Source organism: Hypanus sabinus, chromosome 2, assembly GCF_030144855.1.
Source record: "Hypanus sabinus isolate sHypSab1 chromosome 2, sHypSab1.hap1, whole genome shotgun sequence".
NCBI classification, from domain to species: domain Eukaryota; kingdom Metazoa; phylum Chordata; class Chondrichthyes; order Myliobatiformes; family Dasyatidae; genus Hypanus; species Hypanus sabinus.
Window position 1 is genome coordinate 143,388,517 of NC_082707.1, and position 245,121 is coordinate 143,633,637.

Sequence of the window (245,121 nt, forward strand, 5' to 3'; positions counted from 1 at the left end):
CAAACTAGTCTTGCTGTGAAGTGCCCTGGTGTTGTTTTGTTGCATAATGTCCAAATGAGTTTTAATTTAATATTAAGGCATACTTAGCATCCAGGCATTCTCTGCGCCATAAACAAAGTTCAGGTATTTGGATTATAATATCTCCCCACCTTGGTATTTATAAAATCATATTTTTTTCTTATTCTTCAATTTCCACCATAGGATCCAATCTTTATTTGATACCTTGTTTAAAAGAACTCAAGAGGTAAAAGACATTCTTCTTTGTTTGCTGCTATGAGAATACTTCAATGTAAATAGCTTCTCAGTCAACTTGATAATAACTGCCGGGTTTCAGAGATCCCATTAAAGTGGCATCCAACTCCATCCAACCAACAGTGAAAATGGAACAGCTTTCACTGTTGAGATGACAATCTTTACAAAGAGCTCTCTTTAAGCACTGTTGTTTCACCAAATTCAGCAAGATCTAAAACTTAGGTTTGTGAACATTGGCGCCAGCTCAAAAACAGTCAACTAGTCTTTGTGTGACGTTTGAAACTGAAGGGATCAATACAACTTATACAACTGAAAAGAAGTTCAGGGGTCAGTGCTTCCCCATATTGGCTTAGGAAAGAATGCCAAAGAAAATCTCGAGTCTGAGTTGATAAAGCAGGTAGAATATTAAATTGCTCAGCCAAAATGCTACAATGCAAAGTAGGTGAATTTATATTCAGTGCATGCACTGGGAGTTGTCTGTGTTTCTGTCCACCAGGACACAGTCAAGTGCTGAAGCTGGTGCAGAAATAACTAGTAGGATTTATACTTGGTGTTATGGGTCTGATCAGTAGGGAAAAATGAGCTTTTTAGTTGAAGAGATGGATCATGTTAGAAATCCTTAGATTAAAGTAAGACTTAATTTGTTGAAGGAAACCCATAGTTCCTAGGTTACAACAGGGCTCTATTCCTGAAAAGTGTTAGCAACAAACAATTCACAATTTGTAACTGATCAGCATTGTAGAGGAGAGGACCACAGAAACGGCTATGATGGGAGTCTGATCAGGTGTAGAAGTAATGGCTGTCAGTTGGCCTTACAGACTCAGTAAGTAAGCTGAACTCATCAGTGCTTTCAACTTGGCTCAGAGAATAGGGTGATGGCTAGGAGGGTGGGGTAGGAGAAGGAGAAGGCATGGAAATTCTGCATTCCCACCTGGCCAGAGATACTTGTAGACCTGCAGCAGCTGGAAAGTCCATCCCTATCCATCCAACTGGTTTCCCAAGTGCTCATTCATATACATGGGTTGTCTATAAGTCAGGTATTTGTAATGTGGAGACGACCTGTATTGAATATATCTTGATTGCAAATGCTGTATAGATCCAGTGTCAATTAGGCAAAAATATTTTACTTCATTTAAAATGTGCTAAGTAGACAGCACATAAAGAAACACTAGTGATCCATGAATTTTAATTTTTTAGTTTTTGAAACAAAATCATATGTTAAGTAATAATATGCCTCATGCATTGTAACACCTTGCGATAGCTTTGAAATAAACTGTTGTAAAATCTCTACTCTCCCAGTTATTCTCTCTAAACTCTTACTTCTGCATGTTCTGCTTTTAAAATTTTAAATCTTATATGCTTGTGTATTTTTTTAACTAATTACAGTCTATGAAACCTTTCAGTTATGTTCTGTTGATGGTAGATATGGACACTTCCTTGATCTGACTTTCTAATTGATTGACCATATGGCTGTCAAATTTGTTTTTATGAAAAGTAAATCTCTAACCTGGTTCCTCGTCCCTCAAAGTGAATGCTTAAGTCAAGAGGACAACAAAGTAATGCCAGTAATGACTTTAAGTTCTGTTTTAGAGAAAAGCCAACAAAATACAATGCAGGCTGATTAACGGGGTGGGGAGCATTAATTGACATTGTGCAATTAATATATAGCATATAGGGAATAATGAGAGTGAGTATTTTATTAAATATTCTCTTTAGTTCCACAGAGTTAAAAACAAAATCACAACTATTCTTCAGTATAACAAAAATCTGTGTCCTGCAGAACATTCGATGTGAAGTTAGACCTTGATGCAATAGGAATCTTCACCCTTCCTTTAAGCTTTTTGGAATAAATCTGTTAAAAAATAATTTTAAAACAGATGATATATATTCTAACTCTATTTATCAGAGTTTAGAGATAAAATCCAAATATTTGTTTTGTCTCTTTACCTAACATGGAGAATAGATGAACTTTAGAGATTGAGAAAAGGCAATATGGCATCTGGAATAATTTTTCTCAAACATAGAAACATAAAAAATAGGTGCACTTTCAATAGCTGGTGTACAATGACACCCAGGATTGTTTAGTTACAGTATGTCAAAGTGATAGCATATGAGCTGAAAAATTCATATCCAGTGAGTAGTTTTCCTTATCCTCTGCAGTCTGAGAATGAAATACTCAATCTAACCTTTATATTCCTGATAAATTTGTTACAGTTTCAATTATCTACACACCTGTTTTTATCTGCCTTTCACATTCTTCTACTTGAGAATTTTGAGTGCTTCAATCATATAATTTACCACTGATTCCAGTTACCATTGTTCAGTTGAATGCAGGAAAGAATATCATTTCATATTGACCATAAGCTACACAAGCAGAGTTGGGCCATTTAGCCCGTAGAGTCTGCACTGTCATTCAATCGTGGTTGATTGAATATTCAATTCTGATGAATGGGCTCAGCCTGAAACATTTTATCCCTCTCCACTTATGCTCTGTCAACTCCAGCATTGTGTGTGTGATTCATGGCTGATTTTTTTTTCTCCAACCCAATTCTCCCACCTTCTCTCTGTAACCCTTAACCCCTCTACCAATCAAGTGTGGAGGAATTAACTAATAAGTTGTATGACAACACAACACTGCAGTGACACAGATTTGCATTTGGCATCCTGATTCACATCTCAGCATCGTTTGGATATTATAGAAACTGAGAAAAGGAAAAGAATGAGTGTATTGTTTGATTATTGCAAAGGAGGATTTACATTTTGCTGTTCTGCTGATTTCCATATCTTGGTTGATTTGAAACCGCAGGAGAATCAGCCATTTTGAATGTACATTTACAGCAGCAGCTATCAAATTGAAGAGTGAGTTCATACAAAATGTAAGATTTTTACTCCATTCAAAATACACTGCCTTTTGATTTCTGTAGGAACTTAATTGACCAGCAATATGTGCCCACATTTGAATTGCATTCACATTCAACACTTGCATCAGGGGAGACTTGCCAATTCCTAGAAAGGTCAATGAATGGATCACTGTAAGGAAACAGAGTGCTTCATTTCAGATAGGATAATAAAATACACAATCCATGCTGGCTTGCAGATGTTTGCATTTTATCAGCTGACCTTAAACCTCCCAAGTCCGAAGAATAAATAAAACATAACTCTTCTCATAACTTTGCTCTGGTATAACCTCAGATGCAGATAACACACAATGCTGAATTTACTTGAATCACAGTAAGCCATCAGTGCTGGAAACAAATTCCCTTTTTCACTTCCCCCGGTACCTGATGCAGTCATTGAAATAATCCTATTCTTGAAGTAATATCTATTGGCTTTTTAAAGATTAACAGGCAGCAAAAATGGAAAATGGCAATTATTGTTTCAAGTTGTGACACTGTTGTTGATTCTGATTTTATTTACTCGATGAAACAACTGTATCTTCTGTTAACAATGGAGTGCTATACCTGGTGTTCGATAATTCTATCAAGCTAGTGAGTGTTGAGTTAGTTGAACTCACTCAAGACTGCAAATTAGATAACATCTGTGGGGGAAAACAGAGTTATGTTACACCTGAAGCATTAACTGTTTCTCTCTCCACAGATGTTGCCTGACTTCCTAAGTGTTTCTAGAATTTTCTTTTTTATTTCTATCTTCTCCAGTTTTCTAGATTTCTAGGTTTTCAGTTATGATAGGGGTGTCACACTGAAATGTAGAGTTACTAGAAAAAGTTTGCAAACCCTTTGCAATTACCTGGTTTTCAGCATTAATCACTCATAAAGTGTGATCTGATCTTCATCTAAGTCACAATAATAGACAAATACAATACTATTAACACACAAACATTTGTACTTTTCAGGTCTTTATTGAACACATTGTTTAATCATTCACAGTCCAGGCTGGAAAAAGTATGTGAACCCTTGTATTTAGTAACTGGTAGAGCCTCCTTTAGCGGCAACAGCCGCAAGACACTTCCTGTAGCTGCTGATCAGCCTTGCACAACAATGGGGATGAATTTTAGACCATTCCTTCATACAAAACTCTTTCAGTTCATCAATATTTCTTGGATACCTTGCATGAACAACCCTCTTCAGGTCATGCCACAGCATCTCAATTGGGTTAAGGTCTGGACTCTGACTTAGTCATTCCAAAACACAGCTTTTCTTCTTTTTAAACCATTCTGTAATTGATTTACTCTTGTGTAGATTGATCATTGTCTTGTTGCATCACCCAACTTCTATTCAGCTTCAGGTGATGGACTGCTACTCTGACATTCTCCTTGAATTCATTGTTCCCTCAACAATCACAAGCTGTCCACCCTGAGGCAGCAAACCAGCCCCAAACCATGATGCTCCTTCCACCATGCTTCACAGTTGGGATGAGGATTTGGTGTAGGTGTGCAGTGCCCTTTTACCTCCAAACATAGCAATGTGCATTTCTGCCAAAAAGTTCAATGTTTGTCTCATCTGCCCACAGAACATTGTCCGAGAAACAGTGTGGAACATCTAGGTAGTCTTTTGCAAACATGAGACATGCAGTAATATTTTCTTATTTTGGCTAGCAGTAGGTTTCTCAATGGTGTCCTACCATGAACACCATTCTTGTTCGGTGTTTTTCTTATAGTGGACATACGTACAGAGACTTTAGCAAGTTCTAGAAATATCACACGTCTTTTTCTGTTACCCTTGGGTTCTCTTTCATGTCCTTCAACATTGCACATTGTACTCTTGGTGTGATCTTTGCAGGACACCCACTCCTAGGGGAATGGCAACTGTACTGTACTTTCTCTCATTGTGGACTGATGAACATCCAGGTCTTTAGAAATGCTTTTGTTGCTTTTTCCAGCTGTAATTTTTCTTCTAAGATCCTCTGTAAGTTGTTTTGATCAGGACATGGTGACATAAACAGATCTTTCTTGAGAAGAGCAGGTTTTGTCAGTAACCTGATTGTGTGTCTTTTTTATATGGCAGGGCACCTCTACAACCCACAACCCCAGCTCATATCATTGATTAGAACACCTGACTCCAAATAGCATTTGTAGAAGGCATTACCCCAGAGGTTCACATACATTTTTGAACCTAGATTGTGACTGTTTAAATGGTGTACTCAATATTGATGAGAAGAAGTACAATTGTTATTAGTTTAGGCAAATTGTGTTTGTCTATTATTGAGACATATGAAGATTAGACCACACTTTATGAGTAATTAATGCAGAAAAGGGTTCACAAATTTCAGAACAAGCTACAGAAAGTTGTAAAATTAGTCAGCTCCATCTTGGGTATGAGCCTTCACAGCATCCAAGATATCTTCAAGGAGCTGTGCCTGAGAAGGTGGCGTCCATCATTAAGGACCCCCATCACCCAGGACATGTCTACTTCTCATTGTTACTGTCAGGTAGGAGGTACAGAAGCCTGAAGGCACACACTCAGTGATTTAGGAACAGCTTCTTCTCCCCTGCCATCCAATTCCTAAATGGACATTGAACCCAAGAACACTACCTCACCTATATTTTTTATATTATTTCTGTTTTTGCACTATTTTAATTATATATATTTGCTGTAATTGATTTTTTTCTATATTATCATGTATTGCATGGTACTGCTGCCTCTAAGTTAACAATTTCATGACATATGCTGCTGATATTAAATCTAGTTCTGATTCTGAACTTTTTGTTGAAACTTCAACTTCAATTTACAAATTTAGAGAATTAAATTCTACATAGTTTCTACTCCCCAAAGGTGCCACTGAGCACATGTGATGTTTTAAAAGAAATTGGTGGAGGACACCCTGCAAGTTAGTTATCCACTTGAAAAAATTGATAATGTTCAAAGTGTCAAAGGTTGCACAAGGAGAAAGAGAAAATAGATAAAGGAATAGCAAAAAAGACTTGAAATCAAGTGTGAAGAAGGCATCAATCATGCCTAAGCGTATATTCATTGTTATTGATACATAGTCAAACACTACAAATGCTCGAGATATGAAATAAAACAGTTGTACATTCTTTCCATGTGTGCATGGGTACAGTCCAAAGACGTACGGGTTAGTGGGTCATTGTAAATTCTCCCGTGATTAGGCTAGGGTTAAACTGGTGGGTTGCTGGATGGTGTGGCTCGAAAGGCCAAGTGGTATACATATTTCTAAAAATAAATAAAAATGCTGGAAATACTCAGCAAGTGATGTAGTTATTTTTCTTTCCACAGATGCTGACTGACAGATAAGAGTAATTCCAACCTTTTCTGTTTTATTCCACAATACTTACACTATGTTTCACTGACAACATGTCAGATTTTTTTTCAATAGCAACAAAGCTAGAAATGTTGCAGTTTTAGCATCAACAATTTATGAACAAAAACAAAAACAGATGAAAGATACACACTTCAAACATCTTAAAATTTCTGACTGGCCTGTTCACTTCCAACTTTTCCTATGTTATTTCAGGAAGCAGAATTGGTTGGGTTAGAAGTATGATAGTTTCCTAGAGCACAGAGGAGGCCATTCAGCCCAATTCACCAGAGGAAAGAAGCTAAAACGTAGCTTAGTTTTGTAAGTAAATAATTAAAAAAAACAAAATAAATAGAGAAAGCCATTTAAAATTAACAGCAGTATGAGTAAAGCTTTCTATGTTAACTTCTGCAAGTGTAGTCCAAAGTGTTTAGCTGATGTGATAGATCACATCAATAACTGTAAGAAATGTGAATAATTTTAATTTTTATTTGAAAAATCTTTTCTATTCAGAAATGCTCATCTGCATCAGATCTATCAATTGAAGTCTGCCTTTGCAGAACTGCTTTTTTTTTGTGAATGTGTTGATTGAAATCCCAGGTGTTCCAATGTCATGGATTATAATTTTAAATATTGAAAGTACACAATAGTAAAAATTATGTTAGCAATCTAGTGCATGGGCAAGATCTACAGGGCAGTCTTTTTAATTAATTGTCACATACAGTTCTGGTTTTCTCACTACAGGATGTGAGAGCAAAGATTATTCACCAGGATGTTGCTTGGATTGGAGGATCTTAGTTACTGTGGGAGATTGGATAAGCTCAGTTGTTTTCTCCCAGAGAGAAAGAGGCATATAAGACTATGAGAGGCACGGAATTTTTCCCTATAGGAGAGCATCAAAAATGAAAGGGCATAGATTTAAAATGAGTGGAAGAATTTCTGAAGGGGATATGAGGAATAAGTTTTTTTAAAAGCAGGGGGTTGATATCTTAAATGTATTGCAGGAGGTTATCATGAAATTGAATACAATTACTACATTTAAGAAGCATTAAGGCAGATACTTAAAAATAGAGGACAAAGTACAAAAGGATACAGTCCTAATGTGGTCAAATGGGATTAGCACAAATGGACAAAAAAGCAAACTTGGATATCATAGGACAACTCTATAACATTGTAAGAAAAAAGTCTCATTTTCAAAATACATAGTGAGATCTATTTGTGTTTACTGTGCAATATTGCTCACTCTGAGGGTGGTTTTCTAAATTAAAATTCATTAGGAGTTCAATTGTATTTCTTCTTTTCATTTTAAGCAATTTACATTTCACTCATTTGGATGGGAACCTGCTCATCATCTAACTCAGGTTTTCTGCATGTTGCTATATAAGGATGTCACTGACTACATTACACAATTTTAAAAGTAAATGCATTAACAAAGTATTTATGCTTGTGTTCTTCTTTCTAGCCATAGTCAGTAATACTACTGAAGTGAATTGAGTTCACTTTGGATATGTTTAATAGTAACCTTAAAAATGCTGTGTTTGTCTTCTAAGCTCTGGATTTATATGTATGGTTATAAAAGAAACATACAAATCCCTCCAGAAATGAAATAGGAAATGCAATTCACGTCCTTTGTTTGAATCCCAACTACTGAATATAACCAAATTAAATGTTAAACAAAATCTGTTAAATTGGGCTTATTGTAAATGGATAGTTTTCAGACACAATAGAAAGCAACATGTCAGCCAGCCATGTGATTATGTCACCAAAAATTAGTTGGTGGTGTTCTGATTCTACTCCTCAATTACTTTAAGTACTAGTTTTCAGTCACAGGTGACCCAAGTAATTGAGTTGTGGGATTATCTAGTACAAATTTAAAGGACGAAGAGCATTTTCGTGTTCCAATTTCATCCACTTGGAAACGTTATTTTGAATTGGTGTAACTTGTATCATCATATCAAAGGCTATGTTAAATAGTACAGTAATGGAGATGATAGTACACAGAATGCTAACTTGAGGCTCAGTAGCAAAGTTGGTCAAGAGGTCATCAGCCTGACTAAGACAACAAAGTAGTTTGTCTTTCTGTTTGTATTTTTCTGTACTATACCTTCTCTCCACAACACCCAAGTTCTCCTCATCTTATTTCTCCATCATGTCAGATCATTGTGTCATCAAACAGTACCCTCTCCTTAAACTCACTCAACAAGACAACAGCTCACAACCAGATGGTTTCTCACCCCTCCAATTACACATGTTATTTTGTACGTTTTGTTATTTTGTTATTTTATCAGTCGTGACATAGTGCAAAAGAGGTTATGGAGGAGATTATTCTCCTCACTCATAACCCATTTGCCAACAGAAGTTGGCAATAACTAGAAACTAGAAAAGATAGTTGGAGAAAGATGCAGAGAGCATGACTGAACCTTAGGGGACCAGCAAAGAAGTGGCCTCCAGTATTCTGGGCGAGAAGAGACAGCACAGTTGAGGAATGAAACTGTTTCTTTGTGCACTGTTAATCACTGGAGATTTTGAGTCGTCTCTCTCTGAGTTGCCACATTCTGACCACCCAAATGCCATGTCGTCAACATTCTGGCCAGTGTTGTTAGAAAGGAGATTGCAGTCAGTTCTGTGAATACCACAAATAACCTTCTCCACAGGAATCCTGTTAGATGCTTATACATCTTTGATCAACATTTAAGCTGGTGCCATTCAGATGCTGGGCTCCAGCATTTTTGCCAGCTTCAAAATATCCTGTAATTGGAACTTCACTCATTATCAGTCATTATCAGATCTCTTCCTCAAGGAGTGAAAAAGATGTTATGTAGAGCATCCTCTATCAAGGTTTCCTTCTTCATCTCAGCCTCACCTATTGCCTGCCAGTGCACAAGAAGACTGGCTGGGACTTTCCCACCACTAGTCCAGACAGTGAAATCCACATATATACCCTCAGGAGACTGAACCCCTGGTTTTGCCAACCACAGAAACCTCAGGCGTTCTCATCAAACTTACACCACTCATTTTCAAGAAGAGCTTGTAGGGTCAATTGAATGAACAATTAATCACTTGAGAAAAACACTGTGGACTAAAACTTGCACATCTTGTGATGTGACCAGGGCAGCATGTGAGGGAAGCAAGTGAGGCAATGCCTCAGCTTTAATTACAATGCAGAGCTGGTGGGAACTCCACATCAGTTTCTCATTAATTTGGTTATGTAGTTCTTGCCATTGTGTTATTTTCTATTTACCTGATGCATTCTGTAACGTATCGTTCCTTTTTGGAATGTGAAAAGCGCTGTTGGCTTTTCATTGTAAAGCTTTTTCGGAGCAATGCCTCAAACAAAGAGTGAAGAAAATGTGTTAATTATCGTCGTGATGACTGACATTTCCTCTCATCTTCAATTAATTTCTCTGTACTCTTTTCATGTTCTATTTTATCTGCAGCGTAAAAATGCTCTTTTAAAAAATGTAAAGAAGTAACTAGTGCTAACAGTTTCAGGCATCTTGTGGCTTCCATGTTTTGATGAGGTAATGGACTGAAATTTTGATGGGTTGAATTGCTGTTACCATATTGGTGGCCTCCAGGTGTCATTCATATGCATTGTTTCCTCCCCTAAATAAGCAATAATTCACAATTTTGAGTTAGGTTTAGTATTGAAGGTTTGGTTTTACCATGATTGACCAATATGCACTATGGTGATTTACTTGCTGACATGCATGAAGCTTTAACTTGATTGCTTCAACTAAAATGTACCAATAGTGACAACTGGTATTTTGTAAGAACTTTTTTTTCAAGTTTTTTGTGTTAAGTTGTATAATGTTTTATTTGGCTTTCTGATTTCTCTGGCTATACACCCATAAAATGCACAATCATTTCATTCTGACCATTTGACCATTGCTAGAACAATATTTCTTCTGCATCTTAATACTTCAGATAAAACACATAACTGAGAAAGGCTAAACCAGAATGAAATTAATGAACACAAGAGATTTCTACAGCTGCTGGATGCAAAGTAACACACACAATTTTACTTTATAAATCATGTCACAACTAGTGTGAGATTGGGCCAAAGTTAATTTATATTTTTCTTCTGTTCTTGTTTTCTTGTTAATCTCAAGTTAACAGGCAAAGAAAAAATTAGGACTTGCAGAAGTGCAATGTTTGTGACATTTTGTAGTATTTAAGCAACTGCTCTATAATGAGAGAATTGCAGGAAATCCTGCAAATAATTGAGTTTGGATGAATGATTTCCTTCATTCTCAATTATTTTGCAGTCTTATATTCTTTACAACTACCATAAGCTTTAAATCCCATTCTGACTTGGAGTGGAGAGATGAGTGACTCTCAGAAATAAGATCACTGATGCAAAGGGATAACTAGCTTTCTCTCTCCACAGGACCTTCTGAATACTTCCAATATCTACATTATTTTGCTTTTAGAATAATTCTTTCTCCAAACTTGTAATAACAATTACAATTACAAAATGGGAGATGTTTAAGCTCGTAATTATTTTGCCTCGTACTACTGAAGAAACAACCTCTTTAATGCATCAATTTCTACCACTTCTAGAAAACTAAAATCATGCATGGAGAAGTGAACTAAAAATAAAAGTTAATCAACATTTCCATAAACAAAAAATGTCAAATCGCTTCACTGGAGATCTACTTGGCACCTGTGCAAAATTATAATACCATTTGTAATTTTATCATGGTTGGTGAGATTTCTATAAAACTTGTACCTTTGGCAGTATTAAAAATAGTTGTGAAATATTATTAGTAAAGCTCTTACAATAACTAACCACTATTATAAGTGATACTATTCAGACTCAAGGCATGTGTTGTTTGGTAACTGTTAGTTGAAATTTCACATTTTGTTTCATTGTTGTTCAGTTAAAGAAAAAATATTCAATGATTTAATCAGTTAAAGAAACACTTTCTATGCATTATTATAATGTTGCCAACAATAGCAACAATCATCCCAAGCATACATGTAAATGGCATTTCCTCACGGTTGTCTTTCACTGTGATTTATTGCAGCGGTGTGATTGACAGCAGGGGAGGACTGGTTCATCTCCAGTTTCTACCAGGACAGATTGACTATCAGTCTTCCTTTGCAAATGGGATATCTTCTTTATCACTTCATCAATGGAGGGGCTCTTTTACAGTTTCCAGTGAGTGGTGCCTTAATCTTTTCAAGAATTTCAAATGATAAATGGTTGATTACTGACAAAGTTCCCATTGTATGCAAAAATAACAAGAGAAAATCTGCAGATGCTGGAAATCTGAACAACACACACAAAATGGAGGAACTCAGCAGGCCAGGCAGCATCTATGGGAAAAAAGTATAGTCGACGCTTCGGGCCAAAGCCCTTCGGCAGGACCGGAGGAAAAATGATGAGGAGATTTGAAAGGTGGGAGGAGGGGAGGGAGAACCACCAGGTGATAGGTGAAACCTGGAGGGAGAGGGATAAAGTAAAGAGCTGGGAAATCGATTGGTGAAAGAGACAGAATGCCATGGAAGAAAGAAAAAGGTGGAAGAAACACCAGAGGGAAGTGCTGGATGGGCAAGGAGATGAGGTGAGAGATGGAAAAGGGGGTGGGAAATGGAGAAGGAGGGGGTTGGGGGCATTACCAGAAGTTCTCCTGGTGTGGCCTCCTGGAAATGGACCAGATGAGTTTGAGTGCATGGTGGAAGTTGGCAGCAAAGTGGATCAAGTCGACGAGTTCAGCATGGGTGTAGAAAGCAACACCAATGCAGTTGTCGATGTAGTGTAGGATAAGTGCAGGATGGTCACCAATGCAGGCTTTAAACATGGACTGTTCCACATAGCCGACAAACAGCCAAGCATAGCTGGGACCCTTACAAGTGCCCATGGCTGCATTTATTTCGCAATCTTCTGGTAATACCCCCCAAACCATCCCCCTCTCCATTTCCCATCCCCCTTTCCCTCTCCTGTCTCATCTTCTTGCCCACCCATCACCTCGCTCTAGTGCTCCTTCCCCCTTTTTCTTTCTTCCATTGCCTTCTGTCTCTTTCACCAACTTCCCAACTCTTTACTTCATCTCTCCCCCTCCAAGTTTCACCTATCACCTGGTGGTTCTCTCTCCCCTCCCCCCACCTTTCAAATCTCCTCATATCTTTTCTTTCAAATCTTTTCTCTCCAGACTGCTGATGGGTTTCAGCCTGAAACATCGACTGTGCTTTTTTCCATAGATACTGCCTGACCCGCTGAGTTCCTCCAGCATTTTGTGTGTGTATACAAAAACAAATATGTGAAGAGTCAATCATGAAACAAAAGCAAAACTGCGGATGAATATCTGGACTTAAAAAATAACAAAATACCAGAAAATCCCCAGCAGTTCAGAAAGTATCAATGGAGAGAGAAAAACAGATAAAATATCAGTAACATTTCATCACCATAGATGGTGACTGCCTGCTGTTTTCAATAATATTTCATTTTATTTGAGAAAAGTGAATGTTTCACCATTCTTATCAATCTATCTATTAAGTCTCACATTCCACATAGGAGTTTCTTCAAATTTGTTTATCAGTGTGCTTAAATGTGAAGAGCATATTTTTAAAAATAAACTTTAATATTTGTTTATAAAACCTTGGAAAGTTTAAACCAGAGCAAAGTACCATTACCAATGAAAAATATATCAAAATAATTAGCATATATATGAATAGATTTGGTTAAAGTTTAATGGGATATTCCTTTTGTGTGCATTTTATAGAAGTTGCATTAAATTCCTATACTTAACAATACTAATCACCAAATTTGTCAACTTGTAGATTATTAAATATTCAATCAAGTTCCTTACGCTTTCATAAATCACCAGCTGATATTGTAATGACAATGTTCACAGAAATAATTTCCAAAATAAAACACAGAAATGATTTGGCATCAAAGTGACCTTGCTTTCAAATTGAGAAAAAGGTTTAACCAGACACCGTAGTTTGCTTTCACTTGATGAAACTGTAAAATTTCAATGTGACTAATTTTTTAAAGATGTCATTTTAAATATGTGAAGTTCTTTCACCTTATTTCACATTTTGGTGGTTGTGAAAATCTCTCATGCCTGCTTTCTCTATTTAAAATCTGAATGGGCCTTGCAAATCGCATAACCAGCATGCGGTTTACACTATTTTCTCTCAGTTTACAAAATTAAACATGTGGTGTGCATAAAAACATCAAAAGGCAATAAATTCCAACTTGCATTCAGGCCAAAGATGTAAACGCAGTCTTGTAAATAAGATGGTCTTATTCCACACAAATAGAAAGCTGTTTCTCAAAGTTGTACAAAGTCTGAAATATTAACTTAATTTCTTCTGCTGAAGGGAAGACGAAAAGTCTAGAAGTATCTGGACAGCCAAAGGCAACAGTAGTTCCAAATGGTTTGTATTGTCTATTTTACGTCTCATAATACTGTATGCTGTCTAATCAGACTGAAAATCATTACAACAACAAAACCTGCTGTGAAATTTAAGAACTATCAGAGCTCAAAAACAGGCCATTCTGTCCACTGGTTACATTCTCAGGATTTGTACATCAATTAATTTAGTCCCAATTCACTTGCTTTTCCCATTGGGCAGTAAGTTATTAGCCTTAACTGTCTGTTCAATTATCTTTTGAAAGCATCAATTAACTCTGTTTTGATCATTGTACAATCAGTTGCATATCATTGTCACTGTGCTTTTTTTCTAAAAAGAAAGAGCTTTCCCTCATCCCTCCCATATTTTTTGTCTCTCATTTTTAATGGGAAAGTTTATCCCAGCTAAACTAGTCATGATATTAGACCATAAGACATAGGAACAGAATCAGGCCATTTGGTCCATTGTGTCTGCTCCACAGGTTGTAAACATCTACCAGTTTTCTTCTCAATTATATTTCCTCCAAAGAAAACAACTCCTTACTGAACACCTGTAACCCCAAGATGGCACCTCCACATCCAGAACTGTAGTTACCAGACAGAACCAGACCCAATTCTCCAGTTGCACAGATTAAGTGGCTCAGCATGGACTAGATGGGCTGAAGGGCCTGTTTCTGTGCTGTACTTTTCTATGACTCTATAGAATATAGTTACTTCTTGTTATTGAAGCATGTTTTCTGGATAATTATACAACATACTGGATATTATAACAATTGTTTTGGTCAGTGTTCTTTTTCCAAGTGCCTTATATATATGACATGAATTTCAGCCATGACAAAACTACACTGTCCTACGGTTCTAATTTAATTTTGATCTACCTAATCCTTCTCATCCAATACTATTCAGTTAAGGATATAGGATTTTACAAATTTCAGCTGGACATTTATTCAAGGTCGATGGAGAAGTTTGTGAGCAGTTAATTTGTTTTTCATGTTGGCACTTTCACGATAGTAAAGCTATTTAAAATTAGGAAACGTACATCTGATAATATATGGTTCAACTTTACTGTATATTGTTGATAAACTTTTTTTAATATTATGATAAACAAATATTTTGGAAAGTAAATAAATATTGATGTTAGTGAAAATCATGAGACTGTAGATAATAGAAATCTGATATAAAAACAGAAAATGCTGGAAATACCCAAGTAGTCAGGTGGTATCTGTGAAAAGATAAGCACAATTGACTTCAGGCCAATGCCCTTCTTCAGAACTGATCTGGAAACTGGTAAAGGACTTGAAATGTCAATTCTATTTTCCCTCCTAACAATGCATTCTGATTGACTGAGTACTTCCAGCACTTTCTCTTCCTATGAAATGTTACTTTTTTTTAGTAGATTGTGGAAGTTTTAAGGGAAAAAACTCTTCATTTAACATGCTATTATTTGCTCATTTGCAAACTTCATTAAGATCTGTAAAAGATATATACAAGAAAACGTAAGAACTGCATTTCACCTAACAGGTTCCAATATTCATATTTTAGCACGAACTATAAAGAAGAAAGCTGCAAAAAATGGGAAAAGGAATTCAAAACCAGTAATCAAAGGTAAGGATCCTCCCACACATACAGTTCTTTTTAGTAAAATTTTACCTACTCATTATTGAAAGGCAGCATGTTCTTTATCCCACAGATTGCAAAGCTGATATCGCCTTTTTAATTGATGGGAGCTCGAACCTTGGTAAACGTAGATTTAACCTACAGAAGAATTTTGTTGTTAGAATTACCAATTTGCTTGGTATTGGGCCAGAAGGGGCACTTGTTGGCATTGTACAAGTCAGGTAAAATGGGAAAAAACTGTATCAAATCACTCTCTTAAACTTTTCCAGTTAAGTCTAAACTATCATATGCACTTATGAAAATACGGGTATCTGCATTAGTGTAAAATGAGTCACAATGTCCTTCATGTATTACAGTGACAATCCTAAAATTGAGTTCACGTTGAAGGATAACACTAATTCAAGAGATCTCATTTCTGCCATCAAAAATGTGACATATAAGGGAGGCGACACCAATGTTGGTGAGTGGAATGATTTTTATTACAATATACACATTAACATTATTCCCACTTCTGCATTTTTAATTTGGACTACTCCAGAAATTAAATTTGCACTTTCAACATTGTTCTCCAATCAAGCTGGCAACTTGAAAATATGCATTTTGTTATTGACATGGAATGATATGTTGATTCCTAAACTTTTTGGCCTCTTTACTGTAGGTTGTACGTATTGTTCCCTGAGTAAGATGGCATGTATTTTTCACAGCACCATTTCTGCAAACAATTCCTAACAGGTTTTGTTTTCTTTTTAATATCCCATCTCTGAGAGTGAACATAACACATGAATGACTCCAAGTGTAAACTATGGTGTATCCCTGCTTGATTCAATGCATTGATAAACTATAACACAGCAACTCTTGCATTCATTTAATATCTGAGGCTTAAAAGGTTATGTCTGTCACATTTTCATCATTTTATGGTATAGGTTCTTTAGCCTATGGTTTGTTCCAAAACACAAGTAGTTAACTTCTTGGTTAGTAATAGAGAGCAAGAGATTTTCATTAATATCATTAAATCTGCAATTTTTCCAGATTGTTTCCATACAGACTCACTGGCAGCAACTTTCAAAGTAGAGGAACAGTGATGTATATCTCTAAAAAGAGCTTAGATTTAATCTAAAACTCATTCTGTCAAGTTGTCAGTGAGTCTGAGACTGGTGGCAGATGAACAGCTAGTTTGTTTTTGCTGACCATTGATCCAGCCATCTCCCTCTCTTTCATACCACCCTGCGGTTTCTCTTTGGGGCCTGCTGGACACTTGATCTGCACACACCCTTTCAGCAAGGCATTGTGATGAGTGGATAGCAATTAGGCCTCAGGCAGTGGATCCTGAAGCATCTCCAAATCTCTGATAGCCTTCTGTCAGCATGCCAAAGCTTTTGAGTATCTTTGAATGCCTCTGATAATCTTAGACACTTACAGCCAGTTAAAGTACATTTAAATAATCAAAAATGAAGACTTAAGTTGAGAACAAACAACTCGTCAAACACAGTTAGTGACTCCATCATTCGAAGGAGTTCAAGGTACACATGCCAGCCATCATTGGAATAAAACTAAGAGGGTAGATATGAAGTGCAAGATGTTCTGCACCAAACCTGGTCACTGTTGAGTGTTGGGCAGAGAAGAAGAGCCCATTTCACCTCTCGTTCATTTCTAACATCTGCATGGTACCATACTGGTGAAATGATCCACAGGCAAAATATTGCCAGCAGCTCTCAGTGAATCAAAAGGTTGCGCATGGTGTGAATAATGTCTGAGCTGTGCATAAGAGTATCGTAGGAAAGGCAGATGAACTCAGGGCATGAAACAACACCTGGAATTATGACATTGTAGTCATTAGTGAGACTTGTTCGCAGGAGGGGCAGGACTGGCAGCTCAGTATACCAGGATTCCGTTGTTGATGCAACAGAACAGGAGGGATTAAAGAAAGAGGGGCGGCAGTAATTGTCACTGAAATCAATAAAATGAATATCAGACACAGAGTAAAAAATACTGTCAGTTCATTATGATTAACAACCAGAGATTAATTTCAAGGCAACCATCCTATTTTATAGAGAAAGAGATATGGAAGAGCTGAGAATACAAATTAATTAATGGTAAATAAATGTAAACATTTAAATCAGATTTGATGAGCACACTTCAATCAAAGTTCAGTGATTTGTACAGCAGTTCTCCATCACGGCCTTGAATAGGGGAAATTTCCCAATCTTTTACTAGGAAGATGCTGCTGTTTTGTTTCTTCCCTTTCTAAATTCATCTTATTTGAGAGAGACAAAAAACTGAAATAACTCAGGAAGTTGACTTTGGTGCAAAACAGACTGCTGGGATTCTAAAGCATCATTGGTTGCCCCCTTTTTTTAAAATAAAGACATATATTGACAGCAACCTATCAGATTCTCTAACAACCAATCACAGTTTCCTCTAGAAGTACAATAAGATCAATCATCTTCCATTGATGCCGCATTTGAGGGTTATGACATAAACACCCTCAGTGACTTACTGCAAGCTGTGGACATTATGTTTTGGGTATTGTACCAACTATCCAATCAAAACCTCAATCATCAGCACTTTTATTTGAATATTGACTGACATTACTGATCTTACAGATGATCTCCAAAATTTACTCATAAGAAAGTAGAAAGCTTTGCTTTTGCGTTCATGCCAGTGGGAATACGTTTGGTGCTGTTCCAAAGGACTTTACACGAGTTGGTCTGAAACTCTTTCTTACAAATAAGGAAATTCATATGTTAAACTAAATCTTCCAAGAGGCCACTTTTAGTTTCTTTCCCAAAATTAACTAGTTGCATATATGTCTATATCCATTACAAAATGTATCCAACCATTTGCATTTTACACATTTATTAAAATAGATAAGATAAAGGAGCCCCAGTTTATAGCCTCTCAATGTTAACAAAAATCGCAGCTTTCCTCGAGGTCCAGGACGGTCATGAAAGCATTAACGTTTTTCATTCCTCGTGCTGGCTTCTTTAGGTCAGTACAAAAAAAGTATCATGAAATGAGTTGCTCAGAAGTGTTTTTTTTTCATTTAATGCTGAACTTCTGGGAGATGGATGCGTTATTTTGCAGTAAGGATGGGATGGGGAGAGGGGGTAGGATGGGGGTGGGGGGCTGCTGTGCATGGAAGGCGTCTTAAGTTTCCTACCAAGTAGGCTAAGAACAGATGCTTGTATTTGCTACTGGCATCCATATGATTGTACAATCTGGACCAGCTTAAATTATGTAGAAATTTTCTAAATAATTACTTCTTTACTTAAAATGTTCATTGTATATACCAGGTAAAGCACTGATGCACACAACAGAGGGCTTTTTCACTCCTAACAAGGGTGCACGGACTGGATATCCAAAAGTTGTAGTTGTCATTGTGGATGGATGGCCTTCAGATGAAATTGAAAATGCTGCACATCAGGCCAGAGAATCAGGCATTAATGTTTTTATTGTCTCTGTTGCAAAAGCCCTTCCCGAAGAGAGAAAAATGGTGCTAGACCAGAATTATGCAGAAAAGGTAAGATCACTGCAGCAATTAAGAGTATAATAATCTAATCATTTGTTTTCTATTTACAAAAATAGAAGTGTTAAAGTATTTATTATTTCCAATCCATTGCATCACCAGCATTTTGATTATGTCCTGTTCATCACCCCCCCCCCCCCCCCGCCCCACCAACCACTTTCTTAGCTGTGAATTCTGCTAATATTTTGCTTTCTATCCGGTAATATTTTCAAACCCTTTTAAGTAATTTTGTAACCAATGGGATATCATGTAGCTTTTTAGATTTAAAAATTTGCTGATGTATCATCAGCAATTAACAACTCTGTCAGATTATTCAATTTTATGGAATAAATAAAGGCACAGATGTTGATGGAAGCCAATTCCAAAACCAGAGCAGAATATGCAATAATGTTCTAGGCAAAAGAGAATCAGTATTATAAAACTTAACCACCAAATTCAAATAGGTAATATACTTTGTATTTTATTGCATTGTTCTGGTACAAAATATCAGGGTGAACTTAATTTGCTAGCGCATCCAAAATTTCTTGTGTCACTGTAATAATGCTTCATCATTCTTCTTCAATTCCAGATTGTTTGCAAAAACAATGGATTATTTTCTTATGCTATCCAAAACTGGTTTGGTATGTACAAGTTTATAAAACCTATAGCACAAAGGTTGTGCTCTCACAACCAGATGACATGCAGTAGAACATGTCACAATTCAGTCAACCTTGGCTTCTTAATTGATGGATCAAGCAGTGTTGGTGATGGCAACTTCCGCACCGTTTTGAATTTCATCACTGAAATTGTGAAATCCTTTGACATTCATCAGATCGGTGCAAGAGTTGGTGCTGTACAGTTCACATATGATCAAAGAACTGAATTTGGTTTTGATGACTATTTAGCAAAGGATGATGTGCTAAATGCCATCAGTAGCATCCGTTACTGGAGTGGTGGCACAGCTACAGGAGAAGCACTTACTTACACCTTACGGAACCTCTTTGGAAAAATCAAGAACAACAACATTAATGTGCTGATTGTCATCACTGATGGTCAATCTTATGATGATGTTAAGTATCCAGCAACTGTGGTGCATCAAGCAGGTGTGTGGATGATAAAATAATATCATTTCTATCTTAGCTATAATGCTCTTTAATGTATGCTGTATCTTATGCCATATGTTATTTCCCACTTGAGGAGACTGCATATCCATAACTAGCCAGTAGAAGGCCTGTGAGTTTAATTAACCATTTCTATCCATTTTTTCCCAAAGTGTCCATGCATTCCTTTGATGGCAAGGCTAATTTTGGAACACAATACTCCAAGTGCAGGCTTAGGAATGACATAATGTCTCCACCTCCCAACTCAGTGCCCTGACTGATGAAGGCCAGCATTCTAAATGCCTTCTATTTCTACAGCACCTTGCCTACATGTACAGCCACTTTCAGTGAACTGCGTGCTTGTAGTCCATAAGACATGGAGTGCAGAATTAGGCCAAATAGCCTATGGAGGCTGCTCTATCATCCCTCTCAAACCCATTCTCCTGCCTTCTTCCTATAACTTTAACTCCCAGGTCCCTCTATATCACAGCACTCGTCAGTGCCTTGCCATTCATTGTGTCGGTCCTACCTTGCTTTGACTGTTCAAGTTGCATCTCCTCACCTTCATCCAATTTGAAATCCACTTGCCACTCCTCAGCCCATCTCCATAGTCGATCAAGATCTATTTGGAATTCATTGTAATCTGCTCCATTATCAACAAGACCCCTTAATTTAATATCATCAGCAAACTTGCCAATTATGCCTTGGTACATTCAAAAGTGAAACTTTTAATTAAAAATACAATCCTACCTTTTGTGATCCTCTTGGCAGGAAAATGCTTATGAAATTCTACATCGTTAGAGATGACTGCATTAAAGAAGCACAACTTGAATTGGTTAATATTTGATCTGTCCACAAATAAAAAACAAATTGCCTAAGTTATGTAATTTATTCAATTTGTTGTGTAACTTTACTTATATCTTTCACAAAAGTTTTTTAAAACTGATTATTTTTTTAAATTTAAAGACTTAAAAGTTGAAAACCAATATACAGTGCCTTGACAAAGTATTCAGCACCCACAAATGTTTTCACATTTTTCTGTCTTATTTTCTAAATTTAAAGTATATTGAAGTAGGATATTTTTGAGTTAATCTGGAATCCATTATGCATCATGTCAAATCAAAAGAAAAATTTCAAAAGCTGTTGATAATTTACTAAAAATTAAAAACCAGAATTGTAAGGCTGAAAAGGTATTTATCCCATCTGCAGTTACTACACTAAATTTCCTCGGGTGCAATACTCTATATTATCTTCCAACACAACCAATTTGTTGATGTAGAAAATTGAAGGATCACCTTTTTTCAATGAATTCATAAGAACACCCCCTCCTCTCTGTTAGGCCTAACACTATGGCAGGTTTTCAACAGACCAAACCAAAATGAACACAAAAGTGCATTAAATATAGTCAGGGAAATGATAATAGAGAAGCCCAAATCTGGGGAGGCTATAAGACCACCTCAAAGGCACTGAACATATCTTGGAGCTCAGTGTAGTCCATTGTGAAAAACTGGAAAAAGAACGTGAAACCACAGCCATTTTAATTCTGGTAATTTAAAACTGCATTTGAAATGGATTATTAGGTTACTGGGAACTGGGGATGCTTTTCAGCAGGAGGGACTGGAATTCTGGTCATGATTGATGGGAAGATGCTAAACACAGAGATCCTGGATTAAAAAACCTGCTAGCCTCTGCCAGAGAGCTCAAACTGGGGAGGAAGTTAGTCTTTCAGAAGGACAACAACCCAAAACACACAGCCAAAGCAACCACAGAGTGGCTTCAAATGAAGAAAAATTATGTCCTTGAGTGGCCCAGAGTCCTGGCCTTATCCCAATCAAACATCTCAGATTGTTGTCCACTGCTGCTCCCCAACTAACCTGGCACAGCTTGAGCAATCTTGCAAGGAGGAATGGACAAAACTTGCTCCATCACTTTGTGCAAAGCTAATAGAGGTACTGTTTGTAATAGCTGTGAGAGATGGTTCAACTGAGTATTGAGCAAAGGGAATAAGTATTTTTGAACTGCTGACGTTTCAATTTTTGTATTTTTAGTTTCTCATGCTTTACAATTTTTCCCTTTTTTGGGATCTACAATGAAAAAAGGAGCATGTGATTCACAAATAAAAATTCTCAGTGAAGTTGATCAAAATCCCTGGTTGTAATACTGATCTATATGAACAAGGGGTTGGTAGCTAAATACTTTTACAAGGAACTGTATTTTAGAGGTATAGAAAAAACATAAAGGAGGAGCTTTAACCTAATAATCCATTTCAAAGGCATTTTAAATAACCAGAATTAAAGCTAATATTTATAAAATTATGAGGAAGCCAAAAAGAGAAAATGGAAATAACCAATTTTCCTTAACAGAGATCAAAATACATAAAGTAATTGTTGGAAGGATAGAGGGATAATGAAAATCTGCTTTATCAACCAGAGGCTGGTAAAGGTTTAGAACTGAATATGCTGTCATTACTCTTAAACCTTTCAAAAATAGTGCCAGTGTAACAACAACCATCTTAGACAAAAGAAATTTACAACCCAAACTGATATTTTAATAGCTTAGTACTTGTGGTGATTTGATGTTTGAACAAAAAGAAAGCATGATAAAAAAGTAATTCAATTTGAAGATTGAGGAGCCATATTCATTAAACCTTGCTGCAATGCTTTAAAAGGTTGCCTACTAAAACCAACATGTTATGTCTCTGACAATGGAACTTTGGCTAAAAAGTCTTGAGTAACTTAAGAGGCAGAATCCTGCAAAATAATATACTATACCCCAAGAAAGCTTAGGTAATATTGGTTTGGATTTCAACAATGAAATATTCCTCCCAAGTATTCATGTACTTTTTTTTCCCCTTTCAGATATCGTAGTTTATTCAGTTGGAATTTCATGGGCAATGTCAAATGAACTGAGAGCGATGGCTTCAGAACCTAAAGATTCACATTATTTCTTCGTGAAAGATTTCCCAATGGTGAACAAGTTGGTGCCTGATATTCTTAAAGGAATTTGCAATGATTATTCAGCAAGAGCTATGTGATCCAGCACCTTCTTTGATATTCAAAGGGAATATTTACCAACAACATATTAGATCTCTTATGACAATACTAACAAATGTGATAGTGCAATATTTTGTAGAAATCTAGGCCTGATTATTAACAAACAGTCCTGCATGTGCCATTACTCCTACAAACTATCCAAACTGACAGCAGCATTGGAAAAGCTTAAATCCAAGTATGTACAAAGATGCATTTATAAACCGCTTGTATTGTGCAAGAGACAATTGCATGTTTGAGGAAAATGTTGTTGTAGGTTCAGTGAGAGTGTTGGAAAAACATTGATGGCCATTTGATTTCAGTGACAAGTAACCTCAGTTAAATATTTAAATGCAAATTACATTTAATGTGTCTTCTATGTGCCTGAATGTTATGTAAGCCACTCGCAATAAATCCCACAATCTGTTATTACATTTGAGTCGGGAAGTTGGTATCATATGACATAATTATACTCAAGATTAATTTAGGAATTCTCCAAAAATGTTATTATTCATTAATAAATAATCTTCCTCAAAATGGGATTATTCCTAAGCACTGAGTCTCCCTAAAATGTTTTATATTTTAAGAACATCATACAGTCTTTCTGTGAAATACAAAATATCTTCTAAAACAAATCTATGGTGGCATGAATCATTTAGCAATGAAATTTTCTATTATGTAATTTTTAAACTGTTTTATTACCAACTATAAACATAACAAACTATTCACAATAATCTTACTGGATTGATTCCATGATCTGTCAGAAGTTCAGCACAGCCAAGAAGGGCTGAAGGGCCTGTTTCTGTGCTGTAATGTTCTATGGTTCTAAGTAAATCCATTATGGTAATGGAAAGTACAGCTCTCCCTTTATTTTGGAAAACAACATTCTGTATTTAGGCTGTTAACTTATCAAATGGCTAATTGCATTCTGCATTTTAGTGTGGATTGAATTTATAGCTTGCAATTTAAAAATACCAATTACTTGGGAAAGCTGTTATAATCTTACTTCTATTTGCCAGTACTTCAATATTTCCTCTGCTGCAGCCAATAAGAAAAGTCTGAAGTGAGCCAATCTAATCACACACTATGATTATAGATATATTTGAAAAGACACAAGTAAAAATTTCTCTGGAATTTTGCTGAGGGACACAGTACTGGTTGAACAAACTAACTAATCTTTGTAAACTTTTCAATGCTGTTGAAGAAAACTGGCTGAAAATAAGCCAGAGTCCTTTTTATTGATAATCAACGTAATTCTTGCTGGAAATATGAGTTAGAATAGAGTTACCCTTTCTGGTAGAAAAGCTTTTGTTCAGTTTTAAATGCATCCCATTAAAAAATTGCCACTTAGAAAAAAATATACGAAGGTTCACGTGAATTAGCATACATACTAGTAAATTGTTGTTGACTGTCTATCATATCCAATAATGACAGGAGAGCTGTGCAGGAGTTTTTAAAGTGGAAAAGCCATTGCTCTGGGGCAGTCCCATTCTTGACCTCAGAAAGTCTGGCTCCAGTGGTACAAAGAAATCATCATAAACTGGGGACAACCTTGTTTGCAGTAGATGACCATGGCTTCTTTTGTCATGCCCTTCACTCTCCACAAAGTGTTGCAGGATCACCTTCCCGGTCGTTGGATCTCACGGTTGATATCATCTGCCCAGTCTACTAGAGCTGACTTCATGAGCTAGGACATGTTTGCTGTGAGGCCCGCTGGCTATCCTGTTCTGGTTTAGCCCACCTGTCGAAGCAGTGTACAGGTAAATTAGAAGCCAGGATAATGCCACTGGGCTTCAAGTCTGCTCTGTCATTACATTCAGATCAACCATCATTTTATTTAACCTCAATCCAATTTACATTCCCATATACCTACCTCTGCCTTAAGAATATTTCAGTTCTGCTTCCACCATTCATTGAGGAAGAGAATTCCATGGGCAAAAAAAGATTAGTCTCATCAGTATTTTAAATAGGCAAATCTTACTTTTAAAAAGTGATCCCTGCTTTTAAATTGTCCCGTAATCCTCTTCCCATTGATCCCATGTATCACAATCAAATCCTTTTGTTCCCTTCTAAATTCCACGGGATTCAAGCCTAGCCTATCCAATCTCTCCTCATAAAACATCCCATTTTCCCCAATTACTAATCTAGCAAAGTTTTTCTGTATTGCTCCCAATTCATTAATATTCTTCCTCACTCGTGAAAGAGACACCCAAATGGTAGGTTACCTCCCAGGTGCCAGTGTCATGGATGTCTCAGGTCGGGTCCACAGCATTCAAAAGGGTGAGGGTAAGCTGACAAAAGACTTGGTACACATTGGTATCACCAACATAGGTAGGAAAAGGGAGGAGATCCTGAAGGGAGAATTTAGGAAGTTGGGTAGAAAGCTGAAAAGCAGGATCTCCAAGGTAGTCATCTCTAGATTGTGCCACATGCCAGTGAGAGTAAGAATAGAATGATTTGACACAGGAATGCATGGCCGAGGAACTGGAGCAGGAGGTAGGGCTTCTGATTTCTAGATCTTTGGGATCCATTCCAGGGTAGGTATGAAAAGGAACGGGTTGCACCTGAACCTGAGGGGGATCAATATCGTTGTAGGCAGGGTTGCTTGACCTGTTCGGGAGAGTTTAAACTAATCTGGCAGGGGGATGGGAACCAGAGTGATAGGGCTGAGGCTTAGGCAATTGGTATACAACTAGATGCACAGTGCAGTGCTTCTGTCACGAAGGACAGAACTTCTTTTTCTTCGGCTGTCCCTCGATGATGACTGAGGCCTGGGCAGGATTGTATGGAAGACCTTCAGTTGCCCATGCTGCAAGTCTCCCCTCTCCATGCCACTGATGTTGTCCAAGGGAAGGGCATTACATACCCATACAGCTTGGCACCGGTGTCGTGGCAGAGCAATGTGTAGTTAAGTGCCTTGTTCAAGGACACAACATGCTGCCTTAATTAAGGCTTGAACTAGCAACCTTCAGATCACTAGACTGATGCCTTAATCACTTGGCCACATGCCACGAAGGACAGATAGATGATGGGGCAAAATTGTAGTCAGCGGGATGAGTTGCAGTGTAACATGGGGACAAAATAGAAAAGCCTGATGAATACAGGATTGAAGGTGTTATATTTGAATGCACAGAGTATATAGAATAAGGTCTTGTCTGAAAGAAAATCATAGTTGGGAGCTTAACATCCAAGGATACACATTGTATTGAAAGGACAGACAGGTAGGCAGAGTGGTTGGGGTGGCTCTGAAAAAAATCAAATCCTTACAAAGAGGTGACACAGGTTCGGAAGGAGTAGAATCCTTCTGGGTAGAGTTAAACCCTCGTGGGTTATACAGGACTCCAAACAATAGCCAGGATGTGGGATACAAATTAAAATGAAAGATAGAAAACACATATCAAAAGGGCAATATTATGATAATCACAGGGGATTTCAATATGCAGTTAGATTGGAAAAATTAGGCTGGTGCTGGATCCCAAGATAAAGAATTTGTAGAATGCCTATGTGGTGGCTTTTTAGAGCAGTTCATGGTTGAGAGCACTAGGGGTACAGCTACTTCTGGATTGGGTGTTGTGCAATGAAATGAATTCATTAGAGAGCTTAGGTAAAGGAACCCTTAGCGGCCAGTAATAATAATACGATAGAATTTACCTTGCAGTTTGAGAGGGAGAAGCTAACTTCAGATGTATCAGTATTACAGTGGAGTAAAGGGTTTATAGAGGAATAAGAGAGGAGCCGACCAAAGTTGACTGGAAGAGGACGTTAGCAGAATTGCAGTGATTGGAGTTTCTGGGAGCAATTCAGAAAGCTTTAGATATATTCCAAAGAAAAAGTCTTTTAAAGGCAGGCTGATAAGGAATGTCATAAACAAAAGCAAAAGAGAGGGCCTACAGTAAAGCAAACATTGGTGGGAAGTTAAGAGGATTGGGAAGCCTTTAAAAAAAAACAGAAAGCAACTAAGAAAACCATAAGAAAGGAAAAGATTAAATATGAAGATAAACTGGTCAATAATATCAAAGAGGATACCAAAAGTTTTTTTTTCAGAAAAGAGGTGAGAGTAGATGTCAGATCTCTGGATAGGTAGTTATGGGGGACAAGGGAATGGCAGACAAACCAAATAAGTATATTAACTATTATTAGGGAGAAGATGCTTGGTAAGGTAGATCAGATGGACTATACCCCAGGGTTCTGAATATGGTAGCTGAAGAGACTGTAGAGGCATTACTACTGATCTCTCAAGAATCACTAGATTCTGGCATGGTTCCTGAGTCCTGGAAAATACTACTCTTCAGGAAGAGAGGGAAGCAGAACAAAGGAAATTTTAGGCCAGTTACTCTGACTTCAATAATTGGGAAGATTGTTAAGGATGAAGTCTCAGGGTACTTGGAGGCACTTGATAAAAAAGGCCAAACTCAGCATGGTTTCCTTAAGGGAAAATCTTGCCTGACAAATTGGTTTGAATTCTTTGAAGAAATAACAAGCCGAGTAGAATTTGTGGGCATTGTGCACTTGGAATTTTCAGAAGGCCTTTGTCAAGTTGCTGCACATGAGACTGCTTAACAAAGGAGATAGTATTACAGAAAAAAACACCAGCATGGATAGAGGACATACTGCAGAAGGTAAACAGTGGGAATAATGGAAGCCTCTTCTGGTCAGCTGCAGGTGACTAGCAGTGTTGGGACCACTTCTTTTCACATTATATGCCAGCGATTTGGATGATGGAATCGATAGCTTTGTGAAGATAGGTGCAGGGGCAGGTAGTATTGCAGAAGCAGGGAGGTGGTATAAAGACTTACATGAGGAGAATGGGCAAAGAAGTGACAGATGGAATAGTTACAGGAAGTGTATGATCATGCAGTTTGTAGAAGGAAAAAAGCATATCCTATTTTCTAAATGGGCAGAAAATAAAAAATTCAAGGAACTTGAGAACTTTTGTGCAGGATTCCCTAAATGTTAACTTGCAGGTTAAGTTGATGGTAAAAAAGCAAATGCAATGTCAACATTCATTTTGAGAGTACTAGAATATAAAAGGAAGGTCATAATGCTGAGGCTTTACAAGGCACAGGTGAGACCTCACTTGGAGTAGTGTGAGCAGTGTGTGCCCCTTGTCTAAGAAAGGAGGTACTGACATTGGAGAGGGTTCAGAGGAGGTTCCCAAGAATGATTCCTGGAATGAAAAGGAATGAGGATGAGGAGCACTTGATGGCTCTAGGCCTGTACTCACTGGAATTTAGAAGAATATGGGGTAATATCATTGAAACCTATCAAATGTGAAAGGCCTAGATAGAGCAGATGCAGAGAGGATACTTTCTATAGTAGGGGAGTCTAGAACCAGAGCAAACACCCTCAGAATAGAGGGACATCCATACAGAATGGAGGAGGAGGAATTTCTTTAACAAGAGGGTGGTGAATCTGTGGAATTCATTGCACAGGTCATTTGACTGTATTTGAGGAGATTGACAGGTTCTTGGTTAGTCAAGGCATGAAAAGTTATGGGGAGAAGGCAGAAGAATGGAATTGAAATGGAAAATAGGTCAGCCATGATGAAATGAGAGAACTTGATAGGCTGAATGGCCTACTTTTGTTCCTATCTCTTATAGTCTATGGTCTCTTCAGATCATCAATGTTGTCCACAATAGTCCATGTGTGATCTCATAAAGGTCATACATAATTGAAGGTGAACTCCCTACTTTTATTAAATATCCTGAGAAATAAACATAACATTCTGCAAGCATTTAAAATTGCTGTAGGTACAAACCTTTTGCAAATCATTCAGTAATCAGAATCTCAATTGTATCCCTCAAGATTTCAGAGCTCTACAATCTCTCATCTTATAGATAATATGCTTCATTTATTTTCCTGCCAAAATGAAAGCTTTCATATTTTCTCCCAATATACTGTGATCTTTGCACATTTACTTTTCCCATCTATATTCCCTTTATGGCCTCAGGTCTTCTTTATTACATTTACTATCTACGCATCATCAAAAAAATGTTAACAGCCATATCTTACTCATTTATAAATATTACTAATTGTTGATCCCCTACCTCCCTGTGGTATACCAGTCTTTACATCTAGGCTGCAAGAATAAGATATAACCTACACAAAATGCTGGAGGAAATCAGTCGGTCAAGCAGCATCTATGGAAAGGAATAAGTGTCAACATTTCAGATCAAGACTGCCACGGTCCTGCTGAAGAGTCTCAGACTGGAACATTGACTCCTTTACTAATTTCCATCTATGGGACCTGACCCGCTGAGTTCCTCCAGCATTTTGTGTGATTTGCTCCAGTTTCCAGTTCCTGCAGAATCTCTCATGTACAAGACAAAAGATAGATTCATGACTACTCCCTGATCCCAGCTGATCTATCCATGTCAATATGTTAACTAGTAAACTGGGTTTTGTTTTTCTCCAACAACCTGTAATGTGGCATTTTTGCAAATCACTATTGGAAATGCATAGTATCTGGACTGTTTACCTTTTTCTACAACACATAATTCCTTAAATGCCCTTGTGTGACCTCTTGGTAACAGCTTCAAACATTTTCACTATGTCAGATGTTAACTGGACTGTAGCATCTTGTTTTGTCTCCCTTTTCAAATGAATGAATTACATTTGCAACTTACTAATCAAATGGAACTTTTCCACACCTTTTCAGATCCGAAATGAATTCCATTAGGACCTAGTATAAGGCACAGGCTCTCTGGGTACATTGAAAGGGTGGCAGAAAATCAATGAGTGAAAAATACAATACTTGTTTTTTTTTCCTGATACTTTCTGACAGAAAGTTTTCTCCCCCTGCAATTCACTGAATACCAATGCTAAAACTAAGAAAACAAATTACTTTATAAATAGCTAGGTCTGATTATTTAGAATCATCAATAATACAGTGGGGAAAAAGATATTTATTTTCCACCTTAATTATTTACAGATATGGCATGCTATCAGGACCTTCCAGCCCAAAGAGCCCATACCACCCAATTACATTCTTGAGACCAATTAACCTTTGAGCCTGTACATCTTTGGAATGTGGGAGCACCTGGAGGAAGTCCACATGGTTATGGAGAGAACATACAAACTCCTTATAGATAGGGGCAGAATTGTACCCAAAAGGCTAGTGCTGTAATTGTGTTACGCTTACATCTACACTATTCTGAAATTGGATTGTAAAATTTGTGTTTGTTATCTGCTCAAGTTCCACAATTAAGCCAAATGATACCAGTCAGAACAACTTGCATTCAGGAAGCAAAAGAACTATCTTGTAGAGGATGAGGATTTGGATTAGTAGCCACTTATCCAAATGCTTCGGATTTTTGAAACATAGAACATAGAAAACCTACAGCACAATATAGGCCCTTCAGCCCACAATGCTGTGCCGAACATGCACTTACTTAAGAAATTACCTAGGGTTACCCTTGGCCCTCTATTAAGCCTGGATCTGTCCAGGAGTCTTTTAAAAGACCCTATCATATCCGCCTTCACCATCACCACAGGCAGCCCATTCCACACACTCACTACTCTCTACATAAAAAATTTACCCCTGACATCACCTCTGTACCTACTTCCAAGCACCTTAAAACCGTGCCCTCTTGTGTTAGCTATTTCAGCCCTGGGGAAGAGCCTCTGACTATCCACAGGATCAATGCCTCTGATCATCTTATACACTGCCACTCATCATATTATACACAGGCAAATTGGCAAAAGATTTTGGCAAATCTTTAAAAAACATACCATGCTCAAATTGTTGGTGGCTGATCAACATGATCTTATTCAATTGCCAATGGCTTGTTATTTTAGTAGCACAGGCCACAAGGCACTTGGATACAGTGTGTATCAAAAAGCTTTTAGGGCCAGATCACGTTTCCAGGAATTATTTGGTGAGTAACCTTGGAGTGGAGAGGGTTGAGAATTGAGCACAATTCATGGAATGGGAGCAAGGGCTGGCTGCCTGGGGATCATAGTCAGTGAACTTTATTTGAAGACCAGTGATCATTAGATTGCCAGTCAAGAATCAGTTGCCTTGGTTGTTAGTGAGCCTGTAGAATGCTTGGTAGTTGGGGAAGGGGGAGCAGAGATGCATCGAGGGATTGAGACTGGCAGTCGGGTATGGAGTGGGTGAAACGGGAGGAGGGAAATCTAGTCCTACTAGGACTGAGTCTCAAGCTGTGAGTGGAGCTTACTGTCTCTGGGCAAGGATGAAAATGGAGTGCCAGCTCCATATGTTTCTCACTACACATACTGTCAGGCCCACTCAAAGATACTTCAAAACAGATTCTACACATACTTCAGTATGAACAGCTACATGTGCAACCTTCAAAATTACAGCAATGCCACATAAGCCTGCACTACTTGCTAGCACCCCAAGAACATAATGAGTCAGAGGGACCCACAAAACTTCATGGACTTAAAACTGGCATGAAGACTCCACTTTTCAAAGGTTTCATTTATTTTTAAACTAAAATAATCTGTGCAGTATACAAATAATTTAGTAATACATCTCCCCCTTCTACCCATCTTCCTCCTCACCTAGTGTCATCAATTACCTGCCAGCTTGGACTCCCTCCCCCCACCCCATCTTCTTATTCTGGCTCTCCCTCCTTTCTTTCCAATCCTGATGAAGGGTCATAGCCTAATATGTCTATTCCCCTCCATAGATGCTGTCTGACTTGCTTAGTTCCTCTGGCATTGTGTGTGTGTTGCTTAAGATTTCCAGTATTTGCAGAATCTCTTCTGTTTATAGTAATACAAGATCTAGTTTCCAGGCCAGTATGTTTTCAAGATTTGCTGCAATCAAAGATCTTAGCAAATGAGCACAAAAAGATGAAATGACTATGAATAAGTAATGATTAAATGAATAAATATTAGATACTGATGAAGATAAGAAAATTAATCTAGACAAATGTTGATTTTCACAAGAGTATTAGGTCTAAGATTCTCCACTCTTCTCCGTCTGAATGCTTTGTAGACACCATATCTGCCTTTACCATCTCCTTTGGCTACTTGTTTCAGCTACCATCACCATTCTGAGTGAGAAACTTACCTGCCAAATTATTCACTTAAATTTCTCCCTTCACCTTAAATATATTCACTCTATCTATGGAACCCACTTACCGAGGAAAAGTTCAAAGTAAATTTATTATCAAAGTATATATATATATATAACACCATATACTTACGCTGAGATTCATTATCTTGCAGGAATTTACAATATACAATATACTAAACAAGATACAGGATAAAAAAAAATAAAAGCCTCCTCACGTTATCCCATGTCAAATTTGCTTGAAAAGTCGTTAAGGAAAGCTGCACAGCAAATTGATACAGAATGCATGGATATACCTGATTGTTTATTAAGGAGAAGTGGAAAAATCACCTATTATAATTCTAACATACACAGGATTGCATTTACTAAAGACTTTGATGTATATTGAAAAGCTGATTTGGAAATTGATTATGGTCATAACTGCAGCTGAACTAATAAAACTTATGCCAACCCATTTTAACCTATCCAAGATAAGCTCATTAATGTGTAGGTCAATGTGATGCACATGCAAGGAAGAGAGAGGCCACTGAAAGATGATATTTTACTGGTTTGTAATGTGATAACCTAATACAAGCAGTTTCTAATTGTAAGTGTACTCAAGTTTAATTTACCAAGTATGCATTTGACTTCCTCCCTTAATAATTGAAGGATTTTATAAAAACCATTATTTTCTTCTTGACTGGTAATAATTCATTTATATAGATTCACAAAGTTTTCTTAAGTCTATTCACATATCCTCTTCCTCTTGTCGAATGATTGCATTTCTTACATTAATGGCTAGAAGATCTATTTTGTTGAATTGGAAAGAAATTAATCCTCCTACCATATTTCATTGGTTTTCTTAAACTATGTTATGTCTAAATTTAGAAAAAATTATAAGTGTTGTATTTGATACTTCTATTAAATTTGAAAAGATATGGAGGCCATTTATTCAATATTTTCATATGATGTAATATGACCCTGTTCCAAGCCTATTTGTTTTTCCAGTTTTGATTTTATATATGTTGAGAGGATCGGAGTTGACGACACTGATGATCTTGTATTTTTGTGAGATATTATAAACAGCCCTTTTTTCCCATTTTTTCTTTTTCTCTTTTTCTTATTAGTTATTAGTTTTTTTTGCATAATTTTTTTTCTTTTTCTTTTTTCTGCTTTTTTAACATATATTATGATATACCTAGGTTTGCCTTGTTTATTTGTATATTGTATCGTCCATGATTTGGGAAGACTCATTTATACTGTAACCATTGCTTATGTATTCTTTCATGTTCAGTTGAAATGTGTATGTTTGTAATCCCATTATCTATGTATCAATTTTATTTTGTTGATATTAATAACAATAATAAAAAGATTGAAAAAGAAAGAAAGTCTATTCACATGTCAATAGCAAGCCTGCCTCTTTTCAGAACAATACTTGAATCTTTGGAACAAGCCTTTTCAGTCCCCTGTATCCAACAACTGTGACTCAGTTAAAAACAGCTTCCTCCAACTAACTGATGAGGATTCAAGTTTCCATTCCAGATAAATAAGTATAAAAATCTTAGCTGCCATTCAGTGAGGGAGTGCTGCATAATCAGAGATGCTCTCTCAGAGATCTTGGCCTTACCTGTTTTTTCAGAAAGGTACAACAGCTCTCACAAAAAAAAAAACAAGGGATACATACACAAAATGCTGGAGGAGCTCAGCAAGTCAGGCAATATCTATAGAAGCGAACAAACAGTTGATGTTTTGGGCCAAGGGCCTTCATTGGGACTGAAAAGGAAGGAGAAAGATGCCAGAATAAGAAGGTGGGGGTGGGGGAAGGACAAGCTAGAAGGTGAAAGGTGAGAGGTGAGAGGTGAAGTCAGGTGGATGGGGAGGAGTTTGAATTAAGAAGCTGGGAGGTGATAGGTGCAAAAGAAGGAGTCTGATAAGAGAGTGGACCATGAGAGAAAGGGAAGGAAAGGCACCAGGAGGAGGTGGTAAGCAGGTATGGAGAAGATGTAAGAGGCCAGAGTAAGGAACTGAAGAAGAGGGAAGGGGTTGGGAAAAATTTATTGGATGTTGGAGAAATCCATGTTGATACCATCAGGTTGGAGGTGATCTGGACAGAATATGAAGTATTCCAACCTGAGAGTGGTCTCATCGTGGCAGAAGACCATGAACCGACATGTCGGAATGGGAATGGGGATAGGAATTAAAATGATTGGCTACTAGCAAATTCTGCTTTTTATGGATGGTGCAGAGATCTCAACGGTTTCCCAATTTACATCAGCTCTTACAAATGTAGAGGAGTCTGCATCAGGAGCACTAGACACAATATTCAACCCCAGCAGATTCACAGGTGAAGTTTGCCTCACCTGGAAGAATTGTTTGGGGCCTCGAATGATGGTAAAGAAGGAGGTGAATGGGTAAGTGTAATACTTTCACCTTGGCAGGTATACCATATGTTCCGGAGTATAAGCCGATCCCACCCTCCCCCACTTTCAAGGTTATAAAAGTGACTTTTTCATGTTACTTTTTGTATAAGCTGACCCCTTTTGTAGAAGTTTTTGATTTACCCAGAAAAGATCACAAGATCTCGCATGCCAGTACTCAGCTTTGCCGGACGGATCCGGACCCTGGAAATTTTGTGAACCAGCACCTGCTAAGAAAACAGACCTACATATTGTAGAGCGTTATTAACAAATTCTTAATAAATAAATCAGGGAAGTAAGTTTTGGATTTTAGATTTCCAATGGAAAAGAATCCAATGAAATGTAACCCCCGTTGAAACCATTTAGCGCATGTACAAAAGATTAAAACAAGTGCGATATGCTGGCTTCAAGCTGAAGGTTATTGATTTTGCCAAAGGAATGAATAATTCTGCAGCTGCTAAGAAGTTTAGTGTAAACGAGAGAGAGTGACAGAGTGGAGAAAGGCAGAGGACACGCTGAGGGAAATGCCAAAGACGAAATGTGCAAACCGCGGAAAACATGTCAGTAGCCAGAACTGGAAGAAAAAGTTTTAGAATGGGTGAATCACCAGCGATCGTCAGGATACATTGTACCAGAGAAATGTTTCGAGTTCAAGCGTTGAATTGGTTCGAGAAACACTGTGAGGTCAGCGAAAATTTCAAAGCTACGCGAAGTTGGTGCACCCAATTTAAGAGTAGACGTGATCTTGTATTGAGACAAAAAACAAAGATTGCTCAGAAAATTCACGCGGGGCGTTGTTTAAGTTCAAGAACGCTGCTGGATGGACGAAGCGGGTTGCTTGAAGTGGGTTAAAGAGGTGTGGTGTCGACGTCCCGAAAGTGTCAGGAAGGAAAAGTCGCTACTTGTCTGGGACAAGTTCAAAGCGCACTCATCAGGTGAGACAAAAGCAGCACCGAAAGCTAAAAATACGGACATTTCAGTCATCCCCGGTGGTTTGACGTCCAGCCACCAGATGTGAGTTTAAACAAACCAAAGAATTCATGCGTCGACAGTGGAACCATTTTGACTCAAAATAGCCAATAAATACGACCTGTCTTCCGTGTATTCGTTTCTCCAAAGTTGGTATCCTCTGCATAAGCTGTCCCCTTAATTTTAGGACCAAAGTTTAGGGCCAAATTCTCCGCTTATACACCAGAATTTACGGTACGTGCCAGGAGGGAGATTAGTTGGGAGGTACGAATGGACAAGGAAATCACAGAAAATGTGATCCCTGTGGAAAGTCGGCAAATCGGCCGGGGGGGGGGGGGGGGGGGATGGTGGGAGAGGAAGAGGTAAAGATGTCCCTGATGGTCCTGTTGAAGATGGCAGAAGTTGTGGTTAGTGATATGCTGGATGAGAAGGCTCAAGGGGAGGTAGGTGAGGACGAGGAACATGGAGTGAGCAGATATATCTGCGAAATAGAGATGTGGGTGAGAGCTGAATTGATGGTGGAAGAAGGAGAAACATGTTCTTTGAAGGAAGGGACACCTTTGATGTCCAGGAAAAGGAAAGCCTCAAACCTGGAACCTATACAGTGGAGACAAAGGAACTGAAAAAAAGAGAATGGCATTCTTACAAGGAAGGGTAAACAGTGAGGATGGTCAAGATAGCAAAGAGAATTGGTAGGTTTAGAAAAAACGTCAGTGTACAAGTCTCCGGAGATGGAGACAGAAAGAGATTGAGAAAGGAAACAGTGGTATCAATAAAAGACCAAGTGAATTTAAGGGCTGGGTGAAAGTTGGAGGAAAAATTGATGCAATTGACAACTTCATGAAGCAGAACCAATGCAGTTGTCAATGTAGCGTAGGAAGAGTTGGAGAGCATTACCTGGGAAGGCTTGGGACATGGACTGTTCCACATAAGCCAACAAAAAGGCAGGCATAGCTGTGGCCCATGGCTTCACCTTGAATTTGGAGAAATGGGAGGAGTCAAAAGAGAAATTGTTAAGAGTGAAGATCAGTTCTGCTAGACAGAAGAGGGGAAATAGTCTGGACTGTAATCAAGAAAGAAGCAGAGAGCTGTGTCCTTCTTGATGGAGAATAGAAGTGTACAGGGAGTGGATATCTATGTGAAAATGAGACGATCAGGACCAGGGAACTGAAAATTATTGTGGAGATCGAGAGCATATGAAGTGACATGGATGTACTGTATGTGGGATAGGACTGAACCAAAGGGGATAAAATAAGAGTTGAGGTATGTGGACGAGCAGGCAGAAATAATGGGTGTACCTGGATAGTCCAGTTTTTGGTTCTTGAGTAGGAGGTAGAAAGGAGCAGTACAGAGTAAGGGACAGATATCCAATAATAATTGTACTGCCAAACTGCTGGACAGAGAATTCTCTGCATGAAAACTAGCTTCTTCACAGTGATTATATTTCAAAAAGTACTTCCTAAGCATTGATATGTTTTGGGACATCCTAAGTAATCAAAGATACAATATCAGTACAATTGTTTCTGGGTGATCTTAAGGTTACCGGCTGACCCTGATGCAACATCTGAGGAGAAATTTTTCCAAACATCCACAAACTTCTTGTGAAAATGTTCTTTGCAGACAATATCTATCAAATTCAGAATCAGAATCAGGTTTATTATCACCGGCATATGACGTGAAATTTAACTTAGCAGCAGCAGTTCAATGCAATACATAATCTAGCAGAGAAAAAGTAATAAATAAAAAAGTAAATTAATTGTGTATATTGAATAGATCAAAAAACATGCAAAAACAGAAATACTATATATTTAAAAAATGTGAGGTAGTATCTAAAGATTCAATGTCCATTTAGGAATCAGATGGTAGAGGGGAAGAAGCTGTTACTGAATCGCTGAGTGCGTGCCTTCAGGCTTCTGTACCTCCTTCCTGATGGTAACAGTGAGAAAAGGGCACACCCTGGGTGCTGGAGGTCCTTAATAATGGACTCTGCCTTTCTGAGACACCGCTCCCTGAAGGTGTCCTGGGTGCTTTGTAGGCTAGTACCCAAGATGGAGCTGACTAGATTTACAACCTTCATGACCAACCTCTCAAAGCATTTTGTTACTGTTGACGTGAGTGCTACCAGGCGATAGTCATTAAGGCAGTCCACATTATTATTCTTAGGCACTGGTATAATTGTTGCCTTTTTGAAACAAGTGGGAACTTCCACCTGTAGCAGTGAGAGGTTGAAAATGTCCTTGAATACTCTTACTAGCTGGATGACGCAGGTTTTCAGAGCCTTACCAGGTATTCCATTGTGAGGGTTCACTCTTTTTAAAGACAATCTAACATCGGTCTCTAAGACAGAGATCACAGGGTCATCAGCTGCAGCAGCGTTCTTCACAGCTGTAGTTGTATTCTCCCTTTCAAAGCGGGCATAGAAGCCATTGAGTTCATCTGGTAGTGAAGCATTGCTGCCATTCGTGCTATTGGGTTTCGCTTTGTAGGAAGTAATGTCTTGCAGACCCTGCCAGAGTTGCCATGCATCCAATGTCGCCTCCAACCTCATTTGAGGTTGTCTCTTTGCCCTTGACATAGCCCTCCGCAAATGATACCTGGTTTTCTGGTACAGGCCTGGATTGCTGGACTTGAATGCCACAGATACAGTCTTCAGCAGATAATGCACATCCTGGCTCATCCACAGCTTCACAAAGTATTTTAATCATCTCTGTCAATAACTTTCAGCATGCAAGTGATTATAAAATTAACATTCTGAGCACATTCATATATTGGGCTGTTTATCCTTTACTGTTCAAGTCAATCTTACTGCTTCTCCATCAAGGCCAATACTTTCTCTCTGAGGCAAGGTACTTATAAATGTGTCTATCACTAATTACAATCACCGGGAAAGCTTGTTTTAATAGTGAACATAGTTCTGGATGCAAGTTAAGAAAATGACTGCACTCAAGAGTTATTGTTTACTCCTTAGCCTTGTGCTTAACATTCAAGCTTTTTATTGAAGTTCACTAACAAAACCAGATATGATGTATGTTATAGTCACACAACCTATTTAACCATGTAATCATTCGTTAATATTTGGATTTGTGTTTTAGACAAATGAAGCAGCTGTCTGACACTGTCACATTCACAGAAATGTTTGCTTCAGCCAAGATCTGTTTCCTCCATGGCCATCCCTGGGCACATCCTTTCTTTGTAGCAGAAGTACTCAAATTGAAAAAATGATATATTATAGCTCAGAAGAATGCAATTGGGAATGGCATCAAAACTGACTCCAGAAATCATGAATTTCACATTTAAACATGGGAAAGAAATCCTCTGGCTAAGGACCATCTACTGATCACTCAGGACCATCTACTGATCACTCAGAACCAATTAATTAGCGCTGATAGAACTTATGTAAAGGTGCAAACTTATGTGTACTTACTGAACTATTACCAGTGATAGACAATGATTAAATCCTGAAAGAACAGAACTTCTGGCTGGATATAAATAGTGGTGAGGGAACCAATGTGACAGAAAGACCTATTTTGTCTTACCCTTTACAATCTGCTTTTTACTGATGCAGTTGACCAAAATGAATATTGGTAGACAACTGCTCTTAAATTTCTCTTTCCATTCTGGACATAGTATTGTGTCACTGTCGCTTGACATATCATCAAACATATTTTAAATCCGATACTAAACTTGTAAAGCTACAACTGAGAATTACATGCATGTTAAACAGGAGAATCAGCATATTATAGGCAGACCTCAGCCTACTGACAATCATCAGATAAAATCAAAGTTCTCTGATCTTGCCACTAACTAAAAGAGTTGGTTCCATTAACAACCTAATTCTTAATGATGGTGGATCCCAGGAAACTACTTCAAAAGGCAAGGCTAAAGGATTCATAATCATTTTTAGCCAGATTTCCCTTGGGATTCCCTTAAGACCCCTGTCATAACAGATAATAATCTTCAGACAATTCATGCAAAATTGGAAAATTTCCATGGGTGCTGGATACAGCAAATGCTGAAAATAAAGTCAACATTTTGGGTGAAATGCCGAGCATTGTTGTCCAGAATTTGAAACATAGAAAACCTACAGCACAATACAGGCCCTTCGGCCCACAATGCTGTGCCAAACATGTACTTATTTTAGAAATTACCTTGGGTTACCCATAGCCCTCTATTTTTCTAAGCCCCATGTACCTATCCAGGAGTCTCTTAAAAGTCCCTATTGTATAATTTGGTACTTCTTTAATTAAGTTCTTCCAGCTTCTTCACTGATACATGAAATCCAATGAAATGCAAAAATGCCCTGTTCACCATAACAAGTCCAGACCAATCTGGTACTGGTCCATCAAGCACTCATGCATTAGCAAAGAGATAAAAGATGGCAATTACCTTTTTATGATGTTGCACTTTAGTGACCAGAAAAGTAGTTACTGAAGTTCCACTGATTAAACCAGGATCACTTAGCTCCAGACCCATAACAGAGTTGCTCCAATCAAGAACAAACATGCTGCATTCTCAAGGTAAAATGAGATTATCATTGACTGGTTTAGCATTTAGAAGTTTCAGCAAAACTGAAGTCAGTAGGGCCTAGTACTAATTGCCATTTGCAAGAGTTCCATACACCTACCACCCTGAGTACCCAGAAGCATTTCTCAGCTTCACTATCCAAAAATCTGTCTCTAATTTTTACACACTACACCCAAACCAGTGGAAATAGTTTCTCTTCTTAGCTTCTGTTTTCTATTTTGAAAGCTAACTAATTCACGTAAAACCACTCTATTTTATGTCAACTGATAACACAAATCCCAGAATATCTACACTCCACTGTCAAAAGATTCTTTCTAAAGCATGGTCTCAAAGCTATGGAGAAGACTTATTTGTGGACTAACCAAATTTGTTCAGCTGTACCTGAACCTCTATTCCATTGATGGTGGGAAGAAGTGAGGTGATGAATTTAGTCAAGAATCGGAAAAGTATGTAATGCTAAAGAAACTTGGATCAAACAAAGTCATTGATGACTAAAGAGGCCAGAAAAAATTCAAAGGGAATTAGGCGAGTCAGGAGGTGCCATAAGTCCTTGGGCAAGAAGGATTAAAGAGAATCCAAAGACATTCTATATGTGCAGTACTGTTCAAAATACTTAGGTACTTACGTGTATCTAGGGTGCCTAAGACCTTTGCACAGTACTGCATGTATCGAATATCTTGCATTTGTAAAACATGGAGCAGACAGTAAGTTTGTAAATCTGGCGGGAGCAAAGGATGTTGGGAGTGGTGAGGGTGCAGCACCACGGGAGGGGTCTAAGACAGGTGGCAAGACCCTTAACAGTGTTGATGAGCAGAGGATCTTGGGGTCCAAGTCCATAGTTCCCTGTAAGTGACTACACAGGTTTCACTGGAATGGAGGAGGCTGCGGGGAGATCTGATAAGAGATTTATAAGATTATGAGAGGCAGCGATAGAGTAGACAGATGGTGTCTTTTCCGGGGTTGAAATGTCTAACACTAGAGAGCATGCAGTTAAGGTGAGAGGGGTTCATTTCAAAGGAGCCATGAGGGGTTAGTATTTTTTTTAAACAGAGAGTGGTGGGTGCCTGAATTGGTGGTAAAGGCAAATACATAAAGGACTTTTAAGAGTCATTTAGATAGGCACATGAATGTGAGGAAAATGGAAGGATATGGACATTGTGTAGGCAAAAGAGATTAATTTAGTTGGCCATTTGATTACCAATTTATTTGGTCTGACACAACATTGTGGGCGGAACAACCTGTTCCTGTGCCATACGTTCTGTGTTCATTGTATTCTGAGCCTTCCTAGTTATATTACTACAGCTCCATTAAATGGGGAACTTCTTCATCCTTTATTGATAATGAGAGGTAGCTTCATTTCCCACAATGATCAATCCGTCTCTCTTCTACAATCTGCAAATTTTAATCTTGGGATCCATTCCAAAGTAATGCAACCAAAAAGGGAATCAATAATCTAGTCCTCCAATCAGCAAACCTCTATTCCATGCAATGATTTATGTAATTGTAGAATTTTCTCTTTCTTTCTGAAAACCTAATGTTAAAATATTTCAAGCTGTTTCTGGATTTCTATTTTAGGAAGGGCATGTTGGAACCTTTAAATTTCTACCTATTTTTTAAAAAATTATAATTTAATATAATTTATTTATTGTTCATACAAAATACATTTCATATTATGCACTTCAAATTCATTTTACATTCACCTGTAAAATACACTAACAGGTCTATGCTGTCCTTAAGTTATTCATAGGGCTCTTCACAATGGAACAAAATCCTTACATCTGATTGTGCACCCACATCTATGTACTGAAAAAATAATAATTACATGAAATGAAAAAAAAATTCCAATGGTTTTTGAAAATTGGAGATTTGAGTTCTAGTTAACATATTCAGATTCCGAGAAATTGTTGGAGGGTTTCAAACAATACAGTACTTGGCAAAAGAACATAAATGAAAATGCACTTGCACCCAGAAGATATATATTTTGTTTATTTCCAAATCCCTTTTCTAAATAGATAAATGATAAAAGAAGGGACTTAAATTTCCACATAATCTTATTTTACATCATTAGGACAATTAAGGATACTCTGAATTCCACAAAATACTAAGGTGGCATTTTTGAAGCTATACAACTCAAGTAATGTAATAACCAACACTAATTTACAGGTACACCATTTAATATTTATTATATGCATTTTATATACATTACTTTTAAAGAACTGTATTTTAGCTATGTGATACAATCTTACAAATTTACTTAATCATGTATTGTAAACAAAAACCTTACAAAACTCATCAGAACTTGCAAACTCATCAGAAATCTTTGTGGAAGACTAGAAAAAATACTTTATTGTATTAATCATGCATTACACAAACAAAATCTTTAGTTACACCATTAACTGAAGCACTTTGAAAATCTGGGATAAGTAGATCAAATACAGCAGCTTTCTGAATCTTGATTTGGCCATTTCAGTTTTCTATACTTAATCCAAAATAAAACATTTTCACTCCGGATTTCACACAAATTCTTAAGATTTATGGAATTAGGGTAAGCCCCTAAAGCAAGTATCTTATCAGGAAATCCTGGGCTGTGATATAACAGTGTTCCACTTTAAACCTATATTTAGAGTTTACTAGTCTTCTGCAAGAGTCCCATGTTAGACAAAGATATACAAGGCCCGTTAACACTCAATACATGAAGGATATAAAGACCAACAGAAAAGTGAAATAAATAACAGTAGGCCAATAGCATTAAGATGGTTAACCCTTGATAAATAAACTTGTAAATACAATAAGATGTACAAAATATCACATAGTGATAGGATGCTGCAATTTTATTTAAAAGAGTTAATTGTGGGTGTTAAACCCTCTGTGTTTAATTCCAACACATTTTACAGTTTTTAATGATTATACTTAACAGTTTTTATAGTGATGTTAAAATAGCATCCATGTGGAAGGATTCACTGAGGATTTTGTTTCATTTAAGCCGGGCAAGGGAAGGATACAGTTAATAGTGGATCAGTGAAGAGTTGACTGGGTTTTAAGCCAATGAAACATAGTATTAACCCTGTTTGGAGCATTATTCTGACAGGAAAATTATACAAAAGACATATAAAAACTAGACATCCTGTCAAAAATACTGTAAAACTAAGGTTAAAATATATTTAATTTCTATTTTCTTTATAATGCTGAAAGTTGATTTAAAAGTATGTTTGGTGGTGGAAAATTGACAAAGGAATTGAAGGATGACATTCTATGGTTCAACTTTAATCTTGCTGCTCACCACCGTACTGTCGTCCTAGCCACCAGGCAGGACAAGAGCCCAAAGAATTTACTGCTGTAAGAATAAATTCCACAAGACTTTGAACACCTACATAACAGTAAATTTAGCTCAGTTTATATCCAGTCAAGGCTACAAATACTGGCTTGTTTCTTTTTTAATTACAGTAATTAAAATGAGTCAACCCGATATTATTCAAGGATCTGGTGATACCTGATCAGTAAACACCTCCCCTAAATAGATACCAGGAAACCACTGCCCAGGAAGAACAGACCAGTACTTAGTGTTGTATGATAACTGGGTAACTAATGGCAGTGCAGCAATTCCTGTTTGCTTTCAGCTCACCTGCTATTTTGGGACAAATGTGTTCTAGCAATTGTTACACAAACACCTTGGCAAGGGCATCAGCTCCTGCACTAGCAATATAGGCCTTTGATGGATGGAAGGCTACATCGTAAATAGATTCATCACATTTCTTTCGATGGGCAGTAATTTCTTGAACACATGTCTTGCTATCCAAGTTCCACAGGCGAATAGAACAATCATGACCTGGTACAAATTAAATACAGAAAATCTGCATTACAGTAGAAGTATTCAATGACAATCACTGATAATATCAACAACTCTTTTTGCAGGCTTATTACAAAATTGTATTTGGATTGAATTATAGCAAGAAATCAAAGCAAAGAATCTTTCATAAACATATAGCCAGTAGTGAATATAGCTTACAAATCAAGACTTTAAAATTACATAACTTCTGCAAACTATGCATCACATTATCAATTTTGTATAATTTGTGCTTAATTTAATTCTTGATTTGGAAAGTTTAACTACAGTCATTGAACTTAAAATATCCTGACATTCAGAAACAATTTTTCTATTATAAAATTGAGCCACATACTTCCTGACATCAAGTAGATTCCATTAGGATCCACTGCTAGACTAGTAACAGCATCCAAGTGAGCAACCATAGCATGGATCAGTTTACCTACATAAAAAAGCAAAGATGAGTCAAAGTAAAATAAAATACATTAGAGATAAGCCAGATGTATGTGTAATTTTGTCAAAATTCTCAATACTTGCTATTACTCACCTGTTTTATTATCAAAAAACTTAATATGCCTATCTTCATGAGCTGTGATAGTAACGGGCAATGTGGGATGACTGACAACTTTATTTATTTGATTGGCTAGAGGAGACACTGTGAATAGAAAGCAAGGCAAAGATTGATAAAAGAAATTATTTAAATCTAAACAAATTATAATTATACCAAACTATATAGTTCTTACTGTGCCATATCCAGAAATCCAAGGGACTAAAGATTTTATAAAATGGAAATGCTACAATTTAATCAAAAAGTTGCAATTTTGAAAGTGAACCTCAGCCTCCTTGAGTAAAGTTCCAAATTTCTCTTCCTATGCCCCTCAAACTAGATACCCCCATCAAAATCCTCCAACCTCAAGATGCTCCTCAAATCTGCTCTCTTACGAGAAAATTTTGAGTCCTGTGATCTAACATACCAATATTACTCAGTGCCAAATTTTGTTACTGTTCTTGCAAAGGACCTTGAAAGTTGTTTTCCTGCTGTGTTTCAATTGATTACTACATTTCCCAGTCTCTGGGAAACTGTACTGACTTATACTGTATATTGTACACATTACATTTCATTTTATTTTGACTGAAATCATCTATAACTCAACAGTTTTGTAGTTCAGTATGTGCAGTATAATAGATACACTCATGTATGAAAAACATTTTAGCACTACAGATTCAACTGTGTGGTCAATTCTTAAATACTCCCTGAAGTGGTCTCAAATTCAGTAAAGTTCTACAAACATCTGGGAACTTATGTCTGAACTTGGAGAGCTGTTGCACAGACAAGTCAAACAACAGCTTACATAATAATATTAACAAAACCATACCATAAAGACTCCTCCATCACAATCCCTGGGTACATCCTGATGCAGCAGATGGAACCACCAGGCGTGGTGGAACAGTTAGGGAGCACTCCTTGCTGTCTTCACAATCACATCAAGACCCCATTCAGTCCCATGAAGACATCTCCTAATTACCAGCTACTACCCTCCCTCAGCTGATGAATTACTGCTCCTCCATGGTGAATAACACTCGGAAGAAGCAATGAAGGGAGCAAAGGTAGAAAATATCTTCTAGGGGAGAGATGCTCACATCCATTGGCTTTGTAGCACTACCACAGAGCAAGCTGGTCATTTCCCAATTGACATGGTAGTCAGAGAAAGCCTAAACCAACACGGGGAACAAAGTTGCTTGACGTGTCCTCACCAAAATACCTGTGATAAGATGCGTCTGCCCATGGGAACACTGGTGAAATTATTTATGGAGACAAAAAACATTTTTACACCTAGAACACTCATCACTGTACTGTGTGACACTAAATACAGTAAGTTCAAGAAATATCTCTCTGGTCTAAACAATTTACTGTGCACCACCAACATCAAACTTGGTTCACATTGGGGAATAAGTTGGTAAGACATGAGCACAGTCAAGTAAATCCAGAAATAATGAGCTCAAAGTGAATTTGTAATACAGGACTATTAAACAGCAATTCCACAGTGCAAAAACAGTGAATGGCAAACTGACCTCATAACCAATAGATCAGAGTGTGATATCTACCACATTTTCCCATGAAAGGTAGCAGAAATTTAAAGTAATAGCCAGAGAAGGCTTTCAAAACATTTGTCCTTAATCTCATCCTCAAAAACGGTACAGCCTTGCACAGGACTGCTAAAGAAAAGGCCAAAACATTCATTTCTGCCAGAAGTACCAAATACATGATGTATTTCAACTTCCTCTTCAGTCCCCATGACAGCATTCAATCTCCAACCAATTCAACTGATATGATATCAAGAAACAGCTGAGAGCAAAAGCCATTGAATCAGAAATCCATGAATGGAACTGAAGACCACTCTAGAGCTAGCTGTGCTTGTAGCCTAGCTATTCTGGTAAAAGTTACAATACTATTATCTACTTAACAGTTTGAAAAATTGTTCACGTGCTCCTGTTCCCAAAAATAACACATTCAATCTAGCTAAGCCATAGTTAATTTTTCTACTCTCAATCAGCAAAGTGACAGAAGCTGATAAAGACAGGGATAATCAAGGTGCACTTCCTCACCAATAAATTATTCACAAATACTCAGATTGGGTTCTGTTAGGGCTACTCAACTGAAGATCTGGAAACATGAACAAATAAGCTGAATTCCAGTGGTAAGATGAGAGTGACAGGCCTTGACAACACAACATTTGATAGAACGTGGCATCAACGAGCCTTGTAAAATTGAAGTTAATAAGCATCAAAATGATAACACTCTGGTAGCTGAGAGTCAAACCTTACACTAAGGGTCTGAATATCGGAGGTTAAACATTTCATCTCCAATTTATCACAGTTCAATTGTCTTCAGATGCTTCAGAATTAACTTCCCTTCCATCTTAATGTCATTAGGAAGAATGTTTGCTGATGATTGCACAGTGTTAAATTCCATTCACAACTCCTCAGCAAATGAGGCAGCTATGCTTACATTGACAAGACCTAGACAACAAGACTACATGGGCTGCTAAGTATCATGCAATAATTTTGCTACAGTGCCATTGACCAGAATCACAACAGGGCCAGCCAAATAAACACCATGGCTACAAACAACACCCAGAACGAAACAACCTTGGAGACAGTCACCTGATCTATCACCCTAAATACTTATCAAACATCCACTGGCACACAGTGTTTCAGTGTGCACCAGCAAAATGGTCAACATTTATTCACCTTGGCCTCTCTGACAGGACCTCTCAAACCTGCATCCTCAAACATGGTCCTCTCAGACCTGTATCCTCTTTCACCATGAAGTTCATAGTACCATCATGACCTTCAGATTTCCCTCCAAATTGCATATCATCCTGAAGTAGAAATTTATCACTGGTCCTTCATTATTGTTAGGTCCAAATCCTACAACTCTCTAAGCAACAGCACTGTGGGAGTACCTTCACCAACAGTTCAAGATGACACTTCACCACTATCTTAAGGAGAAATGGGAATGGGCAAAGTGTTGCTCAGATCACAGAAAAGAGTTTTAAAAAAAAATGCTTACAGATGTATATAAAACTAAACATTTAATAATCAATTTGAAGGAAGTTTGCAGAACTATAATAAATAGACCTTGTATTAGATCTTTATTACATAAGCATCCTTCTTCGAGATTATCTGTGCAAAATGTTAGTATTAATGCAAACTGCTGTACTGACCCTCAGTGCTACTGCTTTCATTAGTTATAAGCACACACAAAATTGCTACTTTCTATAATTAAAACTATATGAAGGATATGGATAGTGAAGGACGTGCACTAACACTATGAAGCAACAATCCAACTATTTGAGTCAGACCACCCGGAAAGTGGCATTTTTATAGAGGAACAAAATGAAAACCAGCAAGCTTCCAAGGTACTATTCATTTCTTACTGAAGATGTGCTGACCTAGAAGCAAGCCATCTGCCCATGTATTTTTAAGGAGTAGTATACAATGCAAAATTTAAATTTATCTGTAATGGGTAGAGTAACAAGAGAAATAATTAACCTATCATTTGAAATGTTAGTTTGCTTTAACTTGAATTACAAAAGCATAATTTAAGTTGCATTTGCAGTAAGAGTAAAAAAAATTATTTCAATATTACTAAACAAAATGATAGCTTATCATTGATATAATCATGCTCAATATAAATTTGTACTAGAAGGGATCTATTTCTTATGAAAGATTTAATTGAACATTAAGTTGTTGCATCAAAGAACCCTCCCTTCTGGATACATCTATACGCACAGCAGACGATACCTTATGACAGATGGAAGATTGAACTTAGTACCAAGAATAGTATTTGCTTTAGTTTATTATTAACAAAAAGATCATCTAAATGGCTGTAGAAAGCATTTTGCTGAATGCAGAAGCCTTCATTCAGGCATCTTGCACAGTTCAAATTCAGGAAAGCATAAGGAAACCAAAGAAAGCAAAAACCGTCAGTACTCTTAAGTAATTTGGATGCACTGATGAATGCAGATTATGAAACTGGATCTGCATTATGCTAAAGAACAATAACCCATGACCAGTTTAAAAAGTCAGAAGAATAACCAGTAGTTTTATTGTTCATATTTTCTTTCATAATCTAGAATCACAATATACAAGAATCTGCTCTGCCAAAATAATGAAAATAAAGAGTATAAATCCAGCCCTGTGCTGGAGTACATCATATTCTGTCATATAAAGTATGCCCACCTGTGGAATAATCCCCTATTCATAAAAAGACACTAGTATCACTGAATAGCATTGTGTATGCTATTGTGTCCTAGCAAAACTGCTGATTCAGATGAAGAAAGGTTATTTAGTGATATTTCAATTCAACACTGTTTCCCATTTGCTCTAAAATATCAAAAATACAATAAAAAATTCTCGTGACATTGTATGGCCAAAATTATGTCACTCATCATGTATTCATTTCATTTAACTGCAGTCTTTGTACCATCTGACTGGATAACTTCCTGCTTTATTTCCTTCATTTAACTTCATTCTTTTATCCTGATCTTGAATAATACAGGAATCCTAAAACAAAGCTTAGAATTGGAAACAGGTATACCATCACTGACATAAGTTGTGAAATCTGTTGTTTAGCTGCAGCAAATGATAAAAAATACCATAAAAGTTACAAAAATAAATAACTAGTGTAAAATTGAATAATGAGGTAGTGTTCGTGTACAGCTCAGAAATCTGATGGAGGAGGGGAAGAAGCTGATCTGAAAAAGTGAGTGTGGGTCTTCAGGTGCCTATACCTCCTTCCTGACAGAATCAAAAGAGCATGTGCTTGATGGTTAGAGTCTTTAATGATGGATGCCACCTTCTAGAGGATGCAAGATGGTGGTCGATTTACTTCTTATATCAGTTCCATTATGCCGTTCCCTAATAGTCAAGTCTGTTGTGGACCAAATATTTGCCATTCTTTATCTTGAAAATACTCCATGATTCAGAATTTCAGAGCACCATGGGGAAGATTTCCAAAAATTCATGAACCTCTGAAAGCAAATTCCTCTTCATCTGTTTTATATGGATTACCTCTTATTCTGAAATTAAGGCACTAGTTTTAAATTCCTCCCACAAGGAAACATACTTTCACATCTAGTTTGTCAAGTAACAGGAACATAGCTTCACTTATATGTTCACTGTCTAAAGAATGCTTTAAGGGTCAGGAAGAGGGAGTGGAATGTGAAAAGGGGTATAAAATTAACCAATTTAATGATTTTCCTCAAGGAATCACTGACAGTAAGCTGAAGAATAATAATTTCAAGAAAAAAAATGCATGATACTTGTTTATAGCATAGCAAAGAGGTTTTCTGAAACTTATCTTCATGCTACTTACCAGCATCCACCTGTGATGCCAGCATCACCAAGGACTGAGAAGTTTCCATATCATAAATGACTGTGTTGCCACTAGTAAAAGAACCCACTATGTGTGCTGGATCAGCACCTACAAAGTCAACAGAAGTCGGTATTCCGTTCTCTGAAAAGAAGTTTAAAACAAATTGATTATACTCTTACCTAGGTAAAGAAACATTAAATAGAGGATTGAATGGCAGAATGGGTTAGAAGTAATTTTTCATTTCTGTGACTAAAATCCAATGATACTTGTTTACTTGTTGCAGAGGTTTTATGCAAAATTAATGTTGCTGTCTGAATCCAATTTCTGCCCAATTTGACCTTGAATAGAGAACTTGTGAACTGGATATTGGAAGGAAAGGAAAAATGCTGCATTGATGACATTTGAGACCGTTAGGTCACATTAATTATATGGAATAGAATAAATCTTACTTGCTTCCAACCATATTTTAACTTTTTTTAAGAAGTGTTTTCATTCATGATCAACAAAAGAAAAATGTAAATCTAATTATACATTATATACATTTTTTACAAATGTATAAATGTTACATATGGAATTTATTGTCAAGAATTCATTCCACAACCTTCCCCTCCTAAAGGCTGTGTTGAGCGTGGGAATGCTCATCTACGAGAGGATGATCCACAACTTTAATATAGACCAAGTATTCATATGGTGGGCTTTTCGCATTCCAAGTTCAGGACACCACAACAGCCCCAACCACCGGAGATTGTGACTGCAATCTCTATTACCTAAACCCCAAGTCATCTTGTGTGTTATAATTTAAGCACATTACTTCACAATTTATTTGCTGTATGCCAACTAACAGGCAACTGTACCAGATTCCTTTTTGAAGAACATTCCTTGAATCTTTGCATTGAGGTAATAGACCCTGCAGTCAAATCACTTTTTTTTCCTTTTAGCAGGCTATTTGCCACATACAATTCACCTACATTACACAAAATTTTAATTCTACGACTGCACAACTGTTAAAAAGAGTACACTTCAAACCTAGTAAGTGGAAAACAAAGTTCACTTACCCCTTTCTACATTATAAGTACTGAGGCAAGGAGACTTCTCAGCTGGATTCCATAACCGAATAGTGCCATCTGCTGAACAAGATAGCAACCGGTTCTTTATACTACTAAATGTAAGACCCCATACGGCATCAGTGTGGACAGCGAGTGTACTTAAAATGACACTTGGATCTGCAGACCAGAATGAAACAAAATAGTTAGCTTGGAACTAGCTCTTTCACAATTTTGCTGGATCTTTATTAACAGCACAGATACCCTACCACCCCTTTAGCAGTATTAGAAAAAAAATGAAAACAAAATTCAAATCATTCAACAAGCACTGAGGCATTTAACACAAATTATCTCTCCTAATGTAAACCAAAATGTATCACATTTCCGTGGGGCAAAATTCATCCCAAGGGGTCGATTGTTGATGATGCAGCACAGAATTAAAAAGAGCTCAGGTGCTTTATGGCTATTTAGTCAGTGGGTAGCAATCACCGCAAGATGTCATTCATTGGTAATGCTGCACGAGGTTTAAAAAGAACTCAGGTGCTTTTCAGCTTCTTTTCCTGGCAGGTGGCAATCAACACAGGGCCAATAAAAAAAAGTAGTGTAAGCAGAGCGGCCTTAGTTGGAGGACCAGCTTTGACTCAACATGCTTAAGTGAGAACAGGCACAGGAAGAGGTTCTAAGTAAGTAAGAGTTTGTTTTCTGTTAGTACATAGCTAATGCACTGAGAATGGATCTGGAAGTAGTGGTATGATCCTTTAGTGATATGTGGGAAATGTGGGAGACCTCCTGTCTCCCTGACAATTTCATCTCCATGAAGCGCTTTGAGCTGTACCTCCTTAGAGATCATGTTAAGAAACTGGAGCTTCAGATGGATGACCTTTGGCTCATATAGGAGAATGAAGAGATTACAGATAGGAGCTACATGGAGATGGTCAACCCTAAGGTGCAGGAGGCAAGTCCCTGGGTGACCGTCAGGAGAGGGAAAAAGAATAGGCAGCCACTGCAAAATACCCCTGTGGTCACTCACCTCAAAAATATTCCACTTTGGATACTGTTGGAAGCGGCAAGGGGTGGGAGGAATGACCCAAAACCAGTGACCAGGTCTCTGGCATTGAGTCTGGCTCTGTGGATCAGAAGGGAAGGGGAGAAAAGGAAGAGGAATGCAGTAATCACAAGGGATTCCATAATTAGAGGACCGAAAGCAGCAGGTTTAGTGGATGTGAAAGAGACACCAGGTTGGTATGCTGTCTTCCAGATGCCAGGGTCAGTGATGTCTCAAAATTGAGTTCACAAAATTCTAAAGGAGGAAGGGTGAACAGCCAGAAGTCATGGTACATTTTGGTACCTATGACATAAGTAGGAAAAGGGAGGCGGTCCTGAAGAGAGAATAGAGAATGTTAGGCAGAAACTGAAAAGGACCTCCAGCTTAGTAATCTCTAAATTGCCACCTGTGCCATGTGCCAGTTAGAGTAAGAATAGGATGATTTGGCAAATGAATGTGCGGCTGAAGAATAAGTGCAGGGGATGGGGTTTCAGATTTTTGATCATTGGTATTTCTTCCGGGGAAGATATGATCTACATAAAAAAGGATGGGTACACCTGAACCCAAGGGTGACCAACGTCCCTCCAGGCAGGTTTGCTAGAGCTGTTTGGGAGGGTTTAAACTAATTTGGCAGAGGGGGGGGTGGGAAACGTCATGATAGGGCTGAGGATGGGCAGTTGTATACAAGTTTCACTATACAGTGTGTAGTGAGACTGTGAGGAAGGACAGGCAGATAATAGGGCTAGATTGCAGTTAGTGGAATGAGTTACAGTGTAATGACGAGCCAAAATCAAAAATCGCAATGAATACAGGACTGAAAGTTGTTATAGTTGAATGCACAAAATATATATGGAACTGGGTAGATGATCTTGTAGCACAGTTAAAGATCTGCAGATATGAACTTGTGGGCATCTCCAAGTCATGGAGGATACACATTGTATTGAAAGGTGGACAGAGGGGTAGTGTGGCTCCATTGGTGAAAAAAAAAATAGACCAAACCCTTAGAAAGATTGAATGACCCTGATGGGAATTAAATACAGGCCTTTGAAGAGAAACCAGAATGTGGGCTACAATGGGAGATAGAAAAGACAATAAGGACAGGTGTGTAGTGCAGCTGCTGATTTTGGCTCCCATGAAAGGGTATTTGTAGAATGCCTTAGAGATGAGTTTTTAGAGCAACTTCTGGTTGAGCCCACGAGGGGAACAGCAATCTGGATTGGGTGTGATGTATTAGAATTGATTAGGAAACTTAAGGTAAAGGAACCTTATGATCAAATTCACCCTGCAGTTTGAGATGGAGATCACATGGATCAAAATAAGTGGAGTAAAAGCGATTACAGAAGCATGAGAAAAGAGTTAACCAAGTTGATTGGAAGGGTCACTAGCAAGGATGATGGCAAAACAGCAAAGGCTGGAATTTCTGGGAGCAATCCAGAAGGCACAGGATAGATATGTCCCAAGGCAATAGTTGAAAGGGAGAATGAGATAACCACGGCTGACAAGGGAAGTCAAAAACAACATTAAAAAAGGGCATATAATAGATAAAACAGTGGGGTGTTACAGGTTTGGGAAATTTTTTTAAAAAACCAACAGAAGGCAGTTAAAAAAGCCATAAAGAGATAAAAGATGAAATATGAAGGTAAGCTAGCCAATAATATAAAAGTGGATACAAATGTTTTGTTAGATATACAGGAGTAAAATGGAGATGAGAGTAGATATCGGACTGCTACAAAATGATGCTGTAGAGGTAGTAATGGGAACAAAGAAATGACGGAAGAACTTGTATTTTGTGCCAGACTTCACTGTGGGAGACACTAACAGAATGCCAGACATTTGAGTGTCAGGGGGTAGATAATAAGTGCCGTTGCTGTTACTAAAAGTTGCTTGGAAAGTTGAAAAGTCTTACAGTAGATTAAGTCACTTGGACCAAACAAACTACACCCAGTGTTCTGAAAGAGACAGCTGAAGAGATTGTGGAGGCATTAGTAATGATCTTTCAAGATTCACTAGATTCTGGCACGGTTCTGAAAGACTGGAAAAATGCAAATGCCACTCCACTCTAAGAAAGGAGGGAAGCAGAAGAAAGGAAATTAAAAGCCAGTTAGACCGACTTCACTGACTGGAAAGATGTTCAAATCTATTATTATAGATGAGGTTTTGGGGTACTTGGAGGCACATGATAAAATAGGTCAAAGTCAGCACGGTTTTCTAAACGGGAAACCTTGCCCAACAAATCTGTTGCAATTCTTTGAGGAATTAACAGGCAGGACAGACAAATGAGAGTCAGTGGATGCTGTTTACTTGGGTTTTCAGAAGGTCTTTGACAATGTGCTACTCAAGGCTTTTTAACAAAATAAAAGCCTGTAATATTATGGGAAAAGTACTAGAATGGTTAGAAGATTGACTAGCTGGCAAGAGGCAATGGGGACCTTTACTGGTTGGCTGCAGGTGTCTTGTGGTATGTCGCAGGTGTTGGGTGTTGCAACTGCTTCTTTTCACATTGTATGTCAATGATTTGGATGAAGGAATTGATGCCCTTGTGGACAATACGAAGATAGGTGGACAAGCAGATCATGTTGAGGAAGGAAGTAGTCTGCAGAAGTACACAGACAGATTGAGGGAATGGGAAAAGAAGTGGCAGATAGCGTATAATGTAAGGAAGCATATGGTCATGCACTTTGGAAGAACTAACAAAGGTGTAGACCATTTTGTAAATGGGGAAAAAGTTCAAAAATCAGAGGTGCAGAGGATCCTGTCCTTGTACACAATTCCCTAAAGTTGTTGATAAGGAAGGCAAATGTAATTAAGCATTCATTTTGAGAGGATAGAATACAAAAGCAAGGATGTAGTACTGAGGCTTTATAAGGAATTAATCAGACCACACTTGGGAGTATTATGAGCAGTTTTGGGCCCCTTATCTAAGAAAGGATGTGCTGCTATTGGAGAGAGTTCAGAAGAGTTTCATGAGAATGACCTCAAGTATGAAAGTGTTAACATATGAACAGTGTTTAATGGCTCTGGGTTGTACTCGTTGGAGTTCAGAATGAGGAAGGATCTCGTTGAAACCTATGGAATACTGAAAGGCCAAAACAAAGTGGACATGGAGAGGATATTTTCCATAGTAAGAGAGTCTAAGACCAGAGGGCACAACTTCAGAACTGACAGATGTGCATTTAGAATAGAGATGAGGAAAAAATTCTTATTCGGAAGGTAGTGAATCTGTGGAATTCTTTGCCATAGACAGCTGTACAGGGCAAGTTATTGGTTATATTTAAGGCAGAGGTCAATAAGTTTTTGATTAACTAGGGCATCAAAAGCTGTGGAGAGAAGGCAGGAGAAATACTGAGAGGGTTAATAAATCAGCCATAATTGAATGGCAGAGCAGACTCAATGGGCTAAATGGCCTAATTCTGTTCCTTGGTCTTTTGCTCTTATTTTGTATTCATATCTCTTTATTGTAGTAATGAATGGCAAATTATTTTGATTCATTTGAGTGATCTGACATCCACTCAAGTCAATTAAGAGTGTGATAATGTGCTGTGATGTGATAAGTGTAAATCTGAACTGAATCAGCTCTGAAACTGTATAGCACTCTCACTGGTCTGGCAACAATCAAGTTACTTACTCTCAATTGCAGAACAAGTATAGATAATCTGGCCATAATCAGCAAGCTGTTGTTCAGCAAACTGGTAACTGCTAAATTTGAGTCCTGACGAAGGGCCAGAAACGTTGACTATTTATTCCGCTCCATAGACGCTGCCTGACTTGCTGAGTTCCTCCTACATTTTGTGTATGTAACTTCTAAGTTTTGCTTATATTATTTTTAATTATTGTATGCTAATATTTTATATAAAAATACATTTCCCCAGTTACCAACAGCACTATGATATCAGAGCTCAGAAGGGTAGTACTTAAGCAGTGTCTCAAAAACATGCAAAAAGAAAAAGTAATTTATTAGAAGATAATTTCAATTCAAGGCCACACATTCTGAACAGATGCCTTAAGGTTGTCTGACCTTCAATTTCACTTCACTGGAAAACATTTAACCATTACATCCAAAAGAATCTTAATGACTAAATTGCATATTGATGAAAATACATGTTCTAATGCATTTATACATTACTAAAGCAATTATGTAATAGTCAAAAGGAAAAAAACATTAAACTTACTTATACAGGTAAGAAGTACTGTCATTAAATATAAATGTTAACAAAGTCACTCAATTTAAGTGAAATAAAAGATACAATTTTGAAAACACATTTCTGAATCAGTACATACCGTATGTATCATATGGATCAACATTGGGACTTGGCATATTCCAGCATCGTATCGTTGCATCGATTCCACCACTGAAACACTGTTCACCATTAGAACTGACAGCCAAAGAAAGCACGGGTCCACTGGACACAACAGAAAATATTCGTATAAAATTATCCCTGCATCACTGCAACAACTGATCGAACAATTAAATCATACCATACTTCAATCAAGCACAAAAGCATTTCATTGGCACTTTGCTTACAAAGATTTCATTTTATCCAAAATTAACATTCATTTTTATGAAAGTGTCTATAAGTGTACTCTATTATACATTGCCGAATATCCTCATCAATATCATGAAGCATACAAGTGATTTATCTGACATTACTTACATATGGGCTCTAAATGTATATATTGGCTCCACATCTAATGAGGTACTCCTAGAAGAAAAGAAATAGTACAGTTCAATATGACTGTCACATAACTACCGCTAAAGATAGCAGAAATTATTTTTCAAACCATTAATTGACCCATATAGATCAGCAGAACAATGGAGAGTTACCACTTAAAGACTTAACAAAATCTCAGCTAATCCTTAACATTACAATTAAAGTGTATGCAACACAAAATAAATACAGTATTTCAAAACTTCAATACTTCTTAACTTTTGAAGTTCAAAACAGGTTAAAACAATTCATAATTTAAAATAATGCCTATGAGTGCTAAGTGCAAAATTTCTAAAGTTACCAATAAAGCAGCACATCACACACAAAACAAGTCATGTAACAATAAATAACTAAGTAAATGATCCTCAGAATAATACAGTCTATGTAATATGATTCTCAAGTTTATTCCACTTTCCTCAGGAAACTGAGCGTGAGAGCAATTGATATAAAACACATTGGTCATTTATAAACCCATATACCTGCAAGAATTCTATTTTCTGATTCTCTCTATTAAAAGCAGCTAATTTTTCTTAAATCTCTTCCTACCTTCAGCTCTGACCATAGAGAAACTTCACATTGCCAGTGATTTTGATATCCTTTTATGCACTACTTGATCCACTTTGAATTCACTACCTTCTTGTCATGTCCAAACTACTATATATCTATCTTAACAATCAACATTGATATCTTCTGTGACCACATTTTTAAAAGGGATATACTGTACAAAGACACCTGACCATGTGCCCTTATTTAATGTTGAGAAACAGAGAAAGCAACATGGAATCTTCTAATTTGGAACACTGCTGGCAGCCACATCTAATCGTATATTAAAAAAAAAGTGCTAACATATTCCTTCAAATAACTACATTGTCTTAATTAATTTTGCCACATGGTTGCATTAAAGTTGTTGTTGAAGAGGTTTGTGAGGTGTCACATGAAATCCATTCTCCAAAGTGCAAATGCTACTACAAATTATGTAAAGTCATAGCCTTCAATTGCTGGGTAATTACTGAGTAAATCCAAATCAAGCTCATTTCTTCTGGGAAGTGACCACCATAAGCCATGTTACAATTTGGGTTCCTCGACTTTCAGTCATTGATCTGGAGTTGGTTACCACAAATGTATGCAAATTATCCATCTGGAAGCTCTTAGACAAATGCTGCCTGAATCATTCAAAGACCCTGACATGGATTTCAAAATTCTTTATAACTACAATCCTCCCAAATAGGTCACACAGTATATGGCCTCCCCTTTTCATAGTTGTAATCACTAATGCAGTCATTAATTTACTTTGCTTGCCATTCACTTACTCTTACAATTTCACTTTCTATTTTGCTTTTCAGAAAAACACTTCCACTAATTTCCATGCCAAAGAAAGGGAAAACCTTCTCACATTCCACCCTATCTTTATATACTTTGTGAACCTGTAACACATGGACAGGAAATCGGTCCTACAACAGATGCTTGATTGTAAACTGTTGAATAAAAATTGTTGAACCTAATTATTCAAATAACATCAATGGGGTTTCAGTTCTATGTATGTATTCACCAACAATCTGTCTAATTAAAGGGTGGGAAGAAAGTAGCATCAAAATAAATTATTGTTGCTACTATATAAAAGCAGCCTGCACTCTTTAAAAGGTGTCTTTTAACTACAGCGTACTATAATGAAGGTTAATTGCAAGCCTACAAGGATATCTCGTTTTACTAATGTTACTCTGAAGGTACTGGTGAAGATGGTGATAGAGATAGAGAGCAAGAGATTTTCTCCCCGACAGCAATGGCAATACATCAAAATGAACTGTCCAACAACATTAAACTCAGGCAACAGAATATGTTAGTGCAAACAATATAATCCTGAACACACAGCAGTACTACTAAAGTTCATTTAATTAAGTCCAGAATAGTTAAGCTATGACACCTAACATATCTGTCATCGTCTTTTGTTTTCACCGTCACCATACATTGGTCCAGAATTCTCAACTCTTACCTGGACACCAATGCTCCCTCATCAACCCAGTGCACTTCCCACTGTACTTCCAGTACTCTAAGTACCAATAGATTACAGAGATGGAGCCCTTATTCCCTAGAGTTTTAAAAAAATGAGGTGGCCTCAATGAAATGCACAGGTTTCTTAAGAGGCTTAAGACAATGCTTCACAAGGCAGGGGTGATTAGACTTAGGGGTCACAGTCTGAAAAATTGGAGACTGAACATTCAAATGTAAAGGAGAAATATCTTCACCCAGAGGTGAGCAAATCTTTGGATTTCTCTACCCAGGAGGATCACAGAATTTCATTCACTGAGTATGTACCAAACAAACTGATAGATTTTTAAATAAAATGAATCAAGGAAATGGGGATGTCTGTAGGAAAATTGTACTGAGGTAAGATTAGCCTTGATCTTACTGAATAGCTGAGCAGGCATGAAGAGCTTGAGAGCCTATTTCTTTGTTGTGACAATGTCCTTATAATAGTTCAACCATCTGTGTTTGTACATACACCATCAACATCATTCTATCTTGACAAGTGTGACCTCAAAATTCACATTGTTCAAATACTGTCAAAATTTCTCCTTTCCAACAGATCAGCTTGCATACAACGAGAAGCTGGCAACTGAGAGAGGAGATCATGCATCAGCCATTTCCTCCATCAGGAAGAACCATTAACTGATATCATGGAAGGAAGATGCATTTAGAAACTTGCATCTGTTGATAATGAAGGACAAGTGTTACTGCAGTATTTCATTTAATATTCCCATCCAGATAAATCTTACTGTTATAGTTTGCTTTGGAAGCAATTTAGAGGTCCCTGGCCAGCCATGTCACAAGCAAATACTATCCCTTCTATTTTAGCTCCCAAAGCTTCACATACTTCAACGATAGAACAGAGTTACAAATGGGGGGGAAGATGCATTACATAATTTAATGACATTCATTCCTAAACTCAGATACTGGTATTGTACATTTATTAAAAGGTAGGTTAGTGAACCACGCCTGCAGGTTGAAAGCTCCTTACTGATGCCACCGCTGTCTAAATGAAATGTTCGATAGACAGTTAAGGTAGAAATTGTATACACTTAAAAATAAAGACCTCACTGGATAGTATATAAGATAAATCAAGATTATAGAGGAAATAAAGTTTTACAGAATGTATTTTATAAATGGACACCAATCATGTAACCAATAAAGTGAATTTGAAGTATAATGTTAAATATTTAGTTATAACTATTGATCTTCATATGCTTCTAATGAAGTAAAACATTGCTTCAGATTAATTTGGTGAAGATCAGATTTGAGCTAGATAGAGGAGAGATACTGAGTGCAGATAAAATGATTCAGGAGAATTTCTCATCAATAAACTGAAATCTGGTAATATTAGCAATTTGCTACACTGGGGGGCATGGTCTTTCTTTACATACATTGTACATTGATACCTTCATTTTCTTGTAGCACATCTCCACAGCAACAGATTTGGAATCTTGACAGTTACTTGGGGTTGCACTGAAGGATTTCTTCCATACTGCCCAGACAAGGGATCCGTTATTTCAAGATGACATTGGACTGCTCAGTTAGGGCTCTTTATTATATTCGATGCCCAACATCTTTCCCAGGGTTCTAAATCAGAATCACAGGCCAACTTATAAATGGTGGCCCTCATTTGTTGGCAACACCTTCCATGAGAAAAGGTAGTAAATTGCTGACATATTCAATCAATTCCTTAATGATCTATTGGATCAACATGTAACAAGTGAAATATTGTTGTTAAAATCATCAGAAGAGATGCAGAGGTGCTAGAGGGACAAAATGACCCTAAATCACAGGCAAGGCATGCTTTGGATCTAAGTTCACTCCATCAGGGAACTTTAATAAATGATTGTCTTCTACCTTAAGTACAGTGCTTTGCTTCAGAATACTAATACGACACACTGTTGAAGCCATTATAAGTGCTTGCTACCTTCTTTTCTGTTGCTTCACATTATGCGTAGGGTTCAATGGCAAACCCTACAGCACTCCTAGTATGTTAAGCAAATCATTTGAATCATCTCTTGCCCATACACTTCACTCTATTAATGGAAATCTAAAATTAAAAAATTACTGGAAATAAATAGATCAGTCAGAATATATGGAGGAATTCAAAGCTAACATTTCAGGTCAATAATGTTTAAACAAGTCATTGACCCCAAAAGATATTTTGTTCTCTCCCCAAATGTTTCCTGATTAGCTGACATTATCCAGTGTTTTCTGTTATAGATGGAAGAAGGAATTGTTTTAAAAAGCATTAGCAAAAGCTGACCCCTTCATGATTTGATAAGGTTTAGGTGTATCCGGGAACAAATTTCACTAAGGTAGAGAATCCATTTAGTAGCTTGTTGACTGGATTGGGGAGCGTGCTTTCTGAGAATATGTTGAGTGAATTTGGCCTTTTCTCCTTGGAGCGACAGAGAATGAGAAGTGACCTGACAGGCATGTATAAGATGATGAGAGACATTGATTATGTGGATAGTTTTTCCCAAGGCTGAAATGGCTATAACAAGAGGGCACAGTTTTAAGGTGCTTGGCAGTAAGTACAGAGGGGATGTCAGGGGTAAGTTTTTTTTTTACGCAGCGAGTGGTGAATGTGCAGAATGGGCTGCTGGCGACTGTGGTGGATGCAGATACAATAGAGTCTTTTTAAGAGGTTCCTGGATAGGTACATGGAGCTTAAAAAATAGAGGGCTATGGGTAACCCGAGGTAACTTCTAAAATAAGTACAAGTTCAGTACAGCACTGTGAGCTGAAAGGCCTGTATTGTATTTCTATGTATTAACATGTGCAGTTGTTTCAAGTGACTGTAGTTCTGACCACTAAGCGGCCAAACCAAGAGAGAGATGCCATTAAAAAGACTGCTTCTCCAACACAAAATTATGCTTGACTGTGTCTATTTGGACCCAGAAAATATGCATATACTTAGCATATACCATCTCCATCTAACATAAATATGGAATGATTTTTAAACTAAAAAACCTACTTTTTGGCAGGGACAGTTTTCTGTAGATTCCAGAGCTTAAGGGTGTGGTCTTCAGAGGCTGTAACCAGCACAGGCTCTACAGGATGGAAAGCTAATGCACGTACTCCATCAAAGTGACTCCGTAGTGTGTATTTGGGATTCCATGTCTTCCTAAATGCATCCTTATTAGCCGGCAACTAAAAATGAACATAAGGTAAAAGATATAGTATGTTACTGAATACGTATCCAGAATAAAGACGTTAACATGAAAGAAGGAAGTAATCTTAACAAGTTATCACCAAAGCCACATGAAGAACATCTACCAAATGTTCTGAAAGCAAAATCTGAAGTATGTAGTATCTCAAAAAATAAACAGAAAAACAGACTAAATCCAAAAAACTGTCAAGTGGGCCTGATTTTAATAATAATTAAATTTCTCTGCATTCTATAGCTCTCAGTAGAAATTAGAACATAAACGTGCTTTAGGCATTGACAGAAAGTTAACATGACACATATATGGAAGAAAAATGTTAAAACTTCAAGTACATCAGATTAAAGGGATGCTGAACAAATAAGAATATAAATGCATTCAGAGAATCCATAAGCCACAAAAAAACATTTTTTACAATGTCTCTTTCTTTAAGGTCCAAATACAAAATCTCAGCAAAGCTTAATGCTGGACCACAAATAACGTGCATTAAAGAAAGAAAAGCTTAGATATATCATCCCTGCAAACAATAACAAACAACATCAAAATAACTAATAGCATTTCTGTTGGCTTGATAACATAATAAAAATCATATAACTGAAAAACAGCTCTGAATACTGACTGCTGGCCAAGACTATATGTGCAAATAACTGTAATTAGTTACTTGTAACATTGGATTTTTATAAGCATTTATTTTTTTCCTGTGAAAACTTAAAATCCAATATTATCACAATAGTCAGATAAGTGTGCCACATTTGTTAATAAAATAGTAAAAGGTGAACTAATGGGGTTGAACTACAAAGGTGGTCAAGTTTTTAAAAATGTTAGGCAACACCAGTAGTGAAAGGAAAATGTGCCTTTTTTCCCATTTGGGATCTTCCATCAAAACGATGGTATATAACGAGGAACCAAGCTTGGGAAATCAGAGCAGAGACAAGTTTAACTGCTGGATTTAAAAATGTAAGTGATAATGGCAACAGAGGCAAGCAAAAGTAAAATTGTAAATCTCAGTTTAAAGGCTGCACTAATGCCTTACCAAAAGAAATTAAGGGGAAAGAAACCTGGAAACTCCTGCCGATCAATATAGGGAATATGATAAAAATGAAAATAGTTACCAGACGGCAATCTATGCAGGGTAAGATGTAATAGAAAATCCCTGAACTAAGCTGATCTCAATTTCCAGAAGTGCAAAGATTTGAAACGCAATAATAAAAGTTTCCTTGGACAGCAGGTACTGGGAGTGTTGTATATCTGTGAATGTTCAACTCCATAACTCTATTCAAAGCACAATCTATAATGCAGCAGTGTAAACTCTCTCTCTCTCTCTTTAAAAGAGGCTAAAATGCATCATGGATTTTTATATCTGTGTTGTAATTTGCATTTCCTTGTAGTCAGACATCCATTAACTGGTGACCAGTAATCAGACCACAAACTCTGCTATATAACACGAATCCAAACATTCCAAATGGTAGACACCAAACAGATTTAAGAAGAGCTGGAGTTTAGGTACAAAGTGAGAAGAAGGTAGTTACCCACATTCACTGGGGAATTTCACATAACAATTGAAAGTTGAAAGGATGTCAAGACAACACCCATTTATTCAACACCAGGAATGAGACTCTCAGTTCTTTCTGAATATCAATTAATCTTATTCATAAGGATGCAAAACCAAGGCAAAGATTGGCTTGACACTAAGTGTAATTACATTTCCACCCATTCGATGACCTTCATGTCTCCTGCTTATGAGTGGACTCCACCATGATTGAGAATGGCTAAATTCACAGAGCCACTCCGTCCTATTAGCTATCAACGATTGTCCTTCAGGGTTTGATCAACATGACATTAATGAGCTCGAGTACAGATGAGGTCAATGGGGATTTGGATGAAAAATCTCCACTGGATGGACAACGGAGCACAACTATAATAACTAAAGATCAATCTCGGTAAGCCCAAAAACTACAATTTGCATTGTCAATAGCCTGTTGTCCACTGAGAGGTGAGAAGATCAGTTTCCGTTCACAAATTAGTAATACAATAATCTGTGTCAACTAACAGCAAGACTTAGTCAGCATGGAGGTAATAGTGTTATATGACACAAAACATTCATGCCTCATGACAGCAAAATATTGACTGAAATATAACCATCTTCTTTTAACAACCTGCAGTTTTACCTTCATTAAAAAACATCACCATCAATATTATCAATCAGGCAAACTGAACAATTCACAGAGGTATTATGCTACAAGAGCTGATCAAAGACTAATTAGGCTTTTAAGTAATTCAGCAAAAACAGTAAAGGCTCTCTTGTTATCAGTAAAACACTTCAAAAACACTCACCATTTGAGCACATCCAAAAAATATTCAAGAATATTCAAGTGCAAGACTACTCACTTACATAGGAGTTCTGTTCCCGAGTCCGTCTTTAAGATGGACTTGTACGCAAGTCGGAACAAGTACATCCGGTATTATTTAGCATCAGTTAGCCAAACATTTGTCTTAGTATATAGTCTATATTTTACCTTTCTATGCATATAAAACACTTAAGAAACATATGTATTCCAATAATTAAACCACTGCGTTGCTTAGTACTAATTGTAGCTTTCATCGGGGCAGGGCCTTTCACATACTCCATTATTCTCACTTTATCCGTTATCCTTTAAAATTGTTCCGATCGTTGACCAACTGGAGCCTAACACTTTTCCAATGATTGATGGCATTTCTCCTCTTTCCAAATGCTTTATTATTTCCACTTTATTTTCAATTGCGATCGCTTCCCGTCAGTGGAACAAAAACACTGCGGGCCCCAAGCTCTACCGGCTCCCGAGGTCCAATGGGTCCAAAGGACCACCGCACTGTGACAGGCTAAATGGGACGAGCGGGGGCTGTGTTGGGTTTGGGTATTTGATCCTCCACAGTATTCCACATGGGAATTTAAACCAGAGGTGGCACTGTTTTTTTTAACAAGGTCGAGTTGCGAGCTTGACATCAACCCGGCACGGATGGCACGGGAGTCACTGGATCAACATCAACCTGGCATGGGAGCGGTCTCTCACGGGATCGAACTCGGGAACCTCTGTTCTCAAGCCCGGCACTGATCTCACTGCGCCAGCAGCCGACCGGAACTGGGGGGGGATTGGGTATTTTTCTCACTAAGAAAAATTTAAGCCAAATACAAAGTTAAACACTCAACACAGTATCAACACCACGACTTAAAATGGCAGACGTTGTCACAATCTGACTTAAAATGGCGGACGTGTTCTCCTTCCTCGGTTCGTAAGTCGCACGTTTGTAACTCAGGGTCTACCCGTACTGTCCTTTCACTATGACAGGTCAAATTGTTAAAATTTCTTAGCTAAAGAATTGGAGCACCTTCCTAAAGGAATAACATCTCAATTTAGTACTGGCTTTGCAAGGGCATGAATAGATCAATAACAGAAAACGAAAGTTGATTATGCTTGGATGTAGTATAACTATGGAGTATTATGGAACCACCCAGCTTGAATCTTAACCTTGTAATTCTGGAGACTGATGTAGAAGTAACTTCATGTGATAGCTTCACTTGTTACTTTAAGGTAATATTGGGTATTTTTCCTCATATGTAGGTCTCTGCTTTGTGATGAGAGGTAGTACCCAGAAAAATAATTACAATGAAGTAGAAAATGCAATGGAGTACAACATTATCAATTATAGCTGCATACAAATTTGCATCCGTTGTTGGTTTTCAATTGTTCACAAATCTCTAATATTTGGCTAATAGATAAGTACTAAATCTAGTAACAATACCCTTAAGCACTTTGCCAAATTAGCCAGTCAACAATCAGTCTGAGGGTGACAGTGATGTCAGCCACCCAGTGTCAATGAATGGAACTAAATGAGGCAGAGGCAAAGTTTATACAATACAACACAAAGCACACATTAGATCTGCTTCTTTACAATTAGACAAGGGAAATGTGACAGAACAGAATAAATGGTTAAGATAGAACAAATCCTCTCGGCTAAACTAAGAGGAATAATATATTAATAATAAAAGAGAAAGCAGGTTTCCAGATGTACTATACAAAATAAACAATTACAGAGCAAACAAAAAGTCATATGAGAATAAAAACAAACTGCAAGCGGATCACATATTCGGGGGCGGGGAGTATGGCAGTAAAATAAATTCATAAATATACGATCGTACGCTTCATAACATTTAATTAAGAAGGTATATGGCTGAAAAACTTTAAACCAAAACTACGAAGTTAGCAAATAGGATGAATCACAGCTAACATTATACACTAGTTCATGAGCATAACAGAGGTAGCTATTCAGCTATGAAGCCTTGGTCTCTTCCCATTCAGGGCTAAGCCCTTGCCTTGATTCCGTATTTCCTGTCAAGCCCCATACTTTATTGTACCTCCCTCCACACTAGCCCCTCTGATACTGCCACTGACACAATCAGTGTCAGGCTTAAATCAAGGCACAGATTCTAAACAGCCTTATGAGCCTCCAACTTGAGATGTGTAACCTGCCACTTCCTCCTCCCACTTCTTAGGCTTCATCTATGGAGTTTGAAGTTCAACATGCAAAATGGTAAGCTCTTCAATTCCAACTAACCCCACCATATATATAACCATATAACAATTACAGCACAGAAACAGGCCATCTCGGCCCTTCTAGTCCATGCCAAACGCTTCCCTCACCTAGTCCTACTGACCTGTACTCAGTCCATAACCCTCCATTCCTTTCCTGTCCATATACCTATCCAATTTTTTTTTTAAATGACAAAATCGAACCTGCCTCTACCACTTCTACCAGAAGCTCATTCCACACAGCTACCACTCTCTGAGTAAAGTTCCCCCTTGTGTTACCCCTAAACTTTTGCCCCATAACTCTCAACTCATGTCTTCTTGTTTGAATCTCCCTGACTCTTAATGGAAAAAGCCTATCCACGTCAACTCTATCTATCACCCTCATAATTTTAAATATCTCTATCAAGTCCCCCCTCAACCTTCGACGCTGCAAAGAATAAAGACCCAACTTGTTCAACCTTTCTCTCTAACTTAGGTGCTGAAACCCTGGCAACATCCTAGTAAATCTCCTCTGTATTCTATTTTGTTGACATCTTTCCTATAATTCCGTCACCAGAACTGTACACAATACTCCAAATTTGGCCTCACCAATGCCTTGTACAATTTTAACATTACATCCCAACTCTTATACTCAATGCTCTGATTTATAAAGGCCAGCATACTAAGAGTTTTCTTCACCACCCTATCCACATGAAATTCCATCTTCAGGGAACTGTGCGCCATTATTCCTAGATCAGTCTGCTCTACTGCATTCTTCAATGCCCTACCATTTACCATGTATGTCCTATTTTGATTAGTCCTACCAAAATGTAACACCTCACACTTATCAGAACTAAACTCCATCTGCCATCTTTCAGCCCACTCTTCTAACTGGCCTAAATCTCTCTGCAAGCTTTGAAAACCTACTTCATTATCCACAATGCCACCCATCTTAGTATCGTCTGAATACTTACTAATCCAATTTACCACCCCATCATCCAGATCATTAATGTATATGACAAACAACATTGGACCCGGTAGAGATCCCTGAGGCACACCACTAGTCACTGGCCTCCAACCTGACAAACAGTTATCCACCACTACTCTCTGGCATCTCCCATCCAGCCACTGTTGAATCCATTTAACTACTTCAATATTAATACCCAACGATTGAATCTTCCTAACTAACCTTCCGAGTGGAACCTTGTCAATGGCCTTACTGAAGTCCATATAGACAACATCCACTGCTTTACCCTCGTCAACTTTCCTAGTAACCTCTTCAAAAAATTCAGTAAGATTTGTCAAACATGACCTTCCACACGCAAATCCATGTTGACTGTTCTTAATCGGACCTTGTTTATCCAGATAATTATATATACCTTCTCTAAGAATACTTTGCATTAATTTACCTACCACTGACATCAAACTTACAGGCCAACAATTGTCAGGTTTACTCTTAGAACCCTTTTTAAACAATGGAACAACATGAGCAATACGCCAATCCTCCGGCACCATCTCTGTTTCTAATGACATTCGAAATATTTCCGTCAGAGCCCCTGCTATTTCTACACTAACTTCCCTCAAGGTCCTAGAGAATATCCTGTCAGGACCCAGAGACTTATCCACTTCTATATTCTTTAAAAACACCAGTACTTCCTCTTCTTTAATCATCATAGTTTCCATAACTACCCTACTTGTTTCTCTTACCTTACACAATTCAATATCCTTCTCCTTAGTGAATACCAAAGAAAATAAATTGTTCAAAATCTCCCCCATCTCTTTTGGCTCCACACATAGCCATTCACTCTGATTCTCTAAGGGATCAATTTTATCCCTCACTATCCTTTTGCTATTAATATAACTGTAGAAACTCTTTGGATTTATTTTCACCTTACTTACCAAAGCAACCTCGTATCTTCTTTTAGCTTTTCTAATTTATTTCTTAAGATCCTTTTTTATATTCTTTATATTCCTCAAGTAACTAATTTACTCCATGCTGCCTATATTTATTGTAGATCTCTTTTCCCGAACCAAGTTTCCAATATCCCTTGAAAACCATGGCTCTCTCAAACTTTTAGCCTTTCCTTTCAACCTAACAGATTGAAAAAAAAGGTTTATAAAGATTCTGTACCCTTAAAAATTTCAACTTTAAATGACCTCCATTTCTCTATTACATCCTTCCCATTAAACAAATTGTCCCAATCCACTCCTTCTAAATCCTTTCACATCTCCTCAAAGTTAGCCTTTCTCCAATCAAAAATCTCAACCCTGGGTCCAGTCCTATCCTTCTCTATAATTATGTTGAAACTAATGGCATTGTGATCACTGGACCCGAAGTGCTCCACAACACATACCTCCGTCACCTGACCTATCTCATTCCCTAACAGGAGATCCAACACTGTCCCTTCTCTAGTTGGTACCTCTATGTATTGCTGCAAAAAACTATCCTGCACACATTTTACAAACTCCGAACCATCCAGCCCTTTTACAGAATGGGCTTCCCAGTCTATGTGTGGAAAATTAAAATCTCCCACAATCACAACCCTGTGCTTACTACAAATATCTGCTATCTCCTTACAAATTTGCTCCTCCAATTCTCGCTCCCCATTAGGTGGTCTATAATACACCCCTATAAGTGTTACTACACCTTTCCCATTCCTCAATTCCACCCAAATAGCTTCCCTAGATGAGCTCTCTAATCTATCCTGCCAAAGCACTGCTGTAATATTTTCTCTGACAAGCAATGCAACACCTTCCCCTCTTGTTCCTCTGATTCTATCACACTTGAAGCAACGAAATCCAGGAATATTTAGTTGCCAATCACTCCCCTCCTACAACCATGTTTCACTAATAACTACAACATCATATTTCCAGGTATCAATCAATGCTCTAAGCTCATCCACCTTTCTTACAAAGCTCTTAACATCAAAATAAATGCATTTAAGAAACTCTCCACCTCTTACTCTCTGTTTATCCCTAATGATGCATAGAACTTTATCATCTTTTTCTTCCTTCTTCCCTACATCTTCAGTCTGAGCGCTCCCCTTCTGTCACCTGCCTATCCCCCCCCCACACACTGTCTACTAGCTATCTCTATTTGTGAACTAACCTCCTCTCTCCTAGTCTCTTCAATTTGATTTCCACCCCCCCAACCATTCTAGTTTAAAGTCTCCCCAGTAGCCTTAGCAAATCTCCCCGCCACAAGATATTGGCCCCCCTAGGATATAAGTGTAACCCGTCCTTTTTGTACAGGTCACACCTGCCCCAAAAGAGGTCTTAATGATCCAGAAATTTGAATCCCTGCCCCCTGCTCCAATCCCTCAGCCCTGCATTTATCCTCCACTTCTTTCCATTCCTACTCTCACTGTCGTGTTGCACAGGCGGTAATCCTGAGATTACTACCTTTAAGGTCCTTCTTCTCAACTCCCTTCCTAACTCCCTATATTCTCCTTTCAGGACCTCTTCCCTTTTCCTACCTATGTCATTGGTACCTATACGTACCACGACCTCTGGCTCCTCACCCTCCCACTTCAGGATATCTTGGATGCGATCAGTAACATCCCAGACCCTGGCACCAGGGAGGCAAACTACCATCTGGGTATCCTGACCGCATCCACGAAATCGCCTATCTGACCCCCTAACTACCGAGTCCCCTATTACCACTGCCTTCCTCTTCCTTTTCCTACCCTTCTGAGCTACAGGGCCAGACTCTGTGCCAGAGGCATGGCCACAGTTGCTTCCCCCAGGTCGGCTGTCCCTCACAACAGTACTCAAACAGGAGTACTTATTGTCAAGGGATACAGCCACTGGGGTACTCTCTAGTACCTGACTCTTCCCCTTCCCTCTCCTAACCGTGACCCACTTGTCTGCCTCCCATGGCCCCAGTGTGACCACCTGCCTCTAACTCCTCTTTATCATCTCCTCACTCTCGCTGACCAGACAAAGGTCATCGAGTTGCAGCTCCAGTTCCCTAACACAGTTCCTTAGGAGCTGCAGCTCAGCGCACCTGGTGCAGATGTGGACGCCCGGGAGGCTAGGAGACTCCAGGACCTCCCACATCCGACACTGAGAAAAACAAGCTGCCCTCACACATACTTCCCCTTTCCTCAAATAACAGGAAAAATAGAAACCTAAACCTACTTGCCTCACCCGTTTCTGCCTAAGCCTGTTGAGCCAAAGCCCTTAAGCCTTCACTCTGCTCCCGGCTCACTCCGCTGCCCGCTGTATAAGGCTGTGTTCCATTTAAATCTTCCGCGCTTCACTGTCCGACATCACACGCCTGCGCAGTCCCACCTCTCTTAACACCGAAGAAAAAATCAAAATGGCTCTCGCCGCACTGCCGCTCCAATTCTCAGACTTCCTTCACCAGAGCAAGACACAGTCAATGTTTGTGCAATGCATGCATACTATTTCAGCCCTGAACTACAGACTGTGCCAAATGCCCAGCAATCCTACTGGTACAGATATATTTTAAGAAAGATGGAATCTAATGGGCAAAGATGACATATCTAGTTCATAATAAGCAGAACTGTTCTAAATTAGCCCTTTCTGCCTAGTTCTTCCAACATTCATCCTGGAAGTGAAAAGCAATAATCTCACAGAGAAGTGCAGCTTATAAGTACAGATCACAAGGGCTGTTGAATGACCATCTGTAATCTCTTTTAGGAACACTGATAAAGTTGGTTGAAACTTGCAATAGTTATTCTACTTACACAAGAGAACTCTAATTTTCAGAGTACAATTGGCCTTCTGCTTGAAGCAGACAGATGCCATATCACCAGTGGTGGCACAACATGCATCAATGTTCTACTACTATTTTCAGCTAAGACGTTGTTGACCTATTTTGAAGGTTTACACGCCAATATAAGACCAGTTAACCTTAAGGAACAAAAGTATCCCAAGAAGGATAATTGCTCTGATACCACTGTCCAGTTTCGGGTATTTATAAACCCCCTGATATCCAATTTATTGGCTCGCACTCTATGTTTGCCACTTGTCTTCAGTTAATTCATAATGACTTGACCCATACCCTCCTACCCTGCATAATCCTACCCGATTCATTATGTGGTTATTCAATTCTTTATTGAAATTATTTTAAATGACAAAAATTAATTCTAAAGAACACTTAAAAGTCCTACAGTCGCTATTACAGTAAACATTCAGTCAGCCAATGAGAGTACCTCACATATGCTCTGAACCACTCACATATTAGTTCACGTTCTGCCTCCCCAACGTGTGTAAACATTCTTGCTCCCTCGCCAATTTATTCCATTTTTTTCACCCATTATGTCTGGGAGATGGGCTGCAACTTCCAGTGAGGGTGTCTAGGAAAACCATCAGTATGGATGTGAAATTGCAAGTGATATGGTATGAGGATGTTAATGGTGGCAAAGTTGAAGAGTCACTCCATTCTCATGGCAAGAGCCATTATAACAACGAGTTTTGAGAACTGGCAGAGCAACGCATCCTGGGTGAATCTGAGGACACGGATGGAGAAGAGGAAACACCAGCAAGAAATCTCACCTCAGCACTAGCATCACCACAATCACATAAATCATGGACTAGTTCATCAAAAATGACTCTGACTGGGTCTGAAGCAATAAGGCAAAGAGAGGACTTCTCAACATGATTTCCTACTACCAAGAACTGCTTCATTTAAGGAAATTTCAGAAAAGGCAGTCAAATCTTGATGCCTACTTGAAAAAGAAGTCAAAGTTAGAGGAAGACCCACAGCCTGGTCTCTCCCTCCCGCTTCCCTCCACTGCTGCTGTGATGTGTTACTGCTCCACTGATGTTAGGCCTATTTGCATGTTTGTTACTCCATGAATTACAGTGTTTACATAAAATACAGTATAAATCTCAAATTTGATTTTTTTAAAATCAGACACACATGCTTGATTTAGGTAATGTTATAATGACCCCACATAGCACTGATTTACATAGCGCTCCACATATGTAAGGCACCCTCAGCGTTAAGCGGGATCTGAGGATAGTTAGTTCAGCAACTTTTCAGTATGAGTCTCAGTCTTTGCTGCTTTCATTGAATAGACTCCACTTTGCCACTACTTGTAACCGCAATTGTCAAGGGAAAGAACTGCATATCAAAGAGCAAAGCACAGTGAATGACGAGGAGGTGCAAAGGAGTGAGGGAGAATAGGTTTTACCAGGAAAGAGGAGGGCTAAGTTAGGATATTATAAAAAGATTGACACTTAGAATGCATAAGCAGATAACAGAAAAACTATTCAGCAAAGATTATGTTAGGCAGACAAAATCAGTTAACTAGGAAAGCAAATAGGAAGGAAATAATTAGAGAGAAGATGAAGTCAGAGAACAGTAATTCAGTGGAGACACATGAAATTGCAGATGCTGGAATCTAGAGCAAAGAATAATCTGCTGGAGGAACTCAGTAGGCCAGGCATCATCTGTGGAGGGAAATGGACAGTCGACCATTTGGTTTGAGAACCTTCATCTGGATTAAATTGACAATAACTTGAAACATAAAACTGCCGATCTTGGACATTTCAAAAAGAACTAAGATGCTGGAAATACAAATCAGTACCATGAAATAACAAATAGTACACAATATGTGATTAAACAATTGAGCTTTATAATTCTTCATTTGACTATATGGTTAATAAAGAAACAAAAAAAAAGGCCCATTCTCATGAAACAGTCTAATGCGCAACGTTGGAGCTCACGGTTCATTCAGTCCACTGGTTTCCTGTCGACTTCCTGCGAGCGTACCAACCCTCAGACCCTCGCTCCAAGCTCACTCCATCCGGTGGTCCACCAACTCTCTCCATTCACGCCTTCTCTCATCTCCCTGGCAAAAGATGGCCAAATCCCTGCTCCCACACCCACAAGAAAGAACAACATCCTGCTCATTGGCTAGCATACATTCCAAAGCCCCCGTTATCTCTAGTCATAACCCAAACATCACTGCTACAGAGAAACCATTACCTTAGCAGTGAAACATTACAGAGTGTTAAACTCTCCCCCCCCCCCCCCACCAAACTTAGTCGTGTCCTCATGACATTGAGATAATTTGCCAACCTTTCCTGCAAAACACAAAGGCCAATCCAGGTGTAAAAGGCAGTGACACTGCTTCCCAAAATGGTAGGGGTCACACTCTATTCCCCTGGTACTACATAGGCCATCCTATCTGGTGTGGCCAAGCCCCACTACAACCTAGGCTGTGCACAGATCGCTCCCCCACCCCCTCAACTTCGCCTGACTCAGTGGGAGAAAGGCTGGAAGTCTCTTCCTCAATCAATTTGGAGTTAGCAAAAAGCAGCATATATGACACACTGGGAGACAGAATGAAGTTAAAATGGCGCTAAACAGGGACTCCTTTGCTTGCATCTTTGGAAACAGCTCTATTTCCATCTTTAATATCTCTACTTTTCCCTTTCAGGGTTCTTTTGAAGACACAAAGAAATCAGAGTTACACACTGATTTCGGTTCTTTGCGGGAATAGGATCCATTCTCAAGGTTTCAGGACTGGCTGTTGTTCAGCACACCAAGGATTTGGCTTGAGTCCAGCTTGAATTTGGAAGGCTAAGATCTCGGGGTTCTGGAAATGGGTGAATTGAAGGTTGGTGTCATTGCAGGAAATCAGTATGTCGTCCGGGGAGTCAAGATATCTGCTGTGGGACTGAAGACCCGGGATTTTAGTGGTCTTCAGGCACAGACCTCATAAAAAAGCGGCATAACCCTCGCATTTAGCATCATAAGCCAGCAAGTTGTTTGTTATGTTTCCCCACTCGCTGGGGAAAAAAAACGGAGACACCTCCTTCTCCCTTATTAGGGAGAGAGAATGCCCGATGAAATTCAAAATCTTTGGGGTAACTGCAAGTCTGTATCTTTGCTATTGCTTTGCTCAATCTGAGTACTTTTTGGTGGTCCTAATGCTTGTTCTTTTTTACTGGTGGTGGGAGTGGGATTGCTGCTCACTGCCACTTACGCACGGGAGGGAGAGGAACTGGGGGAGACTTAGGGGTTCTTACGTTCATCTGTCATTCATTCTTTGGGACACTTCTCTATTTTTGTAGATGTTTGCAAAGAGAAAGCATTTCTGGATGAATACTGTATACATTTCTCTGACATTAAGTTGGACCTTTGAACCTTTGAACATCCAGATCCTCATCCTCAGAATCAGTATCCCTCTCAGGGGTGGGGGCCAGTCTAACTTCTCCTGCTGTGGGCCCTGCAGTCACCCCGTGCTTCCGCAGAGTGCGCTTACTAGGTGTAGGCTCCAAGTTGGACTCTGGATCTACCTGATCCTCTTGTCCGGCCCATTCCCATTCTCTGGTTTCACCCGCAAAACTGGCAGGTTTGGCATCTGACTCTCCACCACATAGGGCTTAGCCGCCCAGCGGTCTGCCGATTTATGTTTCACAGGTAGCCTCAAATTCCTTATGAGGGCCTGGTCTCCTGGCAGGAGTTGGGAGAACCTCACCTTCTGATCACAGCTCCTCGTATTTTCTTGATCTGTTTGGCAGCTGCGACTCCAGTTAACTCATAAGCCCTTTTCAGCTCTCTTGTCATGTCAGACACATACTTCAGATAAGTCTTCGGTATTAAGTTGCTTTCATCAGTCCCAAAACAAAGGACAATGGGCAACCTCGCCTCACACCCAAACATCAGATAGTACGGCAAGTACCCAGTAGCTTTATTTCGGGTACAGATGTAACTGTGGGGATGTCACGTGATGACGTAGGATCGAGACGCTGGAACTCAGCTCTCCCGTAAAAAATCAATAAATTAATGTTTAAGTGAAGTAAAGTTAGTCAATACTTCCTAAAAGTTACTTATAAACTACTCCGGATTGTTTCAAGTTATGCCTCAAAAACAGAAGATGAAGAAAACCACTACCGGGAAGACAAAGCAACTTGGAGCAGAACCAAGGCCCACTTCTACCAAAGAACCGCGGGCTCAGGTACATTATACCACCGGCGATATGGAACAGGAAACTGCGGCAACATCGGACATTCCTGAAGGAAAAGACCAACGAGAACTACGCAAGCGCAAAGGAAGGAGCATGCGCAAACGGGAGCAACCAGAACTACAAAGCCCAGATACGACTGCAACTGAAAGTGATAGTGAATCTGAGGGAGAGTCAGATTCTCTGGAAAGATCAGACGGAGATGGAGATAAAAGTTCTTCTGGAAATATAGAAAAGACTTTGAGGCAAATAATGCGTAAATTAGGTACATTAAAAGTAATCAAAAAGAAATCAAAGAAAAAATGATAAATATGGAGATTATGTTTGATAAAATGACAGAGGCAGGAAAAAATGGAAAAGAGAATTATAGACTTGGAAACGACAACAGAAGACATGATTGAAAGAATGAACAAAATGGAAGATGAGAATAATGCTTGGACATCAGAAAGAAAACAATTTATGGAAAAAATTGATAAGCTTGAAAATTTTAGTAGACGAAACAATATTAAAATTGTTGGACTTAAAGAAGATGAAGAAGGTGATGATCCAATAAGTTTTTTTCAAAAATGGATTCCTGAAAAATTGGAAATGGAAGTAGAAATTCCAATTGAGATAGAAAGGGCTCACAGAACCTTAAGGTCAAGACCTCAACCTGATCAAAATCCACGATCAATTTTGATAAAATGCTTAAGATACCAAGATAAAGAAAAGATCCTGAAGGCGGCTGCCCAAAGAGCCAAAAATAGAAATGGGCCATTGATGATAGCAGGTAAACCAGTTCTTTTTTATCCTGATATAAGTTATAACCTTTTGAGGAGAAAGAAGGAATTTAACCCAGCAAAAAAAGCCTTATGGGAAAAAGGTTATAAATTTATGATGCGTCACCCAGCAACATTGATAACTTTTTTGAAGGAGGGAAAAAGATTTTTTTCCGATTATCGAGAAGCGGAGGTGTTCGCACAAGAACTTCCATCTAGTGGCTAATTATACATAGAGACTTCCAAACGTAATGGATTAAAGATGAAGATAGAGACAGTGAACAGAAGTGATGGACATTTAAGGATAATATAGAGGAGAAAAGCAAAATTTTAGAAACACTAATTGAGAATAGTATTTTTTTTTCTTCTTATGTATATACTTTTTTATGTTGCGGGGGGCTGGGGAGCTTTGGACCGGTTTCTGCGGGATTCATGTGAGTAATCATGGCGATTGCCATGACCCGTTCAACAGAGGGGAGTAATGTTGTGTGTGTGTGTTTTTTTTACACAACATTAGTAGGGGGTATTTTGTTTTTTTCTTTATATTCTATTTTTCTTCTATCTTTTTGCCTGGATGATTGGTGGGGACACACATAACAACATGGAGAATTTTAAAAAGATTTCCCAAGATACCAAGAAAGTTGAAAGATTAGGTATTATTATAGCTTGGAGTAACATAATTAAAAATAATGACTAATTTACTGAATTTTTAAAGTTTTAATGTTAATGGGCTTAATGGACTGGTAAAAAGAAAAAGAATTCTAACATACATTAAAAAAATGAAAACAGATATAGCTTTTTTTACAAGAAACACATTTAACAGATAAAGAACATCAGAAATTAAAAAGAGACTGGGTTGGAAATGTTATTGCAGCTTCATTTAATTCAAAGGCACGAGGAGTTGCAATTTTGGTTAATAAAAATTTACCAATTAAAATACAAAACGTATTAATTGATTCGGCGGGGAGATACGTAATTATACATCGTCAAATTTTTTCAGAACTATGGACTCTTATGAATATTTATGCACCAAATGAAAATGATGTAAAATTTATACAAGAGGTCTTTTTGAATTTGGCTAACGCACATGACAAAATATTAATAGGAGGAGATTTTAACTTTTGTCTAGATCCAGTTTTAGATAGATCAACAAAGGTGGTCACAAAATCAAAAGTAGTAAAATTAACTGTATCATTGATGAAAGATTTAAACTTGATTGATATATGGAGAAGAATTAATCCAAAAGAAAGAGATTACTCATTTTATTCAAAAAGACATAAAACATATTCAAGGATATTTTTTCCTATTATCAACGAATATTCAAGATAGAGTGAAAAATGTGGAATATAAAGCGAGAATATTGTCAGATCATTCTCCTTTGATAATGACAATGATAATGACAGATAAAGAGGAATCAATTTATAGATGGAGATTTAATTCAATGTTACTAAAACGTCAAGATTTTTGTGATTTTATGAAAAAGCAGATTCAGTTCTTTTTAGATATAAATTCACATTCAGTTGATGATAAATTCATATTGTGGGAAGCAATGAAGGCATACTTGAGAGGTCAGATAATAAGCTATACTTCTAAAATTAAGAAGGAATATATGATAGAAATAGATCAATTGGAAAAAGAGATTACAAAATTAGAAAAAGAATCTCAAAGAAATATGACAGAAGAAAAACGAAGACAACTTATTAATAAGAAGTTACAATATAATACACTCCAGACATATCGAACAGAAAAAGCAATTATGAGAACTAAACAGAGATATTATGAACTAGGTGAAAGATCACATAAGGTCCTTGCAAGGCAGTTAAAAACAGACCAGACTTCTAAAACAATAAATGCAATTCGAACAAGAATAAATAAAGTTACTTATAAACCTTTAGAAATTAATGAAACTTTTAAGAATTTTTATTGAGTTGTATAAATCAGAACCACAAAATGATAACGTCAAGATAGAAAGATTTTTATCACAAATAACTCTTCCAAAATTAAATACGGAAGAACAGAAGGGATTAGATATGCCTTTTACATTAAAAGAGGTCAAAGAAGCCCTAGGATCACTTCAAAGTAATAAATCTCCAGGATAAGATGGTTTTCCGCCTGAATTTTATAAAAAGTTTAAAGATTTATTAATTCCTCCTTTTATGGAGTTAATACATCAAGCGGAAAGAACGCATAAACTTCCAGAATCTTTTTCAACAGCTGTTCTAATAGTATTGCCAAAAAAAGATAGAGATCTTTTAAAGCCAGCATCATATAGACCTATTTCTTTATTAAACACTGATTATAAAATAATAGCAAAAATCTTATCTAACAGATTATCTAAATACTTACCAAAATTAATACATATGTATCAAACAGGATTTATTAAAAACAGACAATCGGCAGATAATGTAACTCGGTTATTTAGTATAATTCATTTGAGCGCAAAAGAGGGAAGAAATGAGCGTGACAGTTGCTTTAGATGCAGAAAAAGCATTTGATAGATTGGAATGGGATTTTTTATTTAAGGTATTGGAAAAATATGGATTAGGAGTATCTTTTATAAAATGGATTAAACCCTTAAATACTAATCCCAAAGCTATAGTGACAAATGGTCAAATTTCAACACCATTTCAGTTAACAAGGTCAACTAGGCAAGGTTGTCCATTATCACCTGCTTTATTTGTGTTGGCGATAGAGCCATTAGCTGAATTAATTAGAATGGACCCAGATATTAAGGGTTTTAGAGTTAATCAGGAAGAATACAAGATTCACTTATTTGCTGATGATGTTCTGCTTTATCTAACAAACCCATTACATTTGTTGCGTAAGTTATCCTATAGATTAGAAGAATATGGGAAAGTATCAGGTTATAAAATAAATTGGGATAAAAGTGAAATTTTACCTCTTACTAAAGGAGATTATAGTCAGTGTCGATTAATAACCCAATTTAGATGGTCGGCAAATGGTATAAAATATTTAGGCATAAGTGTTGATAATGATATAAAGAATTTATATAAATTAAATTACTTACCACTATTGAAAAAAATTCAAGAAGATCTTGATAAATGGATGGTATTACCAATAACATTAGTAGGTAGAGTAAATACCATAAAAATGAATATATTTCCTAGATTACAATACTTATTTCAATCACTACAAATACCCCAGAAGTTTTTTCAAGAATAAAATAAATATGTGAGGAAGTTTCTTTGGAAAGGTAAGATGTCAAGAATATCGTTGGAAAAATTGACATGGAAATTTGATCTAGGAGGGTTACAACTTCCAAATTTTAAGAATTATTATAAAGCAAATCAACTTAGATTTATTGCATCTTTTTTAAGAAAGATAAACCGGCATGGATTAGAATAGAACCAGATAAAATAGGAGAAAATATACCAGAAGATTTTATATATAAATGGGAATCTAAATGGATACAGGAAGAGAAAGAATCTCCTATATTAAAACATTTGATTGACTTATGGAATAAGATAAATGTTGACGATGAGATAAAGAAATCCTTATTAGCAAAGAGATCTTTAATTCAAAATAGACTTATTCCTTTTACAATGGATAATCAACTTTTATATAACTGGTTTCAAAAGGGATTAGATATATAGGTGATTGCTTTGAAGGAGGTATATTAATGTCATTTGATCAATTAAAGAATAAATATGAAGTATCAAACAACACTCTTTTTTGTTACTTTCAACTAAGGGCTTATTTAAGAGAAAAATTAGGTCAAACAATGTTATTGCCAAAATCTAATGAAATAGAAACTTTAATTCAAAAAGGAAAGATTAAAAAATTCATTTCTTTTATGTATAATTTGATTCAAAAACAGGCAATTAAACAATGAGTCCATAAGTCAAGACAAAAATGGGAAAGTGACTTGAATATTAAAATTGAAGAAAAAAATTGGTCAAGAATATGTCTTGAGAGTATGACAAATACAATAAATGTCCGGTTAAGATTAGTGCAATATAACTTTTTACATCAATTATATATTACACCACAAAAAATAAATAAATTAAACCCAAATTTATCTGATCAATGTTTCCGATGCAAACAAGAAATTGGTACTTTTTTACATTCTACTTGGTCTTGTTCTAAAATTCAACCTTCTTGGACAAATTTAAGAGTTTTATTGGAACAAATTATTGGAATACAACTTCCACATAACCCAATATTATTTTTATTAGGTGATATTGAAGGGATAAAACCGAAACCCAAATTGAATAAATATCAGAAAGAATTTATAAAAATTGTATTGGCAGTAGCCAAAAAGGCTATTGCAGTTACTTGGAAATCAGATACATATTTAAGTATAGATCGTTGGAAGAAAGAAATTTATAGCTGTATTCCACTTGAAAAAAACTTATAATTTAAGACATAAATATGAAACATTTTTGAAAATTTGGCACCCTTATTTACAAAAGACAGGATTAAATATATAGATGCTCCGAAGATGAAATAATTGGTTATTTGGGGAAAGAAATAAATATATATACTAAAGTTATTACGAACTCCATGGAGCATGTGGGGATCCTCCGATATCCAGGCACTCTTTCTTTCTTTTTTTTTCTGTAGGGATGCTAGGGGGGAGGGGGGATGGGTAATATACCTTTTTTTCTCTACTTTTATTTTGTAACTACTTGAAATACAATAAAAAATGTTTTAAAAAAAAGATGTAACTGTGGACCAGATGTCCAATATATTAACTCCACCTGCTCTTCTTGCTGATCGCCAAGGTCCCGAGCATGTCTAGCAAGATTCAATTAAACCTCTCTGGCTGGGGATCACCCTGTGGGTGATAGGACGTGGTTCTCGACTTCTCAACTCCAAGCATGCCCAGTAACTCATGGATGAGTCTGCTCTCAAAATCCTGTCCCTGATCACTATGTACCCATCTGGGAAGACCCTAATAAATGAAATATTTCTCCCATAACACTTTGGCCACAGTGGATGTAACACAATGGTAAACATGCCTCTGTCCCAACTTTTGTTGAATGTGTTGCAGCCATCAAATTCTAAATTTGTGTATATTTACAAAATACAATTAAGTTGGTCAGTAGAACTATTGAAAATCTTTTCTTTGTACCTTTGTCAGTTAAGTAAAGGTTCACGTGAATTAACATATCACAGATTTTTGTTTTTATTGCAGTTTGGAAAATATCCCAACTTTTTTGGAAATGGGGTTTGTAATTGACAGCTGTTGCTATGGGATACTGCAACCTGACAGCTCTCACGACGTCAGAATCCTGCCCACTCAAACTCTCAACCAATCTCTGTCACTTTACGTCATCCCAGCACTCTTCCCCTTTAGGGGTGGGCATTTTACCAGAGAATAGGCGGAGCCTACCATAGCACAGACTTTGAAGCTGGTCATTTTTCCATTTATTTGCCAGAGAGGTAAGGGCAGGTATTAATTCAGAATTCTCACTCTTCACTGGGGACAGGGACTAATTAGACATTCCAAATCTGACCACTCCTGCCCCTCCCTCCTCAGAAATGACAGAACTCTGTCTTTGAAAACTGCACCCAGCTACCGCTACGTTAGCACTGGTATGCATTAAAACGAGAGCTGTGCCCACCATTTTATCAAACCTCTGCCCTACAATCGCAACTTTAACAGTACTGAACAGGTGAATTAGCAATTCATCCGGAGTACCTCACTGGTTCAATACTCAGGGTAATCACACAGCATCCAACAAAATCAATCCTGAACGATACCCGGACAATTGTAACTCTTGCTTCGGTTAGCGGCTTAATCTAGGGGAGACAGCCCTCGGCCCAGCCAAACTTAAGAAATCTTGTTTGGGTGGATGCTGTGTGATGTGTCCCTGTTACAAATAAGTACAACGAAATAACTAGCAGTACATATGCGATTAAACAATGAACATTATAATTCTTTATCTGACTGTACGGTTAGTAAAGAAACAAAAAAAAAGGGCCCATTCTCATGAAACAGTCTAATGTGCAATGTTGGCACTCACTGTCCGTTCATTTGTTCCCCATCAGCCTCCTCCACGCATAGCCAACCCTCAGAACCTCACTCCAAGTTCACTCTGTCCAGCATTCTACTATACCAACTCACCCCGTTAACGTCTTCTCTCATCTCCCCCTGGCAAAAGACCACCAATTCCCTGCTCCCAGACCCACCAGAAAGAACAACATCCTGCTCATTGGCTAGCATACATTCCAAAGCCCCCCCCCCCCCCGATCCATAGTCATAACCCAAACATTGCTGCTACAGAGAAACTATTATCTTAATAGTGAAACCTTACAGCATGTTAGATAGATAGTGCAAAAAGAGAAAAAAAAGTAATGAAGTGCTCATGGGTTCAACATTCATTCAGAAAACTGATGGGAGAGGGGAAGAAGCCACTCCTGAACTACTGAGTGTGTGTCTTCAGGCTCCTGTACCTCCTTCCTGATGGTAGCAATGAGAAGAATAGATTAGAGAGCTCCTCTAGGGAGGCTATTTGGGTGGAATTGAGGAATGGAAAAGGTGCAGTAACACTGATAGGAGTGTGAGTTGGAAGAGCAAATGTGTAAGGAGATAGCAGATATTTGTAGTAAACACAAGGTGGTGATTGTGGGAGATTTTAATTTTCCACACGTAGACTGGGAAGCTCATTCTGTAAAAGGGCTGGATGGTTTAGAGTTTGTGAAATGTGTGCAGGGTAGTTTTTTGCAACAATACATAGAAGTACCAACTAGAGATGGGGCAGTATTGGATCTCCTGTTAGGGAATGCGATAGGTCAGCTGACAGATGTATGTGTTGGGGAGCATTTCGGGTCCAGTGATCACAATAGCATTAGCTTCAATATAATTATGGAGAAGGACAGGACAGGACCTAGAGTTAAGATTTTTGATTGGAGAAAGGCTAACTTTGAGGAGATGCGAAGGGATTTAGAGAGAGTGGATTGGGTCAAGTTGTTTTATGGGAAGGATGTAATAGAGAAATGGAGGTCATTTAAGGGTGAAATTATGAGGGTACAGAATCTTTATGTTCCTGTTAGGTTGAAAGGAAAGGTTAAAGGTTTGAAAGCACCATGGTTTTCAAGGGATATTAGAAATTTGGTTCGGAAAAAGAGGGATGTCTACAATAGATATAGGCAGCATGGAGTAAAGGAATTGCTCTAGGAATATAAAGAATGTAAAAGGAATCTTAAGAAAGATTAGAAAAGCTAAAAGAAGATATGAGGTTGGTTTGGCAAATAAGGTGAAAGTAAATCTGAAAGGTTTCTACAGTTATATTAAAAGCAAGAGGATACTGAGGGATAAAATTGACCCCTTAGAGAATCAGAGTGGTCAGCTATGTGTGGAGCCGAGGGAGATGGGAGAGATTTTGAACCATTTCTTCTCTTTGGTATTCACTAAGGAGAAGGATATTGAATTGTGTAAGGTGTGGGAAACAAGTAAGGAAGTTATGGAACCTATGACAATTAAAGAGGTGGAAGTACTAGCGCTTTTAAGAAATTTAAAAGTGGATAAATCTCCGGGTCCTGACAAGATATTCCCCAGGACCTTGAGGGAAGTTTGTGTAGAAATAGCAGGAGCTCTGACGGAGATCTTTAAGATGTCATTAGAAACGGGGATTGTGCGGAGGATTGGCGTATTGCTCATGTGGTTCCATTGTTTAAAAAGGGTTCTACAAGTAAGCCTAGCGATTACAGACCTGTCAGTTTGACATCAGTGGTGGGTAAATTAATGGAAAGTATTCTTAGAGATAGTATTAATAATTATCTGGATAGACAGGATCTGATTAGGAACTGCCAGCATGGATTTGTGCGTGGAAGGTCATGTTTGACAAACCTTATTGAATTTTTTGAAGAAGTTACGAGGAATGTTGACGAGGATAAGGCAGTGGATGTAGTCTATATGGACTTCAGCAAAGCCTTTGACAAAGTTCCACATGGAAGGTTAGTTAAGAAGGTTCAGTCGTTAGGTATTAATGCTGGAGTAATAAAATGGATTCAACAGTGGCTAGATGGGAGATGCCAGAGAGTAGTGGTGGATAATTGTTTATCGGGATGGAGGCCGGTGACTAGCGGGGTGCCTCAGGGATCTGTTTTGGGCCCAATGTTGTTTGTAATATACATAAATGATCTGGATGATGGGGTGGTAAATTGGATTAGTAAGTATGCCGATGATACTAAGGTAGGAGGTGTTGTGGATAATGAGGTGGGTTTTCAAAGCTTGCAGGGAGATTTATGCCGGTTAGAAGAATGGGCTGAACGTTGGCAGATGGAGTTTAATGCTGAGAAGTGTGAGGTTCTACATTTTGGCAGGAATAATCCAAATAGAACATACAGGGTAAATGGTAGGGCATTGAGGAATGTAGAGGAAGAGAGAGATCTAGGAATAACAGTGCATAGTTCCCTGAAGGTGGAGTCCCATGTAGATAGGGTGGTGAAGAAGGCTTTTGGAACGCTGGCCTTTATAAATCAAAGCATTGAGTACAGAAGTTGGGATGTAATGTTAAAATTGTACAAGGCACTGGTAAGGCCAAATTTGGAATATTGTGTGCAGTTCTGGTCACCGAATTATAGGAAAGATATCAATAAATTAGAGAGAGTGCAGAGACAATTTACTAGGATGTTACCTGGGTTTCAGCACTTAAGTTACAGAGAAAGGTTGAACAAGTTAGGTCTATATTCATTGGAGCGTAGAAGGTTGAGGGGGGATTTGATCGAGGTATTTAAAATTTTGAGAGGGATAGATAGAGTTGACGTGAATAGGCTGTTTCCATTGAGAGTAGGGGAGATTCAAACGAAAGGACATGATTTGAGAGTTAGGGGGCAGAAGTTTAGGCGAAACACGAGGGGGTATTTCTTTACTCAGAGAGTGATAGCTGTGTGGAATGAGCTTCCTGTAGAAGTAGTAGAGGCCAGTTCAGTTGTGTCATTTAAGGTAAAATTGGATAGGTATATGGACAGGAAAGGAGTGGAGGGTTATGGGCTGAGTGTGGGTAGGTGGGACTAGGTGAGATTAAGAGTTCGGCACGGACTAGGAGGGCCAAGATGGCCTGTTTCCGTGCTGTGATTGTTATATGGTTATAAGAGGGCATGTTCTGGGTGACATGAATCCTTAATGATGGATGCCACTTTTTGAGACACCATTTCTTGAAGATGTCCTGGATGCTGGGGAGGTTAGTGCCCATGATGCAGCTGACAGAGTTTACAACATTCTGCAGCTTACTTCAATCCTCTACAGTCCCACCCCCTCCCCCGTAACAAACTGTGATGCGGTCAGTTAGAATGCTTTCCACGGTACATCTATAGAAATTTTTGAGTGTCTTTGGTGACATGCCAAATCTCCTCAAACTTCTGATGAAATATAGTCGCTGTTGTGACTGCATCAACGTGTATCTTAATAAAACTTAAGCAACAGAAACAGCATTTACTTATTAAGCCCCTCAAGCCTGCTCCACTATTCAATATTATCTGCTCAAACTATACTTGCTCTTAAATAAGTAGCATGCAAATCTGATACTCACTACGAAAGAACAACAGCAAAAGGGAACAGTATACTTTCATAGCTTACAAGCAACACCAAAAAATGACCAAACGACTATTGGAGGCCAGTACATAGAAACTTCAATGGATGAGCAGCATTCTAGTTGATATTTCCCTTCTGTGCCACCAGGTGGTGCTTTAATCAAACTTTTAACAATAAGGTGGTCAAACGTTCAAAGTTCAAAGTAAATTAATTATCAGTATATATAGTTCACTATATACAACCCAGAAATTAAATTTCTTGCAGGTATTCACAGTAAATACAAAGAAGCACTGCCAAATATAAACAGCACACAATCGACAAACTAACGGGCAAAAGACAACAAACTGCAAATACAAAAGACGCGAAAATGTTAACAAATAAATAAGCAGTAAATATCGAGAACATGAGATGAAGAATCCTTGAAAGTGAGGCCATAGGTTGTGGGAACAGTTTAGTGTTGGGCAAGTGAGGTTATCTTCTTCGGTTCAGGAGCCTGATGGTTTTGGTGTAATAGCTGTTCCAGAACGTGGTGGTATGAGTCCTGAGATGATAATAGCAGCAGTGAGAAGAGAGCATGATCAGGGTGGTGGGGTCCTCTCTGATGGATGTTGCTTTACTGCGACACTGCTTGTTGTAGACATGCTCAATGGTGGGGAGGGCTTTACTCATGATGGACTAGACTGTATCCATGACTTTTTGTGGACTTTTCCATTCAAAAACATTCATGTTGCCATACAGGCCATGATGCAACCAGTCAATATATTCTCTTTTACACATCTGTACAAATTTGTCAAAGTTTTAGATAACATGATGGATCTACACAACTCCTAAGAAAGTAGAGGTGCTACCATGCTTTCTTTTAATGGCACTTACATGCTGGGACCAGGACAGATCCTTTGAAACGATAATACCAAGGAATTTTAAAGTTGTTGAGCCTCTCCACCTCTGATCCCTGATGAGGAATGGCTCATGGATCTCTGGTTACCTCCTCCTGTAGACAATAATCATCTTCCTGGTCTTTCTGACATTGAGTGAGAGGTTGTGGATACCATTCAGTCAGATTTTCAATCTCATTCCTATATGCTGATTGTCACCAGCTTTGACTTGACAGTGGTGTCAGCAAACTTGAATGTGGAATTGGAGCAGAGCTTAGCATCAGAATCGTAGGTATAAAGTTAGTAGAACAGGGGGCTAAACATACTGCCTTGTGGTGCAGCTGATTGTGGAGATGTTGTTGCCAATCTGAATTGACTGATGTCTGTAAGTAAGGAAATCGAGGATCCAGTTGCATGAGGTATTGAGGTCTAGGCTTTGGAGCCTATTACGATTCGGTTTGAGAGGATGATAGTATTCAAAATGGTAAAGAAACAGATTAACCCTGAAAAGAGATTATAATGGCACCAAATGATTTGATGAAATAGCAACTAAGTTCTAGGAGGGCACAGCAAGACTACTAGATTACAAGAGTTTCAGGATTTAAAAACATAGAAAACCTGCAGCACAATACAGGCCTTTCAGTCCACAATGCTGTGCCGAACATGTACGTACTTTAATTACCTAGGGCTACCTATAGCCCTCTATTTTTCTAAGTTCCACGTACCTATCCAAGAGTCTCTTAAAAGACCCTATCGTATCTGCCTCTAGCGCCGTCACCAGCAGCCCATTCCACGCACTCACCACTCTCTGCATTAAAAGACTTACCCCTGACATCTCCTCTGTACCTATTTCTAAGCACCTTAAAACTGTGCCCTCTCATGTTGGCCATTTCAGCCTTGAGAAAAAGCCTCTGACTATCCACACAATCAATGCCTCTCATCATCTTATACATTTGTGAAAGGGTAAAATTGGCAAATAAAAAAGAAAACTGGAACAGTCATACAACAATTTGGAGAAAAGTACAAGTGCCAAGTAGAATGAGTTAGCATTAGTTATACATTACATTTTCACCATCAAAAATGATAATCTTTAGACAATTCGCTTCATTTTACATTTTTATCAAGAAACAGCAAACGATACAGAATACAGAAAAGGTGACAGAGCAAAGCAACATCCCATATATATTGCTAGTTCTTCAAAACTAGCCACACTCCCAGTGAAAAGGCAAAATACTGCACACCTTAAGTCCTAAATTAAACAAAATGCTGGAAATAATTAACAATCAAGAATCATCAGTGAGGATAGAAAGAGATCGAAGGCTTCAGGTCACTGTACTTACATCAGAACTGGAATAAAATAGAATGAGAGAAGTTCTAAGTTGCAGAGAAAGTCAGGAGTAGAAGGAAATTTATTACAAGGTGGAGATCAGGAGATCCAGAAAACTACAAGAGATGTAATACTTGACATTATATTTTATCCTGTCCCATCTCCAGGAAAACTAATGGCCCTTCTTGGTAAACAGTAATTCACTTGCACTTTTTCCCAATACCTTGCATTGGGTCTTCATGATATGGTTTCCTCTAGTATGAAGAAACCAAATGCAGATTGAGTAACATCTCAACAACAAAACTCTTATTAAGTCTGCAAAAGTGACCATGAGCTTCTAGCTGCCTGCCACTTTAATTCTCCATCACACTCTGACCTTGTCCTTCCACACTGTTTAATGAAATCCAACATAAGCTTATAAAACAGTACCAGATCTTCCATCTAGCCACAGTGCAACTTACAAGACTCAATAATGAATTATATAATTTCAAAAAAGAGTATGCTTGTGACAGGATTTGTTACTTCTGATTCAAGGCCATCTACCAAAATATTTCTTAGGTTTTTCTCTCTTCACAGCTACCAGTTGGCATCCTTTATTTCTTCATTCACTTTTACCCTAATTTATTTTCCTCCATTTGTACTCTACCAGATCGACCAAGCATTATTTTTTTTTCTCTCAGACAGTACTGAAAACAGTAACATCATTTGGACACCTTGGTCTCTTTAGTGGAAAAGGTGACCAGAGCACTACTTTTGGAATACATAAAAGGGAGAAGAGGGAAGATGCATCTGCTTGCATTTTCACACTAAAGGATGCAGAAACCACTAGAACATTAGAATACTACAGCACAGTACAGGCCCTTCAGCCCTTGATGTTGTGCCAACCCATATATTCCTTTATAAAAAAGTACTAAACCCACACTACTCCATAACCCTCCATTTTTCTTTCATCCATGTGCCTGTCCAAGAGGCTCTTAAATACCTCTAATGTTTTAGCGTCTACCACCATCCCTGGCAAGGCATTCCAGGTACCCACAACCCTCTGTGTAAAAAATTTACCCCTGATGTCTCCCCTAAACTTCCCTCCCTTAACTTTGTACATATGCCCTCTGGTGTTCGCTATTCGTGCCCTGGGAAACAGGTACTGGCTATCCACCCTATCTATGCCTCTCATAATCTTGTAGACCTCTATTAAGTCCCCTCTCATCCTTCTATGCTCCAAAGAGAAAAGTCCCAGCTCTGCTAACCTTGCCTCATAAGACTTGTTTTCCAATCCAGGCAACATCTTGATAAATCTCCTCTGCACCCTCTCCATAGCTTCCACATCCTTCCTATAATGAGGTGACCAGACAATAAGTTTGGATTTACTAAAACCATGGAATACAATCCCTGGAATGTAGAGTCTGTTATAGTGGGAGCTAAGAACAAGGGTAATCCTACACATATATGAAAAGGAGTAATAATTGAAGTGCAGGAAATGGTTCAGACCTATGATGTAGGGGAAATACAGCTGAAGAAAAAGGAAAATGTATCAGAAGCACACCAGGAAGGTGGCGTCATCAGAACAGAGGTGACTAATATGGAGAAACTAAGAGAATGGCATGGCAAACTTGGGGAAGTGGGGCAGGAGGAAATGAAGACAGGGCTCTCAAATGCATCTGTTTCCTTTCCCACGTTTGTGTGATCAACCTTTTCCTCCCAAGCAAAACAACAGATTAGTTATAGCATGTGTTTCATTCCGTTTCCATCTAGCAAGAGAAAACACAAAAATAACAATACTCAAATATCAAAGTTCAAAGTAAATTTATTATCAAAATACATACACATCATATACTACTTCCAGATTCATCTTCTTGCAGATATTTACAGGAAACATAAACACAATAGAATTTACCAAAAGCTATACACAAACAGATATTTAACAACCAATGTGCAAAAGACAAACTGAGCAAATGAAAAAATAACGCTGAGAACATGACTTGTAAAGAGCCCTTGAAAGTCAGTAGATTGTAGAATCAGTTCAGTTGTGTAGAGTGAAGGTATCCATGCTAGTTTAGGATCCTATTGGTTATAGGGTGTTTCAGGATACAAATGTGTTTCAAAAATTTACTTCAGTATTCAGTATGACGCAAATGTGCTTCAAGTCTATCCTGTTCTTTAACTACAAGGTACAGCTCAATATATAAAAACTACCAGCAGTTACAATGAGAAATATAAAAATAATGCAAAAAGAGAGAAAAGAGGTGATTCATGGATTCATGGACTGTTCAGAAATCTGATGGCAGAGGGGAAGAAGCTGCTCTTGAAACATTGAGTGTGCTTCTTTAAGCTCCTGTACCCTCTTCCTGATGGTAGTTGAGAGAAGAGGACATGCCCTGGATGGTGATGATCTTCAATGATGGATGTCATCTTCTGAAGACACCACCAGTGCAAGGGAGGCTCATGTCCATGACGGAGCTGGCCGAGTTTGCAAACCTCTGCAGCCTTTTCTGATCCTGTGCAGGATCACACCAGAAAGTGAGGCAACTAGTTAGAATACTCTCTATGGTATATCTGTAGAAATCTGTTAGTCTCTGGCAACATACCAGGCATGCCTTCTTCATAACTGCATCAATATGTTGGGCCCAGAATAGACCTGCCGAGATGTTGACACCCAGGAACTTGCTCACTGTTAACCCCTCGATGAGAACTGAGGTGTGTTCTCCCAACTTCTCCTTCCAGAAGTTCACAATCATTTCCTTGTTCTTGCTAACACTGAGTGCAAGGTTGTTGTGACACCACTCAATCAGCAGATCCATCTCACTCTCATACACGTCCTTGTCAACATCTGAGATTCTGCCAAAAACAGAGGTGTCTTGGAGAATTTACAGATGGCAATTGAGCTGTGTATAGCCACACAGTCATGTGTTTAGAGAGAGTAGAGCAGTGGGCTAAGTTTAGATCCCTGAGGTGCACCCTGTGCTGATTGTCAAGGAGGAGATGTTATTTCTGATCCTCACTGATTGTCTGACCTGTCTTTTTTCCCCCAAATGAAAGACGTTTCTATGGGAGCCCATATGAAACCTGTCTTCACCTTTCTTGTCCTGGTAGAGGAGGCACACTCTGTGTTTAAACCCTCAGGTCAGCAGTTTCTCCTTTACCTATCCTACTTGTTATTTCTTCAAAGAATTCCAACAGATTTATCAGGCAAGATTCTCCCTTGAGAAACAATGCTGACTGCGGTTTATTTTATCATGTGCCTCCAAGTACCTCAAAACCATATCTTCAGCAATCTTCCAAAACACTGAGGTCAGACTAACAGGCCTATAGTTTCTTTTCTTCTGTCCCTCTCCCTTCTTGAAGAATGAAGTGACATTAGTGATTTTCTAGTATTCAGGAACCATTCTAAAATCTAGTTCCCTTCTGTTGGTTTTTAAAAGCTTCTTAATTCTCTGACATCCCACTAATTTTTGCTCTATTATATGCCCTCTCTTTGGCTTTTATGTTGGCTTTGACTTATTTTGTTAGCCACAGTTAATCATTGTGTCTTTAGAATACTCCTTCCTCTTTAAGAAGTATATATCCAGTGCCTTCCGAATTGCTTCCAGAAATTTCAGCCACCACTGCTCTGCCACCAGTGTCCTTTTCCAATCAATTCTGGCCAACTCCTCTCCCATGCCTCTGTAATTCCCTGTAATACTGATACATCCGATTTTAGCTTCTCCTTCTCAAATTTTAGAGTGAATTTGATCCTATTATAATTACTTGCCTCTAAGGTTTCTTTTACCTTAAGCTCTCTAATCAAGTCCAGTTTATTGCACAACACCCAATCGAGAATAGCTGATCCCCTAGTGGGCTGAATGACAAGCTGCTCTAAAAAGCCATCTCATAGGCACTCCAGAAATTGCCCCTCTTGGAATCCAGCACCAACCTGATTTTCACAATCTACCTATACCCCACGACTATTGTAACATTGCCCTTTTGGCATGCATTTTCTATCTCCTGTTGTAATTTGTAGACCACATCTTTACCACTGCTTGGGGGTCTGCATACAACTCCTATCAGGGTCTTTTTCCCCTTGCAGTTCCTTGGCAAAAATTAATGATTTGATTTAATTTTTTTACTAATAGAACAACGCCACTCCCTCCACATTCTTGCCTGTCCATTTGATATAATGTGTATCCTTGCACATTAAGCTCCCAGCTATAATATTCTTTCAACAATGATTCACTGATGCCTACATCATCATACATGCCAATCTATAACTGTGCCACAAGTTCATCTACCTTATTCCATATACTGCATGCATTCAAATATAACACCTTCAGTTTTGTATTCACCCTTTTTGATTTTGTCCACCTTTTACGTCACAGCTCATCCTGTGACTAAAACTTTGCCCCATCATCAGCCTCTCCTTGCTGTGAATCTCACCACACATTGCTTTTGTTTGTAAATTAACTACCTCATCTTCAGCATTATCACTCCAGTTCCCATCACATTGCCATATTAGTTTAAATTCACCTGAATAACTCTAGCCAACCTGCCAGCAAGGATATGGACACCCTATGGTTCATATGTAACTCATCCCTTTTGCGCAAGTCATACCTTCCCTAGAAGAGATCTCAATGATCCATATTTATGAATCCCTGCCCCTTGCACCAGTTCCTCAGCCATTCAGTCACCTGCCAAATCATCCTATTCTTAACCTCACTGGCACATAATCCAGAGATTACTACCCTGGAGGTTCTGTTTCTCAGCTTTCTACCTAGCTTCCTAAAATCTCTCTTCAAGACCTCCTCACCTTGTCTACCTATGTCATTGGTGCCAATATGTACCAAGACTTCTGGCTGCCCACTCTTGCCCTTGAGAATGCCATGGACTCAATCCAAGACATCCCTGATCCTGGCACCAGGGAGACAACATACCATCAGGGTGTCTCGATCACACCCACAGAACCTTGTCTCTATTCCTCTAAGGAATATGCTATTAGCACGAGTCCTCTTCACCTTTCTGCTCTTCTAGGCCACAGCACCTGACTCAGTGCCAGAGACGAGGTCACTGTAGCTTGCCCCAGTAGGTTGTCCCTCTCTACAGTATCTAAGGTTATATGATTGTTATCGAGGGGAATGGCCACAGATATACTCTGCACTGATCGTGCATTTCCCCTGCTTCTCTTGACAGTCACCTAGTTACTTGGCTCCTGAAATTTAGGTGTAACTACTTCCCTGTAGCTCCTGTCTATCATCTCCTCATTCTCCTGTATTAGTCGAAGGTCATCGAGCTGCAGCTCCAGTTCCTAATATGTTCTCCCATGAGCTGAAACTCACATCCCATACACAGTATAAAACACTGCCTGTATAGTAATGTTCGCTAAACTACTGTATCCTGACAGATGAGGAATGAACAAATAAGAACAGGGAGAGAGTAACTTACAAGATATTTTACATCACCCAAGCCTGATGAGCCTGCTCTCTAGACCACAGCATTCAGTGTTAGAGACCCAGTCACTGTGCCTCCCCCCGTAGGGTCTGCCTTAAACTCTGCCTTACAAAATCTCTTTTGCAGTCCTGATTAAAAGGTAGCTCTTTTTACGCACCCCTGATGTTGACTGTTCAACTTAAGAGAATCCTGCCACAAAGCTCTGCTTTTTAAATCTGAACACTGACCTGACTAAAAGGTAGCTCCTTTTACCTGTTGCCACTTGCTGATTAGTTGCTCCTCAACTCAGAGAAACTGCCACAAAATTCTGCCCTTAAAGTCTCAATTGCCATCCTGATTAAAAGGTAGCTATTTTTACACACCCCAACGTTGATTGATAGGTATTAATATTTGTTGAACTGACCAATGCCTAATCTACTGCTTCCGTCACCCAAGACCAAAACAAAAGTAACAACAGAAACTCAAGAGATTCACAGCAAAATGTCTTCTCAAATGCCACCTCACATGCAAAGTGACAACCCACAATCTAGACGAGCCATACAATGGACATATAGACTGCTTGAAGTCCGTTGTAGAGACTCTTACTTCTCTACTAGAAAACATCAAGATTGGGCTGAGACAAGTCTCCATGAGAACCAAAAGCTTATTGACCACAAATGCAAGGGGTTCTTGTCTTTGAGGTCTCAAACTGTGACCCCTAGAACAGATGATGGGTAGAAACAGCGATGGGGTCCAATGCATGCAAAGATTATTCTGCACTGTCGCGACAATTAACAACTTAAGTAGCCAAGGGTACACCTAGTCAAAAGCCAAAGATCAAGGAAAAATTATCAAGGGCGAAGAAGCAGTCAGCATCCACTGGAAGAACTTGAAAATTCATCTTTGATTCTATATTTCATTTTTACAGCTACCAGCTCCAATGACTCAGGCTCATTTCTAATCTTCCATGCTATGTGGAGTTTGTACAATCTTCTTGTGGCTACACAGGTTTCCTCTACTTTCCAGCCACTTCACAAAAATGCATGATGTAAACTAAAACTAATTGGCCACTATGATCTGCCTCAATGAATGGCAGAATCTGGAGAAATTGATGAGATTGGGTATGACATTACCATACTCTTTTTAATACAAAAAAATAAAAATCAAAGGTTCAGCATCAATCATATATATATATCACCATCTGATTATAGATTTTGCAAAACAAGTTATTAAAACTTGTACAATTTTTGGTATTCACTGATAACTTTGCTGAAATACAAGTCAGTGCTATTATAAAGGATAAGTGCATTCCTAATATTTTCATGCAAATAAATTCCTCTCATTTCAATTTAAAGACATCTAGTTATTAATCCATCAATCACCAAATTATGAATTTTATACTTTCAACTGCTATTATAACATCTTCTAAATGAACACGTTGATAAACGCATTGTCAACTTCATCCTCACACAGAATTTATTGCCAAAGAGAGTGGAAGGGAATGAAAGATTAATAGTTCACACAAAAATTAATCCTTTTATTCTATGATGTACTGAAGTGTCGATTTTACAGAAAATCCCCATACAATGTGGAGATTCTGCAGCAACTGAATACCCGAAATAATTTGTATTCAATGCAATATTCATATCTTCAGGACAGCCCAAAGCAATTCATTGCCAATAAACTGTTCTGGTAGATATTAAATCTTTGGTGTGCAGCAAGACCACACAATCAGCATCGATTTCAAAAGCTTAACTGAACTATTCAGCCATGGTAGAATAGAATAAATATGGGCTGCAAAGGATTAACCTGCTTTTGCTTAAAGGATAGCAACGATTTTCCCTGTCTACTTGAATCAGTAAAACAAAACAACAGTTGTAACATCTGATTTACAAGACATTGCTTTTGAAAGCAAAAGCCCTTGTCTGAGTCCATCACTCAAATGCCCTACAATAGTAGATTCACAATGTTTTATCATGCATTCACTACAGTTATTTACCACCTTTTCAGTATTGCCCTAACAGTTGATTAGGTTTTTGTTTGCTTTCCACAACAACTTAACTTACTTAAAATTTCAAGAACATGAAGAGTAACCTATATATTTTTGAATGATATCAGGTGTAACCACATTCGGTAGGGATAGTCGTTTGTAATACACAAAGAACCTGAGTGAAACACTTGAAGTTTTTTCAACTATCTGACAAATTTCATTGGTACACCCTCTGAAAACCACACAAAAAGTAATACATCTATTGTATTCTATTTCACTTACAATAAAGTCATCTGTCCTCAGAACATCCAGGTGGTAAACCTGATAAAATATTTGATTTACATTTTTATTTACTTAGTGATACAGCAGAGTAGGTCCTTCCAGCCCTTTGAGCTATGACTCTCCAGCGATGCTTGATAAACCCTAACCGAATCATGGGACAATTTACAACGACTAATTAACATACCCAGTACGTCTTTGAACTGTGGGAAGAAACTGAAGGACCAGAGAAAACTCAGGCACTCCACAGGAAGGATGTAGAGACTCCTTAAAGAACAAAGCCTGAACTGAACTCCGAGATGTAATAGCATTGTGCTAATCAATACACTACCACGGTACCAACAGGATATTATATTTAGCCATATAATAATTTCCTTAAACAAACTAACATGACTGAGGGAAAAAGCTTATAACAGGAATGGCATGTGTACTTATCACATAATATAGTTCAAAAAACCTTTCACAAGATATTTAATGTTGATAAATGAAAGGTATTGCAAGGGCAGAATTACACACAACCTTAACTTGGAAACTGGCTTTAGTTATTTTTCAATTTGGAAGCAGTGCAGAATGAAATACAAAAAACTTGCCAACGTCTGTCTTAGGCAGACTTGCTATGTAAATGTACACTGAGGCAAATGCATCTGTTTATATTGGGTTTGGAACAGGTTTTAGGCAGAGATAATGGTCAAAGGGGGTGCAGAAATGCAGACAAGATGATCAGCCATGATTGTAGTAAATATTAGAACAGGCTCACATGCAAATATCCTGCTCCTTGTTTTAATTCATATGTGTTCCCAATGCCCATCTACATGAGTTAATCAAATTCTTAAAACTGAAAATCTGCCACAATTACTGTTCAACAACCACCTGACTCTAAAATCCAAATTTTAGCTATGCAGAATAAATTAACTCATAAATATTTCAAAATACAATGCATTTAAAAGTAGCTTGCAAACATTTAACAGTTCTGCTAATTAATTTTGCATGCCATTTCCATCTCTATGTACTCTAAAAAATTTAAAATCAAACATTTTTTATTTTCCTTGTTTGCTCAGAAATTTTCTTTAAGACTGGTGATAGGACATTCGTGGCCTTGCCATTACTGATTTCCAAGAATCACATTGAAATGACCATGGACAAAATTCAAAATAGGAAAACTGCCAGATCTTTGAGGAAGTGACTGTCAAAATTCGATCATAAATGTTAAGTATAATAATGTTTTCTCGATCAGTTTGAAAATAAATTGTCTTTCAACCTATTGCTCTACAACATTCATTTATTCAACTGCAAATAAACCTACCACTTTAAAATAACTACAGCCAATATACTTACATCATAACTGAAGTCTGCATCATTTGCGACTGTCAAGTCTGCAAGGTCACCAAGGCCCAAAAAACTTTCCAGCACATCATCTGGACCCATAATAAATGATTTTCCAGTTCCAGATGGAAATGTAAGTGGCTCAGCTGTTTTGGGAAAAAATATTTCACGTCAAATAAAGTAAATTAGAAAAGTAAATATATTACAGTATTATCATGGTTTTTTAAATATATTTTATTTAAAACTAGTCTGCTTTGATAACCATAATTTCTCAATGGTCAAACTGTCTTGGAAATATACCTGCAAAGTATCATTATTTTAAGCTCGCCACGTAAAGTCCAGATACTTCACAATGATCTATCTAGCACACATACCAGAGCCAAGTTTGTAGAAGCATAGCATCCTATTCTTACCTTGGAGAAGGGAAACAAGAAAAATTGGAAAAAAAATTCACAAAAGTGAGTCATTACATCAAAAAAAAACTCCAAAAATTTAGATACTGCTAGGAGGAACTAACTTTTACAGCAAATAACATAAAGTTGTATTCTACTTGCACATTATTGTATACAAGATAGTAGATTTAAAAAATCATTCAAATTTTGTGTGTTTATCCTGGCTTCTTTTTTTTAAAAAAAAGACTAGACTTAAGCATTCTCTCTTGCTTCTCTGAGAACACAGTTACACTCAAGGATGTGTTCCAAGAATTTTGCTCCTTCTCATGATTATCATCCGTGAAGTCACTCCATACTTAATTTTCAACTTAACTCAAACATAAAACCAATAGAGTGAAATGAAAATGCCAAAGTTTAAGAAAACCAGAAACCAAGGTAAAACTAACGATGAAAGAATAAAATCTAATGTGAAGCTATGAAAAAGCACAAAAGCCTGAAATTTTCATTGAAACACTAACACTCAATAGACAATAGACAGTAGGTGCAGGAGTAGGCCATTCAGCCCTTCTAGCCAGCACCGCCATTCACTGTGATCACGGCTGATCATACACAATCAGTACCCCGTTCCTGCCCTCTCCCCATAACCCTTGACCCCACTATCTATAAGAGCTCTATCTAACTCTCTCTTGAATGCATTCAGAGACTTGACCTCCACTGCCTTCTGGGGCAGAGCATTCCACATAACCACCACTCTCTGGGTGAAAAAGTTTTTCCACACTCATGCAGACCTTTCATGCAGCAAATGTATTCACTTTGAAAAACCAGCCATTCAACACACACGATGACTGGGGCAATGCTTAAAATCAAGTGAGCAAAGATACACTGGTGATCTACTATGAAACATATCCTCAAATGCAAATAAGGAGAGTGCAGTCTTTAGGAATATCCTCGCCTTCTCAGGTGCTACCAGGTTATCTAGTTCTAGGCTTGACATAACTGAATACATATTAAATGTAACCATGCTCTTCAGTTTCACAAGTAATTATTATGTTGAACAGCCAGGACACAGTACAATATCTACCAATGTGAATGAGTTTCACCATTTTTTCATAATTATTGCTGCTATGTTGTCTGTGGACTAAAGTAGGTAAGTGAAATAGAGAGCAACTGAAAGGAGTTCTTAGCAGAAAATACATACTCCACCTGACAGGAGAAAACAAAGTAAAATAAATCAAAAAGTAAACCAAGATCATTTTCATCACATTTTAAATATCAGTTATGAAGAAGTCAAAAGCCAAGAAACATCAAAGCTGGAGGAGCTTATTTGAGTAAATACCATGAACATTCTTAACTCCTTAAATTTTACAAAGATAAGGGATTAACTTAATCATACAAAAAATGTTTCAGTTCTTCTGTTGCTCCAGAACAACTTCTTGCTCAGATGTCTTTCTCAAATTTTCTATGTTCTCTAATCTATATAGAGGCATCACCAACAATGCAAAATATGTTAAATGTAGTTTAAAAGCACTGGGGAGATTCATATGTACATATCACAGAGAAATATCATTTTTAATTAACAATGGGGATACATACACAAAGGTAGAATATCAAATTCAGAAGAAAAATTTGGTCTGGCAGTAGTCTCCACGATTACACAGGTTTCACATGTTTGGAAAACAATTTTAGCATATTCAAGCAATTTTTAATGGGATATACAGTGCATCATTTGTATCATTAATTGTAAGTAACAAATTCTATCATGCACCTCCATAATCTAATTTTCCGCTGAAGTTGCTTTATTGATTTTGATAGTTCTACCCAGTAGAATACAGTGCTTTGAATGTGACAAAAAAATGTTTTAACTACACATCTTAAGTTATCAGCATTTGCCAGTGGACTTTAAGTCTACTTCAGATAAACATACAAAACCCAGCAGCAAATTGATTAGCTTGATTTTGTTACTTGGTAAACAGAATATATTAGTGAATTGTTGTGGCAAAGGAGTAAGCTACTTAGTTAATCCAGCCCGTATCAGTTGTTCATTGTACATTTCAATCCCATTCCTCCTCATTTTTCCTCAAGTGCTCATCCAACTTCTCTTGACAGCTCTGATATCATAATTTCCACCAACCTAAAAGGCAGCAAACACCAAAACATAATCACTCTCCTCATCAGTTTACCTCATTGTGTTTGGCACATGGGCTCCTGGATCTGGAACCATCCACTAATGGGAACGGCTTCTCTCTAACTAAACCTATCATGATTTTAAACACCACTATCAAATCTCTTCTCAACTTTCTTTATTCCAAGGAAGCCAACTCTTCTTTACGAGCCTTACGTTGGAAATGAAATCCCTTTTTTTTTGGGAGCAATTCTAATCAATCTTTTCTGCCACATCTGTAAAGCAATTTCTAGCTTAAAGCAACGGACTTATAGTTTCAGGGTTACATACTTCAAGTAGAATATGGACTCAGAAATACAAACACTTTGCAGTCCACTGAGTCTATTCATGACTTGAAAAAAAAGTTTTAACATGATACTTAGATGTGAGCACCATGCCCACTCATTTATCACATTTTTCAAAACCAAACAAAAATGTGATTTTCACTTCAGTGACAGCAAGGCCAATGCAAATGAAGCTTATATTCTAGGCATGGAGGCACCAGGATGTATTAATGATGTGAGATGCCCAACACGTTTGGTAAAACATATTTGTTAAATTCAAAGGTTAGCTAAGTTTGGAGGATAATTCAGAATTATGATCCAACAAGCATTATTTATTTTTTGCTTAGGTTTTGATCTAGTGTCAGTCTCTTTAAAGCTCAATAAATATGCTCAAAGCTTAAAGGGTGGCATAATAGACAGAATCATGTGTAAGGCTCATGCCGATAGAAAGTTTGCTTTTAAAATCAGCAAGGTTTCCAAATGCACTCAAAATTAGTAACTGTTTCAACATATACATACTGATAGTTCATATTTTTCAATTTAGTCGAGCGGAAAATCAAAATTCAGTCAGTCCCAATAACTCAAGTATAAAATGCAATGAGAGGCTGATCTGCTCAAGCATATGAAGGACAGTTGTAAAATCTTTGCAGTGTGGCAACTTAACAAGATATAGCAATACAATTTGTGACTTCTCAGAAATGCTTGATGCTCTTTCATAAAACCTTTAATGATTCTGCTAGGATCTTGAATGTAAAAGCAATTCTTACAGCCACATTAACATGCAGAACTACAAATGTCCAGGATTGAATCTTAACTTATGTGGATGTCAGCTACATAAGCAATTAAACTCAGCAAAACTGACAGAGAATTCTTCTAATTAGATAGCTTTTATTTAGTTATCTAATTATCTTCAAATGATGCCTACTGGAAAGTAAATGAAAGTGATTGACAAGAATACCATCAAGTTCTTGCAGACAAATAATCATTTTTCTGAATATTTATTCAATAAAAAATTATTATATCAAACAATTGCCATTACATATTATGTCAAAATAACAAACAAGGGAGTAAATCCATGAAACATGCAAGGTACCTTATAAAACAAGTGAAACATTAACTGGAAGTAGGTACATTAATTGAAACTAGACCAAATAGCTGTTCAAAGTAGTATAAAAGGTCCATTGGCTTAACTTGTCTTGGTGGCTAAAAAAGAGCTATTCAGATTAATCCAACCATCTAATTCATTAAGTCTTGGCACTTCAAAAGCAAAGCAACACAGTTTTTAACAGGCAGTAATGTTTGCTGCCTCTAGTGTTCCTTTAGGGAGATCACACCATCATCTTTTGAACAGATTTCTCAGCTTCTCATCCAATCAATAACCTTAGATCTATTCCCTATTACTACTAGGTTCTTTTTATTCATTTCTTTACATAGAATCAAATCTCTCCTCAGCCTTTCTGTTCAGAAGGAAGTAACACCAATCATTGACTCCTTTCAGCAAAAGTACTTCACTCTTGGCACAATTGTTCAAAATTTCTTCTGCTCTCTCCAGTGTAATTAATCACCCTACAATACAGTAAAAACAATTGTCCAGACTGCTCTATGAGTTGGCTAACTAGTGCTTTATAGAGTTTTAACTAGTGTTTGTCAGTTTCTTTGTTTTTGCATCTTATGTTTCAAAATATAATTATCCAAATGAATACTGTTAACTTGATTGGTGTATCATGCTATATCATCATCTTGAGTTTGTTCATTTACACAAAGTAAAGTGGCATCACTCAGTTTAGCCTAATGGCCTATGCCAAGTTCGGCTCCAGAAAATTTGTTCATCGAATTCAACAAGCTAATCCTTAAAGTTACAAAGCCAAGTTGTTTTGGTTTTCTTTCACAATGGAACATGCTCGCTTCTCACTGCTCAGGAAGAACGTACAGGAGCCTCAGGACTCATACCACCAGGTTCATGAACTGTTATTCCCCCTCAACCATCAGGCTCTTGAACCAAAGGGGATAATTACGCTCAACTTCACTTGCCCCATCACTGAAATGTTCCCACAACCTATGGACTCACTTCCAAGGACACTTCATCTCATGTTCTTGATATTTATGGCTTATTTATTATTAATTCTTTATTTTTGGATTTGCACAGCTTGTTCTCTTTTGGACAGTGGTTGAACACTTAAATTAATACCATCTTTCTTTGATTCTATTATGGTTATTATTCTATTCTGAATTTGAGTATGCCCACATGAAAATGAATCTCAGATATATATGATGACATACAAGAACTCTAATAATAAATTTACTTTGAACTATGAAACCTAGAGTAAACACAAAAGAAATCTCCCTCTTTAAAAGTATAAAGTATTCTGCAAACAGTAAATTACAAAAGAAATTTGACCATGTGAAAGGTTGAGTTTCCTTTTATTCTCCATTTTATAATAATCACACTGAATTATAATAACCGTATTCCATTCAGTCCTTTAAAATACAAAATTAGTTAGTTTCTTGGCTTTCAATTATCCTCAACTTATTGCAGTTTCAGTCCATCTTCTAGAACCTAGGACAAATACACAAGCAAGATTACAGTCTTCAATGCACACAAGATGCTTTATTGTTATACAGTACTTCCTGTGCAACACATTGGCATGATTAGTTGAGAAATATTAATCCAAAGTGACACAAGGTCAATGCACGAGAGCAATCAATAATACCAATCCAGAGAAAATTGTGTTTTCAAAACTGTATCTAAAATTTATGACATCGGAAAATACACAAAACAAAGACCACTTGGGTCAGATTCTTGACATTTTGCCAAGGCCATCAGAGAGATCTGGACATGAAAAGAGAAAATTGGAAAAGAAAATTTTATATAGAAAAATTAGAAGAGGGATTGTAAAACTGAAAATTTAGTGCAGCTAATGTTGATTAATTTTCCAGAAATCTACATAGAACTATATTCCGAGAAAAAGAATTAACCTTTATAGGCAAAATGCAAGACATGTTAAAAATTATAAATGTGTACCTGAATTTCAGCTCGAATAAAGCACTGACAGAGAAATATGCACAAATGGTCAACTGAACAATTGCGCCTGCTTGGTACACTTTAAATAGTCTTATAATCTGGAGTATTAATTTAAAAATCCCAGTGGCTGTGAACCTCAAACCTTAAGATAGATCTTACAAACATAGAATTAACAAGAAAGTCACGATTTTATTGGAGAAATATTGGCTTCTGAACTGTCTATATAGCAATAGTGTTAAAATGTCAAAGTCACTATTATACAGTGACTATTGAAAGTTATGAAATATGAAATTATAGGAATACCACTTATTTCATGTATTTTGTGTATGTTGTTCCCCCCATTATTCAGTATGTGATATGATAGCTTAATCAAATTTCACAATCAGTAAAACTTAAGTACTCAATTAAAATTGCATCCACAATGAAATCAGTTATACTCAGTTCAGCTTCCAGTATGCTATTGACCAGAAGAATATATTGCTTGAAACAAATTCCAACAAGAACCTTATTAAAATACGTATACAAGCTTCCAAATTAAGTCCCATAAGATATATACCAGATTCTCAAGAATATTATAATGAAATAACTTGCATGATTGAGACACAAAAATTGTGTCTCCATCACACATGTTGAGATTATGCAGTCAAATGAATAGTTATTAATGTAGTAATGAACATACTGATTAATGGACTTATGAAAGTACTGCATAATCTTAATGCAAGTGTGACTGATGTATAAAGAGAGCTCTTCCAGAAATAGAAAAAAGCAACACATATGGTGGAAATCTAATTAAATTGCTACCTGGAAAATTAATATCATAATTTCTTTACTACAAGAACAATATTCCAAAAAAGTAGGTGGTTTGTCAGATCAGATCGCAAACAAGGACTGAAATACATAAGTATATTTAAAAGCCAGTACTGGAATTTATGCCCATAGATTAATCATTTTTTTATATTGTTATAATTTACTGGAAACTGTATGGCTATTTAATTAAATGGTAAAGGGATTTTTGTAACGAAGTACTATTAAAATTTCCAAGGTAAGAAGAACATTTGAATAAAATATAAAGTTTAAGTCTTATATTTGAAAACTTAATGACTCAAGTCTCACTGCAGGATGTAAATGACTAATTTTTGATTTACTTTTCTATAATTGGAATTCTCTAATTTCTGTAAGTATTTTCTGTAATTGTCCTTACAAAAGCAATGGCGGGCCTCTTTCCTGGACAACAACAGACCCTACCCTCTTTATGGTGGATATTCAGAGGAGACAGGTGGGTCATGCACAAACCACTTCTGTCTGAAAATGGTTTCAAACTCATCCGTTTTATCTTTTCCAGTATCATGTGTCATGTTTTCAAAATTTCTGCTCTTGCTAGTATTGTATAATTAGCCATCAACATTCAGAACAGGAGATGGCAAGCTAAATAAGTTCAACCTCATACAGGAATGCACAACTTCATTTACAGCATGTGTTGGTGCATGCAACTCCTGATATGTCTTTTTACATTCATATCTGAAACAAGATTAATCCCTACACTTCAATTTGATGATGATGATCAAGGAAGAAAATGATAGGCCATGGTGTCAAGCTTCAATTTGTGGATGAATTTAATATTAATGCCTCAAAGGGTTTTATTGATTCCTAACTTCTAGAAATCTCTGTAGCTATACTATTTAACATAGCGGTATTGCCAATAGCTGGTGTTTATGACTTTATTTCTGCAAGGAGCTAGCTACTAACAATATTTGGGCAGGCAAATGGATTTACAAAGGGCTGACTGGTGAATACAAGGTCAAATACAGTTTTTGAATGAAAATCTGGTAGTTTGCTCTCATGTGGAAATAAGGTTCCATGATTTGTATAGGGAAATCTTCCAGTCCAGGTTTCTCCCAATTAACAAATGAGTCAAGCTTGTAAAGAACCCTTTATTGTGCAAAAATTAATTGCGGAGGAACAATTGCTGTAAACATGAAGGAAATAAATCAAAAGCTAGTCAGTATTCTCCCACTAAGAGTACAAAAAACAGATCAAGCATGCAATCTGAACCTTAAAAGTCATTCATCCAATGACCATTGTTGCCAGATGGAAGGGTAAAGGATCTTGTATTTTTAATTTTAAATACACTGCAGTTAGCAAAGATTGTTCCATTAATGTGATTAAAAAAACTTGAATGTAACTGTTGTCACAGATCTACAGAATGTTAGAAAGTCAGCATATAAATGTATTCCTTACTCTCTATTATGGCAGTTAAAGCCATTGTTAAGTAATAAATTAAGTTAAATAAACCCCTTTATTACAGGAAGGCTCCCTAAATGGCGTAGAAGGATATATTTATCTTTCAATCAACACGTCAAGAAACAGATGCTTCATAATGGTATTATAGCTCCCACACTAACTTGAGTACATTTCAACAAGTACTATCTGAAATACTGGATTAAGGTGTAAAATCCATGCTACCAAACTCAAAATGTAAAGTCACAATAGAAATTAAGACTTGTAAAGTATTCATCTACTGTATATAACAACAATCCAGACAAAAATTTATTTCTATTATAGCAATTTCCTATAGGATTTTATCACTGACTTACTGTATTATGAAGTGAAAACATTGATTCCACTTCACATTAGAACAGGTTGAAATTTGAGAAAACCTTTGGGCAGCATGAATTAAATTTATGATTCTAGTTTGTAATGTAGTTAGAAGCAGCCATGTCTGTCAGTGCAATAAACAGGTTTACAAGATCAGGAAACTGATGTGGGTAACATTCCTATTTTCCAGATTCACAATGAAAATAAATGTTGTTTTTCTGTATTAGATTAGAACTGATGGATATGCTTGCCAACACAATTATGTTGGGATGAAAAGAAGATACCAACACAAAATACTGACAGCTGAACAGGGAGATACAGTAACAATTTTAATTATACCTTCTTCTGCTCTTGAGCTGTCATGATCAGCCAGTCTGGAAGGGATTGGTCTAGACTGAATCATGGTTCCAGATGGCATGTGAGGCAGCTCATCATCTCTAAGATCTGCAATCATATCCTGAAGTTTTGACCTGTTTACCCCTGTAAATGAAAGCCATCACAAACTGTTCAGTCACATATTTACATTCCCGTTTGTGTAAAATAGGTACTATGACTACATCTCTCTTTGTTCAGGTGGTCAAATTAAACACAGATTCATTCATTCTAACTTGGAAAAGCAGTCCAGTCTAGATAATGGCTCATATACGAATTGATTCTCAGGCATCATTAAACAATTTTCCCCAATAATCTTTACATCACATTATTAAAATTCAGCACATACAATTTTAAACAAACTGAAAATCCCATGTTACTGTTGAATAATTTAAAAGAGTTCACTGATTATGCTTGGAAAGCAAAAACAAACAAGGAACAAATCACTTAAGAAATATGAATGGAAAACAAATTAAGTTTTAAAAAATGTCTTAGACTTTACTCTAGGGGTGCAACCAACTCAGACTTCAACTCTTGGATCACAATACTCAACAAATGATCAGCCTCTACCATCACGATCACACCTCCCTAGCGTACATATAAGGAGAGCAAAATACGAAGCAACTCTTACTCTTTCCCTTTGTCTTCATTTCCTCCTCCTATCCTACCTAGAGCCTTCACTAAAGCAAACTTTAAAACCTTTCTTTTTAATGAAAGAGCAATACCACTAGCAGTAAATTATATTTCTCAGATAACAATTACTCACCAGAGTAATTCCAATCTTCCATGGCATGTCTTCTAGTCGTTAGGTTTGTATTATACTACCTCATGATCCAGAGGCTGAGTGTAATGTCTTCAAATCCATTTATGGAATTAACTTCCAGCACAGGAATCTTCAAAGGCCAGAGGAACTTATGCACCAAATAACTTTGTGGATAAAAGATGTGGAAGCTCTCGATTCAAATCGCTCCTGGGGCCATCTGACATATCCAAAGGAGTCCTCACACTCCAAGAAAGCACTGTCAGTTAAGGGATATGAAACTGAGGAGTAAGATCCAAAGACTGAAGGAGTTCAATCACCAAAAACAGAGGAATGGACTTAAGTGCTAAAGATTTTCTTATTTAGAAACGATCAGCAGAAAGTCCAAAGAAAACATAGTAAATAATTGTGTGCAACTGCTCTTCCATATTCAGTATTGGTGCTTCTAGGCTCATTCTAGCATGAAACAAATTGGCAGTCGAAAAAGAACAAGACATTGCCAGAAGGATCATGAAACAAACATCCATGAATAGGGTTTAAGGGAAGAGACATTCCAGACAAGGCGAAAAAAAGATAGTTTAATTGCTGTATCAATTAAATGATAGCATTTGAGTCATCCTCTGGAATCTTAACAACTATTAAGAGATGGAACGCATATATACAAAGTCCCATACATTCTTCACAGGTACAGCTTCTCAGAAGCATGTAACATCTTATATCAAATTACAACTAGAACCCATTTGCAAGTCTTCTGCAAACTTCCATCTTTTCTAAAAAAAAAGAATATTCGCAGGCTATAATTCCAGCATGCTTAGAGATCTTTTTTAAAATGAACATTAAGTGCTTACGTACGATGTAATCTAACAAATGAAAAATCTCCAGTCCATGTACCACAGAAAGCATTATCTACCAAGAGCGAAACATACAAGAATGCTACTCATGTTTCCATCACCCAAAGAACAGCATCAATCACTGAGAATTGAAGTTTCAATGCTTTTCTCTGCCACTAAGAAACAGAAAGCCAAGCAAAACTACATCCAAAACAATGATTTTTTTTTTGCAAAACAACTGCAAATGGATAGAAAACTAATTGCTGTTTAAGCTCTCTCAATAGCACTTGGCACATATTAAAGCCAAAAGTTTCAGGATATTTCCACATTTAATCAGCGGTTTCGCTGGAGTCAGCAGATCAGTGGTTGAAAGATTCCTATTGATACTGAGCTATTGGGTGAGGAGAAAAGTGGGAAGTTAATTTAAGTTCCAAGTCCCAATGATAATCCTTCAACACCCATCCGAAGTAAATACGTGCATGTCAGGAGTAAGTAGGACGCATGTCTTCCATCTTGAACAGTCTAGTAGTCTGTTGAAACTATTACAACTCACAGATGAATAATGCTTACTTCAACAAAAGTCAGCATCTTCAAAATATAACTAAATCAAACTTGGTCAGAGAAAATTCCAAAACACAGAATGGTGGCTTAAGCAGATGTGATGCAATTCCAATATATAGCTTTGAACCCTACCAAACTGATGATATCCTAAAATTGTCACACAACCTTTTTCTTACACAGCAATCATTAGACTATGTACTCAACTCAGCAAAATTACAGATAAGACATATCACAATTTAGAAAAGGAAGTCATTCCAGCCTATGCATGTTGAATCATTAATTTTATTCATTGCACATAATTTCCAAACTATTGCATATGGTCCAATATCTAAATACTGTGGTTAAGCCATTTCATCTAACTATGATGCTGTCTTAAAATAAATTAGTTCTCATTAAGCAATTTCAAATTAGTAGTATAAAAATTACATATCTGTTTAACTATAGGGGTAGTTTTCATCTGAAATTCAGTGTCTACTTCTGCTGGATTATCAGTGGCATACAGATCTATATTGTTAATATAGGAGGATACTTTCACTATCATATACCATCTTCCATTAACATCTCCCAATGTCATCTAGGAACACAGTTCTCTTTATAGTCAGCTGCAGAGGATTCACAGGAATGCACTTGTCTCTGTTCCTCACTTGTAAAGGAATAAAAATGAATAACCGGAGTTTTAAACATATTATTAATAACTGTACATGGCCAGAATATTACTTTTTACACTAAAAGGTGCCTTAGTGATCAATGTGACCTTGGAACTCTCTTGATTTGAAACAGTATTGTACGAGGAGAAATGCTTCAATAAATTGTAATATCCACCATATCAAATCACTTATACCTCATAAATTCGATCCACCACAGATCTCATTCTATTACAAAAGACATGTAATTGATGACCAACAAAGGGATTTTTGTATTTATGTTTCAAAGGCAGTATGATAAACCTTAATTTGAGGTGTATGTTGCACCAATATTTGAGTATCTGAGCAACATTCAGACTAGATATCAGTCCCAAAAACAAAAAAAAAAGCTTGTGCTTTAATAAGTAGTTCTGGTCCACTGGTTTGACAGCCATTTAACCACAACCTGCAAGTCAGGTAAAATAAATGCACACTATAATGGTTCATATTAAAGTCTAATAATAAAACAATATTCTAGCCAAAAATCAATTTGAAATACAATGAATATATTTTTTTACCTCTGCAATTCACATACACTTACAAATAAGATAACACAGGAGCAGAATCATACCATTCAGTCCATCGAGTTTGCCCTGCCATTCCAACATGGCTGATTTAAAGAAATTCCTCCTCATCTCAGTTCCAAAGGGACATCTCTCTATTCTGAGGTTATGCTCTCTGATCCTAGGCTCCTTCACTATAGGAAACATCCCTTCCACATCTACTCAATCCAGGCCTTTCAATATTTAATAGGTTGTAATGAGGTCCCACCTTCCTCCATATTTTCTAAACTCCAGGAAGTTTAGGTCCACAGCCATCAAACTTTCTTCACATACATTAAACCTTTCGTTCCCGCATCTGGACCCTTTCCAATGCCAGCACATTTCTAAGATTAGGGGCTCAAAACTGCTCATAATACTCCCAAGTCTGACCAATGCCTTATAAAGCCTCAGCATTACATCCTTGCTTTTATATTTTAGTCCTCTCAAAATGAATGATAGCATTACATTTGCCTTCCTTACAATCGACTCAATCTCCAAATTAACTTTTAGCAATTCCTGCACGAGGGCTCCCAAGTCCCTTTGCAACTGATTTCTGAATTTTCTCTGCATTTAGAAATTACTCTACACCTTATTCCTTCTACATATATGAACATATATTCTGTCTGCTACTTTTTTGCCCATTCTCCAGATCTGTCCAAGTTCTCTACAGACTCCCTACTACCTCTAAACTACCTGCACTTCCTCCCATTTTTGCATCGCCCATGAACTTGGCCACAAAGCCATCAATTTTATCATCCAAAGCATAGACCTCTGAGGCACACCACTAGTCACCGATTGCCAAACAGAAAAGGCCTCCTTTATTCCCATTCTTTGGCCTCCTGTCAGTTGCCTAATCTTCTAAGTTAATATTTTTGCTGTAATATCATCTTGTTTTGCAAGCTCATGTACAACACCTTATCAAAGGCCTTCTAAAAAATCCAAATAATCTACTGAGTCTCCCTTGTCTATTGCCTGAAATATTAGACATTAATTCCCCTTAAGGAAACCATACTTAAACTGTACTTCAACCTATTTTATCTGTGCCTCCAAGTATCCTGAAACCATATCCTTAATAATGGACTCCAACATCTTCACAGTTATTGAACTTGAGCTAACTGGCCTAGAATTTTCTTTCTTCTGCCTCTCTCCCTTCTTAAAAAGTGGAGTGGCATTTGCGATTTTCCAATCCTCCGGAACCATTCCAAACCTAATGATTCTTGAAAGATTGCTGCTAATGCCTCTACAATCTCTTCAGCTACCTCCTTCAGAACCCTGGGTGTAGTCCACCTGGTTAAATGATCCATCTTCATTCAGGGTTTTTAAGATTCCAAAGCATATTCTCCTTAGTAACAGCAACTACTATTTACTTCTGCTCCCCAATATTCTTAAATTTCTAGCATCTTGGTGGTGTCTTCCACAGCGAAGACTAATGCAAAATACTTATTCAGTTCACCCAACATTCCTTTGTCCCCCATTACTACCTCTCCAACAGCATTTCCCAGTGGTCAAGTATTCACTCTCACCTCTCTTTTACTCTGATATCTAAAAAAAACTTTAGTACCCTCTTTTATATTATTGGCTAGCTTACCTTCCTATTTAATTTTTTCTCTCCTTATGGCTTTTTCGTGCGAGGTTATAGCAGCGGCATCAACAAAGAGCATGTCACATATTAAGATCTTTTGCACCTTTGTTCTTGCTCTCAGGCGCGAGGGCAGAACAGCACCCATCAGACCTGGTGTGCATGTAGATGCCTTCTGTCGACTTCCCAAACATGTGCTTCAATAGCATAGAGATGATGATGCTGAATAACGTTGGGGCCAACGCACATCCTTGTTTCACTCCACGATGAATAGCAAAGGGTTCTGATGAGCTGCCATTGTACTGAACAGTAGCCCTCATGTCATCATGGAATGACTTGATGATACTTTGAAGTTTCGGGGGACAGCCGATCTTTAGGAGAATCTGAAAGAACCCATCCCTGCTGACAAGGTCGAATGCCTTGGTCAAGTCGATGAAAGAATCTCATGAACCGCTTCTCTAAGGCATGCAAGGACTTCAGGCTTACCATCAGCCTAAAGAAATATCCTTGCCCAGAACGTAGTGGAGACACCAGTCATTGCCATCGACAATTACGATCTAGGTTGTCCACGAGTTCACGTACTTGGGATCGACCATTAGCAACACTCTCTCCCTCAATGCTGAAATTAATAGGCGTATCAGCAAAGCAACATCGATCCTTGCTCCACTCTCCTTGCGGGTCAGGGAGAATCTGAAACTCACTACAAAGACCAAGACTGCCTTGTACAATGCATGCATTATCAGCACCCTCCTGTATGGTAGCGAGACTTGGACCATCTACTTCAAACAGGAGAGGAAACTCAATAGTTTTCACCTGCACAGCCTTCGCCGCATCCTCAGCAGCACCTGGAGAGGCAAAGTCCCGAACGCTGAGGTCCTCTCCTGCGCTGGACTTCCCACATTGTTCATGCTTATAAAACAACGCAGAATGTGCTGGCTGGGCCACGTCCATCATATGAAGAATAGTAGACTGCCAAAGGAGAACTAACAACAGGCAAGAGGAACGTTGGTAGACCCCAGCTTCACTTCAAGGACCTCAGCAAACATGACATGAAAGCCTTAAACATCAATACAGAGTGCTCGGAAGATACAGCAGATTACCTCCACAAATGGCGACATACTCTTCAGCAACACCTAGAGCAAGCTGAAAGAGTGATCCTGAGTTAGTTTGAGGAGCGGGAGCTAAATGGAGAGCACAGCGGACAGCAGACAACAGTTCCACGACGCCCTTACACATGCAGCAACTGTGGCAGAGCTGACCATTCCAGGATCAGCCTCAATAGCCAGTCGACGCTGCTCGACAAACCAGTGTCTACCAGAGGCACAGTACCCATGGTCGACCACGACCGACGGAGGCCGCACCATCTCCCTTGTCAGCCAGTTGCTTCATCCTCCCTTCAGAATACGTCTTCTTTGGAATCTACCTATCTTGTGCCTTCCGATTGCGCCCAGAAACTCCAGGGAGTTTCTTCCAATCAACTTTGGCCAGCTCTTCTCATGACTCTACAGTTCCCTTTACTCATCTGTAAATAATGATACATCTGAATTTGGCTACTCCCTCTTAAACTGCAGGGTGAATTATGTCATATTATGTTCACTGTACCTAAGGGTTCCTTTACCTCAACTTCCCTAATCAAATCTGGTTAATTACACAACATCCAATCCAGAACTGTCTTTTTCTTATTTGGCACAACCATAAGGTGCTCTAAGATGCCATCAAATTCCTTCTCTTGGGATCCAGCACCAACCTAATTTTCCTAATCATTCTGCATATTGAAATCCCCATGACTATCATAATAGCCTTTTCTATCTCCCATTGTAATTTGTACCCTACATTCTGGTTTGTATGGAGGCCTGAAAACAACTCCAATCAAGGTATTTTTACCCTTGCAGTTTCTTAACTCTACCCACAAGGATTCTATACCTTCTGATACCATGTCACCTCTTTCAAAGGGTTTGATTTCATTTTGTACCAACAAAGCCAACCATCCCCTCTGCCTAACTGCCTGTCCTTTTGATACAATGTGTATCCTTGGGATGTTAAGCTCCCAACTATGATCTTTCAGCCATGATTCACTGATGCTCACGGTATGCCCACCAATCTCTGTATGTGCTACAAGAGCACCTACCTTATTCAGTATACAGAGTGCATTCAAATATAATACCCTCAGTCCTGTAATCATCACTCATTTCAAATTTGCCCATGTTACCAGAATTAAAGTCTTAACCCTTTCTAAACTACACGCCACATCTATGTATATAGCAATTGCCCTTTCTCTGCCCAATCACTCCAGTTCCCATGCCACTGCCAAATCATGACTAATGTACTCATTCATTTCTCTTTTCTCAACAAAGTGTTTATTATTAGAACTATAACAGCAATATTATGCTGCTAGCTAAAATTATTTCTCCTCATTCAGTGCTAAATGTACTATGGCTTCCCTCCATTGTTTCCTGGACAAACTACTGCAAACAAAAATTGAACACAGTAGATATTCACATTTCCAACGAGAACTAATCTGTTTATCCATTATTTGAGTTAGAAAAACCCAATAAATCTACATATTGTATTTTATGTTTCATTCTACAATTGTACAGATTAAGACTCTTAGCAGGTATACCAGAAGTCAATATGCAACTCTCACTATTTTCCTCAAGTCTATTCCTATTTTTTAAATTCCACCCATTAAGTGTCCACATCCAACATATCTCTTTGCTTATTCATTCACCATAAGGGATTTTCCTCCTTAAATATCATAATACCCATGTCAATATGACATTTCCCCATCCTTCAGAAAGAGAATATATAATGTTAAATGGGTTTCCAACTGCTTTGCAACGCCACATCAATAGGAATTACTGCATAATACCTTCCCGAGTTAATTCCTTTATATTAGCTGGATTAGCTAAAGTTAACTACAAATGGATGTCCTCTGCAACCTCAATTTCTATTGGGTTTCAATTTACAGTATGTGTAAATTTTCTTTCCATTCGGGTCTCGGATGAAGGTATAACTGAGAAGGCTATATACTATCCACCCTCTGCTGTGATTGGGTAGGGATTTCAAGAATTTAGACTGAATGATGGAGGAATGGTCATGTTTACCCAAGTCAAGAGAAGTGCAAAACTTGAGGGAACCCATAGATGATGGTATCCCAAGAGTCAGGTGCCATTTTTCTTCTTGCTGATGAAGGTTGTGAATGAAGGAAATGGTGAAAAAGGAGCCTTCCCTAATAACCGCATTGCATTTTGAAGTCAGTATCCATTGTAGCCATAGAGTGGGCACTGTAGTGCATACTATGAATATTCCAAATGGTGGTTTGAGTGCCAAACAGACGATGCTTTGCCTTGGATGTTCTTGGAGCTGCATTTACTCTGGCAAATGGATAATATCCCACTGCACTTGTTATATGTTCTCTCAATTGTGAAAGGGATTGCTGAATGAAGCAAGTCACTTGCTGCAGGAGATCCAGTATCTAAGTTGCTCTTGTAGCCACAAAATTTCAGTGGCTAGTTCAGATTTTGGTCAATGTTGACTAACAGAAAATCGATAAAAGACTAGCAACTCTGACCTGTTGGAGAAAGTCTATGTTTGGCATTTTTATATGACAAATGTTACTTAGCACATATTATGATCTATATTTTGGCTAAAAATACTTGAAGTTATAGAGTGCTTCATTCTTGGAGGATCTACAAATAGAATTAAATATTGTATGATCCTCACTGAACATCCTCACGTATGATGGTATGAAGGAAAGTTATTAACAAACCATTTAAAATTGTTGTGACTGTTAGCTCCTGTAGCAATGTCCTGGGTCTGTGAAGATGATCATTAACAGCCACAACCACTATCATTAGTGTGAGATACAATTCCCACCAGTGAGGAGCTTTCTCTTCAACTTTCATTGACAACAGTGCTAAGAGGACTCCTAATGCTGCTCTCTGTAAAATACTGTCTTAATGTCAAGGAGAGTCATTTTTCTTTCATCTCTAGAACTTAGATTTTTTACCCACGTTTGGACCACGAGTGAAAAGCAAGTGATATTAGTAAAAATCAACTGATTATTTTTGAGATTAATAGATCTTCCGACAGTACAGTCAAGACCTCATACCATCACTTTGTTGATGATTGAGTATAAACCGGTGGATTGGCAACTGCTTAAATTGAAATTTTCACACTTCTTTCTACTTATGATACATCACAGATACAGTATTGAGATCATGTACCATCGCGCCATCCCATTAAATGGATGCCACTAATTTCATATTGCTGCTAAACTGTAATTTTAATTTCTCCCTAAAGTGAAGCCTGGAACTGTGGCCAGAAAAAAATGCAATAATGAGAACAAGCCTCTTTTGCTATGCATTCTACATATCATACTGAGTATTAATGGCAGAAAATTTAAAAATATCATCAGTACATATGGTAGCTAGAATGAGAAAAACCAAGACTGAAAAAGATAAGTTTATTGAAGAGTTTTGTGCAATTAGATCCTAATTGTTTTTTTTATCAGTTGCAAGCAATTAATTAGTAATGGTCACCTTCTTTGATTCTATACATATAAGAGTTTAAAACTGACAGGAAGAATCATGTTTAGAGTCAAAGGAAATATTATGCTTCTCCACAATTAATACATAATTCCTGTGAATTAACTCCTGTTCATCCACCTCCACAGTGATCCAAGTGAACACTAGTTTCTGATTTCTAGCATTTGTGTATTTGAAATATGTGTTTGGATACTCATAGCAGCACAGCCTTATTCAGAAGATTTCTTTACTGAGAACTAAAGTTATTCCAACATAACCAAACAATCACAGTGTTCATGATTCTCTTTGCAGGTTAAAATACCAATTCAACATTTTAAAATATACCAAATATGAACTCTTCTTGTTTTCAAATCTTCAGGTTAAAATTTTCTCCCAAAGCTACATATAGATAGGATTTAAGAACATGGGCAGCATAATAATATAGAATTGAAACATTTTCTTCATGTCCTCAATGCCAATGACATGGAGGTAAATTGTTTTTCAATCTGAATTATACATTCTATTTGTTAAAAACATTATTGAATATTGTAATTATGAAATTATATGGCCTAAAGTCTATGTTTATTACAAGTTGCTTAAAAGTTGATATTATCTACCTCTACCCATCCCCATCATCCCACCCCTGAACTGTTATATCTGAAGGAAGCAATAATCCTAGTTCCAATCAACACTGCAGCAAATAATGAAGAGTTTACTTTGAATTACCAAAATCAATAAAATTTAAAAAGCTTGAGGCTCTATTACTAAATATTACATTATTCACTCCCTGCATCTTCCTTGTTTCTTACAGGATTTTATTCTAATATCAAAGACAAATTCTAAGAAAGCCAACATTGTAATTACTTTGATAAAAGAATTTAGTCATAAACGGGCATCCATTAGGAATAAAATTGCAAGACTATATCAATGTGTGCGCACTTCTTGCTGGAATGAAACATGCAGTTTAAAATGTTTAACATGCAATGTTAGTTCTTGTGTACTATATGCAGTATTTGAGCTTTACCTGAAGGTAAAACAGTTTACAATTCTCTTGTTATCACTACATTAAAGATGATAGAACCAGCAATTTAATTTTCTACATTTTGAATTTAACTCCTATTGAAGTTTTAGCTTTCAACAAACATTCAAAAATTCTGGAACTTTCTGACAGTTTGTTGGCAACCTGTTTATAAGGTACAAATGCATCATTTTAGAATTAAATCGATACTGTATGTATATTTTTCAAAGTAAAGCAATCTTGCCAATTGGGTCTGCCTAATACAAGGAGAATGTCAGTTTATGAACTGAATAATTTCAAGACTATATAAATTTTAAGAATCATTATTTTCTGAATGTTTTAAGTCCAGATAGAACTATACTCTCAGAGATGCAGCCTATATGACTTCCACACCACAATTCAAACCCCACTTACTAACGTTCGTTGCACCCCTAATCTACAGTTTTAAGTTTTAAAGGAAAGGACTGAAAAAATAAAGAAATTAATGAAAAAGAAATGAGAGTAAAACAGATTTATGTCGATAAGAAAGGTTGCATTGTATTGTTAAGAATTATCTGCACTTACTCTTGACCCCCTTCTTGCCTTTCCGCTCCTTCATGTACTGTTCCTTCAGTTTACTCATTAGTCCCTTGTCTACTGCCCAAACCTCCGAAGTTGGTGAGAAGTCATCTTTGTCTACATGCAGCACATCATTGAAAAAAAATCAGCCAATTGGAATGCAAGCAATCAATGCTGCTAGTTCAAGTGGATTAGTGGTTTAAAACATAACCAAAGAATAATTACACAATATTTTAACAATTTTAAATGAAAAAAAATTAAAAGCAAATTACTCTTTGTTTATAGGCCCTATTCTTGGAAAGGCTATTCTTAATGGTCAATGTGAACTTGATTATTGCAATTCCATGCCATTGTAGCCAATATAGCAAAGCACCATTAATCAGTATTTTCACTCTCACCTTCCCTTACAAGCAATAAATTGGACAGCACACAAAAAGGGTTCTCCTTTCACCTTGCTAAGAAGTTCACTCAAAGGCAAGTATCAATATGTGCTAAGATTAGTAATAACCCTCTTTCATTTGATCACTCTAGGCATTGTCTGTTTACTAAATGATAATCCACAGATTAGTTTCACTATTATTCATTAATTTATCATATTTTGACAGTTTGTGAATTGTATATTTTCCTTTTTTAAAATTTCTTTTACTGTTGCCTATTGACGGTAAAAAAAATTGCTTTGTGATAAAAAACCTGTTCTTGACATTGATAAACCAACAGGAGGCTTATTACAAATGTTCAGAACCCAAATAACAAGAATATGTTAGAACTAGAGGAGAAAAGAAGATGGAGAATAAACAATGGAAGAGAAATAATTCGGAGTTCTTGGGATTTTTGGACCTCTAGTATTTTTTTTTTGTCTTATGAAAGGAAAACAATATTTGCCAAATCCCTGGATGATTTTGGTGGAGAGTGGGAACTGAAGCTCAGGTTAACATTCAACCACAATCCTACTGAATGTCAGTGTTAAGATAACTATCAGTATAACCATTACCCCTAATTTTTACATTCTTTTCTTTGTAATAGTTCTCTAGGCAGATTTCACAAAGCAGTCCAGTTCCAAAAAGCTTCATACATTTAAGTATTAAAGAGGAATAACCTAGTAGAAGAATAAATGCTAAAAATTAAGAAAGCTTGAGAGAAATTTCAAGTTTTTTTTGGACAAAAAGCTAAAATACATTTCTCTTGGAACTCAGGATTTCTGTTTGACCCTGGAACACCCTGAACACATCTATCTCATCTAAATTGGAACTTTCTAATAAACAGCCAAAAGCAAAATACCTAAAAATCCTTGGCTAAGGTTATCAATACTATTAAGACAGACCACAAATTCATCACCATCTGTAATTCACAGATTTGCAGATGTAGATTAATCAAGAGAGAAGTTCAGAATTAAACTAATTTAATTTACTATTAATTAGACAATTGATAGAACTTAAAGAAAATAAAATAGAATACATATGGAAAAAGCATCTGGAGGTTTCCTAGAATGTTATATATTATTTATACAAATCAATTATTTATGCAAAATTAAAACAATTGAAAACTTCAAATGCCGACACTTTGTTCAAAGAATTATGATGATTACTTTGTCGCAAAAGATTTTGTGTAAGAGGTGAATTTTAACAAGATAGCGGGGAGAAAGATAATGTGCTACAGAATTGTGGGTCATCATACAGTCACAAAGGGAAAAATGCAAAATTTACTTCCAAGGTCAAGGCACAGTATTAACACAAACTTTAAACAAACAGCACTAACTGCTGGCAATTTATTTTCCTTCTAAAAACTACATTTACCACTACTTACAATCAATTAGTCAAACTAATCCTTAAAAAAAATCTTCAGGACACAGGATTGATTGTTAACAGTCACTGGGTTATCCTCAAGATAATGACCTTCTTTTAAACTGTTTATATTCACATGTTCAAAGCATCCCAAAAGTTTCAGAACATTGACCAAGTGTTGATGAAAAGCTGACGTTATAGATCCAAGCCAGGAATTTGTGAGACCTGGTAAAGGATTTGGTCATGATTCAGCTTCCTTGCTCCTTCCTTATATCTGCCCTCCTTGGTGATGAAGGCAGTTTTAGAAAGAGCTGCTGAAAATGAATACCCAAATTGCAATCTATAGGTAAAACATGCCATAGCTGAAGTATGTCAATGATGTAAAGGGCAATTGTATTGAGTAGTGAATAAGTGCCAATCAAGCAAACTGCTTTGAAATAGACACTGTTAAGCTGAGTCAGTACTACTGCAGCGTCAACAATTAAACCTTTGTCTTCATATGTCATTCAAGGGTGTAAGCTGATGAGAGGAAATAACAGCAGTGCTTAGGGAAGATATTCTTGAGGAAATCACCAAGCAATGCCATTTAAGTAGATCTTAAAATTTAGAAAGGGGCAGTCACATTCATAAGGCTATATTATAGAACTGCCAGACCTGCCCCCCCGCACCCCCCCCCCCCATCTGAGGAGCAGATTAGTTGAAATATTGTACATAGTTGTGAGATAAGTAGGATATTGCCAGTACAAGACAGCCAATTTTCCTGATTTAGATAAGGCCACCCAGAATAAAAATGTCAAGGCAGGGCATAATTTGCTCAGTGAGTCCAAGTGTTTCCACAAGTAATATACAGTATAGAGAAGGAACAATACTGGACCCCTTCTTAGGGAATGAGGTAGACCAAGTAACTGAAGTGGCGGTAGGGGAGAACTTTGGCCGTAGTGACCACAATTTTATTTGTTTTTAAAATAGTTATGGAAAAAGAACAGTTCCACACATTAAAGACCTGAACTGAAGCACTGGCAATTTTGAGGACATTTAACTGGGTTGACTAGGTGACTATTTAAAAGAATAAGAACAGATTGCCAGTGGGAGGTTTCATAAAGGGGCATGAGATGTACTTGGGAGGCAGCATTAAAGTTAAACACAACAGATTCTAAAGATGCTGGAAATCCAGAGCAACACACACCAAATGCTAGAGAAACTCTGCAGACCAGGCAGCCTCTATAGAGTCGACGTTTCAGGCCAAGACTCTTCACCTGTGAGGAACTGAGGATATAAAAAATCATTTTGAACCTAAGTAACCTCTGGCTAAAAGAAGAATTGGAACTGAACAGGATATTTAGAACTGAAGTAAACTCCGCCTTCAGCAGTTAGTTAAAAAAGCTGGCTTTTGCTAGTTCTTTCTTAATTAGCAGACAGACATTGAGAATTGATAAATGATATTGTACCCTCGTTTGTCTAGGGGAAGGGAGGACTCACTGATAAGGACAGGAATCAACATCTGTCTGTAATTAAGGCCTTGCAAAGGGAATAAATGATAAGGACTGGGCAGTACATCCGTCTATAATCAATCCTTGATTTAGCGGACTTCTTATCTCAGTAATTAAATTTTGCACTGCTTTGTGGGCGTACCAGTTCAAACAACATCTTGCAATAGTAATGTATGGGGCTTACTATGTATAAACATACGGCTGTAACCTGACTAAGGCAGTCCACTTGTCAGATGGTTGGCAGCACTGACATGCCTTCCCTTTGTCAACTGGGTCTCAAACTCCTGCAGGAGAGTGCACAATAAACTGTGGTGACGAGAAGCTGGTCTTCCAAGTTTTATTCAGATTCAACTTTAACATTTGGCATCACGAACAGGATCCCAATATAGGGAGTGACAAGCAGACTGGCAGAGTAAGCAGCTAGACCTCTCTGGGGACTGCAGAGACCGACCGGGCACCCAATAGGTATTTTACCTTTTGTCGCTCTCCGTTAGTTCCTTTGGAGCCTTACCCAAGGCTGATTACATACCTTGACAGGATCAGGAAAGAATCTGTCAGGAAACTTATAAGGTAAGCAAAATATTACTAAATGGGCAGCAGGTACCAAGCTGGGTAAATTTATTGATTGAGCAGGAGGCCTTGTGCCAGATAAATTACTTAGAGAACATGGGTCATGAGTGAGCCAGGAACAGCCCGACCCAATATGTGTGAAAGTTTTCCAGGCAAGGAAAAAACATAGAAACATAGAAAACCTACAGCACAATACAGGACCTTTGGCCCATAAAGTTGTGCCGAAAATGTCCCTATCTTAGAAATTTTCCCCATAGCCCTCTTATTTTACTAAGCTCCATGTACCTATCCAAAAGTCTCTTAAAAGACCCTATCGTATCTGCCTCCACCACTATTTCCAGCAGCCCATTCCATGGACTTACCACTCTCTGAGTCAAAAACTTATCCCCGACAACACCTCTGTACCTACACCCCAGCACCTTAAACCTGTGTCCTCTTGTGGCAACCACTTCAGCTCTGGGAAAAAGCCTCTGACTATCCACACGATCACTGCCCCTCATCATCTTATACACCTCTCTCAGGTCACCTCTCATCCTCTGTCACTCCAAAGAGAAAAGGCCGCATTCACTCAACCTGTTTTCATAAGGCATGCTCCCTAATCCAGGCAACATCCTTGTAAATCTCTGCTGCACCCTTTCTATGGCTTCCACATCCTTCCTGTAGTAGGTGACCAGAACTGAGCACAGTACTCCAAGTGTGGTCTGACCAGGGTCCTATATTACCTCTCGGCTCCTAAATTCAATTCCACGATTCATGAAGGCCAATAGACCACATGCCTTCTTAACCACAGCTTTGAACGTCATTTGGACTCGGACTCGAACCCCAAGATCCACATTGCCAAGAGTCTTACCATTAATACTATATTCTGCCATCATATTTAACCTACCAAAATGAACCACTTCACACTTATCTGGGTTGAACACCATCTGCCACTTCTCAGCCCAGTTCTGCATCTTATCAATGTCCCACTGTAACCTCTGACAGCCCTCCACACTATCCACAACACCTCCAACCTTTGTGTCATCAGCAAACTTACTAACCCATCCTTCCACTTCCTCATCCAGGTCATTTATAAAAATCACGAAGAGTGAGGGTCCCAGAACAGATCCCCGAGGCACCAACCTCCATGCAGAATATGACCCGTCTACAACCACTCTTTGCCTTCTGTGGGCAAGCCAGTTCTGGATCCACAAAGCAATGTCCCCTTGAATCCCATGCTTCCTTACTTTCTCAATAAGCTTGGCATGGGGTACCTTGTCAAATGCCTTGCTGAAATCCATATACACTACATCTACTACTCTTCCTTCATCAATGTGTTTAGTCACATCCTCAAAAAATTCAATCAGGCTTGTAAGGCACAACCTGCCCCTGACAAAGCCATGCTGACTATTCCTAATCCTATTATACCTTTCCAAATGATCAGAAATCCTGCCTCTCAGGATTTTCTCCATCAACTTATCAACCACTGAAGTAAGACTCACTGGTCTATCTCTACTCCCTTTCTTGAATAAAGGAACAACATCCGCAACCCTCCAATCCTCTGGAACCTTTCCCATCCCCATTGATGATGCAAAGATCATCGCCAGAGGCTCAGCAATCTGCTCCCTCGCCTCCCACAGTAGCCTGGGGTACATCTCATCCGGTCCAGGCAACTTATCCAACTTGATGCTTTCCAAAAGCTCCAGCACATCTTCTTTCTAAATATCTATATGCTCAAACTATTCAGTCTGCTGCAAGTCTGCACTACAATCACCAAGATCCTTTTCCATAGTGAATACTGAAGTATTCATTAAGTACCCCTGCTGTTTCCTCCATTTCGTTACACATTTTCCCAATGTCATACTTGATAGGTCCTATTTTTTCAACATCCTATCTTCTTGCTCAAAAGATTTGCAAAATGTTGAATGCAGCGCTGAATAAGAAATTGGGGATCAAAATGTGGCCACTGGGGGGAGCCTGCGATATTACCTCATGTGAACAAGCAGTAAATGTGATATGGAAAAAGAACTGTGAAAAGAAGTGGAAATTGCTGATAAAGGAATGTAAGGATAAGGAAGATGTAAAGTGGACCAGTACATTATTAGCAAGTTGGAGGAATTATGCTTGTGACAAAGGGATAGAGGTATATACGGCAGAAGGAATGCCAAAAAATTGGGAGACGTTAAAAGCGGAGTGTGAATGGGTGGATGGGCGCCAAAAACCAGAGCAGGAAAATGTAAGCAAACCAAGAGCAGCCTAGATAGGAGAGAAGGGCAGGAACATCAGTTCGAACTAATAGGAAAACAAGGGATACCAAACCCATGTTTGACATACCAACCTTGTTTGAGGACAGTGACCGTGATGAGGAGTGGGCACCCACCATACCAACCCCCACCTTACCAGGGGCCAAGTGCACCCAGTGCTCCCAAACCCCAATCCTCCCAGTATTCAGATACGGTAGCCGCTTGGGTAAACAGTAACAGCGGGGAAGAGGAGGCTCTCCAAATCCTGAGATCCAGAAAAGGAATACCGGGGATTATTCTGAGACAGGGAGGGAAGAGTCCAATAATACCCCAGAGGTAATGGTTCCACAAAGACAAGTGCCCACCCGAATGTTGCTTAATCCACAAGCAGCGGAGGAGGCACAGCCCTCAGTAATTCCTGTGTATGCATCAAGAAATGATCATGAATCAGGCCCCGTATAGAAAAGGAAAACCTGCACAGTTTGCTCAGTATGTCCACAGTACTACACAAATGTTTAATGCTACCCTGCAAGATTTATTCAGTCTGCATGATTCTCTCAGCTGATGAGGGGCAGAAATGGAAGGCAGAATTGAGATACCAAACCTATCAAGAGTTATTGGTGGGAATTCATAATGAGAATGAGCAGACAGAACAGATCATTCAAGCCTTGGAGAGGGCTCTCCAACAACCTGTAAACATTACTAAAGTACTTGAATACAAACATAAGCCTGAGACCCAACTACTGGGAGCAATTTGTGGCCTACTATGACACTTTCACAGGAAACCAAGCCTTTAATAATGGGAATCCATCCCCCCAGTTTAATGCTCTACTGCTCCAATGCTTACCAACTAAGTTAGCCAACATGATTAAAACAAATAATATGGATTGGGCTGACAATGACCGAAATCGAATGCGACGAGCTTTGACATATTATTAAGACCCAGCTTTCGAATCACGATCAACCCCGAAGGAGACTAATATTAAAGGTGAATATGTTTAGCGAGAAGAAGGATGCAGAGCAGGCTGTATCTGGGGATCCGAAATGGGAACAAAAACCTAGCAAGGGACAGGTGAGGAGAACAACCCATTTAGAAATTGACAAGCAAGGATGCTTCCTACCATGAGTACCACCCCTCAGGAAGAGCCCAATGTAATATTGCAAGTTGCTGGAATTCCAATTGCATTTATGATTGATACTGAGGCAACCACATCCACTCTTGATCAGGAAATAGTATCGGAAAAGGGATTCCAGCTATCAGGCGCTATAATCACTCTGCTTGGGTTCGAAGGCACGAAACGTACGTATTCATGTACCCAGCCACTGCAGGTGGAATTCCAGGATGACCCAGTGTGAGGTTTCATTTACAGTCACCACCAGTCTGGGACATCATCTAGCAGGGGGAGACTTGCTCTATCCGTTGGAAGTCGAGATTCTATGCACAGACAAGGGTATCACCCTGGGACTAGTGAACAATCAACTGCTTCCCCAGTTACCAACACCCCAGTGGTGGGCACTTAATCTGGACTTCACTTCATCTGAATCCCCTCTGCCAGTAGTTGACCCCCATGTGACCCTGTGCTATGACCCTATGGGGTGCGCCACTGAGGAAAGCAAATATTATGCATCCCTCGAGGACAGAAGTTCCCAGTCACGGTGACAGGAGAGGTTAAAGGAAGGGAGGGCAGTGCATTACTGGCCGAAGTTCCAGATTTCCTCTGGCGACAGACAGGACTGGTGGCTCCCCATACCACCGTTAGGGTTTGCCCTAGGTTCAAGCCAAAGAGCCTAGGGTTCCTTGCCAACACCCTGATGAAACAAGCCTCCAGCACCAAGGGAGAATGGCAAGATTTGCCCTTGGGCCAACTCTGATACTGGAAGGAGTTTTAAATATTGTCCAAACCCAAGACATTGTACCCCATCTCTGGGCAATTTCAGGCCATGAAGCTGGCCGCACCAACTGCCCCTCCCCAACGTCCGGATCACCATAAAAGGAGGACAGACTCTCCCATCCATTCTGCAATACCCCCTCAAGCCCAAGGCAACGTTTCATGAGGATGGAAGCTCTTTTGTGGATCCAGCAGGGAAACGATATTCTGGCTATATGATAATGACAGACAATGAAGTAATTGGGCAAGCCTCTTTTGAAGCAGCTGTCTCCTCCCAGAAAAGCTGTGCTTTTTGCTCTGACTCATGCCTGTACCCTAGCAACAGACAAAAGTGCGAATATTTACACAGACTCCCGTTATGCATTTGAAATTGTACATTACTACGGGGCTCTTTGAAAACATGGGGATTCTGGACTTCGTTTGGCCATCCCATTAGTAATGCCACCTTTGTAAACAACTTTCTCACCATTCTACAGCTACCTCAAGTTTTGGCTATTATCAAATGTGCAGCCCACACCCGCATGTCTGACCCAGTCACTGAAGGCAATGCTTTAGTGGACAAGACAGCGAAAAGTGCAGCACAATCCTAGGTAGTTGTAGTCCCCTCTTCCTGTCAAGCAACCTTTGTGACATGTGGGAGGTACGTACTTTTCAGGGGGACGCCTCTGAGGAGGAGCACAAACTGTGGTCCCAGTTGGGGTGCCAGAAAAGACCCCAGCTTAGGTACTTGAATCACCCCAGTGGGACAGGTTTGTGTTCTGACACAGTTTTTACCAATATCTACAAGTTGATTTTATTGATTTGCCTAGAGTACATTACTATAGATACTACTTAGTTATTTTAGATGTGTTTAATAGATGGATTGAAGCTATTCTAACTACCAATAATACTGCTATGACTGTTATGAAAGTATTATTACAGGAAATAATTCCCAGGTACAGCAGCTGAGCTCTGACAATGGCCCGCACTTTGTGGTGAAAGTAAACGAAGGAGTAAGTAACGAACTAGCTATCAAGCAACAATTTCACTGTGTACACCGTTCACCGGCCGTTGGCATAGTGGAAAGAGCCAATGGCACTCTGAAGAGTGAACTGGCCAAACTAACAGCGGAAACTGGACTCACTTGGTTGAAGGTCCTACCGTTAGCCCTATTCCACATGAGGGTTAGTTACCCCACAGAGGAAAACAGGGCTGTCACAAGTTGAAATCATTTATGGACGACCCATGAGGACATCCTGGGGACCAAGATCTTGTGTACCATGCTCCCAGAAATTCTACCAGCAAAATTGGATATGCCTACCTAAGGGGAAGAGATGGGGAAATATATATGCCAACTAACCAAACATTAAATTCACAGGTACGACGGGCTTACAAGGAAGAGAATTATCCCACAGAGAGGAGTGACTATCCCACCATAGAACCTGGGAATTCTGTTCTAATCAAGAACTGGGATTGAAGGAAACTCGGACCTCGGTAGAGACGGCCAGATGTTACTGACCACTCCCACAGCTGTGAAACTGAATGGGCAATCTTGGTGGATACATCGAACAGACTGTAAACATGTTACTAAAGGAATTGAGCAGAAGGACTCTCTTGGACTGAAGGAAAATGTATCGGTTGATAGTGGTGTTCGTGCTTATGTCTTTGAGAGGGCTCACCCCAGCGTCCAGGGACCCCCATGTTAACACCTTTCTGTCTCTCTGTCACACCTATGCCAAACAGGTAGAACTAGGGGCCTGCTGGGTTTGTGCCGAAATTCCGCAGCATGGTAAAACTATGATCCCAATGTCAGTAATCCCGCTCAACCAGAGAGAGGAACTCTCAGCCTGGGCTTTCTCAAATAACACCTGGGGAAGTGAGGTGACGAACTCTGGTCCAGTCAGAGAACACTGTGGCTGTCAGTGTTTTGAGGGATAGCATCTCAGGCCCCCACCAAACTGAACTTCCTATACTGGGAAACATGCATCCTGACCATACTTGCAGGTGCCCAGCAGTGGAGTAGTAAATGCCACCTGTTACTGTAAATTCCAGGGAGGGGAAGATGCAGTTTTTCTGGGAAATAGCAGCTGCACCACCTATACCACTGCAGACCCTCCCCAACCAGTAATTGGCACCCACTGGGTGTCTGGAAATCTGGCCTCTGTCTGGCTCCCAGGGGAAACTGCCAGTAGATGGGATCCACAAAGTCCCAGCAAAGGGTGGACCAGTTGTTGTTATCTAGCATATTCAGTACCCCACCTGAGAGTCATGGCCCAGCTGCAGGAGCACCTCCATTGGAACAGACTGCTGAGAGGTATAACTGAGACTGAAAGATTTTTAATAATTGTTTTTCCCTCCTATGGAGTAGCCAGGAATCAACGAAAGACAATCAATTTAGCAACAGCACTTGAGGAGCTGGCCAATGATACTGCAGTGGCCCTGACAGAAACACAGGCCCAAGTAACAGAAATATCCGCTGCAATGATTGCAATCCAGCAAACAGTCCTACAGAACCAGATGGCTCTTGATTTCATTCTGGCAGAGAAAGGAGGAACATGCGCCATTATAGGAAAAGGATGCTGTACCTACATATCCGATGAATCTAGTAACATATCGTCCCTTTCTGAGCATATAGCCCAGGAAATACAAAAGATTCATAATGTAGGACAGAGGTCGCATGGGTTTGGCAGTGGGACAGGATGGTGGTCGTTTGGGAGCTTCTTCGGGGATATCGGTGGTATACTATTACATTATGGAAGTATTGTACTTATTGCAATTGCTGTTATTCTTGTATTGCGATGCTTGTAGCCACTGGTGGCTAGCTGCTTCAGGCATGGGAACCAATTGTAACCTTTGGGCCCTGAGAGTTATCATGAAATGATAAAAAGGAGGGAATGAGGAATTTAAGATACATAAAAAATCATTCTGAACCTAAGTAACCTCTGGCTAAAAGAATAATTGGGACTGAACAGGAAATTTAGAACTGAAGTAAACTCTGTCTTCAGCAGTTAGTTAAAAAAGCTGGCTTTTGTTAGTTCTCTCTTAATTAGCAGAGAGACATTGAGAATTGATAATTGATAGTGTATCTTTATTTGTCTAGAGGAAGGGAGGACCACTGATAAGGACTGGACAGTACATCCATAATCAAACCTTGATTTAGCAGATTCTCTTATCTAAGACTTGGTCAACAGACTTGGTGAGCTTACCAGTTTAAGTAACATCTTGCAATAATAATGTATGGGGCTTACTATGTATAAATATACGGCTGTAACCTGACTAAGGCAGTCCACTTGTCAGATGGTCGGCAGTACTGACATGCCTTCCCTTCGACAACTGGGTCTCAAACTCCTGCAGGAGAGTGCACAATAAACTGTGGTGATGAGAAGAAGCTGGTCTCCATAGTTTTATTCAGATTCAACTTTAGCACCTGGACTGTGGCAGTTTTGGCCTGAAATGCTGACTCTTTATTCCTTTCAATAAATGCAGCTTGAACAGCTGAGTTCCTCCAGCATTTTGTGTATTTTGTATCTTTCTCTTGCAGCCTAGAGTTGAGTCTCTTGAGTGGTATGCCACGGGGATGTAAGGGCTCAACAATTCATAATTTTCATAAATAAGATGAAGGTACCAAAGGTGTGACTGTTAAACCATTTTCCCCCTCACCCCATTCATCTGCCATCTACCTCAAACCTCTCATGCCCTGACTAATCAAGTCTACCTATCAATCTCCACCTTAAGTACATCCAATGATGTGGACTCAAGTTTGTGGCAATGAATTCTGAATTCACCACTCTCTTGCTAAAGAAATTCCACCTCATATCCATTCAAGATGGACATCCCTCTATTCCGATAGTGTGCCCTCTCATCCTAGACTCCCCCACCATAACAAGCATCCTCTCCATATCCACTCTATCTAGGCCTCACAACATTCAATAAGTTTCAATGAGATTCCCCACCTCCCCATTCTTCCAGGGAGTACAGACCTGAAGCCATCGAATGCTTCTCATACAATAACCCTTTCATTCCTGGAATCTTTCTTGTGAACCTCCTCTGAACTCACACATTCTTACTTAGATAAGGGGCCCAAAACTACTCACACCATTCAAAGTGAGTCTTCAGTAGTGCCTTAAAGCCTCAGCATTACATCCTTGCTTTTATATTCTAGTCTTCTCAAAATTAATGCTAACGCTGTATCTCTTTTCCTCATCACCAACTCAACCTGTAAGTTAACCTTTAGGGAATCCTGCATGAGAGCTCTCAAGTCCCCTTGCACCTCAAATTTTTGAATTTTCTACCTGTTTAGAAAATAGTCTATACTTTTGTTCCTTCCAACAAAGAGCATGACTGTAACTTCCTGACATATTCCATCTGCCACTTCTTTGTCCACTTTCCCAATCTGGCTCAGTCCCTCTGCAGCTTCGCTGCTTCCTCAACACAACCTACCCCTCCACTTATCTTCATATAATCCACAAACTTGGCCACAAAGCCATCAATTATGTCATCCAAATCACTGGCATTAACATAAAAAGAAGTGGTCCCAACAGTGATCTCTCCTGAACATCACTCGTTACTAACGAGAAAAGTTCCCTTTATTTCCACTCTTTCCACTCCTGCCAATCAGCCAATCCTCTATCCATGCTAGTTTCTTTTATCTTGTTAAACAGTTTTTTGTGTGCAGCACCTTGTCAAAGGCCTTCTGAAAATCCAAGTGCACAATATCCACTGATTCTCCTTTGTCTATCCTGCTTATTTCTTCAAAGAATTCCAATATATTTGTCAGACAAGATCTTCCCTCAAGTCAACCAAGTTGATTTTGGCTTATTTTATCAAGTGCCTCCAAGTACCCAGAGACCTCAGGCTTCACAATTGAATCCAACATCTTGCAAACCAATGGCTTATAATTTGCTTTCTTCCTTCTTCTTGGGGAACCATCTAACAATGCCATTTGGGTTGATCTTAAAAGAAAGACAGGGATGGTCAGCTTTGTAGTGCTCTATTACAGACCTCCCCCACCCCCCGCCCCTGCCACCCAATAGTCAACAGGAGCTTGAGGAGCAGATGAGTTAAAAGTGTGCACATAGTTGTGAGAATAATAGGCTATTGCCAGTAGGAGATTTCCATTTTCGTGATATAGATAGGGCCACTCAGAATATAAAAGGATTGGGTGGGGCAGAATATATTCAGTGGGTTCAAGAATTTCCTTTAAATAATATATAGAGGAACCTACTTGGGAAGGTGCAATACCGGACCTCTTCTTACGGAATAAGGTGGACTAAGTAACTGAAATAGCAGTTGGAGAGCACTTTGGGCTCTGTGACCACAACTCAATGAGTTTTCAAATAGTTATGGAAGAAGAACAACTCCATAGGTTAAAGACCTGAACTATAAGAAGGCTAATTTTGAGGACATTAAGGTGGGATTTAACTGGGTTGGGCAGGTGATTATTTAAAAGCAAAGGAACATATAGCAAGTGGAAGCTTGTAAGTGGGTCACATCAAGTGCCCAGAAGCCATTAGATGGACTTGGCAGAGAGGATTAAAGTTAAACACAAGAGATACTGCAGGTGCTCACAGCTGATGTCTTGGGCTGAGACGGTTGTTCAGGACTGGAAAATAGGAGCAACTTGAAGGTGATAGTTGAAGCCAACTAAGTGGGAAAGGTTCCAGGTTGTGGAAAGGAAGATCTTCAGTTATATTAACAGTAAAAGGTTGACGAGGGAGATATTATGGTAGATCCTTTGAAACATCATCCAGACCATATCTGTCAGCAGCACACATTGATGGCTGAGATGTTTAATGTCTACTTCCCTTCAGTGTATACCAAGGAGAATATCATAGATACTACAGAAATTAAGGTAATAAGTGAAGTCTTGTATCATATGCATATCGCAAGGAAGGAAATACTGTATACGCAGTTTTGAAGCACATTAAGTTAGGCAAATCCTCAAGTTTACCATGCACACTTCCTGACCTCATGGGAGGTCAGGGAAGAAACTGTGGAAGCCTTTGAAAGAGATATTTGCTTAGTCATCAGCCATTGGAAAAGCTTCAGAAGACTGAAGGCTGGCTATTGTTGTTCTACTGTTCAAGAAGGGTAGCCAGGACAGACCAGGAATGTACAGAACATTGAGTCTGACTTCAGTTTAAGGAAGTTACAGGAGGGAATTCTCAGAGACAAAATCTATCAGCACTTGGATAGTTAAATCTCCAGCATTTTGTGTGTTACTTGGATACTCAAGGTCTGATCAGAATAATCAGCACAGTTTTGTGGGAGTTCATGTCTGATGGACCTTTTGGAATTTTTCAAAGAAATAACTGAAGAGCTGCAAGAAAATGTTTGTGAACTCTTTGCAATTACCTGGTTTTCTGCATTAATTACTCATAAAATATGGTTCAATCTTCATCTAAGTCATAATAATAGAGAAACACAATTAGCCTACACTAATTTTCAGATGGCATTTGATAAGGTCCCACATGGGAGATTGGTGGGTAAAATCAAAGCTCATGGCATTGGGGGGAAGACATTGACATGGATAGAAAACTGGTTGGCAGATAGAAAGCAAAGGGTAGCAGTGAATGGGTGTTTCTAGGAATGGTAGGTGGTGACTAATGGGGTGCCACAGGGCTCGGTATTGGGACCACAGCTGTTTACGATTTATGTCAACAATTTAGATGAAGGCATTGAGAATAACATCAGCAAGTTTGCTGATGATACTAAGCTGAGTGGCAGTGTGACGTGTGATGAGGATGTTAGGAGAATTCAGGGTGACTTGGATAGGTTGGGTGAGTGGGCAGCTACTTGGCAGATGACGCTTAATGTGAATAAGTGTGAGGTTATCTACTTTGGGAGTAAGAACAGGAAGGCAGATTATTATCTGAGTGGTGTAGAGTTAGGTAAGGGAGAAATACAAAGAGATCTAGGAGTCCTTGTTCATCAGTCACTGAAGGTGAATGAGCAAATGCAGCAGGCAGTGAAGAAGGCTAATGGAATGTTGGCCTTTATTACAAAGGGAATTGAGTACAAGAGCAAGGAAATCCTCTTGCATTTTTACGGGGCCCTAGTGAGACCACACCTGGAGTATTGTGTACAGTTTTGGTCTCCAGGGTTAAGGAAGGACATCCTGGCTGTAGAGGAAGTGCAGCATAGATTCACAAGGTTAATTCCTGGGATGTCAGGACAGTCTTACGCAGAGAGGTTAGAGAGAATGGGCTTGTACACACTGGAATTAAGGAGATTGAGAGGGGATCTGATTGCAACATATAAGATTATTAAGGGATTGGACAAAATCGAGGCAGGAAATATGTTCCAGATGCTGGGCGAGTCCAGTATCAGAGGGCATGGTTTGAGAATAAGGGGTAGGTCATTTAGGACAGAGTTGAGGGAAAACTTCTTCTCCCAGAGAGTTGTGGGGGTTTGGAATGCACTGCCTCGGAAGTGCCAATTCTCTGGATGCTTTCAAGAAAGAGCTAGATAGGTATCTTATGGATAGGAGAATCAAGGGATATGGGGACAAGGCAGGAACCAGATATTGATAGTAGATGATCAGCCATGATCTCAAAATGGTGGTGCAGGGTCAAAGGGCCGAATGGTCTACTTCTGCACCTATTGTCTAGTGTCTAATATTCACACATACTATTGTACTTTTCATGCCTTTATTGAACACACTGTTTAATCACAGTTCAAGTAAGCAGACCCTTGTATTTAGTAACTCATTTAGCAGCAATAACCTCCACCAAACATTTCCTGTAATGGCTAATCAAACTTGCACAATGGCAAGGAAGAATTTTAGACCATTCCTTCATACAAAACTGTTTCAATTCATCAATATTTCTGGGATACCTTACAAGAACAGTTCTCTTCAGCACATGCCACGGCATCTCAACTGGTTTAAGGTCTGGACTCTTGACTTGGTCATTCGAAAACACAAATGTTATTCTTTTTAAACCATACTGTTGTTGATTTACTCTTGTGTTTCGGTTCATTGTTTTGTTGCATCATCTAACTTCTATTAAGCTTCAGGTGAGGTACCACTACCCCGACATTCTCTTATTAAATGTCTTGATACAATTTTGAATTCATTGCTCCCTCAACGACTGTCCAGGCCCTGAGGCAGCATATCAGCCCCAAACCATGATGCTCTTTCCACCATGCTTCACAGTTGGGATGATGTTTTTGTGTTGGCATGCAGTGCCCTTTTTCCTCCAAACAGAAACAATGTGCATTTCTGCAAAAACGTTCAACTTTTGTCTCATCTGCTCACAGAACATTGTCCCAGAAGCATTGTGGAACATCCAGGTGGTCTTTTGCAAACTTAAGAAATGCAGCAATGTTTTGTTTTGGAGATCACTGGTTTCCTCTGTGGTGTCCTCCCTTGAACACCATTCTTGTTCTGTGCTCTTCTTATAGTGGACACGTGAACAAAGACTTTACAAGTTCTAGAGATTTCTGCAGATTTTTTTGCTGTTATCCTTGGGTTCTTTTTCACTTCCTTCAGCATTCCACGTTGCATTTTTGCAGTATGCCCACTCCTAAGGAGAGTAGCAACAGTACTGAATTTCCTCCATTTGTAGACAGTTTCTCTTACTGTGGACTGATGAACACTCAGATCTTTAGAAATTGTAGCCTTTTCCAGCTTTATGCATCTCTACAATTCTTCTTGTCTTAATGAAGGCATGGTGCACATAAACAGATCTTTCTTGAGAAGAGGAGGCTCTGTCAGTAACCTGACTTTGTCTTTTTAATACAGTATAACACCTCTACAACCCACACCTCTAACCTCATCTCATTGATTGGAACACATGACTCCAAATAGCTTTTGGAGAAGGCATTACCCCAGAGGTTCACGTACCTTTTGGAACTTATACTGTGATTGTTTAAGTGGTACATTCAATATTGACGAGAAGTAGTACAATTGTTTGTGCTTTATTAGTTTAGGCAGATTGTGTTTGTCTATTATTGTGGCTTAGATGAAGATCAAGCTACATTTTATGAGTAACTAATACAGAAAATCAGGTAATTGCAAAGGGTTCACAAAGTTTCTTTTGCAACTGAAATTAAAGATAGGGCAGAGGATATTGTCTACCTGAACTTTAGTGAGGCCTTTGTCAATGTCTTGCATGGCAAGCTGATTTGGAAGGTTTAGGTCGCTTGGATTCAAGGGGAGCTAGTGAATTAAGATTCAGAATTGGCTTGATGAGAGGAAGCGAGAGAGTGATGGTTAAAAGTCAATTCTCCAACTGAAGACTTGTGACTCATGGGGTGCGTCAGTGTTGGGACCTCTGTTATTGATTATTTAAGTAAATGATTTGGATGTGAATGTACATGGCATGATTAGCAAGTTTGCTGATGATACCACATTAGGGGTTCTGGTTGAAAATGAAGCAGGTTACAATGAATTCCAAAGCAACCTTGTTCAGTTATGGAGATGGACTAAGGAATTGCAAATGGATTTCAACTCTGATGTTTATGAGATGATGCATTTTGGACATTCAACCCAGAGTAAGACTTATACAGTGAATGCCAGGGTACTGATGAATGTTGTGGAATAAAGGGACCTGGAAGTACAAACACACAGCTTACCGAAAGGGGCTGCACAAGTTGACAGGGTGGTGAAAAAGGCACTTAGAATGCTGGCCTTCTCCAGTCAGGAGATTTTTAGGAGCAAGGACATTATATTACAGTTAAACAAGTTGATGGTGAGGTTTTGTATACAATTTTGGTCACACTGTTACAGGAAAGATACTGTCAAGTGGAAAGAGTGCAGAACAGATTTTCAAGAATGCCATACGGACTACAGGGCCTGATTTATAGAGAGAGATTGGCCACATTAGATTTTTATTCCCTGGACCACAGAAGAATGAGGGGTGATCTAACAGAAGTTTATAATATTATGAAGATTATGAATGAGCTGAATATTCATCATCTTTCCTCAGGGTGAGGGAGTCAAAACTATAGGGCACTGATACAAGAGGAGAGAGTTTTAAGAGACCTGAGAAGTAACTTCTTTACATAGAAGGTACTGAGTACCTGAAGTGACAGTAGGGGAAGTGGTTGAGGCAGGTACAATTATAAAAATACATCTGGAAAGGTACTTGGGGAGAAGAGGGGAAGGTGACAGGATGCTTCGACGGTTATGGGCTGAACACTGGCAACTGAGGCCTGCTAGAGTGGCTGCTGCAGTTAGCATTGTCCATTTGGTGCAAAGGGCCTGCTTCCATGCTGTATTATGGTTACGCCTTGTAGATGCTGTAAATTTAGAAAATGATCCAATTGTCCTGGACTCTAATTTACTCTAGTCACAACAGTTATATAGCTGATCCCACCTAATAATGTTTAAACCTCCTCCCAAATCATGTTGGGAATCATAAGACAGTAGCAGCAATGAATGTCATATCAGGTTTTCTACTCGGAGATGGTCATCACAGTCCACTATCAACCCAAGCCATAATCTTGCCCATACTGTGTATACACAGGTGATGACACACATTGTACAAGCTATATCATTACTCAAGAAATTGGAAGTGAAGCTGAATCTTATGAAGAAGGGAAAATTTTCATGAAACTGATGATTGTTTGCATAAAAATATTAATGTTAAACCCTCTGTTTCAATACAAGCACAATTTCTTGACCTTAATGAAGCTGAGCTGTAAAGAAAAACTCTAGAACTTTTCATCTTTCTGTGACACAGCAAATAAACTCAATCATGTCACATTACACTAAATCAATGCCGAAGATCTAATTATAAAACTATTGGTAACACTGTCAGAAGACTAATTGGAACTTAGATGAACATTAATAAATACAATATCGCACACAACACAATGGCCAGGCATGTGCAATTAGTTATCAACTTTACAAATTTCCTTACCCCATTCTGTTCCATCGCCAGAGCTTCGAGCTTCCCCAGCTCCTTCGCCATCTTCAGCAGATACTAAGAAATCAAACTCTTTCAAAGCCTCTTCAGTGTCATCAGGCAAATCAGTGGCTAGCCCTTCATTACCAATCTAGAAATTCCAAAATATTGATCATTTTAAAATTATTACTGTCCCAGCCAAAAGCCTGCTCTGCAATTTAAAGTGCCAGCTGATACCATTTTAAGGGTTTAACATATGGCATTGATATTTTTATTAATTAGAAAGTTAATTTTCAAAACACCTCGGAAGATCTCAAAGAAACATATAACAGAAAACTTCATGTAAGGATGGAGAATCTGAGAACTATTCGAGAACAAGAACTTCAAAACAGCAAAGTGAACAAACACTATAACTAATTACTGTTGTTATATTATCTCTCTATTAACTACTTGTTTTGACACCAACAGAAATAAACATCACAGTGTAATCATATAGTAATTCAATGCAAAATGTTAAATATGAAGTAAAATACAATTCCAAAGAACAAAAAAATCTTTACTATTCTGAAGTGCCATGAGAAATATCAGGAACAAGGTCGATGAATTTAGAACTGGTGGGAACATGGAACTACAAAGTTGTGCCCATGACAGAGGCTGGACTGGCTGCTGGATGTTCTGGTGTTTAGATGTTTCAGAAAAAGAGATGAAAGAGGAGAGAGGAGCGTAGCATTGGTAATAAAGGATAGTATCACTATGGCAGAAAGGATGCTCTGGAGGAATTGTTGACTGTGTCAGTGTGGGTGGAAGTCACACATAGGAAGGGAATAATCACTCTTTTGGGAGTATTCTAAAGACCCCTCAATAGCAAAAGATTCACTGAAGTACAGTTGGGAGGCAGATTTTGGTAAGGTGCAAAAGTAACAGGGTTGTTTGTCAAGGGTGACTTCCGCTTCTCTATTATTAACTCTCCTTAGTGCAAAAGGTTCAAATCAGGTTGATTTGTTCAGTGAGTCCAGGAAGGACACTTGACACAGTATACAGACAGGCTGACAAGAGGAGAGGTTATACTGGATCTAATATTAGATATGACTGGACAGGTGACAGATCTCTCAGTGGGTGAGCATTTTGGAAATAGTGCCCACAAATTCCTGGCCTTCAGCATAGCCTTGGACCGGATTGGAGCAAGCGGCACGGAAAAGTATTTAGCTGGGGAAGGGTGAATTATGATGCTATTAGGCAGGAACCTGGGAGCAAAACTGGGAACGAATATACTCAGGGAAATGCACAACGGATATGTGGAGGTTGTTTAGGGAGCATTTGAATGGGGTTCTGAATACATTTTGTACTATTGAGGCAGGGAAAGGATAGTAGGGTGAAGGAACCATGAGATATGAAACATCAGTTAAGAAGAGAGAAGTATACTTAAGGGTTAGACAGCAAAGATCAGACAAGACTTTTGAGAGCCAGAATGGAGATTACAAATAGACTTAGGAGAGCTGGAAGGGGACATGATTAAACCTTGGCTGGAAGGATACAGGAACATTCCAAGGTGTTCCACATGTGAAGAACAGGAGGATGATTAGGGGAGCATAGAATTGATCATCTGCCTTAAGTCAGAGAAGGTATGGGAGGCCCATAATGAAAAGTTTGCTTCAGTATTCACCATTGAGAGGGATGTTGATGTCTGTGAGGACAGCATAAACACACTGATATGCCAGAACATGCTGATTTTAAGATAGAGGATGTGCTGGAACTTTTGAAAAGTATTACGATAGACAAAACTCCAGGATCAGGCAGGATATACCCTAGGTTACTATGGGAAGTGAGAGAAGAGACTGCTGTGCCTTTGGCAATGTTCTTTATGTCCTCATTAGATAAAGCTGTAATGCCAGAGGATTGAAGGGTAGTAAATGTTAACCCTCCATTCAAGAAAAGTAATAGGGATAACCCTGGGAATTATAGACCAGTGAGGCTTACTTCATTGGACTATTTGAAAGTATTCTTAGAGTATGGATTTACAAATATTTGGAGAAGCATGATCTGGAAGAGTCAAAATGAGGAGGACAGGTTGTGCCTTGTGAGCTTGACTGAATTCTTTGAGGATGTGACAAAGCACATTGATGAAGGCAGAGCAGTGGATGTTGGGTATATGGATTTCAGTAAGACTCCTTCAGAAAGTCAGAAGCATAGCATCTAGGGGAAATTGCCTGTTTGGATTCAGATCTAGTGGTAGCAGATGGAGCATATTCTGCCTAGAGGTCGGTGACCAGTGGTTTCTGCAGGAATCTGTTCTGGGACCTCTATTCTTCATGATTTTATACACAACTTGGATGAGGAAGTGCCGGGTGGGTTAATACATGTTCAGAAGATAAAATTAGTGGTGTTTCGGTATAGTGTATAAAGTTGTTGTGAATAGTGTCTGATAAGATGCAGAGCTGAACTGAGAAATGGCAATGGAGTTTAATCCAGAAAAGTGTGAAGTAGTTCCCTTTGAAGGTAGAATGCAGGGTTTAATCCCAGGATTTTTAGCGGTGTGGACAAACAGTGTGATTTGGAGTTCACACCCATAAGTCCCTTAAAGTTACAGTGCAAGTTGAGAGTTGTTAAGGTGCATGGAGTGTTGGCCTTCAATTGTTAAGGGATTGACTTCAAAAGCCAAGAGGTAACATTGCAGCTCCATAAAACTCTGATTAGATCGTACTTGGAGTATTGTGTTCAGTTCTGGTTGCCTTATAGAAATGATGTGGAAACTTTAGAGAGGGAGTAGAAAAAATTTACCAGGATGCTGCCTGGATTAGGGAGCATGTCTTATGAGGATAGTTGCGTGTACCAGAGCTTTTCTCTTCAGAAAGAGGATGAGAGGTGACTTGATAAGAGATGTACAAGATGATATGAAACAGGGAAAGAGTGGACACTCAGAGACATTTTCCCCAGGCAGAAATGGCTAATATGAGGGGACATAACTTTAAGGTGATTGGACAAAAGCAAAAGGGGGGTGTCAGAGGTAAGGTTTTTTTTCAATACTGTGAGGGAGGTGGCTGGAACGCACTGCCATGTATGGTACAGGCAGATACATCAGGAACATTTAAGACACTCTTAGCTGTGCACAGTTATGAAAGAAAAATGTAGAAAAGTTAGATTGATCCTAGAGTAAGTTAAAAGGTCGATACAACATCATGGGCTGAAGAGCCTGTAGAGTGCTGTACTGATCTATAATCTTACAATGCACATACATTCTATACAAAGTTGTGCAAGTCCCCCAAAGACAGTAGCACAATAAGATTTAAATAATTACTTTATGCTTCTTGTTTATTCTGTGCTTTTCTTTGCTGTCTGTGATATCTTCTGCCATTTCACCATCTTCTTCATCATCATCACTGTCGTCATCTGTGTTTTCTAAGAAATTAAATGTTTCAAGAACAGCCTCAGCTAAGCCACCTCTTGGCTTATCTCCAGCATTCCTATATATAGAAGAGTATAGAAAAAAATTAGCAATATCCAAAGAGAGTGCTGGTATTAAGAAATTAATTTCATAAAGCAAGTTAACCGCTTACAACATATTTCACAATTTCTTAATATTGTATCCTTTCCTCTCAATAGCAACATAAATTTAAAGTTTGAATACATGATGCAGCAGAAATCAAAGGTAACTACTTTTTCTGCTGTTACTCTTCCCCTGTTCTAAATTTGCCCTTCCTAAAAACAGATCTATAAACTGCTGGACCAGTATTCTCCATAACAGTGTGCTCTTTGGTGAAACAGGTGAAATAAATGCAATCTGAATTTGAACATGAGCCAAATCTGTCATTAAGCTCTTTGATTCAAAGATGTTCAATCCAACTACTTTAATATTCAAAATGTTTTATAAAATCTAATCCAAATATGAATGCTTGTGTGATCACATTAACAAACTACAAATATGTAGTTTGAAACAAAGGAGCATGATTTCAAAGACTTGTAGAACAGAGGACATGTCAGGAAGTGACAAAGTCATCGAGGGATTTAAACCAATACAGGTTTTAGAATCAATACATTGTTTTTCTTTGAGCATCTCACCTTTCTGCAATCCTTCACTACTTTGTAATTCTCAATTTTCTATTTGCCCATAAATACTTTACAAGATTCCAAGATACAAGCAAATCAACAAATAAGAATGACAAAAGTCTTGAAGCAAGCTTAAAGTTAACAAAAGTATTCTATAGGAAAATGTTTAGAAGAAGATATATGGGGCAATTCAGAATATAGTTAATTGAAATGATTCAAGAATGTTCTCAAAGCTTCTATAAAGAAGTACAATATCCCCAATGACTCCTGAGAATCTGTAGCTCAAACAATTTTGGATTGGCAGTGAAAACCTTGAGTTCATATGTCAGGACCACAAAAAAGGCAATGCAAACACCAGTTGCAGATAAACCTTCTCACAAACACACCCACCTACCTCATCTTGTCAAGTATCTACTGCTCCAACAATGGAAGAGTCTTTGACAGTGAAATATATATTAAGTCATACATGTATGTGGACTGAATGCAAGTGCTTTGTAAGTTGACCACCAACTTGTGTGTGGATTCTCCAGTGTAGAAGAGACCATGATTGTAAATACCGAATGTAGCAGATTAAAGATGCAACTGAATCACTTCTTCACCCTGAAGGACTGTTTGGGTTTTGGATGACAGGAAAGGTTGAGGACGAGTGCAAAGAAAAGAAGAATGGTTGGTGGGGATGGAAGAACAGATCAGAGAGTGTCAAAGCAGACCCATTAAAATGCTGAGATAGGGCAAGGTGCTGAGTGGTTGAATCTCTTCAAGTTGCTGGGATTTGCAAAGATTGTCTTAATGAAGGCAGAGGATAAAACATGATGATCAGCAGATCAGCAACATCTCATGTTGAGGAGGAAGACAAGTAGGAAGAACAAAACTGCAGGAAATAAGTGGAATATGGTCAAGGTGCCTGGAAAGTCACAGTTAAGAAAGATAACTCACAAACACCTGCGTGGAGAAACTTTATTTTGAAAAAGGCACAATAGAGAGAGGAACCAGGGAATGAAATGGGGCATCTAGAGGAGGCAGGATGGGAGAAAGTGGAATCAAGAAGCTGTGGGAGTCTGCTGGCTTGGAATGCACTTTTGGGATTAACTGATTCACTGATATAAAGATGGAGAGATCCAAGAAAGGAATGCAATGAGTCAGAGATGGACTAATTGAAAGTGAGAGTGGAAATTGGCAGCAAAGTAATAAATTTTTAAGCTCTGCAGGATGCAGGAAGCAGCACCAGTACAGCCTTTGATATATTGTTCAAAGCAAATTTATTATTAGAGTACATATGTGCCCTCTCGTGTTAGCCATTTCAGCTCTGGGGAAAAAGGCCTTTGACTATCCACACGATTAATGCCTCTCATCATCTTATACACCTCTATCAGGTCACCTCCCAACATTTTAAAGTGCTTGGAAGTAGGTACAGAGGAGATGACAGAGGTAAGTTTTTTTTTAAACCGCAGAGAGGGATGTGTGTGGAATGGGATGCCAGTGATGGTGGTGGAGATGGATACAAGTGTCCCCCATTTTTCGAAAGGTCGCTTTATGTCAACTCGCTGTTACAAAAGACCTACATTAGTTACCTGAATTCGCTAACAGAAGGTGTTTCCATTGTTATGAGAAAAGGCAGCGCACACCAAGCAGCCAAGTTCCTCCCCTGGCATTGCATTCTAGCCGGCATTGCTTAAATACGTGCCTGTGAGCATCTGTGCTTTATGTCGATTTATTTTGTGCATCTGTTAGCAAGATAAGTTCTAAGGTATCGGAAAAGCTTAAAAGAGCGCGTAAGGGTGTTACACTTTGCGTAAAACTAGGCATAATTAAGCGGTTCAATCGTGGTGAACAAAGTAAGGACATAGTGAGTTTGGCGAAGGGTTTGTGGAAGTTGACGAAGATGATGTTGAAGAGTTTTTGGCAACCCATGACCAAGAACTGAGAGATGAAGAGCTGATGAAGAGGAAAGGTTAACAATTGAAGCTGAGTGCAATAGCAAACAGCCCGAAAGTGAAGATGCCCAGGAACTTGACAGGAAGCAATTGCCTGAAATTTTTACTGCGATTGACAACGCTGCAATGATTGCAGAAAAGTATGACTTTAATTTTGAAAGGCTACGTAGGATGGTTTGAGTGCTTACAAAGAACTATATGATAGAAAGATGCGCAAGGCTAAGCAGTCAAGCATACTGTCGCTTTTCAAGCCTTCCACATCAGCCACAGAACACGATGAAACTCGACCTTCAACATTGAGGCAGACGACGATGAGTTGACACCCAGGTCTCCCACCACCCCAACCTCCGACAACTCAGCCTAACACACCATCATCAGTGTGCTCACTGTCTTCCCAATTTTGGTAAGTGAAACTACACTGTTCATACATTATTTCTACTTTATATAGGCTGTGTATTTTTATGCGTTATTTGGTAGCTTCATAGCTTAAAGGTCACTGGAAAGAGTGCTTCTGCTGGGAGTGCTTGCATGAGATTTTCGCTGCGGTGGACAGCGCAGCAATAATTGCAGGAAAGTATTCCTACATTATATAGGCTGTGTATTTATCAAATCATTCCTGCTTTTACTATATGTTACTGTTATTTTAGGTTTTATGTGTTGTTTGGCATGATTTGGTAGGTTATTTTTTGGGTCTGCGAATGGTCACAAATTTTCCCCATATAAATAAATGGCAACTGCTTCTTCACTTTATGATATCCTGGCTTATGAACCATTTCATAGGAACGCTCTATCTTCGAATAGCGGGGGAAACCTGTACAATAGGGTCTTTTAAGAGACTCCTGGACAGGTACATGGAGCTTAGAAAAATAGGAGGCTATGGATAACCCTAGGTAACTTCTAAAGTGAGTACATGTTCGGCACAGCATTGGGGACTGTGTTGTGCTGTAGGTTTTCTATGTTTCTAATACTCTGTAACATATAAATAAACTGAATTTAAAAAGTTAACAATGGGCCCCTGAAGGAACTCAAGTGGATCAGGCAACATCAGTGGAGTTAAATGGACAGTTGATGCTTTGTCCCTTTTGTTTACATATTTAAAAACCTCATTAAGTCTCCAAGAAGCGAGGTTTGTATGATGCTAACTTTAGTCATTGTACCAAAACAAAAACAATGTTGGGAGAAGAAAGACACATTGGAACACAGAACACCTATCCACTAGATTCTTCATACTTTTCACACAAAGCTATTCTTTCATCCTAAACTTCATCCAGTAAAGTACTCAAAGAGACTGATACTTAAGTGTTCCATCTGCATTTGAAGAATGACAAAATAATTAACAGTTTCATTTCTCACCTTTTAACATCTTGCACTTTTTGCTTAGATGGCGAGTCTCCCCCATTAATAATTTGTTCCAGATTCTTGGGCTCAACTGACCCATTCTGCTCAGAGCCAGTAAGGCCTAATAATGATCGCACTCTTTGTGATCGCACATCCAGAATTGTATCTGTGTAACCAACTTCCTGTAAATACCTGTGAAATTTGAAGTAAAATTGTCCAAGTTTCTGACTCCAACTTACATGTTTTGTTTGGCAATTATCTTACTTTCAGATTTTATATTAAACTATCTCACATTTTATCCTATACCTTTAAATTACTACTAATGAATATTGCTGATAAGTAATGCACATGAATGTTTACAGCAGAATATATTGATCAAAAATATGCCAACATTGCTAACAGCTTTATATGCTAACATTAAGAACATTTTACAAAGCTTGAACAGTTAACACTTCATTAGCTTAACTACAATTATTAAACACATCCTTTCACTACAGTTTTTCCAGTAACAGAAGTAGATTTATCAAAACACACATTCAAAATTGGATCACGCTATCCCAGGTTACAAATACCCAACTTACAGGGACATGTACATATAAGCAAACTTCCATAGCATTATGAAATTCAAAAGACTGACATACACACAAACATTTATTTCTACAAATAACAGAACTAGTCATTGTTCTTCCTTATCAATCTTTGATGCCATATATTACAAAAATTGTCTGGGGGGGGGAGGGGTATGGTTACTACAGTGCCTTGAAAAAGCATTCAGCTTCCACAACTATTTTCACACCTTGCCGTCTCATTTTCTAAATTTAAGATATAGTCAGCCCTCCTTATCCGCGGGGGATTGGTTCCGGGACTCCCCCCCCCCCCCCCGATACCAAAAAACGCAGATGCTCAAGTCCCTTATTTAACCTAAGTCGACAGTCTTTAGAACCCAGCAGAACACCGGACTTTATTTAACCTGTCTCAGTGCAGTGGACTTTAGGACCCGGCGCAGCTTTGAATCCACAGTGTTTCTGTTCACGAAAATAATCACAGTCACGATTGAAAATAAAGTGGAAGTAATAAAGCAATCCGAAAGAGGTGAAACGCCATCGGTTATTGGAAAAGCGTTAAGAGTACAGTCGGTCAACGATCAGAACAATTTTAATAGAACATATGAAAGGCCCTGCCCCGATGAAAGCTACAATTATTACTAAGCAATGCAGTGGTTTATTGAAATACATATGTTTCTTAAGTGTTTTATATGCACAGAAAGGTAGAATATATACTACATACTAAGACAAACGTTTTACTAACTGACGCTACATAATAATGGATGAACCTGTTCCACCTTAAAATCCAACTCAAAGATGGACTCAGGAACGGAACTCGTTCATAACCCAGGGACTGCCAGTACTTTAAAATCATCTCTAGATTGCTTATAATACCTAATACAATGTAAATGCTATGTAAATAGTTGTTATACTGTATTGTTTAGGGAATAATGACAAGAAAAAGTAGTCTGTACATGCTCAAAGAAAGAGCACTGGAGAGAGAACTTCCGGGTTTTCCCGATCTGCGGTTGGTTGAATCCGCACATGTAGAACCTGCGGATAAGGAAGGCTGACTGTACATTGAAGTAGGATTTTTTGAGCTGACCTACAAAATACTGTGCAGCATTTCAAATCAACAGAAAAATTCCAAATCCTGTCAGCAATTGACTAAAAATTAAAAAACAACATTGTAAGACTGAAACGGTATTCATCCCCTGTTATTACGCAAATTTTCCTCAGGTCGTATTGTATATCACCAATTTGTTGATGTAGAATATTGGAGGATCAGCTTTTTACAATGAATTCATAAGAATAAACAACCCCTCTCTCTGTTAGGTCTAACAGTGTGGCAGATTTTTAACAGACCAAACCAAAATGAAGACAAAAGAGCATTCAAGACAAGTTAGGGAAATAATAATACAGATGTCCAAAACCAGAGAAGGGTACGAGACCATCTCAAAGGCACTGAGCATTACCCCGGAATGTCTTATAGTCAGATGAGACAAAGTAGAACTTTTTGGCCTCAACACTATAAGCGGTACATGTAACATAAATCTAATACAGTACTGTGCACCAGTCAGGTAACAACATCCCTATGGTAAAGTGTGATGGAGGTAGTATCATGCTATGGTGATACTTTTCAGTGGCAGGGACAGGAAATCTGGTTAAGATGGCTGGGAAAATGCATGTTGCTAAACACAGAGATCGTGGATAAAAACTTCCTGGCCTCTACCAGAAAGCGCAACCTGGGAAAGAAGTTTATCTTTCAGCAGGAAACGATCCACAGCGCACTGCCAGATCATCCATGGAGTGGCTTCAAATGAAGAAAACTGATGTCCTTGAGTGGCCTAGTCAGAGTCCCAACCTTAATTTGATCGAACATCTCTGGTAAGACCTCAAGATTGCTCTCCACCGCCATTTCCCAACTAATCTGGCAGTGCTTGAGTAATTTTGCAAAGAGGAATGGGTAAATCTTGCTCTGTCGCTTTGTGCAAAGCTAATAAGAGATTTATTCAAAATGATTACTGGCTATAATAGCTGTGAGAGGTGGTTCAACTAAGTACTGAGCAAAAGGGAATAAGCTGCTGACGTTTTAGTTTTCGAATTTTTAGTTTTTTGTGTTTAACAAATTTTCCCTGTTTTGTGGAGGCTCTACTGTGAAAAAAGGACCATGTGATTCACAAATAAAAATTCTCAGTTAAATTGATTAAAATCCCTGATTGTAATACTCATCTATGTGAACATGGGATTACACTACATAATCAAATGATTTTTCCAACTTAAGTATAAAATTAACTAATGGCTATCTGTAAAAACAGAAACATAATCCTGTGCTGACCTGTAATTATCAATGAATATAAAATAAGCATATACAAATTAAGATTGAATAAATAGAGGGTAAAAACTTCTTAGAAAATTAATTGAGTTTGGAGGCCTTATATATTGATTATTATATATCTGATTGTTTATTTAAACTATTAATTATGTATTCTCAAATGCTTTGTATTCATATTTCATCTATGTTTTTCTTTAAATTAATAAAAAGATATAAAGGGAGAAAATTAAGTAAACATTATATTCCTCCCCCCCCCCATCTAACTCTAAAATGCTAGAAAGAGAGAACAAATCAGTTTACTTACTGTCTGAGTAACTGTCTGCCTTGTTTCCAAGTCAACTGACTGTTCTGAGGTCCAGGTGGCACCTCTGTGTCTTTGGTTTCATCTACAAAACAAAAAACACATTATCAAAAGATAATAATAGCAAAACTCCACCAAAGTTAAATACAGCCAGCAACAGACAATATTGCAAACACTGAAGTCATGCCCCACACAAAATTGTTCTGCAGAGGACTATCTGCATCGTGGGCTCAAAGTTCTTAAGTATTTCAAGTGATATTGTTTGGGTTTACATGTAGGTGAGAGCCCCAATCTGTATATAGATGCCAACAAAATTAAAATGAAATTGGAAAGTAAATTTTGTTGTGTTAAGATATGGAATTTTTTTTTCCAATCACCAAATAGTTAGAAATTTCAATGTGTTTCTGATCTAAGAAACTGAAGCCCAAACATTGTGCTCTAAACATATGCATTTCAAAAAACTGTACCAAAGTAATCTCTTAATTAATAAAATCTTCATACAACATACTTGGTTTCTTTTCTTTAGGAAAGTTTATTTTTAAGAATGACAATTTAGTTTGCTGAAGAAATGCTCAAGGGGAAATGGTGCGCAATATATACTCTCATTTTTCACTTGGTAAAACCTGATGGGAGAAAACGGCCTTCTCCAGGCTGTAAGGAAATAGCCCAATGTGAACTCTCATTAACCTTGAACTTTCTAACTTCCTCTACTAAAGTCTGTAGATGTCCATATCAGGCCAGTAATTACTTTACATTTGCAAGCTGCTAAGCTGTTCTATTCCTCATAAAAATAATGTAAACTCCCAAAACAAATAAACATACTTTATTCCTACACACAGACACAGATTCAGTTCAGAAAAGGAACAATGAACTGAAATGGCAATTTTCCTCGCATCATGCAAATACACTACAATATGTGAAGATGGTGGAGTACACAGATGCAGCACCCACTCCAGGTCCAATTAAAGATTATTTGTTCTCTTGTACATCTTTTTTACCATCACAAGTCACTGCTGGATACAAAGAACATCAAGAACAGCAGAACTAACTGTCAGTGAGTTGCCAATAGCAATTGAGCTGGTATAACTGCGTATCGTTGTTGTTTGGACTTGTTGTGTACCGTTGTACCAAGACAGTCTGTAATCCAACAAATGGAGCGAGAGATTATCTTGGATGTTTTTATTGGAATTGCAAGACACTGCTGGACATTGGTAACTGCAAATCCAGTTCACTGGCAAGATAAAACTGCAGGGGAGCTACATTGCTTAGCTGTGGCAAGAACTAGGCCTTGACTGCATGTCACCTGTTGCAGTCATCCAGGGGTGGAGTGCTGAGTTGGTGTGTGAGAGAGAAGGGGTCTCTGTCGGGTGCACTGGAACCCATACTGGGTTGGGTCTGGCCCCTCCTATCAGTGCTGCCCTCTGATGTTCACTTGGTGGAAGAACAGGCTGGATCAAGACTATCTACTATCATCCACTGAGGGACTTGGGCTATATCTTTTTCTGCGCGGTGATGATAGTGTATTTTCCCTTTACATTTGATCTCCCAAGATGCAACGTCACTTTTCCCTTCAATTTTTTTTTACATTTTTAGAACTGCAGAGGAAGCTTAAATTGCTTTAAGGTCATATTGAATACTTCGCATTCTTCAGGCAATTAGATTCAAGATTGTTTAGTCATTTCCAGTACACAAATGTAAAGGAGGATGAAATAATTGTTACTCCAGATCCAATGCAGCATACAAAAAACAAAAGAACAATAAAAAACACCCATAAATATAAATAAGGCAGCTTATAAACATAGATTAATTGTATGTCTATTAAATAATACTAGGCATAGTAGTGTCTGTATATATGGCGACTGACAGAAAAATGATAAAAGTAATGGTGGTGGGCAAGGTGATGGGGTGAATAGTGGATGGAGGTGTTAATCAGCCTCACTGCTTGGATAAAGTAACTGTTTTATTTGGAAAGTCCCATGGTCCTGGCATTGATGCTACTGGCCTTTTACCGACACCTTTCTGTATAAAGGCAGGTAGGCTGGTGCCAGTGATGTGTTGGGCAGTTTTGAATACCTGTTGTAGAGCCTTCCTGTCCATCACAGGGCAGTTTCCATACCATGCAGTGATGTAGCAAGTTAGGATGCTCTCTACTGTGCATAGTCCACATCTCCTTAACATCCTCAGAAAAAAAAACAGCATTGGTAAGTTTTCCTGAATGTGCAGTATATGCTCTGTGACCATGAAAGGTTGTAGGTGATGTGCACTCCCAGGAGTTTGAAATCACGCATCATTTCCACTGCTGAGCTGCCAATGCAAAGACGGGAGAGAGTAGGATAACCATCTGCTTTGACTTGTTGACACTGAGGAAGAGATTATTTGCCTGGCATCAGACCTCCAGCTCTTCCACAACCTCTCTGTAGGCCGTCTCATTGCTGGTGATAAGCCCCCATCACTGTCGTATCATCAGTGAATCTGACTATGTGATTACTCGGTGTTTGGCTATGCAGTCATGTGTGAGCAATGTACAGCAAAGGACTCAGCACACAACCCTGGGGGCACCCGTGTTGAAGATGATTGGGAGGGAGGAGCTGTTGTGCATCCTGACTATCTCTGGTCTATCAGATAGAAAAATCAATGCCCAGTTGCACAGAGGTGTATTTTGACTGATTAGGAGTTTATTCACCAAACTCTGTGGGACAATAGTGTTGAATGTCAAACTGGAGCTCAGAAAAAGTACTCTAACATGTGTCGTTGTTTTCTGGTTGTGTCAGGGCCAGGTGCATAACAGATGCCATTGCACCTGTTTTAGAGTGTTTCTATCCATACATATTTTGATGAGTGTCCAATGTGGGAGGAATAGTTTTTGATTAACCATGTACAGTACAGCACCAAGGTAGATGTGTGTGTGAGAGAGTGGGGGGACAGAGGGGAGAGAGAGAGGGGTGATAGGGGGGGACAGTAATTTTATGTATTACACTGTAGTGTTACCATGAAAAGAAAATCATCGCAAATGTGAGTGATGATAAACCTGATTCTGATCATTGGTCTCTTCAATGGACCAAAAATAGGAAGAAGGCAGGGAGAGGGGAATCATGGCTTGGGAAAGGGAAAGGGAGAGGGGAGGGAGTAGGAAGCACCAGAAGGACATTCTGTAATGATCAATGAAATAATTGTTTGGAATCAAATGACCTTGCCTCGTGTCTCAGGGCTGGGTGTGTCTGCACCCTCGCCATCTCTTGCTCCTGGCACTCCTTCCCTGCTAGCTGAACCACCCCACATAAACACACACTCCACCTGCTATTCCCAACATTCTTTGCTCCTGCCACATTTACAAACTCCACTCTGTTCCACATTAACAAATACAGTATTCCACAAAACCCTTAGGCACCCTAGCTATATATATGTGCCTAAGACGACTGCACACTACTTTATGTTAAATGTATTCTGAAACATGTTTAAAGCTGCATAAAATACACTTATCACAAAATACTAACCACACTTTAAATCAGCTATCCGTATTACCAACTAAAATTGTAAATTTTAATTTGAATTGCATTAAAACAATTTTCTAGTTTACACTGTGGTATATTCTTAATGAACTGAAACAAGAATTACATTAAATATATTTGAGAAGGGGTCATTCACTTTAAAGAGCTAGGCTTTTTTTAAAACAGCTTGTTAAAAAGCTTACTGGTAAACACAATTAGTGGAAGACTGTATGCAGGTGGGCATAACAGTGTTTCTAGTGGAAAGATTTCAGCAATTAGAAATATTGTTAAAGTTACTGATACATATCAGACCATTCAGTATAGACAGAACAATCATCACACATTCTGATAGGAAATGGCAAAAATATGTTTTTTTTTCTTCAGACGACGTAAACAGTGAACGTGATACTGGATGAGTAATGATTTACAGAGTAATACAACATTGAGTTAAATTGTTGACCTTTACTTGTTGACTTCAGTTAGGTGAATGACCACAGTAATCCTAATTAATTCAAACTCAGAACTTTATTGCATTAACTTATTTTAACAAATGAAAATATCCATGTAATTTATAAATTCTACTGTTCCTTTTAAAAGGAGTCTCTCAAACTACTTTTTTTTAGTTATATTGAATATAGGGGTAAAATTAAGCCATTTAGCCCACTGAGTCTGCTGCTTCATTCAATCATGGCTGATTTTTAATAATCCTATTGTCCTGTCTTCTCCCAAAACCTCCTTAACAATCATCTCTGTCTAATAATCACTGCTTCAAATAAATCCAATAACTTGGTCTCCACAGTACTCTGTTGGAATGAATTCCATAGATAAAGCATTCTCTAGAAATCCCCCTGAATCTCAGTTTTAAAAGGATGGCCTTTATTCCGAAGATGTGCCCTCAGATGCTAGGCACTCCTATATAAATGGAAAGATTTTCTCCATACCCACTCGATCCAGGCCATTCAGTATCAATGTGATAAGTTTTAATGTGATCCCTCCTTATCCTTCTGAACTCTATCAAGCACAGATCCAGAGACATCAAACTTTTCTCATATGTTAAGCCTTTCATTCTTGGCATCATTCTTGTGAACTTCCTATGAACCCTCTCCACAGCCAGCACATCCTTTCTTAAATATGAAATGCAAATTTTCCACAGCATACTTTTTTCAGAAAAAAGATTAATTAAATAAACTAATTAAGTTCAAGAGGGGTGAAACCCCTCGACCAATTGGGTTGCATCTGTACAAAAACTAGAATCTAGGGAAAAATTAGCAGAAATGTTATTACACACATACTGTAAATTATTAGAAAAGTGCAGTATCAGAGGATTGGTAAATAGCTAATCTAATACCTATATTTAAGAGGGATAGAAAATAGGCAGCATGTTTACAATCAGGAGAAAAGCATAACTGGAGACATCATATGATTATTAATAAATGTCCAAATTTAGAACATGGAGCTCACTCATTATCAGAGAATGGTTGGAAAAATAGTACTGAAGTACATAAAGGTAAGCAAATATGGTACAATCCCTAACAAAGAACACAAAGAAAGCACATTAACTCTGACTAATCTAGTAGAAGCACTACAAAAATATTTCCCTTGCACTGTAGAGTGGCATAAAAGACAGCTGAAGATGTTAATACATGTACAGTGCCTCCTCTACTTGCAGACAGCACTACTGCTAGATTACAAAATAAAAAGGAATGAATTTTAACAGATTTTTGTTGCAATGATGCTGCAATTTTTTTGAGATGAAAGGGCAGATGAGACGTGCTAGCAATTCCACAAGGTCATTAATAAACACAGAATGGGCAAATAATTGATAACATCATGATGAAGAATCTCAGGTTGCATCATCCATTCTTTATTCTCCTCCATAGATGCTGCCTGACTTGCTGAGTTTCTCCATCATTTTGTGTGCGTTGGCAAAATAGTGGTCAGGTTTGGTATGCTAAAAGTGAAATAATATATTTGATTGGAATAAAAAGGAAATTATTTTTCATTTTCTAGCACATAATTCTCTGTAACTTCTCTGCCATCTCTCCCCCCCCCCCCCACCAAAACATTCCACTGGGATCACTCCCTATGCAAGACCCTCGTCCATTCCTCCCTTCCGGTACTTATCCTTGCAAGAAAAACACATGCCACACCTGCCCCTGCACCTCCTTCCTCACTACCATTCAGGGCCCCTAATAGTCCTCCCAGGTGAGGAAACACTCCACATGTGAGTCTGCGGGGTCCTTTACTGCAACTGGTGCTCCTGGTGTGGCCCAGACTGGGAAACTGCTTTGCCAGCCATCTACGCTCTGTCCGCCAGAAAAAACACAATCTCAATTCTACTTCCATTCCGACATGTCAGTCCATTGCCTACTATACTGCCGTAAGGAGTGCCACACTCATGTTGGAGGAGCAACACCTTATATTCTGGCTGGGTAGCCTCCAACTACCAGTAATTGTCCTAGAACCTAACCTTCTCCATTCCCCATTCTCCTCTCTCACTGTCTGTCCCTATCTGCCCATCACCTTCCTCGTGCTCCTCCCACTTCCATGGCCTCTGTCCTCTATCAGCTTCTCCCTTCTTCGGCCCTTTATCTTTCACCAATCTTCTTCCCAGCTCTTTACTTCACCACTTCCCCTCTTCCAGTTTCACCTATCACCTACAGCCTTGTATTCTTCCTCCTCTCCCCCACTTTCTTACACTATATTCTCATCTTTTATTTCTAGTCCTAATGAAGGGTCTCAGAACAAAACGTCAACTGTTTACTCTTTTTCATAAATGCTGCCTGACCTGCTGAGTTTTTCCAGCATTTTGTGTGTGTTATCTTGATTTCCAGCATCTGCAGATTTTTTTCATTTGTCATTTTTCATATGGCAGGTATGAGTTCAAGTTGAGAAGAACAAAGAAAAGATGGAATACAAATACACCATTCACTTGAAGTTGTGCTACAGTTAGCAAACCATAAAGAACATCAAATCATGCTCTCTGGATTTTCTCTAATGGGCACAGCAATTAAAATAAAGTTGTTGTCATAGACTGAGTCTGAACCTCAGTTAAACCACCTTTATAATACTACGTTCAGTTCCATTTTCCACATAGGTCATCTTCAGTCTTTCTTCAACAAAATCCATCAAGGTAACACTTATCTTCTGATTTGGAGTTTCATTTTAATATATATTCATGTAAAATGAATTCAGGATAATATAGTTCATCAGACAGAATAAACAAAAACCTGATAGCACATACTACCAGGCTCAAGGACAGCTTCTATCCTGCTGTGATAAGATTACTGGATGGACCCTTCATACTATAAAATGGCATCCTGGCCTCAGTATCTAACTTATTATGGCCTTGCATCTTTTTGTCTGCCTGCACAGAAACTTTCTCTGTGACTCTAACACTTAATTCTGAATTGTTATTGTTTTTCCCTTGTACTACATCAAGGTACAATGTGATAAAATATTATTTGTATGAATGATATGCAAAACAACCTTGGTGTATGTAACAACAATAAACCATAACTAATCATAACTAATTTAAAATTAGAAGACAGTCATGTACATACAAACCCCATTTCCAGAAAAGTTGGGATATTTTCCAAAATGCAATAAAAACAAAAATCTGTGATATGTTAATTCATGTGAACCTTTATTTAACTGACAAAAGTACAAAGAAAAGATTTTCAATAGTTTTACTGACCAACTTAATTGTATTTTGTAAATATACACAAACTTAGAATTTGATGGCTGCAACACACTCAACAAAAGTTGGGACAGAGGCATGTTTACCATTGTGTTACATCACCTTTCCTTTTAATAACACTTTTTAATCGTTTTGGAACGGAGGATACTAATTGTAGTAGGTTTGCAATTGGAAATTTTGTCCATTCTTGCTTGATATAAGACTTCAGCTGCTCAACAGTCCGTGGTCTCCATTGTCTGATTCTCCTCTTTATGATGCACCATACATTTTCAATAGGAGATAGATCTGGACTGGCAGCAGGACAGTCAAGCACACGCACTCTGTGTCTACAAAGCCACGCTGTTGTAGCCCATGCAGAATGTGGTCTGGCATTGTCCTGCTGAAATAAGCATGGACGTCCCGGGAAGAGACATCGCCTTGATGCCTTTTATGGCTATATTCAACCTCGTATTTCTGTGGTCCAAAATTCCCATCTGCTTCAAAAAGGCATTTTATTTTACCAGTACCCAAGAATGGTGTAACAACCTGCCTCAATGAGTATGATCTGGTGGTACTTATATCAACTGTAATGATGTGCTTTGAAAGGTTGGTTACAGCACAAATCCATTCTCACCTAAAAGACAACTTGGACTTCCTCCAACTTGTCCATTGTCATAACAGGTCAATAGCAACTGCAATTTCTCTGGCTCTTTGTTCTGCTCTTGACCAACTGAACAACAGGAACTCATCCATCAGACTTTTAATCATTGACTACAGCTCAGCTTTCAACACAATTATCCCATCCAAATGCATCATATAGCTTCAAGACCTACCTCTCTGTACCCCCATCAGCAACTAGATACATGTCTTCCTCGTTGGAAGACCAACCAGTGAGAATTGGTAACAACATCTCCTCACTGATCATCCACACAGGTACAGCTCAGCTGCATGCTTAGATCACAGCTCTACTCTCCATATACCAATGATTATGGTTAAGCACAGCACCAACGACACCATTAAGTTTGCCAGTAAGACTGTTGACAAACATGGGTGATAATGAGTCAACTCAACAGAGCAAGATAGATCACCTGGTTGACAACCTTTCACTAAACGTAGTTAAACTAAAGAGCTGATTGCCAACTTTAGGAAGGGAAAAGCGGGTAAAGATGCACCAGTCTATTTAGGGGAAATGGCACTGGAAAGTCAACAGCATTAAATTCCTGTCGTTAAAAAAAGATAAACGGACCTGGGCCCACATATAAATGCAAATCATAAGAAAAGCATGTCAGCATTTTGATTTTATTAAAAGGTTGTGGAGAGTTCACCTATCACCAAGCACTACAACAAACCTTTGCACAATCAAAAGTATTCGTAACTGATTGCATCATGGTCTGCTACTGCAGTTCAAATGTGCAGATACATAAGGAGCTGCAGACAATAGTGGACCCTGACCAATATATCATGTGCACATCCCTCCCCTCCACAAGTAATATCTACAGGAGATACTGTCTCAAGTATGCAGTGTCGATCATCCAAGATCTCCACCATCCAGCCTGTGCCATCTTTTCATAGCTGCCATCGAGGCAGGAGATGCAGAATCCTGAAGTCCTACACCATTAGGTTCAAGAATAGTTCTTTCCCTTCAACCATTTAGTTCTTGAACAAAGGCGGCCTATGATTTAGCAACACCTTAACCACTTTACACTAAAATCAACTTTTTTTGTTCTAATTGTGTTTCCTTGTAAAAAAATATCTAATTTATGTTTAATTTATATTTTTTTTGTGAATGCTGCTTATACGATATACCTGCGATGCAATGCAACTAAGTTTTTTGCACATGTACTTGTGTATATAACAATAAACTCGACTTTGGTTTTGACTTTGATGTTCTGCAATGATAGGGTGACTGGCAAGATACTAATGACATAAAGTATCTTGAAGTGAGTTCTGGTGCTAAAGTTTATCGATCAAATAAAAGATGTATATTTTGATTTACACTAATTTGTACTGAATTAAATTTATTTTACACAACTGAAAATTAAAGAAAATGTAAATGCTGAATAACAAACCAATGTGGGAATAAGCTGCCAGCTATGCTTTTAAAATATTATTCAAAACTACTTAATTGGTATTAAGTACCCATGATTAAATAGATACGAAATCTCAGATAAATGGAGTACCAAGTCTCAAGGATCATGAAGCATGTCTCATTACTATTAAGATAAACATCCTGGAGTCGCATACAAGACAGAAACAGCCCTGTTGGCCCAAATGGTCCATGGTAACCAAAATTCACATCTGAGCGAGTTCCATTTGCCCATGTTTGGACGATATCCCTTCAAACCCACCAGGCAGTGGAACTCACGGAGTGGCCTGGGTTTCAGGATCTCCAGGAGCAGCTTGGAAGATGTCTGCCTTCGGGGTGCGGTGCTGAGGTCGACCTGATTCCTCGCCAATGCCACCAACTGAAGCATAGCGGGAAATCGAAACATCAAGATGGGGTGCAGCTGTCGGAGGACTCTGCATTCAAGCGATCTCTCTCTCAATGGTGAGTGAGAGTCTGTTGGCTTCAAGTCAGGGGAACTCGAATAAGCAACGCTACAAATTGCAACATCGAAACAGCAAGCTGATGGCTTTACCTCTCGCTGTGGCTGGAGTGATATCACTCTCTCTTGCATTAGTGACAGAGTCTGCTGAGATGTTGAAGTGTTAAAAAGGACAGTTTCTGATGGCTTCTAGATCATATTCTCTGGAATTTGCTATTGCATGGAGAGTGGGAGGAGGCTGATACTTTGCTGAAGTTGAGCCAGGGGAGGGGGAGGGTTGATACTTTTGCTGCTGCTTGTGCACGGGGGGGGGGGGGGGGGGTCTCTGGGGATTCAATGTTTTTCTGTCATTCACTCTTTAGGGTTTTTTTCTCTCCATTTCATGGATGTCTGTGAAGAGTAAGGATTTCAGGTTGTATAATGTATACATTCTCTGATATTAAATTGATCCATTGAACTTTCTATTCCAGATATGACTAAGTGCCTTTTGAATGCTATTAAGATCCTGTCTCAAACACTTCATTTGGCACCTCATTCCACATACTCACCGCCCTTTTTGGTGAAAACATCACCCCACAGATTCCTGTTAAGTTTCTCCCCTCTCACCCAGAACCTATGTCTTTCAGGTCTTGATTCCCCAAATCTTGGAAAAAAAGTGGTTTATAAGTAGTTAAATCTAAAATGAAATGCTCTGTTTCTATCTTGACACTAAACTTTAAGCAGACTTTATAAAATATTTTGAATTATTGAAAATTTTAATGTACGACAGTTTTCTATGCTCCTGACTTAATAACAAAGCTTATTGTTGTCATTGGCATACAAAGTACATTGAAAATTAGCTTTTTTTTGCAATAGCAACACAGTACATTCCAAGATGACAAACACTGGATAACATATGTTATACATAACTTACAGCTGCAAAATAAACAACGACATTACTGCAAGATTGAGATGGATTTTTTTTAAAAAGTCCAAGCTAATGTCGAGCTTTTTTTCAGGTGGATTCAAGAATCTGATTGCAGTGAGTAAGATGTCGCTGTTGAAACTTCAAGCTCCTGTATCTCCTGCCTGAAGGCAGCAATGAGAAGAGGACATAGCCCAGATTTTTGGTCCATCGATAATGGATGCTGCCTTCCTGAGACATTACATCATATAAATGCTCTTGATGGTGGTGGGGGGGAGGGGGGGGAGGAGCTATACCCTTGATGGAAGTGGCTGAGTCCACCTCTCTGTGGTAACTAGCAGTCCTGTGCACTGGAGTTTCCATACCAAGACTACTACAATGTCACCAGTCAGAATTGGTAAAATGGGTTATTACTGTCATGTGTACTAAGGTACAGTGAAAAGCATTGTTTTGCATTAGTATCATTAAACAATGCACTGAGTAGCACAGGAGAGCAATACTAAATGCAGAATTAAGAACTACGGAAGAGAAAGTATAATGCAGACAGACAATAAGATGCATACCATTAGAAATGGACTGTGAGAACAACAGTTCATTTCATCATACTGGAGGACTCTTCAATAGTCTTTTTAACAAGATAGAAGCTTTCAGACTTTTGCACCTTCTGTCTGATGGGAGGGAGGAAAAGAGAGAATGACTGGGGTTGGTGGGGTATTTTATTATGATGACAACATTAGCAAGGAGCAAGAAGTGTAGAGAACCACATGCAGGGGAGAGTGGTTTTTGTGATGCGCTGAGCTGTGCCCACAACTCTGCAGTTACTTGTAATTGCCTTAACAAGCGATGACGCAGCCATACAGGATGCAATGGTCATTGGTAACAATTTGTGAGGTTTGAAGAAAACATGCCAAATTTCTTAGCCTCTTGAGGAAGTAGAGGCACTAATGTGTTTTATTGGACCAGGACAGACTATTGGTGATGTTCATTCCCAAGAATTTGAAGCTTTCAATCAACTCAACTTCAGCATCATTGATGTAAAGGGGAGCATATGTATTACTCCTTTAAGCTAATGATCAACTCTTTTACTGACATTGAGGGAAACATTGTTATCATGATACCAGGCCACTATTAGTATATTTAGATTCAGTGCAGAATAGGCACTTCCAGCATCCTGCAATTTAACCCTAGCCTAATCATGGGACAATTTACAATGACCAATTAACTTTGAACTGGTACGTTTGTGAATTGCAGAAGGAAACCGGATCAACCAGAGAAAACCCACGCACTCCATGGGAAGGGCATAAAGATGCTTACAGAATTGAACTCCAAACTCCAATGCCTCGAGCTGTAATAGAGTCACGCCTACCACTATGCTACCATGGTGCCCCATCTCCTTCTTTGACATTGACTCATCGTTATTTGAGACTCAGCCAGCTACAAAGGTGTCATCTGTAGATGGAGTTAGAACAGAACCTCGCCATACTTTCACTGTACATCTTTGTGGAGTTTTTCAGCATCTTGATGGCATGCTGAATCTTTTTAACTTTGGGGAAAGTAGATGTGCTAGTGCACCTTCTTTATGATTGCATCTTTGAGGTGGGCTCAGGACAGGTCCTCCAAGATGATGACACCTTGCACCTTGAAGATACTCACCTTCCACTGCAAGCCCATCAATGAAGATGGGTGTGTTTTTCGCTGACCTCTTTCCTGAAGTCGAAAATCAGTTCCTTGGTCTTGACGATAGTGAGCTTCAGGTTGTTGTTACAACACCACACATCCCACTGACCAATGTCACTCCTGTATATCACCTTGTCACCATCAATAATTCTGTTATCAGTTGTAAATGGTTCTGCAGCTATGCTTATCGCACAAGTGTAGATATAGAGTACAGCTAGGGCTAACTAATCAGCCCTGAGGTGAATCTGTGTTGTCGGTGAGAAGGAGGTATGGTTTCAGATCAATACTAATTGTGGCCTCCCAATGAGGAAGTCAAGAATCCAGCAGAGGGAGGTATAGAGGTCCAAGAGCTTGATGATCAAGTTTTCAGGGGATGATGTTGAATGTTGGGCTACAGTCAATGAACAACAGCCTGGTATCCAGCAGTTCCAATTGTCCAGGTGATCCACAGGAGAGCGGTGAGCCAGCAAGATAGCATCTGTTGTAGATAATTGTGGCAATAAGTAAATTGAAGCAGGATTTGAGCCATAAACACTTCATTTCTGTGGTGCAAGTGCTACCAGATGGTGGCTATTGAGGCAGGTCATTCAGCTCTTCTTGCACACCAGTATAAACAATACAATTCTCGAAGCAGGTGGGAACCTCAGACCATAGAAGAGGTTAAAGATGTTTCTGAATACTCCAGCCAATTAGTCAGTGTCAGTTTTTAGTATTCAACTACGCAAGCCTTCAAGGTCTGACACCTTGCAAAAATTCAGTCTCATGAAGGAGGCTCTGATGTCAACCTCCTTGACTGAGGACTGAGTTGTCTGGAGCTGGGGGCTCACATAAGTGGGTCATTATTCTCACTCTCAAAAGTATGCACAAAAGGAATTACGCTGACCAGGGATTGATGTGTCATTGCCAGTAAAATTCCAGAACTGACATACAATATTTCTCCCTTTTGTTGAAAAGCGAGTTGTGACCTGAAATAATCAACCTAAAAGATCTTGGGTGGGAACCAAGACAGAAATCAATAAGTACTTAAAAGGTTAGGGAGAATACTCATTTCTGGGCAAGAACTGGGTAGCCATAGTAATTGGCTAAATGCAGGTGCAAGCATATCTGACATGATGAATTGAACAGCTTTCATCTTCCTGTCATTTTAATCAATGACTTTAAGTCGCAGTCCAGTCATAAATTTATTAAATTTCAGCAGTATCATTGTGTTTCTTCAAACAATTTTTTTTTGCCTGATGTCACTTGGAACTTGTCTCCAACCTATCAATAAATTAATGGATCATTTTTACACATACTAATACACAGTATGCACCTATTTGGGACAATGAATCCATGGCAGCATCCTATGTCAGGATTGATCCTGGGCTGTTGTAAAGGTAAGGCAGCAGCTTTAATCACTGTAGTACTGTATATCAGGAGCTTTGCTTTTTTATATTTTCTATTAAATTTTGCCCAAAATATAACACATTTCTTCTTCAGGTAACGCTGGTATATTTGGCAAGATACTACAAGACTGAAATAGAGTCAAACACTGCTACTGAACAAAAGTTTTAACAGTGGTGCTATTACCTGATCAATAATGCAGAGCTGTGATATTAATACAGAAACCAGATCAAATCCAGGCCATGAAGTGGTGTCAGTAACAGCAACTATAAAACTATGAAATTTTGGTAAAATCCCATGACACCTGAACGGTGATATTTCACTGTTTCTTTACAACAAAGAGAGATAGAAATGAACAGACCATCCAATCTTAATAGAATCTTAATAGAAATCTGGACATGCTAAAACCTCTACCAGCCTAGTTGAACTTGTAAAGCCCCCCAATGAAGTGGTGTGGACTGGAGTCTAAATTGGGAGACTTGCCTCACCTCTAAACAACAGCAACATACTTGAACTTACGGAATCATATTCTGCAGGTGATTGGTACATTACCTCCTTACTCCTCCTTTAGAATCCCCAAAAACTCCCTCTGAGATTTCTTAAGTCTCAAGATCTTCCTCCTCCAATCCCCACCCCCGAGTTCTCTTGTGTAATATACTATACTAGAGATAACAATGCCAAGAGATACTAAAAGCAGTAGACCAGGGAATCCTCAGCAACTCCAAACCCCAGAGATTTTTTTTAGATTCAGGCAAGTAAACATTCATGACCATCACCTATTCTCTTCCTACTGCTCATGAATCCGTATTCCATCATAAGACCATAAGACATCGGACCAGAATTGGGCCATTCAGCACCCTGAGCCTGCTCTGCCATTTGATCATGGCTGTTTTATACTTGCCCTCAACCCAATTTCCTACCATGTCCTCATAACCCTTGTCAGCCTTACTAATCAAGAGCATTTCATAAGTCAACTCTTTCATTCCCAGGATCATTCTCATAACCCTACTTTGGGCCCTCTCCAATGCCAGCACAGTCTTTCTTAGATAAGGGGGGCAAACTGCAGTCTGACCAATGCCTCATAAAGCCCCAGCATTACATCCTTGCTTTTATATCGTAGTCCTTTTGAAATGAATGCTCAATTTGCATTTGCTTTCTACTACCGACTCAACCTGCAATTTCACCTTTAGGTAATCCTACACTAGGACTCCAAAGTCCCTTTGCATTTCTGATTTCTGAATTTGCACTCTATTTAAAAAATAGACTATGCCTTTAATCCTTATACCAAAGTGCATGACCACACCCTTCACTACATCATATTCCATTTGCCATTTCTTTGTCCACACTCCTAATCTGTGCAAGTACTTCTACAGACTTCCCGTTTTCCCAACAATACCTGGCCTTCCACCTATCTTTGTATCATTCAGAAACTTGGCGCAAAGCTATCAATTCCGTCATCCAACGTGAAAAGTAGCAGAACCAATACTAACCCCTGCAGTACACTACTAGTCACTGGCAGCCAATCAGAAAAGCACTCCCCCCCCCCCTTCCCTCTCAACTTTCTGCTTTCTGCCAATCTACAGGAAATAAAACTTCACATGATTTAGCTTCCAATTGATGCTCGTGGCTAGTGAAACCAAGGTGTGAGACATTTTGATTGTGTACCACTGAAATTACATAAGGAAAGACAACAGATTAATGCTCTTTCTATTAGCATATTGTTAAACGTGTATCCCTGCTACTTAATACTCACAGTTCAGGACAAATCTGTTTTGTCACTTCAGCCTTTTGGTTAATTGTATATTCACTGAGCCATTCCTCAACACTGTAACAAAAGGGTGTCAGGAGTTTGTACTTAGAGCTTTTGGAACAGACACTAGTATAGAATATACAAGGTGTTCTACTAGTTGGGATGTGCTACCATTGTAAATATGTAATTCTGAAAGTGTATCTGATAATGTTCAAAATGTTAAAGTAGGTGATTATCGTTATTAGTTTGTTAGTTTTGTGTTGTATTCGTGTAAAACATTGTGTCATGAACTTTGATAATAAATGCACTTTGAATTTTGAGTTTGTCTAGGACTCTCTCCTGTATGTTTGCTATGTGAATACAGACTCAGTATGGCTCGGTTTAAAGTTAGTCACAACAGATTAACATCTTGCCAACAACTAAAGGCAGGCTAACTGGCCTATAATTTCCCGTCTTTTGCCGTCATCCTTTTTTAAAGAGTAAAGTGAGATCTGCAATTTTCCAGTACTCTGGAACCATTCCAGAATCTAGTGATTCTTGAAATATTATTACTAATGCTTTCACAATCTCTTTAGCTACTCTTTCAGACTACCCCTGGGGTGCAATCCATCTGGTTCAGGTGATTTATCTACCTTCAACCCCTTCAGCTTCCCAAGCACCTTCTTTTGAGTACTGTAATAGTGACTACATTCATTTCTGCCCCTTGACACTCTCAAATTTGAAGCTGAACAACACACAAGATTTACTGGAGGTAACTAGGACAGACAGTAATTCAATATACCAATAATAACCTGAATTTCTTTCCAGTGTCTATCAGCAAGAGTAGTTTGGTAGCACCATCACCACAGAACAGGCTAACTAAGCTTTGAAGATCATGATTTCCAGAGCAAACCAACTTAAATTCACACAACTTATCTTGAAAATAAATCTTTGGATTTGAATCCTGGAAGACTAGATAGAAATTCAGTACAGAATTATTTGCTTGAATACACATTAGCTAATATTATCCAAATATTCTATGTGCACTTAATTTGAAGGACACAAGATTAACAGGTGTGAAATGGTTCTGATCTTGGTTGTTGAGAGTGCTGGTGAAGTAAGACAAGAAAAAGTAACCTTATCTAAGTTTAGGATACTAAAATTAAACAAAGTCCTTAAGGAATATAAAGAAGCTGGAAAAAACCCTCAAGATATAAAATAGGAGAGCCAGGAGAAGCTATAAAAAATCCTTGGCAAATAAGATTAAAGAAATCCCGCAACATTTTATATAAGAGGATAACAGCAAGCAGGTAGGATCGCTCAAGGATAAAAGGCTTGAAGCTGCAGGATATAGGTATCATGAATTGCCGAAGAGAAGGACGTGGGTGGCAGGAAGATACATGTGGAGCACACTAATATACTCCAGCATTTCGGGATAAAGGAGGTAGTGCTAGACATCTTGAAGAACATTCAGGTGGATAAGTTCTCAGGGCCTAATGAGATATTTAGAGTGGCAAGAGATGAGATTGCTGGGGCCTTGGCAGATACCTTTGTGTCCTATCTAGCCACAGGCAAGTAGCCAGTGTTGTTCCATTATTAGAAGAAGGAAATCCTGGGAACTGAAGTCTCAAAACAGTGATCGGGAAGACACTAGAGAAGAATCTTAGGGGTAGAATTTATGAGCATTTTGGAAATCATGGCCTAAACAGGGACAGTCAGCATGGCTTTCTGCATGCATGTCACGTCTTACCAATTTGATTCAATTTTTCAAAGAGATAACAACTGTGGACACTGACTACATGGATTTTAGTAAAGAACTTGACAAGTTCCAACAGAATAGGCTCATACACAAGATTAAGATGCATTAGTGAATTGGCTGTCTGGATTCAAAATTGGCTTGTCCAAAAAAGATAGTGGATAGTGGTCAATGAAACATTCTGGTTGGAGGCCTGTGAATAGTGATGTTCTACACTGGCATATGGCATGTGTGCTGCTTACTTCTATTAATTGACAAAAGAGTTCAAAAATCAGGAGTTGCAGCTTTATAAAGCTCCAGTTAGGTCACATCTGGAGTATTGCATTCAATTCTGATCACTCCATTATAAGGTGTTGAAGCTTTGGAAAGGGTGTAGAAGAACTTTTCAAGAATGCTGCCTGAATTAGAGAGTATGCTCTGCAAGAAGAGGCTGGACAAACTTGGATTGTTTTCCCTTGAGTGGCAGAGGCAGAGGACAGGTCTTATTGATGTTTATATGATGAGAGGCACAGATGGAGCAAACAGCAACTATCATCTTTTCCAAGGTTGAATTGTCTAATACCAGCAGGCATGCATTGAAGGTGAAGGGGCTAATTTCAAAGATATGCAGGGCAATAATTTTTTTTGTTTACACAGAGAGTGACAGGTGCCTGGAATGTGCTGACATGTCTGATAGTGCCTCTGTTGCATTCAAGAAGCTCTTAGATTGGTACAAGAAAGTGTAGGAAGTGGAAGGATATGGATATTACTTGGCCAGAAGGGATTAATTTAGTTGGGCATTTGCTTACTAATTAACTAAGTTTGGCACAACACAGTCGGCTGAAGGGCTTGTTCCTGTGCTGTACAGTTTTATGTTCTAACTGCGTGAATGGTCTGTGGGTAGTTCTTTTGCAAAAGCATATCTCAGATGTGCTCTAGTTATCATCAATACAATTCCAGATTTAGTTTCAAAGTTCTGGGTCGCACTTTAATTCATGAAGCTTTTAATAACGCTGTGGCATGGCTAACTGGCAAACAAGACCAGTGAAGCTTCTCTTTAACCAAAGAGATTTAAGAATTGAGTGGGTGGTCAGTGCCAAAATGGAGACAAAAAATAGAGACAAAAGCAGGTTATCTTAAGAAAGAGGGAAAAAGACAAAAAAGGGGAATAATGAAAAATATGAAAAAATAAATTTGTCATTTTATGTTTCTTGAATATTTGGATTCCACATCTATTTCCTAAAGAAAGAGTAAGGATAATTAACCGTCACTGTCAATCATCTTGTTACAAGTGCACTTAAGCTGATAAGTTTCTGCAATATGATGTCCAATTAACTCACAGGCACAGCAATATCATGTAAATCCTATGGTGCACCTGAGATGTCATTATAATAAAGCTAATTAACAGCACAACAACACAAATCAACATAAACTTCCTCGCAATCTTGTTGTGTAATTCCACATTCCACCCATTATTGAAACACATTCCTCAAGTCAAAACTTGGCCTCACGTCATTGTAAATTTAAAACTGGCAAAAATAACTCATTTCTTGTTGCATCCTAAACAAAAGCATTCTAAAATAATTTTATGATAACCCTAAATTATTTTGTATACATTGACATAAATGCATAAGAAATATCTTACAAACAACTTCAAATTAACTGTTGAAAACAAATCTGAAACTACCAAAAAGTTAAAATGTTTCTTTAAAAAAGACATGCTTTGTAATAATATTTAATCTGCTTTTATTACCTGATTCAAATGTTGGCATCCTTAAGTCACCTTGATTCAATTCTGTGCCGTATTTTAATTTATGATATTTTGCCCTTTAGAAAGAAATAAAATTGTTAGCATATGTCAATGTTCTAAAAAATCTTATTTAGTGAGTGCAATAGTGATGCCCTAAATAAGAATGGGAGGAGTCAACCATTGTTCCCACTCTATAGTGTTGCAGGTTTGTTCCTGTTCTTTGTGTTGCAGTCATTGTTCCCACTCTAATGATGTAGCATGCTTGATTGTTGACCACTGCCTTCAACATGAAATATTAAATGGAAAAAATCTATTGAGTAGCTGAGTTATTGAAAGTAAAATGCAATAAAATTAATTTTTAACCTCAAAATCCATTGCAATGTTCAGTGGGAGGAAAGTTCAAAATAGGTACCAATTGTGGGCTATTACCAAGACTCTATTTCTCTGTCTTGAGAAAGTAGTTTTTTTTAAAATAGGTTCACATCTGAGAGCAGGCTTTCCTCATGTGTTGGCCAACACTGATCATTCATCCACAAATGGGTTGATGATAGTCTGAACCCACTTGTAGGACTTCACGGTATACAAACTGACTGCTGTATTTCTGTTTCAAATGTATAAAATTAAGTTGTTTTCACAGGCAGTAAATATTCAGTTTAAGGAGGAAAACAGATTACAATATATTAGGAAATATATCTTTTCCGCACAAAAATCACAGTCCTCAACAAATAAATGAGAGCTCTTATATTCTGAAAATTCAAAAATTCATGTCAAGTAATCCATGAGGTTAATAAATTGATTTTTCATGCTCAATTTTTTTTGATATTACCTCAAACGGCAGAAAAGTTAAACTGCTACTAGCATTGCTCTTGCAGCTCCAGAGACCCAAACTCAATCGTGCCTTGGGTGTTGAACATTTTTCTAATAACTGTGTGCTTCTTCTGGATTTCCTTATAAATCCCAAAGACTTGCTGACACTTAGGTTAATTGGTGACTAATGTGCAAAAAGAGGTTTAGATGGGCAAATGAAAGAACAGGTTACCTGGAAATGTGAGGGCATGGGATTTATGAGTCTGCTCTTAGAGCTGGCATAGACCAGATAAACTCCTCCTATGTTGTGATAGATTATTGCATTCCAAGACATGCTGGACATGCACACAAAACAACAGAGCTACTTTAATTACTTTTACATTAATCTAACAGGGGTATACGTGGAATCAACTAATGACAACTTCTGCAGAGTCATTAACAGAACAACAGATGAGCCAAATTCACCAAATCAGACCTCCAGAGTGCAGATTAGAAGGTATTAACACAACAGGGATTTAATAAAACAAGTTTACTTTGCAAATGCTCTCGACGAAAGATTTTTTAAATGAAGTTTTCATAAAGTTTCACTATAAAAGCAGATTTGTAACTGATACAGAAAAAATTCTGAACCTGTTATACTTGCTCTAATCTGGTTCAAACAGAAATTCAAATTAATAGATTAGAGCAAGTATAACTGATAAAGATTTTTGTTGTATCAATTACAAAATTGCATCTCTGTTTGAATCTCAAACAATAAAAGATTGGGTTCTGACCACTTAAAGAAATTAGCCCATTTATACAGCACCTTTCATAACCTTAGGACCTCTCAAGTGTTTTCCCCCAATTAAGTTTTTTTAAAGTGGCATTACCAACGTAGCTTAAATGCCTTGGCACCAAACCTACAAATAAGATCCCACAAACAGCTATTAAAAAAATGACAAATTAGTTTTATAGACACTTCAACATCTAATCATGTAGTTAATGCATTATAGAGACTGAATTCACATCTTCATGACTTTACAGATTTAATAGCCCACAAGAATTCCATTTATCCCAAAAGCGCCATGCCAAAATTTATGCTAAATTAACAGCCTCCAAACTTCCATCATCAGTAAACCCTTATATTTGCCATAACTATACCATCTGACAGTACATTCATTTTTATGGCTCTTTGGTTACATTTTCACTCAAATTCCCAATCTATTAATGATGCTATCTAGTTTTGAACAAGAGGGTCAGTTTATTCATCCTTTTCAGTCAATCTTTTCAGTTCTAATAATATTCTTACCAATCTTAGTTGCACTTCTGCTGTGCCTTCATCCTAAATTTATAAACTGTAGGCCAGAATTGTACACAACAAGTGACATCGTCCGACGTTCTACATATTCCACATACCTGTTTCTAATTTGATGTGTCTAGGAATGAATCCAATTCTTTGTTTTTTTTTAAAATTAGACTGTTTCTTTCAATCATTTGTGTATCTGAACATCTAAATCCCTTTATTCTTCTCATCTATTCCTGTGTGCAGCTTCCTTATTATTCTCATCAATAAGTACCAACCTGCAATTAACTCTACTGAAATTAATTTGTTAATTACACCTGTTTAACATGTATGTAATTTATTTTGATGTATTCTTCCTCATTATTAACTAAGCCACATCACGCAACCATTAAATTTAGCATCACCTGCAATTTAGAAATTATATTCAAATTCCTAACTCTTATATACTGTATATGCTACATATTTGCTGATAACATGTTAGGATTCTACCATGTAATATCTTATCACATAATTTTTGAAATTACATCTTGTATCATCTCATCTATTTTGTTACTTAGATAGTTCAATCAAATTAATTAGGCACAAACTCTCATTTTGAAATTCATTATTACTACTGGATTAAAATCAGCAGGAAAATAATCAGCAGTTACATATACAATTTACAAAAATTTCCTGATCAAGTGCAAGCAAGTTCAGAATTTTCATACATGCATGGGTGTGCTGCCAACTTCTTGACCATTTTTCCACTACTGGGGTCATTAATATGAATTGTTGCAATTGATTCTAGTTAGATGTCAGTATTTCTCTTTTTTTTATATGCTTACTTACATTGTGACAGATTATTTTAAGTTTTAACAGTCAGAATTGATCTTTAATAAGTTTTGAGTGTTTTTGAATATCAGAAACAAGGTTTTGGCAGTCAGCTAAACAGGAATGCAGATTAACTTATAACCTTTTTTTAAAGTATTGCTGTAAATGGAGCTTATTTTCCTGCAAGACTATTTAATAAGGTCCTTTCACAGTGCAGAATGACACTACAGAAATTGCAGCCCACACTGACAGTAATTTATCCACCATTACCTTTTCAATTTTCAGTAATTTCTCCATTGCACATTGGAGTAAAGATTCTACTATTTCCTAATGTCAATAATAAGATAACACAAGGGCATTAGAAGCAGGAGGGCATAAGAAATGGGCTATTTGGCCCTTAAAATTGCTCATCATTCATCATGCTCATGGGCTGATTTTCTATTTGGGTACAATTTACTTGCACTGTCTCATACCCACTGATTCCTTTGTGGTCAAAAAAGCTAATGACCTCTGGTTTGATTCAACGATTTAATCTCCAAAGATACCTGGACTACAGAATTCTAAAGATTTGCCATCCTTAAGAGAAAAGTCTTAAATTACCTTCCCCTTATTTTGAAAATCAGTTTCAAAATAAGGGGAAGGTCACTTATAACTTTTCTCTGAAGGTGGTGAAACTTTAGAACTCTCTAGTCTGGAGATTTTTTGGAAACTGATTCTCAAATAACTGGACATCTTTAGACAGAAAAAGCATCTTCCCATCTCTTGTGCCAAGCCCATGTACTTTGTATATCAAAACGCGATCTCCTCACATTAGGCAGAGTCTCTCAAATTTTCTTCCTATAAAAATCCCATTAGCCATTGAACCAGTCTATTGTATCTTTTCTGCATGTTCTCTTTAGCAGATTCATTCTTTCTTAGGGGAGATCAACGCCATACACAATACACTGCACATAAGTTCACCAAAGTTCCAAACAATGTTACTGTATCCTTACAATTGCATTCAGATATTCTTATAATAAAAGGAAAGATACAATGTGCCTTGCCAATTGTTTGCTGTGTTGCTGTTTAGAGATTGACACACAAATGAACCTAGATCTCTTTACCCAATCTCTCACCACTTAAACTACTACACTTCTCCATTTTGTGCACTGTAGTAATTCGTCTTCTGTATTTCCTCATTTCCTCCTGCAATATTCTCAAGTACTTGCTCAGCTTGGCTATATCTCCTTGAAGCCTCTGTACATCATCCTTGGAACTCAAAATTTCATTGTGTTTTATACCAACAGAACACTGGAAAAAAATAACATTTGCCCCTTACACCAAATTATTGATATAAATTGCAAATAGCTGGTTCCCAGCCCCAAGCACTAAATCCCACTCTGCTGGCCTAAGGCAGTCCCATTTGTTACCACCTTTTGCTTGCTGTCATCGATTAATTCCTGATCATTCAGAATAACCCTCAATCACAAGTGTTCCAATCTTCTTGACGAACATCCTGCGTAGGACCTTATCATAAATCTTACAAAAATTCAAAAACTAAATACACCAGATCCACTCACTTCCGCAAAGTCTCCAAAATAAATCTCTAGCATGTTAGCCAAGTATAAATGCATGTTGACTTTGGTCAATCCACTTATTCTTTTAAATGTCTCAAGTACACACTCCAGTTTCATTCCCATAGATCTACGACTGACATTTGTCAAACATGTCATTATGTCTCCCTCCCTCATTCTGAAACAGTGGAATCAACATTTCCCTGGCTCCCTTCAATAATTTTTAAGGAAGTATATTAAAATACTGGAATTAGCAGATATCCATAAGAGAATATGACATATCATTCCACATACATAAAAAGTAAATAAATCTTCAGATGCTATAAGTCTAAAATACAAGTGGGAAATGCTGCTACACTCACTGTGTCAGGCAGCACCTGTGGAAAGAGAAACAATTACTGATTCAAGTCTGGGACCCTTCATGTTAACTATTTCTCTATCCACAGATACTGCCTGACGTACTGAGTGTTTTCAGAACATTGTTTTATATTACTCCATTTTGTTATGGTATTGGAAAAATGTTCTAATACTGTTCTTATGAATCTAATTGCTCTGTGCAGCGTCCAATAACTGAAAATATTTTAATCCATTGCCTGGTCCAAACACAAAATGGGAAGGGTCATGTTGTTACCACAGTGCTGTATTACTGTTGAATATTGGATATAGACAAAATATGTTAGCCAATTGATAAAACTGAAAACAAACCGAACAATTTCATCTGCTGAAGGGTCTCAGACAAAAACGTTGACTGCACTCTTTTACTCTTTTCCATTAATGCTGCTTGGCCTGTTGAGTTCCTCCAGAATTGTGTCTGTGTGCTGCCAACAATTTCAAAGAATGTTTCCTTCTCTTTAAATATGATGTAAAATATGCTTCATAATGAAAACATTTCACAGTGATATAATTAACTAGAAATACTGTCACTCAGCCATAGTCAATTTCATCTATTCTCCTTATGAATACAGTTGGGGGTGGGGGATGGTCAAAAAATAACCAGCTGACCACGCATGCATGAAAATCTTGAACTTGCTGGCACTTGGATGTGTTTTCCTGAATCCTGTTGGGCAGCATAAACAATCTGTTTCCAAAAAGTGGTCCAGTAAGTTTTTGTCTGAAGAAACAGCTCAATTGCTGAGTCTAAAGAATAAATAGCCTTAAACAGCTTACATATTAGTAATATGAGAAAGAGAAATGCAAATAAATGGTGTATATTGAAATTTCAGTGCATAGTTGTTTTTCAGAACTTTTACACATATTATATAAATTGTTTAGTGCCCCATAATCAAATATTTGCTTCTCCTTACAATTGTTGCCAAAATATCACTAGTCTTAATCAAATCAATTCATTACTGTCAAATCTAAATACACAGTTCTCACCAGTTGCACAAATTTCAGAAAAGTTAATTTCATTAATGAATAAAATCCTTGCCTTTCTCACATACAGTATGATAGACCATAACCCACAGAGCAGAATTAGGTCATTCAGCCCATGAAGTCTTACCTTTCATTTCCTATCCCTGAACCAGTTTTGGTTCTAAATTTATTTTTAATACCTTAAATGGTAGATTTAAGTATTTACAAGAACATGGGTAAGTGAAATTGAACAGAGCAAAATCAAATACAACTTAAGTAGAAGCATATCCTAATGGAAGCTAATTGTAAGTAAAACTCAGCCATACTTCACAAACAGCCAATTCATTAATTTTTAATAAATATTATTAATTTAAGAAATGCTGACATTGTTGGCCATTTCAGCACTTCTGGCCATCTTTAATTTTATTTTGAGGTGGTTCTGGTAATGAGCCACTGTCTTGAACCACTACGATTCCCACATTGCTGTTAGATAAGGAGTTCCATGATCTTGTTCCACCAATGACAAACAACAATTTGAGTCTATGTCCTAAACGACTTGAAGGGAATCCTGCAGATGGTGCTAAATCTATGCACCTAGTGCCTGAGGAAGAATCTACTCTCATTAGCCACTTAAAAACTCTCAAATCTAGGGTGAAAGTCACTCAAAAACATCTTAGGCCTTCTAGGTGATAAGAGGCCATGCTTCCAGAAATTGTTATTAAAGCTGCCTACAAGTTGCTCTGTTACATAGAGATGGTATATATTGTAAATACAGTGGACTGATGACAGTGAGTGTGAACCTTTAACAGGCGTGCTGATCAAGCAGGCTGCTTCATCCTGGATGATCCTGAGCTTCTTAATTTCTGTTAAAACTGCATTAATCCAAGCAACTGAAAAAAATTCTATCACACTTCTGACATTTGCCCAAAAGACAAGTATTGTAACAGAAACCCTGAGCGTGTTCAGGCATCCTTGTCACATGCAACATTTTGTGCCAACATAAAAAGGAATTAATTCACTACCACTTCAATGACAGGCCCAAAAAGTTAAGATACCCCAGTGGAACAACAGGGATGCAAAACATGCCAAGCCTCATTTAGAAGGGCAGATGCATGACAGAACTGCTTAATGACAACACTGAGGCAGACATTCAAGCTCTGTTTGATTAATTATTTGCGTCAAAGACAAACTTATCTGATCAAAGCTCAAAAGCTTCAATACATTACATTCTTCAAGAACTGTATAGTTTAAAAGCCTCAAAATAAATCCATATAGAAAATGTTAGTACCACCAAGATCCCAATTAAGGTGCACAAAGCTTGATTTTTAATTTATGACATTTTAATTAAAAACTTACAGAAACTTATACAAATTTGCTTAAATTGATGTTAGGTCTCAACCAGATTCATTCAGTAGGTTGTGGAATGAACTATATAAGGATTAACATGGCTTAATATTGGTACTCTCACTAAAACCCCAATATGCTTTGGATAAGTGAACTGTTAATCCATTTTGGCACTTTTGTGCAGTACAGAGTAAGCACAGCATTATTAAGGATCTTTCATATGAGATATTAATTCAAGATTCCATTTGTAATCTCATGTGCCCTGGATAAAATTTAGCCCACAATCAATATTGTGTATTTTACTGTTCTTGTGAAATCTAGCTGAAATAAAATGCACCATATTTCCATATTACAGCTGTACTGTGCTAGTCTTTTACACTTCAATCATATGACATCCACTTCAGGTTATAAAACAATACAATATAAACCCATATTCTCTCATTTCTTAATCTTTTAGAAACATTTTTAATTTAAAAAAAGAACAGTGATGGCCTCATTTTAGAGTACATTCAAATATCAGGTATATTCAAAATCAATATTACAGAGCATCATAGTCAATTCAATGCCCTGGGTAGCCTATTTAGAATAATCAAACACCAGAATGCATGCTTATCGTCTGTTTCAATTTTATTTAATGGACATAGAATTTTACAACTTCTACAGAAGTTATTGGTGCTAACAATCTAGACCTATTTACATTCAAAAGGTTGTTCCCGAAAGTATAACTTTAAAATGGAAAGTGTTCAGGTACACAAAAGAAGTATTGTTCATCAATAATTTTATCATCAAGGGACTATTCATAAACACCACAAATAAACCCACTTCACCCAACAGGTGAAGATATTTCTAGCAGGAGGTACCTACCTCCTCCTTGGCCCAACTTCGTCCCAACTCATATAGAGTCACATTGCTGAGACTCAAGTGCTACTTCTCTGATCGTAATCTTATCGCATTTAGTTGAGTGACACAGACTTTGACTCATGGTGGAACTTATTCTCTTGACAAATTTCATTCTTTCATTTACTTGGTGCCAAAATATCTCTCTCTCTCTCTCTAGGATATCCTTACATTGATTTTTTAAAGCACTTCAACAAGAAACTTACATCAAATTAACAGATGGAGAGATGCAGGTGAGACAGAAACAAGTTTTCATTCCTTAAGAGAACACAACCCTGCATCTATTTTAATGTATTTGCACTCATCTTTACACAAGTTCAATAAATACAAAACTTGTCAATTCTCAAAGGAAGTTCTTGGTAGGAAGATTTTTCAATATGCAAATTAGCAAATTTTAATAGTTGCGTATATGGAGTTAAGATGTTTCATTTGACAAATGTGTAGCCCACTTTATGCATTTGAAACCACAATCACTCACTAAAGCCATCACCTGTTGGTGCTAAATAAGAAAATTCTAGAAAATCACAACACATCAGCCAGCTTCTGTGGAGATCAACAGGGCTAATCTTTCAGACTGATGTTTAATCTGACAAAAACCCAACATACTGAAATATTAGCTTCAAGATGCTGCCTGGCCAGCCCAGCATTTCCAGTGATTTCTGTTTTTATTTCACAAATATTGCATTTCTAGTAGTTTTTGAATTTGAATGGTTAAATGTGGGCATAAGCACAGCATTATTGCACTGTGTAATGGGGTGTCTAGGGAGAAGTAGCACCTCTGGTGTGGGGGGGGCTTGCCATGCCCTTTCTTCAGGGTAACTCATCCACCTTTGGTCCCCACCTGGCACTCAGCTCTCACCTGTGGCTCCAAGTAGCTGTAGCACACACAGCGGCCACACCCCAGTAAACTGCCTTGGCAGATGGGCCAAACCAGGTGAGGGCAGCCGACAGGTCTTTGACCCTCGGTGAGGTAGGGGATTTGCCTATCCCAGCGTGTGAAGTCTGGCCCCGGCAGATGGACCGGAGGAGACTGATTAATGGTCCAATGGTCAAGAAGGCAGGCCTGCAGGCATTGCTGGAGCACTAAACACAACAAGGCACTTAGACATCCTGGTTATCCACTGCAAGAGGTGGTGATCTCTTTAAACTCACCCAGCAGTAGGCACAGGCAAACCACTGTTGTAACCTGCCGAGTGCATAATTTCCCAATATGTCAGAGAGACGTGGAGGGAAATTGTCCACCAACTGGAATTTCAAGTTGCAAGCTAAAGCAAGAAACTTAAAAATATTTAATATTTAAGAAATTTAATAGATGGTGAATAAGAGATAACCCTCAATAATAATGATCAGTGAGGCACAGAGAGAATCTGTATTTACTGACAAGTACATTTATTAGCTCAGTTCACAAGCACAAGAATTTACACAACTGAATACTGCGTGCACACCCACTAGGTTTCTCTGACTTTCCATGAACAATCAAAGAGGAGAAAAGATAATAGCCCAGAGAAGGAGTTTACGCTGGCCATTTGTTCTTCATGATTTGATATAATCTCTGTGCTTCCAAGTGAGGCCATCCACTTCTGCAATTGTTTGTCTCTGCAGAGTCGTCACTATCAGTTCTCCCAAAATCCTCCATTCTTAGACTTTTCATTATTGAGTTTTGTTGGCTCAGGGTCATCTCACTGGCCTATGTAAGCTTCTCACTGGAAGTGGTCCAAGGCTACAAGCAGTATTGCTTCACGAATGAATCTGCAGATGCTGGAAATAAATTTAAAAAAAACACAAAATGCTGGCAGAACTCAGCAGGGCAGACAGCATCTATGGGAGGAGGTAGTGACAACGTTTCAGGCTGAAACCCTTCATCAGGAGTAAAGGAACGTGGGATGGTCGAGGGGGGGGATAAGAAGTGGGGGAGTGATAAAGTAGAGAGCTGGGAAGTGATAGGCTGGAGGGAAATGGGCTTGGGGGAAGGTGGAGAATTATGAAAAATAAAAGAATTAAAAGAAAAAATTATAGTGAGGGGGGAGAAAAAGAGAACCAGACTAAAATAATAGTCCTCCAGCAGTGGCGGGATCTCCCTGTGGCCACACACTTCAATTCCACAGACCACTCTCACTCCGACATGTCTGTCCATGGCCTCCTCTACCGTCAAGATGAGACCACACGCAGGTCGATGGAGCAATACCTTATCTCCCGCCTAGGTAGCCTCCTACATTCAACTCACAGACCTCTGTTGATACCCCTGCCCCCCCCACTCCCATCCCTATCAATTATTTTAATCTGGTTCTCTTTCTCTTTTCTCCCCCCTCACTATAATCTCCCCCCAGCCCTACCTTTCTTTCTCTTTTATTTCCCATAATTCTCCACCTTCCCCCAGCCTATCATTTCCTAGCTCTCTATTTAACCCTCCCCCCACTTCTTATCCCCCCTCGACCATCCCATGTTACTTCACTCCTGATGAAGGGTTTTGGCCCGAAACGTCGTCACTACCTCCTCCCATAGATGCTGTCTGGCCTGCTGAGTTCTGCCAGCATTTTGTGTTTTTTTTAAGCAGCATTGCTTTATGGCTGTCCCGTCAGCCTTGTGCCTAGGTAGTATCTTTTGTTCTGTCCAACTCAGACTGGTTCAAACCAGTCCAACCAAGTCAGCCAAACACTGGGCCCAGAAGACCAGATCACAGGGTGTTCCTTCTGCAATCCTGTAATTTTACATAATAAACAGATCCTTATCTGAGAATGGTCTCAGGTTTAGCAGATCATTAGCAGAAACACCCTATATCCACATTCAACTGCTCAGATTAAGTTATCCTGGAGGAAAAATCAGGTCACCAAACAGTTCACAAAATGACGGTCACAAGGACAAGTCCTACTTAGCAAGGAGAAAGACTTTTGGTTTGTTTTGTTTCCAGTGCTGAATCCCTGTTCACTGATTCGTAGACTGTAGTTCTTTCTCTCTGACAATGGTACTTAGTTTTTGAGCGTTCAAAATTAGAACATAGAACACTGAAAATCTACAACACATTACAGGCCCTTCAGCCCACGGTGTTGTGCCAACCATGTAACCTACTCTAGAAGCTGCCTAGGATTTTCCTACCACATAGCCCTCTATTTTTCTAAACTCCAGGTACCTCTCTAAGAGTCTCTTAAAAGACTCGATCGTATCTGCCAAAATGTGGCATTTAATTTTCAGAAACAAGTAAAACATGTTGACTCCCTGCCTCTTTCCAATATTTATTGAAGTTTCAGAGCTGCTATAATTTTCTCTCATTAGGCCTGACAAGCTAATTTTCACATGAATCCAAATGGAAAATGTCACCAAATTAACTCAGTAGCACATGAAAGTTGAACAGATTCTTATCACAAAGTCAAAAGCCCACACAAGCAAAGGGTTCCTACATATGCAGTCTCAAATGTTTAGTCAAAATATCCCTTGTAATCAATCTGTGTATCAATTGCTTCATAAAAAATGACAAAGCAGTTTGTAAGTACTGAAATAAAAACTCAGAACCAATCAATAAAATTTAAAAATAATTAACAGTGAATAACCATGCAAATACAAATTTTCAAATGAGGAGAAACTTTAATACAAATTTGCTGAAAACTAATATATTTTGGTTGGATTTTATTTCAATTAAATTCATTATTTCAATGTTATGGCCACCAGTTGAAAATATTCAGTATAAATAGTACTTTTATACAATTACCTTTCTTGTTTTAAAGCATATTCTAACATTTTTATTCTTCTTACTAGATCCTTCTTCAAGTTTTCCTGACCTTTCCTTTCTCCTTGTAAAAATGCTATCCGAGCCTGTAAGAGAAAATATATTAAATAATTAAACAGCTAAATCAACATGATGGTGTTTTTACAAAGAATTCTAAAATCTCAATAATTGGCATGTAAGTGTAGAGAAGAATATTGACTTTAATTTTAAATCTTTCTATGGAACAAAGAAAACAGCTACTTCCCTGTAGCTAAGTTTTGTCAATTGTGAGGGGCTTGGCAAATGTAGAACAAATACTTCTGTCACGAGTGCCTCACTCTGAGCAGGCTTTTAACTATGTTCTACACCATCACTATTGCAGTAAGCATCAATAAGCAATGAATAAGTCTTGTTCCACTTTTCTTCAACAAAGAATCGACATCTTTCACTCACCTAGCATCATTTGTGAGATAACTCATCATTATTCTTCCTCCCACCAAGACTGCTCTAGTTTTCTAAATATACTTCACAAGCTGTTAGAGAAACTGGAATCTTGAACAAGTTTCATTTAGTTAAAGTCATAAAATAATTACCGTCTCAGTTTTAAGATTCAGCAATAATTTTTTTTTTTAAAAGCTTCCAAGGAAATTCTATTTGAACAATGTGTGCCCAAGTTCTTCTCCGCTGATTTCAATCAATGTGAAGGGGTGAGAATAATCGAAGTGCTGGTAGATTTAGATCTAAGAATTTGTTGTTATTTTTGGAGGATTTAACAACTGGTTAATACAGAAGCTGTGGGTTAGCAGCCATCAAAATATTTTAATGGTGTAACAGGGGCTGGGGTTGTGATGTTGAACACTCCAAACTTCCAACCAACCATAATGGGATTTATTTCACTTAAGGCTGTTTATTGTTGTGTTGCAAGTGTTGGAGGTGCAATTTCCTGTGTAGGAACTATTCAGCATTACCCCTGAAGAGAGTACGAGATCCAGTTCTTTCTCCCACTTTTGACTGTTGTTTATTTAGAAAAGTAAAGTGCCCTTCAAGAAACAGATCCCTTAGATTTTCAGTCACAGGAGTTTGTCCATAAATTTTCCATAACACTTCAAATTCTATAAAATTTTGCTGATGGCTATAACAAAAAAAATCATAGAAATCAAGACAGCTAATTCTAGGAAAGAATAGATCAATCCAAACTATAGTTTTGTTCATAAATGGAAGTAAATGAGTTGGGCAAACAATCCCTGAGACATCAGTGGTAGCAGAGTAAGTATTTCATGAGATTAGTAATATAAAGGCCTGGATTAGATGAGAGGGTTCAGGCCTTCAAGTTCCAAGAAGTGAACATCAACAATAATCTGTTCAGGTCAAACCACACTGATGCCGTGGCCAAGTAAGCTCACCAATGCTTCTGCTTCACTCAGAAGACAAAAGAAAATGTGGCATGTCCCTGTTGACCCTTGCAAATTTTTAATCGATGCACCATAGAAATAATCCTATCAGGATGTTTGACAGCTTGGTATGGCATCTGCTCTGCACTTGACAAGACACTGGAGTTTAGACACAGCTCAGCATTATCACAGAAATCAACCTCTCCTCCACGGACACAGTCTATACTTCTTACTGCATCAATTAACTAGCCAACATAAGCAAAGACCCAAACCACATATTCTCTTTCTCCCCGTTCCAGTGTGCAGAAGATACAAAAGCCTAAAAGTATATACCATTATTAAGATTATTAAATGGTTTCCTAATATGATAAAATAGACTATTGACTTCACAATCTTCCTCATCGTGATCTTGCACCTTATTATTTACCTGCACTACAATTTCTCTGCAACTACAACACAAGTATTTTGCTATCAGCTGTTAGAATTTAAGCAAAGGAAGAATTACACAGCATGCTGATACATAAAAACTCAAAACATAAGGTCAAAGAATAGATTTTAAAGAAGCTCTTAAAGTAAAAAAGCAAAATAAAAAGTGGAATGGTATAGAAAGGCATCCCCAAGAATGGCTCCTCAGTAGTTATGGTCTTCATTAATGTTAGAGCTGAAGATCTCATTGATATTGTAATGAAGATTATCGTTAAATGCTGTGATTGTCACATGCAACACAAAGCTAACTTTATAGTACAATTATCTACAGAAAATTTTGCTTTATGTCAACAGTGCACAAATGCTGCATCTTTAAAGGTACGGAAAGAATTTTATTCAATATTTTCAAATGGCAGAAAATCTAGTAAACAAGTGAGATGCATCAATTATGCCAGCCTATGTCACATAGGATTAGAAGAGAAAGTAATGTAGCAGTTAGTGCAAGGCTTTTGCAGTTCAGAGTTCAAATCCGTCATGATTCTGAATGGAATTTGTATGTCCTCCGCATGGAATGTGTGGGTTTTCTCAGGGTGGTCCAGTTTCCTCCCAAAGTCCAAAGATAAATTGTTAGGGTTAATCGGTTTGTTGGGGGTTGCTGGGGCAGTATGGTTCCAAGGACATGAAGAGCCCACTTCACATTGTATTGCTAAATTAGGTGTAGGAGGCAAACAAGAAAACCAGAGAGGGGGCCATAAATGAAATGGTTAATGCTCAGCAAATCCACAATGAAGTCTTATAATTAATGTTTCAATCCACCTCACCCTCCGCTAAAACCAGGATGCAGAGGATCATTATGAAAGCCAATCTTAATTATTTACCCCAATTGCTTGCAGTGTTGGCTTGTTAACCTTCTTGAGCATCAATGTAACAAAAAATAGGCAGAGATCAATAAAGATCAACAATGCACTTTAAATGGTGAAACAGATGTTTCAATCTATAATGACATTAAAGCTGGAATACACAAAAAAAATTTTAAACTATTTTTGGAAATATCCAGAACAACAGTAAAATTGATCAGTACTAGGCTGAAACCAGAAAGCAGATCTTAAAGATTAAGAAATGGGACCAAAATACAGAAAACTTGTGTCCTTGAAATAGGATGTGCAGCTCAACAATGAGGTATCCCTTTGGAGTTGCAAGCTTAGTTATTGATTTTATCCTTAGAAAATATTTGTTTCTTTGTTTTAAAGAAATAGTACATTATGGGATTCAGTTGGAAAGGCAGAATCGAAGCTGCATATCAGCATCTTATTGAGTAGAAGTAAAACAACCTCTCCTTCAATGTCACAAAAACAAAGGAGCTTGCTGTGGATTACAGGAGGGATGGAGACGGGCTAACCCCTATTGACTTCAATGGATCTGGGGTTGAGAGGGTGAACAGCTTTAAGTTTCTCAGCATCCACATCACTGGGGACCTCACGTGGTCTGTACACACCAGCTGTGTGGTGAAAAAGGCACAAGAGCACCTCTTTCACCTCAGATGGTTGAGGAAGTTTGGTATGGTCTCCCAAATCCCAAAAACTTTCTATAGGGCACAATTGAGAGCATCCTGACAGGCTGCATCACTGCCTGGTATGGGAACTGTATCTCCCTTAATTGCAGGATTCTGCAGAGAATGGTGCAGACAGCCCAGCGCATCTGCAGTTGTGAACTTCCCATAATTCAGGACATTTACAAAGACAGGTGTAAAGGGTCCTAAGGATCATTAGGGACCCGAGTCACCCCAACCACAATCTATTCCAGCTGCTACCATCCAGGAAACTGTATCGCAGCATAAAAGCCAGGACCATCAGACTCCGGAACAGCTTCTTCCACCAGACCATCGGGTTGATTTGAGTGTATTTCTATGTTACTCTGACTGTTCTATTGATTATAAATTATAAATTACTATGATTGCACATTTAGATGGAGATGTAACATAAAGATTTTTACCTCCTCATGTATGTGAAGGCTATCAGAAATAAAGTCAATTCAATATTAAGGGTCTTTGCCCCACTCTTAAACTTAATTCTTATATTCTTCCATGCTTTTTATTCCATATGTTGTTATGAAATCTTCAATCTCATTGGGTAATCACACTACAGCTCACCTATAATTGATATTATAAGTTCAAAATTACTACATCAAAAATGTAGTAAAGCTGCAAAATTGGCGTAGACATATTTTCCCACAAAGTCAGCAGGAACACATTGCATTCTCCACAATTTGCAAATTCCATACTGTTATCATAGAATTATATTTAGTAGAAAGAGATTAAACTTTCTATCTTTACTCATTCACATACAGAGCAGATTAGGTCAAGGCTTACTGGTCCAGAGGACCATGAATGATTCTTAACTGAATACAAGTGAATGAAATAAAAACATTAAGCAGCAATGCTTGGATTATTATCAAGCAGATCCGGTGTTTAGTGATGCTCTGGAATGGTGACCAGAGCATGATGCTCATCAACATCACAAAAATAGTGCCACATACAGTTGCAAGAAAAAGTTGGTACCCCTTTTGCAATTACTTCTCTGCATTAATTACTCATAAATGTGCTCTGATCTTCATCTGTCACAATAATAGACAAACACAACCTGTCTAAACTAATTATACAACTGCTTTTTATTTTCTTTTCCCCCATAATGTCTGTAGTTTTTGGCAATGCTCTGCTTTCTCTCCCTCTTAATTAAATGTAGTATTTGTAACTGAATGTTCCTTTTTCCCCAATGGGTCTACAACTAACTAGCAGGGAAAGATAACACTAGGTTATACCAATGGAAACTAAACTGTCATCAAGGAAAGATGAAAAGCAACAGCTGTCTTCATACAACTGCTTTCCATGTCTATATATGTTGTATGGACTGAAATCACTCTCCAGATTTACACCATCAGCTAAATGAAAACATATTTCCTCCTCTATGCTTGTAAACAGTGCGTGTGTTTTGGGGGGGGAGGAAGAAGAGGTTCTTCGTATATTGAGGATTACCAAATCTAATACATATACACTATTCCAGAATAGGAAAGAAACACCCTTAGCAGTTCTTTATTAAATGGGGCAATTTTTAAAATTGTTACTTGACCTGATTACATGGCAGAAAAAAGCAATTAAATTTCTGTTGAGAAGATTTATTAAGAGGCTCAAAAGCTGCAAAAAAAAATTGCATAGTATAAAACTACACAAGTTCCATGCTAAACTAGATATGTTTCCCAATCACATTCTGTAAAACACAGATCTTACAAAAATAGTCTACTGACAACAGCATATAAACGTTATAACTAGGGTCCTTGCGAAAAAGTATTAAAAAGGTGACATCCAATCGAGATAAGAATTCAAAAATCTACTAAAATAGAAAGTAACCATGAGCTACATTTTCATAACTCTTCTAATGATCTTCTTAAATATCACTATCATCTTACATTACAGAATTTGATACCATGATTCATCACATCTTATATCTTCACTGTTGCTTTTAATTATAAAGATATATCCAAATAGACTATTTTTAGCGATAGAAACATTGGTTTGGATTTTACTTAAAATAAAAAATAAAATAAGCAATTTGAAAATGCCAGTTCAAAATCTAAGACCACCAAACCACACAGAACTAAAACAGGAGTAAGCCATTCAACTTCCTGTGTCCCCTCAGCTTTTAATTATAACTGTAATTTAACCTCATCTATCTGACCTGTAATTCTTAATATCCTAATCTAACATAAACATTGATCTGAGATTTTGAAACTTTCAAGTTAGCGCTACTTAAACACTTTTTGAAGCTGGTGGGTAGGGGAGGGCAGAGTTTCAGATTTCCATGACCTTTGTACGGACATATGTTTCCTGGCATCATCCTGAAAGTGCAGGATCTAATTTTAAACTGGTGCTTCCTTGGCTTGGACTCAGTCTGATGATCTGATGATTTTCTAAAAAAATATATATCTTATCAAATGCTTAAATTATGTTGAGCATTTAGTGTTCAGCATGATCTTCTGTATTCAACTCTAGTCTAGACAGTTCTTTTAACTTTAACTTTTTAACTCCAATATTATTCAGACATAAGATAAAGAACATCTCGTGCATTAATAGTTGAAAGGTGATCTAACAAAACTCAGCTCATAATGCACAATAATGGCATGTTAGAGGGACAGCAAGGCCTAAGGGCCTGTTCATCAGAAGGAAGTTGGAGAAAATACTGTATTCTCATGAACACAATGCAGATTAAGCTCTCTGATGAATCAACCATGAATACAAAACCTTTGTCCTGTCTTCTCCATCAAGTACAGTTGTGAGATGTGAGATTTGGGCTGTGGAATTTCTTAACACTTTGACCTACTCCTCAAAAGAGCTTTGGCCTTCCTCTCTCTATGCCACTGAACTCAGCCTTCAACAGGTGATCTCAAAACATGAGACCCACCCAGCCAAAGGACCCAGATTAGTCTTCAGAGATTGTAATGAAAACAGAAAATGCTGAGAAATACTCCGTTCAGATAGCATTTGTACAGAAAGACACAGTAAAATTAGTACACTTTTTAGATCTGTGACCTTCCCTCAGAACTAGGATGTTAGGAATCATTCTGGAATTATGACATTATAGATAGTATAATTTTAGATTAACTAAAATGAGAATCAATCCTCAAGAAAAACCTTCACATAATTGAACTTCCAATTGATACTTAGTGACTATTGAAAACAGGCATTAGGAATAGGTCACTCTGATTCTGTCACATGGGAACTACCTATGGAAAGACTGCACATTATTAATAGTGTATTCCTGCCACTTAATTCACAGTTCAAGACAGATCCGTTCTGTCACCTAACCCTCTGGTTAGTTGTATATTCATGGAGCCATCCTTCAAAGCTGTAACAGAAGGGGTATATTTTGAGTTCCTGCAATTTGCATTATTAAATATTCAAAGGGACTGTGCTAGTTGGGATGTGCTACCATTGCAAATATGTAATTCATCTGACTATATTCAAAATATTAAAATTAGGAAAGCGATTATAGCACTTGAAACTGTAGTTACAGGTGGCCCCCGAGCTTTACGACAGCTCGCTGTTACAAAAGACCTACATTAGTACCTGATTTCGCTAACCACAGAGGATTTTCACGTTTACAAAAAAAAAAGACGCCCACTTTATACGTGTGTTTACCCCGAGAAAGAGTACCATGACCATGAAGCCTTGTGTGGGTAGTTGTGTGCGCATGCGTGTACGTGCCTATTTTTTTCTCCGAACGATTTTGGCTTGCTGTCTTCCTGCTTTTGATAAGTGAAACTACACCATACATAAAATATTTATGTACATAAAACTTTATATAGGCTGTATATTTATCATATCATTCCTGCTTTTACTAAATGTTCATGTTATTTTAGGTTTTATGTGTTATTTGGTAGGTTATTTTTTTGGATCTGGGAACTCTCAAAAAATTTTCCCATATAAATTAATGGTAATTGCATCTTCACTTTACGACATTTCAGCTTAAAAAAAGTTTCATAGGAATGCTCTACCTTCGGATAGCAGGGGAAACCTGTAATTATTTCTTGTTATCTTTGTGTTGAAGAACAAAACAATACGTGGGGTGATTGATAAGTTTGTGGTCTAAGGTAGAAGGAGTCAATTGTAGAAAACCTAGCACATTGATTTTTCAACGTAGTCCCCTCCTACATTTACACACTTAGTCCAGCAGTCGTGGAGCATACAGATCTTGGACCTCCAGAAAATGTCAACAGCAGGCGTGATAAATAAGTTTGTGGCATAAGGTAGAAGGAGATGAGTTATTAACTTCAAACTTTCTGCATAATCACTCAAAACGTTGACCTGCATGTGCATGTAACGAGAGCTGTATATAACTCATCGCCTTCTACCTTAGGCCACAAACTTATCAATTCCCCATCTGTGGACATGTATGTCAGAAGAGTGAGATTCCCTTGAATTCTCTGAGACTTACTCAGAATTACAATGTGAATGAAGACTTTTTATATTTCTCAATGACAGCATTAGTATAATTCAGTTTAGTCAGTCAAAACATGGGATCATTTAGAATTTTGCCTAATTCTGATAAAAGGTCATTAACCTGAAATGTTAGTTATGTTGGTGTTGACTGGCCTACAATTTTAAATACTTAATGCCATTATTTCAAATTTCTAACATTTTTGCTTTCCAAATTCTACAGACTATCATCAAAATACAGTGGATGCCAGTTAATTGGGACACACTGGAGACAGTATTTTTTGGCCCAATTAAGCAGCTACTCAATTAGTTGAAGCTTCATGGAGATAGTTGAAAAGGTAAAAAAAGGGCAAACTACCATTTAACTGAGTAACAAATTAAGCATTTAAATGAAACAGAAAAAAAATTAGAACACTATCAATCCTACAACAGTACTATAAAACTGTTGAATAGTTCCTAATAGTTACCGAGAGAATATGGTGTTCTTTTGATTGAATGTAAATGAAAAAAATCAGCAGACACCTCATGCAGATAATGGACTGCCTTCATACATTGCTATTAACAACTGCATCCTTCAAATTGTCATTTTCATTGTAACATTCAAGATGACTGTTGATACCTTCAAATTCTTTGCAGTTCCTAACATGTTGAAGTAGTGAAATTGTTTCATTTTCACTCCTGGCTCTTTATGGGATCTCCAAGCCCGAATGTTTGAAACCGCAGTGAGCAAAACAGTTCTGAGTTATCTTACTGCTTATTTCTTGTGAACTATCAGTTACAAAAATCATTGCTTTTCAAACACAAGCATTAGCAACTGATGCTATTTAAACTTTTTATTGTCCTGGTAAAGGTCCTAAGCACAACTGCACACATCAAGCACTAGTTAGAAACTGTTCAGCAACAGTCTCCTGTATCAAGAAAGCAGCATTGGGTCCCAAATAAACAAGGGAATCCTGGCTATTTTCTTGATTGGACGGACTTTGTTCTCTACAAGTTGACCCAAATAAACGGCTGCCCCAATTAACTGATGATCCAATTAATCCATTGTATTGAAAATATGAAAATACCAGGCAGTCATGGAGGGAATGATCCCCGCGAAATGCCGCCATCAATGATGCCCTCACCCACATCTCCTCCATTTCCCACTCTTCAGCCCTCACCCCATCCTCCCGTCACCACAACAGGGACCAAGTTTCCCTTGTCCTTACCTACCACTCCACCAGCCTCCGGATCCAGCATATTATCCTCCACAACTTCCGCCACCTTCAACAGGACCCCACCACTAAAGCACATCTTTCCCTCTCTACCCCTCTCTGCTTTTCGCAGGGATCTTTCCCTCTGTGACTGCCTGGACCACATGTCCCTCCCCACAGATCTCCCACCTGGTACTTACCTCTGCAAGCTTAAGTGCTACACCTGTCCCTACACCTCCTCTCTTACCACCATTCAGGGCCCCAAACAGTCCTTCTAGGTGAGGCAACACTTCACTTGTGAGTCTACTGGGGTAATCTATTGCATCCGGTGCTGCCTCCTCTACATCGGCGAGACCGACACAGATTGGGGGACATCTTCGTCAAGCACCTCTGCTCTGTCCGCCACAACAGACAGGAGTTCCTGGTTGCCACCCACTTCAACTCTGCTTCACATTCCCATTCGGATATGTCCATACATGTCCACCTCTACTGCCATGATGAGGCCAAATTCAGGTTGCAGGAGCAACACCTCATATACTGTCTGGGTAGTCTCCAGCCCCTTGGTGTGAACATCAAATTCTCCAACTTCTGATAATTCTCTCCCTTCCACCATCCCACCTTCACTCTGCCTCCTCTTCCAGCTGCCTATCACCTCTCTCATGATTCTGACTTCTTCTACTACCCATAGTGTTTTCCCCTTACATTCCTTCTTCACCTCTCTGGCCTATCCCCTCCCTGCTTCCCCTCCCCCACCCCTTGATCTTTCCTCTGATTGGTTTTTCACCTGGCACCTTCCACCCTCCCCCCCACCTTCTTTATAGAGCCCCTGCCCCCTCCTTCTTCAGTCCTGATGAAGGGTCTCAGCCCGAAACGTTGACTGCTCATTTCAACGGATGCTGCCTGACCTGCTGAGTTCATCCAGCTCTTTGCCTAACCTGTAGCTATCTGTCCAATACTCTTTGTAGCTAACTTTTTTGAATTTTTTTTTAAATCACTCCTCTGAAATCCTTGTATTAAACACAAGAGTTTACATACCTTTTCCCGCCTGGACTGTGAATGATTAAACAATGTTTTCAATAAAGACATGAAAAGTACCATTGTTTGTGCGTTATTAGTTCATTGCAACTTAGATTAAGATCAGACCGTGTTTTAAGAGCAATTAATGCAGAAAACCAGTTAATTGCAAAGGGTTCACAAACTTTTTCTTGCAACTAAGTTCTTGATGGCAGGGGCCAGCAATGTTTTGGGCAGTTTTAACTACGATTGTAGAGCCTCCTTATCTACCGTAGTGCAGTTTCCATGCATGCAGTGATGCAGCTTTCGGATGCTCTCTACTGTGCACCTATAGAATGATGCGAGTATAGATGTGCATAGTCCAGCTCTCTTCACTCTCCTCAGAAAGTAGAGGCATTGGTGAAGTTTCCTGATTATTCACATGTTCTGGGAATTTGAGACATTGTGCGAGATGTGCATACCCAGGAGTTTGAACCTTCTCAGCTTCCATACCTGTGCCGCCAATGAAAAGACTGTTGTTAGTGGTCCAAGTTCTTCTGAAGTTGATAACTGTCCTTTTTTTTTTGCCTGGCACCAGGACCCCAGCTCTTCTACCTCCTCACTGTAGGCCAGCTCATCATTGTTGGTGATGAGCCCCACCACTGTCATGTCTTTGGCAAACTGAATGTGTTTGGCCACACAGTCAGGGGTGAGCAGAGTGTACAGCAATGGGCTCAGCACACAGACCTGGGGGTGGGGGGCACCTGTGTGGAGGATGCTGGGGAAGGAGGAGCAGTTGTGCATACTGACAATAAGGTCTACTGGTTAGGAAGTCCAAAACACAGTTCCACAGTGCTGTATTTAGACCAAGGAGCAGGAGTTTGTTCACCAAAGTCTGTAGTCCAGAAACAGCATTCTGACACAAATGTCTTTGTTTTCTGGGTGTATCAGGGCCAGGAGCATGAGCATCTGTCAATAAGCCTATCAGTGAATGCCCAATGTGGCTAGAATGGAGTTTTTGTTAAGTGCCATCACCAGCCATTTAAAGCTCTTCAAGATTGGCATCAGTACCACTGGGCTATAGGTATTTAGTTCTGAAGGTGTAGAATTCTTTGGTACAGGAATGGTGGCAGCTGACTTGAAGCACGTAGAGAAAGATGACTGATATGTTGAAGATGTCCATGAAGACATCAGTGAGCTGGTGTGCCCACTCTCAAAGTACTTGACCAGGGATGTAACATCTGCTGATGTTACAGACAGTAGCTGTTCACCTGGTAAAGGAGTAGCATTTGAGGTTGGTGTGTTGCATAAAGCATGCATGCATAGCAGTCATTTATAGCATCAGGAAGGGAGTATTACTGGTCCAGTCAACGCTGTTTTTCCTTGCGTAGTCAATAATGTGCTTGATGCCCAGCCACGTATGTCAAGGATTGCTATCAGTTAAGTTTCCCTGAACTTCTTGAGCGCAGGTGGTTTTAGCTCTCTTGATGCAGGTGAGATTTCTCCTGGCTGCTGTTAGAAATGTTCTGTCACCGGACTTACAGACAAAGTCCCCAGGCTTTTATTAAGTCCCTAATTGGGACATGAGATGACCGTTCTTGAGGTACCTGCATCATCTACAAAATCAAAGATGGTCTGAAAGCCTGCCAGTTCAAGAAGAGAATTCCAGAAAATTGTCCCAAATAAAACCATGTATTCGAGAGTAGTTTTACTTTCCATGGCCTTCGTTCATTTGAAGGCTTGCAGTCTTCTGTCAGTGGCCAAAGAAAGACATGTGAAGCTAATCCCGAAAAAACTGTTTCATGGACGTGATAATTTGTAGCATGGATTTATTCTTAGAAGGTATCAGTTGTTGTCAGCTGCCAGCATCTCTGACATCCAGCAACAGGGAGTTAATCACACTGAAGACTTCATTCAAACTGCAAACCTGAAAATTAACAAGCACTATTTGTAATATTAACTATCTTAAACATTTCAGGACAGAACAATACAGATTGCACATGAATGTGAGAATAAAGAAAAAGAATCTCAGGTTTGTATGTCATGACATCTATGTATTCTGATAATAAATTTTACTTTGAACTTGACGTAAAAGAGAACATCTCAAACTAATAAAAATTAAAGCACAGGAAGTTGAAATTATGTCAAATACACCACTTAACAAGGATACATTTTCAAAAATTTATGGTGAAAACAAATCACAGATAAACATTAAATTACATCTGACACAGTAACAACAATATGCCCTGTGGAAGCACAGGGAATGAATAACAACCACCTGTGGATTTCCATATCTAACTGCTCAAATGCTATCACCAGACTTTGGTATTAGATATCCTGCAACATAATAGCAAGCAAAGGCCTCACTAGCACAAGCCAAATTCTCCCATTTTGAATACTCTATTTTAGCAGTAAGTTTCTGACAGATTTAAGCACCTAGCTGACATTGCTTTCCAAAGATGTAAGCTATCAAGATTATGCATTTTTCCTTATTCAATTCCACTCATTGGCCTTCTACTGTCAGTGCATATTTATTGATAATTCTTAAATATTGTAAACCAATCTGTAAACTTTGCCTGTCCTTCCTTTGTGATTTCCCTATCCAAAAACTTCAAATTTTTATCTTCCAAGTCATTCTATCAGTACAGACAGCATTCATTCAAGGCCATTACACAACACCCTGAATTCAATTTACAGTTCTAATTAATGCTTTATTTCCAAAATCGTTTTCATTATTACATACAACTTTTAATTAGGCAACTGACCCTGTTCTACCCCTACAGCTAATATTTTTAGCAGGCATTTCAGTTTTGATAAATCACTTTTACTATGTTACATTTCATTTTTCATTTTTATTGAGTCTTAAGTATTGTCCTTAACACTAGGAAGGACAGACTTTATACCCACTCCCTTTTAAAATCATATTTAAAGCCTTTGAAAAAGAGACAGCTGATCAAACACAACCTTCAATCACAGTTAACATTAATTTTATAAAATTAAAAAGAAATAAAGAGCAGGTGATAGAATAGTGATGAGAAATCAATAGATATACCAGTTCTAATTGTATAACAGCAATCAGCATTGGAAGTACAAACGTATAAACAGAATGGAAGGATGAGTGGAATTAGTAAAATATCTGCGATTGTTGAATTACTTGATATACTAATGAAAATTACTATTCTGAATGACAGGCTCAAGACATTTATCAACAGTGCACTGAAGTTTGAGATATCTGATAATTGCTCTTTCAAGTTGATAAATCAATAAAAGCACAAGTGATTTCCAACATAATAGTTGTACAGTGCAAAAATGAACCCTTTGGCCCAACACATCTCTTATAAAACACAATGGGTTCTGATAAATCGAGGCAGTTATTTACTTGGGACACTGTGCCCCTTAATTGATGCAGGTGTCTTGTCATGTAGTTAAGCACAACAGCAATGCTATATTCAAATTTGCCGACAACACCACCGTCATAGGCTGATTCAAAGGTGGTGATGAATCAGCATATAGGAGGGATATTGAAAATTTGGCTGTGTGGGCCATAACAAACTCGAATTTATTCAATTTCAGCGAGAACAAGGAGCAGATTACTAACTTCAAGAGAAGAAAAGCAGAGATCCACAAGCCAGACCTCAGAGGATCAGTGGTGGAGAGAGTCAGCAATTTTAAATTCCTCAGTATTATTATGTACCTTCTACCTGATGGTAGCAGTTAGAAAAGTGCATGGCCTGGTTGGAGAGGATCTTTGATGATGGATGTTGCTTTTCAACAACAACGTTTCATGTAGATATGCTCAATGGTTGGGAGAGCTTTATTCGTGATGAACTGGGCCAACTCCACGTCGTTTTGTAGGATTTTCCACTCAAAGGCATTGGTGCTCCCAAACTAGGCCATATTGCAATCAGTCAACACATTTTCCACCACACATCTATAGAAGTTTGTCAAGGTTTTTGATGACATGCCATAATCTCCAGACTCCTGAGGAAGTAGAGGCACTGTTGTGCTTTCTTTGCAATTACATTTATATCATGGACAGGACAGGTCCTCTGAGACTGTGACACCCAGGAATTTAAAGTTACTGACCCTCTCCAGTTCTGCTGCTTCGATGAGTCTATAATCAGTTCTTTGGTCTGGCTGACATTGAATGAGAGGTTGTCGTTATGGTACGACTCCGCCAAATTTTCAATATCTCTCCTGTATGATGATTCATCACCACCTTTAATAAGGCTCACAACAGCGGTGTCATCAGTGACCTTAAAAATGGTGTGGTGCTGTATTTAGCCACACAGTCATAGGTGTAAAGCGAGTAGAGCAGGGGACTAAGCACACATCCCTGTGGTGCACCTGTGTTGATTGAGATTGTGCAGATGTTTTTGCCAATCCAAAGTGACTGGGGTCTGCAAGTGAGGAAATCTAGAATCCAATTGCACAAGAGGGTACTGAGGATCAGTCTGTCTTTTTTATACATTTTTAACAATTTTCATGAAGCTTTGGCTAATTGGGGGAGCCACTTAATTGGGCCAAAATTAACCAGAATCCACTGTTCTCTAATTCTAGTACAATGTACAGAATTATCATCTATTTCCTGAATATCAAACATTTGTTCCTGTTCATAATTTTATTTCACACATCAATAGAAACATAGAAACCCTACAGCAAGGTACTGGCCTTTCAACCCACAAACCTGTGCCAAACATGTCTTTACCTTAGAAATTACCCAGGGTTACCCATAGCCCTCTGAGCTCCATGTACCTGTCTAGGGGTCTCTTAAAAGACCCATCGAATAGGCCTCCACAACAGTCACCGGCAGCCTATTCCACACACTCACCACTCTCCAAGTAAAAAACTTACCACTGACATCTCCTCTGTACCAATTTCCAAGCACTATAAAACTGTGCCCTCTCATGCAAGCCACTCCAGCCCTGGGAAAAAACCTCTGACTATCTACACGATCAATGCCTCTTATCATCTTATATACCTCTATCAGGTCACCACTGCTCACTAATTTCCATGCAGAATATGACACATCTACAACCACTCTCTGCCTTCTGTGGGAAAGCCAGTTCTGGATCCACAAAACAAATGTCACCTTGGATCCCATGCCTCCTTACTTTCTCAGTTAAGCCTTGCATGGGTTACCTTGTGAAATGCCTTGCTGAAATCCATATACATCTACTACTCTACCTTCATCAATGTGTTTAGTCACATCCTCAAAAAATTCAATCAGGCTCGTAAGGCACGACCTGCCTTTCACAAAGCCATGCTAACTATTCCTAATCATATTATGCCTTTCCAAATGTTCATAAATCCTGCCTCTCAGGATATTCTCCATCAATTTACCAACCACTGAAGTAAGACTCACTGGTCTATAATTTCCTGGGCTATCTCTACTCCCTTTCTTGAATAATGGAACAACATCTGCAACCCTCCAATCCTCCAGAGCCTCTCCCATCCCCATTGATGATGAAAAGATCATCGCCAGAGGCTCAGCAATCTCCTCCCTCTGTTCCCACAGTAGCCTGGGGTACATCTCCTCCGGTCCCGATGACTTATCCAACGATGCTTTCCAAAAGCTCCAGCACATCCTCTTTCTTAATATCTACAAGCTCAAGTCTGCTGTAAATCATCCCTACAATCGCCAAGATTCTTTTCTGTAGCGAATACTGAAGCAAAGTACTCATTAAGTACCTAGGCCATCTCCTCCAGTTCCATACACACTTTTCCACTGTCACACTAGATTTGTCCTATTCTCTCACGTCTTATACTTCTAGCCTTTTCAGTGGAATATTATTTTCACATAATCAAATTGATATAAAAATGTATTCATAAATACAATACACAATAAAAAGCATTCAATAATATGCAACATTTAAAAGCTCAAATCGTGTAGGCACCACGGATGCTCAGCTGAGAGCACAACGCAATTACAGCTCAGATTGTTGGAGTCCAAATTTCAAACCCAACTCCTCTGTAATGAGTGTGCGCGTCCTCCCCATGGAATGCATGGGTTTTCTCCAGGTGTTCCAGGTTCCTCTCACAATTCAATGACCAATCAGTTAGGTTAATTGGTTACTATAAATTGTTCTGTGATTAGCTAGGGTTAAATCGGAGGTTGCTATGCAGCATAACATGAAGAGCCGGAAGGGCCTGTTCCACACATATCTAAATAAACGAAATGTGAAGTGGGGATTAATGCACTTGTCATTCCCTGACCTATTTTCTGGAAATCTGTGCATCCGAGAGGTTGCCCACTTAATGTGTTGTTAAACATTGCACAGTCCTACAAGGCCTTCTCCTGTGCCATCTGATGAATCCTGTTTGCCACAAGATGGACTGTGTTGTGTTGGCAAAGGGTGAAATAGCAATAGGCAGTAAACAGTAGGAGCAAGGGTCAAGAGCCTGACCAGGATTTTTAAAAATTGATTACTGTGCAAATTCTTCAGAGATATTTAAAATTGCATTTAACATTGCACATTTTGTCAATGTATGTGATCGCCTAATTCTTATGCTAACCACAGGCAAGTTAGAGTAACAAATATGTCAGTATATAGACTAATTTTGCACCCAGAGCAGGGGTCAGAGTCAGAAATGTGAACAGGTTTGCGGCTGGAGCTAAGGTCAGGAACATGGGTGGTAGTTGAGCAGAAAACTCTATTTTGCTTCAGTGGTAGCACCAGCTACTGCTGCCATGAATGGTAATAAAAGTTCAAATCTATTCAATCTCCTCTTTGCAAGACCACAAATCAAGAGCAAACTGAATTTGTTTTGGGAAGCTGAAACTTACATGGAGGCTGTTATAGCCACAGCAAATTTAAATGCTAAATGTCAGTATAGACGTCAAGCACCCTGAGAAGTACGTGTAGTTTGTTATCCATCAGAAGGCATTTACCTATTCCTCATAAAAAGGACGTATATTCACATACAACACACCACATACCACAACAAATTCCTAATACATGTAAATTAACATGGTGCAAAGTTGCTTGAAAGAAAATTCATTTGAGAATAATAATAACAGTTCTCAACCTCCATTTAAAGAAATTGGAGACTTCACAAGACTGCTTTGTTCCAAATCTTCTATTCATCTCCAAGTACTATTCATTCAGTCAGAAAATTTTCTTTTATGATTTTCTTCATTTTCATGTCACACCATCTAGTACAACTACATAAATTCAAACTTCACCAGCATTCAATCTCATCCCCAGCCCCCTCATTCACCTGAAGTAAGGGTCATGCAATCATTCTCCAACCTCTCTATTAATACACCAGATCCACATGTTTATATTGCCATTTACGAATGCATCAAAATGCTTAAATAAATGCTACAAAAGATCTAACTTGGGAACATACTCTGAAATAACCTCTGCAGAACTTCTTTGCTCTGAGTTTACTTTTTGTAATCTGGGTCCTGGTTTATCATTATTTTATTTTATTAAATTACCTGACAAAAACACTGCTAAGAGGAAATTACTGCAACTGACATCAGAGCTCTGTAATGAAACTATTTAACATAACTCTCAACATAGATCATGGACTGAGTTAGGATATTATCTTGCAGATCAGAGTATGAGAATTGCATTCAAGGACAAATTACAAGTGCTGACAAATGAAGTAATATGACTTTCAAACAAAAACTTCATTATGTTCAAATTTTCCTAACATGAAAATCTAGCATCATACAAATAAAAAGTTTGCTTTCCCCCCACCCCAATATATTTTAAAGCTGCAACAGCACTATTGGAAAATGTTCATACCAAATAAAATCATCTAAGTGAAATGTAACAAATCTTGTACTTCGCCAGACAAATTATAATTTTGTAATGACAGTAAGCAAATACCCTTAACAGGATTGCGAAACTTTCCAGACTATTTTAAACTCAATTTAACAGAAATGTTGCATTAAAATTAAATCACCAACTCACGAAGGGTCTCGATCCGAAAGGTCGACTGTACTTCTTCCTATAGATGCTGCCTGGCCCACTTGCTTCTACCAGCATTGTGTGTGTGTTGATTTTTTTCTTTTTTTTCCAGACCAGCCAGTAACTGAACTTAACAAATTTTCATATGAATATTGGAAATTCCATTAATGCCAGAAATCATCCTGAGACAGAAGCAATATCATCAGCTTTCAAATTTATACTCTCCTACCTACTTTTGCTATCTTACTCCAAGCCTCAATGGAGGTTCGTGTGATCAGTGTCAATCCAGACTGAATAAGATTAACAAAGGTCAAACCTGGTTGCTAAACTCAATTTCAAGTCAACTTTAATTTCTTTGAAAATTTGGAAATGTAGTTCAGTCATAAGATTCCAATTACATCCTAACACTGAGCAAATTTATCAAAAATCTATCTTTGCTTCATTAGCAAAGTCATTTTCCAGCCAGAAACTGATAAAATAATGTTTGAAGATTTTAAAAAAACTTATTTCAGTGATTACTACTGTGATTGACTGGAATCTAGTTTACTCACATAATTTATACCAAACAAGTTGCCATCTCACGATTATCATCAAACCTTGTGAAATTTGACAGTTATGAGAACAGAGGGTTCTGTAGCTGCAGAAGAGACACCTGGACGGTGTATTGACTCCTGGGTGCCAGGGTCAAGGATGTCTCTGAGTAGCTGTGAAAAAAACTCTCAGGAGATGGACAGCTAGAGGTGGTTGTACATGTTGCTAAAAATGATATGGTTAGAAAAAGGATGAGGTCCTGCAAAATGAGTACAGGGAGTTAGATTATGTGAGATTTTCCGGTTTCCACACTATAGCCTTTGGTTTAACATTAGCTGCTATATATACATGTGTCTCATGCGACCCACTTGTGGGTTTTGATAATAATTTTGATTTGAACAGCCAAGACATATTTTTGAAACTGCTATTCTAAATGCATGATTTTATGGCTTTTTGCTTCACTTCAACAAATTTGGAAATGTTATGGTGGACACAGTAGGCATCCGTGAGTCGAGAGAGACCATGGATTTGTGCCTTGGAAAGTTTCCAGGGCGCAAGCCTGGACAGGGTTGTATGGGAGACCAGCAGTTGTCCATGCTGCAAGTCTCCCCTCTCCATGCCACCAATGTTGTCCAAGGGAAGGGCAAAGGCCGATACAGATTGGCACCAGTGTCGTCACACATCAATGTGTGGTTAAATGCCTTGCTCAAGGACACAACGCGCTGTCTTAGCTGAGGTTTGAACTAGCGATCTTCAGATCACTAGACCAACGTCTTAACCACCTGGCCACATGCCAACACAATGGTGGACATGGTAGAGGATGTCTGCAAGGAGTATATTTTTGTCTGCACACAGTCTAGGCTTGAAGATGTCCTTGGACCAAGGCATCTTTGATAACAGTTACAAACAAGAGAAAATCTGTAGATGCTGGAAATCCAAGCAACACACAAAATGCTGGAGGAACTCAGCAGGCCGGGCAGCGTCTATGGAAAAAAGTACAGTCAACATTTCAGGCTGACATCCTTTGGCAGGACTGGAGGGAAAAAAAAGCTGAAGAGTAAACTGAAAAGGTGGTGGGAGTGGGGAGAAGAAGAGAGAACCACCAGGTGATAGTGAAACCTGAAGGGGAAGCGTGAAGTAAAGAGCTGGGAGGTAGAGTGATGAGATGAGGTGAGAGAGGGAAAAGGGGATGGGAAATGGAGAAGTGGGGGGGAGTGAGCATTACCAGAAGTTTGAGAAAGCGATATTCATGCTATAAGATTGGAGGCTACGCAAATGGAATACAAAGTGTTGTCCAACCTAAGTGTGGCCTCATCATGACAGTGGAGGAGGCCATGGATGGACATATTGGAAAGGGAATGAGTAGCAGAATTAAAATGGGTGGCCACTGGGAGATCCCACTTGTTTGATGACAGTTTCTGAATCCATATACTACAAAATTGAGTTTAAAGAATCCATTCTCAAAAGGCACTTAAGAGCTTGTACAATTTCAATTCTGCCAGTTGCAAAATGCCACCTAATGTAAGCCATATGTAATTTTTCTTAGGTGGCTATTCCTCCAAGTCTGGTACTAGGAAAATTTTTAGTGATTTTGAGGTGTGTGCACATCATGTAACAGATGAGGTGGCAGAGCTACCTTTTCTCGTGCTCTGCTCAAGCAGCTGAACCTTTTCACTTGAAAAGCTTGCATCCTGGCAGCTGGTGCTGCTCAAGTTCAAGTTTATTGCCATTCAACCACACAAATGTATACTGCCAAACAAGTCAACATTCCTCTGGACCAAGATGCACAGCACATTACACATTAATTCACACATATAAAACAGAGTAATATTACCACAAATAAATTAATAATAAGATGCATATGTATGATACAAGTTTAAAATGTAAACAATATAACATTACTGGCACTTCATACCTGATGAGACCTGAATGGTGGTAGACAGTTCAGTAGTCTTATGACCCAGGGAAAGAAGCTGTTTCCATATAACCATATAACAATTACAGCATGGAAACAGGCCACCTCGGCCCTTCGAGTCCATGCCGAACACTTACTCTCACCTACTCCCACCAACCTGCACTCAGCCCATAACCTTTCCTTTTAACCTTTTAATATAACATATTCCTTTCCTGTCCATATACCTATCCAATTTTACTTTAAATGACAATATCGAACCTGCCTCTACCACTTCTACTAGAAGCTCATTCCACACAGCTACCACTCTCTGAGTAAAGAAATTCCCCCTCGTGTTACCCCTAAACTTTTGCCCCCTAACTTTCAACTCATGTCCTCTTGTTTGAATCTGCCCTACTCTCAATGGAAAAAGCCTATTCACGTCAACTCTATCTATTCCCCTCATAACTTTAAATACCTCTATCAAGTTCCCCCTCAATCTTCTAAGCTCCAAAGAATAAAGACATAACCTGTTCAGCCTCTCTCTGTAACTTAGGTGCTGAATCCCAGGTAACATTCTAGTAAATGTTCTCTGTACACTCTCTATTTTGTGACATCTTTCCTATAATTCAGTGACCAGAACTGTACACAATACTCCAAATTCAGCCTTACCAATGCCTTGTACAATTTTAACATTACATCCCAACTCCTATACTCAATGCTCTGATTTATAAAGGCCAGCGTAACAAAAGATTTCTTCACCACCCTATCCACATGAGATTCCACCTTCAGGGAACGATGCAGCATTATTCCAAGATCACTCTGTTCTACTGCACTCTTCAATGCCCTACCATTTACCATGTATGTCCTATTTTGATTATTCTTACCAAAATGTAGCACATCATGCTTGTCAGCATTAAACTCCATCTGCCATCTTTCAGTCCACTCTTCTAACTGGCCTAAATCTCTCTCCAAGCTTTGAAAACCTACTTCATTATCCACAATGCCACCTATCTTAATATCATCTGCATACTTACTAATCCAAATTACCACCCCATCATCCAGATCATTAATGTATATGACAAACAACATAGGACCCAGTACAGATCCCTGAGGCACACCACTAGTCACCGGCCTCCAACCTGACAAACAGTTATCCACCACTACTCTCTGGCATCTCCCATCCAGCCACTGTTGAATCCATTTTACTACTTCAATATTGACACCTAAAGATTGAACCTTCCTAACTAAACTTCTGTGCAGAACCTTGTCAAAGGCCTTACTGAAGTCCATATAGACAACAACCACTCCTTTACCCTCAACTTTCCTAGTAACCTCTTCAAAAAATTCAATAAGATTTGTCAAACTTGACCTTCCACACACACCTTCCATGTTAACTGTTCCTAATCAGACCATGTCTATCCAGATAATTATATATACCATCTCTAACAATACTTTCTATTAATTTACCAACCACTGACGTTAAACTTACAAGCCTATAATTGCTCGGATTACTCTTAGAACCCTTTTTAAACAATGGAACATGAGCAATATGCCAATGCTCTGACACCATCCCCATTTCTAATGACATTTGAAATATTTCTGACAGAGCCCCTGCTATTTCTACACTAACTTCCCTCAAGGTCCTAGGGAATATCCTGTCAGGACCTGGAGATTTATCCACTTTTATATTCCTTAAAAGCACCAGTACTTCCTCCTCTTTAATCGTCATAGTTTCAATAACTTCCCTACTTGTTTCCCTTACCTTACACAATTCAATATCCTTCTCCTTAGTGAATGCCAAAGAAAAGAAATTGTTCAAAATCTCCCCCACCTCTTTTGGCTCCACACATAGCTGTCCACTCTGATTCTCTAAGGGACCAATTTTATCCCTCCCTATCCTTTTGCTATTAATATAACTGTTGAAACCTTTTGGATTTATTTTAATCTTACTTGCCAAAGCAACTTCATATCTTCTTTTAGCTTTTCTAATTTCTTTCTTAAGATCCTTTTTACATTCTTTATATTCGAGTACCTCATTTACTCCATGCTGCCTATATTTATTGTAGAGCTCTCTCTTTCTCCGAACCAAGTTCCAATAACTCTTGAAAACCATGGCTCTCTCATATTGTTAACCTTTCATTTCAGCCTTACAGGAACATAAAGATTCTGTACCCTCAAAATTTCACCTTTAAATGATCTCCATTTCTCTTTTACATCCTTCCCATAAAACAAATTGTCCCAATCCACTCCTTCTAAATCTTTTCGCATCTCCTCAAAGTTAGCCTTTCTCCAATCAAAAATCTCAACCCTGGGTCCAGTCCTATCCTGCTCCATAATTATATTGAAACTAATGGCATTGTGATCACAGGACCCAAAGTGCTCCCCTACACATACCTCCATCACCTGACCTATCTCATTCCCTAACAGGAGATCCAACACTGCCCCTTCTCTAGTTGGTACCTCTATGTATTGGTGCAAAAAGCTATCCTGCACACATTTTTACAAACTCCAAACCATCCAGCCCTTTTACAGTATGGGCTTCCCAGTCTATGTGTGGAAAATTAATATCTCCCACAATCACAACCCTGTGCTTACTACAAATATCTGCTATCTCCTTACAAATTTGCTCCTCCAATTCTCGCTCCCCATTAGGTGGTCTATAATACACCCCTATAAGTGTCACTACACCTTTTCCATTCCTCAATTCCACCCAAATAGCCTCCCAAGACGAGCCCTCTAAACTATCCTGCCAGAGCACTGCTGTAGTATTTTCTCTGACAAGCAATACAACACCTCCACCTCTTGTCCCTCTGATTCTATCACACTTGAAGCAACGAGATCCAGTAATATTTAGTTGCCAATCACACCCCTTCTGCAACCATGTTTCACTAATAGCTACAACATCATATTTCCAGGTTATCAATCCATGCTCTAAGCTCATCCATCTTTCTTACAATGCTCCTAGCATTAAAATAAATGCATTTAAGAAATTCTCTGCCTCTTACCCTCTGTTTATCACTAACGGTGCAAACAACTTTACTATCTTCATTTTCTTCCTTTCTTCCTTCTCCCATACATCTGTTCCTACACTCTGGTTCCCCCCCCCCCCTCCACCCCCGTATCTAGTTTCCCATCCTAACAGAGACAATGAGATTGTTGCATGGGTGAGAGGGATCATTGACAATGCTAAGGGCCCTACATAAACAACACTCCTGATAAATATCTCCAGTGGGTGGAAGGGAGACCCCAATGATTCTCTCAGCAGTCCTCGCAATTCTTTGTAGGGACTTGTGGTTAGTTGCCCTGCAATTCCTGTACTAGATGGTAATGCAGCTGATCAGGACACTGTAAAAATTAGGTTAAAATGGGGGTAGGGGTGGTGGGTGAAGCCACACTCACCATCATCTCCTGAAGAAGTGGAGATTTTACTGTGCTTTTTTGACCAAAGAGGTGGTGTTGATGGATCAGGTGAGATCACCCATTATGTGCGTTCCCAGAAACTTGGCGCTCCTAATTCTCTCTGCAGAGGAACTGTGTACGTGCAGTGAGTAGTCGTCAGCCTACACTTTCCTAAAGTCCACAATCATCCCGTGACCTTCTCCATGTCAAGACTCAAGTTGCTGTGCCCACACCATTCTACCAGCCACTCTACATTCTCTCTGTATGGTATTTGTCATTGTTGATGAGGCCAATACTGTAAACTTGATGATTCAGTCTGACCTCGGTCTTGCAGTGCAGTCATGAGTCAGCAGCATGAACAGTAGTGGGCTACTAAGTACACAGCACGGGGGATTAGCACCGGTGCTCAGTCTGATGGAGCTAAGTATCTTTGCCAATACAGATTAGCTGCGACCTTTCTGTCAGGAAGTCCAGGAATCAGTTATGGAGAGAGGTGTTGGGACCCAACAAGGACAATTTACTCACCATCTTCTCAGGTATGATCATATTGAACACCAAGATGAAGTCAACGAACAGCCTGCTGGCATATGAGGCACCATTTTCTAGGTGGGACAGGACAGAGTGAAGTACAGAGGCTGTGAACCAATTTGTGTGCTAACTGGAAAGATTCCAATGCTGTAAACATTTTCACTGAATCTTATTATGCCTTAGAGTAGCACATGACAATGGACAATTATAGAAACTACATGGTTTTTTTTTTAACCTCTTTGGAACACTAATAAAACACAGTGAATTAACTATGAACCTTTTCCTGCTTTTCAATTACTTACAATTGTTGTTATAAACTATGTGGCTCATACTAACGGAAAGGATGTAAAAATTAGGAGGGGAAAAAATGAACTGGATCTGTTGCTAGGGCAGCAACAGAAGATCTTCATGGCCACATAGCACTTCCGTGCGATCAGGCTACCAATATTTTCCAAATACTTCGATCAACTAATGCAAGTACAATATGTTGTGTCAAAGGCTGAAAGGACTTTATGGACAAAGCACACCACATGCAAAGACTATAAAGGATGATGGGTATTATTGAAAATGAGAGACTTTGGACCATAGCAAGTAACAGCATGTTTTGCCAGAAGCATAATCTCTTAAAACACTGCCAGTATCTGCTGCTGCTGCTGGGCCCTCCCCTAGGAGGCTATTTGTGCATCTCCAAAAAGACTTTATGCAGTTAACTAAATCTATAGGTTGTGATTATGCACTTGTTATTTTGTTTGTTATCTCCATGGGTAACAGCTTATACAACTAGGTGGAAAAAATGCTGTAACCATTGCTAATTTTTAATTTTGAGAATTTATTCCCAGATTTGGGAGCCCTGAGAAAATCTCAGGTGATATCAGTCCTCACTTTACTAGTGAAGTTGTACAGTAGTTGACAGAAGCCTTGTAGCGGAAAACATCATTTCACCTGTCCTCAACGCACTCAATCTCACGGAGCAGCTGAAAAACAGAGCAGGGCCCTGAAATGCAGGTTATGCACAACAAGCTTAGCTAAAATGGCCAGAGGTGATTCCAATGTCCATCATGACAATGCGCTGCGCTCCAAACTGTGCAACAGACCTATCTCTACATGAGGCAGTTTTGGGAAGTCCCATGTGTTTGCTAGTCACTCTTCTGTTTTTCATTAAACAGATGGGCATCCATATTATTAATAAAAACACGTTGCATTACTGTATAGAACTAGAGCAAGCCCTTAAAGGTTTCTATCAACAGGTACTTTAAGACCAGAAAATTGTGTTGGCTGCAGAGTGCCACACCTGCCAACTGAGAGATCGGTGAGATCCTCAGCCCTGCTGGCAAGGTCTATTCCAAGTGTTATTGACCACAAATACCATTTTAAAGGTCAAAGGAAATCCGACGTGGATACATGCCATGCCTTGCATATTAAGCCAGCAGTGCCACTGGACCAGGGAACAGATGCCCAGAAGAACTAGTAAGGACTAAGTAACTGAATTTAATCATTGATACTTGTGACCTTAAGTGATTACCATGCATTATATGTATTGGATAGTCTGTGTGTCTGTTTTCTGGTCAAGTACAGAACTACCTTATGACACTTGCATTCCTAATATTTTATCTTAGTTTTGAATATGAGTTGTGGACTAGCGGTCAAGGTGTTGTGCTCTAGGGGCCCATACATACAGAAAGTGGCTTGCCAATGCATTTATACCCCTGGAGTGTACCGAATTTGATTCTATGTTTTACTTTGATAACATAACTAGAACTGTAAAGGGAGCACAGGACTGCACAGCCAGAGGAATGACTTGTCAATACAACTGTTTAATGAGATGGTATCAACCTACCAACAACAGATTGCAGAACCCCTTCCTCTGCTTCATGTTATTGTAGCCAACAAGTTTCGTACTACACTTAGGCAACAGTATATGCAATGTCTACACTACTGATGTCCCTCCAAATCCCGTTAATGGTACTTACTGGGTGTATGGCAGTCAGGCCGATCACTGGCTGCCAGAGGTAGACCTTCTAAAATAGGGTCTTTGGTTGAACCAAAGTTGTGGAGGGGTTGTTGTTATAGAACTGTACAGCACGATACAGGCCCTTTGGCCCACAATGTTGTGCTTACCCTTTATACTGCAGGATCAATCTAACCCTTCTCTCCCATGTTTCTTTCATCTGTGTGCCTATCTAAAAGTCTCTTCTATGTCCATAATGATCAGGAAAAAATTTATTTAACCAGAGGGAGTTGAATCTGTAGAACTCATTGCCACAGACCAAACCACTTGGTCTATTTAAAGCAGGGTTTGTTAGGTACCCAATTAGTAAGGTTGCATTAATACATATGCACAACCTGCCTATGATCTCTCGACCCACAGTGGAAGGCTGCAATTGAAGGGAGTGGAGACTGAGCATTTCTGAATTGTAGTGTTCCTTTTCTAGGGATCAACCAGACTGCTTCATGAAAGCACTGCTGAAGTAATTGGCTAATGGTACAGACTTAGCACTATATGGTTTGAGCCAAGCCATTAATCACATTACTGCCAAAGTGTTGGCAATCTGCACTGTGGCCCTTCAAAATCAATTAGCACTAGACTTTCTGTTGTCTAGAAGAGGTGGAACTTGTGCCACTATTAGCCCTACTAAGGGACAATTGGTTCACTAACTTCAAAGTGTGCTCAGTTGTCACCTTGTAGTTTCTACTGACTTTAACACCTCTGTTGTGAAGAGCATTTGATCTTGCAAGTAAGGAATTCAAATATATACAATTTACAAATGGTTAATATCCATAACTGATATGCCAATTCTATATAACTATAGCAGTTTTCAGTCCTGGCTTCAGAACAGTGGTAACAGGGGCCATGATGTTCTCCTTATGCACAAGAAGATAAAGTACGTTTGAATCGTAAGAGTGCATGTGTTCTGGGCCCAGTTATTTTAGTTATTTTTTATTGACAACACATGCACCTAAAGTCAGGACCCTGTATCAGCCAGTATATGATACTTACTCCCTTCACCCAATCTAAACAACATATTCAGTCACAAATTTAAAAAGCATCCACTGAAAAATACATTTTTAATCTTCACATACTAATTATTCACTTCCAGTGTAAAATATTATGAACATTTAGTTGCTGGAATCTGTAAAAATAAATCACGAATTCCCAGAGCTGAAATGACAGTGCAATTGTCACTCAGTTATGTTGGATGTTAGCAGGTGAAATGATAAATTGTCATCCTAGAATCCAAGAACGAAGAGTTTTATTATCTCCTTTATAATGTTATAACTTAAAATGCATTCAATACATTCTTACATCATGCAGTACTCTCTATTCAATGCAACATGCTGAAGGAAAATGCTCTTTCTCTTCCTTCCACAGCTCTTATAAACCTTGTTCACACCAGTGAAATTTCAATTAGAAAACATGATAACATTTTAACAAATTTGTTCTTAAAAGATATTCATTGTACCTTCGACGCCTACTTAATAAAACAAGCTTAAGCTATGTAATTACTTTAATAAATTCACCCAACTTTCCAACAAGCTCTCCTTCTGAACTAAAAAAAATGCAATTAAATGCAAATATAGATGAATCATTAAAAGTTCTAATTTAAAGTCAGTTGACTTTACCTTTCATTTTGACAATTTGAACAAGGTGTTCAACAGACCAAGTACGAATTAAAAATGTGTTGAAAGCATGCCATGCGCAACAAATTTAAAACTTTCCTGGACACAAAAACTAATGTAAATATGTGACATGAAATATGCAAAAAAAATTATCTGGGACCTGACAAATTATAAATGAAATCACAGTAAATCTATCTTAAGCCATGAATAATTCTAAGCAAAACAAATAAGTCACTTGAAAACAATGATACTCATAATAACAGCACTGCTAAAATTAACATCACAGGTGGCAGGGCCTTGTACCAGTGACCAATGAATAGGGAATCCAACAATCTTTAAGAAAAGCTTGGAAAATGCAGAGGCTGGAAAATCTGAAATAATAACAGAAAATGCTGGAAAAGCTCTGCCAATCAAGCAGCTACTGTGGAGAGGGAATAAAAGTTTTAAAGTTTCATTAGATCTGAAAAGTTAATTGCTTCTCTTCCCAAAAATACCACATGACCTGCGAAGTATGTACCTTCAGCATTTTGCTTTTTAATAATCCTCTTACGTAACTATCTTTATATAATAATAAAAGTGACCTTGCAAAACAGCATAACATCTTGTTCTATTCATGGCTGAAAGAGTTTTAAAGTATAGATAGTGAGAAAAATAATTAGAATAATTGTAATGAGCCCAGTATCTACAAAATAATCATTATGCTTAAGCAACTATTCAGAATTTGACAATATTTGTTAAATATGCCAATAAAATCTTACCCAGCAAGAGAGACAATAAATGTTCAATCTTTTTCAGTACAATATTTCACAATTCACCATTCAAGACCTTATTTCCACAAACATTAATTATATCACTTTTCTGAATGTGCTTCTAATCCTCAACCCCATAAGGATTTATTAAGCACATTTGCTGGCTGTTTTGCCTAAGTAAAAATAATTTACAGAAATGTTGCTTCACATATTCAAATTCTACAACTCACTTGCAATGAGAAACAAATTTAAAAATAGTTTCCGAAAACAAAAATACATCTGACAAAATTGGAAAGTCTGACCTTCACAACCAAACTAAAAATATTTACAAGCAAAAAAAGGACAAATGAAGGAAAAGTTGAGTTACAGGTCTCATCCCAGGTATGAAACCTTGAAAGCCTCAAATGAGCCCAGACTCCAATCTTCAAACCAGACCATTGGCCTTTCAACCATTTGACCAACTGTATTTAAAGAGTTTCTTTTCAAGTACATTACTCATTTGCAATAGCCCTGTTCTAAATTCTATTTATTTATGAAGTTATTTGTTACAACTTCAAAACTGGAGAAATTACAGATCAAAAAATGTTACTTATTCTGGATCTCTCAAAAAAGATACAAGTTTGCATGGAAACATCCATTTTCTAACAGTGACTGAAAATACTTAAGTTTGTTATCCTCTTCCACCTTTCTGAGTCATCAGATTTGATATACATTACATCATTAACCACATATCCAAAAAATAATTCCCTTGTGATATTGTGATACTTTTCTTTAGTATGCAGTGTCATTCATGGAGTATTATTCCCCTGAGAATTCAAGAAATATGAACTTACTGTTTTGTATACAAGCAAGAACTTATCAAGTATTTAAAAAGTGATTACTCATACTTTTGCTGTATATTTGGTCTGTATCTACCATTTAAGTCTAACAATTCATTAACAAAGCATATAATAATAAGGCAGTGAGGAAAATCTTTTTGTTGAGAAATCAATTTGGGTAAAAGATTTTTGAATTGTTTTACATGTAATCTCTCAATTGTCCTTTGCCTAAAACTGTAAAAATAAAGTTCTGTGCCAATATCTTACTGTTTCTTAAACCAATATTTGGTATCAGTTAAAATTTCACTATTGCTGATCATTTGTCTCCACCACTCTCAGAATAAGTAACATCTGCCACCACCATTCTGTATTTCAATTTCAATAAAAGAGCATAACAATTAGTCATACTAACATACAGATTGCACAGCAATGGTTTGTTCATTATAACTTTTTTTATACCAGTAGTTTCAGATCCCAATATTAATGCCACCTACACCCAATCAGACTTTTAAATTGTTTGCCCTATTATTTACTAGAAATCTACCATCTCAATACTGTGCCTCTTACATCAACTTCTGGCCATAGCAAATCAGAGCAACTCGCTATATCGATCCTTCAACATTAATCCCTCAAAGCCAATAAATATGTGAAATTAAATTTTCCATTGTTAACAACTTACGTTCCTGCATTGTCAGTTTTTGTACTTTAATATATAGATATGTCCAGTATGTTTCCTTCCTAAATTATATAGCCCTGTCATGCAACTGTTCGGGCAAATGTCAAGAAGATTATCCAGGATGACCTAACTACTCCATTGAAACTTTTATCATGAATTAGAGCTGGACACAAGCAACAAGATCTAGTTAGAAAATGACTTTAATATCCTATCTATAACATTTAAACACCAAACAGACATCAACTGTGTAACAATGCTAACATGCCAAACCTTGAGTCTACTTCCAGACAATTGAAACCACTACTCTAAACAAGATGGGAAATCAAAGAAGGAAATAATGAATCAAAATTTGAATGAGTAAGCTGTCTGTAAAATACATAACTGTAAACCATGTTAAACAGATTATTTTTTTCATTTTGAATGGTCAATTCCCATGCTTAAATAGAAAATGTAAAGTTCAGCTTTCAATATTAATGAGCAAGGCAGTCACCTCTAACCAGATAATACACAATGGAAAGGAGCCTGATATCCCTTATTAAAAATTACTCACTATCACTGGTAGAGACTTTGGTTAGATCTTAGCTAGAGTAGCAATTTACAAGATCAGTCAGAAGTTTGACTTGCCAGCTTACCTATAGTAAGCAATTGAGTTAAATCATTTAAATGCGCATCTACATCACAATTAACTGATGACTAAGGATCAAAATTTAGGCAGCAATAACAGTTTGCTAACCAGATAAATAGAAGAACCACAGAATTTAAGAAAAACATAGTGTCAGAATCTGTGTCCAATTACATTAATCACAATTTTTATTCTCCCCGCATTCTCATCACTGCACCCAAATTTTACCAATGTGATGTGATGTTATGTCATGTTTAAATCTAGAGAAGATTTGTTGCTTGATTACTGATTCTAATCAAGATTTTCAAACTTTATGGGGACCCTTTCTGAACTATTTTAAAAATCTTTGAATTGTTATTAAAATATAGATCTGAGCTATTATTATAAAACACTACATTGTACTTTTTTTTCTCGATTTTTTAACAACCAGCTTTGTCTTGGTAGGGGGTGTAAATTTTTTAACATAATTAACCATACTATTTTATTTGATTGATCATCAATATGGGATACCGTGATTGTATCAGTGTGATTTATATACATAGTGAATTTTGTGCTATCTTATTTTGATTTATAATAAGTATCCTTATGAATTCTGTATTTGTGTATATGAAATTTAATAGATAATAATATTCAATTAACCTATGAATCCTAATGTCTTTGAAACATTAGAAGAAACTGGAGTACCTGAAAGAAACCCATATCATCACAGTAATAACATTTTACACAACAATATCTAAGATCAAGAATGACATTGTTAGACATTTTTCCTCCTACTCATGCTCAATGGCGAAGTTATGCCATGTTTAGATTTGGAGTACATTCTTTGTTCAATTTCTGAATCACGTCAAGACTTTCAAACATTATGGGGATCTTTTCTGAATTATTTTCAAAACCTTCAATTTGTTGTTTAAACTCAGATGTTGGCTGTTATTAATTTTTATTATATGAAAAGACATTTTACCTTCTCTCCTTAACAAACAGCTTCGGATTTGGTAGGGATCAGATTCTTCTTTTTTTGTAATAAATTAGTATAGTTCAATATAACTATTGATTAACTTAAATGAATACGGGGTAATGAGATTGTTATTATGAATGGATATAATGTAATTGGTAGATTTTTAAAATCTTTTTCGAACTTTTGTATACACTTTCTTGTACTCTGTATTCTTCTATGTAGAATAAAAATATTGGAAAAGAAGAATGGCATTGTGAAGAAGCAGTTCAACCAGCAGAAAATCAAAGAAAAAATAAATGGATTTTAAAAGATGCTTTTATGAAGTAAAAAGAAGTTTTAAGAAAAAGGTAGTATGCTAACAATATTTTCGATAACAATGTTAATATGTTGAACTAATTATTGCCTTAATGTTTTACAATGAACCACTTCAAACTCATACTTGAAACAAGTACCAGTGATCATTAGTGAAGTACTTCTACTCTTCTCTGGTTAGTCATCTCAAAGTCAAACTCTTAACTTAATATTTTTTTAAACGGTTACACAAGGCATATCAACAGGCAGAGAATACCGATGTGCACGAAGTTCTCATTACTTGAGCAAATTAAAATAACAGGTCATGGCAGTAAAAAGCTGGAGTCAGGCGACAATTTTAATCACGCTTTCTCCTAATCGCTGCTTTCAACAGAAATAAACCAAAATGTTCTCCTGACCAGGAATTCCACAAACAAAAGTAGAAAATATAACAGCACAGGAACTATCCTATTATAAAATTCTGGCAATATCCTACTGAATATCTTCTGTAACCTCTCCAAAGCTTCTACATCCTTTCTGTAATGAGGTGACCAGAAATGGATGCAAGAATCCAAATGTGGCCAAACCAAAGTTTAATACAGCTGCAATATGACTTGCCAACTTTTACTTTCAATGTCCTAATAAAGACAATCATGCCATAACTCCATCTTTACCAACCACCCTTTACATTTGTGTTACCACTTTCAGGAAGCCATGGCCTCATTCTGTACATCTATGCTGCCTTTTACTGCATACTTTCCTCTTGCACGACATTCCAAAAGGCACCACCTCATACTTGTCTGGGTTAAACTTTATCTACCATTTCTCCACCTAAATTTCCAAATGATCTATATCCTGCTATACCTTTTGACAACCTTCCATGCCACCAACCACTCTACCAGTTCTTATGCTCTCTGCAAACTTGCTAATAGGATCACAGACATTTTTGTCCAAAATATTTATATATATTTCAAACAACAGAGATCCCCACATTGATCCTTGAGGAATACCACTAGTCACTGACCTCCACTTAGAATAGCACACCCACACCTTTGACCCTCTGTCTTCTATATTAAAGTCAATTTTGCGATTTACCATGTATCCCATGCAACTTAATGTATTGATTAAGCCTACCATAAGTCATTTTGACATCCACTACATCACTCTCATTCACAACGGAGGTCATTGTTACTCCCTCAAAAAAAATTAATTTTGTGAGACATGCCCCTCATTACAAAGCCATGCTGAATGTGCATACATTACCAAATGTGAGGATATCTTGTCCATTTGAACTTTCAACAATTTCCCACCATGATGAAAGTCTCACTGGTTTATAATTTTCTGGATTATCCAAATTACCCTCCTCCCTCAGTATCCTGGGATAGATTCTATCATGCCATGGGGACTTAACCACCTTAATGGTCTTCAGAGACCTAACACCTGCTTCTTCTTAATTTCAGCATATCCCTCCTTGACCTCACTATCATCCATGTCCTTCTACTTGTGAACATCAATGCAAGTTACTAATTTAACAGTCACCCACTCCCACTGGTACTAGGTTTATATTCCTCCCTTTAGCCTGACTAGACCTACTATTTCTCCTAGCCACCAGCTTCTTTTTAATACCTGTACAAAAAGCCTTGAGATTTTCTTAATCCAACTTGCCAGGGTCATTTCATGGCCCCTTTTAGCCCCCTATGATTTCTCATTTACATTCTTTCCTGTTTCCTTTAGATTCCACAAAGGCCTTGTCCATTTGGAGCTTCCTAAATCTTACATGAATTATTTCTTTTTCAAATATAAGTGGTTAAAACCTTATTTGTTTCAAATTGTCTATCTCAAATCAAATGAAATACCAAAAGAATTTTCTGATGTGTAATTTGGAAGTAGCTGAGTCAGTTTTCCAACATGATTCAATTTGTAGAAACTCTAAAACAGTTTATTTAATAGCCAGGCAAAGGTAATAATTTAAATTGATTTAACAACATAAAAAGCAAATTATGTACAAGAAACCTTCTTTATTATAATTACAAGAGAAATATACTGCACACAGGTCACAGGATGGAACCAATGCTTTTTTCTTTATGGGTTACAACAATGTTCAAGAGTACAAAAGACTGTGCAAGAAAGATGCACATTATTCAGGAAGATCTTCAAATTTCAATTGGCTTCCTTATGGGTACGTCACAAGTAAATACCACTCTTGAATGTGAAACTGCATTATTTTAAATGTACTTCTCTCAGTCTGGCAACACTACAGCATACATGATTTGCAGTTATTACAATATGGCCCTCCATAGAAACATAGAAAATAGGTGCAGGAGTAGGCCATTCGGCCCTTCGAGCCTGCACTGCCATTCAGTATGATCATGGCTGATCATCCAACTCAGAACCCTGTACCTGCTTTCTCTCCATACCCCCTGATCCCTTTAGCCACAAGGGCCATATCTAACTTCCTCTTAAATATAGCCAATGAACCAGCCACAACTGTTTCCTGTGGCAGAGAATTCCACAGATTCACCACTCTCTGTGGGAAGAAGTTTTTCCTCATCTCAGTCCTAAAAGGCTTCCCCTTTATCCTTAAACTGTGACCTCCTCGGTCTGGACTTCCCCAACATCGGAAACAATCTTCCTGCAGCTAGCCTGTCCAATCCCTTTAGAATTTAATACGTTTCAATAAGATTCCCCCGCCCCAATCTTCTAAATTCCAGTGAGTATAGGCCTAGTCGATCCAGTCTTTCTTCATATGAAAGTCCTGCCATCGCAGGAATCAATCTGGTGAACCTTCTCTGTACTCCCTCTATGGCAAGAGTGTCTTTCCTCAGATTAGGGGACCAAAACTGAACACAATATTCTAAGTGTGGTTTCACCAAGGCCTTGTACAACTGTAGTAGTACAACTCCATGTTCTCTGCTACACTGATAGCATAACACAAAAACAAAAGACTAAGGATTTCAGTGGGAAATTAAACAACCTGACACAAACTGGTCACTAAAATTTAAAGTTAAAATCAAAATTTCTCTATCACATAGATGAGGAACATTTGATGGTTAACAGCACAATCCTTTGACCAAGCCATAACAAAGTTAACTAATATTAAGAAGAGACTGCTAAATTAAAATCAAAGAATAAAAACAAGTCAGTGACTTCTAGTTGCTATGCAGTCCTGTTAGTTGAGGGCAGAATCATATCCTCCATTCAAACTGCACTCTGACAAAAAGCAACAAAGTCAATTAATGACTTTAAATCTGAGGTCAATGGAAGCATTGGTGCCAAGACAAGCTAAGTGGAATTAATGATAGAGATATGGCATGATCTCACCAAAAAGAAAAACTGACTTGGGATACTGAAAGGTCTCTTCCCATTGCAATTTGCCAACCACCGAAAAAGAACTACAGCAGAAGCCATCTCCCTAACCTAATTTCTGGACTAACAAACGACAATCAGTAAATAAAGGCAACACCTTCACTATTATTCTCAGCACTGGTACCCCACAAGGCTGCATCCTCAGACAGACACACTGAAGGTGACCAGATTTTACACTAACTCTACCTACGAGTTTACAGATGTGACATGGTGTCATGACAACAATCTTTTCCTCAATGTCAGCAAAACAAAAGAGTTGTCCAGGGGTGGTGGGGGGGGGGGGCAGTACACATGCTCCTGTTTACATTAATAGTGCTGAGGTTGAGATAGATGAGATCTTCAAGTTTTTAGCAGTGAACATCATCAGCAACTTGCCCTGGTCCAACCAAATAGATGCCATAGCCAAGGAAGTTCACAAGTGCCTCTACTTCTTTAGGAAACTGAAGAAATCTGGCATGTCCCCTTTGAACTTCATAAGTTTATAATCAATGTACCCAGAAAAGCATCGTATCCAGATACATCACAGCTTAGGAAGAAACTGTTCTGTTCATGGTGGCAAGAAATTGCAAACAGCTGTAGCCACAGATCAGCACATCATGGAAACTAGCATACCCTCCATGGACTCCGTCTACACTTCTTGCTGTCTTAGTAAAGCAGCCAGCATAATCAAAGATCCCACCCACCCCCGACATTCGCTCTTCTCCCAACCCCAGCCCCTCCCCCACCAATCGGACAGAAAATACTAATATCTGAAAGCACATACCACCAGGTTCAATGACACCTACTATCCCCGCTAATATAAAACTAGTGAATGTTTTGCTAGTATAACATACTGTTGACCTCACAACCTACATCATTGCGACCTTGCATCTTACTGTCTACCTGCACAGCACTTTCTCTGAATGTAATAGTTTATTTGGTACTCTGTTATCTTTTGCCTTGTACTACCTCAATACACTTTTGTTCTTCACTGTACCTCGGTAAAGTTTCAGTAACAAGCCGATTTACTATTTATTTCTGTTCTGTGTTCAAACAGAGTGATGGACATTATGGCTTATTAAATAATTGTCCCCACCTGTATAAAAAAAACTAATTAAAAAAAATAATTGTCCCCACCTATAAAAAGCAGTTAGCAGTCCAAATAAAGAGGTACAAGTATTTGGAACCTAAAGCTAAATATGAAAACAATCCCACAAAGTCATGGAAGTAAATCTAGCAATAAGTGTTGCATAATTAGTGGCTTAGATCTGAAAAAGCCAAATAATTTTGTTGGATCAGTTTCATTTATTATATGATAATATGCACTACTAAACAGTCATAATATAAAATATCTCTGTCAAACCAACTGTGCGCATTCAGATTAAATGTGGATTCCAAAAGTTTTAATTGTCTTTTCTAAGAAATTGAGAATTAAGAATAAAGCAATAATCTTCCATTAACAATAATGAACATGCAGGCAAAAAGGTTTGTCATTTCCGTACTTGCCCTTAATCAGATTTTGCTTCAATGAGAGCAAAACAAATGTCAGAACTCAAAGAAAATGCTGGATACTCAGCAAGTCATGTAGCATCAGAGGAGAAAGGGACAGAGCTAATGATTTATGTTGATGGTCCTTTCTCACAATTTTCTGTCCTGAACAATGAGGTCCACCATACCAAATCCTGAATATTCTCATCTTCTGGCTACCAGGTAAATTAGAAATAATTTCAAGCAATACCTCCTTAAGCTGGAAATAAGACTCTTTTTTAAAAGATTTCTTTAAAGCACTTACAAACAGGAGGTAACATGGAAAATATGCACCTAAAGTCCAACATTACGAAATAATTTTTTTGTGACGGTAATATGTGGGATATCAACAATTGAAGGCATTGTTGTTTCTGCATGTAGGTGACAACCCCCAGATTTTTTTCACCCATTGTACACTGTCTCCACATTGTCAGACTGCTAATCTGAATTCCATTACTGGATGAACTAAAATTTCCTCTAACACTGAGAACACCACAAAAAAACTATCATTTTGGTCAGTGTTAGAAATTCTGTATCCAATCCCTCTCCCTTGGGAAATATCTGATATTAAACCAAGTGTTTTCACTTACTTGGTGTCATATTTAATTATTAGTTGAGCATCACTGCTCCATTTTCCACAACTACAAAAGTGTCCAAAATAAACTTTGCCCATGTTTGCCCATTGCAAAAGCATTAATTTAGATTGACTTTATACCTTGGGTGTATTCATCAGCTCTAAATTTGAGTATTCCAACAAGCTCTGCTTACCTCCACAAATGAGGTCATATCGAAGTCTGCTGTGTCAAATTCTGAACATCACACCAGTGCCTTAAACAATTACATCCTTGTTTTCATGCATCTCCACAACCCATTCTTTCCTTCTTCAATCTCCCCAACAGCCCAGTTTCTGACTGTTCCCACAGTGCTATTGAATTTGTTCCCCTCCACCTAGTGGTGCAACAGGTGGCAACCTTGCCATTTCTTTAGCATTTGTCTGTTTTTCACAAGGACAAATTGCTAATTTGATGTTCAACCCAACAAGGACGGAAAGCGTGCAAACAGCCTGCCAGAATTGAACCCAGGATCACTCGCATTGAAGTCTAGTGCAGATGCCACAACACTGCCAGCCAACACTCTCACAGCCCTATTCGCATACTAAATATCTCTACTGTTCAATTCCAGCTTATTCTCCTATGAATTTATTTATTTTCTTATGGTAGCCATGACCCCTCCACCAAAACCCATAGCTTTTAAATTCCTTCATTAAGCTCAGTGTTACTTCCTCTTTCTTTTCCCCCTTCATAACACCTCATAGAGTTCTCTTTGACGAGGTTTTCACAAAACTGCCTTAATTTTTCTTTAGGCATTATTTACAAATCTTAGATAGAACAGATAATTAATATTTCATCTAAAAAAGACAAGACTTTCAACAATACAGTTACTGAGCACTAAAATGAGACGTCAGCCTAGATTACCACACTCGAGTTGGAATGAATTCCACATCTTTCTGACATAAAGGCAAATGCCACTGTTCAGCTAAGGTGACACGTTAACATTTTATGGGAAACTAAAATATTATAAGAAACCACCTTCCGGTGATAAGTATAAGCTGTATATGTAACGTAAACAGATTTTCTATTTAGACTTGGGTCCCATCTCCAATGTATTTCATTATATAGATGCAAATATTCCAAAATTTGAAAAAATTCAATATCTGAAACACTTCTGGCCCCAAGTATTTTGGATATAGATGCTCAACCTGTAATGCAATACAAAATGCTTGCCATTATGGACACAGGTTAGAATTGCATTTCCCTTAAAGTATAAATGGAACTTCAACGGGAGTCTTAAATGGAAATGACAATAAAATTGGCTCCAGATAATAAACTCAGTTTTAAATAATTGAGCAATTGAAGAATATTTCCTGCTAAAGAAATTTATCAATCTTTATCAAGATTTCTGTTCATTGTCACAGATCTGGTTTGATCATTCCTGGGCATAGGATTTCAATTTATGCTGAGTCACATTATACACAATGTTATGTTTTATGCTAGATGTATAAAGTATTGGATTAAAATATGATGGGTGTAAGAAACTACAAACCAATCATATCCAATACATAACTAAAATTTGAAGAGTACGCCTTCTCAATGTATACTTTGCCAGACAATTGGTATTGTATCTAGAGGTCTTTTAAGTCAATATTTTGTATGCTTAAATCACAAAATAAGGGTGATATATTAAGCAGAGTTGGCATGAAGTAGAAAAAAGGCAGTAAATAGTCAAGTCCTCAAGTCCTTCACTATTACTTTTAAATACACTTTTCTTATCCAGAACAAATCAATACAGCAAAATAGGCTGTTATCAAGAGACTACACAATATCGTTATTTCACGTCCAATGATGTAGCAAGCATCAACTTGGCAGATCACGACTGAAGTTCTAAGGAAAACATTTTTGTCTAGGTAAATAGCTTTGGGCAAATGACAAAATGTGAATCATTCCCAACATGAACTGTTTCTCCAATGCTGTCAAAGCAACGACCTAACAACCCACAATTATCAGATACCCTGCTCAGAAGCCCACGTGATCCAATGGCACAAAGAGAGAAAATATACAAGCTGTGCAGAACTTCAAACAGCAGACTAAAATGGAATGAGTGAAGTTTATAGATGTGGGACACGAGTGGACCAGCTATTTACACTCAGCAGGCTGACGCCATATTGGAAACCAAAATGGCGACGGCGAGGAGGCTTCCACATCTGGGTAAATACCAGCCGCCGCTCCAACTCCTAACCCCCGGCCACCAACGTCGGTTCCCGCCAGGCAATCAGCGCAAAACCTTCGGCTCACTGAAAGCCCGGGTCGCCTCCCCTCTGTCCTCCGGCATGGCATCCGCTACCCTGTGTCACTCTACCTGGAGTTCAGCTCTCTCCACCTCCCAGTGCGCTCGCTCCATCTCGAAGCGGGCCCATTCGTGCTGGATGTAATGTAGGATCCCGGGGATGGTGTATTGGGGCCGCTGCAGCTCCTCTTGCGGAGCCGGCGGCTGCCGAACCCCGCCGCCGTTGTGGTTCACGCCGTTGCCATTGTTTCCCGGGCCCAACAAAGGGCTGCTAGGATTAGCATGAGAGGACATCCCTATGGGGTGTTCATCCATGTTTATTATTAATTAATAAGATTATTGTTATTTCTGTTACATTTAGTGGGAGGAGAAGAGCCCTACGAGCCTCAGCGCCGCCAGCGAGCCGCCATGGACATTCTTTCTGCAGAATATGGCGGCGCGCTGCATTGTGGGCGAGGAGAAGGCGCGCGGGGGGGTGCGGGTGGGCTTGCGCCGCTCTCGCCAAGCGCGAGGTTGCGGGGGCACAGGTGCGCGTGCGCGCGCGCGCGTCCACCCGCTCCGCTAGGATCGGAGTGCCGGCGTGCGCGCGACAGCCCACCTGTCAATGTGGCCGACTCGGTATTCCGATCTGAAACCTGCAGCCCACAGGGCACCCGAGACGAGTCACCCGTCCGGTTCCTTTTGGGCTTCACTGCAAGTGGGCACGGCTTTGGTTCTAATAAAGTCTTTTTAAAGTTTTGAAAATTAGACGTTTTTCAACCCTGATTTGCGAATTACATTTTTGTTTGGATTTTATGATACTTTATTCAAGGCTACTACCAATGAAATAGAAAGGGATTCAAAGGGATTTCTTATGATATTTAGCCTCTGAACATTCAATTATCCCCTGTAATAAGAAGCTAAGTCTGTCTGTCGGGTGTTTATTGCGAGAGCATATAATCTAAACGTTACCTTGTACCAGAGAGAGGACAAGAGGTCTGGTCTGCTATTTTGAAGAAGAAGTATGATAAGGGGTTTGAAAGCAAGAATACAGAAATAACAGAGAGGGTGTTTTGACGATAATAGATAGGTTTCATAGGCAAAATCAGTTTGCAGAGTGCAAAAGGGAGAACCAGTTACCTGTTGGAAGATATTTGGAGTTGGAGATGTGAGAAGGATGATTGGTTGACCGAACATAGAACTACAGAGCAGTAGATAGGTCATTAGGCCCACAATGTGTGGCTGATCTATCATCAGATGAAAAATAAATTAACTGATCTTTTAGCTCTTATTTGTGGATCTTATTTCAGTTTTTGTGTGTGTGAAGGGCTGTTTGTGAGTGGTGCTGTGTAAGTGCAAGAACAAACTTTGTTGGGCCTTGCTAATCATTAAGGTAATGTAAACTCTAGTAGTCAGTAAATAAGGTTAAGGAAATAGCCGTTATCTCTAATTCAACAATGCCAAGACTAGCTCCAGACTTCCAAAGCCACTGTGATTGACAGCTACTGCTGAGTATGCCTTAGCTGAACACTGCTCAGTGAGCAATTTATTAATGAGAAGGGTTGGGTTGAAGAGTAGGTGGGAGGTACGGGGCTTATCTATTTTAAATGGTTACATCTTCAGCAGGTTGCAGTTTGAAAGTTTAAGAGTTAAGTTAAATTCTTTCTGTTTTTGTTTGAGGAGATTTATTCTTGCTTTGAATTGTGAATGGGGTTTCCTGTCATGTTATCTAGTGATAACAAGGTATTTATAGTATCTGAAGAATTAGGCTGGAATGCAGCTGTAGAATTACTGGTGAGGAGGTCACTGTAACTAGAAACCACTGACGCAGCTGTTTACGTCTTTCTGGGTTGCACTTTCATTTACTGACAGATAGTATCCAGTTAACCAGAAAGATAGTCAAGCATGAATATGGTTCTGTATTGTAACCACTGAGAACTACTCTGAGTACACATCTTATTTCATGAGTACTTTCTTTCCAAACTTACTTTGGAAATATCGGCATGGAATTTCACTTTTGCTCCTCTGTACGCTTCAACGCTGAGCTATCCCCAGGGTGCACTGGAATCATGACAATTTCCAGTTTATTCCCAGCACAAGTTCTACTTCGGAGTCCTCTATGCATTTCATATTATACGCTCACCAAATTAGTTTGTGCCTTCCATTCCCTACACTGGACTAGTCTTAAGATACATCCTCGTACATACCCCTCCACCATGGTACAGTGACCTCAGCTTGGCCCCAACTTCTGCTAAGATTATTCTGAACTATGAATTTTCATTTGCTAACTTCCCAATCTCCTTGATCCTCCAAACTCCAGGTCACGAACTTCTATTAATCCCCACCATTAACACCCCGCTCCTGCTACCCTACCACCACCAGAACACAAGATGATAGTCACTGCCCAACTGTACCATCCCATTCTTCGACTGCAACCAGGCTTCCCATGAAGCACTCCTGCCCTAAGGGTAATGAAAGCAAATACTTAATTGAAAGAGCTATTTAAGCATTGTAACTATGGAAATGCAGTTTTGAAAATTGTTTGTGCTATGTATAAAACAAACCACTTGTCTACAGTAATTCATTTCATAGTATTGCACAGTAATGCTGAAGAAGGTATTGAGAATTTGTTTTCCTATTATTTTGTTTTTGCAAAGTAATCAGCATGCTCTTGTTAAATTGTATGACTTTTGACGGATACATTATGCAGCAGGAGCATTTCTTCAGTTTTCATTAGTGGCATCTTGTGCACTTCCTGATCTTATGGCAAGGGCAGAAGATGCCACTAATGCTTTCTGGTATTAAATAAAACAGATAATCATTTGTTTCATTGTCATTCCTACAACTCTTCCTGTTGTAATAGAAGGCACATGAGAATTTTTTTTCATTTTCAGAACTCTTGCAGTTCACTGGCCTACTCCAACTGAATTCAGTTTGAATCTGATCATTCCATCATGGTATTAAAAATTGACAGTCCTTCACATTGTTGTACTTAGTTTAAATTATCATTTCTTTAGGCTCTGCAAGGTTGTTTTCTGACCTCACAAAAGCAGACACTGCAATTAAAGTGTATATTGTTGAAGAGCTGCCACTGAAAACCAAACACAATTTGCATCTGTTAGACCCATGGTGAACTCATCTGCTCTCAGATGAGTGCATGAATCAAATTTTCTACGTTTACAGAGCACGTCAGCAGGAATTGTGTGAACATTATTGTAAATGATTATATGGTTTTACCAATAAACATTAAAATTATGGTAAGCATATTTAAATATACTTGTTTTAACATAAAGAAAATCTAATTTACAAAGCCGAGAATTGTTCTGCATCCCAAAGATAAGTTTAATTATTTATTTTTGTTGTGTTTTCAGAAATACTATGAAAGAAAAATAAAAGGAGCACTTATTTGGCTTTCTTTTGAGATTTACAAAATGATTAAGTTCTTCCTCTTGATGAATAGACAAGGGCAAGTAAGACTCTGTAGGTATTATGAACCTGCGGAAATCCAGAAGAGGACATTGTTGGAAGCAGATGTAATTAAGAAATGCCTATCACGCACAAAAGATCAGGTAAAAGTTTAACACTTTTATTTAGTTACTGAATCCATATAATTGCTTATGTCTGTACTGCGTTGATATATCTTGTATAGTACCGCTATAAAAGGGCAACATTGGATTGGAGCTTATTGTTTTAGCAAGTTATAACAGCCACATACACCATCTTGGGTTTGCAGGGTAGAATTGGTGAGAAGCATTCCTTATAAAGGACAAAGATGGTAGGAAAATTTAGATGTAGTGGAAAAGTCAAACATTCCTTAACAAAATGTGAATAATTTGGTGATAAGTGCTAAAAGTGGAAGAGGCATCCGTGAAGCTAGAAAAGCCTGACTGTCCACTTTGATAGAACATTACACATTGTGGTCCAGTTGTTGAGATTAGGATGTAATGCGTGGCTCCAATTAACTAATAAGGGGAAGAAAACACTTCAGCAATATAACTTAAAAAGGTTTTTACATTTGAAAAAGTAATGTGACTATTTAAGGCTATAAAATTTTTAAAGATGCTTTTGGTCTTTCCTCCAGTGTTCCTTTGTTGAGTATAAGGATTTTAAGCTTGTTTATCGTCAGTATGCTGCACTCTTCGTTGTAATTGGGATCGATGACTCAGAGGTAAACAGTATTTGCCATTCGGATTGAATCAATATGTGCCGAACTTCAATAATTCTTTTGGCTGTGTTTTCTCTATCTTCTATATACTGTATTTTTCAATATACAACCCCACACCTCAGCTTACAGTATGTAATGGAAAAAGGTGACTAAAAATTGCAACATTATTTCTTATACTTGTGATATTAATTAATATTTCAGCATCCTGAACTATTTGAGTAAAACATGTGTATAATCTTTACCAAATTGGAATGTCATCATACATGTGCAGCCCCTCCTGAATGGTGCAGACTTTGGGTAATACCTGTACAATTTTGTGCTGTGATTTTTGTGCAAACATTCTCAATGACTGTGTGAGACATTAAGCCTAATTTGAAAGACAGTATAATGAAACTCCTGAGTTATAAGCTGTAATTGTTACCTTTCTACCACTGAAGAGCAAACATCCATTGGTATCATCATTAGTTGTGAACAACCTGGAATTTCTTTAAGCCTTCCGACTTATGCTTAATCAAGCTTTTCTCTCTTCTTCCCAGTATTCAGTTGAATATTTCAGCAGAAATATTCAATATGTCACACAACTTTTTTTTCCAAGACAAAATCTTTTAGTTTGCTTTTCTTCATTCTTAGAATAATGAACCATTTTCCCACTATGTGGTTCTGTCCACTCACACTGCTGTGGAAGATGACACTTATCTTTGCACTCACCCAAGTCTATCCACAATTGTGTCATGTAAATAGATGTACTCAATCACTTTTCATCATTAGCAACCCAAACAGTATTTTGACAAACGTGCACAATTGCTTAAATCTGTACAGTTTTCTACTAATTGATAATTAAATTATGAAAACCCAATATTTTCCTTTTTTCATTTTGCCAACACCATGACATCCAAGTCAATCAATTCTAGTCAATTCACTTTTATTGTCATTTTGACCATAACTGCTGGTACAGTAAATAGTAAAAATGAGACAACATTTTTCAGGACTTAAGTGTAAACTTAAATTCGCTGGACCAAATAACCACAGCACAAAAAGATTGTTACTTATCTTCTCACCAGTGTATTTCTTTGAGCTCAGCTGGCGAAGGAACTTGGTCCCAACGTCAGGGGGAGAAGTGTTCTCATCCATCTGGCGATTCAAACAAGTTCACTGCTCGACTTCCTGAATTATTACAATTTATAAGGTCACCGATACAAAAGAACAATCAGTTCGATAGACATTGCTACTCAAATAGAGCAAAACTTAATAACTTGGGTAAGAGGCTCCACCAAATTTAAGCTTTCATTAAGAAAGGAATGTCCTGTCTTAGCTCCATGAGCAACCACCTTTTGTCGAAACCAGAAGGTGTGAAAAATCAGGAGACATCTTTTGTGGATCTGTGTGAGCTTTAACCCTTATCTTGCTCCAATGAAGCAGCTGTGAGACATTATCTTAAACATGCTGTAGCCATTCACAAACCAGAATACACAGACTCAGTCGGTACTCAACCTTAACCCATTATTTACAGGAATCTGAGAATCCCCCAATTCCCTTAAAACTTTATCGCAAGGACCCCCTTTAAGCAGATTAGAAGTTAAAATGGGCATAAATCAAGGTAATTGATTGGTGCCTGAGGAAAACCTGAATGCACCATGTCTGTCGCCCCTTTGAGTCTTAAAACTCAATTCATGCATAATTCGTGCACGTTATACCTGCAGCCAGAAAAATTCATTTTTCGGTATCCACCTCCCTCTCCTGTCTCCATACATCATCTGTCTCCACACACGCCATCTACTGGATTCCCCCCCCCCCCTCCTTTGGGTCCATCCGCCTTTCTCATTTGAATGGTTCCTATTGTCACCTTTCTTACTTATCGGAATCTAGCACCTGTAGTCTTTGTGCTCCTCATGTCCCAGCCTCTGTCTCCACTTCTACCCTCCCAGCTTCCTTTCCTCTCAATTTTCAGACCTGAGGCAGGGTTTCAGTGCAAAGCTTCAGTAGTTCTTTTCCCTTCCAGTCCAGTCCACTGAGATGCTCCAGATTCCAGCATCTGCAATCTTTTGTGTCTCTCCTATGGGAGGGTACTTGCATTCGGAAGGCAAAGGCCAGTTTTCTGAGTAGAAATTTTCTTGGATAGGCAACTCAGAATATGCATGAGACTTTGGCTGTTGTGGAGTCTCTGTGACCATGTAGATTTACTCTTGATGTTCTGCTTTCCTCTCATATTACAAGACGTGCAAGTTGATAGGTTAACTTGCCCCCCAGTAATAAGTAAATTGCCTCTAGTTTGTAGGTCAGTGATAGAATATGGGGAAGTTCATGAGAATGTGGGGAAAATTATGTGAATTAATTAAATGGTGGTTGGTGATTCAATTGGATTCTGTGTGCTAAAGGGCTATTTGCTGAGTTGTATCTCTATAGCTCACTGATAGTTTAATGTTGAACATTTGAGACTTTCCATCTCTGTGACTGCAACTGATTCTGGCAGGGTGGAATTCCTTTGTCAGATTTACATTTGGGGGTTTTCTAATGCTGAGGAACCATCAAAGACCATCACAACCGATTCATGCATTAAATTGCATTTGCTGTATGAACTGCTTAGTCCATAAAACTCACTCTTAGACACCTCATGCAATCTGCCATAAGTTTTCTATAATCATCAGTAAATTTTGCTTATAAACACCCTGTTATCATTTTGAAGTTATTCATTTAGAGAATGGGAATCCTTGGCTGTTGGGGTCTTTAAATTTATCTATAAAATAATTTGTAAAACCTGGTATAAGTTGTTATATTGCTGTAAAATATCAAAATAATTCTAATATCCTAAAGCATTTACCATACTTAGAGTATATGACTTGTATTTGAATTAATTACCATACCATTGTTACTGAGAATTCTTTTTGAAAACCATTAGAAAAAATAGAACTCTATTCTACAGGAACCTTTCCAGGTGGCTGCCACTATTGAAGGTAACCGTCAAGCAGGACAGTTAGATCGTGTGAAATGGTAGTCATGTCAGTAACATTGACATTGAGAATAAATTAAAAATTACAGAAGACAAACCCATTCCAATTATTATTCTTGCAAGCAACATCTGTTTATTTCAATCCTCACCTTTTCAATCTGTCTGATAATACTTTATTTGAACAAAAAACAGAAAATGTTGAAGCTTCAGAGAAGCTAAGATAAAGATCTTGGTTGGCGACCTTTCATCCAAATGGTTCAAATTTCAAATAAAATGTCATCTATCTGAAAATTTATCTCACCCCACCCCTCTCTCTCCCCCCTTCTCCCCAAATGCCACCTAACAAGCAATTGTTTTGTTATTATTTAACATTTCTGATAATGGCAAATTTTTGTTTTACTTTATTCTGGAGGAGTTCTTGATTTTCATTGGAACTGTTCATGACATTTCTTCACTCCCACATGAAAGGCAGCCACCCAAATTACCAACAACATTGAAAAACAATTAACGAAGTCAACTAATTTTGTTTTTCAGAATGAACTGGCAGTGTATGAACTTATACATAATTTTGTTGAAGTTTTGGACAAATATTTCAGCAGAGTGGTGAGTCATTAAAGAACACTGTTAATCACTGCAAAAGAAATAATTACTGGGCAATTGTATTTGTTCCATGGTGGTATACCAGCACAGTTCATAGAGTCATGAAAGGAATATGAAGAAACACAATTCAGGCCACAGCATTAGTCTGTGCATAACTAAGAAAACAATAATAATAATAATAATAATAGCCTTAAGAGGAATTCAACAGGCATTTAGTGGAAAAGCAATTCATGTTGAAGTACCTTGCCAATGATTTTGGGTACCAGCAGGATAAACTCGATTAACTTGTTTATTTTCATTCTTGTGCTCGCTTTGATTCTACTTACTGATATTCTGTTATTTTAGTGACAAATGCTAGTCACTATAGTCAGAATAAGGCAATCAAAGTAAAAATGCCATGATCAATTATCCCATACAATTTAAGTATAGTTTGAAAAATTCACTCTTTTCTTTCAAGATAAACACCATCTTGACATCAATATGTAAATGTATTCTTAAAGAATGGAGAGTAGATATTAGCGTTCCTTTCGAATGAAACTTCAGTCTGAAACATCTTGTGTACTTGCCACAACAGTGTGGCACTTGCTCAATCACCTCACATGCTGCATATGCTCAAGTCAAAAGTTGTTTTGCCACCTCAGAAAGCTTCATAATCTTCCACAGCAGCTCTGTTTAAGAAAATGTAATCATTACAAAGTGTTTTACACTTTAAAACCAGTCAATGGTTATGAACTTCAACTTGTCCAAAGTCAGACAATATATATCATGTCTCATACCCTAAGCAGAACTATGGCAGTAGACTTGGACTGCCTACAACCAACACTGCATGCAGAAACTCCTCCAGACACACTGGAAGAATGAGTAGTAGGACATCAGCTTCCTCTCCCAAGCCAAGACCCCCGTATTGCACTCTGCTGACTCAGTTAGGAGACCCCCTATTGCACTCTGCTGACTCAGTTAGGAGACCCCCTATTGCACTCTGCTGACTCAGTTAGGAGACCCCATATTGCACTCAGCTGACTCAGTTAGGAGACCCCCTATTGCACTCTGCTGACTCAGTTAGGAGACCCCCTATTGCACTCTGCTGACTCAGTTAGGAGACCCCATATTGCACTCAGCTGACTTGAGACCCTGTATTGCACTTGGCTGACTCAGTTGGGAGACCCTGTATTGCACTCTGCTGACTCAGTTGGGAGACCCCGTATTGCACTCGGCTGACTCATTTGGGAGACTTTGTATTGCATTCTGCTGACTCAGTTAGGAGACCCCCTATTGCACTCTGCTGAGTCAGTTAGGAGACCCCATATTGCACTCAGCTGACTTGAGACCCTGTATTGCACTTGGCTGATTCAGTTGGGAGACCCTGTATTGCACTCTGCTGACTCAGTTGGGAGACCCCGTATTGCACTCGGCTGACTCATTTGGGAGACCTTGTATTGCATTCTGCTGACTCAGTTAGGAGACCCTGTATTGCACTCAGCTGACTCAGTTAGGAGACCCTCTATTGCACTTGGCTGACTCAGTTGACACCAGACTCCCAAACAGACTCGCTGTTCTGAGCTTGTCTGACAGAGGAATAGATTCATTCAACAGATTCACCGGCTACTGGGGCGCCACAGTATCATAGCAGTTAACATGACATTATTACAGCTCAGAGTCAGAATTCAATTCAGGCATCCTCTGTAAGCAGATTTGTACATTTTTTCCCCTGTGGGTAGGTGGGTTTCCTCCTAAATTTTCAAAGAAATAACAGTTAGTAGGTTAATTGGTATTGCAAATAGTCCCGTGATTAGGCTAAGGTAAAGGTTAAATCGATGGGTTGTTGGGTGGTGCAACGCAAAGGGCTGGAAATGCCTATTCCATACTGTATCTCGAATTAAAATTTAAAAAAAATAAAAACCAAAGCCCCAGTGAAAATGTACAGCATCCCCAGTGACTGCTCAAAGTGGAGAAGGAGCACTGGGAGTGGCACAAAGATTCTCAAGTTCATTTGACAGGTACACACAGATGCTCAGAATAAGCATGAGGAGTGCACTACCCCAACCACATATCCCATCAGCCATCTCTACCCCATATGTGTTAGAGACCCCTGAACCTTCGCTGCCATTCAGTAAGAAGCTGTGCCTCTTCCACTTTCCTGCCTGTTTCCCCTTGACCCAGGATCCCCTTTGTGTGCATCGCTCCGTGGATTTACTTTTGAATATCCATGGGTAGTACATTACAAGAGTGTACAATAAAAGGGATCTGGGGAGAAGGCAGGAATGGAGTACTGATTGTGGATGATCAGTCATGATCACTTTGAATGGCGGTGCTGGCTTATAGGGCCGAATGGCCTACTCCTGCATCTATTGTCTGTTGTCTATTGTCTATTAATCTCTAATTGAAGAATTAACTCATTTTTGAGCTAGATAGAACATAATCCTGAGAAGCCAGCTGATCCCTGTATTTTGCAATACATCCTATTTCAGTACAGTTGGCCCTCCTGATCCGCGAGTTGTTCATGTGCAAATTCAACCAACCGTGAATCGAGAAAACCTGGAAGTGCTCTTCCAGCACTTGTTGTTCAAGCATGTACAGTTGGCCCTCCTTATCCACGAGGGATTGGTTCTGCGACCCCCTGCGAATACCAAAATTCGCGGATGTTCAAGTCCCTTATTCAACCTGTCTCAATGCGGTGGACCTTACAACCTTAGGACCCAGCAGAACCCAAGACCTTATTTAACCTGTCTCAGTGCGGTGGACATTAGGACCCAGTGGCAGAGATCTGAAACCGCAGTGTTTCTGTTCACGAAAATAATCACAACAACGATTGAAAATAAAGTGGAAATAATAAAGCGATCGGAAAGAGGTGAAACGACATTGGTCATTGGAAAAGCGTTCGGCTAAATCGGTCAATGATTGGAACAATTTTACTAGTAACGCAGTGGTTTAATTACTGAGTTTTGTGGTTTTGTGGTTTTGGGTTTTTGATCCTCCACATTAACCCGGCACGGTGGAGAGCGCACTCGGGAATGATCTGACACTAGATCAAACTCGGGAACTTCTGTTCCCGAGCCCAGCGCTGAAACATACGTTCTTAAGTGTTTTATATGCATAGAAGGGTAAAATATATTCTATATATGAAGACAAACTTTTGACTAACTGACGCTAAATAATGTCGGATGTACCTGTTCCAACTTACTTAGTAAGAGAACTTATGATTATTTTCAATCCCGATCTACAATAACCCACGCAAATCCTCCCGTATACTTCAAACATCTCTAGATTACTTATAATACCTAATACAATGTAAATGCTATGTAAAATAGTTGTTATACCGTATTGTTTAGGGAATAATGACAAGAAAAAATAGTCTGTACATGCTCGAATGAACGGGTTTTCGTGATTCGCTGTTGGTTGAATTTGCGCATGCAGAATTCGCGGCTAAGGAGGGCTGACTGTACAGACTTTTTTTCTTGTCATTATTCCCTAAACAATGCAGCATTTACATTGTATTAGGTATTATAGGTAACCTAGAGATGATTTAAAGTATACAGGAGGATGTGTGTAGGTTATCATGGATCAGGATCGAAAAAAAAACAAAAGTTCTCTTACTAAGTAAGTTGGAACAGGTACATCTGGTATTATTTAGCGTGTTAGTCTTAGTATATAGTATATATTTTACCTTTCTATGCATATAAAACACTTAAGAAACATATGTTTCAGTGCCGGGCTTGGGAAATCCGTGCCTGGTTGATGTGGAGGATCAAAAACCCAAAACCCAATCATCAAACCACTGCATTGCTTAGTAATTGTAGCTTTCATTGGGGCAGGGCCTTTCTCACTTTATCCTTTAAAGTTGTTCCAATCGTTGACCGACTGTAGCCCAACGCTTTTCCAATGACCGATGGCATTTCACCTCTTTCCTATCACTTTATTACTTTATTTGCAATCATGGTCGTGATTATTTTCGTGAACAGAAGCACTGCAGATTCAGAGCTTCGCTGCTGGGTCCTAGGGTCCACCGCACTGAGACAGGTTAAATAAGGTCCGGGGTTCCGCTGGGTCCTAGGGTACACTGCACTGAGACAAGTTAAATAAGTTCCGGGGTTCCGCTGGGTCCTAGGGTCCACCATACTGAGACAGGTTAAATAAGGTCTGGGGTTCTGCTGGGTCCTAGGGTCCACCATACTGAGACAGGTTAAATAAGGTCTGGGGTTCCGCTGGGTCCTAAGGTCCACTGTATTGAGACAGGTTGAATAAGGGACTTGAGCATCCGCGTTTTTTGGTATCCACGAGGGGTCCCGGAACCAATCCCTCGCGGATAAGGAGGGCTGACTGTATTCTCCAAGCCCCACAGCCCAGCCCAAACTCTCTGATATTTTAATGCAGCCACTTACTAGATTTCACCATTAGCTACAGATCATGTGTCCTGTACTTCTGGAATTCCTTTCTTAAACCTGCTCCAACTTTTTCCTCTACCTTTAAAAGCAGCCTTAAGTCCATTGAGTTTTTTTGCTATTCCTCTGATCCTTTTCTGGCTCTGGAGCTGATTCCTGTATGTATTTGGCTCTACTATATCAAAGTTCCTCTGTAAATAGAAGTGGTGATTGATAAGAAGTTCAATTTGTAATGAAATTAGTTTGTGTATCTTGGTGATATGATGATAGCACAATCAGCTCCTTTATGCTGCAGGTTCTGCACAGCTCATGGTGTTCATTCAAATTATAGCAGGTTTGTTTAAATACCAAGAGAAAAGAAAATTCTATGTTTTTTCTCTAATCCTCTTTTGTTTTTCTTTTGCAGTGTGAGTTGGATGTATCCTTTTGCCTTGAGTTAATTGTAGTTGACTTTGTCTTAGATTTAAGGGCCATAATCACTTAAATACCCATGTTAAAAGCAGGCGATCCCTGCATTATAGCTTTTTAGGTTATGAAAATATGCTCTTGCACAACTCACTATTCACTATCCAAAAATTTAAGGCATGGAATAAAATTTGCTATCATGGAATTTGTGAGGAAAAGTGTAAATAAATAATTTTTTTTTATAGCTCCTGTTTCTTGACAAAAGCACAGATGCCATGCTTTGCATTATGGAAAATTACAATACAGACCTTCTGCTGATAATACAACCCTCTTGAAATGTGGAGGTCACCTGTAGTGATGTCCAGTAATAGGAACCACATATCCCAGCAGCAGGCAAAGCATTCATTTCTGAATATGACCAGAAGTGATTACATATCAGCTATTTTACCCATAGAGGTTTTATATTCCAACAGCTGTTCCTCACCTCATGTGGAATGATGGTATTCAAAATGTGCAGGATGTATTTCCTATATATATAGTTCCATTATATATACAAACCCCATTTCCAGAAAAGTTGGGATATTTTCCAAAATGCAATAAAAACAAAAATCTGTGATATGTTAATTCACGTGAACCTTTATTTAACTGACAAAAGTACAAAGAAAAGATTTTCAATAGTTTTACTGACCAACTTAATTGTATTTTGTAAATATACACAAATTTAGAATTTGATGGCTGCAACACACTCAACAAAAGTTGGGACAGAGGCATGTTTACCATTGTGTTACATCACCTTTCCTTTTAATAACATTTTTTGATTGTTTTGGAATTGAGGATACTAATTGTAGTAGATTTGCAATTGGAAATTTTGTCCATTCTTGCTTGATATAAGACTTCAGCTGCTCAACAGTCCGTGGTCTCCGTTGTCTGATTCTCCTCTTCATGATGTGCCATACATTTTCAATAGGTGATAGATCTGGACTGGCAGCAGGCCAGTCAAGCACACGCACTCTGTGTCTACAAAGCCACGCTGTTGTAGCCCGTGCAGAATGTGTTCTGGCATTGTCCTGCTGAAATAAGCATGGACGTCCCGGGAAGAGACGTCACCCTGATGGCAACATATGTCTCTCTGTTTTCCTAATATACGCCTCAGAGTCAATGCTACCTTCACATACATGCAACTCACCCATGCTGTGGGCACTGATACACCCCCATACCATCACAGATACTGGCTTTTGCACCTTTCTCTGTTAGCAATCAGGATGGTCGTTTTCATCTTTGGCACGGAGAACTTGACACCCATTTTTTGTCGAAAACTACCTGAAATGTGGACTCATCTGACCACAGCACACGGTTCCACAGTCTTTCAGTCCATCTGAGATGAGCTCGGGCCCAGAGAACCCGCCGGTGTTTCTGCATAGAGTTGATATATGGCTTCCTCCTTGCATAATACAGTTTCAAGTTGCATTTCTGGATGTAGCGGCGGACTGTGTTAAGTGACAATGGTTTTCCGAAGTACTCCCGAGCCCAGGTAGCTATAATTGTCACAGTAGCATGACTTAGGCAGTGCCACCTGAGGGCTCGAAGATCACGCGCATTCAACGGTGGTTTCCGACCTTGCCCTTTACACACTGAGATATCTCTGATTTCTCTGAATCTTTTCACAATATTATGTACTGTAGATGTTGAAAGACCTAAATTCTCTGCAATCTTGCGTTGGGAAATGTTCCTTTTGAACTGACTAACAATTCTCTCACAAATTTTGGCACAAAGGGTTGAGCCATGACCCATCCTTGCTTGCAAAGACTGAGCCTTTGATGGACGCTACTTTTATACCCAGCCATGATACCTCACTTGCTACCAATTAGCCTGCTTAATGTGGAGTCTTCCAAACCGGTGTTACTTGAATAGTCTGTGCACTTTTCAATCTTATTTTAACTCTGTCCCAACTTTTGTTGAGTATGTTGCAGCCATGAAATTCTAAATTTGTGTATATTTACAAAATACAATTAAGTTGGTCAGTAAAACTATTGAAAATCTTTTCTTTGTACTCTTGTCAGTTAAATAAGGGTTCACGTGAATTAACATATCACAGATTTTTGTTTTTATTGCATTTTGGAAAATATCCCAACTTTTCTGGAAATGGGGTTTGTATTTATGAAGTCTGAACACGTGCGGCTCCTTCTGACCATGGTCTCATTCAAACAACAATCTGTTTGACTTTATTGGAGCAATTGTGTAAAAGAAAATCATAGTCGATTACCAATGCTCTCCACCATTTTGCCATTTAAGGATTTAATTTTTTATCTTGCCCTTCATTGTCACATGAGCGATGCAAGAATGTTTTTTTTATTTAAAAAATGTGAGTTAGATGGTCAAGTATTTTCTGTAGCCAGCACTTCAAGCATTATAACCCAAGTGGGTTCAATATTTACAATGCAGTTCAATATATTAGGTAGCAGTGAGATTCCAAAACCAACCTGCACATCAGAATGCTTCTTTAGTGGGTTACTGGTGTACATCAGCATGCTCTATTTGGAAATTTGATTGTGTTTTGTGACTGTTTTTTCAGTTTATCATTCTCTTTAACTTCTGCATTATTCAGATCATGTTTAATTTAGATAAAGTTCATGTCATCTTGGATGAAATGATCTTGAATGGTCGTATTGTAGAGACCAACAAAAGCAGAATTCTTGCCCCACTTCTTGCACTTGACAAAATGACTGAAAGTTAAAATAGAGTTCTTGTCATATGCACAGGTGCAGTGAAAAACTGGTTTGCAGCAGTATCACAGGAATATTACATCATGTAAGCAGTATTTTCAAGAAAAAGTTAAATATGAATTAAACAATTTTTGCAAGAAAGAACACAATTAGAACAAGAAAGTGCATCTTACTGCAAATTGGTTGAAGTGATCCTCGTATTGCTAAACTTAGTCATTAGGGTTTTGTGTACTTTCTTTCAAATTGCAATAATATGACCCAGGACGGGTCATCCAATATAGCAGTGCCCAGGAATGTAAAGCTAATGATAGTCCACCTGCCAATTTCCCAGTGTAGAGTGCCCTATGTTTGTCCTCCTCTTTCCTGAAGTCAACGATCTTTAGTTTTGTTGATGTTCAGCATGAGCTAGTTGTAACACCACTCAGCCTGGTGTCCTTTTTCACAAATTTGCCCAAAAACTGCAGGGTCCAATTGTTTGTTGAAATCTTGTCCAATGCTGCTTAATTGGTTGCTATGGAGGTTCTGACCTTCACCCCAATGAACATGCTCCTCAGATTTATGTGAAAATTTACTTTAGAAAATGTAGCAGGATGTTATTCTACAGTACGTAAACATAAAGATTGAGAAGATGTATTAAATTTGTAATATGTACAGGTAATTGTAGTTCAATTATAAAATATAAGCATTACTGCCTTGGTTCCTGTTTGTTGTCTATGCAGAAGCTCTTGGAAAAGTAGCCATTAATGAAAAAGGAAATTAATATTTAGGAAGAAAAATTGGGTGCCTGCCAAGCAGATGGTCTTGTCCTACATAAATACTTTTACAATTGATTGTATTGTCACTTGTTTCTTTAAAGAGTTATTCAAGCATGAGGACACTGAATTTGTGAAGAGCTGGTGCACGTCATCTCTTAACTCTTAGTGTGAGCTGCTTGACCAATGTGTGGTTATCTTATATACAAAAAGGTATCTGTTACCTAATACAGTGAATTTAAAATTGTAAAAAGCCTAGAATATTTCAGATGGTATGTCAAAAACTAGAATAGAGTATTTCTATTGATTTCTTTGAACTTCAGATTGAAGAATAGCAATTCATTCAAACACTGCAGATTGGTATTCATTTGATAAAAGTGGCTTTAGACTGAAAACAAAAATCATTTCCTTAAATGTAATTGTTTTACTTTCATCGTGACAGGTTATCAGTTAAATTATCTTGTGCTGAAAAGATGAATCCATTGTCCAGAAAATGGGTCTCCGGCATTGAGTCTGTGGTTCAGAGGGAAGGGGGGAAACCAGGAGTGGAGAAGTGATAGGGGATTCCTCAGTTAGAGGAGCAGGCACATATTGGCACCAGTGACAAAGGTAGGCAATATTAGAAGATCCCATAGTTTATTTGAGGGGGAAAAAGTCCTTTAACCAATTTTGCTAAATCATGCTAACTGGCCTTTTATCTCATTGCTCTCTGTAAGGCAAATGGACAGATTCATTGCCTCATTTCCTACATAACAGTGTAATGTCAAAGTATGTAACTTAGCTTAGAAGGTTTTTGCTGCAACCTGATATTTTTAAATGCAAGTTTTTCTTTTAATCAAATCAGCAAGTCTGAATCTTGTACTGGTCTTCTGTAGCTGATCTCAGTTTAAATGGGAAGAAAGATAATAAATTGTAATGCTGCCCTTGTGTCAGGAAGTAGAAGAAACAAGTAACATTGCAGGAAGATGAATGTTTAAATATCAAATGAAGACCTCCAAATTACATGCTAGGATAGGCTATGTACCGCTTCTCAAACATTCATCTTGCAAAATTGCAGGGGGAAATGAATCACAGATGAGCAAGCATTTTGTCACTGATAATGATGTCACGTGGGGATGTTGCAGGTACTGACTTGACCAGCAAAAGATGAAGTCAAGTTGAAGCAAACTGTTCACCTCAAACATCTGATTAAATAAAGAAACAGCTTGTGTTCAAGTTTCTCCAAACTAATGACTCAGATTTTCTTGATTTAAAATGTGTATTTTCTTCTCAGAAGGAGAGATGTGATTTTCTTGAACTGGGGAAATGAAGGAATCAAACTTTGGCCATACCCTATGCATGGACGTTACTCTTGTTTTACTGAAAGTTCAAAGTGAAGAACCAGCCTTTAATGATAGGGGCATCTCACCAAACTGCCAAGCAGGCTAAGTTGGATTACTCTTTTAAAGACCTGCCTGGCTAGGCTATTAAATTGCTTGGCTTCCCAAAGTTTACACTTATAATTATAATCATTCTCTGCCGACTTACGGGCTTTTAATCTGATCCATTCCTGCAGAAATCACATTCTCCCATACCCCTTCTGAGGACGGTGTCACTAATTTGCTATTGGACATCTGACAAGCAGTTTTGGGCAGATGTCATTCACTATCTTGTCGAGAAGTCAAAATTGACAATGTACTATGTCATTGTCTTAGCCAGTGTATGAACCGATGACAACATGCACTAAGTAATGGTGACACCAGCCAAAGAAGGAGAGTTTCCGCAACATTGACCTATCATTCAACCAATATCTACCTCCAGATGTTTCTTAAGTCTCTTCCAATATTATTACACTATATCTAATCTTGACATTTTCAGCCATAGTCTAAGGCTTTAAATAATAAAATATAAAATTATGACAAGATACTTGCCATAAACTTTAAGCTTGAAACTTTAGTGACATTAAACCAATACACAGACCAAAACACCCCTTTGCTACTTTTGACATTGTTGCAATGAATTTTCTGTAAGCTAGATTTTCAAAATACATATTTATGCTTTACAAAACCACATTGCTGCATTTGAGAGCAATATGTCATTCATAAGCATTGTCATTTTTGGAAAATATGCCTAGAAGACATTCAATGCTACTAATGAAGAATTGTTAAAATGGAGAACATACCCATAGGGCAATCCTTCAAGACTGAAACTTGATCTGGAATATCTATCTACCTTTGATAAAGGTATTTCATGTATTTCCCATAGCTTTCAACTTTTAATCTTCCTGGCACGAGTTCAAATGTTTAATCAAATTTAATGAAAATTATGTTAATGGATTTCTTCTAAACTTTGTAACAATTTTGTTAATCAAGCTGCTGACAGGTCAGTATATTTTAGCTTAATGCACCCCCTTGTGGTGACAATATATCAAAGGAGATTTGTTTATTGGTCAATACAGCAAGTCACCTATTAGTACACTGAAAAAAACGTTAGTGTTGCTTGGTGTTTTGGAAACTTGTACCAGGTCATCTAAAGAGGAACAAATATTAAGAATATATTCCACTATCCATTAAAAAAATTTGCATTCATATGGTAGTTGATGCATAGAACACTCCAAATTACTGTGTATATTTTGCAAAGTAGAGAAGCCAATTGTGGGAAGAGCAAATTCTCACAAATTACCATAATTGCTGAGACATCAATAATCTGCTTTACAAATGTGGATTAAGCAATAAACATTGGTGTAACACCAAGGATAACTGATATCCTCTTCATAAAAGTAGTGCCATGGGATTTTTATAAAGATCTGAGCACAGATAGATCCAAAATTAAATCGTTTTATCCAAAATTCAACAGTCCTGAGATTGTGCACTCCCTTAATACCAGGGCAGAGTACAAAAACAGACTTGTTCTCCATTCTATGGAGTAGGTTTGGTCCTTGAATCTTCCTGCAGAGTGTTGAGAATGACACCAGCTAGATTACAACTGGCAGCCAGTTCCTGCTTGCATTGAACTCTTCCATCAGACTTGCCATTTTGACAACTAAAATGTGTTCCAAATGTTGTTTGGAAGTCAGTTTATAATAAGAAGCTATATTTTGAACATATAGATGTGCTCTAGTTTGCAGAATTCATGCAATGCTGTATATCAAAAAACATGCAGTTGCAACAATGTCACTATTCCTATTGTGAAAATAATTCAGCTGTTTGTTCTCATAACCCTCTCCCAACTCCAGCCCCTCATCCCATCCCCTAATGCTAATGATATCCCGCAAAGGAAGGCACCTCCAGTGACCCTGGTCAAAGCCCCCATTAACACTGAGCATGCTAACACCCCCTGCCTGGAGGCAACACACCACTGCCTACCAAGCCCTCCACTCCCACTCATACACAGTTCTAAACCTCGCACCTAATTGACACCCACCTTGCACACTTAAGCATACAATACCTAGCAGCCCCTCCTACTCTTAATAAGAGCAAGGATTAATAAAGATGTACTCAAAGAAAAGCAAGCGGAACAGAGCCAGGTTAATGAAAGCACGGGCCATCCCAAAAGAAAAGCCTGAAGTATTTACTGTCATCAGGTTATTTCCCTGCACAGAAAATGCAAGTTTTTATAAAAATTATGTTCACTGAGACAAAGCAAAGGAATGGCCTTACAGCTAGAAAATTGCAATGGGTTGAAAAGGAGACCTGCATACCTTTATGGGCAAAACACCTGACAGTTGATCTTGGCATATGTTGAGAGACTATTATTTCCAAAGACATCTCACCTGTTACTTGAATATTCCTTTCCCATTCTGACAATATGGTTACAGGGGTCCAAGCTCATAGCTGATAGCTCATGAGCTACCTATCAGTGGCCTCACACCAAAAGCTGATCCATTATCACTCATATCATTGTCGGCATAGCCTACACAAGAGTTGCATCTGTGAAATTACCTTCAAACACACCTTTGATAAGTACCGAGGACAGCTCTTTCCCTTCAACTGCCTCACAACTACTTTGGTAACTATTTGTCAAGCAAAAATATTTAGATCAACGTGAAATGTGAAGGTGATTGTCAAAGGACAGATGCAGAATATAGACCAGTTACAGATAAAGGTGGGAAAACAGCAGGTGGAGCTTCATTTGGGCAAATGCAAGGTCTCATATAAAAGTACAGTTAACAGCTGAACCCTTAACAAGATTAATGTCCAAAAGGGTCTTGGGTTCCAGGTCCATAGCTCCCTCAAGTGGTGTATGACATGCTTCACTGATCAGGGTATTAACTATAAGAGTCGGGAAGTCATGTTCTGTATAACTTCATGCAACTTCAGTTAGGCCAGACTTGAAATATGGTGTTCAATTTTAGTTATTCCATTACAGAAAGGATGTGGAAACTTAGTAAAGGATACAGAAGAGCTTTACCTGGATGCCACATGGATTAGAGGATATGAGCTCAAGAAAACACTGGTAAAAAAACTGACATTTTGCGGGCAGCTGACCAAACTTGTAAATATACTTCTTCTGAACTACTGCATCCTCAATCAGTTTGGATTGGCAACACCTCCTCCACAATCACCATCAGCACTGCTGCACCACAAGACTGTGAGCTCAGCTTCTTGCTCTACTTGCTTTATACTTCTGACTGTGAGGCTGCTACAATGCCATATTTAAGTTTTCTGATGACACCACCATCATTGGCTGAATCAAAGGTGTGACAAAATTAGCATATTGGAGGGAGACTGAAAATCTGGCTGAGTGATGTCACAACAACCACCTCTCACTCAATGTCAGCAAGACCAAGGAGCCAATTAATGATTACAGGAAGAGACAACTTACAGTCCTTTGACAAACTTCTATAGATGTGAGGTGGAAAGTATTACATTAACTGGTTGCATCAAGGCCTGGTATGGAAGCAGCAATGCCTTTCAATGGAAGAGCCTACAAAAAGTAGTGAATAACCCAGTCCACCACGGGTAAAGCCTTTCCCACCATTGAGCACATCCACATGGAGTGCCATCAGGAAAGCAGCATTAAACGTCAAGGACCTCCACCATCCAGGCCATCCGTGCTTTCTTCTCGCTGCTGCATTCAGGAAGGAGATGTAGGAGCCTCAGGACTCACACCGTCAGGTTCAGGAACAGTTATTACCTCTCAGTCATCAGACTCTTGAACATAAAGGATAACTTCACTCTCCCCCAAAACTGAACTAATATCACAACCTATGGACACACTTTCAAGGACTCTTCATCTCATGTTCTTGATATTTATTACTCATTCATTATTATTACATATTTTTGTATTTACTATGAATGCCCACAAGGAAATGAATCTCAGGCATAGGTTGGGTAGACAATCAGAATTTTGTTTCTTTTACTGGATGACGTACATTTAAGGTGAGAGATGGAAAGTTTATTAGTGATGTACAGAGCAAGTTGTATTTTCTTTAAACAAAATGGTACCTGCTTGGAATGAGTCACCATGGATAGTGGTGAAAGCAGATACCAAACAGCATTTAAGTGAGTTTTAGATACGTGAATATGAATGCAGGCAAAAGACATTTGATTTAATTTGGCATCATGTTCAACATGGATATCATGAGCTGAAGATGTTTATTTTTCTGTTCTGTCATGTTGTATGTAAAATGCTGATGTGGCCAAAATTTCATTATTTTAGAGCTAAGTTTCTACATGAATCTTATTTAACTGAACTTCTAAATGATCTCACGCAATTCCTAAGGTAAAGTCTAACACTATTTCAGAGATCAGCATTTGCCAAGTATGCCTCAGCATAATATAACTATTCAGAATAAACTGCTTCTTAGCTTGTGTATTTAATCTTGGAACAGATTTGTTAGATGAATGCAGAGCTCTTCAAATATTTCATTTAATCAACATCTGAAAGGTTGGTGAATGGAAGGAGCTTGTCATAAGGGGATTGGCCCTGTCTAGAGATTAATTATAAAATTACAGAAGCAACAGGTGAATGCAGCTAGAGTGATGTAAATGGAACCTGACATTTTAAGCAGCCTTTACATAACAGGCCATAGTGTAGACAGACTGAAGCAAATACTGCACCAGATGTTGTTTGATTTCATGCTGTATGTCTCAAACACAATTCAAGTGCACTGGAAAGATAAAGCACAGATCATTCTTAAAATGTTATTCTTGTGGGATGTGGGATTACTGTCAAGGTCAGCATTTACTGTCTACCCCTACATACATATGAAAATGAAGGTTTCTTGAACTACTGCAGCCCTTCTGTTGGTGATAATTCAGTGATGCCACCCTCCCTGACACAGTAAACTTTTCGCTTTGAGGTATGCAACACTGGCTACAAAAGCTACCCACCTTCCAGGTAAGCAACCACTGTATGCAATAGCAGCAGACGCGAGGAGAGCACTGCAGAGAGTCAACCCCTGTAAGGTGGCCAGGCCTGACAACATCCCAGGCCAAATACTCAGTGAGTGATGTTCACTGGCGTCTTCACGGACATCTTCAACATTTCATTCACTCAGGTTGCTGTCGCTAAGTGCTTCAAATTAGCCTCCATCATCAAGGTACCAATGAACGTCGCACCACCAGAATTAAATGACTATCGCTCTGTAGCACTGTTGCCAATCATCAGGCAGTACTTTGAATGGCTGGTAATGACAAATATTAAGAACTCAATTCCTACCACACTGAACACTCACCAATAGGCTTACCAACAGAATCTCTCTACAACAAATGTCATAGCAGCTGTCATGCACTCAGCCCTGACACACCTAGAAAACAAGGTCACTATGTCAGAATGTTGTTTTTGGATTTCAGTTTGGCATTCAACATCATTGTCCCACAGACCTGGAACAATGGTTAGAACAAACTTCTGTTCCTTTGTCGAAATACACCACTGTGCAATTGGATGTTGGACTTCCCACAGACCTCAGCATAGTCAGTATGCACAACTGCTCCTCACTCCCCATCATCCTTGATGCAGGTGCTCCCCAGGTTTGTGTGCTGAACCCATTGCTATACATTCTGTTCACACATGACTGCATGGCCAAATAGCTGAGTAATCATATTGTCAAGTTCGCAGATTTCATGACAGTAGTGGTTGTCCTACAGACACAACATGGGAAAGCTCAAGGCCTGGTGACAAGCAAAAAGACCATAAGGCATAGGAGCAGAATTAGGCTATATGGCCATTGGGTCTGCTCTGCCATGTCATGATGGCTGATCCATTTTCCCTCTCAGACCCAATCTCCTACCTTATTAACTACAAACTTTGCAACAAAGTAATCAAATCTATCATCCAAGTCATTGACATATAACGTAAAAAGTATTCCCAACATAGACCCCAGTGTAACACCACTAGTCACCAGCAGCCAACCAGAAAAGGTTCCCTTTCTTGCCTCACATTGCCTCCTGCCAATCAGCTACTACCTTATCCATGCTAGCATCTTTCCTGTGATATCATGGGCTTATAGTTTGTTAAGCAGCCTCATGTGTGGCACCTTGTCAAACGCCTTCTGAAAAATCCAATTACACAACATTCACCAATTCTCCTTTATCTATCCTGCTTGTTACTTCTTCAAAGAATTCCAACAGATTTGTCAGGCAAGATAAAATACATCGTATTTTATCATGTGCCTACAAGTACCCCAAAACCACATCCTTAATAGTCAACTCCAGCATCTTCCTAACCACTGAGGTCAGACTAACCAACCTATAATAATTTGCTATCTTTTGCCTCTCTCCCTTCCTGAAGAGTGGAGTGACATTTGCAATTTTCCAGTTTTTCAGAACCATTCCAGAATCTAGTGATTCTTGAAAGATCATTCATTACTAATACCTTCACATTCTCTTCAACCACCTCTTTCAAAACACTAGATGAACACCATCTGGTCCAAGTGATCAATCTACCTTCAGACGTTTTAGTTTCCCAAGAAACATCTCCCAGGCAATGGCAATTTCACACACATCTGACTCCTGCCATTCTCATACTGCTGGCATCTTCCACAGTGAAGACTGATGCAAAATACTTATTCACTTTGTCCGCCATTTCCTTGCCCCCCATTACTGCCTCTCCAACACCATTTTCCAGTGGTCCGACATCCGCTCTCACTTCTCTTTTATACTTCATGTATCTGAAAAAAAATTTTTGGTATCCTCCTTAATATTATTAGGTAGCTTACATTTGTATTCCATTTTTCCTTCTTAATGACTCTTTTAGTTGCCATCTGGTGGTTTTTTTTCAAATCTTCTGAATTCCCTCTGTTTTTCTCTATTATATGCTCCCTCTTTGGCTCTTATGTTGGCCTTGACTTATTGTTAGCTATGGTTGTGTCATCTTGCCTTTGGAATACTTCTTCCTCTTTGGGAAGTATATATCCGGTGCCTTCTGAATTGCTTCCAGAAATTCCAGCCATTGCTGCTCTGCCATTATCCCTGGCAGTGTTCTTTTCCAGTCAATTCTGGCCAACCTCTCTCTTTGTAATTCATGCCTATGTAATTCCTTTAACTCCACTCTAATACAGTTACATCTGACTTTAGCTTCTTCTCAAATTCGATTGTATTATGATCACTTGTCTCCAAGTGTTCTTTTATCATAAACTCTCTAATCAATTCTGGTTCATTCACAACACTCAATCCAGAATATCCGATCCCCTAGTGAACTCAACCACGAGCTGCTCTAAAAAGCCATTTTGTAGGCATTGTAGAAACTCCCCCTCTTGGGATTCAGCACCAACTTTATTTTCCTAATCTACCTGCATATTGAAATCCTCTAATCCTATTGTGCATTGTTCTTTTGGCATGCATTTTCTATCTCCCATTGTAACTTGTAGACCACATCCTTATTACTGTTTGGGGGCCTGTATACAACTCCCATCAGGGTCAACTGTACTCTTTTCCATAGATGCTGCCTGGCCTGCTGTTCCTCCAGCATATTGTGTGTGTTGCTGGGATTTCCAGCATCTGCAGATCTTCCCGTTTCCCATGAGGGTCTTTTTACCTTTGCAGTTCCCAAACTCCAGTGTGAATCAATACCTTCCGACCCTATGTCATCTCTTTCTAATAATTTAATTTCATTTTTTATCAACAGAGCCATGCCTCCCCTTCTGCCTAACCTGCCTGTCCTTTTGATACAATGTGTATCCTTGGACGTTAAGCTTCCCAGTTATAATCTTCTTTCAGCCATGATTCAGTGATGCCCACATCATACATGCCAATATGAGACTGTGCTACAAGTTCATCTACCTTATTCCATATACTGTGCACATTCAAATATAACATCTACAGTCCTGTATTCACCCTTTTCAATTTTGTCTACTTTTCATGTTGCAACTCATCCTGTTGACTGCAATTTTGCCTTATCATCTACCTCATCCTCAGCATTATCATTCCTGATCCCATCCCCCTGCCAAATTAGGTTAAACCGTCCCAAATAACTCTGGCAATGCTGCCCACAAGGATATTGGTCCCCCTTGTGCACAGGTGTAAACTGTCTCCTTTGTACAACTCATACCTTCTGGAGATCCCAATAATCCATAAATCCGAACCCCTGCCCCCTGCACCAGTTCCTCAGCCAGACATTCAACTGCCAAATCATCCTATTCTTATCCTCAATGTTGTGTGGCACAGGTAGCAATTCAGAGATGCTGCTTTTCAGCTTTCTACCTAGCTCTCCTGCAGCTCTCATGATCTCTTCACCTTATCTACCTATGTCATTGGTGCTAAGACTTCTGGCTGCTCACCCTCACTCTTGAGAATACTATGGACTCGACCTGAGACATCCCTGGCACCTGAGAGGCAACATTAAATCCAAGTGTCTTTATTACACCCTCAGGATCTCACCTCTATTTCTCTATGGAATCTCCATTTACTACTGCAGTCCTCTTCACCTCTCTGCTATTCTGAGCCACAGTACCAGAGACCACCCTGTCACTGCAGCTTCTGCCCCCCCCTTCCCCGAAGGTGATTTAAAATGGTATACTTACAGCCATAGGTGTATTCTTCCTCAACGTATCAAGACAAAGGAGATGGTCATCGAACTTCAGAAGGACTTGCATTACCACCACTCCTTAGATTAGCAGTACAGCAGTGGAAACTGTGAGAAGTTTCAAACTGCTGGGAGTGCACATCTTGCACAAATTCTCATGGTCCCAGAACACATTCTGCACAATCACGGAAGTCCACCACTGCCTCTACTTTCTGAGGAGGCTGAAGAGAGCTGGACTACGCACATTTATACTCAATGTCATTTCACAGGTGCACAGTAGAGAGCATCTGAACAAGCCATATCACTGCACTACGGCAGACAGAAAAGCTCTAAAACAGGTAGTCAACACTGCCCAACACATCACCGGCACCAGGACACATAGACAGAAAGGTGCAGAAAAAGAGCCAGTAACATCATGAAGAATTCCACTACCTCTGCTCATGGACTGTGTCCATCAGAGAGGAGGCTATATAACAACCCTGCCAGGACCACCAGACTCAAAGACAAATACTTTTCACAAACAGTAAGGCTGATCAATACCTCCACTCACTAATCCACCCCGCCACACCCCAATCACCACTACTTTATAATTTCCTGTCAGTCTCCTTATGTATATTCAACACCTGAGTCTAGCAACATTTTATGGACATATAATTAATCTAAGTATATAATCTATCTTGTGCATTTATATTTATTGTTTTTTTTTGTTATAATTGAGGTTTTTTTATGATACATCAGATCCGGAGTAACAATTAGTTTGTTCTCCTTTACACTTGTGTTCTGGAAATGACATTAAACAATTTTGAATCATTTCGTGTACAACCTGGAGAGGAACCTGCAGGTAGTCATGGTTTTCATGTGCCTATCAAGGGTTTAAATAGATTGGAGTATCCTGATTAGGAAAATCTACAACAATAATTTAAATTTACTTTTGGGATTTTAGAACAAAGAATAGTACAGCACATTACAGGCCCTTCAGCCCACAATGTTGTGCTGACCTTCAAACCCTGCCTCACATATAACCCCCCACATTAAATTCCTCCATATACCTGTCCAGTAGTCTCTTAAACTTCACTGGTGTATCTGCCTCCACCACTGACTCAGGCAGTACATTCCACACACCAACCACTCTCTGGGTTATAAACCTTCCTCCAATATCCCCCTTGAACTTCCCTCCCCTTACCTTAAAAGCCATGTCCTCTAGTACTGAGCAGTGGTGCCCTGGGGAAGAGGCACTGGCTGTCCACTCTGTCTATTCCTCTTAATATCTTGTACACCACTATCATGTCTCCTCTCATCCTCCTTCTCTCCAAAGAGTAAAGTCCTAGCTCCCTTAATCTCTGATCATAATCCATATTCTCTAAACCAGACAGCATCCTGGTAAATCTCCTCTGTACCCTTTCCAATGCTTCCACATCCTTCCTATACTGAGGCGACCAGAACTGGACACAGTACTCCAAGTGTGGCCTAACTAGAGTTTTATACAGCTGCATCTTTACATCATGTCTCTTAAACTCTATCCCTCGACTTATGAAAGCCAACACACCATAAGCTTTCTTAACTACCCTATCTACCTGTGAGGCAACTTTCACGGATCTGTGGACTTGTACCCCCAGATCCCTCTGCTCCTCCACACTGCCAAGTATCCTGCCATTCACTTTGTACTCTGCCTTGGAGTTTGTCCTTCCAAAATGTACCAGCTCACACTTCTCCAGGTTGAACTCCATCTGCCACTTCTCATCCCACTTCTGCATCCTATCAATGTCTCTCTGCAATCTTCAACAATCCTCTACACTACCTACATCACCACCAACCTTTGTGTCATCTGCAAACTTGCCAACCCATACTTCTACCCCCACATCCAGGTAGTTAATAAAAATCACAAAAAGTAGAGGCCCCAGAACAGATCCTTGTGGGACACTAGTCAACAACCCTCCAATCTGAATGTACTCCCTCCACCACGACCCTCTGCCTTCTGCAGGCAAGCCAATTCTGAATCCACCTGGCCAAACTTCCCTGGATCCCATGCCTTCTGAATAAGCCTACCGTGTGGAACCTTGTCAAATGCCTTACTAAAATCCATGTAGATCACATCCCACTGCACTACCCTCATTTATATGCCTGGTCAATTCCTCAAAGAACTCTATCAGGTTTGTTAGGCACGATCTGCCCTTCACAAAGCCATGCTGACTGTCCCTGATCAGAGCATGATTCTCTAAATGCCCATAGATCCTATCTCTAAGAATCTTTTCCAACGCCTTCCCACCACAGACGTAAGGCTCACTGGTCTATAATTACCTGGACAATCCCTACCACCTATTTTGAACAAGGGGACAACATTTGCCTCCCTCCAATCCGCCAGTACCATTCCCGTGGACAATGAGGACATAAAGATCCCAGCCAGAGGTTCAGCAATCTCTTCCCTTGCCTCATGGAGCAGCCTGGGAAATATTCCGTCAGGCCCCGGGGACTTATCTGTCCTAATGTGTTTTAACAACTCCAACACCTCCTCTCCCTTAATATCAACATGCTCCAGAACATCAACCTCACTCATATTGTCCTCACCGTCATCAAGTTTCCTCTCAGTGGTGAATGCCGAACAGAAGTATTCATTGAGGACCTCGCTCACTTCCACAGCCTCCAGGCACATCTTCCCACCTTTATCTCTCACCGGTCTTACCTTCACTCCTGTCATCCTTTTGTTCTTCACATAATTGAAGAATGCCTTGGGGTTTTCCTTTACCCTACTCACCAAGGTCTTCTCATGCCCCCTTCTTGCTCTTCTCAGCCCCTTCTTAAGCTCCTTTCTTGCTACTCTATATTCCTCAATAGACCCATCTGATCCTTGCTTCCTAAACCTCCTGTATGCTGCCTTCTTCCACCTGACTAGATTTTCCACTTCACTTTTCACCCATGGTTCCTTCACCCTACCATTCTGTATCTTCCACACCAGGACAAATTTATCCCTAACATCCTGCAAGAGATCCTTAAACATCGACCACATGTCCATACTACATTTCCCTGCAAAAACATCATCCCAATTCACACCCGCGAGTTCCAGCC

General features: G+C 38.5%; 3 protein-coding genes across 7 annotated transcripts in view; 2 read left to right on the plus strand and 1 right to left on the minus strand.

The window, feature by feature from the left end:
- Positions 1 to 23,555, plus strand: part of coch (coagulation factor C homolog, cochlin (Limulus polyphemus)) — a 25,398-nt gene extending 1,843 nt beyond the window's left edge. Inside the window, exons 4-11 of the mRNA XM_059990354.1 lie at positions 11,499 to 11,632; positions 13,801 to 13,857; positions 15,375 to 15,437; positions 15,523 to 15,670; positions 15,806 to 15,909; positions 18,743 to 18,969; positions 19,544 to 20,057; positions 22,913 to 23,555. Of these exons, the coding sequence (XP_059846337.1) occupies positions 11,499 to 11,632; positions 13,801 to 13,857; positions 15,375 to 15,437; positions 15,523 to 15,670; positions 15,806 to 15,909; positions 18,743 to 18,969; positions 19,544 to 20,057; positions 22,913 to 23,088 (1,423 nt within the window). The 3' untranslated portion in view covers positions 23,089 to 23,555. The remainder of the gene's footprint in view (positions 1 to 11,498; positions 11,633 to 13,800; positions 13,858 to 15,374; positions 15,438 to 15,522; positions 15,671 to 15,805; positions 15,910 to 18,742; positions 18,970 to 19,543; positions 20,058 to 22,912) is intronic.
- An 18,416-nt stretch (positions 23,556 to 41,971) lies between these two features.
- Positions 41,972 to 216,623, minus strand: strn3 (striatin, calmodulin binding protein 3). 3 transcript variants are annotated; one of them, XM_059956184.1, is made up of 18 exons: positions 216,236 to 216,623; positions 176,456 to 176,559; positions 164,710 to 164,783; positions 145,819 to 145,900; positions 142,650 to 142,826; positions 138,614 to 138,779; positions 135,334 to 135,469; positions 116,544 to 116,654; positions 105,448 to 105,588; positions 96,667 to 96,800; positions 61,522 to 61,697; positions 56,460 to 56,507; positions 56,086 to 56,207; positions 50,775 to 50,942; positions 49,720 to 49,860; positions 44,386 to 44,493; positions 44,194 to 44,280; positions 41,972 to 43,841 (listed from the first exon to the last, which is right to left on the minus strand). In XM_059956184.1, the coding sequence occupies exons 1-18, from the start codon at positions 216,476 to 216,478 to the stop codon at positions 43,672 to 43,674; spliced, it is 2,388 nt and encodes a 795-aa protein (XP_059812167.1). In that variant the 5' UTR covers positions 216,479 to 216,623; the 3' UTR covers positions 41,972 to 43,671. The 3 variants fall into 3 exon arrangements, with proteins under 3 accessions (XP_059812167.1, XP_059812176.1, XP_059812185.1); XM_059956193.1 differs by lacking the exon at positions 116,544 to 116,654 and having other exon boundaries at positions 41,973 to 43,841; XM_059956202.1 differs by lacking the exons at positions 105,448 to 105,588; positions 116,544 to 116,654 and having other exon boundaries at positions 41,974 to 43,841; positions 216,236 to 216,622.
- Positions 215,934 to 237,959, plus strand: ap4s1 (adaptor related protein complex 4 subunit sigma 1). 3 transcript variants are annotated; one of them, XM_059956233.1, is made up of 6 exons: positions 215,934 to 216,084; positions 219,514 to 219,711; positions 220,224 to 220,310; positions 223,789 to 223,857; positions 228,640 to 228,651; positions 231,244 to 232,049. In XM_059956233.1, exons 1-6 carry the CDS (start codon positions 215,974 to 215,976, stop codon positions 231,370 to 231,372), a joined length of 606 nt encoding a protein of 201 aa, XP_059812216.1. In that variant the 5' UTR covers positions 215,934 to 215,973; the 3' UTR covers positions 231,373 to 232,049. The 3 variants fall into 3 exon arrangements, with proteins under 3 accessions (XP_059812216.1, XP_059812199.1, XP_059812207.1); XM_059956224.1 differs by lacking the exons at positions 228,640 to 228,651; positions 231,244 to 232,049 and adding exons at positions 219,160 to 219,399; positions 236,461 to 237,959 and having other exon boundaries at positions 216,026 to 216,084; XM_059956216.1 differs by lacking the exons at positions 228,640 to 228,651; positions 231,244 to 232,049 and adding an exon at positions 236,461 to 237,957.
- Positions 237,960 to 245,121: the final 7,162 nt, after the last annotated feature.

Excerpts from the sequence above, each read along its gene's own strand:
- ap4s1 (XM_059956216.1), top strand. The coding sequence starts at position 215,974 with ATGAGTGAAGTTTATAGATGTGGGACACGAGTGGACCAGCTATTTACA. Across the intron at positions 216,085-219,513 it reads GAGGAGGCTTCCACATCTGG|AAATACTATGAAAGAAAAAT; the intron begins GTAAATACCAGC and ends TTGTGTTTTCAG. Across the intron at positions 220,311-223,788 it reads TTGGGATCGATGACTCAGAG|AATGAACTGGCAGTGTATGA; the intron begins GTAAACAGTATT and ends TTTGTTTTTCAG.
- strn3 (XM_059956184.1), bottom strand. The coding sequence starts at position 216,478 with ATGGATGAACACCCCATAGGGATGTCCTCTCATGCTAATCCTAGCAGC. Across the intron at positions 164,784-176,455 it reads TATGCTTTAAAACAAGAAAG|GGCAAAATATCATAAATTAA; the intron begins GTAATTGTATAA and ends TTCTTTCTAAAG. Across the intron at positions 56,208-56,459 it reads TATACATTTAGAGCCCATAT|TGGACCCGTGCTTTCTTTGG; the intron begins GTAAGTAATGTC and ends TGTTGTGTCCAG.